This window comes from Corythoichthys intestinalis, chromosome 3, assembly GCF_030265065.1.
Source record: "Corythoichthys intestinalis isolate RoL2023-P3 chromosome 3, ASM3026506v1, whole genome shotgun sequence".
Taxonomy (NCBI): domain Eukaryota; kingdom Metazoa; phylum Chordata; class Actinopteri; order Syngnathiformes; family Syngnathidae; genus Corythoichthys; species Corythoichthys intestinalis.
Genome location: NC_080397.1, coordinates 11,278,042 through 11,551,902, shown reverse-complemented (window position 1 = coordinate 11,551,902; position 273,861 = coordinate 11,278,042). Strand labels below are relative to the sequence as shown.

Here is a 273,861-nt window from a genome sequence, read left to right as displayed (position 1 = left end):
GCTTTGGGTATGCGCAGTTGCTGCTACTAAACATTCAAAAGGGCAAATATGGTGGACAGCTGGCTATAATTTACTGTTTTTATATCTTTAAATATATTTAATATTCACATTTTTGTGTCTTTTGAAGCAAAAGAAAAAAATGCGGGGAGGCCATTGCTTCGAGTGGGCGGGTATGTTGTCTTCTAGGCTGAGGAGGTTGACGTCAAAGAAGTGCATCATTGGCTGTCACCTTGTAAAACTGCACTGCCCCCTAGGGCCTGGCATGAATAATACTTTGTTTTAACTTTAAAAAAGTAATTAACTACAGTTACAAATGACCTCTCCCAAAAAGTAATTGAGTTAGTAACTCAGTTACCTGAATGTAACAGTAATTACCGTATTTTTCGGACTATAAGTCGCACCTGAGTATAAAAAAAGTAGCACCAGCCATAAAATGTCCAACGAAGATTAAAAAACAAATGTAAGTCGCACCGGGGTATAAGTTGTATTTTTGGGCGAAACTTACTAATGACTAATAACAGACATGTCATCTTGAAAGGCAATTTAATATAAAAATGCAATAGAGAACAACATGCTGAATAAACAAAAAAACATAGATCACACTATGTGAAGTTCAAAGGGTTTTTGGCACAAATGGCCCTAACCCAATTCTTTACCCTTACCAGTACTTCTCAAATAGTGGGGCGCGCTCCCCCAGGGGGGTGCAGAGCGATGCCAGGGGTGGCGCATGTGACCTCGGAAAACATGCTTTTTTTTTTTTTGCCGTAGTAAAATAAAGTGTACTTGCACATCCACTCAGTGGGTGGCAGTGGCGCTCTCATTTTCAAAGTGTGCGCTGTATTTTTGAAGTAAGCAAGAGCACACAGAAGTGAGATATGAAGAGCTGTGCGCCGTTTTCGAAAGCCGCTTTCCGGCCGGACTCACGCAGCGACCCAGGGTCTTCTCCGGTTCTCACGTGTCCGCCCGAGAAGTGCCATTTTCGGCTTGGGATCGTCACGACGGCCGCCCTCACCTACGGTTCTCCCTCGGCCTCCGAGAATGCGCTTTTTTCGGGCCGTTTGCCTTTTGGCTTTAACATTTAATACCGTGGTAGATGAGGAAAGACCACTGTTTACTGTGTCTAAAAATGATTATAGCGGACAGCCGGAAGCCAAATCAATTAAGATGCCACTTAAAGACATTAGACCCCAATCTCATTGATAAGCCGCTTGGTTGTTTTTCAGCGAAAATGTGCCGAATATTGCCAACAATCGTCCCGCTTTGTCAGTGTTTATATCAGTAAACCAGTGAGCACTGTTAGCATGCTCAGTGCAAAATAACCCCACACCTTTGCAAACTGAAGGTGATACTGTGAGCAGCGAAAATAAAAACTTTCCTTCTGTCCAAAGACACTTTTTTTTTTCTTCTATTCAGTTTTGTTTTTTTGGTCACATTTTTTGGCATATTGTCCTCATGAGTTAATGTTTCTTATCAATTTGAATGGATTATTTACTGATTTTATTTTTCAGTATCATATGGTCAAAAATGTACCTTGAGTGTATTTTTAGTTTGGATGTGACTTTTTTTTTTTTTAAATTCGGGCAAATTGATGCGCGTTAAGTCTTTTCTGTTACAAACAAAACAATTTTAATAAAGTTATACTTTATAAGTTGATCTCTGTTATTTTCTCTAATAGAAAAAAATGACAATGTGAGGCAGAGGCGTACTTATAATAGTAATATTATAGACAAATGATACTATTTACAGTGGCGGCAGAGTTTGGGGGGGCGCGAAACATTTACGTCTTCCTTGGGGGGACATAAAAGAAAATAATTGAGAAACACTGCCCTAAACTTAACTAGAAACAGGGGTATTGCGGATATTGCTAGATAGTAACCTTTGCTATGTTTGGAAGTCATTTAATGTTGTGAATCAACCGTTAAAGTTGTTAAAATTGCTCCCGTTATTGCATTAGTTCCCTTCTGTCTACTTTCGACATGTGAAAGTTTTAAAACTGTTTCATCGTTTAAAGATAGATTCCAGTCTAGATTTTGCTGATTTAGGAGTATTTTAGATGAAAAGTTACTTAGGTCCGCTAAGAAGGTTCACAACAGAGCCTTCCTGAGAAGTCTACTGCTTCAAGATGGTGGCTGTTTTCTAACGTCGGTGAGTCTATCATTTCGCATCTCGTTCTCTATACATCTATCTACTGTAGCATCATGTGGGCGTAGTTTGTAGGTTATCGGCTACATTCAGGTATTATTGGAGCCACCGAGCATCGCGTTTGCAACTCCCTTTCCCTTCTCCTCATTCCTGCCCTACTCTCTTCGTGAGTCCGTGTCTCACACTTTTCTCGCGTAATTCAACCAATGTAGTAACGTACCCCTTTACATCCTCAGTAACGGTAACAGCGTTGCAAAGATGAGAAAAGTCATTACTCACTACAGGAAAAAATAATGCAGTTTGTAACGCCGTTATTAACAACACTGAACGTAACCATGTAAATGCAAACATGAAATGTGTCATATTCTCGGAGCGTCACCATGTAAACGACACCCTAAACACTATAGTACAGCTCCACTAATTATCTTACCTTTCTGTTTAACCCTCACCTCGCTCAACCACGCCCACTTTACTAGTGATAGTTATTCCAATTCACAACAGAAAGATGAAAATAGCTATTTCTGTTTATTAGTTGTTTTGTAAAATAATTTCCTGACCCATGTAGCAATAATTGGTGTATCACCATATCGTGAGATCGTTATCGTGAGCCTTGTATCGCAAATTTTATCTTATCGTGAGGTACCCAGAGGTTCCAATGCCTACATTGGACTATAAATTGCAGAGATATTCACACCAAAAGACAGTCTGTAAAATTCCAGACATAAACCCCACTGGATAAAAAGTGCAGGGGGAAAATTTAGCGCTTATAGTCTGAAAATTTCAGTATTTTTATGTACTTACAGTATGTATTCCTCCAATGCTTTATGTATATTTGTTCAATGAATTTCAGGCATCAATGGGTTAAACCATTTGAGTGAATACACTTTATAGTTCCTAGAAGCGCTGGAGGGAGATGACACGGGTCATGGGAGGCTATAACATGTCTGAAGAGGAAGTGCATTTGGCGTTTCATCCTCAAGCAGGAAGTTGCCGGCTTGTCGTTGTTTTGTCTACTGTATAGGCCGCTTTTATCTTCCAACGTTGTGAGATTAAAAAAAGCACTCAAGGATTTGTATTCAAATGAAAAAACAACCTAAGCAACAATGCAACATTATTTTGAATAGTTTTTGCAAAGTAAATCTCCCCACATATAAAATTTTGATTTTTTTTTTTTTTTTTTCCCCCACCGATCTACTTTTTCGGCTCGCCACAGAGCCCATATGCTTTGACCAATGTCAATGTTTGAAACTTGGAAACGTCCCAAAAATTTACACAGGCTCTTTCGATTGCACAGCTAAAGTTTACTGTTGCGCCCAAAATTTTTTTTTCTTTTAATCAATAAAATCCCAATCATTTCCGAGGGCTAAACAATTACAAGAGGCTATTTGTTGTCCAGTTTTGTCCAAGATACATGAATTCACGCATTCACAAGATCAAGGCACACAAAATACATGTACAGTTCAGGCCAGATTTTTCAATTAGTGTTCGGAGTTCATATGGGCCCTTGAAATCCCTTTATATGCTTGGATTTTATTGTTGTATTTTCAAGGTTTGCAAAATTCTGGAATTTTGCAGATGTGTTAGGCACACAATCTTTCTCAGCACCGTATCTAAAAATATAAATTATTAAATGAAAAGAAAATAAATTAGCTGCTACACGCTCGATCTGAAGTTGCTTTCCCTTGATGTCCCTCATCACATTGTCACTCCCAAGACTACAGTTTGCCACAAAACCTTAACTGCAGCCAGGAATGCACCCTCTCAGGGGTTTCAGAATCGGCACCTTTCAGACAAAATTTCTCTAGTCTCCAGGGTCGTAAAACATTTTGGCAGTAGTTTGTGTACCTGTGAGAAGGCACCCTATTTTATTTCTGCTTCATCGTAACAAAAATAACAAACCAAAAACATTGGGATAACATTTCAAAGGTACTGGAAACTGGAAAATTGCTCTTGAAATTCTTTTAAAAGTGCTTGAATTTGACCATGAAAAAGGTGTACGAACCCTGAGAGTTGTCTGATAAAAGCAGTTCAAATAAGATCGGAAAATATGTTGTGTGCCACTATTACTGCTGGGTTATAAATTAATGTACAAGCTTTCAACCTTTTTTTGTATGGGCTGGTCACAGCTTAGCACAGCAGTTATACTTAGGGTGACCTCTAGATGTCTCAAAACTGCTTTGGATTTCTTAACTAAGGGAAAGACTCTAATCACTCATGGTGTACAAATAAAATGAACAAAAAAATGAAAAATAATGAATTATAAACTCATCACGTGAAACAATAACATCTCCAGAAAGAAATGGGAAAAGTAATAAAACATAATTAAAAAGCTGTGCAAAAGCTGAGCAAAGTGCATCTTGAGATTTATCATTGCATTGGCATGTCCTATGATTGCCTGCCTTTATTTGTAATGCTTTGGTCGCCCACTAGTGGCTCTTTTAGTGTAAACATGATTTATTTGTGAATTATTCCTTTTATTTAGGTATCGGTATTTTGGCTCATTTGAATTTATTATATTTGTATAGGTCATTTTTGTAGCACCTTTTCTATAACTTCAGTTGAAGTTCACAGAATGTTTATTTTATTTGGAAAACCTTGGAAGTTGTTACATTTATCATTATTGAAGCATCCAGTTGGGCATCACAATACAATAATCAATAATATATTAAGTCCACGACCACATATATCACCCTCCCCTATTCACACTATTCCTTTGTTAAATTATACAAGCAGCACAATACATTTAAATAAAATACTCATTTTTAATAACTAAGCCGCATTAAAGGGTTCAAAGAGCCGTTGTGTTGCTGACCCCTGTTCTATTTTGTTATATTGTTTTGCAAAAAGAGAAGTGGCTGGAACTGATGAAAATGAATTGGATGTACAAGTAAATTAAGTTAGGCACTTTGGATAAATTATTCACGGAATTCAACTTGTGTAACCTAAACATTGGCCTAAAAAGGGACTCACTGGTCCGATAAACACTTACATAAAAGTGCCGCGTGGAGACTAAAGTTGGTGTGTTCTTTACGACTTCAGTAACTTCATTAAATGTTCTCTCGCGTCTACTTCGAGGGACGTCGTAGTAAGTGGCGCTACCTAGCACAAACAGCTGCAGAGGCTATAAATGGAGCCTATCCAAGCATGGCGCACATATACTGTACTCATATGTATGTTTAACTCATTGGCTGCCGTTGACAGCGATAGACGTTCAATCCGTTTGAAGTGGGAGGTTGCCAACCTCCCACTTCAAATAGATTGGCCAGGGTATCTGCGGGGTCTTAAAAAGTCTGAAAAAGTCATGAAACCAAGAATTTGAATTTAAGGCCTTAAAATGTCTAAATTTCTCCTAAAATCTCAATAAAGGTCTTAAATACAATTTTGAAAGGTCTTAAAAATCTATTGACATTACTGCTTCACTAATACTACTACTACTGGTAGTACTTGGTGCTTATTTGTATCACAGTGGGAAAGAGCTGGGAATAAATTCACATACCGGTACGTTGCATGTAATTCCGGGCTTCCAATTTTCCTTTAAATCTTTTGTATGTTTTTTTTTGCTGGTATCAATGTTAAATGGCTCTTAAATTTGATTCATTATGGTCTTAAAAAGTCTTTAAAAGTCTTAATTTGGCTTGTTGAACCCTGCAGAGACCTTGGATTGGAGGTTTACTAGTGATAACCTAATTGGTGGGAGGGTGCATCTTGGACAGAGGAAGACCAAATTAAATTTTTTAACGCATTGGCTTCCATTGACAACAATAGGTGTCCAATCCATTTAAAGTGGGAGGGATGGCCACCCTCGATTCGATGTCTCCAAACTAAGATGCTTGGGATTTATTATTATGTGAGCAGACCGTTTGCATTCATGGTGCAAAAATGAAATTAAAAATAAATGATTGACAAATAATTTACATACCTCTTTCACTGTGCTGTGACTTTGTGTCTTTGTTGGTATTTTGAGCCAGAAGCACTGTGTGAGCCATATGTGATATGGCAGTGCCTTATTTGCACTTTGCACTTGCACTTGATCAAAAACTGATGTTTGCGCTATTTTGATTTCAACAATAAATATAGTGTTGCAATATAGGCACTTTTTTCCATAACTTCAGTTGAAGTTGCGCCGTCATTTTTCACAGAATATTTTTAGAAAAACCTTGAAGTTGTTACATTTATCATTATTAAAGTATCCTGTGGGGCATCGCAGTACGATTGGATATCTGTATCGGATTTCTGGATCTCGATGAAATGGGTATATCGGTTATTGGTTAAAAAAAAATTATTGGACAATTCTACTTACAATTTGTGTGAAACTATCTGCCGTTGGGCATGGGCATTAAATGAAGTTTAAAGTGGCATTAAGACTGGCATTAAAAAGACTTAAATGAGATTTGCTGATACCTGTAGAAACCCTGAATTAGTCTATCATGAAATTATTCTCTGACAAAAGTTCGGTATGGTTTTAAAGGTTCAGCGATTGGAACAATGTGATTAAAACGTGTTAATCATTTTAACTAGCTACATCTTTAATAATTAATTAATCGCAACTAATATGTTAAACAGTTTACATGTACTGTATGTGTAAATACATATTAAAATACATCAAGTGATAAAAATGAAAATGTTGCAAAATCAAAATTAATAAACGTGAACATAGATACATGAATTTTAAATAGATGAATACTGAAATAAATCTTGATTTAAATACATACTGCTATATGAAAATTGAAATAAGTAAACATAAATATGTATATACAGTGGGGCAAATAAGTTTTTAGTCAACCACTAATTGTGCAAGTTCTCCCACTTGAAAATAATACAGAAGCCTTTAATTGTCAACTGGGTAAACCTCAACCATGAGAGACAAAATGTGGAAAAAAAACCAGAAAATCACATTGTTTTATTTTTAAAGAAATTATTTGCAAATCATGGTGAAAAATAAGTATTTGGTCAATACCAAAAGTTCATCTCAATACTTTGTTATGTACCCTTTGTTGGCAATAACGGAGACCAAACGTTTTCTGTAACTCTTCACAAGCTTTTCACACACTGTTACTGGTATTTTGGCCCATTTCTCCATGCAGATCTCCTCTAGAGCAGTGATTTTTTTGGGGCTGTCGTTGGGCAACGCGGACTTTCAACTCCCTCCACAGATTTTCTATGGGGTTGAGATCTGGAGACTGGCTAGGCCACTCCAGGACCTTGAAATGCTTCTTACGAAGCCACTTCTCTGTTGCCCTGGCTGTGTGTTTGGGATCAATGTCATGCTGAAAGACCCAGCCACATCTCATCTTCAATGCCCTTGCTGATGGAAGAAGATTTTCACTCAAAATCTCTCGATACATGGCCCCATTGATTCTTTCCTTTACACAGATCAGTTGTCCTGGTCCCTTTGCAGAAGAACAGCCCCAAAGCATGATGTTTCCACCCCCATGCTTCACAGTGGGTATGGTGTTCTTCGGATGCAATTCAGTATTCTTTCTCCTCCAAACACGAGAATCTGTGTTTCTACCAAAAAGTTCTATTTTGGTTTCATCTGACCATAACACATTCTCCCAGTCCTCTTCTGGATGATCCAAATGCTCTCTAGCGAACCGCAGACAGGCCTGGACATGTACTTTCTTCAGCAGGGGGACACGTCTGGCAGTGCAGGATTTAAGTCCCTGGTGGCGCATTGTGTTACTGATAGTAGCCTTTGTTACTGTGGTCTCAGCTCTCTGTAGGTCATTCACTAGGTCCCCCCGTGTGGTTCTGGGATTTTTGCTTACTGTTCTTGTTATCATTTTGACACCACAGGGTGAGATCTTGCATGGAGCCCCAGATCGAGGAAGATTATCAGTGGTCTTATATGTCTTCAATTTTCTAATAATTGCTCCCACAGTGGATTTCTTTACACCAAGCGTTAAACCTATTTCAGATTCAGTCTTCCCAGCCTGGTGCAGGTCTACAATTTTGTCTCCGGTGTCCTTTGACAGCTCTTTGGTCTTGGTCATAGTGAAGCTTGAAGTTTGACTGACTGAGTCTGTGGACAGGTGTCTTTTATACCGATAATGAGTTAAAACAGGTGCCATTAATACAGGTAACGAGTGGAGCCTCATTAGACCTTGTTAGAGGAAGTTGGACCTCTTTGACAGCCAGAAATCTTACTTGTTTGTAGGTGACCAAATACTTATTTTCCACTCTAATTTGGAAATAAATTCTTTAAAAATCAAACAATGTGATTTTCTGTTTTTTTCCACATTCTGTCTCTCATGGTTGAGGTTTACTCATGTTGACAATTACAGGCCTCTCTAGTCATTTCAAGTAGAACTTGCAAAATTGGTGGTTGACTAAATACTTATTTGCCCCACTGAATATATAAATATGTATGTTAAATAATAAAATCAAACTAAAAAAAGTGAAAGAGAAGTATACAGAAATATATTAATGAATATACTAATGTATATGTTAAGTAATAAAATCAAACTAAAAAAAGTGAAAGAGAAGTATACAGAAATATATTAATGAATATACTAATTGGTTTTAAAATAAAGTTTGAAAGAAATAATAATATACTATACACATTTAAATAAATGTCAATACAAAGTTATAATCATGTATCACAAAAGTGTGTACACCCCTCGCATTTTTGCAGATATATCTTTTCATTGGTCAACACTGACAAAATGACACTTTGACACAATGAAAAGTAGTCTGGGTGCAGCTTATATACTGTAATAGAGTTAATTTATTTTCCCCTCAAAATAACTCAAAATATAGCCATTAATATCTAAACCCCTGGCAACAAAAGTGAATACACCCCTATGAAAAATCGTACATCCCTAAATGTCCAAATTGAGTACTGCTTGTCATTTTCCTTCCAAAATGTCATGTGAATCGTTACAGGAGCGCTGTCAGCATTGCTGCAGAGATTGAAGAGTTGGGGGGTTAGCCTGTTAGTGCTCAGACCATATGCCACACTCTACGTCAAATTGGTGTGCATGGCTGTCACCCCAGGAGGAAGCCTCTTCTGAAGAAAGCCCGCAAACAGTTTGCTGAAGACATGTCAACAAAGCACATGGATTACCGGAACCATGTTTTATGGTCTGATGAGACGTGCGGGCTTTGATTGGACATCTGTCACTGTCAGTTGCAGCCAATGACAGAAAAAAAAAAAGTTCTTCCTCTGGCCAAGACACACGCTTCCATCAATTAGTTTATTACTAGTAGATGTACAATCCATTTGAACTGGGAGGGTGACAGTGAATGAATATTCATTAAATTATGTATTTATTTAATTTTGCCCCTTCTGGTCCTACATCGTATTCAACTGAACTTAGTTTGATAAAGATTTTCAGATTCATTGCAATGAAAATCAGCTATTTTGGCCAAGTTCGTTTTTGCGACATCATACCCACTTGTTTTAAATTCAACTGAGGAAAAGACCTGCCTTTCTTTGACACCTGGGTGAAGACTGTGTTATTCAACCGACGCCTTCCCTCAACTATCTTTTATTTGCCTTTGTCAAACATTCAGCTGCTCTTCAATTGCTCAAAGTGACTTCACTCTCTGGCACAGGTTATCTCTTCAAGTGGCTAAAGATTCACTGGGATTTTATGTAACTCTTGTGTGTAATACTACTACACTACACCGGTGATTGTTTTGCCTCTGCGGCTGCACAGTGTCCCATTTGGGGACTATTAATTACCTTCGAGACACCCGGGTTTCACTTTGACTGCTTATTACCCTTGTCGATTGTAACAAATTCACTTTGAATGAGCTCCAGTGACACAGTGTGCCCAGTAAGAATTTGTGATTTATTCAGTGGGTCAAAAGGTCTCCAAAATGGATGGCAAAGTTTAAATTGGGATGCCAGTGAGTGATCATGCTTCAGTGCCTTAACCTTGATAGACGTCCGATCGTCCCAGTCCAAATGGATTATTCAATTTTTATGTATTTATTTCATGATTTTTTTTTTTTTAATTTAGATGTTTATACATTATTTTTTTCATTTCAAATTGTATTTCAAAACTTACTTGCACCGACATTAATTTATTGGTACAGTATATATTTCAATCTTTATGCATTTGTTTAATTCATTTTTCATTTATTTATGTCAATTACTTTTTTACTTAGTCCCATTTTTGTCATAAACAATACATTTAAAACAATATATAATATATTTTTACTATACACAATTTTTTTAACTGTTTGTCTGCCATCAATGAGTTAAATTTCCCCACATCTGAAATGAAGCTTAGTTGTCAAAATACTAAAGGTGAATATTAGGTGAAAATAAAAAATCTAATCCCAAAAAATTAAATGCATTAATTATTTTAGGGCTGCAATTAAAGATTATTTTCATAATCGATTACTCGGATGATTAATTAAATGATTCATTGGATAAATGTCACTTTTTTTTTTTTTTTAAATTACCTTCACAATTTACCTTGAAGTTGTTTTAGGCATGTTGTAAGTAACAATGAAGATAAAATGGATGACTATTTCCTTCAAATATAATATTTTATCACAGCTTCCTTACTTAACTGTCGTCTATAACTATATAGATTATCAAATTACAGCCTTAATAAGATGCTAGTTTAGACAGTAAGATGTCCAAAAATTGGCAAAAATGTCAATTGTTGTTTTCCAAAGTAAAAGCAGATTTTTGTTTATATCCTACTTTGACTTAACAAAAATATAATGAAGAAATCTGATAATATTCACAACTGAGACGTTATACGTATGTAATATGTTATAATTTCAAGAATTTAGACAAGTTTAAGGTGAACAAGGTCCTAAACAATTAATTGGTTATCAAAATAGTTGTCGATTAATTTGCTAATCGATTACTTGTTGCACCCCTAAAATATTTTAAATAACACACAAATATTACTGAAATTACCATTACATAAATAAAAACTGGACAACCTTTCACAAATAATATTTCTTCAAAGAGAGACAAAAATATTGATATGAAATATTATACATTAAATATTAAATAATTATATATATAACATTAGAAAAACAGACATGTTAAAAATATAATATTAAAATTTAAAATTACCAAATTGAAAAAACCTACAAACAGCAGTATTGTGGGAAAAAACTTTTCAACAAATATATTAACTGAAACACCCAAACATTACAGACACAAAAATACTTTCTGATTAGCTGACATTTTTCTTAATAAATAAATAATATTACAGTAAAATATAGTTAATATAATAATACTTAGGGGTGTGACAATATATCGGAAAGGTGATATATCGCGATACTTTGTAGCCCAAAACGTTATCGATATGCTACCGCCAAGAATCGATATATCGTTTTAAAAAAGGAGTCACTGCTGTACAAAAAAACCCAAAAAAAACAAATAAAAGTGTCTATGTTAGCTCACTGGCTGCCATTGATGGCCCTGCCTTCATAATTATGAAGTCTATGGATGGCGCTAGACGTCCAATTCATTTTGCCTGGATTGGACCTCTAACGCCATCAATGGCACTGAAACCAGAGCATTCACCGCCCAACTTTTGTGGGCATTTACAACCCAAAACGAACGTTCATTCGCTGCCACCCTCCCCCTTCAAACTGATTGGACGTCTATACATGATAAACTCATTCCAATTCACAGCAGAAGGACGAAAAGAGCTTGTTTTCTGTTTATTAGTTGTCAAGTCAAAATGCAATGGATGTCTATCGTCATCAATCAAATTACTCCACATCTTACCCAGTATTTATGTACTGCAAACTCTGTCAATGACGTACAAATGACGTGTTTAAAAAAAAAAAGTGGCGTAGAGGAAAATCATGGCCAATTCAATGCCAGCACTAAACTGTAAAGACTGTGGAGGCTTTGTTTATTCTCTCTTGGGCGAAGGCCTCGTGCTGTCACAGGACCGCTCGGAGGGAACAACAACTACAGCGTCAGCGTGATGCAGTTACGTGCCGCTTTGAATGGAGACGCTTATTCATTCAAGTCTCACGACACACAGCCAGCGTAGGAATTTGGGACGAGGTGTCGCAAACGTGGCCTGTGTCGTCGTGCCGCTCGTTTGGTGCTACTGGACGACTCGTGTTGAAATTTTCAACCAGATATTGATATTCAAAAAATGCACGATACGATTTCTGATACTACATAAATAAAAAAGGCAAAATTTTGTTATTTTTTTATTAACTATTTTACTGTTTCCCCAATGTTGGACATCATTTTTGACCCCGCTCCTTACAAAAAATATTTCCTCAAATTTAAGTGACCCAAAACGTACATAAGGTGACCTGGGAATGCACAAATAATCAACCGATAGTGACCCAAAACCGACAGGACGTGATGTGGAGATGCCCTAGAATCAACAGGGAATGCGCCAAAATGTTTAGGAAGTCACCCTGGAAAGGGTATTAAAAATGACCCAAAATCAACAGAAAGTGACTATCAAAAAAACTACTGCTCGTCTACAAAACACTTAACGGCTGCCTTGGACCAAAATACATGCTTGATTTGTTGGATCCCTATGAAGCATCTAGACCCCTAAGGTTGCCTGGAACCGGTCTCCTGCATGTTCCAAGAAAAAGAACCAAGCTGGGTTAGGCAGCATTTAGTTACTATGCTCATCACCTCTGGAAAAAAGTTACCTGAATTTCTAAAGTGTGCTCAAACTGTTAGCTCCTTTAAATCAGGGCAAAAAACGTTTTTGTTTATCACAGCTTATTCATAACGCTATATATTTCAAATTTCAAGCTATTTGCTTTTTATTTATTTTCTGCTTTATTTCCATTTCCGATTTCAATTATTATTAGTTGTGTAATTCTTCTGGTTATTCAATGAGGTTTTTATGTATAATTTTATTTCCTGTTTTAATTGTCTTTGTTTTAACTTTCTTTCGATTTAATGTGATTTTTACATTTTATCTCTGCTCGTGGATTTTCATGTGATGTAAAGTGCTTTGAATTGCCTTTTGTTGAATTGTGCTATACAAATAAATTTGCCTTGCCTTACCTATAAGTGCCCCAAAACCAACAAAAGGTGACACTAAAACAACAGAAAGTGGCCTGAAAACGCCTTAAAATCGACAGGAAATGTTCCGAAAATGTTTGGGAAGTGACCCCCAAATACACTAAAATGTAAAAACATTAAAAAGTATTTGATACCATTTTCGAGACCACATACTCAAATAAAAAAAGAAAAACAAAATCAACCAATATTTTTTTAATAAACTCTCTTGGTGTTTCTCAATTGATGTTCATTATTATTTTATTTTTTTTGGACTTCCTTGAACTGCCCCACAATTAACAGGACGTGAGGCAAATTGTACATTAAGTGACCTGGGAATGCCGCAAAATAATCAGAAATTGACCCAAAATCAATAGGAAGTCACCCAGAAATGTTCTAAAATTAACAGGACATGATCAAATGTACAGGAAGTCCCCTCACAAATGCACCAAAATTCAGAAAAATAAATACTTGATACCATTTTCGCTACTATCAACATAAGAAAAAAAAACATTTTTTATTTTTGTTTTATTTCGTGGCAAGTGTACAAACAGAGGAAAAGATTGAAGGCGTTGTTGATTAAATGTGTGGCACACCCCTTCTAGGAAAAGCGCTGAGGTCATGGTGGTGTGATCCCGTTGACAAACAAAACTCCTTGGAGGAGGTAACATATTTGGATTTGGTGTTTACAAAGGAGCACTTATGGTGTGTTGAAGATGAGTGCTTGGATAAGAGTTTTATTTTTATCTCTCTCTCTCTCTTGCTTGATTGCAAAGCGAGGAAAAAGCCAGGAAAGGTCGTTGACTTGAGGGGCTTTTCTTTTTAACGCGGCTGAGGTACAGTAGCTCCGGTTCCTCTTGGGCAGGATTTCCTTCTCGCGTGTCCCGGACCGGGTGTAAATATTGGAATAGAAGAGCCCGTGAGACGTTGCTTTGTCCACAAACAACTCTCTAAATGGCTGCACGAGGATGGTGTGACCAGGCCGGACTCGGCCCTCCCTTTTACAACAACTCCGAGGTCCGGCAGCATTGTTTGCCTTCTTACTGACCTACATCATGTATATATTTAGCCTCATCCATTACAATATTATTCTCTACTACGAGTGTAGCGGTATTAGTATTTGTGACTGTATGGGCATCACGGTTCGGAACCTCTAGGCAGCTCGCGATACGATTTGCGATACACGGCTCACGGTAACGATAATCTCACGATATGGTGATACAATTATCGATACAAATCATTCTAGTTTATTCTACAAAATGACAAATAAACAGAAAAAACAAGCTCTGTGTAGAAATAATGTTTATCACTAGTGGATGTCCAATCCATTTGAATTGGGAGGGTGGCAGCGAATGAACGGCATCCCTCCCACTTCAAATGGATTGAACATCTATGGCCTTCAGTGGCAGCTATGCCAGTTAATTTTGGGGCCTATCAGTTAGTTTCCTGTTGATTTTCGGTCACTTCCTGTTGATTTTGGGGCATTTAGAGGTCACGTGTCACCACTGAAGCACACAAGGCTGGACTCAAATGCACGAGATTGGCATCGTCCAATAAATGTTTTTTTCAAAAAAGAAACATGAGGACAGGTTCCAAAGTTCCAACAAAAAAAAGGCAAAGGCAAAAACATGACAAGGCAAAAACTTAGCTTCAAGGCAGTGATGATGATTCCTACTAATCTGCAAACACGGAAATGTACTGGCACAGGACAACAAATAAGAGGAGTACAGAGATCCCTCGCAACTTCACGCTTCAAACTTCGCGCCCTCAGTCCATCGCATTTTTTTTTTTTTTTTTTTTTCAATTAAAGACATTTGGGTTTGACCTTGACCCGCAATCTTCTGACGCACCGCATGCGTCAATCATCGTTTAACTTGTTAAACAGTTGCTGTGTCAACACATTGTGTGTAAGTGAGCAGCTCCAAGCGGATTTGAGTAGACTCACTCAGTGAAGACTTTAATAAAGCCAAGCATTTTTCTACTACTACTTTATTCTTGTTTAAAAATAATTTGGTGGGACAGTAGCATGTTTAAAACTTTTCATAATTATTACTACATTACATTATTTGAAGTTGTTAAAAAAAACATTTATAAAAAAAAAAAAATATATATATATATATATATATATATATATATATATATATATATATATTTTTTTTTTTTTTTTGTTTAATAATACTTTGGGGAAAAAAGTAAAAATAACATGTCTGATATGTTACTTTTTCCAATGCTAAATCTGAATAAATACATTGAACACACACACAAAAAAAAAAATTAAGTGAAGTAGCGCAATAAAAAAAAATAGTTTAATTTTTTTTGGGTGGAGGGTGCGCTACTTCACGGTTTTTCCACTTATCATGGCGGGTTCTGGTCCCCATTAACTGCAAAAAACGAGGGATCACTGTATTTCAAAAGTAGGGCTAATGTCAAACAGGTGTAGGCACTCAGGTAATGGCATACTGCATGCTACACTTCACTTCCGCTCATTAATATTCATGTTAGCTACTGCTGCTAAGGGAGGGGACAAGCTCCCGTTTGTCCCCAATAATAAATAAATGGAAAAAGTGTACGAAGGAGATCTTTACAGAGCTAAACCTACCAATTTTGTCTGAAAATGATGTCTCTGGTGCCAAATTCACTGGTAAAGATGTGGAACAACATACAAATGTTCAGTTAGACAGATGGCTTGAGTGTCGAGGGCTGAAAAAGACGGAAAAAAAGCAACGAGCCGAACTAAGCTTAGCCTTAGCTTTTTTAAACGACACCTTTTTCTTATGCCACTGACAATGACATTCTCCTGTTTCAACAATCCATCTTTTACCACCATATGCCCTGTCTTTCTTATATATTATATCCTCTGGTTGTTTTACGTCTCTGACCGTTTTTTTGGGCAATTTACATTGCTGTTTCTGAGTAGCGATCGCAAATGCCACTCACTTTAATTTTTTCATTAATAACTAATCTTAATTCTATAATTTATTTACACTTCCCCCTTACCAAAGTTGTTTTTTTTAACAACAGAAAAGGTAACAGTGGCAGTCAGATACCAGTTTAATCCTTTTCAGGTCATACATTGTCAGATAGAAGCAGCACGGCAAAACGCCACGCTAAAAAATAAGTAAAAATGTCAAAATGACTTACCTCTTGTCCTCTGAAGGACCATGCTAATCCAACAAAATGTTTACTGCATATGAAATGTGAATGGCTTCACCTTGCTGGCGTTATCCGCGCAAGTTGATCTATTCTTCACATTTTTCCTCCGAGTTTTTGGTTTCGGGAAACGTATGAAGAAAACATCCTTCATATGTCGTAATGTCTAGAGGCGTTTCTACAAGTTTTTTATCAGCAGTGCTTGATCGGCATGTTGGTTTTTGAAAGATTACCGGAGAAAACTAGCAGAAATATAATGGTTGGTAAGCGAGGGCATGTCTATAATGTCCCGCTTCCGCTTTACGATGCGACGTCACGGTCTAAAAATAGCATTCGTGCAGTACGGTATTAGGAGAGGAAAGACAAAGCTGACTAGTGAACATAAAGTAACATGAACCCACCAAAAAAAAAAAAAAAAAAAAAAAAAAACTAACTCAAAGTCACTGACGGTGCTTGTAACATCACTCCCTTATGGTTTTGGGTTACTGAACAAGAAGTGACTCGAGAATTTTCCCAAATGAATAGGAAGTGATTCAAAATCAACAAGAAGTAACCTGTAAATGCTCACAAACGACTGGCTGTGAATGCTCTGGTTTCAGTGCAATTGACGCCACTAGACGTCCAATCCAGTCAAAATGAAATAGAGGTCTAGCGCCGTCAATGGCAGCCAGTGAGATAGACGCTATACTCATGGAAGATTTTGGTAGCAATCTGTTGTTTCCTTTTTGTTTTTTTGTTTTCAAACAGTGACACTTACTTGAAAGAGCTTGCAACACATGAATTTTTGGAAAGTTTTAGAGTTGGAATACACACGATCTTTTTGACATCCGACGTAAAATTTGACTTGCCATTTATTTCTACATCTGACGACATGCTCGAAATGAGACGGTTTATGACAGCGCTGCATTTTCCTTGTTTTCCCGCAAGACGGATGCACGTTGGATTTTCTTGAAAGAGAAATCAACATGGATTCCAAAAAGGTTAGTGCAGGTGGTGAAAAAAGTTATGCTTACTATTGAAATGAAGATGGAAATGATGGAAAAATATGAGCATGCTGTGTGAACTGGGTCGACAATACGGCAGTAGAATGTCTACGATCTCAACGGTCCTCCTCCGACCTCCGTTCGCCAGTCTTTATAAGTTAAGGTGAGAATTTATTATTGTGGTAAAAGAAATCGTCAGGTTTTTAACCATTTATTACAGAACTTGTGCAACATAACACGCCTACTGTCCCCTGCAGTTGACGCCAGTACAGCAGAAAATTACATGAGAAAGCAAAATTTCTACCCCACCTCTGTCACGTTAGCCACACGGTGCATTCAGGTACAGCACGTAAAACACATCGGCCACATTAGAACCCGATTTGTTACATTATCACAGGAATTATTATTACAGTACCGTATTGGCCCAAATATAGCAGTGTTTTTTGCATTGAAATAAGACTGAAATAGTGGGAGTCGTCTTATATTCGCGGTCTAGACATTATACCCATTCACGACGCTAGATGGCGCCAGATATCATGGAAGCGAATGCTGAACTTGAGAAATGTTCTGTCATGACAGATCTCAGCTGCTCTCAAGTTTAACCATTATTTTATTGCAATGTTTTTCCTTATTCAGATTTGTTTCAAAACTACAGTTACAGTTAGACCTCACTTTGATGGTTAATGCAGTTATTGCAATTTTGTTGTTTTATCACAATAGATTGGTTCATTTACATTTCAAAAACCAGAAGCCATTCATTTACGAATGTGATTGCACTTTAGTTTACATATTTAAATGGTCAGATACTAAGATTTGAATGAGGCAAAATAACATGCTTTTTCTCTCAAATATATTGATACAATCATTTGTTTTAGATGTACTGTAATTATTTTCTCTATAAAAATTAATTTGGTGTTCAAAAAGTCTTTTTTTCAAACTTCAGTCTTGAAAAAGAGGGGGTCGTCTTATAATCAGGGACGTCTTATATTCGGGCCAGTACGGTACTATTATATTGTTATTCCAGTTTTTCTTTATAATTGATTTGTTTTGCTATATGTAATTGCCATTTGTAATAGTACCAAGAGTATTTATTAAGGATTTAGTGCAGGTTTTCAGGCTGTTGAACAATTAATTGAATTATAATGTATTTTTATGGGAAAATCCTGCTTGACATACGACCATTTCGACTTACAACAAGGTCTTGGAACGAATTAACTTCGTATGTAGAGGTGCCGCTTTATTGTGAATCGGTCAGTGTTCAGGCAAAAAAAAATAAATGGACGAAAAATAACATACAAATGTTATATGAGGTTGGCTTTCCTTTGCAATTTTTTTTACGGTTCAATTTCTTATTTGTCCACGCTGATTTTGATCCATCTTCCAAAGTTTATTTATTCCACGCGATTTGTCAAAGTGAATGAAGAAAAGACAATGGCCTCGCAGAACATTAATTTCCCTCCCGAGACTTTGGGCTTCTCATCGACAGGAGGAACACAATCGGGGGAAACCGCTGCCATACACGGGAAATGTTTTTGTTATGGTCACAGCAAAATCACAGGCTCTGGCAGGCAGCGTGCCGGCTTTCCACTCAAAGGCCATTGACGGCCATTTTTAACGGCCACCTCTCGAGGATGTCGGTCAGTCGGGGGCTACTGGAAAAGAAAACAATGCGCAGCTAAGGATGTGCAAAAATCTCCCGGCGCGCTGGAGAGGTGTGACAGATTTCCCTTTTTCACGTCCGTGCCAAATTTATCCATTAAATATGGGGATGCTTGGCAAAGAAAAGCAAATCTTCCTGCAAATAAATATCCATATTTAAAAAAAAAAAATTCCCGTCCACTTTTTCAGTGCACCGGACAATCTCCTCGCTTGCACGAATCTCACCGTTCTAACTTTAAAATGTTGCAAAAATTCTTTCGCCCCCTGTAACGTTTCCGGTTTCAGTAAAAATTCAGGTTTTTTGACGCAAAAAAGTCAATCTCTTCCTAATTTTTTTTTTTTTTTTTCTGACTGACATAATTTACACATTAAAAAATCAGTAAATCAAAGAGCGCAAAAGTTTTCTAGTTTTTGACAACTATTTACGGTTCCACCAAAATTAAATAAAAACTTCCCAATTTGCGGTATTTTCAATGGCCCCATTCATTTAGTTCCATTGGGAAAAAAATGACCTGATACCAACAGGAAATGATCCAGAATGTACGCACAACATAGGAGGTATGCTCAGAATGCCAGTAAATCAAAGTGTGCTATGAAATGCTAATGTTATTTTTTTGTACAATTCTCTTAACAAATCGTTCAAAAACATATTTACGCCCAAAAAAATGCTAAATGTACCTCTAAACTAAATTATGAATGCATAAACAAACATATTAGCCTATTGTTCGATTCAGCCCATAGACTTCATAATTATATTGACGGGTCACATCCGGCAGACACTGCACCACGCCTTCAAGTAGGAGGCCTGCCCACATCAAGAGGAGTTTTCTCAAACACACGCACGTTGCGATCTAATGCCGGATTTAGGTTGAAAAAGTACAAAAGCTGTACCACATACAAACAAGAGTGATTTGTTGGAGGATTCAAGGTCATTCTTACATTTTATATTATCATTATCATATTTTTCGTACTATGCTGCATTTTGAAACATTGTCAAAAAAAATCAATGGGAGAAATTAGCCTTTACGGCACTGGTGCATCATAGTTCGCAATATTTAAAATAAAAATAAATAAATAAAAATTTAAATAAATGCTAACTGCACGTTTTTTTGTTTGTTTGTTTTAACCAAGACTCGAGACGGTTTTACATCCATATCTATAAAGAATTCAGGGATTTAAGCATTAATCACAAGAGTTTTCAATGGAAAAAGCTCTTTGTTTTCATAAGATGGCTTTACATTTGCTTACCGACTAGCATCATAGTTGGCAACAGTTACGTAAAAAAATGCTAACTGCACGTTTTTTTTTTTGTTTTTGTTTTGTTTTAACAAGAATCGAGACTGTTTTACGTCCATCTCTATAAATAAATTCAGGGATTTAAGCATTTATTCACAAGAAATTTCAACGGAAAAACCTCTTTCTGGTGATAAGGCGGCGCTACAGTGTCTTAAAGACTAGCAGCACATTCAGCATATTTGCGTAAAATAAATGCTAACTGCCCGGTTCTTTGCTCTTTTAACAAAGAATCAAGACTGTTTTACATACATATCTATAAGGAATTCAAGGATTTAAGCATTTATTGACAAGAATTTTCAACAGAAAAGGCTCTTCGTGGTGATAAGGCGGCGCCACAGTGGCTTAAAGCCTAGCAGTACATTTGACATATTTACGTATAATAAATGCCAACTGCCTTTTTTTTTTTTGCTTTCAACGTAAAAAGCTCTTTGTCTGTTTCCACTCAGTCAGCTTTGATTGGGATAGCCCCCCTATTTTTTGGCCCCGTGTCCCGTCAATATCATTATGAAGTCTATGTTCAGCCACATTAGACAAGTTTTCATATTCACTGTTGCCACCAGAGGGAAGTGTATCTTCCTAAATATTAAAACTAAACGCAACACTTTCAAAACAAACCATTACAACGACAGTCTAATTAAACAAATCATCGAAGCAGCTAAAATAAATTCAAAGCTTTTTTCTAATTGAATTGCTCGATTTAATCGATTAGTCGTTGCAGCACTAATCAACAGGAAGTGAAGCGAAATCAAAAGGGAATGACCCTGAAATGCCTCAAAATCAACCAAAAGTGACCAGATATACCAACCACCACAGCAATGCTACTGTCGCAATTTCTCCAAAAATTACACTTTCTAATTTCAGTTTGTTTTCACCCTTTATTCATTTCAGTTTTTTGTAACAACACCGTTAACTTAAAGGGCTCTTATCTCAAATTTTTGGCCGCAAGTCAAAGCAAAATACCTGCCGAACAACGGCTCGCGTCGAGAAAAATGGAGCGTAGCAAATCGGCGGGCAGTGGGCTTTGTCACGGCTTACAATGCTCTGCTGTTGTGTAACTAGCTGCAAAAGTGCGCGCTCGGGTCACTGAGGACGGCTTTTTAATACAGAAGGGAGGGAGAAAAAAAACCTAAAAAAGTTGCGGCTTTATTTTCTTTGCCATTGTGACGCGGCGCTTTTTTAACATCTTCAACGAACACGTGGGAACAATGAGTCGCCGGGTCCGCTTACAAAAGCTGTTTGAATGGTGGGAAATGAACCACACCTCCAGAGGAGAAAACAATCCTATGGTGGGCCCATCACTTCAACACAACTTGAGGAAACAGAGTATACAGCGTGGGCTCCACCTTGAAACGCAGAGGTATACATTCCTTTTCATCCCAGAGATGTTTGAGTCGCGTAATTTGTACGCGGCGTAAGGATGAAAAGTTGATACACTTCTGTTGAAAATGACAGATTTTGTGACACTCAAAGTCACCGATTATCAAATCAATATACGAAGAGTGTAACGGTATTTGTATTCTTCACATACTGTCACGTTACTTCCATCACGGTTCGGTGCTAGCAGTCAGATGGCGAATACAGTGGTAGGAAAAAGTGTCTGAACCTTTTGGAAATGTTCACATGTCTGCATAAAATCACCATCAAATGTGATCTCAACTTTGTCAAAATCACACAGATGAAAAAACAGTGTCTGCTTTAATTAAAATCAGCTAAACATTTATAGGTTTTCATATTTTAATGAAGATAGTATGCAAACAATGATAGAAGGGGGAATAATAAGTCAGTGAACCATCACATTTAATACTTTGTGGGTTTCAACCAGATGCTTCCTGTAGCTGCAGATCAGTCTGGCACATCGATCAAGACTAATCTTGGCCCATTCTTCTCTACAAAACGGCTGTAGTTCAGTCAGATTACTGGGATGTCATGACTCTTTAGGTCATGCCACAGCATCTCAATGGGGTTCAAGTCTGGAGTTTGACTTGGCCACTCCAGAACGTGTATTTTGTTCTTCTGAAACCATTCTGAAGTTGATTTACTTTCTTTGTTTTGGATCATTGTCTTGTTGCAGCATCCATCCTCTTTTTAGCTTCAACTGTCTGACAGATGGCTTCAGATTTTCCTGCAAAACGTCCTGATAAACTTTTGAGTTCATTCTTCAATTAATGATTGCAAGTTGTCTAGACCCTGAGGTAGCAAAACAGCCCCTAATCATGATGCTCCCTCCACCGTGCTTCACGGTGGGGATGAGGTGTTGATGTTTGTGAGCTTTTCAATTTTTCCTCCATACATGACGTTGTGTGGTACTCCCAAACAGTGTTGTTAATAACGGCGTTACAATATAACGGCGTTACTAACGGCGTTATTTTTTTCAGTAGTGGGTAATCTAATTAATTACTTTTCTCATCTTGGCAACGCCGTTACCGTTACTGAGGACGGAAAGGCATGCGTTACTATGCGTTACTATATTGGTCGAAAAGTCTGAGGGAGACTGACTCACCGAGACGACAGAGCAGAGCAGGAGTGTGGAGGAGGCAAGAAAGTTGTGACGCCGAACAAACGCGATGCTAGGTAGCTCCAATAACACAATACATGTGGTTGCCGATAGCCTTCAAACTACGCCCGCATGTTATGGTAGATATGGTAGACATGGTAGATATCACATGTACTGTATATAGATATAACTAGATGCCAAATGACAGACACTAAATGCGTTAGTAGACAGCCGCCATCTTGAAGCAGTAGACTTTTTAGGATGGCTCTGTTGTAGAGAACCTTCCTAGCAAACCTAAGTAACTTTTTATATAAAATACTTCTAAATCGGCAAAATCTTGACTTGAATCTGTCTTTAAATGATGAAACAGTTTTAAAACGTTCATATGTCGAAAGTAGAGAGAAGGGAACTAATGCAATAATGGGAGCAATTCTAACAACTTTTAACACTTGATTCAGGGTAAAGAGTAAATTAGGGTAAAGAATTGGGCTCGGGCCAATTGTACCAAAAACCTTCACAAAAAACTTCACATAGTGTGGCCAATGTTTTTTTTTTTTTTTTTTTTTTTTTTAATTGAGGAAAAAAAAAAAAGTAATTATCACCAATTACTTTGCCAAGTAACTAATTACTCTTACATTCAGGTAATTGAGTTACTAACGCAATTACTTTTTGGGAGAAGTAATTTGTAACTATAATTAATTACTTTTTTTCAGTAAGATTAACAACACTGCTCCCAAATAATTCAACTTTGCTTTCATAAGTCTATAAAATATTTTTTTTAAACTTCTGTGGAGTGTCCAAGTGCTTTTTTTGCAAACATTAAACGTGCAACAATGTTTTTTTTAGACAGTAGTGGCTTCTTCCGTGGAGTCCTCCCATTAACACCATTCTTGGCCATAGTTTTACATATAGTTGATGTGTGCACAGAGATATTGGACTGTGTTAGTGATTTCTGTAAGTCTTTAGCAGACACCCTAGGGTTCTTTTTTACCTCTCTGAGTATTCTGCGCTCAACTCTTGGTGTCATCTTTGGTGGGCGGCCACTCCTTGGGAGAGAAGAAACAGTGCCAAACTCTCTCCATTTGTAGACAACCTCTCTGACTGTCGATTGACAAACATCCAGACTTTCAGGGATGGTTTTGTATCCTTTCCCAGCGTTATACAAATCAGCAATCCTTGATTGCCGGTCTTCAGACAGCTCTTTTGACCGAGCCATGATGCACATCAGACAATGCTTCTAATCAAGACAGTTCTCACCAGGTGTGTGTTTTATAGTGGGCAGGGCAGCTTGAAACCATCATCAGTGATTGGGCACACACCTGACTTAAATTGTTTGGTAAAAATTGGTTTCAATTGCTCTTTAAGTCTCATTAAGCAGAGGATTCGCTTACTTATTTTTCTTCCTTCTGTCATTGTTTGCATGCTATCCTCATTAAAATATGAAAACCTATAAATGGGTGGTTTTGGTTAAAGCAGACAGTTTTTTTTTCATCTTTGTGATCTTGACAAAGATCAGATCACATTTGATGGTGATTTTATGCAGAAATGTGAGAAATTCGGAAAAAGTTCAGATACTTTTTCATACCACTGTACAAAAAAAAGCCATGTCAGAGTTAGTTCTCCTTCACTCCAGGGGGCGGTAGAGGTAATGAGCCTAAACCGACATTAGAGGAAAAATGAAGACAAGCCAAAACAGTTGTCGTTGATCACTACCAGGAAAGTTATGGCGAATGTACAGATTGGGAACTCTGAAATGCAGTATTACTAACACTTCTAAAAGTGTGTTTATTTTATATTTTCAAATCAGGTTATGTTTATTTTGCTGTGGCCCTAGGCTGAAGACATTGAAACACTGAGTGTGTATTTAGTTTTGCACTATTTTATGAGATGCTTTTTCAGTTTTGGAACGATTTACACTTATTATTTTGTTTTAGCCAATATAAAAAAAATATATATTTTATGTAGGAGTGTAAGTTCACTGGTAATTGTTTAAAGTTAACTGTGTGTAATCCAACATTGGAAATGCTAGTATCTTATTTTTGTTTTAAAAAAAAAACTTGTTGCCAGTTGGTGAGTGCTACTTGACTTTGACAGTGGATCCCTACAAAGGACAATAAAAACACATTTACAAGTTTGAGGTTTTCTTCTACTTATTTTTCTGTGATTAAAAAATAAAAAGTCCTTTTTCCCCCCTGTTGTACCCGAACACTTACCGAACCATGACGCCCGTAGTGAGGTACATACTGAACTGTGACTTGTGTGTACTATTACTCCCCTAGAAACGACGACGACGGCTAGTCGATTAATCGCTGAGTTGATGACCTAAAAATTGTCCTCATCCTGTTTTTTAGCCTCTTAACTCATTGGCTGCCATTGACGGAGAAAGACGGTCAATCCATTTGAGCTGGGAGGATTTGCTGCCAGCCCTCCTAGTTTGAATGACTGGACGTCTACGAATAATAAACTAATGTAAAAGATGAAAAAAGCCACATGATTAGCACTGAAAGCGATATCAACAGTACATATTCTCTTATTCTTTCATGTTTTTGTTTTCTAATTGAAAAAAAGAGAAAACCGTAAATATTTTATTAACTGTACTTTTGTTTTTAATGTACAGTAAATATTTCTAGCGCCGCCCAGCCAAAACCATTTGATCCATCAACACCGTTCCTACACCAAAACGATCGGAATCCTCACGTAATCCCAGCTCCAAAAGTGACCATTAGACAAAAAACGTGGATATTTTGGAAAAAAAATTGAAATTTTGAAACACTACTTGTCCTACTGTTTTGTCCAAATCAAATTATTTAAAAGCTAACTGCAGGTTGTTGTCTTTTTGTGTGTTTTAACAAGAATCGAGACTGTTTTATGTCCATATCTATAAAGAAATTCAGGGATTTAGGCATTTATTCACAAGAATTTTCAATGGAAAAAGCTCTTTCTGATGATAAGGCGCGCAACAGTGGCTTAAAGACTAGCAGCACATTCAACATATTTACGTAAAATAAATGCTAACTGCCCGGTTCTTTGCTCTTTTAACAAAGAATCGAGACTGTTTTACAGCCATATCTATAAAGAATTCAAGGATTTAAGCATTTATTGATAAGAATTTTCAACGGAAAAAGCTCTTCGTGGTGATAAGGCAGCGCCACAGTGGGTGAAAGCACATTCGACATATTTATGTAAAATAAATGCTAACTGCCCGTTTTGTTTTTTAACCAAGAATCGAGACTGTTTAACATCCATATCTATAAAGAATTCAGCGATTGAAGCATTTATTCACTAGAATTTTCAACGTAAAAAGCTCTTTGTGTTTCCAGTCGGTCAGCTTTGATGGAGATAACCCCCCTATTATTTGGCCCCGCGCCCCGTGTCCCGTCAATATCATTATGAAGTCTATGTTCAGCCATATTAGACGCGTATTTCATATTCACTGTTGCCACCAGAGGGAAGTGTATCTTCCTAAATATTAAAACTAAATGCAACACTTTCAAAACAAACCATTACAGCGACAGTCTAATTAAACGAATCAATGAAGCAGCTAAATTGAATTCAAAGCTTCTTTTTTAATTGAATTCCTTGATTTAATCGATTAATCGTTGCCGCACTAATTGACATGAAGTGAAGCGAAATCAACAGGAAGTGACCCTGAAATACCTCAAAATCAACCAAAAGTGACCAGATATACCAACGACCACAGCAATGCTACTGTCGCAATTTCTCCAAAAATTACACTTTCTAATTTCAGTTTGTTTTCACCCTTTATTCATTTCAGTTTTTTTTAACAACACCGCTAACTTAAAGCACCAAAACGATTGGAATCCTCACGCAATCCCTGCTCCAAAAATAACCATTAGACAAAAAACGTTGATATTTTGAAAAAAGATTGAAATTTCAAAACACTACTTGTCCTACTGTTTTTTGTCCAAATCACATTATTTACACATTAAAAAAAAAAAAAAAAAAACAGGATGCTAGGGGGCACATATGTTCTCTACAGTTTTTGCCAAAAAACATAGTTTGGCCGTTTCTAATGGGCAAAATTTCCCCATTCATTTCCCAAGGTCCTATTCACTCAACATTTCAATGGCACAAAAACTTCCATTCAGCTGAAATCAACAGAAAGTGACCCGATATCATGAGGACGTGACCCTGAAATGCCCACAAAATAACAGGGAGGGACCTGATATCTACTTGAAGTGACCCCAAAATGCCTCCAAATTAACAGGAAACAATCTATCAATAGGAAGTGACCATGAAATGCCCCCAAAAGGACAGGAAGTGACCCTGAATTCCCCATATCATTAAAAAGTGACCCAATATGGACAGAGAGGTCCCCCCAAATACCCCAAAAAGTGATCACGAAATGCCTCAAAATCAACAGGAAGTGACCCGATTTAACAACCACAATATCTCCAAAAATTGCATTTTCTAGTTGTTCTTGTTTTTAATTGTCTTACTTATTCAATGTGACTTTTATGTATCTTTCTATTTAATTGGGATATTTGATGTAAAGCGTGTTGAATTACCTTGTGTTGAATTACAAAAAAGGGGGTAAACAGTGAAACACTCTCTTTTGTATAGTGCTGCAACGATTAATCGATTAACTCGAGTATTCGATTAGAAAAAACAAATTCGAATTAAATTTTCCTGCCTGGAGTATTCATTTAGTTGAAGTGGCATTGTAATGGTTTGTTTTGAAAGTGTTTACCTTTAGTTTCATTGATTTGGGTGGCTACACTACCCTCTAGTCTGCCTCATTTCACATGGCTGAATCCAGCTGCTCCCTGTTAAGACCAACATAAGCTAAGTTTTTGTTTGAGCTAATGTCTTTTTTAATGCATTTGTAATTTAAAGGTATATTTAGCCATTTTTTGTGGGAATATGTGTTTTAACTATTTGCTGAGAGCATTGTAAAAAAAAAAAAAAAAACGGCATTATATAGCATTTAAACTAGCGGACTTTTACTATGTAAATTAGCCAATTGTTCTTTTATAGTACATATATCCTCATTTATTTTTTTATTTTTTTATACCGTTTGAGGCTCAGGTCAGGTATTTTAATTTTTTATGTTCCTTATCTGATTACTCGATTATTCGAAGTAACTAGTTAATTGATTCATCGACAACTAAAATAATCGATAGCTGCAGGCCTACTTTTGTATTTATTTATTATTTTTTTCATTTTTTATTAAAAAGCAAAAAAAAAAAAAAAAAAAAAACAGTAAAATATATACATACTCTTTAATGTTTACTTATTTCAAACGTTGATGAAACTAACATTTTGTTCACTCGCAACAAAAATGTGTTCAGGAAAACCAAATACAACGAAGAATTTTGCAAGGTTAAGAAAATATTTTTACACACAAGAAATTTATTTTGCAAGCACAAATATTATTTTCTTATAAATGCACATTTTGGGAGCGAAGGGATGAACACAAATCAACTTTGTAGTATTATTCCATTCTTCAAGTTCTTCCTCCGCCGCCTTTCCTTCCCGGGAAACCGGGAATTAGTCCCACCAGATAAATCCAACTGTCCTGTACCTTTAATGACCCGCCTTGGCGCATATCTATCACGTTCAGTGAAAAGGCCCCCGACGCTCCCCCGCCCACGGCCTGACAACCTGGCTTATATATCAGCCCCCGCTGCCCCTGCCTGTCTCAAGGGGCCCTCGCAAAAGCGGTACCAGGCTCCGTTGCGGCGCAGGCCCCAATAGAGGATTAAATGGAAAGGACCGGTCAAATGTATACATGACTAAATGTCAGTTTTTCACATCCTCAAACAGTGTTTACCTCATTGGCTGCCAATGACAGTGATGGATGTCCAATCTAAAGGTTATCACTAGTAGACGTCCTATCCATTTGAACATTTCAAATGGATTGGACGTCCAGTGCTGTCAATGGCAGTCAATGAGTTAATAAACACCAAATCAACATTTTATGACAATTTTGGGATGCATTTTGTAGCTACCATCCAAATTATCTCAAATATACTTGTTCATAATGTTTAGAATTAGTTAAATAATAGTTTAGAAATATAACAGTCCAGATCCATAAATCATAGGTTTCAGTAGGTTTAGGAATATATTTTGTTTTTCTTTTTTTTTCTTTCCTAGTGAGTAGTGTCAGACCCCTTGCAAATTGACTTGTTTTGTATTTCACGCCAACCCTAATTTATTTCCTGCCATTGACGGCGATAGGCGTCCAACCTATTTGAACTGGGAGTGCTGATGACGCGCCTCTTCATATGTTAGCTTTGCCATGCACAGCTGGTGTTGTCTGTAAATAAGCTTTGCTGTGTGGGCCTTTCCCAAGTGTCCAGTGTCCAGCGGACAAGATATTCCGAGTTCCACCATGCCGTAAAATGCTGCCAATGTCACCTCTGACCTAAAAAGAACTCAACACTAGCTTGACGCGGGTAATGTACATGGACGTGGCGCATATTCTTGCTATTTTCGCAGAATCCGTGCAACGGGACGTTCACGAATAGTCATCATGATTTCCAGGTTCATCGTGTCGACCAAAAGAGGAGCGATTTCCTTGATGAACATCTAAATTTAGTTGTACTTTGGCCTGTGGGGCAGTCACAAAACGTCACCAAAGTCCCGCGGAACGTCCGACAAACAGTCACCAGGACAGATTTGATGTCAAGGAAAATGAAAAACAATTTCCTGGCTCTGCACTTAAATTGAACAAATTGTTCTTGGCCGGTGTTACCTCCACCAAAACTGTGAGAACAACGTCATTGAAAAAAAAAAATCAAAATGTCCACCAAAACAACAATTTCCTTGATCCGCACCTAAATATAAAAGCTTGCCCTTTGCCTTGTTTTTCTACAAAGCGTCACAAGCGTCCCGCTGACTCCTGAGCAAAATGTCAAGAAAAATGAAAAAGTATTTCCTTCATCTGCACCTAAATTTAAAATAATGTGCCTTGTCCAGGATCACATACTTCATTAAGTCCTGCGAAATAGCTAAACGCATGAATTGTTTTTTTTTTTCTTTATTGTTTTTACTACATTCATTTAGGACAAGGTTCTCAAACTTGCGACCCAGGGGCCGATTGTGGCCTACAGGACGATAGTTTGCAGCCCTCACTTGACGTCCAGTTGTAGTACTTGCATTGCTTGCAGGTATTTTGAGATGAGTATAGGTATTTGTATTCATCCCATACAGTCACAGTACTGGCATCACGGTTCGGTGCACAGAGATGGCGAATACGTTTGAGTTAAAAAAAAAAAAAAACTTGCGGTAGAGGTAATACGCCTAAACTAACAACGATAACATTTTTTATTTTTATTTATTTTTAAATTTAAAATAGAAAATGTTTATTTTGCTCTCGCTCTAGGCTGAAGTCATTGAAACACTAAGTGGATATTTATTTTTGCTCTATTTCAAGAGATGCTTTTTTTCGTTTTGGAACTATTTGCACTTTGTATTTTAGCCAAAATGTATCTTAGGTGAAAGTGTATTTTCACTCGGAATAGTTTACAATTAACTGTGTGTAATCCAACATTGAAAATGGTCATATTTTATTTTTGTAAAAATGTTCGCCAGCTGGCGAGTGCAACCTGATTTTAACTGAGTCTAGTCTGAGTCTTTTAACCCAGTCGATCCCTACAAAAAAAGGTGTGTAGTCTACAGTGGTATGAAAAAGTATCTGAACCTTTTGGAATTTCTCACGTTTCTGCATAAAATCACCATCAAATGTGATCTGATCTTTGTCAAAATCACACAGATATAAAAACAGTGTCTGCTTTAACTAAAACCATCCAAACATGAATAGGTTTTCATATTTTAATGAGGATATCATGCAAACAATGACAGAAGGGGGAAAAATAAGTAAGTGAACCCTTAGGCAGAGGACAGACTTAAGACCAATTGAGACCAATTTTTACCAAACATTTTAAGTCACGTGTGTGCCCAATCTCTGATGAGTGGTTTAAAGCTGCCCTGCCCACTATAAAACACACATCTGGTACGAATTGTCTTGTTGAGAAGCATTGTCTGATGTGCAACATGGCTCGGTCAAAAGAGCTGTCTAAAAACCTGCGATCAAGGATTGTTGATTTGTATAAAGCTGGGAAAGGATACAAAACCATCTCCAAAAGTCTGCATGTTCATCAATCGACAGTCAGAGAAGTTGTCTACAAATGGAGAGAGTTTGGCACTGTTGCTTCTCTCCCAAGGAGTGGCCGTTCACCAAAGATGACGCCAAGATTTCAGCACAGAGTACTCAGAGAGGTAAAAAAGAACCCTCGCGTGTCTGCTAAAGACTTACAGAAATCACAGGCACAGTCCAATATCTCTGTGCACACATCAACTATATGTATAACCAGTGGTGCACATATTTTTTTTGCCCAGGTTCTCAGAGGAGGACCTGGAGATGTGACTTGAGCTTGAGAGCCGACCCGCCTGATGCGATAAAATTATGACAAGCTTTACTTGGAGCCAATTACCTTTAATTAATTATATTAACAATTAATGCTTGATTAACATCAACTGGCACAACAAAATTGCCATTACCTTGAAGTGAAATGTAAAGAAATAAACATAAAAGCACTAATTCAAAATCAAGGGCATTATGCAGCTGCCACATTAACTCCAAGCCTTTGTAAAAGTGGGATGTCGTCCTCATAAGAGCTCATTGAACGTGCATGTTTAGCTTTGTGAAGTGCGAGCAAAAACACGTTTGTCAGTGCATGGCGCTGTTCTTCAACTTTATTCCGCCACTTGTCCATAGGGCGAGTGGGGTCCTGTCTGACATCGATAGTTTGCTTAATTGCCACATGCTGTTTTTCTTCGTGCTTTTCAAAGTTTGGATGGCTGAAATTCTTTGACCCTACATAAAATGTGCTGCTCTTATCAGCAACATTGGGATTCTCACGGCAAATTTTGTACCACATTTCCGTGCGAGCATCATTTGCTTCTAGCCATGGTACCTCCTGCAGCCACTTTTCAGCAAAAGTCCTTTTTTTCCGGTAGCTCCGGTGACGTCTCTGTCGTCCGTCTGTCTTTTGACAGGGGTGGGGGAACACGGAAATAATTACTAAGTGGGGCCTGCCTCTTTGACATTTTGAGAAGTGATTTTCTCGTGTCCGCCGCAAATACAGTGATCAGCCATCGGTACGCAAAAGCATATGGAAGCCGTTGAGGGCCAGCGCGTTTGTCTACGTCCAGTACGCATGCGCACATGCGGACCACTTATGTGCACCCCTGTGTATAACCATGGCCAAGAATGGTGTTCATGGGAGGACTCCATGGAGGGAACCAGTGCTGTCTAAAAAAACATTGTTGCTCGTTTAATGTTCGCAAAAAGGCACTTGGGCACTCCACAGAAGTTTTTGCAAAATATTTTGTGGACTGATGAAACCAAAGTTGAATTGTTTAGGAGTAACACACAACGTCATGAATGGAGGAAAAATGGAACAGCTCACCAACATCAAAACCTCCTCCCCACTATGAAGTGCAGTGTAGGGAGCATCATGATTTGGTTTCTGTTTTGCTACCTTAGGGCCTGGACAACTTGCAATCATTAATGGAAGAATGAACTCAAACGTTTATCAGGATGTTTTGCAGAAAAACCTGAGGCCATCTCTCAGACAGTTGAAGCTAAAAAAGAGGATGGATGCTGCAACAAGACAATGATCCAAAACACAGAAGTAAATCAACTTCAGAATGGTTTGAGAAGAATAAAATACACATTCTGGAGTGGCCGAGTCAAGTTCCAGACTTGAACCCCATTGAGATGCTGTGGCATGACCTAAAGACAGCAATTCATGCCAGACATCCCACGAATCTGACTGAACTACAGCAGTTTTGTTGAGAAGAATGGGCCAACATTAGTCCTGACCGATGGGCCAGACTGATCTGCAGCTACAGGAAGCACCTGGTTGAAGTTATTGCTGCCAAAGGGGGGGTCCACAAAATATTAAATGTAATGGTTCACTTACTTATTTTCCCCCCTTCTGTCATTGTTTGCATACTATCCTCATTAAAATATGAAAACCTATAAATGTTTGGGTGGTTTTAGTTAAAGCAGACACCGTTTTTTTTTATCTGTGTGATTTTGATAAAGATTAGATCTCATTTGATGGTGATTTCATGCAGAAATGTGAGAAACTCCAAAAGGTTCAGATACTTTTTAATACCACTGTATATATATGATTATAAATACGATAAATTTAATAAAAATAAAATAAAACTACAATAAGTAAATTAACCAATTGTAATCAATTGGCAAAAAAGAAGAAGCATAAAGACATCAATCAAATAAGTGTGGCCCGTATGTATTTTGCTCTGGGAATTTTTTTTTCCTTTTCGTTTTTCGACCTCACGTAGCTTAACTCTTTGGCTGCCATTGACGGCAGCCCTTCCGAGTTGAAATGGATTGGATGTCTATTGCTGTCAATAGGTGTTTTGAATATTAATTTTCCTCTTTTAGTAACAAACACAACACATACTCTGTGACCTTGGCTGGCAGTGGACGAGTTAAGCTAATGATAACTTTTGAATAGCTGTCAAGAGTAGTGACCACTGTCCCTGGAAGGGCTTAAATGGTTTGGACGTCTATTGCCGTCAATGAGTTGTGAATTATCCCTAATTTGGTATAGAAATTTCCATACATTTTTCTCTTAGAAAGTTCAGCGAATCAGTGCTGAACTTTTTCCCCCCTTTTTTTGGGGATAAAACTTTTGAAAATAGATTTTCTTTATTTAAATTTTTCGGCGCTGAACTTTCAATGCCACTGTTACCTCATTGTGCTGGGGCCGGCCATTCCGGGGGACGAAGACAGGGGGAGGGGGTCGGTCCGTCCGGCATCTGTTCAAACAAGAGCAATGCACAAGAGAACCTTCGGCGTGGGGGGAAGGATAACAGTTGAACTCATTTGTCTGGAAGAAAAATCCAAAACGCTTCAAGGGCTGCTTTTTTGTGTTTGCTCAGTTGAGCGAAATTGACGTCTTTTCTTTTGAGACAGTTTGCGTGTTCATACAGTGACCGACCCATTTGTTCTTTACTTCTTTAATTTCTAGAAACAGAAAAAATTGGAAAGCATAACTACAATAGCTCCCGGTGCTAGACCGAAGCCATCAACTTGTTTGATTTTGGTATTTTGCTGTTTTGTTGTTGTTGTTGTTTGGACTGGAAATGGAATGTTTGAAAATAGTAAAACAAAAAATAAATAACAATTTTTAACTAGCATACCTTAAACTTTTTAATTAAAAAAAAAAAAAAAAAGTAACAACAACCCTATTGATTTGGAGACATTATACACTGTATGGTCACGTCCTTTCCTGTTGATATTTTGACGTACATGGACGTCAACGGCACCGACTTACTCAGCGTCAATGGAATCCAAGTACATTAGCATCAATAGAATCAACATATATGGCTGTCAATGGCATGGACGTACATGGCCGTCAATGGCATCGAAATTACTTGTGTGCCAGTTGATCATCAGTGGGCATTAATGGTAAGTTTTTGGTAAAAAATCAAATCCACCCGTGTTTTTCTGCCATTCAAAATGAAGGGAAATTTTTCGCCATTAGAAATGAATGGAACGGCATAAATGGCAATGGCATCCCATTAGAAACGAATGGGAAAGTTTTTCGCAAATTTGGGGGGAACTGTACGTTTTTGGCAAATTCTGTATATACCGTTAATGGCCCTTACCTTCCTGAAATAGTTGATGTATGATTAATGGGAATTGGATAGAAATTGTAGGATTAGATACATTTTGAAAAAAAAAAAAAAAAAAAAACGCGCGTTTTGGCACGAACAGTAATTTTTTGTGTGTGGGTGGGGTCATTCACGAGATTCCCTGCGTTGCATTAGAATTCCAGTCATTTTTGTATTCGAACAGTGTTGATGAGCCTAACAGTTTGGGCTGTGCGGCACACCGAAGCAACATTGAAAAAATTGCCATTCAAGCCATTGAAAAAAAAAGAATTACTATACATAGATGGTTGCTTTTTCAAATATACTGTATATGAATAAATATATGTACCGTATATATATATATATATATATATATACACATAGATGGTTGCTTTTTCAAATATACTGTATATGAATAAATATATGTACTGTATATATATACACACACACACACATATATGTACAGTGGGGGCAAATAAGTTTAGTCAACAACCAATTGTACAAGTTCTCCTACTTGTAATTGGCCTGTAATTGTAAACATGGGTAAACCTCAACCATGAGAGACAGAATGTGGGGGAAAAAAAACAGAAAATCACATTGTTTGATTTTTAAAGAATTCATTTCCAAATTAGAGTGGAAAATAAGTATTTGGTCACCCACAAACAAGCAAGATTTCTGGCTGTCAAAGAGGTCTAACTTCTTCTAACGAGTTCTAACGAGGTCCAACGAGGCTCCACTCGTTACCTGTATTAATGGCACTTTTTTAAACTCATTATCGGTAAAAAACATACCTGTCCACAACTTCAGTCAGTCACACTCCAAACTCCACTATGGCCAAGACCCAAGAGCTGTCGAAGGACACCAGAGACAAAATTGTAGACCTGCACTAGGCTGGGAAGACTGAATCTGCAATACGTAAAACGCTTGGTGTAAAGAAATCAACTGTGGGAGCAATTATTAGAAAATGGAAGACATACAAGACCACTGATAATCTCCCTCGATCTGGGGCTCCATGCAAGATCTCACCCCATGGCATCAAAATGATAACAAAAACGGTAAGCAAAAATCCCAGAACCACACGGGGGGACCTAGTGAATGACCTACAGAGAGCTGGGACCACAGTAACAAAGGCTACTATCAGTAACACAATGCGCCGCCAGGGACTCAAATCCTGCACTGCCAGACGTGTCCCCCTGCTGAAGAAAGTACATGTCCCGGCCCGTCTGCGGTTCGCTAGAGAGCATTTGGATGATCCAGAAGAGGACTGGGAGAATGTGTTATGGTTAGATGACACCAAAATAGAACTTTTTGGTAGAAACACAGATTCTCGTGTTTGGAGGAGAAAGAATAGTGAATTGCATCTGAAGAACCGAATACCCACTGTGAAGTATGGGGGTGGAAACATCATGCTTTGGGGCTGTTTTTCTGCATAGGGGCCAGGGCGACTGATCTGTGTAAAGGAAAGAATGAATGGGGCCATGTATCGAGAGATTTTGAGTGAAAATCTCCTTCCATCAGCAAGGGCATTGAAGATGAGACGTAGCTTGGTCTTTCAGCATGACAATGATCCCAAACACACAGCCAGGGCAACAAAGCAGTGGCTTCGTAAGAAGCATTTCAAGGTCCTGGAGTGGCCTAGCCAGTCTCCAGATCTCAACCCCATAGAAAATCTGTGGAGGGACTTGAAAGTCCACGTTGCCCAACGATAGCCCCAAAACATCACTGCTCTAGAGGAGATCTGCATGGAGGAATGGGCCAAAATACCAGCAACAGTGTGTGAAAAGCTTGGAAGAGTTACAGTATAAACGTTTGGCCTCCGTGATTGCCAACAAAGGGTACATAATAGAGAAGTCCCGATCGATCGGGATTCGATCACGTCATTTTCAAAGTATCAGAATCGGCCAAAAAATATCGGCCATGCCTTTTTTTTAATATATATATATTTTTTAATTAAATCGTTCTCTAATTGTATTTAACGTTACAGACATAATATGTTACTATCATTCAGAGTCTTTAGTTTAGGCTTAAGGTAGGGTTATCAAATTTATCCCGATAACAGCGGTAATTAATTTTTTTGAAAATGTATCATGTTAAAATATTTAACGCAATTAATGCATGCGTTGCATGATCCACCCACGCATTGTTGCGCTCAATCTGTAATGGCGCCGTTTTACCTATATAGAGAGATAGTAGGCAGTGTAAAATGAGTAGAGTGAATTTTGGCAGCCTTTGGAGCCTTTTATTAATAGGCTAAAGCCTTACAATGTGGGGAAGCAAGGTAACAATTACTCTTTGTCTTAACACCTTATGTTATTTCCCAACGCAGAGAAGATATATCAATTGGTAGCACTAAGCACAGTCATGGTTCCACTTCCCATCATGCATTTGGGTTGAATGGCTGCAGTATCATTTACTGAAAGCTCAACAAATACAATCGATGGCAATATATAGTCACAATATACAAAGTCACAAGTCTTTCTAGCCGTGGATCCTCTCACAGAAAGAATGTTAATAATGTAAATGCCATCTTGAGGATTTATTGTCATAATAAAGAAATACAGTACTTATGTTATGTATTTTGAATGTATATATTCGTCCGAGTTTTATTCATTTTTTTCTTAATGCATTGCCAAAATGTATATGATCGGGAAAAATTATCGGGAATGATTGGAATTGAATCGGGAGCAAAAAAAAAAAGCAATCGGATCGGGAAATATCAGGATCGGCAGATACTCAAACTAAAACGATCGGGATCGGATCGGGAGCAAAAAAACATGATCGGAACAACCCTAGTACTTAACAAAGTATTGAGATGAACTTTTGGTATTGACCAAATACTTATTTTCCACCATGATTTGCAAATAAATTATTTAAAAATCAAACAATGTGATTTTGTTTTTTTTCCCACATTCTGTCTCTCATGGTTGAGGTTTACCCATGTTGACAATTACAGGCCTCTCTAATATTTTCAAGTGGGAGAACTTGCACAATTAGTGGTTGACTAAATACTTATTCGTCCCACTGTATATTTGCATTACAGGGTGGTTTGCACCTCAGTGTACCACAGTTTGGGTTAAAACGCCAAAGTTAAAGTTTTGCCTTAGAACACGGATTTCTCCGTCTACTTTTGCCCGAAAATTGTGAGCTTCGGGAGGCTGTGAGATAAAAGCAGAGACCCTGGTCCTGGAGCCTCCATGCTGGAGGTTCTCATGGTGAACGAAAACGTTCACATTCTTTCATTACAACTGTTCATTCACAGTTTATTTGCGCATTGCAGCTTAATATGTGTCAATAAATACCACAATCCATCCCAAGAGTGCCATAATTTATGCTAAAAAGCTAAAGTTACATTTTGCCTGACACACAGATTCCACCCTGATCCTCCGTGTCTCCAGCGGCCACGAGAGCTGTTCACGGTATTTTCATCCAAACGTGCTCGAAAACAAACATAATGGGTCGCGGCAAGCGGTCAGGCAGGTTGACGTTTGTCACGCCGCCTCAACGTGCCGCATTTTGGCACGTAAAACTCAAAATAAAATAAAATTACGGATGATTTCTGGCTCTCCTCCAGAGCTGGCATTCATGGGCGTGTGCGTTGTCTTGAATTCCAAACTACATGGTGAGGAAAGGGCCGTAATTTATCATGCATTTAAAAAATTAACGGTGTCAAAGGGGGTTTGCGTTAACACCGTTATTAACGAGTTGATGTGTAACGGTACAGACGTCTAGGTTCGGTACGTACCTTGGTACAGTGGTCAGGAAAAACAAAAAGGCTTTTTTAAATCACAGCAATTGAAAGTTGGAATTTGTTCTATTGGCTAAAACTAAAAAGCAGCTCTTATTAAAATAGATATAAGAAAGCATCAAACTTGTGAATTTGTGTTTTTATTGTTCTAACATTCTTAAATTCACAGTTTATGTGTAAAAATATACAACACATCCTTTTTTCTAGGGATCCACTGAGGTAACAGTTAAATTCAGGTAGAACATGACAGTACGGGACAAATACAAATACTGTTACACTCTTATTTGTGACCAATTGATGGTTTAATACGCAATTCTATTTTTTGAGTGATTAAAGGACTGTTGAATTTTTGCTATTTACAACAGAGTTAATGACTCTGACACATTTCACACGCTGCGCAACAAAGAGACTTTCTGATTTCAGGGGTTATGAATCCCAGTCCTTGTCCGCTTCAAGCCCACCCTTGGGGCATTCGCGGCGGCTTCTGACCCCACCGCAAAATGTCCTTTTGGTAAAAAAAGAATGAGAAAATATCCTCAACCTTTCTGGCATGTTTTCCGCTATTCCAGGGTTGAGAAAACAAAGCGGACAAACATGTTAGCATCGGAACGAGGACACGTTGGATCGCGAATGACACATTTGTACTCTAAATAACACGCCAAGGATAAATAACAGGTGTGTTTGAATATAAGCGAAGGCCATGAGTAGTTTGCTCATAGGGTGTGTTGCCTTCAGAAATCACATCATTAGGATGAAAACTCAGCTATGACCTGCACAATCAGTTACAAACATGACAAGTTTAAATTATTAGTTCATTATTATTATTAGTTCAATTAATCTATTTCTTTGCTTATATCATTGGCTCATTGGCTCCCAGTGACGGCGCTGGACATCCAATCTAATTTGACACATAGCACCGTCAATAGCACTGGCAGATGAGCATTCACAGCCAGCCCTCCCAGTTTAAATGAATTGGATGTCTAGCGCTGTCAATGTCAGGCAATACTTTAAATACTTCGAAATTTAAAAATAAAAAAATAATTCTAGTGTGTTATTGGAGGCTACAACAGAGTGTAATATGTTATAATTTATTTGAATTCATAAATGTTGCCATTGTTAACATTTTATTAATTCATAATTTTATTTATTCCTAAAAAATAGATATTAAAACTAGTTAAAAATACAATAATGATTAATAAAATGTGTGGACATCATATTTTGGCTCGTGTACCCCACACTTGTTACCAAATGTTAATCTTGTGGCCTAAATAGAATAGAATAGAATAGAATAGAATAGAATAGAATAGAATAGAATAGAATAGAATAGAATAGAATACAAAGCCTTTACAGTGATCCCTCGTTTTTCGCGATTAATGGGGACCAGAACCCGCCGCGATAAGTGAAAAACCACAAAGTAACGTGTTCAATGTATTAATTCAGATTTAGAATTGGAAACAGATACATCTAAGACATGTTTTTTCACTTTTTTTCCCCAAAGTATAATTAAAAAAAATATATATGTAGATATATACATTAATAAATAGTTTTTAAGCACTTCAAATGTAATAATTATGATACGTTTTAAACATGTTACTTTCTCACAGAATTATTTTGAAACAAGAATAAAGTAGTAGAAAAATGCTTGGCTTTATTAAATGCTTTATTGAGTGAGTCCACTAAAATCCGCACAAGCTGCTCACTTACACACTATGAGTTGCCACAGCAACTGTTTAACAAGTTAAACGATGACTGGCGCATGCGGCGCTTTGAGTTCGTGTCTCTGGCAAGATCAAACCCAAACATCTGTCAATAATCGTTAACTTTAATGAGCAACTCCAGTGCACTACCTGACGTACAAAGAGCAGGGAGAGGGAGGGAGAGTGAGACTACATGATCGGCTCGGGACAGCTCATCTGCATTTATATTTTTTTAATTGAAAATAAAATCCGCGATGGACTGAGGGTGTGGAACTTGAATCGTGAAGTCGCGTGGGATTACTGTATTGACACTGTACAGAGTACAACGAGATTTAAAGCTGACTCCAAATGTGATGTCCATATATAGACACCATGTCTTTATGGGGTTATTAGTTTTTTTTTAATGTCCAAAAATAGTCACTTGCCCTATATATTGTTAATACTACAGCACATTAAGTAATTATCTGTCATAAAATCTGATGATTTTGTTACATTCTATTTGATTACATTTCATAAATACATTGCTACATTACTTTAATAACTCATTGGTTGCGATTGACAGCGCTATGCGTCAAATCCATTTATATTGGGATGTTTGACTGATGTTTCAGTGCTATTGAAAATGATCGCTGCCAACCCTCACAGTCTAAATGGATTGGACATCTATCACCGTCAATGGGATACTGTGTTAATTTTAAGGAAAAAATAGAGGGAAGGTTGTTGATATGCTTCCTTAGTTGAGTAATGTAACAGTTAATTTTTGAACTCGGGTTTGTATATCAACTTCAATGGCAGCCAATGAGTCATATAATCATGCCGTATTCATTAAAGTGTTTGTACATCACTATTGAACACATATTGACTAAGGAGCACCCCCCTCTTCCTTCCAGCATCCACATCCTCTCGCATCCTCCTCGCTGCTTAGCACGCACTCATTGCCGGCTCTCACGCCGTCAGCTCCCCCCTTTAAATAGCAGCTCCGCCCCGAAATCAGTCGATCAAATTCGACATCGTGCCCACCGGTCTCTGACCAATCAACGCGCCGAGGGGCCGGTGTCGAGACGGTGGTCCGGCAAGCGTTGACCAATAGGAGGCCGAGTTTTACGCATGTGCGAAACGAGAAAGCAATGGGGAGCATAGGAGTGTTTGGAGGGGGTCGTGACGTCACGACGTTTACTGCTCGAAAGCTAACTTTTTATTTTAAAAATAAATAAATAAATAAAATAAAAAAATGAACACAAAAGGACCATTTTAGCATTTCGTGAGAAAATAATGTTTGAATTTGTGACACATACAAATAAAAGTTGTTGATGTAACATTAACGACGCTACATTGTCACTGCTTCCATTCACAGAAGCTAAATCTGACATGCTAAAGATGAGTTGGGCAAAAAAAAAAAAAAAAAAAACTTGTTGAAGCGAAACAAAGGTATTAAAGACGACGGGGGGTATCATGGCGGTATCTTTAGTAAGAAGTTTATCAACGAACGAGTAGCAGCATCCTTTTTAAATAGTAGATAGTGGGTGTGTTTTTGTCCGAACTCCGCGAAGCCCCGCCTGGCTCAGCCTCCCAAAACGCGGCGCTCCGCCTCACCGGCTTCATTCCAGTAGAGCGGAACAGCGAGGGGCAGGCAGGGGGGCAACGCGTCGGCTCCTCCTCGTCATCAAGCCGCTTCAAAAACACGCTTCACTCCGCTACAAAACGCCACCTTGCCTCCGGAGCCTTAAACGGGGACCCTCGAGTGAGGAACGAGTAAAGAAAAATTCGGACAACAATCGAATGCACCTCGCTTCCTCATCTCTTCTTCAGGGACGCCCTTGTTTCGCCCTCTCTTAAAAGGCTTCCAAAGCGACATTTTCTCCACTTTTTTTCCGTCATGACCCGGAGATCGTGTGCCATTTACGCCACCGGCATCGTGTGCGCCCACCTCCTCATCGTGGGCATCGCTCTCGTGGTGGCTCAAGTCTTCCAGACCACCATACACAACCGCTTGAAAAAGGTAAGTTCTTTTAGACCTTTTCCCCACTCCGTTCAAATGCATTGCACTTCGGCTCAGACTGGCTGAGGCAGCATGACCCACTGACACATTCCCTCATACTATGACTCTTTTCTTTCCATTCATCACTCATTTATTGCGCTAAAACGCAGAAAAATGTACCTGTAGTTGTCTACTAAGGTTTAGAATGTTCTATTCTTTTTTGCACTGCCTAAAATTGACTGCTATGGACGTCCAATCCATTTGAAGTGGGAGGGATGGCAGCCCTAGCCTTTCCAGGTGCAATGGACTGGACGCCCACTAATGATGAACTAATTTAAAGAATTTTAATTTAGTTCTTAAGAGATATACGATTGGTTTTCTCCTAAGTAGAAACATCTTCATTCATTCGTGTCTCCTATTTGATTGCAGGTTAAATTCACTCATTCAGTTTTAGCAGGCGTACTTTTTGTCAAAATTCAAATTTCAATGAAAATGTCATTTGTACTTCTTGGATTGTCATTTTATAAACAGCGCTTGTGACCTGTTATGTTGATAAAGCTAAAGTGAAGAAAATTGGTAATGAATGATTACATTTAAAAGCCAGTGACTGGGAATGATCGCTTACAGCCCTCCTAGTCCAAATAGATTGGACACCCATCACCGTTAAAGGCTGCCATGAGTAATTATGACAACCAAGGAGTTCAAAAAGAGATTGAAATGTACACTTTCCTCAATCCTAAATGATGGAACACAACTATTTATTTTAACACTTCATAGGGCAAGTGGCTGTTTTTGGTAAAAAAATAAATAAAAAAAAAGAACCCTTTAAAGACCGATCATCCACAAATGTAGACATCACATTTTGGGTCAATGTTAAAGGTCTTTAAATGAGTTTATCACTTGTAGACGTCCAATCCATTTGAGCTGTGAGGGTTGGCAGCAGCAAATGAATGACTGTTCAATGAGTTAACAGGGACAATGCAAAAATATCCTCCATTACTATCAAATTCACCCCATGACGTCAAATTTCTGGGGCAAAAATAAATAAGTAACTGAGTATCGATATTTTTGCAATCAAATATCAGTGTCGATACTCTTTGAATATTTTGAAAAACCTAACATGAAATACAGCTCGTCAGTATGTTAAAATCCACGTATAAGTCGCACTGGAATATAAGCCGCAGGCCTCAAAACAGAGGAAAAAAGTAGTTGTTTATAGTCCGAAAATTACTGTGTATTATTTTTTTCTCATTAATAATTTTATATGATTGTTTTGACCAATTGATAAAATTTTAAGTTAATAAAAAAACATTTATAAAATTGAAAACGAATAAAAACAGAAATACTCTGGTTAAAGACCCCAATATTGCTCTTAAGTTTATATTAAAAAAAAAAAACTAATACAGAATGCAATTAAGCGCTATTAATCTCTTGCGATTAAAATGAGTAACCATTGCCCTGCCCTAATTATTTTTTGCATTTCAAAGTAGGTAACTCATTGCCTGCTGCTAACAACAATACACGTCCAGTTCATTTAAACTGGGAGAACTAGCTGTGAATGCTCATGTTTCAGGGCCACTGACGGTGCTAGATGTCTAAAGCCGTCAATGGCAACCAGTGAGTGAAATACGTATGGTTAAGTAAGTACAGGGGAAGCCTGCCCTCCAGGTGCAGTAAAGTTTTAATGGTTTTAACAGTTGAAATAAAATGAATGAACATATTGGTGTTGTCATGTGCCGGTGGGCGGGGTTTAAGCCTAAGGCTATGGGGGAGTTCACCGCTCGCACTTTCTTACCCAGGGGGCTGGTCCGGGTTTGTTGATTTGGGACACAATAAATGTTCAAAGCACCTCAATATTTCAGTACACATCGAAAAAAAATTGCGCAACATGACATAGTTGAGGTTGACACCACTATACTAGTATATGGTCTTTTTGCCACACCCGATGCCGCCTTTGACCTTTTGGGGATTGTTGGCATTCCTCTTGCCGACATGAATGAGCGGTGGCCGTTTTCTGGGCCAACTCATCTGGACTACTTAGGGAGGAAGCAATGCAGCCAGCCAGCTTCTCTCTACTGGAAATTAATTTTCCCCAGTTGAGAATCTCCAAATGAGGAGTTGCTTAGCGGGGGAAGGCGTAATCCTCGAGTACCTCAAGGGGGGAAAAATACTAATTGCGTGTTTGTTGAGAAATCGTCGCAGACTGTTATGAGAATGAAGATGTATTTTTTTCATTGTCTCATTCAATGGCAGTTTCCACTACAATTTATTAGTGTTGCACCGATAACGATGCGACAGAAAAATGCCGTCAGAGTACAAAGAAATAACATGCCGATGCTGTGCATTATGTACTTTTCGAGATTCTGTTTCCAACTGCTGGTTGCCCTAACTAAGATGATAGCCAGCTACGCAAAAAATGATCGCTTGTCTCTTATCCCAGATGGTGATGGACATCCAATTGTGTGGCATCTAATCATTAGGGGTGTGCCATCTTAGGCATCCCACGATTCGATTACGATTCAGGGGGCTACGATTCGATTCTTGAACGATGATCACGGTATTGACGATGATCAGGTATCACGATTATCCTGATTATCGATGCATCATACATTACTAATTAATATATTAGACAAACAAATTTTTGTCCATTATTTATTTAAAATATCCTAATGATTCAACATGAACGATGGAAACTTGCCCATACAACAAAAAATGGCCCTTAAGCTGCTTTTTTATTTATTTATTTTTACAAGAAAGTGCAAAAACATGAACCATTTTAAAGGGAGTACTTATTTCACTCAACAATACAAAAAGCTGCTGCCCCCGCGACCTGACCCCAGACTAAGCGGAAGATTATGGATGGATGGATGGAATGAATTTCCTGGAAAATAAGTGTCTTTAGAAATAAGCCTTTTTTTAAACAATATACTTTGTTTTCACAGATTTCTTTACTATTTCGGATGTTTGTAGTGTTACCGCTGTACTTAATCATGGTTTTACACGTTCTGCATATGAAATACACGTTAGTGAGTTAGCTAATTAGCTTAGTGCTCAGCGCTAACTATTAACACCTCAAAAACAACAACAATAAAGGCTAAACTGTACAAGAGGGTTTGTATACTCACCTCTTGTAGACGCACACGGGTCTTAGCAACACACTCAGGACATTTTTCAATTTATATGACTTGAAACTACAGCTGGACATCTGAAAAACGAGGAGCAACGAACTATCTCTCTTCTCCTCCCGCTCTCAAAAATAACGTGCGCACAGAAGCGCGACATGTGCCCGCCTGTCTCATACACAAATTCATTTTCCAGTCATTTGAAAAAGAGTAAATCTCTCACTCAGTTACAGGCAGCATCCATTATAACGTGTGTGCGTCCGTTAAAGGTGTCCGGGCGGCAGACGTGTCTTGAATCTCAATCCGCTATGAGCTGCTGTCATAAAGTTATTAGGGAAAATCATTGTTTTTGAGCCTTTATGAATCGTAATCGAATCATCACTTGTCCAATCACGATGCATGTAACAATCGATTTTTTGGGAACTCTTCTACTACCGTAATTTCCTGAATATAAGGCACACCCGTGTATAACGCGCACCCCAAATTTACTTGTAAAATCTAGGGGAAATTATTGTACCCATGTATAACGCGCACCCTAATTTTAGCACCAATAAATAGAAGAATACAAGAAAACAGAGCTCGTGTACAGATACAGAAATGTAATTTTACTGACTGGTGAAACACTGCACAAGCATAGCACATTGGTAGTTCAAAACATCACTGTAAACTGACAATATGTACGGTGATAATATGATATGATAACTTCTTGAACTTACCAGAATCCAGGAGAAAACAAAACAGATGTGACTTTTCTTTTAAAGGCTGCTGTATAACTTGCTCATTTCATCATGATGAATAAATGTTTCCTCCATGGATTGATACGGTAAAATGAAAGTGAGAACATAAGTCGGAAATCTGAGAGAGCTCATCGCTGTCGACACGACAGTAACGATAAGAACTATTGTTATTTGGGTTTGAGTTTCCCGAGGGACAGATATAGTTGACGGACACAGGAAGTCTGTGTTGTTACGTTTGTTATGGTCCGAGTTGCGGAGCTGCAATAAACGTTGACTCAAATGAATTCAAGAAACTAAATTCTGTGCTTTATGTAGAGTGAAAAAAGCAGGATTTAACAGAGACGAAATCATTCGGCCATTCAGAGTGAAGTATTACGGAAACAAAATGGTGACGTCACGTACCGTAATGGTCGGCAACGGATCGCCGCATACGTTTCTTCAACACAACATGGCCGTGTCAATTAAAAAAATAGCTATATACATATATATATATATATATATATATATATGTATATATATATTATACACACCGGCCACTTTATTAGGTACACCATGCTAGTAACGGGTTGGACCCACTTTTGCCTTCAGAACTGCCTCAATTCTTCGTGGCATAGATTCAACAAGGTGCTGGAAGCATTCCTCAGAGAGTTTGGTCGATATTGACATGATGGCATCACACAATTAGTGATTTGAGTGACTTTGAACGTCGCATGGTTGTTGGTGCCAGAAGGGCTGGTCTGAGTATTTCAGAAACTGCTGATCTACTGGGATTTTCACGCACAACCATTTCTAGGGTTTACAGAGAATGATCTGAAAAAGAAAAAAATATCCAGTGAGCGGCAGTTCTGTGGGCGGAAATACCTTGTTGATGCCAGAGGTCAGAGGAGAATGGCCAGACTGGTTCGAGCTGATAGAAAAGCAACAGTGACTCAAATAACCACCCGTTACAACCAAGGTAGGCAGAAGAGCATCTCTGAATGCACAGTACGTCGAACTTTGAGGCAGATGGGCTACAGCAGCAGAAGACCACGCCGGGTGCCACTCCTCTCCTCCTTTCAGCTAAGAACAGGAAAGTGAGGCTACAATTTGCACAAGCTCATCGAAATTGGACAATAGAAGATTGGAAAAATGTTGCCTGGTCTGATGAGTCTCGATTTCTGCTGCGACATTCGGATGGTAAGGTCAGAATTTGGCGTCAACAACATGAAAGCATGGATCCATCCTGCCTTGTATCAACGGTTCAGGCTGGTGGTGGTGGTGTAATGGTGTGGGGAATATTTTCTTGGCACTCTTTGGGCCCCTTGGTACCAATTGAGCATCGTTGGAACGCCACAGCCTACCTGAGTATTGTTGACCATGTCCATCCCTTTATGACCACAATGTACCCAACTTCTGTTGGCTACTTTCAGAAGGATAATGCGCCATGTCATAAAGCTGGAATCATCTCAGACTGGTTTCTTGAACAGTGAGTTCACTGTACTCAAATGGCCTCCACAGTCACCAGATCTCAATCCAATAGAGCATCTTTGGGATGTGGTGGAACGGGAGATTCGCATCATGGATGTGCAGCCGACAAATCTGCACCAACTCTGTGATGCCATCATGTCAATATGGACCAAACTCTCTGAGGAATGCTTCCAGCACCTTGTTGAATCTATGCCACGAAGAATTGAGGCAGTTCTGAAGACAAAAGGGGGTCCAACCCGTTACTAGCATGGTGTACCTAATGAAGTGGCCGGTGAGTGTATATATATTTCTGTCTCCATCCATGTACCCGTTTATAATGCGCACCATGATTTTACAAGTTGATTTTGGGGAAAAAAAGTGCGCGTTATATTCGGGAAATTATGGTAATCATCCTTCAGCGTTTCCTTTAAATGAGTTATTCACTAGTAGTACGTTCATTCCCCACTTCAAATGGATTGGACGTCTAGCAATGGCAGGCTATTAGTTAATATCTGACAACTCTAGTCACTACTTATCGGGTGGCCGATAATACCGACCGATAAAAGCATTTAAAATAATATCAGAAAATATCGTTTTTGCGCCATTGGTTGTAAGTTGATGCACAAGCCTGCATCCTTTGTACATGGTCTGGTCACAGCTTAGCACATTAGCAATGCTTAGAATGACCTCTGTATGTCGCCAATATGCTTCGGATATGCTTGGGTCTATATGCTTGGGATTTCTTAAGTGAGCAAAGTCCATTTGCATTCATGGTGCATAAATAAAATGAACAATAAATGAAAAAGAATGAATTATAAACTCATCACATATAGCTACTGCGTTACCAGAAAGAAATAGTCACTAGGAAAAGTAATAATAGACATTTATAATTTGCAGTATATTTTGTTGTTTAATTTTTCACCGAATGTTTATTTGTAAAACTTAGAAGTTGTTACATTTACCATTATTAAAGCATTGGGGCATCACAATACAATTAGCCATGATATGTTTGGAGTTGGACAATATCGGGTTATTGGGTAAAAAGTCTTTATCGGACAACCCTAGTGATGACTGACCGAGTCATGATAGTGATGATTACACATTTTAGTGAGTGCGATTTAGTCATAAAAAGGGGAAAAAAAACATTGTATATTTAAAAAAAAAAAAAAAAGTAATAATAAATTGTCCGGGTAATACCACAGAGTGTATCAGTATCTGTGGCCCCAAAAAAATGTATCTGTGCAACACTACAATTTATTACTTTTATCTATCATTTTTCTATCTTGATCTTGAAAAATGACTTTATTCTCAACATTACAACTTGTTTCCACAACAACAACACCACAAAGAACTATAACATTCAAACTTATTTAAAACTTGTTTCTGTATATTTTTTGTTCTTGGAAAATTTGCCACCATTTTTACAGGAATATAATTCTTTGATTTGGCAACAAAAAGATGGGAATGACCAGGGACAGAACTTAAGGAGGTGCTGAGAGTGCGACTGCACCCGGGCCTCTAAGGGGCCCGGGTTGCGGGCGTAAAATGGGCATGAAGCTGTAATATCGTGTTTTAAGTAGGAGTGGGAACCTCTTGGTACCTCACGATACGATACGATTTGCGATACAAAGCTGACGATCACGATGATCTGACGATATGGCGATACAACGATTATCGATACATTGGTACATTGGTCTAGGATTTTCTACAAACAACTAATAAACAGAAAAACAAGTGTCTGCTGTGAATTGGAATGAGTTTATCATTAGTAGACGTCCAATCCGTTTCAAATGTTCATTCGCTGCCATCCCTCCCACTTCAAACGGATTGAACGTCTATGGCCGTCAGTGGCAGCCAATGCGGCAATGAGGTAATTTTGGGCCATTTAAGGTCATTTACCTGTTGATTTTCAGTTACTTCCTGTTGATTTTGGGGTATTTTATGGGTCACTTACTGTTTGAGTTACAGAACAGGAAATGACCTGGGAATCACCCAAATGAATATGCAGTGACTCAAACTCAACAGGAAATGACCTTTAAATGCCCTAAAATGAAGAGCAAGTGACCAGTAAATGCCCCAAAAATCGGACCGATTGACTGTGAATGTTCTCGTTTTGAATGAACGAACGTTCTCAGTCTAAATGGGTTAGGCGTCGAACACCGTCATTGGCAGCCTTAGAGTTAACTGAGACACTATTATAGTAGAAGATTTTGGTAGCAAATTGATGGTTCCTTTTTTTTTTTTTTTTTTTAACATTGACACCTTTTTAAAACGATATTTTGATTCTTGACAGGAGCATATCGATAACCTTTTGGGATACAAAGTATCACGATATATCGCCATTTCGATATTTTGTCACACCCCTAGTTTTAAGTGTTAAAATATCTTTGTAAGCCCCCCAGCACAGTCCCCCCAGCCCCTCAAGTCCCATCAGACGATCCACTCGGGGGTCCCGTTTATGCTCATCGCAACCGGACCCTGTTCACATTTATTCCACCACTGGGAATGATTATTCTCAACATGACAGTTTTCTCGGAAAAGAGACTTCATTTTGGCGTTCTGACCTTTATTTTTTTCATATCTTGGAGAAAATCAACCTTGCTTCTTTAATACTATGACTTTTTAATCACATCAAAATATGACTTTATTGCTGCAAAAAGTGTTTTTCTGGGGGGTGGGGCTGAAAAAAAATGACTTCATTCATAACATTGCAACTTATTTCACCTAAAAAATAAAACTATTCTTTCAGTCTTGTTTCTGCATGATTATAATGACTTGACCTCAGTTCAAATGAAGAGAATTAGGAGTCCTTGGAAAAGTCCTTCCCTGTAAAGGCGTCCCCGGCCATAAAAAGTTAGCGAATCCTTGCTGTAGGGCGTGGAAGGAGGCATAAATCATGTGAGGAATTTCTTGCCCTTTTCAACCCCCGAGGGCAGCCCCCCTGACTCCCTCCACCACCACCACCACGTTTGAAGCAGAAAACGGGAAACACAGGCTGTCTGACGGATTGAGTGAAGAAGTTTTTAAAACAAATTCACACAGAGTTGAACTCTTTCAGAGCCATAGACGATAATAGATGCTCAATCGTGTGGCGTCCAATCATCATTCTGCTGGGAAATGAAATGAGTTTGTCACGGGTAGGACTGCTGTTAAGTTAACAAATATACGTAACATAATACATGATTGCAAAAAAAAAACTAGTATTGATTAAAAAATATACAGTCATTTAACCCTATAATGCCTGACCACAGAAATATTGAACAGAAAAATCTGATTTTTTAAATTTGAAAGCGTTTTGTTGTTTTTAAACGTAATATAAAAAATAATAAGTAATAAAAAGTTTTTTTTCTTTTAATTTGCATACATGTTGTCTAGTATGTATCACAAATGATAAATTAAGCATTACTTGCACTTCTTGTGGTAAAACAAAATTACTATAGTGAGATTGAACACAAAAGGTTTTAAACGTTTGTTACTGCAATGAGGTCCTGAAATGCAATGCAATGCAAACTGAAAAAATAACTAAGAATGAGAAAAAAGAAAAAAAAAATCAAAAAGATACAAGTAAACATAGAATATTAGTTAAAAAAACATAAGTATATGTACTGTACTGTACTGTATATGTCAAAACATTGAAAATGTATTGATAAATTGCTCATTTTTTTTTTTTTTTTGTCCTTTCCCCAAATTGTTCTTGAATCTTTTAAATATTTTTATCCTAAAATATAGATTTCAAATTGATTCTCTATGTTTTATTCTATTTTCTTAATCTTCCATGAATTTGATTTTTTAAAAATTATTATTTAACTAATCATGTTTTCTTATTCTTTTTATTATTTCTAATTTTAGTATTTTACAATGTATTTTTTTTATTTAAAATTTTTTTTTATGATGATTATTTTCATGTACCTTTGCTATTTGATGTATATTTGTTAAACAAATTCAGGCATCAAAAGGGTTAATATGTATTAGGATTTGTTTGGCTCAACTTCTCTTTCAACCTCTGCCGGCGTCCCTGGGCGCTAGCGATTAAAGCTGTCCAAACAATGTTAGAAATCGGCAAAGAAACCTTGAAACGATCCAAGGATTTGCGCTGCGATTGGTCATTACCCACTGATAAAAACTTGCGTGACATAATCATCGTTTCACTTCCAACTTTTTCACCGCTTGAAAACTGGCAGCAGCAGATTTTAAAACATGATTTTTATCATTGTTTTTCTTTGGCGTCAAATGTTCCGTCGCGGCAGTTGCGAAAGATCAAGTTGAGTGTAAAAGTTCCTCATTTTTGTAGCATAGCAAACTTGCGACAGCAGATTTTTTTTTTTTTTTTTAAAGCTGACAAAATAAACTCTCAGCTGATACATCTAAAAAGGCAGAATGTCAGGAGATTTTTTTTTAATTAAATGTGAGACTTGCTTGTTGATGGTGTTCGATGCACCAGAGTTGCTTTAAAAAAGTTTTTTTTGTACATGAACCACACAGTGACTTCATAAATTAACTATTTGGCTGCCATTGACAGCGCTATATGTACATTCCGTTTTGACTGGGAGGGTCAAATATGGATTGGACGTCTAGCGCCATCAATGGCACTGAAACAGAGCATTCACACTTCACAGGCACTTTTCCCAGCACGCTATTAAAATATATTTCTTTTATATCATAGTAAAACTGGAAAGATGCACATATTACTAGGTTAGTATTTGGAAAATTGTACTCATTTTTAGAAACGTAATTTTCCCAGTTTTTTTCCGGAATATTCAATGAAAAGATTATTTTTTTAATTCATACTAAAAATGCCGAGATTATTCACAAATTTGTGTGTATTGTAGATTTAAAAAAAAAAAAAACCTTAGGAAAATTGTGTCCTTATTTCTGAAAAACAGAAAAGAAAAGAAACAAAATTCTTTTTTAATAATCAGTGAAAAGATTTTTTTAAAATTTATACTAAAACAGGAAAAATACCCATATTATTAGATTACTCACAAATTTGTGTTGTACATTTTTGAAAATGTTTTCTTTATTTCCTTATTTCTAGAAGAAAAAAAAACATTTTCCTAGATTTTTTTTTTTTTAAATATTCAATGAAAATATTTATTTATATCATACCAAAACATTAACTTTAAACATCATTAGATTGAATAATAAGATTGTGTATATTGCAGGTTTTTGGGAAAAAAAAAAAAAAAAATAGAATAGAATAAGGAAAGTTGTTTTTCTTATTTTTTCCAGAATTTTTCATACTTAATTAAATGTTTATATATATATATATATATATATATATATATATATATATATATATATATATATATATATAAAATACTAAAACCGTAAAAAAAGCCCATATTATTCGATTATGAATAAACCTATGTCAATCGTGGATTATTGGTGGAAAAAACGGTAGTATTAGGAAAATTGTGCTTTAAGTTGTAGAGGAAAAAAAAAAACACATTAATGAAAATATATTATTTTATATCATACTAAAACAGGAAAGATGCACATATTATTAGATAAGTGTTATTATTATTTGAAAAACAGTAGTATTTGGGAAACTGTACTTATTTATAGAAACTAATTTTCCCCAGATTTTTTTTCAAATATTTAATGAAAGGATGTTTTTCCCAATCATACGAAAACAGTAAAACTTCCCATATTTTTATGGTTTGCGGTTTCCCAATTATCCTCAGCGCCGTTACGAGGACGCGAGCGACCATACAAACAATTACCCGACCGTAAACATCTGCCAAGCTCGGAAATTCTCTTTGACAGGAAGCGGCGGCCGCGCCTTAAGTTTAGTGGCAAGTACTTGTGAGAGACAATGTACTGTATGAACTGCTCGGACGCGGCTTTTCCAGCAAACTGCAGGATGTGTAATCAATTACAATCACGTGGTTAAAAATAACCTCTTTTGTGGTATGTGTACATTAAGGAGTGGCCAGTAAACCATGACTTTATTGCTGACATGTTTGGACTCTGGGACAAAAAGTGGCCTGATTTGCCTGCTGCTGTAATTTCAACAAACATGCCAGCTTTTGTAGGCGGGCTCATTTTACGCAAGTTCTTGTCCATGCTTGCCGGGACGCACCTTACAGCCTTTGTGCTTCTTGAACTTCTCAGAAAGAGCTGATAGGAAGTTGAAGAGTCATTGGCGGTGGTAGATGTACAATCCATTTTAGAGGTGTGACAATATATCGAAATGAAAGCACAATTTTCCTAATAATAATCTAATGTTCTTTCCTGTTTCAGTATAATATTAAAAAATATATCTTGTATATATTATATACTAACTGCACTACAAACTCATTGGTGGCGAAAGACGTCCAATCCATTTGGACTTAGAGGTCCAAATGGATTGGACGTCAGCCACCATCAAAGGCATTGACATATGATCAATCAATGCCAGCCATCCAGGAGTTAAGTATAAGGGAATGGGAAAAACAACAGGAAGTAGAAACCCACCAAAATAAGATGAGCGATATAGGATTAAACATCAGAAAGAGATAGACCTTTGGCAGAGATTGCAACGTTTTTTTTCTTGAATGACTTAATAGTAATATTATGATTGTTTCTATATGATTATGCAGAGACTTCATAATATATTGGCAGGGCCGATTAATAATGGGCCTATCTCCGTCAAAGCTGACCCAGTGGACACACAGACAAAGAGCTTTTTATGTTAAAAATTCTTGTGATTAAATGCTTAAATCCCTGAATTCTTTATAGATATGGATGTAAAACAGTCTTGATTCTTGGTTAAAAGCAAAAAAAAAAAAAAAAAAAAGAAAACTGGCAGTTAGCATTTATTTTACGTAAATATGTCAAATGGCTGCTTGTTTTTAAGCCACTGTGGCGCCGCCTTATCACCACAAAGAGCTTTTTACGATGAAAATTCTTGTGAATAAATGCTTAAATTCCTGAATTCTTTATAGATAGGGACGTAATAATATAATAAATATGATAGTTTTTGAAAACCAAGGTTTGAATCGAACGTATCACCTGAACCACTACACATGAAAGTTACTATAAATCAATACAGATTTATTTCAATCTATTTGACACTAGGAGTGGAAACCTCTTGGTATCTCTTGATACGATACGCGATACAAAGCTCACGATAACGATGATCTCACGATATGGCGATACAACGATTATCGATGCATTGGCCAGGTAATAATTTTAGGATATTCTACAAACAACTAACAAATAGAAAAACACGCTATCATCATCCTTCTACTATGAGTTTATCACTAGTAGATGTCCAATCCATTTGAATTGGGCGGGTGGCAGCGAATGACCCCCTTCCTCTTCAAACGGGCCCCTCCCATTTCTAAGGCCGTCAGTGGCAGCCAATGCCTGGCAACGAGGTAATTTTGGGCCATTTCAGGTCATTACCTGTTGATTTTCGTTCACTTCCTGTTGATTTGGGGGAATTTTACAGGTCACTTTCTGTTGATTTTGAGTTACAGAACAGGAAGTGACCGATGAATCTCCCAAATGAATAGGAAGTAAGTCAAACTCAAAAGGAAGTGACCTGTAAATGCCCTTAAATCGAAAGTGACCTGTAAATGCCCCGGAAATCGGAAAGAGTGACTGTGTAATGCTCAGGTTTCGGATAAATGGACGTTAATTCGCCCTTCCAAGTCTTAACGGATTGGGCGTCGAGCGCTGTCAATGGCAGCCAACTTGTTGGTTCCCTATTTATTTATTTTTTACAACCTTGACACCTTTTCAAAGCGATATTGATACTTGACATTAGCGTATTGTTAACCCTTTGGGATGAAAAGTATCACGATATATTTTAATATTTTGTCACACCCCTATTTGACACTCTGAAGCCAGTTTATCTGTGATTACCATAATGCAAATAATGATCCAAATGAGGGACGGCTAGCTTGACTTCGTTGTTCCTTGTGAAGGCTGGCCTGACCGCAGTAGTTTTGCAGGTTAGCAGTTCACACAGTTTAATGTTATGCTAACTCTGATGCAGGTCAGACTTTCAGTAGCAATATTAGTGGCGTTTCCCCCACCTCCATCACATTGAAGTCTTTTTACATTACTTACAGCGGCTAATGCTGGCCGGAAAAAAAACTTTTAATATCACTGTCTTCTAAGCGGGCAGAGAAGGCGGCATGTTGTCGACATGAATCTTGTCAGGGCCGTACGAGTGTGTATGTGTCCTTGTGGCGGGAGGGCTGGGTCAAGTCATTAGCCAATCAAATGTTCGTTTGAAGGAGGAAAAAAATGCACATTCAGCAAGTGAAAAGGGATAAATGTAAGTCCGAACATAATGTAAATAATTCACTTAATAATGGTAGGGCCTATTCTATCCTTACAACATATGGGAAGACAATCTAAGTTACCTACGTGTATATAACTGAACTGATTATATAATGCAAATAAGGTTGCTTAAAAGTTAGTGGGGACAATTTGAGCATCCTGAAAAATTGGTAGTGTTATGCCCCTACTGTCCCTATGCAAAACTACGCCCTTACTGTTAACTCACTATCTGTCATTGACGGTGTTTGATGTCCAGTCCATTTAAAGTTGGAGGACTGGCAGCCAATGAATGTTCATTCGCCGATACCCTTCCGCTTCAAATGTTTTGGACATCTACTCGTGATATTCATTAGAATTCACGGCAGAAGGATGAAAAAACCTTTCATCGCCCCTACCAAAATGGCTCCAGGGTAGTCATGTTGGTAGGGTGGGAAGTTCCCATCAAATCGATGCATTATCTATCTATATGACTAACTTGTTTCTCAACTTTTTTTTTTTGCTATTCACTAAATGGCTGCTATTGACAACACTAGGCATCCAATTCATTTGAAGTGGGAGGGTGGCAGCAAATGAACAGTCGTTCATTTGCTGCCACTCTCCCACTTCAAATAGATTGGACGTCTACAAGTGTCAAACTCATTGATGGGCGGGTGCGTCCTGGCCACAGGAGAAACAAATTTTACTTTTTATTCTCATTGGCTGCCATTGACAGCGCTAGACGTCCAATCCATTTGCAACAGGAGGATTCGCCTCTCCTAAGTGCTTGATGAAGTATTGTTTTCAAGCTTTGAGTTTACTCTGTAACAAGTCTTTCTTTGCGTTTAGGAAATAACACTAACAGAGAAGAGCCAAATGTTCGAGTCCTGGAAGAACCCTCCCCCGCCTGTTTACATGGAGTACTACTTCTTTAACGTCACCAACCCGGAGGTGTTCCTAGCGGGCGGCAAGGCCTCCGTCCAGCAGATTGGACCATACACCTACAGGTAATGCCACGTCCTTCCGAACTTTATTGGACAGTGTACGACACGCGACCTGTCAATTTCCTGATCCAGGGAGTATAGGCCCAGGGAGAATGTCACTTTCCTGGAAAACGGGACCAAAGTGTATGCCCTCAACCCTAAGACCTTCGTGTTCATGCGGGAGAAGTCGGTGGGCGACCCCGAAGTGGACGTGCTCAGGACCATTAACATCCCCTTAGTGGTAAGCTGCCATTTTCTTGCCAGTAGAACAAGTTTTTACATGTACAACCTGTAAATACCCTAAAATGAACAGGAAGTGACCTGTAAGTATCCACAAAAGACTGTGAATGGTCTAGTTTCAGTGCCATTGACGGCAATAGACCTACAATCCGGTCAAAATGAAATGGATATCTAGCGCCATCAATGGCAGCCAGTGAGCTAGCATAGACACTATTCTAATGGAGGAGTTTGGTAGCAAACTGCTGGTTCCTTTTTTCAATCAGTGACATCTTTTTAAAACGATATGTCAATTCTTAGTGGGAGCATATCGATAACTTTTTGGGCTACAAAGTATCGCGATATATCAGCTTTTCGATGTATTGTTACACCCCTAATGTATATTCGTTTAGATTCAAAATATTTTTAAAAAAAAAATGTAATGCTATTTTTAATGACGACTTCATAGTTTTCCAAATAAACAATCTGTGAAAAATAAGGAGAAGGTGTGCTAAGTTGTGACCGGCCCTTTTACAAAGGTAGACGACTTCTACATTCAATTTGAACATTTTACATTTATCATTATTGAAGTATCCAGTGCGGCATCACAACACAATTAGCCATAATATGTTAAGCCCACAACGGCATATATTGGTATCGGTTTGACATCTGTATCAGATTTTTTGACAATATCGAGATATCGGTTAAAAAGTCATTATCGTACAACTCTACTTAGTTTGTGAGTGTGAAACTATCTGCAGTTGGGCATGGGCATTGACTTAGTTTAAAGTGGCGTTAAAAATCATTAAATGAAATTTGCTTATTCCTGTAGAAACCCTGTTATGGATTTTATCCAAATATAGAAAATGAAATGTTGTGCAGCTCTATCACAATGAACCCATTGGCTGACGTTGAGGGGCAGGCGATATTTCGATCGCTGCCAGCCCCTCTGGTCCAGATGGATCGAACGTCTATGACTGTCAATGGCACAAACACATGATTAGTGTTGCAACAATTGATCTATTAACTCCACTAATTCGATTATTTAATTTAAAAAAAAAAAAAAAAAAAAAAAAAAATTCAAATTAAATTTAGCTGCGCCGAGTATTCGTTAAAGTGGTGTTGTAATGGTTTGTTTTGAAAGTGTTTGCATTTAGTTCTACTGATTTGGGTGGATAAACTGCCCTCTAGTGGTGATAGTGAATATGACATAACTCATTCAGCTGCTCCCTGTTAAGACCAACATAAGTTTTTGCTTGAGCTAATGTTTTTTCAATGCATTCGTAATTTAGTTTATTGGTATAGTTAGCTGTGTTTTTTGTTGTAATATGTGTTTGAACCATTGGGGGGAAAAAAATAGCATTTTATACCATTTAATCTAGCGGACTGTGACTATGTAAGTTAGCCAATTTTTCTTTTCTTCTATTTAGATCCTCATTTATTATTTTTTTATACCATTTGAGGCTGAGGTATTTTAATTTTCTACGTTTCTTATCAGATTACTCTAGGGCAGGCATGTCCAAAGTCCGGCCCGGGGGCCAAATGCGGCCCGTGGTCAAATTTCATCCGGCCCCCAGCCTCTGTTGTAAAATCAATAACGTCTGACCCGCATAATAAAATGGTCAGCAGTACTGCTACCAGCATATGAAGTAGCTTACACACTAAATGCTGCTCCTCATTTACCCACTAAAAGGCAGCAGCACTCTAAGCAACATTACCCCGTGTGACCCTTTACTTCCAATTTTCTAAAATGGCGACAGGATAAGTGGAAATTGGACAATTTCTTCACTAAAATACGCAACTGTGTCTGCCTCATTTGCAAAGAGACAGTCGCTGTTTTTAAAGAGTTGAATGTGAGGCGATACCCCCCCCCAAAAAAAAAACACACTAACATGTACGACAAGATTACAGGGAAGAGTCGCAGCGGATTATTGAAGCAACTTGAAGCTAGTGTAATTTCACAGCAGCAGTATTTTGCAAGAGGCCAAGAGTTGAAAGAGAACGCCACTAAGGCTAACTGTGAGATTGTTGAAATTATCAATAAAGAAAAAACATTAATAAAGCAAATGTGACACACAGAATGGCTTGCTAAAATTTGCTCAAATATATTGTTCTAATCTAAAGGACGTCAGCCAAGTTCGGCCCCCCACATTTTTACCACATCAAATCTGGCCCCCTTAGCAAAAAGTTTGGACACCCCTGCTCTAGGGTGACCACATTTTGATTTCCAAAAAAGAGGACACTCGGCCTGGCCTCGAGATCCTTGAGTTTTACTCGAAGTTCACTCAAAGATGCCTAGATCACTTTAATATATTTAAAGTGTGCGTACTCCGTCTGGATAGAAAAATTCAGTTTTATTAAATTTTTTTTTTTTAAATCTATCTAGCTATCTAGCTATCCATCTATACATCTATATATATATATATATATATATATATATATATATATACTAAAGATATATGATAATATCGGTCATCGATAATTATCGGCCGATAATGGCAATTATGACGTCACACAATTAATCCAGATAATAAAAAATTAAACCGATAATGCAATCCGATAATTATATACTTGATTTAGCCTCCAAATTTGCCCGACTGAAGAATTCAACACGCCGCCTCCTCAACCCCTCCCCTCTCTGAAGCCCATGAGGGAGGAGGGGTTGAGGAGGCGGAGTTACACAACAAGAAGTAGTTGAATATTATGGCGGCTGTTACTAACAAAACGAAGCTCTCGCCATCTGCGAAACATGTACCGTAGAAGTTCCACGAGGCAGAAAGAAAGCGTCCTCATTCAAAACCACTAACCCAGCAGCCATTTAAAACTGCATCACAAAGATTTTTGGAACGAATACGAGGCTGCTGCTAGCGGGAATGCTAAGGCTATTGTAAACACAAGCTAAAACTACGGTGCTTGTGATAATACAGAGTCGGGCTGTTTGGGAATGCAGCCCAAGGCGGGAGGTAAATTCGCATCTAAGGCTAAACACCGGCACGACTGGAGACAAATAGCCGGGAAGTAGCCGTCTTCCGACGGAGCCTGCCGCTTTGGCCGGTCCGGCAGGCCGCCGCCGCCTCGCCATAGGCGGGGCGGGCCGAGCCCGGTTACCCGGCTTCGGGACCTACGGCGAACACCCCGGTTTCTCGAGCGTTCCCCGACGGCGTGCGAGCAGAGCCAGGACCCAAATACGCCGCGGCAAACCGGCCGGGGCGGGCGGATTATCCGATACGAACGTAGCTGCCGCCGCCGCCAAGACGAGACACATTTTTTTTGTTTGTTTTTGTTTTACCTAAATGACCCGAGAACCAAAGCCCTGGATTAAAAAAATAATGCAGTTTATACGACCACCATTCTTCATGAAAAAGTGATGTCCAGTAAGCAAGCTTATCATGACGGCACAGTGGTTAGATGATAATTTAAACATGGAGAAAATGAAGTCAGCCAGTCAATAATGCATTCAGTATGTAAAATGACGAGCGGTCAGATGACTTTGTAACGCTGCCTTTATTTTCGGCTTAACAAAACTCAGGCACAAAACAACACGCACGCGGATGCGAGCTCCAACTCCGTCCAAATAGTACTGCCGTGTATCAGTTTAGCTGTTGTAAAGCAAATGTCGTGAAAGCCGCAAATGTAAACAAAGCGCTGCAGAATGGGTACTTGACATCTCGCTCTTTTGAGTTAATCATTTTGACAGTGTGCAACAAAGCATATAACATTAGCAATTACTTTTCAAATTATGTAACTTATTTCTCTGATCAATTAAAGTCACAGTAGATAATCAAATTGTTAAATCAAAGTTATATAGCCACAAATATTATTCAAAATCTTTCCTTCTTCCAAGTTTTTGTTTTTTTTAGATTTAAGTTTAATAATGTATTGCTTAAAACAAGGCTGTTAAAGATTATTTTCAGCTAGCTATTTTTCTTCCAAGAAATCTGAGAGAAATACACTTGAAGCGATGGCAGATAATTTCACTTATTGCCAATAGATTTACACTTAAAACTGACTAGTTTTAAGGAGGTGTGTTTTGCAGTGTATTAATGTTATATATGTTAGGAATGGCCTACTTTTAAAGGCATTTTCGTGCAACTTCGGTATTTACTCTGTAAGTAATTGTTGCCAAAAGTTTACCATTACACAATGTCAGACAATCTGTCATTATTTAGATGTTTGAACTGACGACTTGTTCATATTTTATGTTGAAAAAAAGAGCAATAAATTATATTTTTGCACAGTAATATTTTCTTTTGTGTATACCGTAATTTCCCGAATATAAGGCGCACCCGTGTATAATGCGCACCCCAAATTTACTTGTAAAATCTAGGGGAAATTATTGTACCCGTTTATAACGCGCACCCTAATTTTAGCACCAATAAATAGAAGAATAAAAGAAAACAGAGCTCGTGTACAGATACAGAGATGTCATTTTACTGACTGGTGAAACACAGCACAAGCATAGCACATTGGTAGTTCAAAACATTACCGTAAACTGACAATATTTACGGTAATAATATGATTTGACAACTTCTCCAACTTACCAGAATCTAGGAGAAAACAAAACAGATGTGACTTTTCTTTTAAAGGCTGCTGTATAACTTGCTCGTTTCCTCATGATGAATAAATGTTTCTTCCATGGATTGATACGCTAAAATGAAAGTGAGAACGTAAGTCGGAAATCCGTGAGAGCTCATCGCTGTCAACACGACAGTAACAAAAGGAACTATTGTTATTTGGGTTTGAGTTTCCCGAGGGACCGATATAGTTGACGGACACAGGAAGTGTGTGTCGTTACATTTGTTATGGTCCGAATTTCGGAGCTGCAATAAACGTCGACTCAAATGAGTTCAAGAAACTAAATTCTGTGCTTTATGAAGAGTGAAAAAAGCAGAATTTAACACAGACGAAATCATTCGGCCGATTAGAGTGAAGTATTACCGAAACAAAATGGTGACGTCACGTACCGTAATGGTCGGCAATGGGTCGCCGCATACGTTTCTTCAACACAACGTGGCCGTGTCAATGAAAAAAAATCGGTTTACATATATATGTAATACATATATATTTCTGTCTCCATCCATGTACCCGTTTATAATGCGCACCATGAGTTTACAAGTTCATTTTGGGGAAAAAAAGTGCGCGTTATATTCGGGAAATTACGTTACTTTAAAATTTTACATTAATCTTTTAATAGAATTATCGGCTTGACATTATCGGTTATCGGTTGGAATGAGGAGGAAATTATCGGTTATCGGTATCGGTTGAAAAATGTATTATCGTGCATCACTAATATATACATATGCTATATGGAGAAAATTTTCCACTCAACAGGTTACAGGTTACTCAACAGGCTTTATGGTTCTTAAAAAAATAAAACAAAGAAAAAAAAAAATAAAAATAAAAAAATAATGATAAAAAAATAATATAATGCAGACCCATGGAAATGAAGTCCAGTCAATACACACAGGCTACGTGCCAATTAAACATTTTTTACAAATTACAACAGCATAAATGTCTCTTAGAACTACTCCTTATTGTAATCTGTACCTGCCTGCTCTCTTGCCAAACCGTCAACTTAGTTAATGGCTGTAATGCCCCGTGATACAAGAGGTAAACTGCCAACAAAAAACAAGAACAACTATTCCTTCTCCCCTTACTAGTAGGAGCCGTGTGAACGCAGGCAGGCGCTGCCCCCCAGCGGCTGGCAGGATTCTCTTCAAATTGGTCCCGTGAAAAATCATGAAAACCAGACATTTTCATGAATTTATAAAACCCGGCCGGACACTACGGAGAGGACGTGAAAAGTGGACTTGTCCGGGCAAAAGAGGACGTTTGGTCACCCTAGATTACTCGATTATTCGAACTAATTAGTTCATCGATTAATCAACTGCTAAAATAATCGATAGTTGCAGCCCTACACATGAGCGATCATTGATTACATCCGAACAGATTGAACATCTATCACCGTCAATGAAAGTAAATAAGGTTAACAAACTTTGATATGTAATGACATTTAACTTCCCCCTTTCCACTAGGTGGTGATGAACGAGCTCAACTCGTACTCCTTCTTCCTACGCAGCTTCATCTCCATCTACATCAAAAGCTTGGGCGCCGAGCTGTTCACCACGCGCACGGTGCACGAGTACCTCTGGGGTTTCAAGGACCCCATCCTCACCAAGATCCACTCCATGAAACCCGACGTGGACGAGTACTTTGGCCTCATGTGGAAGGTAAACGCCGCCGATCCAGGATTGACCCCCATCCCTCAGTCCCCGTTTTTAATTTGGAGCGCCAGAGGGGGGTGGTCGGCATCACCCGTAAACAAAGCGGTGTTTCTCCGGGCGCTCATTAAGCGCTAGGACGCAAACTCGTTCTGACTGAGTGAGTCGGTAGCATGCACTTCGTGTCTCGACACGTCTGGCTTTCTTTTGGCAGAAAAACGGAACCCACGAAGGGGAGTTTGTCTTCAACACTGGCGAGCAGGACTACATGGACTACGGCAAAATCGACACGTGGAACGGCCTCAGGTAAATTTAGGGAATATTCGGGTCATTCCAGAATTTGAGGACGTTTTTGTGTCGAAATTATTGAAAAATAGGCCTTGACATTTCTAATATTTTGCTAAATGTTCGTCATTAAAACTATCAAAGGCTTGATTTGATCAATGGTAACATTTTTTTATTGGAAATATCACATACCTAGTATTGTCAGAATAACAAATTGTTCAGTCACAATAGTGCAAATCTGTTCCAGTGTTAGCTATTTCTCAGGAGTTGAAGCTAGCTGTTTAGCTAGTTGTTACTGCTGACCAAAAGGACAAAACTACCTATGTAATTAACTCTTTCAGTGCCATTGACGATGATAGACGGCCAATTATTTGGCTCTTTTCAGCGAATGAACCAAAGATTGGTAAACTCATTTACTGTCATTGACGGTGCTAGACGTCCAATCAGGTGGCTTCAAATAATCCTGCTGTGAATTGAGTTTATCAGTAGTGGACGTCCAATCCTTTTAACTGGGAGGGTGGCAGCGGATGAACGCTGCCAACCCTCCCACCTTCAAACGGATTGGACGTCTATGGCCGTCAGTGGCAGCCAATGCCAGGCAACGAGTTAATTTTAGGACATTTCACGTCATTTCCTGTTGATGTTCGGCCACTTCCTTTTCCTTTTGTGAAGTGTATGTAATACACATAATGTGTATGTAATACAAGGTAATTATCAACGTTGTCCCATAACGACTTTTTAACCGATATCCCGATTTTGTCCAACTCCAAAAATCCGATACCAATATCAAACCGATACCGATATATGCGGTCGTGGGCTTAACATGTTATGGCTAATTGTATTGCGATATATTAATAATATTAATGCTCACATAATAAATCCCAAGCATCTATTTCACGATAAATTGTTAACGGATTAGCTTGTTCAACTCAAATTTGGTGAGTTGATGATATAATGAGAAAAGGGTCAAAGGTCACAGAGGTCAGAACTATTACTAGTACTCCTCTAGTTTTTGTTTCAATTTTTTAGATTCCATCTCTGGACAAGTACATTTTCATCTTAATTGCATGCATGTGGATGGTTTAAAATCTGAAAGGTGGGATGTCCAACGTCCTCAAATTCAGGGATGACCCATTTCACTAGACAATCACGCTTGGCGATTCCCAGTATTTGCCGAGTTACACAACTTTGCGGTGGGGTCCTTTGCCCCATGGATTCAAAAGTGGAACAAGATTGCAAAATGAATGTTTGGCTGTCCGCTGTAACTTTGTACTTTGAGTGGATCCAGGTCGTCAGAATTGAAGGGACGCCAATAAATCAAGTGCATGTCACACTTCAGGATCCGTAAAAGCCCTTTTTCAGCAAACTAGTGACTGTAGGAAAGACATCACATACCTGCTTTGTTTTACTGTCAGAAACTCTTATTAAAAACAGCCATCACTATATGTTGAATGTTTTCCAAAGCGGAAATGACAATAATGATTAAAAAAAAGCCCGCAATACCTTCATAACATTGATATTTCGCATGGAGATTAGCGTCAGATCGGACGATCGCTGAATCGATTGGACGTCTATTGCCGTCAGTGGCACTCAGACATGATCATTCAATATTAGCCACCCCACAGCAAATAGATTTTCCATCTGTCGATGTCAGCGGGATTAAAAAGCATCCGTAAAAAGGAATGGGAACAAAAACAGGAAGAAAAAAATTTACCACATAGCCAAACATCAGAAATGTGCAGTGTTTTTACAAAATGTGCCAAAATGTGTTTTTTCTTAAATATTAAAATAAATAAATGCCTAATTGTAATAATTTGGGGAGGGGGGAGTTAATCCTGTAAAAATTCAACCTTGTGTCTGTATGTTTATTACTTTTTATCACATCAAAATATGACTTTTGTTGCAACTGTACATGAGTGATGCATGCAAGACATTTGAAAATGATAACGCATATAATTCACATAGAACAGAGACAACACAATTTGTTCCAATATCAAAATTAATTTATGATTGATGATGATATGATGATCTTATAAGTTAAAAAAAACAAACACTTGTCACAAGTATTGGCAGTTACTGACAATACAGCTAAAATTGGGCTCTACACTAAGATATACAGTCCTGTATTAATACAAAATTACAATTGAAAAAAATCAAATATAATTTTTCTTAGTTTTCATCATATTTATATGATACGTCAGGTTTTTCTAGAGGGGTAAAAAAAAATATCACATTGCTCAAAATGTACGTATCAAATATGATACGTATGACCACATAGAGGTAGTAAACAGTACTCTTGAAAGTGTTCGCAGATAATGATATTTTTGTTCAAATATAAGAATATATGTATTCTCCTGTGCCACTTTTGTTTACACTGGATAGTTTTAGGGTGAAACACTACTTCATACATTAAACATTTGTGGTAGGTCAGTTTAATATCAATTCAATCATAAAATGAGTGGCGGGGAAAGTTGTCATGAATGTTGTCTAATCTTCCAACAAGTAATTAAAAATGTATTATATCATGATATAAAAATGGCCCATGTCGTCATAGTGCTGTGCAATAGGGAAGAAATCTCCCTTCTGTTGTACCATGTTTTAGACAAATGCAGACACAGGAGACGCGATCGTTAAATGCCAGCCATCACCGATCAAATGGATTTGACGTCTTTCTATTAATGGCAGTGATTGACTTAACATTAGGATGTAAACACACCATTTCTTTTTTCTCTTTGTACGCAGAGAGATGACCTTCTGGTCATCCAACCAAAGTAACATGATCAACGGCACGGATGGCGCCGTCTTCCACCCGCTCATCAACAGAAACGAGCTGCTTTACATCTTCGCCGCCGATCTTTGCAGGTATGCGCGCTCCAAGTGGTGTCCACTCCCGCCCCAGTTTACTGTCAGAGAACCAGAAATAGAGGCAAATATGCTATCGCAAATCCCTGATAAGGACTTTTCTCAGAACTTGTGTGACAAATGTGGACACACCCTGAAGTAGGAGGATGATCCACAGGAAATATTTTGAAGATGACTTCCTAAACTGAGTGTACGAATATGTCTTTGTGGCAGGTCCATCCATCTGGCCTATGTGAAGGATGTGGAAGTGAAAGGCATCCAGGCATACCGCTTCGCGCCCCCCAGTGACGTGCTCATGAGCCCTGTGGACAACCCGGCCAATGAAGGATTCTGCGTTCCTGCGGGAGACTGTCTAGGCACGGGCGTGCTCAAAGTTAGCGTTTGTCGCCAAGGTAATCTCAATTCTGTCACTTGACCATATGCAGTACCACTAGGGTTGCAACATTTCTAGTGGGGTGGGGAGAGGGGGGGAATGTTCATTCGCTGCCACTCTCCCAGTTCAAATGGAATGGATGTCTACTAGTGATAAACTCAAAGCAGAAGGATGAAAATATCTTGGTTTTGTTTGTTTTTGTTTTGTTCTTGGTGGGAGCCTATAGATAACTTATTGGGATATAAAGTATCCTGATACATCACCATATCAATATATTGCTGCACCCAAAGTACCGAAGTCCAAAGTGAGAGAAAAAAAGTAGCGGTTTTTCGTCTTAAACTATACTCTCACGAGCGTTTTTTTTAACAATTATGATTGCTCAATGTTCAATATTTGTGGCTATAAGTCAAATCCCTAAACAGCCCTGCAATTGCTGTCAAATTGAACTCAAGATTGCTGACATTGAGTTCATTCAAATATCGTTCGTAACTGCTACGTAAAGCTCACTTTTTGAGCGAAGCAATTTAGGTCAATTATACTTGGAAATACACTTCCATTGTCAATCATCAGCTTGAAAAAGGTGTTGATTATATAAATACAGACTTTAAATCTTTCTAACCCTCCACCGGCCTCAATTGACCCCCCCCCCCCCCAGCGCGAGCTGGTATATCCGGCTAGATTTTTAACTGGGCGGTTGAATGATTAACAGCGGCGAACCCCGCGCGTGTCGCAATGATTGGATTATTTGACATTGTTGAGTGGAGAGCAATTGTTGCGATAAGAGTGTGGGGAGCATCCCTGACACACATTACACATGCTCACCTCTGGACTCTGCTGTTTGCATTCTTTCAGTTTATCACTGATTAGAGTATTGGACTACTGTGCAAAAAAAAGAACAGGCACCTGTCCTGATTTAACAAGTACTAATAACTGTGGCTCACACATTAGTTATTTACTTTACATATTTTTTAATTTGAGATATACACAATTTTGAAGAAAAAAAGCCCCTTCAGCAGTTTTTTAATAAATAAATAAATAAATACTTTAAAATAGTGTGGCACTGATACCATTTTTTTTGGGCCCCAAAACCGATACCTGGCTGTGCAGTATCGACCAATACAGATACCACTTTGTTCGAAATTTATTTATACATATCATACACACAAAGTGTCAATAGAACTTTTTATTGCATACCTGGTATGGGTGACAATAGTTAAATAAACCTTTGGCTCTCAAAGGCCAAAATAGTGTTAAATTCGTGAAATTAAAATATGTATAACACTAGCCCAACAGTAACAAAAGTAAAAATACAATGAATGAATAATTATTCAACTTTTTTAAACCCTGAGTTTTGGCCCTCAAATGCCAAACAGTGTAACTTTCATTAAATTATAAGTAATAATAATTAACCACAGCATCCTTTCTCTCACTTAGCCTCCCTCTCTGGGCACCAGCAGCAACACACACTTAGCCACTTAGCTTGGCTTACTTTGCTTACGTCACTTTTGAATAGGCTTGCCAGGCGTCCTTTGAAATATGCATTTTAAGAGTTTTGGGGATGTCCCTTTTTTTTTTTTTTTTTTTTTTTTTTTTGTCGCCTATACAGCTTTGGGCGTGAGGAAAGCGTCTCTTATTTCTATTTCTGAAAGGTGGCAACCCTACTTTTGAAACGGGTCTCAAATTACTGCGGGTTTTCTTTCAGTAAAAGACAATAAAAGTAAAGTAGACGAGCTGAACTGACCAGAGATTGTTGCTCCAGTCTTGCACCCTTCCTCTGGATAGCAGTCCTGCTGTTGCAGTCTCAAACTCTTTGTGTTCACGTTTCGTCTTCCAATGTTTTATCAGGTTTGCGGTATTGCAACTGGCTGATTTAACTCCACCTCTCCAAACTTTAAGGCCGCAAATCTTGCGTGCAGCCATTGTACGCGACAGAGATTGAGCTTAAATATATCCAAACCACCGACATTTTCCTCTAGTACTTTGTTTTTCCTACATATAAGAAAAACTGCCAGAGCATTGGTTAAAAGCGACTATTGGCTCGCTGTCATTGGTCTGGAGCATGCCAAAAGCGATAGATGCTTGCCATGCAAAGTGATCACGTATCATCACACAACAGAGAGTGTAGTGAGCATCCGGAGAAAAAAAGAGCTGCAGTCAACTTTCTTCCTTGATGTTGACCTCAAATTTGACAGTTTTGGAAGATTTTTTTTCCCGTTTGTCTACGGTTCTCGGCCACTCAGCAGTGTGGTGTTTTGGTGAGAAGCACTGACGTGTAACCGTGGGTGTGACAAAATATCAAAAAGGTGCTATATCGCGATACTTTGTAGCTCAAATGATTATTAATTTGCTCCTGCTAATAAAACCAAAAATTCTTCCATGAGAATAGTGTCTATGTTAGCTGCCATTAACCCATACATGCCCCAAAATCAACAGGAATTGACCCGTAAATCCATAGGATATGATGTGAAATGCCCCAAAATTAACAAATTGCCATTCATTGGCTGCCATTCACGGCCATAGACGTAAATGAATGTTCTTTCGCTGCCACCCTTCCAGTTCAAATGGACTGGACATCTACCACTGAAAAACTCACAGCAGAAGGATGAAAAAAGCTTGTCTTTCTGGTTATTGGTTGTTCTGTAGAATATCGTAGAATGATTTCCTGGCCCATGAATTGATAAATGTTGTATCGTGAGATCATCGTTATCGTGAGCCTTTTATCACAAATTGTATCGTAAGGTACCCAGAGGTTCCCACTCCTGCGTGTTATGGTGAAGTCGTCCCGCTAAAGTTTTGTTGAGGTAGCTAATTTTTGACGTTGCACTAAAACCGCAAAATGTCATTCTATTTGCATCTGTGAGTGTTACCTGTGTTTTGAGAATCAAAAACATTGACGCAACGCTCATTTTCGGTAGCGTGTAAGCCGCATCTTCCATTTTAAAGTCGCGTTAAGCTAACGGGTTTTGGCCAACAAATGACTGCAATGGGTTTTGTGAAGTCATTTTAGTTTCATACTGTTTACCTTAACTGAATAGTCATAAACGACTTGAAATGCATAATTTTACTTTGTTTGAGAGACTGTTCTCTATCTGCCAAACTGTTTTAGCCGTTTGCTGGATGAAATACAGTGGGGAGAACAAGTATTTGATACACTGTTATTGGGTTTTCCCATTGGCAGTGTATCAAATATTTGTTCTCCCCACTGTATGTTACGGCTCGTGAATCTCTGCGTGAAAGGAGTCACATTGTTTGTGTTAACTACATTCGCGTGTGAAAACAGCACATGCCGGCACTATCTCCAACTTAGAACAGCAATTTACAACACCACATAGACTGTCTTTATCTCACGTTTCTTTTCTTATCTACCTGCCGGAGTTTAAGAGCGGCTATTGACTTGTTTGTGTTTCTCTTGCCGCCCTCCCTCAAGGTGCCCCCATCGTGGTATCTTTCCCTCACTTCTACCAGGCCGACCCTAAGTACATCAACGCCATCGAAGGCCTGAATCCCAACAAAGAGGAGCACGAAACCTACCTGGATCTGCAACCGGTATGGGAACCTTCTACAACTGTGGTATCAAATTCCTTTTGTCGTGGGACATATTGTTTCGTTCTGTTTCCATCAGGTCTGCCAATTAAGGCAGCCGCAATTAATCGGCTGATTAACAACCAATTAATGATCATTTGAAATATTTTCGATCTAAGAATGCTCTAACTCCTCTTTTTGAAGCATCTTAATACTGACATAGACTTCATAATTATATTGACGGGACACATTCCACGGACACGGCACCACGCCTTCAAGTAGGGGGGCCGTCCCACACTCCGCTTCAGTTATTCGCAGTTGGTCGCAGTTATTCAACACATGCAGCGATCCAACGCCGGATTTAAGTTGGAAAAGTACGAACGCTGTACCGCATACAAACAGGAAGGATTGTCTCATGAGTGATTTGTTCAGTTATTTTAATTACTATTGTTTTGTTCAATTATTATATTTTTCGTACCATGCTTGCATTTTGAAACGTTGTGAAAAAAATCAATGGGAGAAATTAACCGCTACGGCATTGGCATCATAATTCACAATATTAACGTAAAATAAATGCTAACTGACAGTTTTTTTTTTGTTTGTTTTGGGGTTTTTTTTGCCTTTCCCAAGAATCGGGACTGTTTTACGTCAATATCGATAAATAATTCAGGGATTTAAGCATTTATTCACAAGAATTTTCAACGTAAAAAGCTCTTTGTGGTGATAAGGCTGCCGCCACAGTGGCTTAAAGACTATCAGCATATTCGACATATTTACGTAAAATAAATGCTAACTGCCGATTTTTTGTTGTTGTTGCCTTTAACCAAGAATCGAGGCTGTTTTACGCCAATATCTAAGAATTCAGGGATTTAAGCATTTATTCACAAGAATTTTCAACGTAAAAAGCTGTTTGTTGTCAGGCTGCCGCCACAGTGGCTTAAGAACTAGCAGCACATTTGACATATTCACGTAAAATAAATGCTAACTGTCCGATTCTTTGCTCTTTTAACAAAGAATCGAGACTGTTTTACATCCTTATCTATAAAGAATTCAGGGATTTAACCATTTATGCACAAGAATTTTCAACGTAAAAAGCTCTTTGTGGTAATATGGTGGCGCCACAGTGGCTCAAAGACTAACAGCACATTCGACATATTTACGTAATTAAATGCTAACTGCCCGTTTTTTTTTTTTTTTTGGCTTTTAACCAAGAATCAAGACTGTTTTACGTCCATGTCCATAAAGAATTCAAGGATTTAAGCATTTATTCACAAGAATTTTCAGATGGAAAAAGCTCTTTGTGGTGATAAGGCAGAGTAAGGCACATTGGTCCACACAAAACGTCATTTCCGTGATTGCTGTGTGATATTAAAGGTTGAATTCAGTGAAGATTGTCAAATCTGCTCGTCCATGCCCTTCAGTGTGGCAAATACACACGTTCTCTGCCTCGACTGGTTGAGTGGTTGGACAGACCACCTCCGCAAATGTTTTCTGCGTATCCTGAGTTTTAGCATTTGGAGTAAAAGCAATTGTTTTTCGAATTTTCCAGCTTTAAAAAAAGGCTGCTCCGTGTGAAGCCAAGCGAAAGCCCGCGAAACCACACAAAGATAAGGATAATACCCCCCTAGTGACTGGGCGGTGCATTACAGCGCAATGCGTCACTTCTATGCAGGGCTTCAAATGCTCATCGACGGCGTAGGGTCAACGCAGAAGCATAAACCATGCATTAGAACATTAAAGAATAGTTTGAATAACGTAAATAGATATTAATATATTAATAATATATAAAACATACATAAAATATATAAATAATACACACTGTTCATTCATTCTCCCTCATATAATATGCGTATGTAAGTACATACATACATAGATGTAAATAAATGGACATAAATATGTTTTAGAAGTCTTTTATATGTTAATATTTCAAAAAAATCTATGATGCACTGTGGGAGCGACAGTTGAGCTGCGATCTAGCGAGAGATCACTCAATTCTGTTTTTGTAGTCATCAATGTTTTGAGGACCACTAAATTGTTATTCAAAATTTATTTTAGTGAGAAATATGTAATCAGTGTTCATTTATTAAGGTTGTAACAATTAATTAATTTTAAACGCTATATATCAAATTGTTTAACACGCAGAAATCAAAATCCATCTAAACCTAAAATATAGATGGTCATCTTTTAACATGCTGTTTTGTCAAAAAAATTGTTTTAATGATGTAAGTAAAATGGAACTGTTTGTCTTAAATGTCGAATTAAACCAATCCACAGCCAATAAATTGTATTAAATCCTGCCGGATTTTGGAGTATCAGCAAATATTGTATTGAACTTATGGGCCGCACAAAATAATAATATGGGCCAGATTTGGCCCACTGTCCATAAGTTCGACGCAGAGTTTTTTTTTTGTTTTTGTTTTTTAAACAAGTTGTCATTTACAGACCACTGGCGTTCCCATTCGGGCCTGCAAACGTGCTCAGCTCAATGTCATTCTAAAGAGAGTCACAGGCTTCCCGTAAGTGTTGTTTTGCGTATTTTATTTTGAAAAGCCTCCACCTCTTGGCTAACATGTCCCTTCCTGTCCCACAGCGAAACAAAGTTCTTAAACGAGACCATTTTCCCCATCATGTACGTCAACGAGGTAAGTCGCTGCGCAGCGGGAAGGTGACAGAGCGTCTCTATTTCCGTATGCGAGGTAGGTAACATTTTTGTTCCGCTAGACGGCGACGGTTGACGACGACTCGGCCGCACAGATGAGAACGCTGCTGCTCATAGTCACCCTGGTGTCCAATTTTCCTTTGCTCATTGTGGGCATGGGTCTCATCCTGCTGCTAGTCCTGGTGGTCCTGTTCTGCCGGAACCGCCAGAAGAAGGTGAGTACTGCGCTTGTATTTAAACAAAATAAAAAAATCTGAAGTGGCTTTTACTGCGGATTAACTCACTGTCTGCCATTGACGGCGAAAGACGTCCAATCCATTTGGACTGGGAGAGGGCGAATCATTCACCCTCTCCCAGTCCAAATGGATCAGACGTCTATTGCTGTCAACGGCTATAAGCTTTTGTCGGAACTAGTGCTGTGCGATATGGAAACAATGTTGTTTTACAGCATCGATATGCCACGATTTTGCTAAAAAAATCATACAATAAAATTGACATGAACCCTTTCATGTAGAAATTATTATTTAAAAACAAACAAAAAAAAAACCCATTCAATTAGGACAGGGGTTTCGGACTACCGGCCTAGGGGCCCATTGTGGCCGATGGGACAATATTTTGCAGCCCTCGATCACAAATCCAGTATTAGTGTTGCCACACGTATTTTGTCATTAGGCCCCAGTAGGTAGGCTACATATGGAACAATGAAATTAACAGTTCACCTGCTGTGGCCTGAACGTAGTCTCACACCTTCCTCCTGGTGTGCATGGACTTGAATTGCGTGCCCGCTTGTGCAGTCCCTCTTTTTTCACCTCTTTTGTCAACACCATCGTCGTTTTGGGGCTTTTTGAAGAAACTTCGGACACTGAGTTGCCTTGACATTTTTCTGAGTAAGGCCAACGACGTCATGCATCAGGAGAGACAATAGCTGATTAATATGCTCACTCGCCACCCTGTGGTCTGGGGTGTGAATTGCAACCTGTCAAAATGACAGATGGACTTCAGTTTTTTCCGTCACCGTTTTAAAAAATCGGTCAACGACGGAAAATATTCGGTTAACGCGACCCCTGCTAGTATGTTAACGTATCATACCTATTAAAAGTTATTCAGATAACTATAGCATAAACAACGTGCTAACAAGTTTACCAAACAATCAGTGTCACTCCAAAACACCAAAATAACATATGAAATGATATAATAATGTGTTAATAATTTCACACATAAGTCGGTCCAGAGTATAAGCCGCACCCCCAGCCAAACTATGGGAAAAAAACTGCGACTTATCGTCCGAAAAATAAGGTAGTCTGTGACCTGGGCTGGCAGTGAATGAGTTAAGCCAATGACAACTTTTAAACAGATGCCCACTGTCCCTGAAAGGGTTAAGCTTACCTGCCACAAATGTTAAGCAGTGTAAACAAAAGCAAATGTAAAAATATCTGTACTATATACCTATATTATATACAGTACTAATAAGAATCTTAACAATATACCTATATTTATACCAATGCTTGTGATTAGTGGTTGGACTTTTAAGACTGCCGTGTAGTTAGCATAATAAGTTAGCATAATATCATTAATAATAACTTAATAGTAACATCTGAATGAATTGTGATATATGTGTTGCTATTTTCAATCTTCTTGCATGCATTACTCACTTACCAATTGGCTAACTATGGAGTAAAGATGGGGATACTTCAAGGCTGATTAATGGTGTATGGAATCCATCAATTGCAGGAATAGGTCTATTTATGGTGATAATGACAATAGACATGTAAAATGTCAGTAGAATGTTTGATATCGTTTTGGCGATATATATCGTACAGCACTAGCAGGAAGTTTTTGAAAATGTTTACTTGCCATGTCAAACGTTTTTGTTGTTGTTGTATTAACCCTGTTTGCATTTTCTATAACCCACCCCCCTTTTCCCCCTTTTTCTGTTTTAGAACGAAGTAAAACGCATTGATTTTACTGAGGCTTTTCATTCTTTTGCTGTAAGTCTTTTTTTCATTTTTGTTGCCTTGTTTGCCATGTTTTGCATTTTGTTGGAGGATTATTTATTCCTTCCTATTTGAGTGCATCTGCTTTATTTAGTCCGGTTTCATTTATTTGATCTTGTTTTGGCTTTTGGATTTACCGTATTTCCTCAAATGGTGCTGCGTCATAAAATTGGGTCATTGAATTTGACTTGTGTTGCTAACCAAAACAGAAGCTCTCATTAGCGCATTCAATAGGCTCAATAGTATGTGTGGGTTTTCTGTTTTTGGGATCCTAATATTTTTCGCATTCGTCCTTTTTATTTTCTTTGGATAAAGTTTTAAAAATATATATATAAACAAATAATAGTATGTTATTATAGTAAGCATATGAATTAAAATTGTATTTTATCTATATTGTATTGTAATCTATATTGCATAATTTGCATACAAAAATATAAATTATTTTATTGTATACTATTTTATAGAATGATTAAATATTACTTTTTTAATGTATTTTTTTATTAATTATAATAGTATGCATATTAAATATAGTGTGCCTATGTGTGTATATATTGTATATATAATATATACTGTGTACTGTATATTTGTTATATATATATATATATATATATATATATATATATATTAATGAAGGAAAAAATAATGAGCAAAATAATATTTGGGAAAGTCAATAAATTTAAACAGGACAGTCATAGCTTATTTCTATATATATGTATATGTGTATATATATATTTTTTCTTTTTTTAACCCCATATCTACAAATGATAGCGTATGCCAATTTAGTGGATACATGTTTTTTTTTTTAAACATTTTTTAAAAGAAATGTATAGAATAAAGTGAATAAAATGGAAAAAACCAGTTGTAAACAAATGAGGAAATACGGCATTCAGACAATGTTTCATAGTAAACATTTCCAAAACCAACGATTGAACACCCAAGCATGTGTGACGTTTGATGAAGCACGTCTTGTTTGCTCAAACGGCAACACATTTGGTCCTAACCTGGTGTTTTGGCTGCAGACGGCCAAAGACGAGACGGCGTACACTCAGGTGAGCGACAAGACAGACGAGTCGCCTGAGGCACCTCCTGCTCAGCCAATCAGGAATGGCTCCTACATTGCCATGTCTCCAGTGGATGCCCAGAAGTGTTGATCCGGGATCACCTTAACCCCACCCTCCTTCCCTTCCCTTGTTCCCGGAGCTCAAGGGGGGTGTCGCGCAGGAACTCTCTTAGCCGCCCCCCTGACGCCGAGCCTCCAAAGATGAAGGACTCCAGCTCCCTCCAGAAAATAGCCGTCTTACCACCACGGAAGTATTAGGAACAAGAAACACAAGACTGAGCCAAAACACTTATTCTGCCTTTTGTTTCGCGCACGAGCTGTGATTTTTTTTCCCCGTTAACACGAAACGCATTTCCTCCTTCATTCCCGTCGAATTTCCAAAATATTGCGGAACTCACCAAGGGCGACCGGAAATCGGCTTTCTCTGCCTTAGCCTAAACTGTTACGCAAGCACAATTGGGACCACCGGCGGTCCTTTCCGGTTAATTCAGTTTCTTGAGTCAAAGACACTGTCGGTGTTACTGTGCAAAACACGGCACTTGAATCACTTGTTGTCTTATCATTTCAAAAAAAATCAAACGACACTTTTTTTGCCTGGAAAATGTGCCCTTTTTGTATTTAAAATTTTTGGGGGGGGGGGTATTTTGTCACTTCCGTTTACAGTGGTCCGCCTTTACACAACATTTCAAACACTGTTTTGGTGTCTTTGCTGCTAGGAAGTGGCCATAACTGAGCATGTTGCCAATTTATCTAGTGTTTCACCAATACTATTTTTTTGTCTCCCGATACCAATTACAAACTGCGTGCGATCAGCCGATACCATGTTTTTAAAAAAAAAAAAAATTATATATATCGGGAGCCAAAATATGGTATATAACTCATACCACATTAACACTAATGTTAGCTATTTGGCTAGCAGTGTTTAAGGCCTCAGGTCAAGGGGGTTCCCATGTTGATACAACTTTTGGTCTCTTGATACCGATTCCAACAGTTGGCTATCGGCCAATGCACATACTGAATCCATACGATGTTTTTTGAAAAAAAAAAAAAAAAAAGATCAGGAGCCAAAATATGGTATGTAAATAATCTCACATTAACACTATTGTTAGCTATTTGGCTAGCAACTGTTAAGGGTTCAGGCCCAGAAGGTTCCCTGTTGATACTATATTTTGTCTCCCAATACTGATTCAGACTGTGTGCTATCGGCCAATATTGTACCAATTCCATGTTTTTTGAAAAAATGCCTCAGGAGCAAAAAATATGGGATTTAAATATTCCCATGTGAAAGCTAATGTCATCTATTTAGCTAGCAACAGTTAAGGCCTCAGGTCCAGATGGTTCCCCTGTTGATACCATTTTTTGTCTCCCGATACCGATTCTGTGTGTTATCAGCCAATTCTGACACTGTACCATAATTTTTGAAGAAATATATCTGAAGCCAAAATATGGTATGTTAATAATCTCGCATTAACCGTAATGTTAGCTATTTAGGTGTTAGCTATTTGGCTAGCAGCATTTATCCTAATACTGATTTGTGCTATCGGCCAATGCCCGTACTGTACCAATACCATGTTTTTTTAAAAAATATATATCGGGAGCCAAAATATTGTATGTAACTAATTCCACATTAAATCTAATGTTAGTGATTTGGCTGTTAGCTATTTGGCTAGCAACGGCTAAGGCCTCAGGTTCAGAGTGTTTCCCTGTTGATACAATTTTTTTGTCTCCGGATACCGATTTCAACTGTTTATCAGCTGATATTGTACCGATGGCATGTTTTATGTAAAAATTTATTGGGAGCCAAAATGTGGTTATACAAATAATCCCACACTAATTTGGGTTGCCAACAGTCCAGGATTGCGCGGGACATCCTGGAATTTAGGAAGTTCTGATTTGTACCGCTGCCGGGATGTGCCGCACAATCCGGGACTATTGGCAACCCTAACGCTAACACTAATGTTTGCTAGTTGGCTACTTGCTATTTGGTTAGCAACACTTAAGAACTCTGGTCCAGATGGTTCCCCTGTTGAGTTTTTATTTAAACATGTTTGAAACGATGTTTATAGTCGTATTGCTCTTTTCCAAAATGGTGGAAGCATACTTTTCAGTGACCTGTGACCAAAGACACCCCCGACCGCCGACTTATCCCCTGTCGTGCCACCTACCGAAACCGCCTAATGTGTTTTTCCGCCGCCGTATTCGCTGCTGTGCCTTCTCGTCATCAAGGCTGACAAAGGAAAGACTTTTGCGTGGAAATCTCAGTATTATTACCGTTATGTAAGATAAAAGCAATACGGAGTTGTGTGTATCAATGAATGGTTTTTGTAACAGGGCCATGTATTTATGTTCGGGTTTTTGTCTTTTTGTTGTGTAAACTGTATAGTTTAGTTCGGTGCCGCTTGGGTCCAAGTTGATTTCACTTTCCAAAAGCACGTAGTATTGATGGACAGGCTGATTATCTTGACGTGACCAATCAGATGAATGACGCCCCCCCTTTGTAGAGGGACCAGCGGTTGTGCCATAAACCTACTCGGGGTCCTGACACCTTTCATTTCGCACCCCTGCTTTGGTTGTAGTTTGGTTCCCAAATGACAATCTCCCCCCCTTTTGACAGGAGGGGTGCAAAAAAAATTTCCAGTACAGTACTACTCATTTTTAGTTTTTGATAATTTTCACTGCACACAACTTTCTTACAGTGCTTTTGTAAACATTTCTAGTGTATTTGCAAAAAAATAAAGCTTGTTGTCAAGTTCAGTAGTGTTGCTTCTTTTCCCTCAAATTATTACCACTTCATAAGGCTAGTGACTTTTTAAAAATATTGATTTATTGTGGGGATGCTTTGATTTGCAAAGTATTTCATTAATTGATGGCAATTTAAACTGGGGGGGACTAGCTGTGAATTCTCAGGTTTCTGTGCCATTGACGACGCTTGACGTCCAATCCATTTGGACTGGGAGGGTGGGATGAATGCTCAGCTCCTAAGTTAAACAGGAAGTCACCCAAAAATGCCCAAAAATCTAAAGGAAGTGACCCGTGGGGGAGAGGGAGAGAGAGAGCAAAGCATCCCCACGCAATTTCTCCACAAATCCGGTTTTCTAATTATAATTGAATTTCTGGATTTTTTTTCCTTTGGTTTCCTTAACCCTTTCAAGCATAAATGATGATTTTTTTTTTTCTCTTAAAATTTTTTTGTTGCATTAAAATAGGACAGGGATCCCAAAATAGCAGCTCATGGGACCCTTTTCAGCCCCCATTTGACATTCAATTGCAGTATTGGTGTTGCCTGCCCGTTTCTGCAAAGGATAATAATAATTTTAAAAAAAACAAAAAAAAAAACTTTTTTATTTAAAATTATATAATTGAAGGATCAAATTGGGGAAAAATCAATTATTTAAATAGTGATGACTTTTTTTTTTTTTTTTTTTTAAAGCAATAAGTAATATAACAATTCTAAATAAAATTAACTTTACAAAATTGATTTGAAAAAAATAAAATTGTAAAGTATTTTGCACTGGGAATTGTATTCATTTTTATTTTTATAAATTTGAATAATTGGAAGTAATGTGGAAAATGAATTACCGTATTGGCTTGAATATAGGACGGTGTTTTTTGCATTGAAATAAGACTGAAAAAGTCGGAGTCGTCTTATATACAGGGTCTAGACGTAATACCCATTCACAACGCTAGATGGCGCCAGATATCATTGAAGCGAATGCTGAACTTGAGGAGTAATCTTCTGTCATGATAGATCTCAACTGCTCTCAAGTTTAACCAGTTTGCATTATTTAATTGCAATGTTTTTCCTTATTCAGATTTGTTTCAAGACTACAGTTACAGTTAGACCTCACTTTGATGATTAATGCAGTTATTGCCATTTTGTTGTTTTTTCACAATAGATTGGTTTATTTACATTTCAAAAACCAGAAGCCATTCATTTACGGATATGATTGCACTTTAGTTTACTTATTTAAATGTTCAGATATTAAGATTTGAATGAGGCAAAATAACATGCTTTTTCTCTCAAATATATTGTTATACCGTAATCGTTTGTTTCAGATGTACTGTAATTATTTTCTGTATAAAAATTAATTTGGTGTTCAAAAAGTCTTTTTGTCAAACTTGAGTCTTGAAAAAGAGAGGGTCATCTTATAATCAGGGCCGTCTCATATTCGGGCCAATACGGTATTTAAATATTATACAATGAAAGAATAATTTTAAAAAATGCAAACCAAAAAAACTATTAAATAATTATAAATAAAAATATCTTTAAAAAATAAAAATAAATATTTTTTTTTTTCTGTTTTTTTTTTAAAGCAATAATGAAGACACAAATTCCAATAAATGTGCCCGTGTGTATTCCGGGAATTGTACTGATTATTACTTTTATGAAATTAATGTGACCTCACATAGCATCCAGTAACTCTTTGGCTGCCATTGATGGAAATGGACATCCATTTTCCAATTGAAATAGATTGGACGTCCTATTGCTTTCAGAAGGTGTTTTCAATATCAATTTCATTCTTTTATTAATTACCACAATCCGTACTCTGTGACGTGGGCTAGCAGTGAATGAGTTACGCCAAGGATAACTTTTGAATAGATTGTCCACTGTCTCTGAAAGGGTTCATTTCGGAGATGAGTGCAGTGACTCAGTTGCCCAGCAACTTTAACTTTGACCCACTGACGTGTTTTTGCAGTCTCTTGTTGTCGCATCATCTTTTTCTTGTTTTTTTTTGTTCTTGTTTTGTTTGCACGAGACGAGAGCAAGCGTTTCCTCTTGTCAAACTACTTCAAGTCAGTGACCTTCAAGAAGCGCCTTGGTCAGCACCGCAAAACCAGTTTGTCTACTCAGCTATACTGAAAAGCTGTTGCAGCTTTAACAAAGTTCTGTACTAAAGAGCCTCATCAAATTGAACCCAAAAACTTAACAATAAATAAATAAATAGATAAATAAATAAATAAATAAATAACAAATCAATCAATAAAATTGAACCCCACCAAATTTAAAAAAAATATATATGTTGGTGCATAGGTTTTTCCATTTTTGTTGTTGTTGAAAAGCTAATGTTGTTTAACATATATACATAAAGCATTGGTGAATAAATAAATACATAAAAATAGCATTAATACAAAAAATAGTAAAGATAAATAATTAAATTTAAAAAATACAGCTAAAAATACATTTTTAAAATCAGAATTACACGAAAGGAATAAAAAAAGTTTGAAACCAGAATATTAAATATTTTATTTCAATTTCTAAAATAAAAAAGGTGGAATTTGTGAAAAATTATGTAATTTTATATTTCCCCCAAAATATTTTCATTAAATTTAAAATTATTTTTTTACACCAAGGATTTTCTCATTGATACTTGTATTTTTCAATGTTATTTTCAGATATTAGGTTTTTTTTTTTTTTTTTTTTTCTTAATGTGGAGTTAAAAAACATGAACTGAGACATCGTCAAAAGTACTTTTAAAATGCCTTTTGTTGAATCCATCTTGAAGCGCCAATTTATTTTGCAGAAAGCAGTCTTTCTTGCCCTCTCGTGGTCATTTTGTAACAGTGCAAAATATGAGCCCGTGCTTAAATACAGTGTATTTATATTTTTGTGGGGATGATTCGCAAAGCAAGCACCCCACATAATTCCCCCCACATGCTTTGACTAATTCACACCATTCTAACTTCCCCAAAATTCACATGACGTAGTCTCGCTTTCAATTTCACCAATAAAGTTCACGGTTGCGCCAAAAACATGTTTTTTGTTTTGTTTTGTTTTTTACAAAAAATAAACAAAACCCATTCATTCTCAATGGCAAAAACAAAACTTCAAATTTTCAAAATGTTGCTTGTCCTACAGTTTTTGTTGAATACAAACATACAAAACGTCATTACTTCAAATTGCCCAAAAAGTAAAAGGGAGTGACCCAAAATCATCAGGAAATAACCTAAACCTAACAGGAGGTGGCCTATAATCAACAGGCAATTACCCCAAAATCAGGGTTCAGTGAACATTTACTGACATCCCTCCCACTTCAAACGGCTTGGACATCTACTAGTGATAAACTCGTTCCAATTAACAGCAGAAGGATAAAAATACCATAATTTTCGGACTATAAGGTGCACCTGACAATAAGCCTCACCCACCAAATTTGACACGAAAACGGCTTTTGTTCATAGATAAGCCACAATGGACTATAAACCGCGGCGGTCATCACTGTATTATGGGATATTTACACCAAAATATAGTAACCGGTAACATTTAATTTGACAGCGGCATCATAAGACTGTAATCACACCAAATGAACCATCATTGCTTCAAGAAGCTTCATTTAGCCATCACTGCTCCTTTGAGTGAGACAGTCAACCTCTGCTGCCACCTGCTCTTTACACTGTTGTCATCCAACATGCCTCCTAGCATGCATTGCAACACTACAGTAAATAATGGATGTCATTTTGTGTGATGCGGCAATTTATCTCACTTTTAAATGGATGTAAAAGATCCGGCCGGTTATTCATGGAGTTTGTGACATAATTTGCCTGATGACACTTAAGACATCTGTCATGCTTATTATAGAGTCGTGTCATAATTATGAGAGTCTTATGATGACGCCGCTATCAAATAAAGTATTACCTATTAACCCAAATGAATCAACAAATAAGACGCACTGGACTATAAGCCACAGGCTTCAAAATGAGGAAAAAAAGTAGCGGTTTATTGTCCGAAAATTACGGTAGCTTGTTTTTCTGTTTCGGCTTCTCTACCTCCTTCTTCTCCAGCATCATGGAGCAGCATGATTTCACTCACTCCATGCGGGCAGTGATCGGAGCCATGCGACAGGCGCGTGTCAACAAGGCCATCACAATGACGTCATGGTACACAGACCGTAAATGAATGCTAAATAGTAACAAATGATGAGAAAATACAAAGAGCATTCATGACTGAAATAGGGTTGTGACCATGAATCGAAAAGGTGATATGTCGTGATCGTATGTATCCCAAATGGTTATCGATATCTCCCCCCCAAGAATCGATATCCTGTATCGTTTTAAAAAGGTCTCACTGTATAAAAAATCTCGCATTAGAATAGTGTCTACGTTAGCATGAGACATCTAATTCATTTTGACTGGATTAGACATCTGGCGTCGTCAATGGCACTGAAACCAGAGCATTCACGGTCTTTTGTGGGCATTAACAAGTCTCTTCCTGTTAATTTTAACACATTTACAGGTTACTTTCTGTCGATTTTCAATCACTTCGTACTCTTAAGGGGACTTTGATGAGTCACTTCCTTTTCAGTAAAGGTGATTAGAGTAGCTAAAAATTCTACTTTAGAGTAGCATTACTTCTAAATAATGTTGCTCAAGTAAAAGTCATTCAAAAAATTTACTCAAGTACAAGTAAAAAAAAAATATTTGTTGAAAAGAATGCTCAAGTAATGAGTAACATTGTGGGTAACTGCTTACAATGTATGATATTTTAAAAATAATGGTATATTTTTTTCTCAGCATAACTTCATCTATATAAAAGGTTATTATTACACTGTACTATAACCAGTAGTGCGGGAAGTGGGGTGCTGGTCAGTGCTTCAGCCCCCCCTGGTGTTGAGGGAGTGTTTTAGTTGACTCTTATTTTGTTGTTGTCGAAAATTAAAACATATTGAAACAATAGCTTATTTAACTTTTGGGATTAAATATATATATGTTAAAATGTTGCTGTTGTTTTTTGTTGTTGTTAATAACATGGTCACCACCTGACACCTTGCTTGCTACCGGGTCACGTTGAATAAGATGCTATTGGAGCGGAAAGGTTAACTGTTGTCAGAGGAGGCATTAACATGGCGCAAAAATGAATTATCGAGTTTTTCTCTCCAATTTTTTGTTTAAAAGTCAATTTGATGTCGAAAATGAAGATGATTATGATGACAGTTCTATAATATTGCCCAGCGAGCAAAGGTTTGCTGCAGATTTAGACTGTGGAGTCCAGAAAGGAAATCTACCTTAGGGGTCTTCAAATAGGACATGTAGTGCATGCGTGCATTGTTGCCATATTATTGTTTGTTGTTGCTGTTGAGCTGACGCCGAGCAGAGCGTTGTTGGATATTAGTGTGAAATTTATTTAAAGGTGTGGCTTATTGGACCTTTTAGTTTTCAAATGTGTTTGTGTGTCATTGCGCTGTCTAGCTACGGGGATTTGCATTATAATAGTTGGTTGCTTTTATTTCCAATGCAAAAACTCAAACACACACTGTAGGTGAAATAGAACACTGTCTTTATAGTAGCCTAGTAGTAATATGTAAACTATCCAGCATGCGTGTGAACTGCAGTTGTGCTTACCTTGTATGGATAAAACGAGCGAGCATGAAAAATTTGGACCGAAACGGCTGTTTTGGGATGGGAAAAAGTTTTTTAAAAAAATTTTAAAAAAAAGGTCCTTAGCGCCCCCTGCTGTGCGTGACTTCTAGTGCCCCTGACTATAACCTATTACATGACCATATTAGGTCAAACAAAATACACCAAAATCATGGAGTTCAAACTAGAAAAATGAAACATCACCCATCTAAAGAGCATGAGGGCCCTCTAGTGGAGAAAAAAAAACATTGTTATTTCTGATTGGAGTCACGTGATTATAGTTGCGACGTTTCATTGGTGAAACAGACAATTACTATCAGTTGGCATCTCTGACAAAAATAGATTCAATATGTAGAATAAAAAGGGGAAAGAGTAACAACTGTAATGTAGCCCAAAGTAACAGAGTAACCCCAGATTCACAACGCCTGCGGATGCGACACGGTTGCATAACTGCTAAAAAAAACACAACGCAGTTCAAATTCTACTGGTTGCTACGAATGTCTGCTGCAATCAGACAGAGGAAATCACGAGGCCTCTCACGGGAATACACAAATTCAGGCACAGTATATACTATGTACGTCCCAACGTCAGACACTTGAGAATAAACAATAGGTAATAAGTGCAACATTTGTTTTTTGTTGTTTTATCATGACACAAATAATCAAATATAAATTATCGACTGAGTGTCTTTTTCTGCATGGGAGCATTACAAGCTCGTGAAAAAGTAAATATTTTATACGTTCATGATAATGAAAAGTATGGAAAATAAAATCGCTTTACAAAGCATATCACCTCGAAGTGAACATAATAAACGTGATCCTCGTTGACAATAGTGCTTTATTTTGAAAGGAAACCAGTAGTTTTGTTTTGTATCGGTGCTAAATGTCCTTTCCAGCACGGTGGTATTGTTGTAACTTCATGCGGTCCTTGAAAAAATGGACTTCTGCGTCACACTTACGAGTACCTGTGGCACGTCTTTAACGGTGGAATTTGTCATATTGATTAGTGTGCTTGTCGCAGCTGCACGCGGTGTGAATTAGGGGTAAGAGTAGTGTTTCTTCTTCACAAATCTACTCAAGTAAAAGTAAAACTTATTGCGTGGTAAAACTAAGAAGTACATTTTCCTCAAAAAGTTACTCAAGTAAATGTAACGGAGTAAATGTAACGCATTACTACCCACCTCTGCTTTTCAGTAACCCAAAATCAGCAGGAAGCGACCAGTAAATGCCCCAAAATTCCCAGGAAGTGACGCATAAATGCCCCCGAAGGAAAAGGAAGTAACCGAAAATCATTAGCAAATCACGTGAAATGCCCCAAAATTAACTAGCATTGGCTATCACTGACGGCAATACATGTCCAATCCCTTTGAACTACTCGTTCTTTCGCCGCCATCCCTCCCACATCAAATGTCTAACCGTCTACCAAGGATAAACTCATTCCAATTAACAGCAGAAGGATGAAAATAGCTTGTTTCTCTGTTTATTAGTTGATGTATCGATAATTGTTGTATCACCATATCATGAGGTCCTCGTTATCGTGAACCTTGCATTACAAATTGTATCGTGAGGTACCCAGAGGTTCCCACCCCTAAGACTGGTACAGTTGTTAGGTTTTGTGTTTGTTTTCTCCTAGTGTGACTTGTCCCTGTGATTGCCCATTGATTTCACCTGATGTGCCTTCTCCTAGTTTATCCTCCTGTGCTCACCTGTTCCTTGTTGTCTCGTTACCCCTTGTCTGCTTGTGTGTATATAAGCTCCCATTTTCTGTTCACTCCTTGTTGCGTCATTGTCTATGTCAATGTCTGTCTATGCGAACGTCAATTTCAAGACCTCTCCAAGCCTTCGTGTACCAGTCCCTCCGTTTAAGTAAGTTTTGGTTAGAACCTTGCCTTTTGATCCCCAGTCCTTTTGTTTGTACTTTGCACTTTTGTTAGTTATAATTAAAACAATTTTTTGAGTTCTCTGCCACCTGCCTTGCATTGTTGTTTTCCTTGCATTTGGGTCCACACAACCTACCTGCCCGTGCGCTTCCTGACAACAGTATTGGCATTTGCTGATACGGAGTATTTAAGTGACTAGCTCCATCTAGGGTTGAAGCTGATAAGTGCAGCAAAATGTAGGGTGGACTCAAGTTTCTTGTGTGAGCCATGTTCATTGATTATTGTCATAGCTCTATTGTATATTAGTGTGCAGAGTTTGGGGCTTTTGTATGCATGTAGGAAGATGTGAGCTGTTGAAAGAAAACGAAGTGTTCAAACGTGTTGGTCTTCCTCAAAGACGCCGAGGTCAGGCGCAGTTGCCATGAACATGCTGCGCCCTCTCTCCAGCCGACTCTTCTTGTCAGTCAGTCGGAAGGCTTCCATGAACTCGTCGATGTCGATGGCGCCGTCGCGGTTGCTGTCGATGGTCACCGCCAACTCCGAGATGGCCTCGTCCGTGATCTCCATCTTCAGGTACGCGCTCAGCAGCTTCCACGTCTGACGGAAGTCCGAATGCGAGATGAAGCCTGAAAAGCAAACAAACGTCCAGCAAGAGCAGTAGATCAGTGGGTTAATCGCCCGCTTAAGCAGGAGGATTCCAGAGGACGTCACCGGCGGATTAGCGCATCGCGCGGTGGCGCACGCGACAAATCCCGTAACACGTTATACTGGACGGGTGAGAAACAGACCTGAGTTATCCGTGTCCACGATGCGGAAGATGGTCTCCAAAGTGGAGCGATGGCGGTACAAGGTCTCCAGAAGACACTGGTCAATATGCTTCAACAGGATGGAATAGAGAGACAAATTACGATGGAATAATCTTTACATTCAATCTACAAATAAATTATGAAATGTGTCATCTCCTATTCTATTACAGTGATCCCTCGCTACTTTGCGGCTCAACTTTCGCACCCTCATTGCATCGCTGATTTTTTAATTTTGTCATAGGTATTTTGTTTTCAGAATATAAAAAAGTCCTAAAAACATATTTACATAAGAACACTTTATTTACATCTACATATGTATGTGCAATGACACACACATATCATATGAGAGAGAGAGAGAAAACAAATGTACAGTATGTATCATTTATATTCAAACGTGGGTAGAGTAGCCAAAAATCGTACTCAACTAGCGTTACTTCAAAATAATATTACTCAAATAAAATCAGTCATCTGAAAAAATGTACTCAAGTACAATTAAAAGTAGTCATCCAAAATATGTACTCAAGTACAAGTAGAAAATATTTGGTGAAAAGAATACTCAAGTAATGAGTAACATTGTGAGTGACTGCTTAAGATGTTTGATTTTTTTTTTTAAACAATGGTATTTTTTTTCTCAGCACAAAGTTATCTAAATGAACTGTTATTATTATACTGTACTAGAACATGTTACATAACCACACTAAGCCAAAGAAATACAACAACAACAAAAACATTGAATTCCAGGAGAGAAAAAAAAATCTCTAGAATTGAAGCATTAATTGTCCAAAGAGCATGAGTTCCCTCTAGTGGAGAAAACATATTTCCTATTATGAAACTAAAAGGATCATATATCCGATTTTCCGTGGTCAGTCCGTGCCAAATAAAAACTGACAGAGCGATTAAAATCCGCATTTTGGAGTCATGTTGACCGCGGCGCTCTATGTCAAATTATTTACGGTGCTTTAAAGACTCCATGTGATTGAACTAGCCGGTTTGCTCATAGAACAGCAAGCTGAAGCCTAATTTTAAGTAAAAAGTTTGTATATTTAATCTTCAAAAAAACTTGTTTGTCAGAAATGTTCTTACTTTAAGAATAGATATTGTTCAAAACATTATTTGAAATCAATGTTAGGTGTATGGGTATAGGATAAGAAAAATTATCAGATTAAGAGGTGATACTGTAAATTTGCAGCGTGAAAGTTAATATAAATCAATACAGATTTATTTTTGCATTAATCATTTAGCCTATCAATTAATTAGGTTCATTTGAAATTGTTGGAAGTCGTTTATTGATTGATTTATACAGTATATTCATGGAATAAAACTTCTGAAGTTTACAAAAGAAAACATTTGTGAGTTTTCATTGACTAAAACTAGACGAAGACGAACATATTTTGGAATTGACTAAAATATGACTAAGACTAATAAGTATTTATGTATATAAGATGAAAATTAGCTGCCAAAAACAACATTGGTTCCTACAGCTGAAGGCAAGTTCAATTTAAGACTTTTAAAGACTTTTTTTTTTAATGCCATTTGAAATTAAACATAAGACCAACTTCACAATAACACACATGACAGAGAATAAAGAGCATGAATTACAAAGAATTCTGATGTTACACCAAAGGGTTTATTTTAACATAACATTAATTTTCTGGTCCAGAGAAAACTCTCAGTGGAAAGAGAGTTGCTCAGAACTGAGGAAATACCAGGAATTTGTTGGCAGCTTGAGTTTGAGGCTTCGTGGTGTGCATGTGAGATTCCATCGCTTTGACTCCCATTGTGCCGAGTTTATAAGAAAAGATCATCGTGCCTCTTACACATTCCCAGATATCTGTTTCAGCCATGGTGAAAAATTGTGGTTCAAAAGCATTGGTTCCGCTATTGTGATCGCACATGACAGTCAAAAGTAGTAGATATTTTTCGGTTAATTATTTCAATTTAGGAAAATGCATTTTTTTCTTAAAGATTATTTTAATTATGAAATACCAATAATTGTGTGTTATTTAAGACCTGCAAAAGTTCGTTTTAAGATATTTTAATGCCAATTAAGGCCTTATTTTTAGACGTATGAATTTAATGCCTTTTCTGACTTTTCGCGGAAACCCTGCAAAAATTATGCTAAAAAACATGGCACTACTTTGTTTTTTGCTTGGATCACTGTATGTATTCATTAAGATATTACAATTTCTATTTCACTTTTTTTGTATAAAATGACAGATTTAATTATTTCATACCACACAGACAGATGAAATCAATAAGAAGTAAAACAAATAAATGTGTCATAAATGTATATATATATATATATATATATATATATATATATATATATATATATATATATATATATATATGTGTTGAAAAAAAATTCACATGTAGTGCATGTTGATTGTTGACATATTTATTTAATAAATAAAAAATAAAAATATATCTAATATATACATATATGTGTGTGTATATATATATATATGTGTATATATATCATCTAAATAATAAATTTTGAAAATCTTTAATGTACAAATACAATATATCCCAAAAAGTAAATAAATCGTGAAAACCCATAAAATTCAAAATATTGAATTAATTATTTAAAAGAATAAATATTGTAATTAATATAAATAATGTAAATATACACATATAAAACAGACAAAAAAATACATGTTGAAATTAATAAATGTGGGAATAAATTCAGAGAAATATATCAAAATTTAATTAATTAATGAAATTATAAAATCTAGATATAGAAATAAATATTGTGGAAATTTTTAGATAAATGTATGTAAAAAAATAATCTTGAAACTAGGCCTGCAAGCAGGACTGAACGGGCCCTCGCAATCTAGCGCAACTCGGACGTCACGCAACTCGGACTGTGTGCAGGTCAGGGTGGTGGCAGATCCTCCTCTCTAATCATCTCATTAGAACCTAACATGCTCGAAAGTCGCCTAATTACATTCCCACACCCAAGAGATAAAAACCCCTATTGGAGAGAGTACTACAAAAAAGGAGCCACTACTGAGCTGTGCAGCCAAGCCCTTATTCAAAACCAAAATTAATCTTCTAACTTGGCCAATTCGACCAAGTGTGCCAAATATTGTGGCTCTATAAGCTGCCTGAGTCTCTGAAAAAAAATATTTCCTTTAAATGGCGAACAAAGGGTCGTCATGGCAACAGACAGAGACACGTGGACATGGGCCGTAAAAAAGTATTTTAATAGGTCTTGAAACTACAATGACCAACATGAAAAGAACTGGACATGTTTTGGAAAAACGAGTGACTTCCTATCGCCACTAGTTGGCGCTGTAGGGTTGATGCAAATGACCCCTACAAGTTCCTTCAGGGTATGACTCTCAACAAGCACGGGAAGTTTGGCGCAGATATGTTCTATATCTGCCGAGTTATGATTGTTCAAAGTTTTTGGAGAGAAAAATTGTTGACAGTCATTTTCACTTTCCTGTTTGGACCCCTCCGCTTCAACGAAACTTCAATATTTTTCATCAGGCACCTGAAGACAGGTCTTAAGGCTTCCCTTATGCAGGTTTGAGGTAGATTGGTTTTTTCCCTTTAGAGGAGGAGTGTGTCCCGTAAAAAAGGGCATTTCCTGTTTCCACTAGGAGGCGCCAGGCACAAATGGTAAATTTTCAATCCAGTCCTGCTCAGGCTGGTATACCTCACACACATGCCAGATTTAAAATAGATTTAACATTGTATGAGGGTGTTATCAGTCATTTTCCGAATTTGGTGTTTTGGCGAAAAAATGGAAGAATTTGGCGCCCCGCCCAGGTCAGGCCCGTGAATGAAAACACACCATTTTTATAACTTAAGATTTCATATGCCTCATGAACAGTCTCGCCAATTTTGAGAATGATCAAACTAATTCCCTAGGTGCCAAGGTGTAAAATGTGCACACTGTAAATCGATAAAAAGTTCACATTCAATCCAAAATACCCGATTTCCTGTAGGATTTGGAATGTGTGTGCAAGAGACTTTTTGGAGCAGTTTTGCACAAAGTTTTGACTCTCCAAATTTCATCACTCTATGTTAGAAAAACCTAAATGGAGAGGCCTTTTTGAAAATTTCAAGGGGGCGCCACTGAGCCATTTTCTTAAATTGTTTCGTAACGTTGCAAGATTATCGAACGTTATCCAAAGCCGCATGTATGTGCAAATTTTGGTGAGTTTTTATGCATATTCAAGCCTCCAAATGTAAACTCTTACTGTGAACCCATGAAAATTTCACATTCGATCCAAAATACCCGATTTCCTGTTGGATTTGGAATATGGGTGCAAGAGACTTTTTGGAGCAGTTTTGCATAAGGTATCTACTCCCCAAATTTCCTTGCTCTATGTTGAAAAAACCCAATAGGAAAGGCCTTTTTTAAAACTTCTTTCTGTCGCCACTAGTTGGCACTGTAGAGTTGATGCAAATGACCCCTACAAGAACCTTCAGGGTATGACTCTCAACAAACACGGAAAGTTTGGCGCAGATATGTTGCATATCTGCCGAGTTATGACTGTTCAAAATTTTTGGCGAGACAAATTGTTGACGGTCATTTTCACTTCCAGTTTGGACCTCTCCGCTTCAACGAAACCTCAATATTTTTCATCAGGGACCTGAACACATGTCTTGAGGCTCCCCTGAAACAGGTTTGAGGTCAATAGATTTTTTTCCCTTGGAGGAGGAGCCTGTCTCGTAAAGAAGGCCATTTCCTGTTCCCACTAGGGGGCGCCAGGCCTAATGGGTAATATTTCAATGCAGTCGTGTTCAGGCTGGGATATCTCATATACATGCTAGAAATGAAAAAGATTGAACGTTGTATCACGGAGTTTTTAATCATTTTCTGAATTTGGTATTTTGCCCAAAAATGGCCGACTTTGGGACCACGCCCAGGTCAGACCCTTGAGTGAAAACTCCCCATTTTGAAAACTTAAGATCTCATATGTCTCCTGAATAGTCTGACCAATTTTGAAGACTATCCAACTATTTTCTTCAGCGACAAGGTCTCAAATGTAAATCGATAAAATTTCACATTTGATCCAAAATTTCCGGCTTCCTGTTGGGTTTGGAATATGGGTGCAAGAGACTTTTTGGAGCAGTTTTGCACAATGTATCGACTTGCCAAATTTCATCGTTCTACGTTGAAAAAACCTAATAGGAAAGGCCTTTTTGAAAATTTCAAGGGGGCGCCACTGAGCCATTTTGTTAAATTTTTTTGTAGATTATCAAAATTTACGCAAAGTTGCATGTATGTGCAAATTTTGGTGAGTTTTCGTGCATGTTCAGGCCTCCAAATGTAAACTCAAACTGTGAACCGATAAAAATTTCACATTTGATCCAAAATATCCGATTTCCTGTTGGATTTGGAATATGGGTGCAAGAGGCTTTTTTGAACAGTTAGGCATAAGGTATCTACTCCCCAAATTTCATTGCTCTACGTTGAAAACCTGAGAGGAGAGGCCTTTTTGAAAATTTTAAGGGTCAAGGGGGCGCCACTGAGCCATTTTTTGACATTTTTTCAAAACGACACAAGATTATCGAAATTTACGCAAAGCCGCACGTTTGTGCAAATTTTGGTGACTTTTCGTGCATGTTCAGGCCTCCAAATTGGCCATTTTCATTTGCCCTGAAAAAAGAAGAATAATAATAATAATAATAATAATAATAATAATAATAATAATAATCCTTTGCAAAACAATAGGGCCTTCGCACGCTTAGTGCTCGGGCCCTAATAAATCAATAAAACAAATTAAATACACACATAGTGGAATAGATAAAAAATAATGTTAAATAAAAAAAAGGAGATACATGTTTAAAAAATGAAATAAATAAATACATGCTGAAATGTATAAGGACAAATCAAGATATATACTGTACATATATAAATGTTGAAATAATACTGATGTATGCTCCTTTGACGGTAATAGACGTTCAATTATGGTGCTTTTTTTCATTCTTCTGCAATGAATTGAAATGAGTTTGTCACTACTAGACGTTCAATCGTTGTAACTGTGAGGATGTCACCTACTCCCAGTTCAAACAAATTGGACGTCTGTCACCGTCAGTGGCAACCAACGGGTTGAGAGAAAAAAAGGGCGCTCACGTCGGCGTCGGCGCCTTTGATGGCGAGCTCGTTTAACCACTGATGGTAGTCGATGAAGCCGTCATTGCCCTTGCTGCCCACCAGCTGCGAGCGCATCATCCTCCAGGGCAGATTGAGTCGCATCACGCTCTCCACCGACGACGCCCAGTCGTTCAACGACACTTTACCTGACCGGCATCCACAGGACTTCGTCACTCGAGTTGCGTGAGGAACAAAGACAAGCCGTGTTTTACTCACCTGTGTTGTTGCGGTCGCATCTCTTAAAGGCACAAAGGAGGTCTGACTTGTGGGAAAACAGCTGCTCCCGAAGAACTTTGAGGGCCGAACGCTCCGTCTGCCCCGCGCTGCAATAGGAGATGGGGATATCTTGAGACCGATCGGTGGTGGTACTACACTGGCACATGGAATCCCAACAATGGACCAACTCCAGCTGCGGGCCGCAATACTCGCCCATCCTACTATGCCCCTTTTGGTGCCTTCTGCATCTCATTCCGCAGAAAAGGGGTTAGGGTCTACAGTTGGTGAGTACTGTGGGCCGTAGCTGGACCCTTCTCATCAACTCTGTGCAAAATGGGCGCCACCTGCTGGCAAAATGTGCATCGCAAGAACAGGTCTATTTATGGCGATAATGACGATAGACATGTAAAATGTGGAAAGAAAGTTTTATATCGTCATGGCGACATAAATCGTCATATTGTACAGCACTACTTGGCACTATCTATATATCCTATTACATGACCATATTCGCCCCCCCCCCCAAAAAAAAAATGCACAAAAATAATCCAATTCCGACTAGGAAAATCTACAGAAATAAAAAAATCCCCCGTCCATAGAGCATGAGTGCCCTCTAGTGGAGAAAAAAAATTCCTACCATAAAATTAAAACAATACAGTTTTCTCAATTGCTTTAGTAGGTTTCTCTGCTCTAACTTGAAATTGTCAAAACTGCTTCCTCACAGTATTTTATCACTAGTACACATAAAAAATTTTTTTGAACAAGTTGCAGATGTTTTCGTACATCCATGCAAATGATTTGTACAATTCTCTGCTGTTTCCTACATAATCTGCCGTGATGGTCGAAATGGATTATCATCGGTCTCTATTGAATAGTCTCACCACCCCCAACATTTAGTCATGAGTTCATTGCATGTCTTTACATGCAAACTGGATTAACATGTCGTCAGAATATGTTAACACGTGTGTGCTTTTTTCTCAGTATTTTCGTTACTTATTTTCAGTAACTTATTTTAACCTGCCAAAATTTGTAATAGTTTGGGACAATGAGTTTCCACCACACCAACATAATCTGGGAATGGTTTGCAGCCCACAACAGAATGGTAATGAAATTCCTACCACCATACTCCCCATTCCTCAATCTCATAGAAGAATTTTTCTCCACATGGAGACTGCAAGTGTATGATCGCCAGCTTCACATTCAGATGACTCTTCGGGATGCCATGAATGCAGCATGCAGTGACATCACAGCTGATGCCTGCAGAGGCTTGGTAAGACATTCAAGAAGATTCTCTCCACGCTGCATAGCAAGAGATGACATTCGTTGAGACGTGGATGAAAATTTGTGGCCCAACAGAGAGGAACGTCAAGATGTGGAGAAAGAATGGGGAAAAATCCCGACAACACTCGAAGTTTGGTTGTGCCGATTGTCTTATGTTCACATTTCTAATTTTGCTTTTGTTTTTTTTCTTTGTGATACTCAGCGATGTCTTTTGTTCTCTGTATCGCAATGACATGGTCTGTCAAAACATTGTAAAAACAATGAAAGTGTAGACGGAATCTTGTGCAGTCCCTTGCAAGCAATCTCCCACACACAAAGGTGTAACTTACTAACAATTTTCATCAAAACTTACATAAACCATCTTCAGCATCAGAGCCTTCCACTTGTATTGAGCGCATGACAAAGCAATTTGACTGTCTTTTCTGCACACAGTGAATGAAACAAGGACTTGTCATTCTGACAGCACTGACAGCCAAAGACTAAGAATTTTGCACAAAAAATGGCTTTAACTGGTAATCCATGTTTTTTTGCAATTTGTGTGACATGTTTTGAGAAATGCACAAACTTTTTTGAGAATTTCAATTCTGATCTGAGAAACATACTACAGCAATTGAGAAAAACTAATATCTCCCATTTTCTGTGGTGTATTGAGGCAAATAAAAATTAGGAGAGAGGTTAAAAACCGTGCTTACGGGTCATGTTGATAGCAGTGTGTGAAATAGTTTATTTTTTACAGCACTTTAAAGACGCCACGTGATTGGACAGGCCGGTGTGATCATAGGACTTTTAACTGCAAGCTTCTTTGTAGTCGTGTGACTGTATTGGCACGTCTGATTAGTGTGATGGAGTCATGTGATATTGCTGCCACATCTCATTTGTGAAACTGGTGTGTAGCCTAAAGTAGTGGAGTAAGAGTAGCGTTTCTTCTCCACAAATTTACTCTAGTAAAAGATAGTGCATAGCATAGACATCATTACTAAGGATGTGTCACTTCGTCATTGTTTGTGCGACGCCATATCAAAGGGGGCCGAGCTTCATTTAGTTATAGCCGAAGAAGGCACACGCTCATGTCGTATTTAAGCTTAGATTTACTTACAATTGGATTTAACTACGAAAGCTGTACTGCATACAAAAAGGAAGGATTGTCTCAGGAGTGATTTGTTCGAGGATTTAAGGTAAGTATTATATTTTTCGTACCATGTATGCGTGATTGAAACATTTATTCGTAGGAATTTTCTTCTTTGTTTACACATGGAGGCGGCTAATTTTCGTAACTGACTAGCCTCCTAGTTTACATTTAACCAAGAATCAAGACTGTTTTACGTCCATATCTATAAAGAATTCAGGGATCTCAGCATTTATTCACAAGAATTTTCGCCACAAAAGCTTTGTTTACGCCAGGCGGCCGCTTGCCTCATTTGCTAATATAGTAGCATTCTTCGTCAATATACGTACAAAACGCTAACTGCACTGTTTCTTTGCTTTTGACCAAGAATCGAGACTGTTTTACGTCCATATCTATGAAGAATTCGGGGTTTTGCATTTATTCACAAAACTTTTCGCCAGAAAAGCTCCTTTTACGCCAGGCGGTCGCTAGCCTCATTCGCTAACAATATATAGTGTATAATGATAATAAAGGGCTATTCTAGCCTATAATAAATTGTGATTGAATGTAGAATGTATTAATAATTTATTTACATATTATTTATAATTGATTTTGCATGTTTTCCTCAAGTATTAAGTTTCTGATGTTAAACTAAGTGATTTGTTAGCTGTTGAAAACTTGCATTAAATAAAAAAGTTGCTATTTTGGTCAAAAACTTATATGATATGTTAAATATTGCTATTGATCCTGAAAATATAGGTGATTATCTCTGCATTTGGTGATTTTTGTGCATCTAGTGTAAAACCTGAGACTTCTATAGACATTTTAAGTTGTGTTATACTTCTATCAAAAATAATCAATTGGGATTTTATCAGGGAATGACTTGGAATTTTTTGATGCCGCTGCTCATGGGGACTTATATATGGCTATGGTAGGTGCCTGTTTTGGTTTTAGGTCAGTAGCTGTTTTGGTTTTGTAAATATTTGAATTTGAAGTTTTTGAAAATAGGCCCCCTACGAATCGGCCGTTTCCTGTGTCATGTCAATAGGTTATGAATTTTATCGACGTAGTAAAACTACTCTTAGAATGACATTTTTCTCAAAAACTTACTCGTGTAAATGTAACCCCTGGTTTTGAGAACATACTCAGTTGCACCTAGCGACTTTGGATGACAAAAAACCTCAGGTTAAAATTGGTTTGAAAATTCCTGGTTCATATCACAAACAGTTTGATAAGATAATCAGTACGTTTGTCGGGCGGTGAGTTCTCTGGTCATGCTGGTGGCCTGGTACTGAACCACATAAGGCACGAGGTCGGGTCCCAGTTTTACGTAGGCCCCTCGGTTGCTCCCAAAGTCATAGTAATTGGAAGCCGAGAAGAGCGTCAGGACCTCGGGTCAAACCACAGAAGCGCGTTACTTTTTCCTCATGTCCATCCAGAGGCGGGAAACGCATTCAGGCGCTCACCTTGCGGTTGTGGCAGAACTCGTAGCCGTCCTGTTTACACTCGTGAGAGCGTACGATAAGCTGCAGGCTGTGTTTGGTCAGGAAGTCCTCCGTGACATCAGGACCCCAGTAGCATCCGCCGCCTCTCAGCTCGTTAGGGATGCAGCCGTCTTGAGACATGGGGTCGCTCCAAAGCAGGTCGAGGATCTGTCAAGTACGACAAGATGATTTTTAGTTGAAGAAAACAAGGAAATTAGCATAAAAATAGGAAGATGCGGGCCACTATTATGGTTAAGAGTAACCTCGAAAGATTTAGTCTGTTGTGTATGTACATACAAGCATATTAGTACTGTACGACAAGATGATCTGTAGCTAGGCTTGCCACCCGTCCCTTGAAATACGGAATTGTTCCGTAATTGGGAATTAAAAGTTGCATTCCGTATCGACCCAATACGGAACGCAGTTTATTCCGTATTTCACAATTTTTCCATGGGGCGACCCCGCGCGACCCGCGGCTCCGGCGGCGGGAAGGGGCGGGCGGCGGTGCGCCCAGCCTATGCACGTCTGTCACACGCAAACACATACCTGCACTCATGAGTGAACAATGAGCCAGCAATAATGAACAAAAAGGGCAGGAGATATCAAAGACAGCAAGGTGGTTATCTGCCTGCCCGCTGCTGTCTGCCCAGCACTGCGCTCCACTTCCGGGTTCGTTGCCTAGTTACCTCGCTCGCTCTGCTCAATGCACCGCCCCGTGCGTTTTCAAAACAAAGATGTCTTCAAAAGCAGACGCTCAGGAGTCAGGACACCCCACCTCATCATCAAAAGAGAAAACGCCTCCAAAAAATAGACTGGAGTGGGAAGAGGGTAACCCGTGGCTCGATAGAGTCATTGATGATGATTATAAAGCGAAATGCAAGGCAGGCACGAAAGTTTTTGCAGTGTCTCACAGAGGTGTAAAACAGCATGCTGCAGGGGACCGCCACAAACGGAATATAAGATCCCAGAAGAGCCTTCGTCACAATTCTTTGTACCTGAAAGATCCCCTGAGCTTGATTTGGTATGTTATTATGCTCTTTTATATGAATAACATATAGGCTATATTTATATTTACCTTCATACATCTTGCATTGATAGGAGCATAGATAGGCTATTTCAGTTGCTACTATGTTTGATTATTTTCAGGAATGTTGATTTTTTTTTTTTTTTTTTTTTGGAAAGATGCATTTATTATCAATCAATATGGAATGGATTTATGTACCCATAAAGAACATCTTATTTTGTTATGCTAACTAATGCTCCTCATTTAGAATTATTCCTAATAGATTAACAGCAAATAAACACTGAATAAATAGTCCTACTGCGAATATATACTATCTGTTGATTAATAGTGATACCAAAATTAAGGCAATAATTTGACATCATCGCACGCTTACCCTATAAATTACTGCAGCTGAGGTGACAGAGGTATATCACACAGTAAAACGTGGCCAGAGCTACAATAGTGCTGACTGTGGACACAGGCTCAATCAGAAGATTTTTATGTGGTTCCAGAATGGTGAAGAAAATGACTTTGGGGAGAACAAAGCAAGGGGCATTGTTGAAACAAGTCCTGGGTCCAAAGGCAGTGGGTGATGTGCTCAAGTTCTTAACGTAACCCATCCCATTCTCCATACAGACCGATGCCTCGAATAAATTGAGCAGGAAGATGTTTCCCCTTGCTGGCCAGTACTTCAGTCCAGAGTCCTGGGTCACCAACAAAATGCTGGACTTCAAAGAGAATGCAGACGAGTCAGCTGCTGGAATTGTAGTTCTCCTGGAACATTCCCTTGAGAAATTTGGTTTGTCAATGGATCACGTGACCGGATTCAGTGCCGACAACACAAATGTTAATTACGATATTCATAACTTCGTTTTCACTAACCTGCAGAAAAAAACAAAACAGTCTGCTGCAAGGAAACTGCCATGCCCACATAGTGCACAATACAGTTTTCGCATCTAAAAATAGTTTTGGGGATGCCCCTATTTTTCGCCCATAAGGCTTTGGGCGCGAGGGGGGCGTCCCTTATTTCTAGTCTGAAAGGTGGCAACCCTATCAATAGCATCATTTTTAGTTGGCCCTTGCATCCTTCAATTTTTTTGAAAACAGCCCTGGGAGAAAAAAAATTGACACTCCTGCTTTGTTGCGCAAGTGGCTTTTTTTTTTTTTTGAAAATTCTATTATCATTATTACTGTGTAGGAAAGCTTTGCTCTGCTTGTCAGTTAACGGGCCACTTCAGGATTTTGGGGCATTTACCTGTGACTTCCTGTTGATCTTGGATCAGTTCCTACTGATTTTCGGGAATTTTTGGGTCACTTCTTGTTAGTTTTTGGGCATGTCCATGAGAAATAAACTATGTTTATGGCTCCATATAACAGTAAATTTGATTTGTTTTTAAATTTTATTTTATAGTATTTAAAGAAACACTTAGTAATTTTTCAGATTTGGAGACATATGCCGTAAAGCAGCCAACACATTTGTAGTTTTTTTTGTTTGGCAGGGTTCCTGCCACCATCCTTTAATTTAATTAGTGCCGGTGAAAGCAATACAGATCCCTTCAAGGTATAAAAGAGGTATCATTCAACTAGTTGTCAGTCGACATATTGTCACAAATGTTATGAAAATGTTTTTTTATAAAGGTTGAAAAGCTACCTAGTGTTGCTTTAAATGAGTCTCCTATAAAGGGTTAATCAGGTACAATTCATTTGAATTCAACCTGAACAACAAAAGATCACTTTTAATTAGGGCTGTCAAAATGATCGCGTTAATGGGCGATAATTAATTTTTTAAATTAATCACGTTAAAATATTTGACGCAATTAACGCACATGCCCCGCTCAAACAGATTAAAATGACAGCACAGTGCAATGTCCACTTGTTACTTGTGTTTTTTGGAGTTTTGTCGCCCTCTGCTGGCGCTTGGGTGCGACTGATTTTCTGGGCTTCAGCACCCATGAGCATTGTGTAATTATTGACATCAACAATGGCGGGCTTCTCGTTTATTTTTTGATTGAAAATTTTACAAATTTTATTCAAACGAAAACATTAAGAGGGGTTTTAATATAAAATTTCTATAATTTGTACTAACATTTATCTTTTAAGAACTACACGTCTTTCTATCCATGGATCGCTTTAACAGAATGTTAATAATGTTAATGCCATCTTGTTGATTTATTGTTATAATAAACAAATACAGTACTTATGTACCGTATGTTGAATGTATATATCCATCTTGTGTCTTATCTTTCCATTCCAACAATAATTTACAGAAAAAATGTGGCATATTTTAGAGATTGTTTGAATTGCGATTAATTAAGATTAATTAATTTTTAAACTGGAATTAACTCGATTAAAAATTTTAATCGTTTGAAAGCCCTACTTTTAATGGTTTAGAAATGTTTCTTTTCAAATATTTAGGACTAACTTCTGGGCGTAATAACATCAAAATCAATCCTTGAGTACATTACCGTTTCAGTTATTTTTTTCTAAAATCTGAGTGCAGTGTTAAACCCTTTAAATAGACAAGTTTCTGAGGTACTTCCGCTTTGTTTCCACATTTCTGCTCGCGACTTCTGTTTTACACTTTCTCCGTTCAAAACAACAGTGGAGCTGGAGTAACATTACTCATCAAAATCGCTCAAAAAAGGCAATTTGGAAATACCGCATCCATATACTATCATCACGACATGGGAGGACATGTTCATGAAGGCAGATGTTGAACCAAGCCCGTGCCACCACAAAGACCGGGTGTTTATGTAGCCATGTTGCCGCTGGAGTTATGGAAGGTATGTCCTTCCTATTTTCATGAGTCTGGTGCTCAAAAAATACTAATGCTAAAAATATTGCTCATGAAATGACTTATTGTCTTTGATATCGTTATTCTGATGATGATTGAAATTATGATGATGTTTGTATTATTTACTACAACTACTGTACTGCTGTGGCTGCAAAACATGCTATCTGCTGCTAGCCTGGTGCTAATCAGTACGTGTAGGATGGCACAATTACGTAAATGCATTAATGCAAGTGTTACTAGTTTTTTGTTCGTTTGTTTACAGCTGGAAAACGCTATTAGGCAAGGGAAGACAAATTGATGTGCCTCACAACAACACTAACTGTACGTCGACTGACATATATCAAGACTGGGTGCATTCTACTTTGATGATGCAAGGCTTGACTTATTCTCCATCTTAGTTAATATTTTTCTTATAATTTTTATAAATTGTGATTTATTGGCTTGTTTTATACATGCACTAAACATTTTAAATAAAACAAGAAATTGAATGATGTTGTCCAAATGTTTCATTGCGATTAATGTCTGCAATAAAAAAGAATGACATACTATTTTTGTTTCTATGTACATACCTTGGAGTATTTTCTTGCAACAACAAAATCCGTGCAAGCACTTCTACATTCGGCAACTTTAATATTATATGTAATTTCACCTCATTTTGGTCAATCAAGTGGCCGGCATATCAATTTACACCTGACGTCAACACAGGCTGACAGGTTGTTATAAATTTGTCCATGAACGATCAACAAAGTGTTAAAAAAAACATAGAATCTTTCGTGTAGATCCTGAGGTTTAAAGCACATCCTTAACTTTGTGGTGTATGGCAAGGTAGATCCATACTGGCGCTTTGAAGCTGGACGCTGTTCAAAACATTCCACTTCCAACCATACATATAGGCGCTTCCAGGAGTTCATGGACAGCACCGAAAGTCTCAAAGTCTCATCTACGGCATGCTGAATCCATTTTTGGAGACTCCGTGGGTTCCTGTGGTTTGATTTTGCAGTTTTAACTTTGCCAACACACTGCTTACTACAACTGCACTTCATGTTGTTCTGTCTAAAACGGAAGTTCGGAGCATAAATGATGCCCCCGCCAATGTTTCGCTCAGGAAGCTTGTCTATAGGGTTTAATAATTATTTTGGGAAATTTAAAAAACAAAAACTATCCTGTTAAAGACCATGAGTCCACATACATGGACATCACAATTTTGGTCATGTAGGCCACAACATTATCAAGTGTCGCCTACATGACGCAAAATGGGATGTCCACTTGTATGGATGCCCGATCTCTTCATTTCCTTGTTAATTTTATAGTACTTACGGGTGACTACCTGTTCATCAGTTTGGTACTTTTTGAGGCAATCTGGGGTCACTTCCTGGACATTTTGTATCATTTACTGTTGATTTTCAGGCATTGCCGGGTATCTCCCTGATCATTGGTCACTCCCTGTTGATTTAGGAGCATTTCCAGGTCACTTCCTGTTGGTTTTGGGCAATTATTTTAATTTTATTATTATTATTAATTTAATTTAATTATTTTATTTACTTTCTGTTGATTTTGGGTTACTTTCTGATGATATGGGGGCATTCCTAGGTCACTTCAAATGGATTTTCGGTTACTTATTAATTTTTGGTCATTTTTTGGGTCACTTCCTTATTAACTCATGGGCTACCATTGACAGGACGAGAGGTCCAATGGACTGGGAGGGTGAATGAACAAACATGCAATGTGCATTGCTCTCCCTGAACAGCATCGTCGTGCTTGCTTGAACCCGAACCAGATCAGACGGTGCACTTCTAGAGCTCCGACTTAAGGTGATGACGGGGAGTTGGAAAAGAAGATTGAGCCGGGGAGGAGGGATTAATGACGCGTGGATTAGTGCATCTGAAAGCCAAGATGTGCAGGCAGGCTGGCGTCGCTGATCCTGAGTGTTGATTACTGACCGCAAGGCTGATAAACTACCACCATCAGTGCCAAGACTGACTCATTAGCCACCATTGACGGTGGTAGACGTCCAATCCATTTTGACTGAGAAGGGCGAACCCAGTCAAAATGGACTGGACGTCTAGCGCCGGATTTGGTACTGAAACATGAGCACATTCCTCCCCGTTTAAATGAATTGAACGTCTATCTCCTTCGATGGCAGGAAATGATTTAAAGGTGCAAGCAGGTGATGCTGAAATGATTGCAGACCATATTTTGGATACAAGTTTTCAAAAAAAAAGGGACAGAAAAGGCTTAATGAAATTAGATTCTAATTAGTCATAACCATGCGCTACAGTTTTTTGCACTCTGCTAGCAAGCTAAGCTTTTTATTTCCTTGTTGACGTGTGACTGTTCTGTCACTCAGTCAACATGTTCTAGCTAGCGCAGCACTAGAAAGTGAGGCATTATTATCACGTGACGTCACAACCAGAATTTATGAAAAAAAAGTGGGCATTAACAGCGGACAGCTAAAATGGCAAAAGACTGAGAAAATGCATATTTGAAAAACGCGAAAAACTGAAAAAAAAAAGGGTAAACGGGGGAAAAAAATCTGCACAAAACTAAACAAAACTAAAAAAAAGGGAAAGTTATTGTCAAATTTTGGCTTTTGGAAAAGATTGGTAAAGCTTCAAATTTTGGTGGGAACAAAATTCTGCCTAAAACAAAATAGCCTGGTTGGCCTTGTCTGTCACTGTCAATGGCAGGCAAAGAGTTAAGGGTTGAATTAGATGGAACATAGGCTTCATAATGTATTGACGTGACACATTCCCGATTCACTGCGTCATGCCTTCCTGAAGGGGGCTGTCCCACAGTTCGCTTCATTTATTAGCAGTCGGTCACAGCGATCTATTGCCGGATTTAGGTTGTAAAAGTACGAAAGCTGTACTGCGTACAAACAGGAAGGATTGTCTCAGGAGTGATTTGTTCGAGGATTCAAGGTAATTATTAGATTTTTCGTACCAGCTACAGCATTGGCATTATACTTTGCAACATTTATGTAAAATAACTGCTAACTGCTCGTTTTTTTGCCTTTAACCAATAATTGAGACGGTCCATATCTGTAAAAAATTCAGGGATTTAAGCATTTACTCACAAGAATTTTCAACACAAAAAGCCCTTTGTTGTACTAAGGGGGCCACCATAGTGACCTAAAGACTAGCAGGACATTCGACATATTTACGTAAAATAAATGCTAACTGCCCTTTTTTTTTTTGCTTTTAACCAATAATTGAGACTGTTTTACATCCATATCTATAAAGAATTTGGGGATTTAAGAATTTATTCACAAGAACTTTCAATGGAAAAGCTCTTTGTTTACATATGGCGGCCGCTAATTTTCTTACTGACTAGCATCATAGTTTGCAATATTTAAGAAAAATAAATGCTAACTGCACGTTTTTTGTTGTTGTTGCTTTTAACCATGAATCAAGTCTGTTTTACATCGATATCTATAAAGAATTCAGGAATTTAAGTATCTACTCACAAGAATTTAACGGAAAAAAAGCTCTGTTTACATATGGCGGCCGTTAATTTGCGTACTAAGTAGCAGCATAGTTCGCAATATTTACGTATAATAAATGCTAACTGCACATTTTTTGCTTTTAACCAAGAATTGAGACTGTTTTACGTCTATATCTTTAAAGAATTCAGGGATTTAAGCATCTAGTCACGAGAATTTTCAAAGGAAAAAGCTCTTTGTGTGTGTGTTTCCACTCGGTCAGCTTTGACGGAGATAGGCCCCCGATGAATCGGCCCCGCGCCCTGTTTCCCGTCGATACATTATGAAGTCTATGGATGGAAACACACATGGAAGTTGGTTCCTAAGCAGTTCTTAAAGGTGCTATATGGAATTTGTCACTTTTTTACTCACAACTTTCAAATCCGCCCTACAGCGTAACTGCAGCCTGCGTTAAGCTCGTGCACGCTTGAACGAGCACGAACATAAATCAATGGCCCATCAAATTAGCATCAGAAACGTAAAAACACAAACCTGATTGTTTAGTGTTACTAACAACTCTTCCGTGGGTGTGAAAAGTGTTTTTGCCAAGCGGAGACTAGGCAGAGGCTGGGTGAAACAGTAGTGCAGCCACGCGTGGACATGCACAAGCGTATGTTAGGCCATAGTGTTCAAGCCGAACACTCTCTATTGAAGGGAAATAAAATTGCGTTTTAGGGGTAGTCTCAGTTTAAATGTCAGGGCTCTGTGTAATCATCAGGGCATTGCTAGAACATGTATGGACTAGAAAAGTATTTTAAATTAACACTAAAGATTTTGTACACGGTGATCTCTCACACCTTCGCGATTCGCGGCTTTAGTGCATCGCAGGGTTTCAAAAAGTATTCAACAAAAATAAAAATGATAAAATATTGTTGAAAAAAATAAAAAAATAAAATAAAATAATAATGTTTCATTTTGATGAGCAGGAGACATTGCCTCGGACTCAGGGGCTTTGCACATACCCACAGGCACTCATAGAAGGCGCGTCATTGGTTACTTCTGCGAGATTGACACATTAGAGCAGGGGTCCCCAACCACCGGGCCGGGGACCGGTACTGGTCTGTGGCGCATTTGCTACCGGGCCGCACAGAAATAAGAAATAATTCCCAGTAGCACAGAAATAAGAAATAATTTATTAACGACCGCATTCTGGCCTGTCCCTCTTGACACACCAATCTGCTTGTCTACTCGATTGATTGTAAGATACATCCCAGGATGCACCGGGACACATCATCAGTGATGTTCCTGAGATCATTGGGGGTTTTGGGTCTTTCAAAATCATACCCCTTCCCTTAGGGGACCCAGCCAGGATTGATCAGACCCCAGCTCGTGTCCCAGAAGCATTTGCCCACAGATCGCTCCTCCTGATCCAGAGCCATCTAGAGGCTCTCTCTGCTGCCTCCATGGTGGTTTTGATCGCCTTCCTTTTCTCAGCACCTGTGATGCCCAGAAGTGTGAGCACCTTGCATAGTGAGTGACCGGCAAAGCCTCTACACCCCACCTCAATGGGCTCACAGCGTGCTTTCCAGCCTCCTCTCTGGCATTGCTCGACGAGCTCCTGATACTTTGACAGCTTCCGCTTATTCGCCTCCTCTATGCAGTCCTCCCAGGGAACTGTCAATTCTATCAGTAGCACCTGCCCTACCGATACTGACGTAAGCACAATGTCTGGTCTTAATGAAGTTGTTAAAATGTGTTCAGGAAACTTGAGTTGCTTGCCTAAGTCCACTTGGAGAACCCAGTCCACTGCTGAGGTGAGGAGCCCGGAAGCTGGTTTGGGCTGTGACGGAAGCTGCTCTCCCGCCCTGACAAAGGCGATCCTCCTCTTGTCAGGTTGTTGTTTGCTGCTGTTGTTTTTAGCCACGGCTTTAGCTATGGCTTCAGCAATGGTCTTCAGCACCTGGTCGTGCCGTCAACGCTTTGGGGCAGCTGCTCAGGATATGCTCTAGCGAGCCTTTCTTGGAGCACAACACACAGGCTGGAGAGTCATTCAGGCCCCAGAGATGGAGATTAGCAGGGCTGGGTATGACTGAACAGCCTGGACCATGAACTTAATGCGCTGGGGTTCCGTCTGCCTGATCTCAGACCAGGTCACCTTCCTCTCCAGGGTACCCTCCCACCTTGTCCATGCTCCCTGCTGCTGCATGCCCACCATCTTGCTGGTTCGTTCCTTCTCAACCTCTGCTGGCGTTTGTCCTTAGCGCATGCCTTCTCATAGCGAGGTTGGGGAAGGGCTCCGAGCCCAGCACAGCTGGTTGCCACTGCGCCTACCAGGGCCCTATGTCGTAAACGGGACTCTGCTACCTCAAGGCTTTCCTGAACCCTCTATAGATATAATAATAAAATTGGATAAGATATCGTCTATTTTAAAAAAATCTATATTTATATCTTTGGACAACTGTTTTTTACTGGGAAAATGCCACCTGACGAGCCAGAAGAGGCACACTCTACCTCGAAGAAAATGAAAAAATTTTTTAACAGACAATACCAGGAATCCCACCAAAAATTTTGGTTTGTTGCAACAGGTGACTCTCAGGCGCCAAGTCCACTCTGCGAAAAGGCCGTTTCAAACTAGCGGCAGGCTAGTGTGAAGGATTGATCGGCAACCCATTTATTGTATATGTGGGAGGGAACTTTTCGGCAAAAGTGAGTCGCAGCAATCTTTTTGGACATACCAGCCGCGCGGGTGCCGGTCCGGGGCCGTGGCCCTTCCCCGGCCGGCCGGGGTGGGGTGGAGTTGGGGTGGGGGCCGGGGGGTGTATGCGGCAGCCATGGTTCCCTCCCAGGTCCGCCCGGCCGGAGCCGCGTCTCCCTGTACCGGGTGCCGGGGAGGTGCCCTCTGGTGCCATACCGCGCGCCCCTCTTGGCCCGGGGGTGGGTTGTGGGGGGTGCGCTTCCCTCCCCTTGGTCTGTTTCCGGCCCTGTCCGCCTCCCTGGGCCGCGGCGGCCGCGGCTGCCCCCCGGCCGGCGCGGTCGTTGGCGGGGCCTCTTGGGGCCCGCGGGGCCTAGGGTGAGGCTTGCTGTCCCTTGCCGGTGGGGTGGACGCCCCCTGGTCGCCGGCGCTTGGTGTGGCGCCTGCTCGGGGTGCGGGGTGGGTGCTCGGTGGGTGGGAGGGGGGTGGGCGGTTGCGGAGGCGCCGTGGGTGGTCTGGGGCGGGGATTGATCGGGGCCCTGACGCTTCTTCCGCCCTGGGGCCGGTGGTTCTGGTGGACGGGGCCACGCCCGCGGGAGCCTGCCTCTTAACTCACGCACTTCTCACTTCGGCACTGTAAATATTTTTCACCCTGGCACTTACATGCTCATACACTTCTCCGGGGAGAGTTGGGACGGGGCTTTACAGTCCCAGCCCGACTCCCCCCTGTTTTTAATGCACCACACACCAAGGTTGTGGGATGGTTGGGACCTGTTGGGGGGGGGGGCCTCACGGCTGCCTCCTCACCACAGGCCCCGCCATCCCTGCACCTTTTTTAAATGCACCACACACATCATACTCCACAGGAGAGCTCCGGCAAAGGGCGGTGGGACGGGCGGCTGGACAGAAACTCCATGCTGCGGTCCCACTGCCCCAAGCCAAGCTCTCCTATTTTAATGCATACATTGCACTACCCTCCCCCCACACCCCCATCACGGTGCTGGGTGATGGCTGCCAGTCGGGAACCTGGCAGCCACAGTAATAGGGTGGTAGGTGGGTCCCACACTTTTTCTATATGGCGTGGCTCCCGGGGTGTGGCCTCCCCTCTGCCTCGGCTGCCGGCCGCGGGAGTGGGTTGGGGGGTCGGGTCTCCGATCTTGCATCGCCCCGTGGCAGTTCCTGGGCGTTCTCCTGCCTCCGCCTTCCCCTCTCTTCTCTGGCTGGGCATCCGCCCTGTGCTCCGTCGCGGGTCGCTGGCTGGGCGCCGGTGTATCAGCGGGGTGTCGCCTGCACCGGCGGGGGACCCTGCCTTGCCTGGGGCTTGGTGGGCCGCTGGGGGTCCCGTGGCGTGCCGTGTCGGTTGGGGGGCTGTGGCTGTGGCTCGTGGCCCGGGTGGGCGGGCGGGGGTGGGTGTACCGGAAACCGGAAATACATCTCGCTGACGATAGCACCAGCATATTAGTAACTAGTTTAGATGTTCAATGTATTTCTTGTTGTTGTTTGTGTATGTGTTTCTTTTCTTTCTTCTCTTGTATTTCTTTTCTTCTGTCCCCCCATAATCCCTTCCTGTTCGCTGCTTTGTCATAATAAAAAGGTATTTTGAAGGATCACAATGGGAGTATGTCAGACTCTCCATGTGAAACATTAAAACTGTTCAGAATCCGGGCACTTAGACTTCCATTCTCTGTGTCAAACAGCTGAACAGGACAGGTTAAAAAAAAAAAAAAAAAAAAAAAAATTTAACAGACAATACCAGGAATCCCACCAAAAATTTTGGTTTGTTGCAACAGGTGACTCTCAGGCGCCAAGTCCACTCTGCGAAAAGGCCGTTTCAAACTAGCGGCAGGCTAGTGTGAAGGATTGATCGGCAACCCTTTTATTGTATATGTGGGAGGGAACTTTTCGGCAAAAGTGAGCCGCAGCGATCTTTTTGGACATACCAGAAAGTCTTGAGTGAATTTTTGCCGAGGGGCCGGGCTAAAATAGAGACTTTTTTCCCAACGCTGCCGCGCTGACATCAACAACGCATACAATAGCAGAGGGGCAGGCGAACTGATCTCTGTGCTACACAATAGCAGAGGGGCAGGCGAACTGATCTCTGTGCTACACAATAGCAGAGGGGCAGGCGAACTGATCTCTGTGCTATTAGGCTGGTTCAGCGGACGCAATTTACAGCCGACGAAACCTTGATGAATACGCTTTTTAAAAGTTTTGCGAGCTCAGGAACACTCGAAAAATGACTCTGATACCTCTCCTTGCTAAGCTAATGGATACCTCGATGTGCGTTTGTGTGGAAATGTAGTTAACGGGTAACAAAAAAAACTTTGCCATCTTACCAAAATTAGTAAAACTCTTTACACTCTCTTTACTCTTTACAGAACTGGTGGTTGGGACTATAGTAAATATGCTTGCTGGAGTCCACCCACTCTTCACTTCCTAAAAGGGTCGACATCAACCTATGTGGCTCTTTGCTGTGGGCTGCATATTGTGAAACAGCCATAATACTGTACGTACGTGGCCAAAAGCTAGCAAACTAGGCAATGACGCCTATAAAGCTGCTTTGGCACATAGACTAAGCATCAATGCACTGAAAGCATCATACTTTGTGGCGAACCGTATTGCTAAAGCCAATAAACCTTTTTTATGCCTGCGACCAAGGATATTTGCAGTCAAATTTTAGGAGTGGCCACTGTTAAAACCATTGATTCAGGGTATGGTGAGTTGCATTATTCTTGCACTTAATGTTTGTCTTCAGCCCCGTCGTGTATTTAAATGGTTGCTGTATTTTTCTGCCACACGTTGCCGGTCCATGGGAAAAAAAAGCACACATCACACTGGTCCGTGGTACAAAAAAGGTTGGGGACCACTGCATTCGAGCACCAATGAGCACCACTGCAACCTCACCAACACATGAGACCACCAATAAGAGTGGCTTCATCCCATGAGCTGATTGGCTGCACACATCGCAGCCTTTGCCAGCCGCTTACCTTGTTCCAGGGCCTTAGAAAGAGGGTTACTACATTCCCATAGGGATCCATTATACGACTTTACTTCCAGGTATTTCTAGGTTATGGAGCCTCGGGTAATTCCAAACATGGCTTCGACGAGGGCGGACCGGACGGACGGATGGACGGACGGACGTCATGCTGCTGGTGGTGCCTGCTGGCTGTGGGCATTAAGCCCATTTTAAATAGCAACAGACAAACAAAAAAGCCTTTTTTTTCATGTTTTGACAACTGACCATTGCCATCCATTTTTTCTGATGCTCCTGGTCCTTGGGGAAACCATGCTGCACAATCAACCATCACAGGCCACTGATCTATAAAATGTTGGGTGTAAACAATGAACCGTGACACCAATTCCACCAATTGTTCAATAAATATTTTGATTTTCTTTATCACAGGTAATAAGTTGTTATTGTTATACATTACACCATGTTGAGGAAAATCATAAAATGTTGTTCCTGTCTTGTAATCATTTTGTGTTGCTTGGGACCAAAATGAAAAATGCCTCTAAAGAGGTACAGGTTTGATTTTGCTAAAATTAGAGTATATATTCAAAATTTAGTTTTTATGCAGGAAATATTTGTTAAATGTCATTTGTTTGTGTTTCAGGTCAAACTAAGTCTATAAAATAAAAAAAGAAAATGTACACACACACACACACACACACACACACACACACACACACACATATATATATATATATATATATATATACAGTATATATATATATAATAGATAATATATATATTTATATAATATAATATATATATATACATATATATAAGCATTACACAGTATTCTTGTTGTTAAAAAAGAAAAACCTAAATCATCTTGCATTTCAAAGTAAAAGTCGATTTCCCGAGCTCATGCTAACAGAAACATGGTACGGTCACTCCAAAGCATGGGAAAGTTCCCTTCTGCGTTAGTTTACATAGTTTTCAGTTTTTGCCTGACCACTCCAAATGTAAAACTAGCACTACATATATGTGATAATGCAATGACATAATCAAACAAGTACATAGATACGTGATTTTATCTATTTTTCATAAATGTCGCAATTACCACTGTCAGTTCCATTACAAATCACGACAGCGCTGCTTGTGCATGGAACTACTCACGCCCTACATGAACCACGTGACCACCCGCTGCGAGAACAAAGAGTGTCGCAACTCTCCTTGCACGGCTCGGCCTTGTTCTATCTCCAGTCTCACGAGTGAATTTCAACAACTTCTCAGGTCATTTTCAGTAGTACTTTTCTCTGTTTTCACCCACGTTTTTGAGAGCACCCGTCAGCCCGCAACACACCTCCACAGCCTCCTCTATGGTTCAGTCATTTCATTCGGTCAGTCTTTTGTGTAGGACTAGAAGGAGCTCACATACCACTGGTGGTACTCGTGGCACACTTTGAGAACCACTGAAATAATAAGCTAAAAAAATGGGATTTTCTCACTTACCTGCTTCCACTCTTCCTTGGCATTGTCGCTGGCGACCGAGTCAAAAGACTCCTGGGCTCCTTTTTCAGCATTTAAGCTTCCCAACCGGACCAGCGCGGCTCTCTGCTGGCAGCGTTTGAGATCATCTTCCACGTTGACCTTGACCCGATCGGAAAAGTCCTGCAGCGAGCGGTTGAGGAAGCTGTCCCGGCTGCCCAACGGTTTGGGACACGTGAGGGAGGCCCGCCGCTGGAAGAGTCTATGATTGCCCCAGTCTTCGTCCATTTCAGAGTCGATGGATGTCCTGGCGGAGCTTTGGTACTTCTTCTTGGGAGGCCTCAGAGCTGAAACGTACTGGACGGAAACACAGCAGGAAGTGTTTAGGGTCTGCAAAACAAAAAAAATAAAGCAGAGACCGCAAATCACTTACGGTGTGTCGGTCTACTCTTGCCAGCAAGCCAAGGTCGGTGGTGTCCGAGATACCGCCGTGCAGGACTATGACTTTCTGGTCGATCACCGCCGCCAATGGCAACCAGCTGAAGATCTTCTGGAGAAGCTTTAGGATCCGTTTGCCATGCATCTGCAGTAAGGGGGTCATCTTCATTTTTTGCTTCTGGTCCTGCCTTCTCAGTTCTCATATCAACTTTTTGGGCAAATGGTAATTTGCAAAAAGAGGGTTTAAAAGAAGTAAGGCTTGGCAATATGATGTAAAAATAAAATCTCAAGATTTTTTTCCTCCCAAAATTTGAGATTAAATTTATTAATTACATAACATTAAGTAATATTACAAGATTAAAGTCGGAATATTATATAAACTTATGTAATAATATGACTTTAATCTACATGGTATGAATTCATAAAATTGATTTATCTCCTGATCCTACATAAAAGCAACTCGACCAATTCAGAGACTTGCTGAAATATACCCCACAAAAAGTGATATGGCTTCCACATGGGCTGAGTCACCACATCAACTCAAATGCCCTGCAGGTGTCCAAATGAAGGACCTTTAATCCTCTTAAGCAGAAAGCGGCAGCCATGTGTTGGTTACAAATAGATAGGATGACAAAGGAGAGGACCTACCTTGTATTTGGTCAGCACTTCCTTGGTGAAGCCATACCTGGAAAGATCGGGAAATACATGAATTGTTTCCGTCATCCTCACAGGCCCGGGAAGTCTGACTTACCTCAGGTTGATGATGTGGTCTTCGTGGTTGCCTCGGTTCAGGTGCACCTCGGTGGGATAGACCAGCAGGAAGGCAAAGAGGATGAGAAGTATCTCGATAGAGTCCTTCCCTCTGTCCACAAAGTCTCCATTGAATACGTAGGGTTTCTCCAGTGACGGCGGTCCGTTCTGTTGGAAAGTGACATTCGAACACTCGTAGATGTCCAATCCATTTGAACATTTATAGAGACTTTTTGGAGCTGATTGGCTTTCACTGTCGGCATTAGACGTCCAATCCATTTTGAGTGGGAGCTCATTTGCCTCTCCAGGTCAAAATGGATTGGATGTCTAGCACTGTCAATGGCAGTCAATGAGTTAACAAGGATGTGACCTGAAACAGCTCTAAAATAAAAAAAAAAAAAACAGAAATGTCCTAAAATCAATGCAAAATAACCTCCGTGCAAACCGGAAAAAAATATTTGGAAATCAAAAAACTGCTAAAAAGTTGAACAAACAATGGAAAATGCATGAACCCAGATAAAAGGTTAAAAAAAAAAAAAACTTGAAAAAAAAAAACGATAAAGTCAAAAAACTCCTGAAAACATGAAAATAAACACCCACAAAAACATGAAAACAGTGTAAAAAAAACCCATGAGAAACAGTTTGCGCAGTTCTCAAATTTATTTGCAATCAGACCACAAATATATGGACACTAGGCCACAAATGGCTCTTGGGTCTGACTTTTAACACACCTGATGTAAAGGAAATAAATTGACAAAAACAATTTCAAAATACCCTGTGTTGTCCTCAGGTATTGTATTCCTTACGGACACAATTGGTCAATATCAAAGATTGCCATTTGATTCTATAGAAAAGGCATGCAGGTCATTTTTGAGTGCCGGGTCCAGTCAACAAAAATTGTTAGTTGTCTTATAAGGGTTCAACTTGAAGCATGTGCAGTGAGCGATAATTTTTCTAGCATGTAGTGGCACTCGTATATACCAGAAATGTTTCAGAAACTCATCAGAGGAACCATCTGCACTTGAAGTTTTTACTCCCTTGAGCAATTCCATCACCATTAACTCAATGCCTGTGATGGACAGGGAACTCAATTGAGTTATATTGCAGGCTATGGATTTTCTAACACTATTACTTTACCTTATAGAAAATCAACAGTAGGTCTTCCAGCTGCCCGTGCAAATCGCCTGTAAAACATCCCCCAAAGAAACACGTGGACATTGGTAAAGCTATACACGCTGAGTATGTTTTTTCAGGGTTCCGTAAAAAAGCTCACCGCAAATAGTGATTTCTTTGCTGTGGCAGGTGGAGATGCGGCTGATGTTGGGCAACATGCGCAGCAACTTCCATGTCTCCAGGAGGAGCTGCAGCACATAACGCGAGTGCAGCTGCTGCTAGCAGAGAGACTATGTTAGCTCATGGAGATGAGACTGTCAACTCCTGCAAGTGTCTTTTGACTTTTAAAAAAAAAAATGCTACAAGATGGCGCCAAAGCCCTGGCTGATTGGAAAGTAGTCTTTGCTACTAACCCTGTACAGAGCACTCTTTGAACTTATTGGCTGCAATTGACAGCGATAGATGTCCGATGAATTTTGACTAGGACGGCTGGAAGTGCTTGTTTCATCGCCACTAGGCCACCTGTGAAATTGGAAGTCTCTCGCCGTCAATTTTAGTGAAAGATAATCAGTAATTAGCAGCCTTCCCGGTTGATCTTTGTACATGCAGTTGGTATACAATGATCCCTCGCTATTTTGCCCTTCAAACATCGCGCCCTCAGTCCATTGTGGATTTTTTTTTCCAATAATAAAAAAAGGCAGGATTTTGTGGAGATATCCCACCCAATCACGTACAACCTCTCCCTCCTGAAGCTTTTCTTTCTCACCAGGTAGCAACAGGTTGTTATAGTTAACAATGAGTGACAAGGGAGCTGCTTTGAACTTGCCAGAGAAGCTCCTTTCACAGGCACCGGCTCATTTAACTTGTTAAACATTGGCTGTAGTATCCTATGGCAACTCATTGTGTTGTGTTGTGTACTGTTCTAAGCATCATGAGTTGATTTAAGAGGACTCACTCAATGAAGCATTGAATAAAGACTTATACTTTGGGGAAAAAAAGGAAAAAAAACATGTATTTTATGTATCTCTTTCCAATGCTAAATCTAAATAAATGCATTGAACCCCCCCCCCCCCCAAAAAAAAAACCTGTGCCTCTATTTGGTGGATTTAGATCATCGCGGTCCTATTAACCTCGAAAAAACGAGGGATCACTGTATAGACCCTACTCACCAACGTCACAGAATGACGTGTCGCTGTATCCGGCCGCCATATTGTCCGTCTCTGTTTAGCCCTATTCTCAATGGTTTCAATTAGTCGTTCAGTTTATAGAGCAATTCATGGAAGCCCCGGTGCTTTCAGACGCTGTAAACTCATTGGATGCGTTGCATAAAAGGCGTTATGTGGAAAAGCTTCAGTCTATCCATTCGCCAGATCCATATTTGATGCCTAAATCGATATTTTTCGACCCGCTGTCTTCGCCCTCTCTGCCTGATATCTGCTACCCTGATATCCTATCTTGTCCACACAAAATCAGCCTATTCTCACGAAAGTTTGAAAAACTTTAAGAGCAGCACTCTAAGCAACATTACCCTGTGTGATTTCTAAAATGGCGACAATCAAAAAAAAAAAAAACGTTGACTGCGATGGCCGACGCTTCAAGGATAGGTGGATATTGGACTATTTCTTCAATAAAACACGCAACAACTGTGTCTGCCTCATTTGCAAAGAGACAGTCGCTGTTTTCAAAGAGTTCGATGTGACGCAATATTACTATTTCGCAAGAGTCCGAGTGTCGAAAGAGAAAGCCACAAAGACGAGACTGTTGAAATTATGAATTAAAAAAAATAATAAAGCAAATGTGACACACAGAAGGGCTTGCTAAAATTTGTTTAAATATATTGTTCTATGTAAATCAGCCAAGGTAGCCCCCCGCATTTTTACCACACCAAATCTGGCCCCCTTTGCAAAAGGTTTGGACACACCTGTTTAACTGATGATCCGTAGACGAGGCCAGCTTCTTTCACTTGGTACCAGCTAAATATTATTCAAAATGTAATGATGGTGGAAGAAATAAGCATCTTGAATTTGAAACTGTATGTTGTCGGCGATTAGCCTCGCAATGATCTCAATTGTGCTTGTCAGCCCAAAACCCTCTAAATATATATTAAATGCATCTTACCAGATATAAAATGACTACTACATAATCCGTGGTAATCGCTTGGAGCCCAGTTTTCAGGTCGAATTGCAGCAGTCCATCTCGCTCTCCTCTCTGGGTCTCTCGGAATACGGTAGAACTTCAAGTCTCTCCGTCTATCTTCTCTGTTATTGCAACCAACCGCCACACACGCCTTCACCATTTTGATTATTAATGTTAACGAGCAGAAAAACACGCCATAATAGGAGGAATTTACGTAGCGGTAATGCATCAACACGACGAGTAGACGGACAATATGGCACGGAGGCGTGGTTGTGACGTCATGTGAGTAGGGTCTATACTGTATGTATATGTTCACACTACTGAAACAAACTTTTTCAGAACAAAGAGAAAATGTCCAGCGACAGCAAAAAAGTCAAATCACAAGGAAGATAGCTCAATTAATCATGTTGAATTATTTTTGTATACATTGATTTGTGTATAAAGAAAAAAGAACTGTGGTACCTCGACATACGAATTTAATTCATTCCAGGACCTTGTTTGTAGGTCGAAATAGTCGTATGTCGAGCAGGATTTTCCCATAGGACTACATTATAATTCCATGAATTCATTCCACAGCCCGAAAACCGACACTAAATCCTTAATAAATACTGCTGTTACTATTACACATAGCAAAACAAATTAATTATAGATAAAAATTATAATATATATATATATATATATATATTATAATTTATTATTTATTGGTGCTTAGCCACCAAGTTGAAGTGGTTTGAGGAGCTTCATTTGGACAAAAGTAGTACTATACAACAATCATGTTCCAGTTACTGTACTACAACACAGTGATTTGGAGGAAATCAAAGGGATTCCATTACATACTTTCTTGTTTCTGAAGGCCTCCACCAGCTTGACGGCCTGCTCCACGCTCAGAGGAAAGCACAGGTGAGGTCCCGAGTAGATCTCCGGCACCTGGATGTTCTTGTAGCAGAAGTACCGCTCCCATTCGGCGTCGCGACACACCTCGTTCTCGCGAAAAATGTGCGAGATCAGGTTTCCTGGAAGGAAAACCTTTTTGAAGGGACCGCACTACCTATCCATCCAGGGACCCAAAGTGAGGAGTATCAAGCTCACGTTCATTGCTTGAGGGTGTAAAGTTGTCCATCAGGTAGCCTAGGAAGTTATACAGCTGCAAGGACATGTTTTGTTTTGTTATTTGGACGAAATTACCAGTAGTACCAGTAAGAATCAATGACGATGTATTGGAAGTATGCTATTTGGTTTGAAATGGCCACTTTATGATCTTCCCACCCACTCCAAGCAGCAGGGTTAGTCATTTGTTAATTTTCCTCGGTTCAAATTGACAGGAAATGACCCATAAATTCCCTCACATCATGAGGAACTGACATAAAATCCATAGGAAGTGACCTGAAGTGCCCCACAATAAACAGGAAGTGAACCAAGATCAATAGGAACACCGAAATAAACAGGAACTGACCCGAAATCAAAAGGAATTGACCTGGGAGTTTCCCAATATCAACAGGAAATGACCCAAAATCAACAGCAAGTCATATGGAATTGCCCCATAATTTCTTCCTTCAATATCATTAACTCTTTTAGTGCCATGGACGAATATAGACATCCAATTCTGTGGACTGTGCTGTGAATTTAAATTAGTGTATGACTAGAAGACATCTATTCTATTTAAAATGGGAGGCATGGCAGCGAATAAACATTTATTCATTCGTCTGTCGCTGTCAGCATCTTTCAACATTATTTCACTCCTTTCTTACTTTGGTTATTGTTCCTTTTCTGTAGGAACACTAGATGTTGGCTTTATTTGAGCAAGCGAAAATAACTGCTTCAAACAAAATGAACTTTTTTGCACTTACAACTATAAATGGTGTGATGTTGGTGGCTCTCACCTTGATCTGTGCCTGCTCTCCCGAGTACTCGATGGACTGAAAGATGTGCCAGGTGCACCTCCTCCTCATCTCCATGCGCGCAACATACTGACGGTACCACTGCTGGATCAGGACAGCCGCCCGTATCGCTGCCGACACCAGGTCACACCGTCAGCTACCTTCGTCTTTTTATATTTTCATTATTTCGATAGAACAGTTGTGAAAAAGGTCATTGAGGGGATTTCGAAACCACTAACATATATTAGTAACATCATTTTCAACTGGTAAATTTCCAAACAAAATGAAAATAACTAAAGTAGTGCCATTAAACAAGACTGGAGATAGACACCGCTTCACAAATTACAGGCCTGTTTCTCTACTTCCACAATTTTCCAAAATTCTTGAAAAATTATTCAACAACACATTTGATAAATCCATAAGTAAATATAACTTACATTTTGACAGTCAGTATGGATTTAGGGCAAACAGTACAACATCACTAGCTTTAGCTTTGATCACAAATTATACTCAGTTGGAATAATCTTAGCTCTTAAGAAAGCATTTGACTCTATTAATCATGAAATTTCGTTCAATTAACTTGAAAAAGCATCTGATCGGGGAGTGGCACTACACTGGGTGAAGAGTTATTTAACTAACAGGAAACAATTTGTGAAGTTGGGTGACTATTCATCATTATGCTTGGACATTGCTTGTGGCGTCCCCCAGGGTTCAGTGTTCGGTCCAAAACGGTTTATTCTTTATATAAATGGCATATACAAAGTTTCAAGAATACTAAAATTAGTTTTATTTGCAGATGACACAAGTATCCTTTGCTCTGGGGGGTGTACATGAGCTCCTGGAGAGGGTTTCTGATTAAATTTGTAAACTAAAGACATGGTTTGACAGAAACAAATTTTCATTAAATTTAAGTGAAACCAAATTCATGTTATTTAGCAGATACAATAAATATAGTCAAATACAAATACAGATAGATGGGGTGAATATTGAAAGGTTCTATGAAAACAAGTTTCTTGGGATAGCTATCGATGACAAGGTTAACTGGAGAGCTCATATAAAACCTATACAAAGTAAATTATCAAGAAGCATATCAGTCATGAATAAAGCTAAACACATTCTTAACTGTTCTTTAATCCTGCCATATTTACACTACTGTGCAGAGGTCTGGGGTAATACTTATGAATGTACAATAAATAAATTTACCATCTATTTTGCAAAAAAAGAGCCATATATATATATATATATATATATATATATATATATATATATATATATATATATATATATATATATATATATATATATTTTTTTTTTTTTTTTTTTTTTTAAACCCAATTATTAAAACTCACAGACTTGGTTCATTTTCAAACAGCTCAGCTCATGTATAAGGCTATTCACAGGTCACTTCCTGGCAATATACAGAAATTGTTTTTTCACAGAGAAGGTCATTACAGTTTGAGGGGGGAGCTTCACTTACAGCATCAGAGAGTACGGACTACGTAAAAAAGTTTTTGTGGTTCTGTTTGTGGAGTGAGGCTGTGGAATAAGCTAGATGAGGGGCTCAAGCAATGTCCAAGCATGACCCAGTTTAAGAAGTGGTACAAGCACATGGTTTTCACGGGGTGTAGGGAAGAGGAAGGGGTTTAATTATAAGGGGTTTTCACATATCGGTTATCGACTTGTCCTTTTTATTCTATTGTTTTTGTTTCTCTTGCATCTTACGTATATGGTTATTTACTTTATTTCTTTGTTGATATGAGGACTACTGAAATAGGGTGGACTGATATATTTGAATAGAAAAGGGGGGTAGGTTTTAACAAGCAAATGCTGCATCCTACTCCTTTTTGGACACAATAAATAACTTCTGATATTATTTATAATAATAATATTGGTTTTGTCTTGAATATTGTTGCTGTTATCTCAACTATAATATTGTTGCTGTTATCTCAACTATTATCATTGGGTTTGTCAGATTTTATTTTTTATTTTTTTGGTTTATTGTTTTTATTTTCTCATGTACAAAATAAAGCATTCATTCATTTATTCTTTCAGTCAAACATCAGAATGTTAGTTTGACAATTTATTTTAATAAATACAAGAACATTTTCGTAAAAAATGATTTAAAAGCGATTCAATCCCAACATACAAATGCATATTGCATGAAATGTTAATATTCAGTACGTGTGTGTGTGTGTGTGTTTGTTTGTTTTTTTTTTCTTTCCAAATTTCATTTTGCCTTCCTTTAGGTAAAAAAAAAAAAAAAGGGGGGAGGGGGTTATTTTTCTAATATTGTTGTCAACTCATTTGTTGTAATCTAACCCTACCACTCCCCAAATTGGATATACTGTAATTGTGGAGAACAGTCATTCAAACAAGGCTACTACAACAACCACAATAAGAATAACATAAAATGCATCTGGTCTGACTAAAACCGAAGAACAGATGAGGCTTACATGTGACACCTTCAAAGAGCAGAGTAGACAGAAAGAAGAAAAGAAAGAACAAAACACATTGATTCATGATTTAAATTTGTTCAATCTTGTACTTTTGGATGTACATTGGGAAGTTCACAAGCTTACCTTTGACTGGGTGTTTTTGAAACTGGTTGGACTTGGTGACGCCACATCCCATGACTCTTCCTGAAACAACAGCAACAGAGCATCAAAAAGTTCCCTTTAACGACTATCCCTGACAACTAGAAAAGAAAAAGCATGTGACCTTTAATTTTCAGCCACCTTGTATTCCAATTCAAAGCATCGCCATATACAGTATGTTAGAGTGGGCACTTCCTTTAAGTATGAAACAAGTTATCGCAAATTTCATATCCTGCAAGTTTGATTATAATCTCATTATTTGTAATACAGTTATCGCGAATTTCCTTTTCTGATCTCTGCGACCTTTTGACCTCAATGCTCCAAAATGTAATGACATCTTTCTTTTAATGTTACAAACATTTTTGTCTAATACTGTGTCAATGTTTACACTTGGTACTTAAGGGTATTTATTATAAGGGTTTCACACTTTACCAACTTAGCTGTATGGATGCTCCAAACAAGGTTTTGTTGTGCTTTTTGTAACAATGACAATGAATATTCTGAATCTGAATCTGAATCCTGAGTTTTATAATAACCGCTTTATTCGTTCTTGAGGTACAGTGTCACTTTCGTCAACGATGACGACAACGAACACTTTTTTTCATGACGAACATGCTAAAAACATGTTTTGGGAGACTAAAACATGATGAGACGAATGCCAGTCTGGCAGGCTTGCACACACGGTAAGATTTCTTTTCTTGGGCAGACAGAATATGCATTTACCTTTAAAGGTCTGTGTTGAGTGATCATGACACACTAAATATAACTCACAGAGTTAACATAGCATTTGCGTTCAAATTAGGTAAATGCTAACAGTGAGTGTCCTCTCAGACTCTCGGACAACTTTTTTGAACCTACAGTTCGTAGCGTCCAGGTGGGTATAATTAATTGAAAATACTGTGCTGTTTATTGCTGAGTGTGTATTATCACCATGTTAGTGTTGTCCATGTAGATAGACACTACAATCTGTACTCGTCTATCAATGTTCATTCGAAATACTGGACTGTCTCAGGAAATTAGAATACACAATATTCTAATTTCAGGAAATTAGAATACTGTGTATTCTAATTTCCTGAGACAGTCCTGTATATATACACAGGACTGTCTCAAAAAATTAGAATATTGTGTATTCTAATTTCCTGAGACAGTCCAGTAGTTGGAAACCTTCATTTATTTATTTTTTTCGAGTGAAATTTTTAAATTTTACAGACGATTTTTAGTAAACGTCGACTAAAACTAGGCAAAATTATTCTTGAGTCTTCGTCAACAAAAACTAGACTAGACTAAGACTATTAATTATTATCTCCAAAAGACTAAGACAAAAATGTAAAGGTCTGCCAAAAAGAACACTGCTGAGTTATCACGAAATGATCTTTTCTAAACCCTCTGAACTTTGACCTTATGACCCTAAAATTTAATCATTTTGGGACTATAAAAATATCTGGTTTGATTATAATAATTATAATCCCTTTATTCATTCTTCAGTAATCTTGAACACAAACATGACAAACAGAATCGAATACATATGGCGGTAAACACTAAGGTGAATTGAAGTTCCGCTCTGAGACCCCCAATTTGGCCAAATTTCAAAACTGTCCAATATGCATGTGTGATACATCATTGGAAAGCTTAAGATCTCAATTTTCTGTGAGAAGAAAAATTTTGAACAGGAGGGCATTTAAAAAAAAAAAAGAAAGTTTTTTAAACCGCAAAACCCTATCTGGAGGTGAGAGCACGCGAGAGCAGAATTACAGACGCCATGACTTTAACGGGATGTTATCGCGTACTTACCTTGTTTCGATCCAAAAAATCCATGTAGTATGTATCACTGAGTGTCAAGACACAGCTGTGAATGGCCACAGCTGGATTTTGGGGGGATTTTATGTGTGAAACATGGTAATATTACAAGGGTCGCGATGCAGAAATCGCAGACATCAAGGAGTGGTTGAGATTTTCTTTTTCATATATTTACCCTTTTAAACCTTTTTTTCAATTTTTCTTTGTTTGAATAGATTATTTATCTGACATATCGGAGAAAATGCGACAGTAACAAAACAATTACAATTAAGCAATAATTATGAGGTAGATATCCGTGACTTTTTTACAGACGCCATTTTTTTTTTTCATTGTGGCATAAATTGTTTGAAAGTTTAAAACATGTGAGTGAATAATTTTTTAAAGTTGTTTGGTTTTGGGGGTTTTTTTATAACGAAATATGAGACATCAATAAATGATTCTAAGCTAAAAACGACAGACATTTTGAAAAATAAATATAATTAATTACCTTGGTTTTATGTGGTTTATGGTTGAAACAAAAGCTGTTGCACGACGTCTGTAAACTGGGGTTTTCAGGGTAAAACCGACAAATTAAAAATAGTTCGGGGGCTTAATGCGCCATGAATCTGCTATGGCAGCATATAGACATATTGTCCTATCAAACACAACAGCTGTTTTGGCTTAAAATACAGCAGATTCTTTTAAAGAGGAGTGCAAGAGCAGAAACTGCTTTTTCAGTCTTGTCTGTGTTTTCCGTCATATAATAATAAAAAAAATAGAATAAAACATTCAAATTAATAAACAATGTAATAATACATTTAAATTATATAAATAAATAAATAAATAAATAAATAAAATTCAAATTAAATGAATGAAAACAAGGAACATCTTGCAATAAATACATCAACAAATATCGGAATAATATAATATTTAATTAGACATCTAATTATGTAATGATTACATTTGGGCACTTCTTAATTCCCAACAACTCTTCATGCACGCAGCATCTGCTTTTGTCCTCGGCCTGCCAGTGCTGGGCATTCAGTGGCAGAGGGAGGGAGATTGTTTTGGGCGCAAATTCCACGAAGGCTTAAATGCCATGCACGTCATTTTTCTTACAATTAGGACAAATCGAGTACCTCGACTCATTCCGAGCCATTAAATGTTGACAAGGAAACCATTTCAAAACGGCATTTTTGTTAGGAAATTTAACAATTACCACTTCACTCAATGGCCGCCATTGACAGCGACAGACATCAAATCTATTTTGACAAAATAAATTGGACGTCTATCGCCGCCATTAGCATTAAAACATTAAATTCAATGAAAAAATTGAAATATCCATCTAAAAATTAGTATTAATGTTAATAAAAACAAAAAGTATTAAAAAAAATAAAAAAACAGACATAAATTGGAAACGGAATGGTGCATCAATTTACTTGTTAAAGATTCAAAATAATACATCAAAAACAATATTAAACACAAAAATTAAAATAGAACGCTAATTAAATGTAACATTCAAATAAAAATAAAATTAAAAAAAAAAACTTTTATTGCAACATTCATTTTTTATGTATTTTCTATTTTTTGATGAGGTGTCAAACTCAAGGACCGCGGTCCATATCCGACCCGCTATATTATTCTATGTGGCCCACATCGACTTCATGTTTTTTGATAAAATACCAACATTTTAAAACAAGCATTTTTTTGTTCCCAATCACAGTTTTATAATTTAATTTTTTTTTTTACTTACATCCAATTTTAAAATCAAGTATCATTCAATTCATTTATATGTAATAATATGAGGCGATCATACATTTATATAGGTTTGTAACATGTGACCAAAATGAGTTTTGACAACCCTGGCATAGATCGATTGTTCGACAGATAGATAAAACTTACGTGGTCTATCCGGTCACCATCTCCAGAGTGCATTCATTGTGAAATTTGCAGAGCATCATCCTCCACCCGCGGAGTCATGTGAACAGTTTATACGTTTCCGTTTTGAAGGAGCAGGGAATCCAAACTTACAAGAAAGCGCTTTGTGCGTCCATCCACGTTCAAAGCCGCTTGGTTCTTGAGTCTCTCGCCACGTCGAAGAGGCGCAAGTGGATTAGTGGCGCTAATTGCTTGATGAGTCGAGACAGGCCGCTCGCACGAGACCGCAGGAAGTAAGCACAGGTGGTGGGAAACAGGTCAACAGCAACATCTTTTTTTGTCCGTGATGGGGTTTAGATCACTTTCCTTTAGCCTCGCAAAGAGCCAGTATAGTGATATGGAAAAATATCCCGTCACGATACAGGCCATTTTGAATCATGCTATAAATATCGTTGATATAAAACATTTTTAATTATTTGGGGACAGCTTCAACTCCTCTCACTTTATTTTTGAATTGACATGAAACTGACCTGCCATGAATGTTAAATACATCAAGTAGTGCTGAAACCTAAAACAATCCAGTTGTGTTGCACAGATACCATTTTTAGCTCCCGATATAGATTACACCTATGTGCCATCAGCCGATACTGTAATGATACCACTTATTTTGAAAAAATATGAAAAATGTTGCTAAATGCTAAATGTGCCACCACAGCTAAATATAAATAAATATAATATAAAAGCTATCAGTTTCCACATTAAAAGTCAAACATTCATTGTTTGGCAACTTCACTTTTTTGTATTAGTGATCATTTCTGGTGCAAAACACATACGTTCAAAAATCATTTATCTATGAAGAGTCCCTTTTGCGAAAGTCTAAAGTGGCTTATTTTGCGTAGTAGCGAGCAGTGCTTCTCAATTATTTTGTTACACCCCCCCCCCCCCATTTGCGTAGTAGCTAGCAGTGCTTCTCAATTATTTTGTTACGCCAGCCCCCCAGGAAGAAGCAAGTGTTTTACGCCACCCCAACTTTCTGAAGCCACTGTAAATAGTACCATTTGTCTATAAAATTATTAAAAGCACACCTCTGCATAACACTGTTTCCTTGTTAACATTAAAGAGTTTTTTATGATCAATACGTATACTGTATAATCAAATGCTCAAGTACCCAAAAGAGTAATTAAGTCGAAAATAACTTTATTCTACTGTGCGCATGCATGCTCAGTCACAGACTGTATACATACACGCATACATTTCTGTGGGTCTGCATTTAATTTTTTTTTTTTTTTTTTTGCGTTTTTATTGTTTGGTTAATTTTTTTAGGAAGAACAAAGTCTGTTGAGTAACCTGTAACCTGTTGAGTAAAAAAAAAAGAAGCCATTTAGTATATAATATAAACTATATGCATATATATATATATACAGTGCCTTGCAAAAGTATTCGGCCCCCTTGAACCTTGCAACCTTTCGCCACATTTCAGGCTTCAAACATAAAGATATAAAATTTAAATTTTTTGTCAAGACTCAACAACAAGTGGGACACAATCGTGAAGTGGAACAAAATTTATTGGATAATTTAAACTTTTTTAACAAATAAAAAACTGAAAAGTGGGGCGTGCAATATTATTCGGCCCCCTTGCGTTAATACTTTGTAGCGCCACCTTTTGCTCCAATTACAGTTGCAAGTCGCTTGGGGTATGTTTCTATCAGTTTTGCACATTGAGAGACTGACATTCTTGCCCATTCTTCCTTGCAAAACAGCTCGAGCTCAGTGAGGTTGGATGGAAACTGTTTGTGAACAGCAGTCTTCAGCTCTTTCCACAGATTCTCGATTGGATTCAGGTCTGGACTTTGACTTGGCCATTCTAACACCTGGATACGTTTATTTTTGAACCATTCCATTGTAGATTTGGCTTTATGTTTTGGATCATTGTCCTGTTGGAAGATAAATCTCCGTCCCAGTCTCAGGTCTTGTGCAGATACCAACAGGTTTTCTTACAGAATGTTCCTGTATTTGGCTGCATCCATCTTCCCGTCAATTTTAACCATCTTCCCTGTCCCTGCTGAAGAAAAGCAGGCCCAAACCATGATGCTGCCACCACCATGTTTGACAGTGGGGATGGTGTGTTCAGGGTGATGAGCTGTGTTGCTTTTACACCAAACATATCGTTTTGCATTGTGGCCAAAAAGTTCAATTTTGGTTTCATCTGACCAGAGCATCTTCTTCCACATGTTTGGTGTGTCTCCCAGGTGGCTTGTGGCAAACTTTAAACAAGACTTTTTATGGATAGCTTTGAGAAATGGCTTTCTTCTTGCCACTCTTCCATAAAGGCCAGATTTGTGCAATGTACGACTGATTGTTGTCCTATGGACAGACTCTCCCACCTCAGCTGTAGATCTCTGCAGTTCATCCAGAGTGATCATGGGCCTCTGGGCTGCATCTCTGATCAGTTTTCTCCTTGTTTGAGAAGAAAGTTTGGAAGGACGGCCGGGTCTTGGTAGATTTGCAGTGGTCTGATGCTCCTTCCATTTCAATATGATGGCTTGCACAGTGCTCCTTGAGATGTTTAAAGCTTGGGAAATCTTTTTGTATCCAAATCCGGCTTTAAACTTCTCCACAACAGTATCTCGGACCTGCCTGGTGTGTTCCTTGGTTTTCATAATACTCTCTGCACGTTAAACAGAACCCTGAGACTATCACAGAGCAGGTGCATTTATACGGAGACTTGATTACACACAGGTGGATTCTATTTATCATCATCGGTCATTTAGGACAACATTGGATCATTCAGAGATCCTCACTGAACTTCTGGAGTGAGTTTGCTGCACTGAAAGTAAAGGGGCCGAATAATATTGCACGCCCCACTTTTCAGTTTTTTATTTGTTAAAAAAGTTTAAATTATCCAATAAATGTTGTTCCACTTCACGATTGTGTCCCACTTGTTGTTGATTCTTGACAAAAAAATTAAATTTCATATCTTTATGTTTGAAGCCTGAAATGTGGCGAAAGGTTGCAAGATTCAAGGGGGCCGAATACTTTTGCAAGGCACTGTATATATATATATATATATATATATATATATATATATATATATATATATATATAGGTATGTATGTATATCAGTGATTCTTGAGAATTTGCCTAAAACAGGTATTTTGGGGGGGGGGGGGGGGGGTTTGATTGCAAAATCTGAAGTAATGTTATTATAGACCAATGTCTTAGCTGTTCAGCAATGTACCGGTGTCAGCTCCCCAATTTTTACCTTTTTCATAAAATAGATGCTTTTTGAGTCACTGCGTTGCATTTGTCACTACCGTCAGACACAATAAAAAGCTCATTTATTTTTATTTTTCTCGTTCAATACCAATTTGGAGCTTTCAAACCAATGCCTTTCATTATAAGTACACGTATATGGTGTTAAATGGTAAATATTCACTTTACTTTATTTTTTTTATACCGTTTCAAGTATACTCCTCTATAAGATCTTACATAATCCAATGTTTACTTTTCACTTAAATATGTCAATAATGTTTTTTTAAATCTAAAAACCCATTTCTCTAATAAAATAGAATGTTACCTCTATAGCCCAGGAGCACTGAAGTAACAAATTACAAACATATGTATTTAAAGCAAATAAAAGTCCCTCTGACGGTGGTTACATTGGACCTGACGGTGGTGACACATATCTGACGGTGGTGACAGTGCCCTCCATTTTCACATATAATTCCATAATATAAACTACCAGTCATGTTTTTTTGTTTTACAACTTTATTTAACAATTTGCAAAACAAAGAAAAAGTATGATCACTGTGATACATATTTGATTGGCAACATAAGGAACAATCAAAGAACAAAATAATCAAATCACAGACAAGAATAATCAATTAACGATGGAAAATAATGTTTAAGTCATAACATTGTAAACTGCCAACTAGTGCATATAAACTGTGTATTGAACATATAGTCCTATTGGAGAGAAGACAACTTTATCACTCCAACACTCATTCAGCTTTGTCAGCCCCTATAATGTACGTGTTTCTCCTCTATGTAGTCCATGACTTCATTAGACAGGCTGTATATCTCCCTTCTTCTGCTTGCACGACCTGGTGCAGATGCTTCCACGAGTTTGACCAGAATATGTTGAAATGGTATGAAGCACACATCCCTTCTCCCTATTTTGGATTGAATTGTGGATTAGGCCCATGAGGATGGTAGAATTCCACCTGTACCACTGCATGCTGAGCATCCACCATTACAGCCTTTCCCAAGCACCAGTTCTTGTCATAAATCACTGCAAGCCAATCTCCGCACTGAACTTTATCAGCAGATAGATATGCTACAGTCCCATCAGGAAGTGGAACTCTGCTGGTTGGTGTTTCACCTTCCTCCACTTCCTGTGGCTCGCTCTCCTCTTCCTGCTCCATCTCCTCCATGAGCATTGCCAGAGGACTTTTCTTTTTCTTTTGCGGTGGGCCACCGCCGTCCTCGGCCCTGGGTATGCTGGCCTTCAACTGGCATGTCGTAGGGCTGAAACATTCGAAAATCTCTGGTTCACTGGAGAAACAGGACAGCAACCTGCATTTGATCTCAAAGTCTTTTTGGTTTGTTGGGATGACCTGATGGATTTTCCGAGTGGTAGATACAGCTTTTAGTGTCTGACTTAGGAGTGCATCATATGGTTGCATGACAGCTTCTGTGATAATAAAGACCTTGGTACTGCACAATCAACCATCTCATGAAAGACACTGCCATCCACAATGTCCTTTCCACTCAGTATAAGGCTATCTGCAGCCTTTTTCACAGTTCCTCCAACCCCGTCTGGGGCTCCCTTCCCATGTAAGGTGGGGAAGAAGTTCCAGGTGGTGCTCTGGAAACCTAGAGTTGGAGGGACACTGCAGAAAAGTGAAAAGTTTTTTTTGTTTTTATACTGCTTGCTGGGGCCATCTGACCAGAAGTGAATCGTATCAACGTTATAAAAGAAATAAAGAAGAAACTTTGCTATTCTCATACACAAATACTGATAAAATAAAGATAGATAAAAAATAAAAAACTATAATTGTACTAATTGTGGTCAGCAAATCATATTTAATCCTTCCTTAGGGACCATTTGGACGTTTTTGTCACTACCATCAGTCTGTATGTCACCATCGTCAAACAGAAAGTCTGACGGTAGTGACAAAAATCTAGTCTTTTCCATGCTATGCAGAGGTAGTCCACATTAGCCATCTTGTTTTCACTCTCTTGCTAGCTGCCACAAACCTCTTCTTAAATATTAAACATTTATGTTATAATTTTATTTTATTTTCTATACACAAAAGATACGGTGGTGACATGTTATGGTGGCAACAGAAGCAGTTTAAAAGAATATATACAGGTTTTAGAGAAAATGGCAAACTTTTAGGAGCTTGAGTGATCTTGAACCAGGAAGAAGAAGTGAAGGTTTGAAAAGAGGTCCTCAGGAATGTAGTGGACCTTGTACTTGCTTGATTTTTTTGATTTTACAAAAAATCTGACGGTAGTGACAGGAGGTGAGGGACACATTTTGATCAATCAGAAAATGATGGTTAATTTTTTTCAAAATTCACTTTTTGTAGTTTTTTATAAACATAGCAATAAACTTTTTAATCTGGTAAGGTTATTATTAAATTTCATAATTACTTTTAGTTTTTTTTTATCAAATTGAAAAGAAAAGCTCCCATCGGGGGACAGCTGATTTTGAAGGCAATGGGCCAGCATAATGTCACAAAATTATTAAAATTTAAAGTCCACCAATAAAAGCATGTTACATATGTGTATAAAACCCTCTGATTATACATTTGATTCATGTTTTTTGTGAAAATGTAATTATTTTCAAACAGAATAAGCATTTTTCCAGGTGAGACAGGTTTTTGGTAAATTCTCAAGAATCAGTGATATACATATATTAGTGCTGTCAAAATTATCGCGTTAACGGGCGTTAATTAATTTTTTAAATTAATCACATTAAAATATTTGACGCAATTAACGCAGATGCCCCGCTCAGACAGTACAGTGAAACGCTCACTTGTTGTGTTTTATGGAGTTTTGGTGCCCTCTGCTGGCGCTTGGGTGCGACTGATTTTATAGGCTTCAGCACCCATGAGCATTGTTTAAGTAATTATTGACGTCAACAATGGCGGGCTACTACTTATTTTTTTATTGAAAATTTTACACATTTTATTAAAACGAAAACGTTAAGAGGGGTTTTAAGATGAAATTTCTATAACTTGTACTAACATTTTTCTTTTAAGAACTACAAGTCTTTCAATCCATGGATCGCTTTAACAGAATGTTAATAATGTTAATGCCATCTTGTTGATTTATTGTTATAATAAACAAATACAGTCCTTATGTACCGTATGTTGAATGTATTATCCATCTTGTGTCTTATCTTTCCATTCCAACAATAATTTACAGAAAAATATGGCATATTTTATAGATGGTTTGAATTGCGATTAATTATGATTAATTAATTTTTAAGCTGTAATTAACTCGATTAAAAATTTTAATCGTTTGACAGCCCTAATATATATATACAGGGGTGCACATAAGTGGTCCGCATGCGCGCATGCGTACTGGACGTAGACAAACGCGCTGGCCCTCAACGGTTTCCATACGCTTTTGCGTACCGATGGCTGACCACTGTATTTGCGGCGGACACGAGAAAATAACCTCAAAATGTCGAAGAGGCAGGCCACACTGAGTAATTACTTTCTTGTTCCCCCACCCCCGTCAAAAGACAGACAGACGACAGAGACGTCACCGGAGCTACCGAAAAAAAGGACTTTTGCTGAAAAGTGGCGACAGGAGGTACCATGGCGAGAAGCAAATGATGCTCACACGGAAATGCGGTACAAAATGTGCCGTGAGAATCCCAATGTCGCCCATAAGAGCAGCGCACTTTATGTAGGGTCAAAGAATTTCAGCCATCCAAACTTTAACGAAAAAAACAGAGCGCATGTGGCAATTAAGCAAACTATCGATGTCAAACAGGACCCCACTCGCCCTATGGACAAGTGGCGGAATAAAGGTAATGAACAGCGCCATGCACTGAAAAACGTGTTTTTGCTCGCATTTTACAAAGCTAAACATGCACGTTCAATGAGGTCTTATGAGGACGACATCCCACTTTTAAAAAGGCTTGGAGTTAATGTGGGAGCCGCATAATACCCTTTATTTTGAATTGGTGCTTTTTATGTCTTTACATTTCACTTCAAAGTAATGGCAATTTTGTTGTGCCAGTTGATGTTAATCAAGCATTAATTGTTAATATAATTAATTAAAGTTAATTGGCTCTAAGTAAAGCTTGTCATAAATTTATCGCATGAGGCGGGTCGGCTCTCAAGCTCAATGAGGACCAAGTCACATCTCCAGGTCCTCCTCTGAGAACCTGGGCAAAAAAATTATGTGCACCCATATATATATATATATATATATATATATATATATATATATATATATATATATATATATATATATATATATATATATATATATATATATATATATATATATATATTAACTGAATTTTTCTATCCAGACGGAGGAGGCACACTTTAAGTATAATAAAGTTATATAACATCGGGCTGAGTGTTCTCTTCTTTGGAAATTAAAGTATGATTACCCTATCATATATCTAGCCCTTTACTGAGTGCTTTTTTATTTTATTTTATTTTTTTATTTTTTCAAAAAATACCGCACATACTCTGAAAAGGAGAGCGCCACTGCCACTCACTGAGTGGATGTGCAATTCCACGTTATCCTAGTACGGCATAAAAGTCACATGCGGCAGAACACATGCGCCATCCCCTGGCGTAGTTTTGCGCCGCCACGGGGGCGCGCCCCACTGTTTGAGAAGTACTGAACTAGCTAGATGAGGCGCTATAGCAAGTAAAATGCTTATTTAAAACTGTGTCTAGCCCATTGAGACAAGGTAGCATAAAAAATGTACCCGCTAAAGCATGAAAAATCACCTTTCCCCTCAGCATTTCCCCTTCTATATTAACGCAATACCATTAATCTAACGTTTACAAACACTGAACTGCTAACTGTACTAAGGGCGCTGCTCTTGAACACCCCCCTAAATTACACACACGCGGCAATGTGATTGTGTATGCGGAAGTGAGAAGTGTTTGGTAACAAATCAAATTCAGTCATAAAACGCGACCTTTTATCCTAGTGCAATTGTATACTTAAATATAGATGAATGATTGTTAGGGTGTGCGTTTAGTTGTGCTGTTTGCTTGTGAGGAGGACGAGTAACTTCCACATGGAAGCCCATTTTAAACAAAACTCAAAACAACACAATTGGAATCTTACAGGTAAGATAACTCAAACGGATTTATTTATATATTTATTGTGGTTGTTTGCTATGTGGACGTCCATTGATGTCAGTAACAACCAATGAGTTCATGTGTTTTCTACTTTATATATATATATATATATATATATATATATATATATATATATATATATATATATATATATATATATATATATATATATATAAATCTTTTATTAACGACCACACATACTGGATGTTTACTATACCTGGTCAAGCAGCGAGTGAGTTAACAAAATGATCCTACTATTTTTTTTCTTTCACTTTTCTAACAAATCACACAGTAATTTTTGATTTACAAATAAGAACTTCTAAATAAAATATAACAACAAAAAGTCCATCTTTGCCAGCCATTTACATCAACTAGAGCAGTATAGAATCCTAAATAATAACATGATGAAAACAAAATAAAATAAAATACAGTATGTCAAACACTTAGTAGTCCTTTTTATTAAGTGTGTATGTAAATTTTTAGGCTCTACATCAGTGGTGTACAAACTACGGCCTGCGGCCCGTGGCAAATGATGAAAATATCACTGAATATGGTCAGCATTAGAAGCTTGAGTTCAAACTACATTCTGTTGCACTTCTCAGCTTCAACACTAGATGGAGGTAGTCACTTAAACAGTGCCTCTTCATTTGCTCATGGTATAAAACAGGGCTGTACCGAAAGCAAAATTCAAAACGGAAAACTGAAAACAGTGGTACCTCTACTTAAGAAATGAATTGGTTCAGGAAGTAGTTTCGTAAGCTGAAAGATCTGTAAATATAGACACGTTTCAATGTAAATGCCCTAATCCGTTCCAAAACCACATGAATCTTTTATAATGCATAAAATGCATCAAAACATGTAACGAATTCATGTTACAATTAGATTATTAGATTAGACATAAAATCTGAGTTGTGCACAATGTAAAAAAACAAAAATGGAGTAAATGGCAGATGGCCAATTGCAGAGCAGCTATAAGTACAGTATGTTACACTCAGTAAACGCTGGGAGCTCCGAGTACCAGCCATACTGTATTTTTTGCCTTTTGTATCCTGAAATTTATTTTGTAACAATAGGCAATATTTTCCCATTGAGGCGTGTCTTAACCTGAAAATTCTGTATGTAGAGACGTTCGTAAGAAGAGGTACCACTGTATTGGAAACACTTGGCCGAAAAAATGAAAGGCCGAATCATATACAGGTATACAATTATTTTTTATTTCTTTTTTATTTTTATTTTATTTCATTATTTTCCAATCAATGCCCTTTTCCTTGGCCTTTTTTTTCTCTTTCAAATATTTTTATTCAATTTTTCCATGTATATAGACAAACAGAAATTTACAAACAAGATAACACAAGATAATCCCACCCCACCCACAACCCCAAATGTCGTGAATAACTATAGTATTTAGGCAAACAAATACATACACATGATGAGTTATAAGCAGTGCATCACACAAAATAAAACCTGTTGCATTTATGTTCATATCTGTATATATATCTTCATCTTTAGAGAGAGAAAAACAAAAAAGAGGAGGGGAATGATTATATTTATTCATACGTATCAAGGGTTCCCTCCGAACATCTGAGCATATCTCATGGCTTTGTTTGAGTATTGTGAAAATACGTCAGAAAAGGATACCACGTCGTATGAAACTTTCTCCTTGACCTAGTCAAAGAGAAGCGCAGCATTTCTAGTTTGAGACAAGCCATTAAATCCCGACGCCACTGGTCAAGCGTGGGCAGGGCCTTTTTTTTTGATTAGGTGGAAATTATATGGATCCTTCTCACTAATACGCAAACATCTTCCAACTGTGGACATGTTGAGTGTAAGTCACTAATGTTGCTTCTCCCCGTGTTTTGATTGCCTCATCACAAGAGTATGGTTTTTCACGACATTCCATGGTAAACTTTAGTTATTTCAACCGAAAACCGAAAATGTAATTTTAGCTATTTTCATTTGAAAGTTTTCGGTGCCTAATTTTCGGTTACATATTAGTTAAAACATGATATATTAAAATCAATGTCTGAAACAGTAAAAAATCATTATTTTGTTTTAAATAATAAATGTACGCGTATAACCCAATGCTATAGATTGAGCTTTATTTATTTCTTTTTCTTCTTTTTTTTTTTTTTTTTTGTCGCTAAACATTTTCTCCGAGTTCTGAAAAGTTTGTTGCAGTCGTTTAGTCAACTGGGCAGGTTGGCATTAAGTGATCGTGTTTCCCTGCCATTGACGGTGATTGACAACTAATCCAATTTAACTGGGGGGGGGGGGGGGCAAACAATCGCTGCCAACCCTCCCAGTCAAAATGGATTTGCCATCTATCAACATCAATTGCTGTCACTGAGTTAACACATGAAAATAAAAATGAATTAACACAGTCTAAAAACCCGATCTTTTTTACCTATTTTGATCCTCTGACACTGACGTGATCAGGCCCAAATTCCAATCATCCTATCTCGTTGTGTTTAACAAATGAAAGTGGAAGAATTTGAAGTTGGATGTTTCATCCTTCCAGTTTTATGAAAGCGAGAAAAGTTTGGATAGCCCAGCTTTACATGAGAACTTGTTGGTCCTCACCCCTGTAACTTTTTGCCTATAAAGATAGGAGAAGGTCCTCGTTGTATTTTTTTTCCCCAGACACTAATCAATGGAGATGTAATCCATTTGCTCAGAAATGGAGCGTTCTTCGCCTTTGGCAAATTCAGCACCAATTCCTAGACTTTGGAACAAGTAAGCTTTTCTCTTCAGCCCCCTTAGTGTTGCCATCTGTTGGCTGGGCATAATGTCTTTATTTTTTCATGTCATGAACACATGATGAGTGTTTAGGTCAGAAAGCCAAAACCCTTTTACATTGGTTTGCAAACCACTTGGTTACAAAAGCAGGGCGTTCACATCCTAAACGCTCTTGGTCTGTGTGGCGTCTCTGTGCGTCTTCAGTGTTAGCATGAAGATCGCCGTGCTGGGGGCCAGCGGCCAGACGGGTCAGTTTGTGGTCAAGCAAGCGCTACAGCAGGGTCACATCGTCACCGCTGTCGTCCGGAACCTGGACATGCTCACCGTACGTCATGACAACCTTCAGGTAAAGGCCAAAGTTTTTTTTCTGATTCATCCAAGTGTTGCTTCACCGTTTGTGTTCAAAGCAAGCATGTACTCTAATTTGTTGGTTACCGCGATGGACATCCCAGCCTAAATGGATTGGATGTCCATCACTGTCAACGGCATCCAATGAGTTCAATAAGTGCCCAAGAACAACAAATAATAATACACATGGGAGGTAATACTAATAAAAATACTAGTAGGAGGAATATCAGTCATTTTTAGTCTGCAAGAAAATCCCTAAATAGGTAAAGTTTGACAAACAATAAGGATTGAAACTCGAATCAGTAAAGAAATGAAGACAGAAAATGTTGATGTTCACTAAAATAGTAGAATCTGAGTGAATCCAGTCACAAATAAAGACTGAGTAATGGTACCCTCTAGTGGCCGTACAAATAACAACCACATATTGACGACAAAGTCATGGCCAGTATTGATTCCGCACCAGGGGTGGGTAGAGTACACAGCGGAGATTGAGGGGAGGCAGGCGTGCCGAAAAATGTCATCGCATGTAATTGATTTATGAATTAATTGAAATTCAAGACCTAGCCATTAAAATGTTGTCTATTAAACTTGTAAAGCAATAAAACAAACAAGGAAAATGAATGAAATGACCAAGAATCCGACAATGTATTTTAATAATAATGGGCCAAAATGATTTTTCAAACAGATCATGTGACTAGCACCTTAAAGACGGTCCTTTGCTTTGCTAAACCAAAACTACAACCGAAGAGGCAAGATGGATGTTTGGAATTCCTTTAAACCTAAGGTTTTAAAAGCTTTAACAATAACGGAACTTGAATCGGATTGAACACATACAGTGACAAAATGTATATACTAGGGGTGTCAAACGATCAAAATTTTTATTCGAGTTAATTACAGCTTAAAAATTAATTAATCGTAATTAATCGCAATTCAAACCATCTATAAAATATGCCATATTTTTCTGTAAATTATTGTTGGAATGGAAAGATGAGACACAAGATGGATATATACTACATTCAACATACGGTACATAAATACTGTATTTGTTTATTATAACAAAAAATCAACAAGATGGCATTACCATTATTAACATTCTGTTAAAGCGATCCCTGTATAGAAAGACTTGAAGTTCTTAAAAGATAAATGTTAGTACAAGTTATAGAAATTTTATATTAATACCTCTCTTAATGTTTTCGTTTTAATAAAATTTGTAAAATTTTCACTCAAAAAATAAACTAGTAGCACGCCATTGTTGATGCCAATAATTACACAATGCTCATGGGTGCTGAAGCCTATAAAATCAGTCGCACCCAAGTGCAAGCAGAGGGCGACAAAACTCCGAAAAACACAACAAGTACACATTTCACTGTGTGTGCTGTCATTTTAATGTTTGAGCGGGGCATGTGCGTTAATTGCGTCAAATATTTTAACGTGATTAATTAAATTACCGCCCGTTAACGCGATAATTTTGACAGCCCTAGTATATACATTTATAAATATATATATATGTGTGTGTGTGTGTGTGTGTGTGTGTGTATATGTATAAAAAAAACTAACATATTTGGTCATATTGAGATTTAATATCAAGTTTAAGAATCTTGAGAGATTCAAGTAATAGAACTAAACAATTAAAGCAAAAACATATAACTTTCTGTAAAATGTCATTTTAAATAAATGCAATTTCTGATGAGGAATAAATTAGGACACACCCACATTCAATCCCATTCAATCCCTAAAATGGCTAAAATAACACACATTACCCAACCCCCACTTTGTTCCTTTAATTTTTTTGAGCAGTGTATTATACTGCACTGCACAGCAGTGTATATATACTACTCACAAAAATTAAATGAACACTTGTTCCATTAATTTTTGTGAGCAGTTATAAACCTCACATTTAGTTTGGTGTGCCCCTGACTGTTGAAGTGAGAGAAAACACCATGGTGAGATCGACACAGCTGTCTGAGGCCTTCAGAAAGAAGACACTTATGAGTCTGGTAAGAGATTTCAAATGATCTCAAAAGATTATAAAAGCCATTTTACTGTTCGGAAAATACTCTACAAGTGGAGGACATGCAAAACAACTGCCAACATGCCTAGGTCTGGCCGTCCAAGCAAGTTCACCCCGAGAGCAGACCACAAGATGCTAAAAGAAATCTCCCAAAACCTAAAAAGTCATCACAGGACCTACAGCAGGCTCTTGCTACTGTTGATGTGAAAGTGCATGCCTCTACAATCAGAAAGATACTTCACAAGTTTAACCTTAATGGGTTGCCAGAGTGAATGTAGACAATGACCAGGACTTCTGGAATAATGTTCTTTGGACAGATGACTCTAACATTGAATTATTTGGACACCAGACCATGTTTGGCGTAAACCCAATGCAGCATTACAGGAAGCATGGAGGTGGAAGTGTCATGGTTTGGGGATGCTTTGCTACTACAAGACCTGGTCAGCTCACTATCATAGAATCCTCCATGAATTCTATCATGTATCAGAGGTTGTTTGAGGAACATGTGAGATCATCTGTGAAAAAAAAATAAAGCTGAAGCGAAACTGGACCCTGCAACATGACAATGACCCAAAATATATATACGAGTAAATTCACCAAGGACTGGTTGAAAAGGAGTAAATGGAGAGTCCTGAAATGGCCGAGTCAAAGCTCAGATCTTAATCCCATTGAGATGTTGTGGGCTGACTTGAAACGGGCTGTACATGCAAGGAACCCCTCAAACATCTCACAGCTGAAAATATTCTGCTTTGAGGAGTGGGGCAAACTTTCTGCAGACCAATGTCAAAGACTGGTGGATGGCTACAAAAAGCGTCTTCCTGAAGTTATTTGAGTCAAAAGGGGTAAACTACCTATTAGGTGGTAGGGTGTCCTAACTTTTTTCTCAGTTATAATATGCATTTTTTGTTGATAGATTTGGTTTAATGAGTAAAACAATGTTAATTTTTGTTGTTTATCTGCAATTAAATCAATCTCTTTTCCAGAGATGAAGAAAAACAAGATCAGACATTGATATGTGAACATTTCTTAATAAAGAAGTGAATATTTCATGGGGTGTCGTAGTTTTTTCACATGACTATATACGCCAATATACTGTATATGTATATACAGTACAGAGGTTGCGCTAGACTTTTTCGTTGTCTGTCATTTTGACTGACCGGGTCATAAAAATCCGGTCATAATCTATTTTTACCCGTCACTTAAATTTTTAAAATGACTATATCTTGATGCAGTCACTATATGTATATACACAATAATACAATATAATATAAAGTAACTAACATTAGTGCAGTCATGGATTACAGTAAGCAGGCCAGTACTGTGTTTCCATATATACATTTTTAAAATTTATTATTATTATTAAATAAAAGTGCACGTTGATACGACGCACATAAAGGCAACTTCCAATTTTTTAAAAAATCGTTAGAAAGTTGTATGGACTTACAATCCGCTAGCTTGTTGTTTCCTGTTGTCTTCCGAAATACACCTGGGTGACGGCGCGTCAAGTGTTCGTTCATAGCCGACGTGCTACCGTGGTATGCGAGCTCAGCTTGGCAAAAAGAGTACACACAGTGGTGGCACCCTCCATATTTTCCTTGAAATAATTTCAGGCTCTGGCTAGTCTGGTCCGCTTCTTTGGCTTTATGCCGCTTTCACCGTGTTACCAATTCTGCCCTTCTTGGTAATTGGCGGCGTTTTCAACTGCTCGCCGCAGTGAGGAGTGAATCAGCGATTCACTTGATTCGTTGTCATCCTTCACTGCATCAGTCCCTCTTTTTTCACCTCTTTTATCAACACCATCGTCGTTTTGGGGATTTTTGAAGAAACTTCGGACACTCGGTTGCCTTGACATTTTTCCGAATAAGGCCAACGACGTCATGCATCAAGAGAGACAATAGCTAATTAATATGCTCACTCGCCACCCTGTGGTCTGGGGTGTTAATTGCAACCTGTCAAAATGACAGATGGACTTCAGTTTTTTCCGTCACCGTTGTAAAAAACCGGTCAACGACGGAAAATATTTGGTTAACGCGACCCCTGATACAGTATATATATAAAGTATGTAATTACTGCCTCGGAGTAACAGCATTTGTTTTTTCTTTAGTAACTGACATGGTTTGAAATGGGTCCTGTCACGGGGGTGAACTTTGCATCTTGCCCGCAGGTGGTGAAAGCTGACATCTTCTCAATGGACAGCCTGAAGACTCACTTCAAAGGGACGGATGTGGTAGTCTCCTGTTTAGGTTTCTCTACCTCCTTCTTCTCCAGCGTGACTGGGTACACTGACTCCATGCGGGCAATGATCGGAGCCATGCGAGAGGCGCGTGTCAACAAGGTCATCACAATGACGTCATGGTACACTGACCGTAAGTAAACACTTAAATAGTAACAAATGACAAGAATATCTGAATTCACGTCTGAAATAAGGGTGACAATTAGGCCTGTCGCGATAACAAATATTAGTGTGCGATAATTATTCTCATAAATTATTGCGATATGCGATATTATTGCGCCCCCCCAATTTTTTTAACCAATTTACAATAACAACAATAAAAAACAACAATATTGATACCGCACAGCACCACAGAATAAATAAAATGTGTTAAAAAAATTAAAAAAGAGAGGGAAAAAAATTGCCTTTAATAACTTAAGCATTTAGGCAAATGAAAACTTTTCCCCGTCATAGCTTCTGCAATGGTGTTCCATAGGGATGCAACGATACAGTTAAGTCACGGTTCGGTACGATTTTTGATACGGGAGTCATGATTTTCGATCCGATTCAATACATTTAATGCTCCGTAAAAAAATATAACAATTATATTTTTTGTTTCGTTTTTTTTTTTTTTTTTTTTTTTTTTGCTAGCGAGCAAAAATTAAATTGCCATCATATAAACATGCATTTTAGTGCATAATATTTACTGTATGTGCTTACTTCTTACTGATCTGAAAAATGTTTGTACAAAAGTGCTGAGAACAATCTTTACTGTTTCTAAAGTGAGGCAAGGCACACTGTTGATTGCTACAGCTTTCTTAGCAGCTAGGTTTACTACATGAGCAAGACATCCTATTTGTGGTCCGAATCCATCTGTGTCACGTACTGAATTAACAATAGTTGCAACATTATCTGTAGTCGCTAGTATGAAATGATTTGGCTTTCCTAACTTCCATTCAGTCATGACAGTTTAGAATTCATCTATGTAGTAATGGACTACATAACCCATAATCACTCTGTGCTCACGTAGCCAATGGCATGGGACGTAGCACATCTAGTGTGCCATTTCATGATATCTAGTGTGTGCGCGCATTAAAAAAGTTAACAAGCGCCGCTGAAGTCACGTCTGCTCATTACTACTCAACACCAGCATATGACACAGCGCTCTTAATTTCAATCAGCTGTTTATTGTCAAAGCGAGGTTGTTCGTAGCAGCCTAGTCGGTAACAATGTTTTGGCGGACTTCGTTGTAAATATCCGGCGTTGTGCCGAAAAACAGCCACCCGCGTGAAATGTCACTCCTGACGGGAGCGCCCACACGTCAACGACACCGGCGCGCTGTAGATCAGTGCTTCTCAATTATTTTCTGTTACGCCCCCCCCCCCCCCCCCCAAGCAAGACGTAAATGTTTTCGCGCCCCCCCAAACTCTCTGCCGCCACTGTAAATAGTATTATTTGTCTATAAAATTACTATTATAAATACGCATCTGCCTAACATTGTCTTTTTTTTCTAATAAAGAAAAAAAGTAACAGATCAACTTATAATAAAGTATAACTTTATTAACATTGTTTTGTTTGTAACAGAGAAGACTTGACGTGCATCAATTTGCCTGAATTAAAAAAAAAAAGTCACATTCAAACTGTAAAAATACACTCAAGGTACATTTTTGACCATTTGATACAGAAAAATAAAATGTAATAAAATCCGTAAATAAAAACGAATTCAAATTGATTAGAAACATTTACTCATGAGGACAATATGCCAAAAAATTTGACCGAAAAAACAAAAATGAATAAAGGAAAAAAAGAGTGTCCTTGGACAGAAGGACAGTTTTTATTTTTGCTGCTCACACTCAGTATTACCTCCTTTGCAATGGTGTGGAGTCATTTTGCAATGAGCATGCTAACAATGCTCACTGGTTTACTGATATAACACTGACAAAGCAGGACTATTGTTGGCAATATTCGGCACGTTTTCGCTGAAAAACAATCAAGCGGCTTATCAATGAGATTGGGGTCGAATGTCTTTAAGTGGCGTCTTAATTGATTTGGCTTCTGGCAGTCCGCTATTATTATTTTCAGACACAGTAAACAGTAGTCTTTCCTCATCACCCCACTGTGCTAAAAGTCAAAGCTAAAAGGCAAACGGCATGAAAAAAGCGCATTCTCGGCGGCCGAGGTAGAACCGTAGGTGAGGGCGGTCGTCGTGACGATCCCAAGCCAAAAATGGCACTTCTCGGGCGGCGACGTGAGAACCGGACAAGACAGTGGGTCGCTGCGTGAGTGAGTCCGGTCGGAAAACGGCTTTCGAAAACGGCGGCGGCGCACTGCTCTTCGTATCTGTTTTCTGTGTGCTGACTCTGAGTGCTCTTCCTTAGTTCAAAAATACTGCACGCACTCTGAAAATGACAGCGCCACTGCCACCCACTGAGTGGATGTGCAAGTACACTTTATTCCAGTCCGGCAAAAAAAAAAAAAGAAAAAAAAAAAGAAAAAAGCATGTTCCCCGAGGACACATGCGCCCCCCCTGGCATCGCTCTGCGCCCCCCCCAGGGGGGCGCGCCCCACTATTTGAGAAGTACTGCTGTAGATGGTCCACAGTCACTCCGGAGCACTGATGCGGCCGGTATACATTGAACAACAGGATATAATGGGAACGATTGGCTCCGGCGCTAGTTTTTGCCGGATTTGGAACGAAGATGCATTTTGCGCAGTTGGTAACGAGGAATCCGAACTTTTAACAGCACGTCTGCCGCACGCGCACACGCACGTGCACGCGAGGCGATAAATCGCAGCGGAAAAATTACCGCCTTCATTTTTATATATCGCGCGATAAATGGAATTATTGCATATTGCGACAGGCTTAGTGACAATATATTGAAAAGGTGATATATCGTGATTCTTTGTAGCCGAAAAGTTTATCGTTATGCTTCTGCCAAGAATCGATATATTGTTTAAAAAAAAAAAAAAAAAACAGGTTGCTACCAAAATCTTCCATGAGAATAGTGTCTACATTAGTTCAGTAGCTGCCACTGGTGTCGCTAGACATCCAATTCATTTTGACTGGGTTGGACATCTAATGCCGTCAATGGCACTGAAATGCATTCACATTCTGTTGGGCCTTTACAGGTTGCTTCCTGTTCATTTGAGGGCATTTACATTACACTTCCTGTTGATTTTTAGTCACTTCCTATTCATTTGGGGACATTCTCTTGTCACTTCCCATTCAGTAACTCAAAATCAGCAGGAAATGACGTGAAATGCCCCAAAATGAACTCACTGCCTGGCATTGGCTACCATTGGCAGCCAAAGATGTCCAATCCGAACAAATGTTTATTCTCTGCCATCCCTCCCACTTCAAATGGATTGAACGTCTACTAGTGATAAACTCATTCCTATTCACAGCTAAAAGATGAAAAGTATGTATTTCCTGTTCCCAGCCAACTCTGGCACGCAGTCGCCGTACCTGATCCGCTTCTTGCTGCTGCCCCTGATCCGCAGCGTGCTCAGCAACATGTGGGAAATGGAGCAGTACCTCCGGCAGGTGGATGACATCAACTGGACTGTGGTGCGTCCGCCCGGTCTCAAGAACTTGCCTTCCTCAGGTAAATATAGACAGAAGAAGCAAACAGGAAGGAGGGCAGCAGCTAAGCCTTGAAGGCACATTGGTCGTGGTCAAGGTTATTAGCTGTGACTTGAATAGCTGCTTTCTTCTTTTTTATTCATATACTAGGATATTTATATAAATATTTAATTTATACTGTATATGCTATACAATTTTTTTACACTCTGCACTTTTTATAGCAGAGGTTATGGTTTCCTTCGGAGGGCTGTTATGTTGGCCAATTTATAGAAATATCTAACTCATTGGCTGCCATTGACGGCGTGAGACGTCCAATCTTTTGACTGGCAGTCAGTTAAAATAGTTAGGGCGTGTCCCGCTGTCACTGACGGGTGAATTATTGCTGCCACGATTGATTGACTAATTAATTACGAAATGAATTGCTATATTAAAAATTGTACCGGAGAAACCCGGAGAAAACCCATGCGGGCACGGGAAGAACATGCAAACTCCACACAGAAAGGCTGGAGCCGGGATTGAATCCACTATCCCAGAACTGTGAGGTGGACATGCTATCTCACTGTGCCGCCTTAATAATATGAATTATTTTTAAATAAGAATCATGTAAAAAAAAATGAATGTCTTTATTAAATGCTTCATTGAGTGAGTTTACTCAAATTCAGTCACTCTCAAGCTACCGAGAATAGCCTCTCTACAACGAAGATTGGCTTTGATCGTAGAGCTACCGAGCTTTCTCTTGCTAGGTCAACCCAAAAAACTTGTCAATCATCGTTAACTTTAAGCACCAAAGGCCAGCTGCACTGGTCACTGAAAAAAGCAGCAAGAGGGAATTTGTTTTTTTTGTATCGGCAGATACTCAAAATCAGGTGAACTCGTGTGCAAAAATATGCGATCGGAATAGCCCTGGTATATAATGAAAAAGACAAATCGATGTAAACATTGTGGGCCTTTATTGTCCACAGCCCTGGAGTTCCTGACGCACGAGGGCTACTTCGTACCCGACGATGGCGGGCGTCCGGCGGGCAGTGCCATGGGAAGAGGCGACGTCGCTCGCTTCATGCTGTCGCTCCTCAACAGCAACGCTTGGGTGAAGAAGGGAGTGGCCATCACCACCAAGTGACAAGCAGACACTAATACAGCCTAGTGCATTACACTCACTGGGCGTTATAGCCTATACATAAAATCTAACTTTTTTTTTTTCACCATAAAATGTCAGTGACAATTTTTCCCAAGAGCTCCAGACATGTTTAACCCTGTATAGGGCAGTCATTTAAGTCATTGGCTACCATTGCTAGACGTCCAGTCCATATTGACTGAGAGGGGTGTTTATATACACATAGTGACATTATATATTCCGGTACACAAAAAAAAAAAAATGTTAAAAATGGGGCGGGGGGGTGACACTATTTTCCGGATTTTCACTTCACGCAGTTGGTTCTGGTCCCCATTAACAGCAATAATTGAGGGATCACTGTATTTCTATGTTCATTTATTTATTTTAGTGCTCCAGCAAATGATTATTTCTTTTTATTCTTTTTATCGAAGTATTTTTCCCCTATTGCTAAATAAATGGTATGGTCATGACAAATAACAGTCTTGTGCTAAATGCAGTATGAAATATTAACAATGCATTTATTCAGTACGACATGGCAAAATTACTCCATAATGGTCAAAACTGTCCACTTCTTGCACCTCCCAAAGTGTATTTTATGCCACCGGCCTTTGTCATTGCCCTGCCCGCCCCGGCTTCCGAAACGGAGGAGAGAGCATAAACAACGGCGGGCTGGCACTGCTCGTCGCCGTGAATAAACGCCGAAAATAGCCAATTCTGGGTGGAAAAACAACGGCCGACATCAGAGCATAGAGCTGCACGTGGCCAAGCCGAGGAAAGCGCATTCTCGGCGGGCACACGAGGAGGACCGTTTGGACTGAGTCAGCCAACCCCTTCGTTGTACTGGGGCCACGGCGGGCTGCCAGAGCTCATCATCAAGCCGAGGAAAGCGCATTCTCGGCGGGCACGCGAAGAGGACCCGGCGAGCAAAATACAGCTCGCCGTTCTACTAGGGCCACGGCAGGCTGGCAGTGCTCGTCGCCGGGAATCAACGCTGAAAATGGCTCATTCTCGGCAGACATTGGAGCGCGGAGCTGCTCGTGGCCAAGCCAAGGAAAGCGCGTTCTCGGTGAGCACGCAAAGACGACCCGGGGGGCGACAAGCCGCCGATCGCCGGCCACAAAATGCAAGCCACTTCCTTGTTAATACGTTGACATAGTACAAAACATGATGTTTACTTACTTTCCCATAATTCCAATGGTCCCACAGCTGTCGGAATTGTTTACGCCAATCTCTGGGTGAACTGAATCTTTTTGAAACCCAAAAAGGCCCACACACCACTTAGTACGCCTATTTTCTAGCTGTTAGAAAATACGTAGAGGTCTGAAATTTCAATCATAGATGCGTTTCCACTCAGACTCATAATCCAGAAAAAAATCCAGAATTCATATTGTATGTTTTCTTTAAATAATTTAGTAATTTACTGGAGTTCATAAGTATGTGTACCCCTGAGAATCGGCAATAATTATGACACTCAAAGAGTTGTCAGTCTACCTTAAAAAAAAAACCACCTTTACCCCATGAGTACCGTAATTTCCGGATTACAAGCCGCTACTTTTTTCCCTCATTTTGAATCCTGCGGCGTATCCAATGATGCGGCCAATTTATCAATTTTTCTAACGACCGCCAGGAGCACTAGAGCATAAAATGTAAGCATAAGACACGTGCAATATATGTGTCGAGGAAGACGCTAGTTTGCACTCTTACCCGTATCTTAATTTTGTGCTTTGTGCACGAATAAAAGTAGCAGACCCTCATCGTTGTGCATTAGTAAAATTAGCATACCCGCATGATGGAAAATGCTAGAAGGAATGGATATGACGTGCCGAGTTGAATTGAAGACTTGGATGGCCAGCGGCGTCAGATCGTTTATAAAAGTGGCCGTATGCGAAGAGCAACTTTTGCAAAAGTCTGACAGCATGGAGCAGCATGAAAAAAAAAAATCCACCATCACCAACGGGTTTCCAAAAGCCGGTCTGGACGACACACGCTTATGAGTGAGCTTGAGGAGTCAGCTAAGTGCCGTGTTGCTGGCGCTGTTTGGAAAGAAAATTTAAGGTAATGTAACGATGACAAAGAGTAACCCGCTAAGTTAGGTTGCAATTCTTTATTTTGGAAACTCGTCGAACAACACACGACTGCTGTCTCTAGCAGCCGACGCGCACACACACACACACCCGCAACAACAGCACGTCTCTTGCTCTTCTGCACCTCCCTTACCTGTAAGTCACGCGCTATATCATAACCCGATTCGTTAAAGTATGGTATTAAAACTTAGAAAACTGTGTATTCCTTTATAAATATTTCAGTTTACTATGTGGGCACACGCGGCTTATAGGCAGGAGAGGCTTATGTGTGTACAAAATGCTTTTTTCTTTAAAAATGTACTGGGTGAGGCTTGTAAATCAGGGGCACTCAATAGTCCGGATTTTAATCACCCACCCACCCACCACCCATTCGAGCTCAATATTGTCACCTTTGCATCCCACAGTCAGTCATAATCCAACTGCTACCATGCGCAAAACCAAAGAGCATTTGAAAGACACCAGAGAAAAAAATTGTTGAGCTCCACAAATCCTGGAAAAGGTCATGGGACAATTGGAAAGCAACTTGGTGAGAATAAATCAACAATTGCAGCAATTGCTAGAAAATGGAAAAGGCGAAACATGACTGATAATCTACCTCGGACTGGGGTTCCATGTAAACAGTCTCCTCGTGGAGCATCACTCAAGATGAAAAAAGTGAGGGCTTAGTCTAAAGCTAGACGGCAGGAGCTGGTCAATGACCTGAAGAGAGCTGAATGCCCAATTTCAAAGGCTACTGTCAGTAGAACACTACGGTGCAATGGTTTAAAATCCCGCATTGCTGAGAATGTTTCCCTGTTGAAGCCAGTACATTATGTGAAAGCCCGTCTGAAGTTTGCTAGGGACCATCTGAATGACTCAAATGGGTCATAGGAGTTGATCATGTGGTCAGATGAGACCAAAGTAGAACTTTTTGGTGCAAACTTTACTCATTGTGTGTGGAGGAAGAAGCTTTTCGGCAAAGGGGACAGGACGACTCTACTGTATGTTAGGATGAATGGTGAAATGTATCGTCAGATTTTGAGCCATGAGTCGTGGCTGGATCTTCCAATATGACAATGATCCGAAGCACACAGCCAAGCTGACCAAGGAGCATCTGCGTAAAAAGCATATCAAGGGCCTTGAGTTCCATAGCCAGTCTCCGGACCGCAGTCCAACAGAAAATCTTTGGATGGAGCTGAAACTTGGTGTTTCTCAAGACAGACATGAAACCTGACAGATCTAAAGAAGATTTGTCAGGAGGGACAGGACAAAATCCCTGTTTCCATATGTGAAAACCTAGTGAAGAACTACAGAAAGCTTCTGACCTCTGTAATCGCAAACAAAGGCTTCTGCACTAAATATTAGGACTGTTTTTTTTAGGGGTACACATACTTACGAAGCCCAGTAAATTACAGATAAATTATTGAAAAATCATACAATGTGAATTCTGCATTTTTTTAGATTAATGTCTGTACAAAAGGAAATGCATCTATGATTGAAATTTCAGACCTCTACCTATTTTCTAAGTGGGTGAATTTGCTAAATCATGAGGGGTGCAACTGCAAATGCTTCTGCTCCTCACTGTATTCCCACAAAAAAAACTGCCAAATATACCTCTTAACTAAATTATGAATACATAAACAATCATATTAGCTCAAACAAAAACTTACAACCTTATGTTGGTCTTAACAGGGAGCAGCTGGATCTAGAAATGTTAGATGAGTTGTGTCATATTCACTTTTGCCACTAGAGGGCAGTGTATTCACCCAAATCAATCAAACAATGCCAACATTTTCAAAACAAACCATTACAACACCACTCTAATTAAACCAATCCTTGACCCAGCAACATTTGATTGAAAACTTTTTCCTAATCAAATTATTTGAGTTAATCGATTAATCGTTGCAGCACTTTATTCTTGCACTCCTGGTCCTCCATAGATGGTGGCGGTCTGCCACTTTAGAGTAGTTGAAAAAGTCATTCCTGTTTTCTCTGCCAAACGCTACAGTATGTGTATCTATAGATGTTGGCACACGCCGTTCCAACAATCCGCCGATAAGATGCCACGTCCGATAGCACCCGAAAGAAAAGCCTTAAAATGACAATTAATCAAAGAATGCGATCTCATCTGCGTGAAGTACGTATGTAAAAGAATAAGAGGAATGTCGGTGGACGTGCTGATTGAAACTGGTTGCAATGTAGTTAGTGTAGAACCTGTACCTGAGAAAAATAAGACTTCCAATAAGCAATGTTAAGATTTTAAGTAGACACAACTTCAGTAACTTGATGTGGTTACAAATACTCAAAATACTGTAATACTATTAACTTGATAAAAATGAGTTGTATTTATTTGAATTTTCGGAGTTTTGTGGTCGTTTTTGTTAATTTAACCTAGAAATTCTCATACTATCATTGGAATGAGTTTATCACTTGTAGACGTCCAGTCCATTTGAAATGGGAGGGACGTCTATGGCCGTTAGTGGCAGTCAATGCAAGGCAATTTTGGGGCATTTCATGACATTTCCTCTTGATTTCTGGTCACTTTTTCTCCTCTCTTTCCTCTTAGGGCAATTACGGTCATTTCCTGTTGATTTTGGATTGCTGAGAATGTAGTGACTCAAGAATGTCCTCAAATGAATTGCTATTGACTAGAGGTGGGAATCTTGGGGCACCTAACGATTCAATTACGATTCAGAGACTACGATTCGATTATAAAACGATTATTGATGCACCCCTCAGCTATTAGCTGATTTTAATGTTTCGTACAGTAGTTACAAAAAATGTACAAAAATCCCCTCAGGGTTAAATAAACTACTATTTCAATATCAAGTTAACAGTTCAAAACAGTAAAGAAAATACACAAGTCCCAATTCTGTATCAGCAGCATTAAACTACATTCAACTAATTTAATGTTGTGAATCGATCGTTAAAGTTGTTAAAATTGATCCTGCTATTCCATAATTTCCCTTATGTCTACTTTCGACATGTGAAAGTTTTAAAACTGTTTTAAAGATAGATTCAAGTGAAGAGATTGCCGATTTAGTATTATTTGATAAAAAGTTAATTAGGTACGCTTGGAAGGTTCGCTACAACAGCTTTCCTGAGAAGTCTACTGCTTTAAGATGGCGGCTGTTCACTAACGCCGACGAGTGCCATTTCGCATCTAGTTCTCTATACTTGTGCTGACGCCGCCGAGTCTGTCATTCCCCATCTAGTTCTATATACATGTGATATTTACCCAGTGTTGTTAATAAATGCATTAGAGTATAACGGTGTTACTAACAGCGTTTTGTTTTTTTCCAGTTGTGACTAGTGAGTAATCTAATTAATTACTTTTCCCATCTTGGCAACGCCGTTACCGTTACTGAAGATGTAAATGCTTGCGTTACTATGCCTTACTAGGTTGGTTGAATGACGCGAGAAATGTCTGAGAGACACGGACTCACAGAGACGGGAGCGGGGATGAGGGAAGGGAGTTATGACACCGTTGCATACGCGATGCTTGGTGGCTCCAATAATACCTGACTGTAGCCGATAGCCTACAAACTACGCCCACATGATGCTACGGTAGATATCACATTTATATGGAACTAGATGCGATATGATAGACATGGCAGCGTTAGCACATGTATAGAGAACTAGATGCGAAATGATAGACTCGCCGGCGTTAGTAAACAGCTGCCATCTTAAAGCAGGAGACTTCTCAGGAAGGCTCTGTTGTAGGGAACCTTCCTTGCGAACTTAAAGTAACTTCTTATCTAAAATACTCCTAAATCAGCAAAATCTTGACTTGAATCTATTTTTAAATGATGAAACAGTTTTAAAATTTTCTCATGCCGAAAGTACACAGAAGAGAACCAATGCAATAACGGGAGCAATTTCAACAACTTTACGGGTTGATTCACAACATTAAATGACTTCCAAACACAGAAAAGGTTACTATGTTTTTTGGGGTTTTTTTTCCGGAATGAAAAAAAAAAAAGAAACATGAAAGGCAACACCAGTTACTTTGCTTAGTAACTAATTACTCTTACGTTCAGGTAACTGAGTTACCAACTCAATTACTTTTTGGGAGAAGTAATTTGTAACTTTTTTAAAGTAAGATTAACAACACTGTATTTACCGTGGCATTATGTGGGCGTAGTTTGTAGCGGCTGTCGGCCGCAGTCAGGAATTAAGACCTTAAGGAATTAAGAATGAATGAAGACCGTGCTGACTGTGATTTAGTTCCGCTTTGCTTGTCATATTTTAACTCATTCACTCCCAGCCATTTTCACCAGATCAAGGCCCTTCGCTCCCGGCTGTTTTTCTGGATTTTGACTGATTTTGCAAGGCCCACAGAAAATCTCTTCTATTGCTATATAAACATGGAACCCGCCAAAAGAAAGATTAGACTCTCTTCTTTCAGCAGAAAAAAAGTAAGTTCATCTCTTTTTCCATTCTTTAGAAATCAGCATTACAAAATAGCTTAGTTTGAGCAATTTTCCAATTTCTGATGAAAAAACGGAGAAAATGAGCTTTTTGTAAACGCATACATTTCAAACATAACTTTGACTTTAACACAGCTATTTTTTGCATTACTTACATCCCACACATCTGAATAATGTTTTCCTTTTACAAAATATCATAATGAACAAGACAAATAGAGCTTTTGATGGCAAAGTAACAATTTGTTTACACATGACTACTGAGAGATGAAGCCTGTTGTCGCCGAGATGTTGCCGCTTCTGCCGTGTAAACTTTTCCCTCATCGTTGTCTGTCTCACAAAGATGGATTATTTTTTAATCTCTGCGGGGTCTGCTTGGCGAGCCCGCTGCACGGTGGTCTCAGTCGTTTTGCTCCCTCGTCCAGCGCCTGGCATTCCAGGGGTCCTCTCGGTTGTTTTGTTCGGTCGTCCGCCGTCTGGCATACTGCCGCCAGTGCTCCACCCGTGCTGCCCTGCCTTTCATTGCTGTTGAATTGGGTTGCGGGTCTTCACAGAATGCGCCACTGCCCTCAGTGGACAGTTTTATTGCTTTAAAATGGGTTTGGAGTCTTGTTTTTTGTTTCTCAGATAGATCGCAAGCTATAGATTGTTCCTGTAAAAAAAACGCAAAAGACGTATAAATACGTTTTTGGGACAACGAAGCATTTAAAAATAGAACGTATTTATACGTTTCTGGGAGCAAATGAGTTAATAATCAGAATTTGGATGTATGTGAATCGTTCTCTAATCTTCCACGGCCGAATCGCGAATAATCTAAGAATCGGTAATTTTGCACACCACTAGTAGTCACTCAACCCGGTAATATACCAGGCATGTCTACGGCGCATCAATGTTGCCGCTGGGTCAACGCAGTGAAACGCAGCCATCAAAGTCAAGCAGTGTGTGCACACCAGTCGCAGTGGGGCCGCGTTTTAGACGTGTCCTAGAAGCAGGTCAACGCGTCACACTCCAAACGAATGGCAGAGTGTATTATCTAAAGCGAGACGCGACCCTCCTGTGTCAATACCACTAGGCAAGGGCTGAGGTTTGGTCTCAACATTGGTAGAGACGATATAACAGCATAACCTGCATGTACACTTTTTGCTGGGGACGGGGCATTAATAAAACCAAACAGATTGGGTGAACGGAGGTCAGGGCTACATTTCTCACCAATATTAACGTAATTAATTGATAGGCTAAATGATCAATGCAAATTAAATCTGTATTGACTTATACTAACTCTCATGTGTACTGCTTCAAGTGATAACCCGTTTGTTTCCAACCTTCGTTTTCGAAAACTACTCAAGAAACATTTTTAAAACTTCCACAATTAATGTCTAGATTTTCTTAGCAAATTTAAATTGCAATATTTGAACATAGTTAAAACTATATTAGCATACATAATAATTACAAACTAGATAAAAATCTCTTATCCAGGAATGCGGAAAAAAAAACACCACCCAACAATGTCTGTCTAAATAAATATATTAAATATAGCTGAAAAAACTTCTTAGTCAGGAATTAGCAAAAATGAAATAAAAATGGAGCCTTCCTTCAGGTAAAACACTACTGCTTTTGTAGTGCCTCAGTGGGTTGAGCAATTATTACCTCGTTTATTATCAACAGTGTTGGGCACGTTACTTTAAAAAACTAATTAGTTATAGTTACTCACTACTTCTTCCAAAAAGTAACAGAGTTAGTAACTGAATTACTCTATAGTAAAAGTAACTAGCTACCAGGGAAAGTAATTATTTCCGTTACTTTATGAAGAAGTTGTTGTATTTCAAAGAATTTCAAGAATTTTCTGAGCAGAATTCGAGTCAGTTGAATAGCGAAGAACAGACAGGTAGTTGTGTTATAGAACCTTGTAATATTTATTGCACCTCACCGGCAACAGATTTATCCAGATTTATCCACCAGCAACAGATTTATCCTACACTTGAAGAGCAACAACAAAAAACAATAAATAAAATAATAAAAAGTAAACAATATAATAAAATAACAATCAGCAGTAAACAATATAAAGCGAGTTTAATCAATTAAATCCAACTCTCACAACCTGAGACAAAGTGCCAGCATGTCCTTTGTGGTATATCTTTGCTACGAAAAAGCACAAAACAAAACACGTGCGCTATTCTCGAACCTGAACGCACCCCAAGTCTTGGCTTGGTAGTTTCTTCAATTTATTCAGAGTAAGTAACGCACCGCTTTTGACCGTCAGTAACGGTAACGGCGTTGTAACGGCGGAAAAAATAATTAGTTAGATTAGCCCGTTACTGAAAAAATAACGCCGTTATGTAATATATGTTATGTATATATGTAATACGTATATGTATGTTAATTTTGGGGCATTTGACGTCATTTCCTCTCGATTTTCCATCACTTCCTTTTCCTTTTGGGGCACTTCCTGTTGAGTTTGGGTTACTGAAAAGGAAGTGACTCAAGGATGTCCCCAATGATGTAAAATCTGAAGGAAGTAACCTTTGTTCCAACTGCAGGCATATCTGATTGGAATGGGATTCTTCTTCAAATCTGATTTTTAGGGCTGACTGTTCACACTATTTTTAGCATTTGACCAAATCAGATCTAGGCCTTTTCAGACTGTGCCAGATTATTAACACACCTGACATGTTACTGTGGCTTCAAAGGCGTCATCCAGCATAGAGTGACGTCACGGACAGTCAAATCCCATCTGAGCTGTTCAGACTGAGAAACATTTTGTCCATATTTGATATGAAAATAGCACCCGTAGGTGGTTTCAAGTAGACTCGCAAAAATCTGAAATCGAAATCTGATTCTTAGCCCATCCAGATTCAAACTGGATGGGCTAAGATTCAGATTTCGACTGCCTGTCTGAACAATGCTAAATGCCCTAAAATGAACAGGAAGTGAGCTGTTAATGCCCACAAAAGACTGGCTGTGAATGCTCTGGTTTCAGTCCCATTGACGGCGCTACACATCCAATACGGTCAAAATGAATTGTAATTTGTATGCCTAGTGAGCTTACGTATGCACTATTTTATTGGAAGATTTTGGTAGTAAGCTCTTCGTTCCTTTATTAAATAATAACATCTTTTAAAATTATGAATTGATTCTTATCGGGAGCATATGATAACCTTTTGAGCTACAAAGTATTGTGATATATCACCTTTTCACACCACTACTTACGAGTATATCCTTAATTTCTGTTTTTTTTTTTAAAATAATATTTCAATATTATCTAAAATGTACTGTAAAACTAAACACCGGTCATCGATAATAATAATATAATAATTCCCTCAGTAAAATGTCAACCATATTACAACAAAAACAGACAACTATTAAAACAGTATCACATTTCTATTTATTATTCTATGGAATTACAGATAGTTAGTACTGTAAATATTTTCAATTGCAGTAAAAATTAAAAAAATAACACCATCTTCTTCAGTGATTTCTTGAGTATAACCTACATTGTTTGACCCCATAAATCACGCCGTAAAATGATGACGTAACAAAAAAAAGGTTCGGGTTAGTAATGTTATACCGGAGAAACAATGAGGTAATCACGTGATGTACGGTGGCAAACTTTGGCTGTGATTGGGGAGCTTTTATTTACAAAAGTGCATGAAAATATAAATAGAACGGATTTTAGCGCTCGATTTCTTTGCTTCTACTCGGCGTACATCTCGTCGATTTTGTCCTGGTACATCTGGACCACGATTGGCCTCCTGAGCTTCATGGTAGGGCCTGCAAGGACAACAAGAACTACATTCCAGACCCACATTCACAGGCATCACTCAACACACAATAAAACAGTCGTGGAATGTTGTCATGAGACCTAGATGACCCGAGATGGCAACCTGATGTATTTAAAGTATGCAAAATACTGTATATTCCTGTGGGTCAAACGGTTTTGGCTGTGCGGCGTGCCAATGATACACCTTTAGAATAAAAAAAAAAAAAAAATGTTCAATAAAAGCATGATGAAGAGAAGAGTGATGACATTTTGCGGCAACTAGGGTGATGCTTTGAATTTGGCCGCTTAAGCGGGCGGAGGTTTGCTCTCTCAGAGCGCTGCTTTTAGTTTAATGATGTATTTATTTAATGTTTTTTTTTTCTCTCCTGATTGATTCTCCATAGCCATTGACGGCGCTAGACGTCTAGCGCTGTAAATGTTGCTGAAAGGTGGTTATTCACTGCATACACAGTGGTATGAAAAAGTATCTAAACCTTTTGGAATTTCTCACATTTCTGCATAAAATCAAATGTGATCTGATCTTTGTCAAAATCACACAGATGTAAAAACAGTGTCTGCTTGAACTAAAACCACCCAAACATTTAGAGGTTTTCATATTTTAATGAGGATAGCTTGCAAACAATGACAGAAGGGGGAAAATAGTTATGTAACGAGGTGTGCCTAGCCTTCGAAGTGTGTGTCAAGTAATGAAGGGACTTTTCCGCGAAGCGCGTACAAAGGCTCGCTTTATTCAGGGGAAGTTCCGAAAATGATGACATCCGAAGCCTCGCTGCCCAGCTGTACCACGTGATTGCTTCAGGGAGTGCTTTAGATTTTGTTCGCGGTTTGACAGCTCGCTACAGTTGCATTCAAAATGTGGATGTTTGAAGGAGAGTTGCGATCAGGTGAGAGTTTGGATAGTTTGGAGTTGGTTTGGAGAGTAAAAGATTGAGGAGAGAGGGCTAAAGTAAAATGGTAAATGGACAGTACTTATATTGTGCATTTATCTGCATGGTTACCATCAGGGGTGAAAGTGGCTAGAATTTCTTGCCGGAACAAAAACAGCAATAACCCCAACCTCCATTTCCTAATTTTTATTTTCCCTCATTTCCTCACATACTAAATGCCAAATTTTAATTTTACCTACTTAAGAAGATAGGATGTATATTAAAATTAAAGTTAATGTAAGCATTTACTTTTGCTTTGTTTTTTTTTAATAATAAAGCTAAATGGAACATACATTCAGAAAAATAAGTACAAATGACAAAATATTATGCAGAGTCAAATGGAATACATTTTGAAGATCGCAACCGTTGACTTTTTTAAATCATAAGGAAATGAATAAGTAGCCTAACATAAATGAACAAATATAAGTGCAAAGTGCACATTGACAGCTAAGATGTGCTGAACCTCCCCATTAGAGCAAATAAAACTAAATATAATGAATAAGCCTCCTCAACTCTTTCCTTGCTCTTCAAGATTTGATCCATGTTCTGTTGAATTGCGCTTTTTTTGTCACATCAATTCAACACTTTTTTTTTTTTTTTTTTGCTGTTGCAGAAAACATGCACATTTGAACCAATCAGAGCTAACTATCTCTGCTGATCACATGTCAGTATATCAGCCAATTGGGCAGATAAATGAGTCCAGGCATTTTGCTTTGCTGCATGTATTTGCACATTGACGTGACTCATCATCGTCAGACTCGGATAACTGCAGCAGCTGGGGAAACCTCCATGCCGTCCGTGGAATAAAATAAATAATAAATATCGGTGGAAACGGATTACGCCAACAAGCACTTTATTATGCTTGTTGTTATTATGCTTGTTGTTAACACTTGTTTATGTAAATCTGATGTTGGTAGATTGTTTTCTTGTTGGGAGATGAAATGCATGTGTGGCAGCTCAGATTTTTTTGTTTTACATAGCGTTTTGCAGTTGCCGTCATATTTTTTTAAAATCAAAGCACCGTGTACTGGAACAGCATTCCAGCCCTGAATCTTATACCGGAACTGCGTTCCTGACCGTTCTGGCCCACTTTCACCCCTGGTTACCATGCCCAAAGCACTTTACATTAGCAACCATTTATCCTTTCACGCACACATTCACACACCAATGGGGCTGCTGCCAACCCATTGGAGACAAATCAGGGTGCAGTGCCTTGCCCAAGGGCACTTTGACAGTGGGCAGTCGTAGCCGGAAATCGAACCACTAACCCTTCAGTCCAAGGACAACCCCAGCTACCAGCTGCACCACGGCTGCCAGCAAGAAAGAGGACTACCTCAAAAGAGCGTTCTGAAGACCTGCGATCAAGGATTGAGTATTTGTATAAAGCTGGGAAAGCATACAAAACCATCTTTAAAAGTCTGGATATTCATCAATCAACAGTCAGAGAAGTTGTCTACAAATGGAGAGAGTTTGGCACTTTTGCTTCTCTCCCAAGGAGTGGTCATCCACCAAAGATGACGCAAAGAGTTCAGCACAGAATACTCAGAGAAGTAAAAAATGTATCCTAGAGTGTCTGCTAAAGACTAACAGAAATTACTGGCACAGTCCAATATCTCTGTGCACACATCAAATATATGTAAAACTATGGCCAAGAATGGTGTTCATGGGAGGGCTCAGCGTAAGAAGCCACTGTTTCAAAAAAAAAAAATTGTTGCTTGTTTAATGTTCGCAAAAAGACACGTGGACACTCCACAGAAGTTTTGGCAAAATATTTTGAGGACTGATGAAACCAAAGTTGAATTGTTTGGGACACAATGTCATGTGTGGAGGAAAAATGGAACAGCTCACCAACATCAACACCTCATCCCCAACGTGAAGCATGGTGGAGGGAGCATCATGATTTGGGGCTGTCTTGCTACCTCAGGGCCTGGACAACTTGCAATCATTAATGGAAGAATGAATTCAAAAGTTTATCAGGATGTTTTGCAGGAAAACCTGAATCTGACTGAACTACAGCAGTTTTGAAGAGAAGAATGTGATGGTTCACGGACTAATCCCCCCCCCCCCCTTCTGTCATTGTTTGCATGCTATACTCTTTAAAATAATGAAAACCTATAAATGTTTGGGTGGTTTTAGTTAAAGCAGTCACGTTTTTTTCATGTGTGTGATTTTGACAAAGATCAGGAGACATTTGATGGTACCAGTTAGAACAAATTGGACCTCAATGAGGACCCATTGACAACTCACCAAGCTCTCCTCCCCCGATGGAGAAGTCTCTTTCCAAGATGACAAACTTCTGCACCTTCTGCGCTCTGGACACAGCCACGCCATTGTAACGTTCCAGGGCTTCCTGGATGGCCTTGTAGACAGCGGGCTCCTTGTTCCCGACGATTTCTGACACTCGGGTGGCGCTCACGCCCAACTCCCGGCAGAAGGCCACGGCCTCGGGGCTCAGCTTGTCCGTGGGTTTGCCGTCTTCGTCCGGCACGCACTGTCCGACAAACGGCAGGCGTTAAAATTCGAGCGGGCGAAGAAGCTCACGGAGGTCTTACTTTGAGCGTCACGAGCATGGAGAGGAACTTTTTCCTGTCGCCGATCAGCATGGCGTTGCTGAGGATGGGCGCCTCCGACTTGACGGTGTTTTCAATGTGCACCGGCGCCACGTTCTCGCCACCGGCGGTGATCAGAAGCTCTGCGCGGGAACGGTCGTCAGCTAATAAGATTCTTTTTCCTGGGCAGCGGCAGGCTCACCTTTTATCCTTCCGGTGATGAAGAGGAAGTCCCGCTGCAGCTTGCCGATGTCTCCGGAGTGCAGCCAGCCATCTTCGTCCAGGGCTTCTCGGGTCTTGTCGTCCAGATTGAGGTAGCCCATGAAGATGTTACGGCCCCAGAAGCAGATCTCGCCGTTTCCGTCCGCATCCTGGTTGTCCAGCTTTACTTTGCAGCCTTCCATCACCTTCCCGCAGCTGCCGATGAGCGCAACAATTCAATTTGGTCATATGTGTTGAGGTAGTACATACAAAATACATGGCAAGTCAGTCTGGCTTTTCTGTGGATTTCCACTTCGGTTCAGTTTGAACCGACAAATCACAGCACGCGAGGTGGGAATTTCTGATGCATCATGAAGGGGAGCGACAGAAAATCACTGCTGGGAGTTTCGTGTTCTCAGCTTTTTCCGTACGGGACTCGATTGGCGCTTTTATCAGCGTTGCGCTATTCCAGATTGGTGGAACAGTTATATATATGTATATTTTTTACACTGAGGAAAATAAGTATTTGAACACCTGAGAAAATCAATGTCAATATTTGGTACAATAGCCTTTATTTATAATTTCAGAGGTCAAACCTTTCCTGTAACTTTTCACCAGGTTTGCACAGACTGCCGCTGGGATTTTGCACCACTGCTCCACACAGATCTTCTCCAGATCAATCAGGTTTCTTGACTGTTACTGAGAAACTCAGAGTTTGAGCTTCCTCCAAAGATGTTCTATTAGGTTTAAGTTCTGGAGACTGGCTAGGCCCCTCCAGAACCTTAATATGCTTTTTATGCGGCAACTCCTTGTTTATTCTGGCTGTCTGCTTCGGGCTATTATCATGTTGGAAGACGCTGTCACGACCCATTTTCAATGCTTTAACTGAGGGAGGGAAGGAGGTTATTCTTCAAAATCTCAGAATACATAGCCCTGGTCATCCTCTCCTGAATACAGTGCAGTCGTCCAGTCCCATGTACAGAAAAACACCCCCAAAGCATGATGCTACCACCCCCATGCTTCACAGTAGGGATGGTGTTCCTGGGATGGTACTCATCATTCTTCCTCCTCCAAAAACTATGAGTAGAATTAAGACGAAAAAGATCCATTTTGATCTCATATGACGACATGACCTTCTCCCATGACTCCTTTGGATCATCCAAATGGTCATTGGCAAACTTAAAACAGGCCTGGACATGTGTCGGTTTAAGCAGGGGAACCTATCAGACCCAGTCCCAGTCAAATATTTTTTCACACGAGTCCAAGTCACCTAATTTTCAGGATCAGCCAATACCCAGTTCCGATCTGATGCGATGCCCCAGAAATGTGTTAAGGAGGAAAAGAAACCACGTATAATCCAAATCTCTCTATTTTTCCCCAATTTGAACCATTCTATCCCAACATTCTAGCCATATAAAAATGTTATTCGTATAGCAGTGGTTTCAAAAAAGCGAGAGAAAAAAATCCCAAATCCCCTTTTTTGCAAATCAGTTGTGCAGCACAAAATGGGTATACAAACAAATTCCATTTAAATATTTTGTTTTACATAAACTTGAATGTTAATTTGATGCCGCCCCTCCCAGTCCAAGTGGATTTGACATGCATTGCCAACAATGGCAGCCAATGAGTTAATACTGAGACAGTGGTACCTCTACATACAAAGTTAATTCGTTCAAGGATCTTGTTTGTAAGTTGAATACTTTTGAAAATGTAACGAATCGGGTTCTAATAATGCGGATGTGTTTTGCATGGTGTACCTGAATGCACCGCATGGCTGATTTGACATAGTAAGAAAGGACTTTTTACTTTTCACTTTTCATGTTCTGCTGCGGCGAACAAGTTCTGAAATAAATGATAAAAACCTGACAAAGCTGGCAATTTTTTGGCAATGTTACCACAATTGTCACCTTAACTTATAAGGACTGGCGAACGGAGGTTGGAGGAGGACCGTCGAGATCATAGACATTCTACGGCTGTATTGTCGAGCCAGTTCACGGATGCACACACCGCGCTGATATTATCATTTCCATCTTCCTTTCAATGGTAAACGTCACCTTTTTCCTCTTTTTCACCACCTGCACTAACATTCTTGGAACCCATGTTGATTTCTCCCACAAGAAAATCCGTCGTGCGTCCGTCATGCAGGAAAACAAAACTGCGGCGCTGTCATTTATCGTCGTATTTCGAGCATGTCATCGGCTGTAGAAACAAATGGCCAGTCAAATTTTACGTCGGATGTCGAAAAGATCGTGTGTCGAAGCGTATGTTGAGGTACCACTGTATTCCTGTTATACTAACTACCTCAGCACAAACTTTGTCATTCGTAGACGTCCAGTCCATTTAAAGTGACTTCGAATGGATTGGACGTTTATCATCTTCTATCATGATCAAATTTTTGTGCTGTCAACAACAATAGACGTCCGACAAATTGGAAATGGGACAATGGCAATCGCACCAAATTGGACATCTGCATGACGTGTCAAACCTGGAGATGAGGTAGTCCTGGTTGGTGGAGATGGTGTGCGGTCCAGAGCTCTCGCTCATGCCATAGAGCTCCATGAGGGGCATATTGAGACTCATGAAGTATTCCAGGGTCTCCTTGGAGATCGGCGCCGAGCCCGTGAACAGTATTCGACAGCGGTCCAGGCCCAGCGCCGCTCGCACTTTCTTGAACACCAGCTGGTTAGCCAGCGTGAAGCCCCACGGCACGCGATTCTCCCTGAGACCAAGGACAAAAATGTCATTCTTTTCACCATTTATCGCAACATTCTGAGAAAATGCAACATAACTAAGAGAAAATTAGGAGAAATCTCAAATACTGTACGTCTGCACCTGTGTGAATTTTACATTTTTTCCCAAGTTTTAAAGTGTCATGTATGATTTTTAGTCAAAACATTTTTTCTTAGAAAATGTAAAGTTTAGGATTTTTCTTAGAAAATGTAAAGTTTAGGATTTAATGATGTGGGGTTTTTTAATCATTCCATTGTGGATTTGTATGAGTTTTTTTTTTTTTTTTTAATTACATTCACAATGGAAAAGGGTCTCAAACCCGGCCAATAGTGGCCCAAGGGCCAATTGCCCTAACCCTAAACGACAATATTTTGCAGCCACCATTTGACATCCAATTGTAATGTTGCCCACATGTAGTTTGCGATGGGCAAAAAAAAAAAACAATTATAATTTCAATTCAAGATCTAAAAAAAAAATATTTGTACAAAGCCATGATTAATAAACACATCTATATAAATAATTCAAAATGTAATTAATTTTCAAAAATTACATTAAAAAATATTGATACGATAATAAATATTAATGCAATAAATGGTGAAATGTATTTTGCTCTGGAATTTTACTCATTTATTTTGGCGGGTTTTGTTTTATAAATTTAATGTGACTTCACATACACCAACTCTGACTGCTACTGATGGCAAAAAAAACTCAATTCAAATGGGAGGTGCTGAAAGCGATCATTTGATCTAAAATTATTTTTTCCCCGTGGTTTCAATATCAATCAATATCAACTCTGTGACCTGGGCTTTCATAATTATAATTCAAATAATCATTTTTTTCCCCTGATTTAATTTTCTTAAGTATTTTTACTTTTGCAGTGACATAAAAGTTGGCTACTGGAGTACGAGCACTGACTTGTGCATGGCGCTGTAGTTGTACATGAGCCCGGTGGCCTTGGCCCAGTCGGCAACGCTCTTCTTGAAGGGTCCGGCCTTGGCTCCGGCTTCCTGCATTTTTTCCTGCATCTTTTCCCAAACGCGAGGGACGCCCAGGAAGGAGGTGGGCCTTACTTCCTTCAAGGTGGGCCCCAAGGAGCCCTTTTACACGGACGACCGTTCAATGGTTACATTTGCGAGGAAGGTGGCCCGGGAAAGGCGCGTGCGGCAGGGGCTCACCTTGAGGGCATCAGGTTGGGCGAAATAAGTGGCGGCGGCGAACCTCATAGTGATATACATGTCATTAAGCTGAGCCGCCACATGGCTGAGCGGCAGGTAGCTGATAACCGATTCCTCGCCATAGCGCAGGCCCACGGCCTCTCCGGCCCGCTGGACCGTCCAGGTCACCTGTGAGAATTTACCATTTAAAAGAGCAATACATGAGATTGCTAGGCAAAATACACACAACATCCCCTTACCCTTTGCACAACGTTGAACCAAGCTCCGTTATTATAACAATGTTGCATTTCAATCAGAAACATGAAAATGACATTTCTGAAGAAATTCTGCGGGTAGCTTTGCTGTGCTGTGCTGGTCAGTATACTTGTAACGCACTTAAGTGCACGTACCTGTCAGTGTTGTTTTCGGCAACGATGATGATATCGAAAATATTTTGTCAACAAACTTTTTTTTCATGACGATGAAGAGACGATAACGAGCTAACGTTTTTGGGGAGACTAAAACATAGCGAGCAAAAATGAAATGAAAATGCGCAATAGTTTCCGTCACATTCACAATGTGTGACATTTTATGTGTAGTTAGCCTGCGTCGTAGGAGTGTCTTGTTGTGTCACTCCTGTGACGTACTGCCCCACCCCCCCACCCCAGCAGACTCCTCTTTACTCTTCAGGAACACACGGTAAGATTTGTTTTCTTATCTTGTACAATCTTATCTTATACAATATTGCTTTAGCCTTTAAAGGTCTGTGCTGAGTGATCATTAAACACCAAAAGTAACTCTTAGATTTAGCATAGCATTCACTTTAGCATTAGACTACAGCTAACCAGAGGTGGGTACTCACGTGTTACATGTACTCCGTTACATTTACTTGAGTAACTTTTATAGAAAAATGTACTTCTAAGAGTAGTTTTACTAAGTCATACTTTTTACTTTTACTTGAGTAGATTGTGAAGAAAAAACGCTACTCTTACACTGCTACTTTGGGCTACACAAGAGTCGTTACATTTTTCCTCTGTATTCAACAGATTATAGATTTTTTTTTTTTTTTGTCAGCGATGCCAAGAGTAGCGCTACTAATTTTACTAATGAGATGTCACAACAATAATCACATGACTCCATTACACCAATCAGACATAAGCTTGCTGTTCTATGATCACGCCAGCCCGTTCAATCACGTGGCGTCTTTAAAGCGCCATAAAAAAATGTAGTTGACATAGAGCGCTGCGCCCAACATGACTCAAAAGCTCAGATTTTAACCTCCCTCCAAGGTTTTATTTGGCAGCAATTGACCACGGAAACTACAGTATTCACTATTCAAACTAGGAACTATTTTCCCAACTAGAGGGCACTCATGCTCTTTGGACGAATAATGCTTCATGTCTATCTTTTTTTTTGTTCTCTCGCTGGAATTCAGTTATTTTTTTCATATTTCTTTGGCTTAATGGTATTATGTAATGAGTCACTGTACAGTATCATCATAACAACAGTTTCTGTTGATAAGTTTGTGCTGAGAGAGAAAAAATACCATTGTTTAAAAAAAACAACAAAACCACTTACTCACAATGTTACTAATTACTTGAGTATTATTTTCACTGGATACATTTTTACTTGTACTTGAGTAAATTTTTGGATGACTACTTTTACTTGAGTAATATTATTTTTAAGTAACGCTACTCTTGAGTAAAATTTAGGGCTACTCTACCCAGTCCTCTCGAACTCTCGGACAACCTTTTTTACATAAAGTTTGTGGCGTCTAGGTGGGTATAATTCATTTAAAACAATGTTCTGTTTTCCTGCTGAGTGTGTATTATCACCGACTTGGCGTTGTCCTTGTGGACGCTACAATATGCGCTCGTCCGTCAATGTTCATTCAAAATAGTTGGAAACCTTTATTAATTAATTTTTGGAGTAAAAATTTTTCATTTTGCTGACACAAACATTTTGATTAACCGTTGACTAAAACTGGACGGAATTAGTCTTGAATTTACGTCAACAAAAACTAGACGAACACAAAGACATTTTGAGATGACTAAAATATGACTAAGACTAATAAGTATTATCGTCCAAAGGACTAAGTCAAAAATTAAAATGGCTGTCAAAAACAACACTGGTGCCTGTAGTACAGGCGCACGTACTTGTATTACGGGCGTGCGTACTTGTAGTATAAGCACGCATACTTGTGGTACAAGTACACGCAACTACACGTGCTTGTAGAACATGTACAGTGCCTTGCAAAAGTATTCGGCCCCCTTGAACCTTGCAACCTTTCGCCACATTCAGGCTTCAAACATAAAGATATAAAATTTGTATTTTTTGTCAAGAATCAACAACAAGTGGGACACAATCGTGAAGTGGAACAAAATTTATTGGATAATTTAAACTTTTTTAACAAATAAACTGAAAAGTGGGGCGTGCAATATTATTCGGCCCCCTTGCGTTAATACTTTGTAGCGCCACCTTTTGCTCCAATTACAGCTGCAAGTCGCTTGGGGTATGTTTCTATCAGTTTTGCACATCGAGAGACTGACATTCTTGCCCATTCTTCCTTGCAAAACAGCTCGAGCTCAGTGAGGCTGGATGGAGAGTGTTTGTGAACAGCAGTCTTCAGCTCTTTCCACAGATTCTCGATTGGATTCAGGTCTGGACTTTGACCTGGCCATTCTAACACCTGGATACGTTTATTTTTGAACCATTCCATTGTAGATTTGGCTTTATGTTTTGGATCATTGTCCTGTTGGAAGATAAATCTCCGTCCCAGTCTCAGGTCTTGTGCAGATACCAACAGGTTTTCTTCCAGAATGTTCCTGTATTTGGCTGCATCTATCTTCCCGTCAATTTTAACCATCTTCCCTGTCCCTGCTGAAGAAAAGCAGGCCCAAACCATGATGCTGCCATCACCATGTTTGACAGTGGGGATGGTGTGTTCAGGGTGATGAGCTGTGTTGCTTTTACGCCAAACATACCGATTTGCATTGTGGCCAAAAAGTTCAATTTTGGTTTCATCTGACCAGAGCACCTTCTTCCACATGTTTGGTGTGTCTCCCAGGTGGCTTGTGGCAAACTTTAAACGAGACTTTTTATGGATATCTTTGAGAAATGGCTTTCTTCTTGCCACTTCCATAAAGGCCAGATTTGTGCAGTGTACGACGATTGTTGTCCTATGGACAGACTCTCCCACCTCAGCTGTAGATCTCTGCAGTTCATCCAGAGTGATCATGGGCCTCTTGGCTGCATCTCTGATCAGTTTTCTCCTTGTTTGAGAAGAAAGTTTGGAAGGACGGCCGGGTCTTGGTAGATTTGCAGTGGTCTGATGCTCCTTCCATTTCAATATGATGGCTTGCACAGTGCTCCTTGAGATGTTTAAAGCTTGGGAAATCTTTTTGTATCCAAATCCGGCTTTAAACTTCTCCACAACAGTGTCTCGGACCTGCCTGGTGTGTTCCTTGGTTTTCATAATGCTCTCTGCACTTTAAACAGAACCCTGAGACTATCACAGAGCAGGTGCATTTATACGGAAACTTGATTAGACACAAGTGGATTCTATTTATCATCATCGGTCATTTAGGACAACATTGGATCATTCAGAGATCCTCACTGAACTTCTGGAGTGAGTTTGCTGCACTGAAAGTAAAGGGGCCGAATAATATTGCACGCCCCACTTTTCAGTTTTTTATTTGTTAAAAAAGTTTAAATTATCCAAAAAATGTTGTTCCACTTCACGATTGTGTCCCACTTATTGTTGATTCTTGACAAAAAAATTAAATTTCATATCTTTATGTTTGAAGCCTGAAATGTGGCGAAAGGTTGCAAAATTCAAGGGGGCCGAATACTTTTGCAAGGCACTGTATACAGAAGTACACGCATTTGTAGTACAGTTACACGCAAGTACACGTACTTGTATACAAACACACGCAAGTGCACTTATTTGTGGTTTAAAGACACACAAAAACACGTAGTTGAATAACAACTACATGCATGTCTACAAACTTGTCGTATAAGTAACGATAGTTGAGTAAAATCACACGTTCTAATTGTATAAGTAAATGTACTTCAGCTTTTTTTTAATTTTATTTTATTTTTTAAATATAACTCATTGGCTCCCATTGACAGCTATAGACATCCAATCCATTTAGAATGTGAGGCATGGCAGTCATTCACTGCCACCCACCCAATTCAAAGGGATGGATGTCTACAACTGATAAACTAATGTGAATTGACAGCCACATGATTGGATGTCCATCATCGTCAATGGCAACCAATGAGTTAAATTTGAAAATATGATGAGGGAAGATAAGTGTTAATATTGCATGAACTTGTACATTAATTAGCAAAAAAACAACAACTAATATTTATTAATATTCAATTCAATTTTCCTTTATGGGGAATTCCTCAAAACCCCATTTGTTAAAGCATTAAATAAAATAAAAATAATATATATACAGTGGAGCAAGTAAGTATTTAGTCAACCACTAATTGTGCAAGTTCTCCCGCTTGAAAATATTAGAGAAGCCTGTAATTGTCAACATGGGTAAACCTCAACCATGAGAGACAGAATGTGAAAAAAAAAAAAACAGAAAATCACATAGTTTGATTTTTAAAGAATTAATTTGCAAATCACGGTGGAAAATAAGTATTTGGTCAATACCAAACGTTCATCTCAATACTTTGTTATGTACCCTTTGTTGGCAATAACTGAGGCCAAACGTTTTCTGTAACTTTTCACAAGCTTTTCGCACACTGTTGCTGGTATTTTGGCCCATTCCTCCATGCAGATCTCCTCTAGAGCAGTGATGTATTGGGGCTGTCGTTGGGCAACACGGACTTTCAACTGCCTCAACAGATTTTCTATGGGGTTGAGATCTGGAGACTGGCTAGGCCACTTTAGGACCTTGAAGTGCTTCTTACGAAGACACTTCTTTGTTGCCCTGGCTGTGTGTTTGGGATCATTGTCATGCTGAAAGACCCAGCCACGGGGTGAGATCTTGCATGGAGCCCCAGATCGAGGGAGATTATCAGCAGTCTTGTATGTCTTCCATTATCTAATAATTGCCCCCACAGTTGATTTCTTTACACCAAGCGTTTTACCTATTACAGATTCAGTCTTCCCAGCCTGGTGCAGGTCTACAATTTTGTCTGTGGTGTCATTTGACAGCTCTTTGGTTTTGGCCATAGTGGAGTTTGGAGTGTGGCTGACTGAGGGTTGTGGATAGGTGTCTTTCATACCGATGAGTTAAAACAGGTGCCATTCATACTGGTAACAAAGTGGAGCCTCGTTAGAAGAAGTTAGACCTCTTTGACAGCCAGAAATCTTGCTTGTTTGTAGGTGACCAAATACTTATTTTCCACTCGAATTTGGAAATAAATTCTTTAAAAAATCAAACAATGTGATTTTTTTTTTTTTCCCACTTTCTGTTCGTCATGGTTGAGGTTTACCCATGTTGACAATTACAGGCCTTTCTAAAATTTTCAAATGGGAGAACTTGCACAATTAGTGGTTGACTAAATACTTATTTGCCCCACTGTATATATATTTATTGAAATTTCATCTATGTAAATCTCTCCCGTGACTGTCAATGGCAATGATTTCCAAGTTCATTCTAATATGACTGACTCACATTGTCGTGGCTGAGCATGACGCCCTTGGGTGGTCCGGTGGCGCCCGACGTGAAGATGAGCGTGCAGCAGTGGTTGGCGCGCAGGCGGTCAATGGAGTCGTCCAGCTGCTGTTCGGGCACATCCTCGCCAAGCCTCATGAACTCTGACCACTACCAAGAAAATCCGCTAATTGTGACACAAGTTGCAAGTGTAGGTGAAAGTTTTTTTGTTTTAAGGTGGGGACGTACAGAGTAGAGGAAGGGCAGCCTCTGCTTGAGTTCTCCTTTATACTGGACAATGGCTTTGAGATGCGGCAGCTGGTCTTTGACCTGTAGGATTTTGTCCAGCTGCTGCTGGTTCTCCACCACTATGATGTTAGCCTGCGAATTGGCGGCAACTTCGCAGCAGGCAGGTGCTGAGTTGGTGGTGTAAATGCCCGTCGCCAGACCCCTGCAACACACGTATCGCTGCACTGACTACAGCTACGAAAGGGTGGACGGCAGCGCTCAATTTTCAAATTCGGATATCATTTGCTTTTTATGTCATGAAGCGGTGAGTAAATTTGGGGGTCATGAGGTTAAAGGTCGCAGAGGTCAGAAAAGACATTTTCCTGTAACGGATTAGCCTATTTAACTCAAATTTGCAGGGTAGGTGATATGATCAGAGAAATGGGTCAAAGGTCAAAGAGGTCAGAAAAATGGCAATGCTTAGAATTTGAAGTCGAATTACTCCTCAAGTTTATTTTATTATTTATTAATTTACTTATAAAATAATTTATTATCTCACTTTTTATTTTTAAATTACATTTTTTTAAATTATTTTACTTGATTCAATCCATTTTTTAACTGTAAAATGGCATACATACTGTAAGTACATAAAATGAGGAATAAAAATTTGGGAAATACAAAATACAACTAAAAATTGGAATATTCTAAATAAGAAAAGTAAAGGGGAAAATGATTAGAAAAAAAATATTGAAAATTAATTAAAAATAAACAGTTTAATTATAATAAATACTGTGATTGGCTGACAACCAGTTCAAGGTATACCCCGCTTTCTGCCCATTGTAAACTGGGATAAGTTCAGCACCCCTGTGACCCAGGTGAGGATAAGAGATCCAGAAAATGAATGACAAGCATAAATAAAATATTTTTTAGAAAGTAGTTTTCTTAAAAATGAAATTACTCCTGTTTAATTTAATTTAGAAATTATTCTTTCATAAATAATCTCAATTGATCTTTATCTTTTCTTATTATTTGAGTATTTTTATTTTTTTCTATTTATAATGTTTTAGCTGTATTTTTTGTCATTTTCTATATTTTGTACTTAATTTAGAAACTATTCTTTAATAAATTAACATAACATAACAGTGGTATGAAAAAGTATCTGAACCTTTTGGGATTTCTTACATTTCAACATAAAATCACCATCAAATGTGAGCTGATCTTTGTCAAAATCACACAGATGAAAAAAACTGTCTGTGGTAACTAAAACCACCCAAACATTTATAGGTTTTCATATTTTAATGAGGATAGCATGCAAACAATGACAGAAGGGGGGGGGGGGGATAAGTAAGTGAACCCTCTACCTAAAGAAACTTAAAGAGCAATTGAAACCAATTTTTACTGAACAATTTAAGTCAGTTGTGTGACCAATCACCGATGAGTTACTCAAAGCTGCCCTGCCCACTACAAAATACACACCTGGTAAGAAATGTCTTGTTGAGAAGAATTGTCTGATGTGCATCATAGTTCGGTCAAAAGAGCTTTCTGAAGACCTGCGATCAAGGATTGTTGATTTGTATAAAGTTAGGAAAGGATCTCTAAAGGTCTGGATGTTCACCAAAGATTAAACCTAGAGTTCAGCGCAGAATACTCAAAGAGGTAAAAAAAGAACCCTAGAGTGTCTGCTAAAGACTTACAGAAATCATTGGCACAGTCCAATACCTCTGTGCACACATCAACTATATGTAAAACTATGGCCAAGAATGGTGTTCATGGTGTTTAGCAGTAACACACAAAGTCATGTGTGGAGGAAAAATGGAACAGCTCACCAACATCAACACCTCCTCCCCACCGTCATGATTTGGGGCTGTTTTGATGCCTCAGGGCCTGGACAACTTACAATCATTAATGGAAGAATGAAATCAAAACTTTATCCAGATGTTTTGCAGGAAAACCTGAGGCTGTCTGTCAGACAGTTGAAGCTAAAAAGAGGATGGATGCTGCAGCAAGGCAAGACCCAAAAAACACAGAAGTGAATCAACTTCAGAATGGTTTCAGAAGGATAAAATACACGTTCTGGAGTGGCCAAGTCAAAGTCCAGACATGAACCCAATTGAGAAACTGTGGCATGACCTAAAGACAACGATTCATGCCAGACATCCCAGGAATCTGACTCAACTACAGCAGTTTTGCAAAGAAGAATGGGCCAAGATTAGTCCTGATTGAGGTGCCAGACTGATCTGCAGCTACAGCAGTACTTCTCAAATAGTGGGGCGCGCCCCCCTGGGGGGGCGCAGAGCGATGCCAGGGGGGGCGCATGTGTCCTCGGGGAACATGCTTTTTTCTTTTTTTGCCGGACTGGAATAAAGTGTACTTGCACATCCACTCAGTGGGTGGCAGTGGCGCTCTCATTTTCAGAGTGCGTGCAGTATTTTTGAACTAAGGAAGAGCACTCAGCACACAGAAAACAGACATGAAGAGCAGTGCGCCGCCGCCGTTTTCGAAAGCCGTTTTCCGACCGGACTCACTCACACAGCGACCCACTGTCTTGTCCGGTTCTCACGTCGCCGCCCGAGAAGTGCCATTTTCGGCTTGGGATCGTCACGACGACCGCCCTCACCTACGGTTCTACCTCGGCCGCCGAGAATGCGCTTTTTTCGGGCCGTTTGCCTTTTAGCTTTGACTTTTAATACAGTGGGGTGATGAGGAAAGACTACTGTTTACTGTGTCTGAAAATAATTATAGCGGACTGCCAGAAGCCAAATCAATTAAGACGCCACTTAAAGACATTCGACCCCAATCTCATTGATAAGCCGCTTGATTGTTTTTCAGCGAGAACGTGCCGAATATTGCCAACAATAGTCCTGCTTTGTCAGTGTTATATCAGTAAACCAGTGAGCATTGTTAGCATGCTCATTGCATAATGACTCCACACCATTGCAAAGGAGGTAATACTCAGTGTGAGCAGCAAAAATAAAAACTGTCCTTCTGTCCAAGGACACTCTTTTTTTCCTTTATTCATTTTTGTTTTTTCGGTCAAATTTTTTGGCATATTGTCCTCATGAGTAAATGTTTCTAATCAATTTGAATTTGTTATTATTTACGGATTTTATTACATTTTATTTTTCTGTATCAAATGGTCAAAAATACCTTGAGTGTATTTTTACAGTTTGAATGTGACTTTTTTGTTTTTTAATTCAGGCAAATTGATGCACGTCAAGTCTTCTCTGTTACAAACAAAACAATGTTAATAAAGTTATACTTTATTATAAGTTGATCTGTTACTTTTTTTCTTTATTAGAAAAAAAGGACACAATGTTAGGCAGATGCGTATTTATAATAGTAATTTTATAGACGAATAATACTATTTACAGTGGCGGCGGAGAGTTTGGGGGGGCGCGAAACATTTACGTCTTGCTTGGGGGGGGCGTGACAGAAAATAATTGAGAAGCACTGAGCTACAGGAAGTGTCCGGTTGTAGTTATTGGTGGCAAAGGGTAGGCCACAAAATATTAAATGTGATGGGTCATTTACTCACATGTCCCCCTTTTGTCATTGTTTCATACTATCCTCATTAGAATTTGAAAACCTATAAATGTTTGGATGGTTTTAGTTAAAGCAAACACTGTATTTTCATCTGTGTGATTTTGACAAAGATCAAATCACATTTGATGGTGATTTTATGCAGAAATGTGAGGAATTCCAGAAGGTTCAGATACTTTTTTACACCACTGTATCTTAATCAATTTTTTTCTATTCATTTGTATATATTATTATTTTTTATCTTGTCAGGTTTTTTTTTATATTAATATTTTTAGCTGATTTTTTTTCAAATTAATTTTCTATACATTATTTAGAATTTTGTATGAATACTATTTTGATGCCCTTCTGTATTCCTCCCATGCTTTTATTTACAGTTGTTTATCAAAATTCAGGCATCAAAGGGGTTAAAGACACATTCCCCAAAAACTTATTTAGTACTACTTTAAGCACATAAACTACCTTGAAAAATGAGAATCATGTCATCTCCGTCTGTCATCTTAACGATACACATCAGCCGTCTCCAGGTATGCAGCAGATATGACAGATAACCATCAAGTCGGGCGAAAAAGACGCCGAGTCATTGTTCTTACCCGGCGAAGATGCAGCCCAGATCAGCGATGAACCACTCGGGGGAATTAAAGCCCAAGATGCCCACCCCGTGGTAGCGCTCCAGGCCCAGCTACGCACAGAAAAATCCATTTTTAATGATCGCACTTTGACCTACATTCCGAGACAACGTGAGATCCGTAACACAAGATGGGAGATTTCACACGCCCAAAGTACAGTATTAGTTTCTCCCCAGAGACCTTTGGCGCGGGTGATCCATGTTGGCTTGGGGCCAATAGGCTGCCATTGACGACGATAGACATCCAATTCATATATTCAATTCTAAGATATTCTATAAAAAATAAATAGAAAAAAAGTGATTTTCTTTCATCTGCTGTTAATTGGAATTAGGTTATCACGAGTAGACATCCAATCCATTTAAAGTGGGAGGGTGGCAGCGAATGAACATTCGTTCATTCGCTACCATCCCTCCCACTTCAAACGGATTGGACGTCTAGGGTCCTCAGTGGCAGCCAATGTCAGGCAATTTGGGGGCATTTCACGTCATTTCCTGTTGATTTCCAGTCACTTTCTTGACCTTTTGGGGGACTTACGGAGCGCTTCCTGTTGATTTTGGGGCATTTACAGGTCTTTTTCTGTTGATTTTGGGTTATTGAAAAGGAAGAATGTCGCCGGATGAATAGAAAGTGTCTCAAAGTCAACGGGAAATAATCTGTAAATGGCCAAAAACGAACAGGAAGTGACCTGTAAATGCCCATAAAAGACTGGTTGTGAAAGCTCTGGTCTCAGTGCCATTGACAGCGCTAGAGGTCCAATCGAGTCAAAATGAACTGGATGTCTGGTGTCGTCAATGGCAGCCAGTGAGCTAACGTAGACAATGTTCTAATGGAAGATTTTCCAAGCAACCTGTTGGTTCCTTTTTTATTATTTTTTTAAAACGCTGACACCTTTTTAAAACAATATGTTGATACTTGGTGGGAGCATATCGATAACCTTTTGGGCAAGAAAGTATTGTGATATATAATCTCGCGATGTATTGTCAAACCCTAGCATCAGAGTGAAAATGGCTAGAATTTCTTGCCGGAACTCCCTGTTATAAAGTTTGGCATGGAGCCCTTTAAAAAAAATTATTTATTTATTTATTTATTTTTTGGGGGGGGTGGGTGGCTTAAACCTCCTAAAACCACTGAAATGCAAAAACTGCTTTTGGCACAGTTATAAATATAACACACAATAAAATACAACAAGTTTCACACACAGTGGTTAGCATATTCCCCTCACCTTTCTGAGATCAAGGGTTCAATCCCAGGCTCCGGCCTTCCTGTGTGGAGTTTGCATGTTCTCCCCGTGCCTGTGAGGGATTTCTCCGGGTACTCCGGTTTCCCTCCACATCCCAAAAACATGCATGGTAGGCTGATCGAACACTCTACAGTAAATTTTCCATATAGGTATGACTGTGTGCGCAAATTGTTGTTCGTCACTTTGTGCCCTGCAATAGACTGGCAACCGATTCAGAGTGTACCCCGCATACTGCCTACAGTCAGCTGGGATTGGTTCAAGCGCCCCTGCGACCCTCGTGAGGATAAGCGGCTCGGAAAATGAATGAATGAAAGGTTTCACAAATGCATTAGGCTACAGCTTTACGTTGGAACAAGGCATACATGAGAACCTGATTTCCATTCAAAATTGTATTTTTTCACTGATTTACAAATTCCATCTAAAACTATCTTAATTTTAGTTTCCCTCATTTCCTCTAAAAGCAAAACCTCAATTTTAACTATTCATCCTACATCATAGGATGTACTTTAAAATTGAAGACAATGTAAACATTGACTTTTATTTTTTAATACTAAAGATATGAGTGACACATATTAACAGAAAATCAGCACAAATGACTTGCATTATGCATAGTGAAATAGAATATGGCGGAAAACACTCAGGTGACTTGAAGTTCCGCTCCGAGACCCCCAATTTGGCCAACTTTCACAATTGTCCGATATCCATGTGTGATACATCATTGGAAAGCTTAAAATCTCAATTTTCTGGGGGAAGAAAATTTTTGAACAGGAGGGCATTTAAAAAAATGTTAAAAGTTTTTTAAACAGCAAAACCCTATCTAGAGGTGAGAGCACGCGAGAGCAGAATTACAGACGCCATGACTTTAACGAGATATTATCGCGTACTTACCTTGTTTCAATCCAAAAACTCCATGTAGCATGTACCACTGAGTGTCGGGTAAGACACAGCTGTGAATGGCCACAGCTGGATTTTTTTATTTTATTTTATGGGTGAAACATGGTAATATAACAAGGGTCGCGATGCAGAAATCGCAGACATTAAGGAGTAGTTGAGATTTTCTTTTTCATATATTTATCCTTTTAAACGTTTTTCTTTTTTCAATTTTTCTTTGTTTGAGTCGATTATTTGTCATCTTACATATCGGAGAAAATGCGACAGTAACAAAAAAAAAAAATCCAATTAAGCGATCGTTATGAGGTAGATATCCGTGACTTTTTTACAGACACCATTTTTTTAAATTGTGATGTAATTTGTTTAAAATATGCGAGTGAATAATTTTCTAAAGTCGTTTAAAAAAAAAAAAAAAAAAAAAAAAAAACGAAATGTGAGACATCAATTAATGATTCTAAGCTAAAAACGACAGACATTTTGAATAATAAATATAATTACCTTTGTTTTATGGCTGGGTTGAAACAAAAGCGGTTGCGCGATGTCTGTAAACAGGGTTTTTTCAGGGTAAAACGGACATATTAAAAATAGTTCAGGGGCTTATTTCCCATGAATCTGCTATGGCAGCATATAGACATATTGTTCTATCAAAAACAATGGTTGATTTGGCTTAAAATACAGCAGTTTCTTTTAAAGAGGAGTGCAAGAGCAGAAACTGCTTTTCAGTCTTGTCCTTTTTTTCCGCCATATATTTTGAAGACAAAGCAAACATTGACTTTTTTTTTTTTTTTTTTTTTTTAATATAAGGAAATAAATAAGTAGCCTTACATTAATGAACAAAAATAAGTCGAAAGTGCTCATTAACATGGAAGATGTTCTGAACCTCCCCATTAAAATAAACCTCATCAACTCTCCTTTCCTTTGTCTTAAAGATCTGATCAGTTTTAATTCCACCAGCTTGTTTTTTCCCTCTATTTTTTTGCCCCCCCCCCCCCCCAAAAAAACAAAACAAAAACGTGCATTTGAACCAATCAGAGCTAACTATTTATTCTGATCACATGTCAGAACGTCAGCCAGTTGAATGGACAGCAGAGTCCAAGTATTTTTGTTTTTTGCCAGGGCGACGCGATAAATGCATAATAAATATCAGTGGAAACGGATTACACTACACAAGCTCTTTATGAGGCTTGTTGTTAACACTTGTGTATGTAAATCTGACGTTAGTAGATTGTTCTTATTGGAGATGTGTGTGTGGCAGCATGGCGGGGTTTTTTAAAACATGGGGTTTTGGCAGTTGCCGTCATATTTTCGGGATCAAAGCACCGTATGCCAGAACGGTGTTCCGGCCTCAAATCTCATGCCAGAACTAAGTTGAGGCCCATTCCGGCCCACTTTCACCCCTGCCTAGCATTGAGTGATTAGGTTTCACTGCAGTTAACAGCGATAGGCGTCCAATCCAATTCGCCAACAAGACTATTTTTTTGAACAATGGTTTAGTAATAACATTGTTTGGGTTGATCAATTGTTCAATAAAGATGGAATTCTTTTATCCTATCAAGAATTTCTAACAAAGTATGCCATTCCAATTTCTCAAAGGGATTATACCAATGTTTTTGGTGCTATACCTTCTGGGGTATGTATGTTATTTAAATCCCAGTCGAAACTTGATGTTAGGAAATTGTCCTTGTTATCTCCAACATGCGCTCATGTAGGTAAAGACTGTCCCTCAAAATTCAGGCCAAGAACAAAATAAGGACACTTTTTCAAAAAGACATTACTTCTTTACCTCCTTTTGGTCTAGATACTGTATGTGGAGGACATTCCATGGATGAAAATCTGGATTTTGCCAAACCGGTATTAAATCACATACAAAACTAAAGTAGGTCCTTTTAAAATAATACACAGATTTTATCCAACTAGATATTTTATTGCGAAAAAGTTCAATAAGAACATTGAACATCCCTTCTGTTCTGCAGCCCACGAGTCTGTTTTACATGTATTTTGGCACTGACATTAGTCAGATCTTTTTGGTTTAACTTTTCTAGGTTTGTGAGAGGTTACATTGATAAGGGATTTCTTTAATCTTGGAAGAAGGCATTGTTTGGCTTATCTGAACACAACCTGCTGATGCTGTATATCTAATTGATTTAATGATTATTATGGCCAAATGTCATATTCACAGGAATAATTTTATTGGAGGGATGTTTTTCTGGATTCTGAAATGAGTTCAAATTTTATATTTTGACGATCAACAGTCCTACAAAGTTGTCCCATCATCTTGGAAAATGGCTGCGTCGACCCTGATCTTCAAATCGGTTGACAGTTTAAATATAGCCAACTATCAGCCAATGAGTATCCTCCCGTGATGTCTAAAGTCGCTGAGAGATGGGTAGCAAAAATTATAAATGAACATCCAAATAAAGAAAGTTCTCTTATGCATCCAATGCAATTAGGTTTCCGTGAAAATCATTCCAGATTTTGCACACTGTCTTTTTTTAGAAAAGATCAAACGCATGTTGGACACCAAACCTTGAGTTGGTGCATTTCTTGATCTGAAAAAAGCTTTTGACACCGTAACTCATGAAATTCTTCTGTCTAAATTAACCCATTTTCATTTTTCATTGGATGCAATTCAGTGGATAAAATCTTATTTAGATTTCAGGAGACAGAGTGTCTCCATTAAGAGTGTAAAATCAACATTTCTAGATGTCCCTGTTGGTCTGCCTCAGGGGTCAACACTTGGCCCAATGATATTTTCTTTGTATATTAATGACTTGCCAAATTCATGTGTAAACGTTGAATTTCAAATGTACGCTGATGATGCTGTCATCTTCACTAGTGTAAAAAAAATACTCAAGACGCAGCTTCTGCTCTCACATTAGCTATGGTTCCTATAAATGATTGGCTCTACAAATCTTGTCTTCTACTGAACACAACTACTACACTTTTGTGATACACTGTAAAACTGTATGATGTTTACAAAGAAACCTCTGGACATCAAACATTCAGGTGTTTTGTTGGGAGGACAGGAACTACAAATTGTCTCCGAATTCAGTACCTTGGAGTGACACTTGATTCCACACTGTCTTTTAAAAGCCATATTAAAAGAATTTCTTAAGTGAAATTCAACCTGAACAATTTTAAACAAATGAGATCTTTCATAACACTTGAGGCTGCTAGAATGTTTCTACACTCAATGATTTTATCACACATTTAATATTGCATTACATGTTGGCAACAGGCAGGTGTAAATACATGAAGGACCAGGGCCTCCTCTAGAGGGGACTGTGAGGTCCCAATCAGAAAAACAGCCTTCAGTCACAATTCTCTCTCTATAATGGCCAGTAAAATCTGGAACAGTTTACCACTCGCCATCAGGGAGTGTCCTACAATACGAACCTTCGAAACTCAGCTCAATCAATGGTTGAAAGTAAACCAGTCCTGCAACCACTGACTTTTAAGTTCTTAGTTATCTATTGTGCCGTGCTGTTTTACTGTAACATTTTGTTCTTTTTTGTCTTTTTGTTTCTTTGTGTTACCTGCCTAGGGACCGGATGTAAATTAGCATTTTTGGATGTGTCTAATAGATGTTCATCAATGTGCACTATCCCTATTAAATAAATAAAATGTTGCTAAGTAAGGCAGAAGGGATTTAACATCTTGTATATGCAGCAATTGCTCTTTACTTGGATAATAAATTGTTGAAAGAAATGGACAAGTTGGTCTTTACTTTTCTATGGAAAAACAAGACACATTACTTGAAGAAAGCTGTTGTAATGAATACTTACGAAAATGGTGGGTTGAAATTTTTTTTAAAGATTTTTACTCATTGAATAATTCTCTTAAAATAACAATGAAACACCTTTTCATAAATCCCACTTCTATTTGGGATTTCATTCCTCAGCATATTCTGTCAAGTATGGGGGTCATTTTTTGTAGTTTGCGATTATAACATTGACAAGGTCCCTATGATTTTTTTCCCCATCATTTATGACATGGTCTCTCATTTATAAACATAATTATTCTCCTTCTAAATATTACAGTGGTATGAAAAACTATCTGAACCTTTTGGAATTTCTCACATTTCTTTATATAATCACAATCAAATGTAATCTGATCTTTGTCAAAATCACACAGATGAAAATACAGTGTCTGCTTTCACAAAACCACCCAAACATTCATAAGTTTTCATATTTTAATGAGGATAACATCCAAACAATGACAGAAGGGGGAAAATAAGTAAGTGAACCCTCTGCCTAAGGAGACTTAAAGAGCAGTTGAAACCAATTTTTACCAAACATTTTAAGTCAGGTGTATGACCAATCTCTGATAAGTGGTTTAAAGCTGCCCTGCCCACTATAAAACACACACCTGGTAAGAAATATCTTTTTGAGAAGCATAGACTGATGTGCATCATGGCTCGGTCAAAAGAGCTATCTGAAGACCTGCGATCAAGGATTGTTGATTTATATAAAGCTGGGAAAGGATACAAAACCATCTCTAAAGGTCTGGATATTCACCAATCGTCAGTCAGAGAAGTTGTCTACAAATGGAGAGAGTTTGGCACTGTTGCTTCTCTCCCAAGTAGTGGCCGTCCACCAAAGATGACGCCAAGAGTTCAGCGCAGAATACTCAAGGAGGTAAAAAAAAAAGAACCCTGGAGTGTCTGCTGAAGACTTACAGAAATCACTGGCACAGTCCAATATCTCTGCACACATCAACTATTTGTAAAACTATGGCCAACAATGGTGTTCATGGGAGGACTCCACGGAAGAAGCCACTGCTGTCTAAAAAAAACTTTGTTGCTCGTTTAATGTTCGCAAAAAGGCACTTGGACACTCCACAGAAGTTTTGGCAAAATATTTTGTGGACTGATGAAAACAAAGTTGAATTGTTTGGCAGTAGCACACAACGTCATGTGTGGGAAAAAAATGGAACAGCTCACCAACATAAAAACCTCATCCCCACCATGACGGATGGTGGAGGGAGCATCATGATTTGGAGCTGTTTGCTGCCTCAGGGCCTGAACAACATGCACTCATTAATGGAAGAATGAATTCGAAAGGTTATCAGGATGTTTTGCAGGAAAACCTGAGGCCATATGTCAGACAGTTGAAACTAGAAAGAGAATGGATGCTGCAACAAGACAATGATCCAAAACACAGAAGTAAATCAACTTAAGAATGTTTTCAGAAGAACAAAATACACGTTCTGGAGAGGTCAAGTCAAAGTCAAGACTTGAACACCATTGAGATGCTGTGGCATGACCTAAGACAGCGATTCATGCCAGGCATCCCAGGAATCTGACTGAACTAGAGCAGTTTTGTAAAGAAGAATGGGCCAAGATTAGTCCTGATCGATGTGCCGGACTGATCTGCAGCTACAGGAAGCGTCTGGTTGAGGGTAATGCTGCTGAAGGGGTGGGGCACAAAATATTAAATGTAATGGTTCACTGACTAATTTTTCACTCTTCTGCCATTGTTTGCACACTATCCGCATTAAAATATGAAAACCTATAAATATTTGGGTGGTGTTAGTTAAAGCAGACACTTTTTTCATCTGTGCGATTTTGACAAAGATCAGATCGCATTTGATGGTGATTTTATGCAGAAATGTGAGAAATTCCAAAAGGTTCAGATACTTTTTCTTAACACTGTATGTTATTTAAATCCCAGTCGAGACTTGATGCTAGGAAATTGTCCTTGTTATCTCCAACATGCGCTGATGTACAGTAGGTAAAGATTGTCTCTCCAAAAATCAGGCCAAGAACAAAATAAGGAAACTTTTTCAAAAAGACATTACTTCATTACCTCTAGTGATTGCCTTTTGGTCTAGATATGTGGACGACATTCCATGGAAGAAAATCTGGATTTTTGCCAAATTACAAACAAAAAATGTTTCTTTTAAATAATTTACAGAATTTATCTGGATATTTTCTTGCAAAAAGGTTCAATAAGAACATTGATGTAAGCTGTACCTTCTGCCCTGCAGCCCAAGAGTCTGTTGTACATTTATTTTGGCACTGCCATTCATCAGATCTTTTTGTTTCAACTTTTCTAGGTTTGTGATAAGGGATTTCTTTTATTTTGGAAGAAGGTATTGTTTGGTTTATTTGAAGACAATTAAATCTGATGCCGTATATCTAATTGAGTTGATGATTATTATGGGCAAATTTCATATTCACAGTAAATTTATTGGAAGGAAGCCATGTTTTGCTGCATTCTGCAATGAGTTCAAACATATTGTGACAATGAAACATTCTACAAGTTATAAGGCAATCAAAACTGTTCATGTATGCACAATGTTTGCAATATTTCTGTAATCTTTTTTAACACCTGGAGTTATGTTTGGTTATTTTGTATGTACGTATGTGTGAGTCTAAGTATGTATATTTGTATGTTAATTTGCATTGTTCAAGAATTGATAAACATTGTTTAAAAAAAAAAAGGAAAAAGTAATCTGGGGGTCATCAGGTCAAAGGTTATAGAGGTCAGAAAAGGAATTGCAGGGTAGGTCAAGATCGAATTCAGGGATTATAAAGAAACTTGCAGGATGTGTTTTTAATATGAAATGAAAGAGGTGATTATATTTAGCAAAATAAGGTCAAATAAGAAGAAGCAACAAAGAGTTAAAGGTCATAGAGATCAGAAATATGGTGAAACTTTATATTGGCTGCTTGAGCGGAGGTCTGCTCTCTCAAGTTCTACTTTTTTCACATTTAATGATTAAAAAAATAAAATTGCAACTTTTTATCTATACTTTGTCTGTGTGTGTTCATTCCTTATGGACTACGAAACAGCTGGGCAGATTTTGACAAAATTTTACACAGTTGTACTTTATGTGTCGGGAAGTGCTCTTAGATGGGCTTGATCTCCGTAGGCCTCCATATAGTGTGGAAAATTCTTTCGAAAGTCCAAAAATTAGCATAAAAAATGACTGATTGTGGAGGCGACAGTGCCATCTTTTAGGCAAAAACACATCTCTTGCGATTGCAATGTCGCAGTTTGCTGTGAGTGGTGGCTCTGAGTACTCCTAAACTGGATTTTTTTTTTTAAATGTACAATTTTTAAATCATAAGGGATTCATTTCGGCTGGATATATTAATTTCTATAAAGGGGAGTTTGTCTATGGGGGTGTTTGTGTGTTATTGTTTTCATGGATGCCGAAACGGCTGAGCAGATTTTGACGCTATCCTACACTATTGTACTTGTGTCTGGGAGTGTTCTTAGATAGGTTTGATCTCTTTAGGCCTCCATTTAGTTTGGGAAATTAATTTGAAACTTAAAAAAAAAAAAAAGCATGGAAAATGCTCATTTAAAAAAAAAACAAAAAATCATGGGGAAGTCCTGATTTCGATATTTCTTATGTGTCGATTTAACAAACCTTGACCCCAACAACCCAGCACAAGTAGTTGCCTGGCAACGCCGGGCCGTAATGCTAGTCTTTTATATTTTCCACATTGTATCCAATTCTGAATACCAGTATTTACAAGATTCTTCCCTGTACAGTTTCAAAGATGTTAGTTATTAGTTTAAGCTGATATAAAAACTTTTTCCTCATTAACTTCGCATCTAGCTTAAATGTCCAGTCCATGTTGACTGTGACTTGCAGCAAACAATAGCTGCCAGCCCTCTCAGTCAAAATGGATTGGACATCTAGTGCTGTCAATGGCACAAAAATATTAACATTCACTGCCAGCCCTCCCAGTTCAAATGGATTGGACATCTATCGCCGTCAACCGCAGCAAGATGAAGTATAAAACTGAAACTTTGTGTAAAACATCAAGTTCAAAGAAGAAGGTGAGGGTCAACCTTGATGAAGCTCTTGGCCGCCGCCCTGCAGAACTGGTAGTAGCGCGTCCACGTGACGATCTCCCACTGGCCGTCCTTCTTGTAGGCCATGGCCGGGCACCCCCCGAAGTTCTGGACCGTCTCCAGGAACATCTGGTGCACGGTGATGGGGGTGTCGGCGGCGGGCCCCGATTCCTCCATCCTCAAGCGGACCGGCTCATCTCTGCAGGTGGTCCACAGGCCCTCGGCCGGGGCCAGGGCGGCACCGTCCGTGCCCCGGGGCCTCAGCGCCACGGAGGGAGGCTCTGGGGGGCAACAGGGGCAGTTGCAGTGACCCGCCATGCTGACTAGTCGCACAGGAGACGTCGCGTCCTGAGTGAGGGAGCCGGCCCGGGGCGAGCGAAGGTACCAGCCCGGGAGGCCCCGCCTTTCTCCGCGTTACATGACACGACACGGGCCGAAGTACTTGTGCATGTACCTGCCAGGCAGGTTTTCCGAGCTCCAAAAACATAATGTTTGCGCAAAACAAACATTCATATAATTGGCCTCACTTTGGTGTGTTTTTATGGAAGACACAAGCGTGTTTGGTAGGATTAGTGAGGCTTGGCTTCAGAATACTGATAGAGAAATAGGGAAAAAAATCATGTCATCGTTCATAGTAATTCAAAGTAAAATAATAATTGAAAAAAATATTAAATCAAATAAAATGTGGAGATGAACACATGAAGGATCTTTTTTCTCAAAATATTTGTCAGGGTTAACCCCTTAAAGCTTGAATATATAGTTAACAAACATGCATAAAGCATTGGAGCAATCCATAAATACATCAAATATAGTATTAAAAAAAACACTAAATATAAAAAATGAAATTGAAAAATACAGCAAAAATAGAAAAATCCCAAATTTTAAAAAATGATTAACATACTTTAAAAATAAATCAGTATGAATGGAAAATTATTTAGTTTTAGGAATAATATTAAAAATTAAAAAAAATATTACATTAAAATTATGTATTTTATTTTAAAAAATAAAAAAATAAAATGTATTTTTCATATTAACAAAAATCATTTATTTGATTTTTAAAGAAAATCTTTATATTTGTATGTATTTATATTATGTGCATATGTAGTCCCATCATGATTTAAAATATGATTTAAAAAAATTTTTTTAAATTCATAAATAAATAAATATATAAAAGAAAAAAATAATAATAATAATTTTGGGGTGAAATTTCCAAACAAAATTTATTTATTTATTTATTATATAGAATTTATAAGGTATTTCATTTTTATTTATTTTATGTATTTTAAATTAATTTTCCTAATTTACTACAATTTAATGTTAAAATTATTCTTTATCATTTTGTATTTTATAGTTATATATATAAATTAAATTGAAAAAAATATTTTTAAATGCTGTTTTATGTATTTCTCTGATGCTTTATGTATATTTGTATAAATGTAAATTCAGTAATCAAAGGGTTGAACCTGACTGTTTTTTTTTTTTTTTAGATTGTCTTTTTTTTTCTCCCTTCAAAAAAATAAAAAATAAATAAATAAAAAACTGAAAAACAAAAACTGAAAAAAAAAATTCCCACAAACAGTAGAAAATAGTGTGGAGATATTGTATGGAGAAGCACCACTGCCATAATTAAATAATATGTATAGTGGGTGTATATTAAATATACTAAAACTTCAATATCATTTAAAAAAAAAAAAAAACATATTTACTTCAATATTTTATATATTTATAAGAGAGAAGTCTGGGCTTCCCTGCTGAACCCGCTGCCCCCGGGACACCACCTCAGATAAGCGGGAGAAACGAGGATGGACAATTTAATCCTACTTCCTTTTGGGCATATTGAGTAAATTCTGTTATTATCATTGTTATTATCTTGTTGTTCTCTAAAGTGTTTTATTGGTTTTGACAAAAAAAAAAATGCTTTTTGTCTTTATTTATTTTTCTTAATTGCTTTTTTCTGGTATATGTCCAAAATAAAGCAGTCATTTGTTTTTCCATTCAGTATTATATATTTCAGTTTTAGTTAACGAATTAATACAATTTGGATTTATTACAATGTTTCTTGATGTCACATTTGATTGATTTCTTTTTTGCACTGTGCTCCTATATAGATCTAACTGTAATTTGCTGGCCCAACCTGACTGAATACTTTACTCATCAAGTGAAGTGTGCCGCCTGAGGGCAAATTCATCACAAAGTTTGGGGTTGTTCACAACTTTATGATTGACAAGCCAATTTGCTGTAGTTGCAAAATTCATTGTTATTCTGTGACCGCGTATCGACAGCATTAAAACACACGCGCGTGCACACACCCTCAGACACACAAAACTGCACTTTTTTTTTTTTGTAAATCTGAAACAAATGTCACTTTTGAAAACGTACAATACATTAACACAATGTAAGTTAGTTAAGTTGTTTATTTCTGATATGATTTAAGTTACATGATCATATCAGAAAATTGTCAATTACAGTAACCACGCAGGTGCTTCTTTTTTAGTTTGTTTGTTTGTGTGAGAAAAAAAATGTGATGGTTACCTGCTTGTGGCTGTTGCAGTGCAGTTGGGGGTCCGCTCCATTGTGCGTCCTTCCTGCGAAGAGTGGATACTCAATGTGTAACTCATCAATATGAAAAAAAAATCTTTGTTCTGGATTTAAATATCTTCTTTTCCATGAAATTGTTTCTTTCTATTTTCACAACATAGTCACATTTTCCCTATTTTTTTCTTCAGCCAAACCATCAGGTTAATGACACTTACATTCTTTTTGTTGCATGTAAAAAGAGACGTCAAAAGTTCGTGCATAAGTATTACTATGCTAGTCCTTCTCTGCAAAATGCTGCCACCCAGTGGTCAATACGCGTAAATATTCAGGGTTGACCTTTTTATATATAAATTAACGGCAACGTTGAGGGAATTTCTCGTTTTTATTTTCATATATTGTTTTTATACACCTCCTAAAAATGACCCTAAAGTGCGATCAATAGTTTTTCTACATTCTTGCATTGTCGAACAATTATTATATATAATGACTTATATTTATATACAGTGGGGAGAACAAGTATTTGATACACTGCCGATTTTGCTGGTTTTCCCACTTGCATGTAGAGGTCTGTAATTTGTATCATAAGTTCTCTTCAACTGTGAGGGACGCAATCTAATCCAAAAATCCAGAAAATCACATTGTATAATTTGTAAATAATAAATGTGTATTTAACTGCATGAAATAAGTATTTGATACATTACCAACTGGTAAATATTTCGGCTCTTAGTACTTTTTTAAGAACCCCTCCTGTTCTCTACTCATAACCGGAAGTAACTGCACCTGTTTGAACTTGTTACCTGTATAAAAGACACCTGTTCACATGCTCAAACAAACAAACTCCAACCTCTCCACAATGGCCAAGACCAAAGAGCTGTGTAAGGACATCAGGGATAAAATAATGGACCTGCACAAGGCTGGGATGGGCTACAGGGATGGCTACAGGAAAATAAGCAAGCAGCTTGGTGAGAAGGTAACAACTGTTGGAGCAATTATTAGAAAATGGAAGAAGTTCAAGTTGACGGTCAGTCTGCCTCGTTCTGGGGCTCCATGCAAGATCTCACCTCGTGGGGCATCACTGATCATGAGGAAGGTGAGGGATCAGCCCAGAACTACACGGCAGGACCTGGTCAATGACCTGAAGTGAGCTGGAACCACAGTCTCGAAGAAAACCATCGGAAACACATTACGCCGTCATGGATTAAAATCCTACAGCGCACGCAAGGTGAAGCTGAAGCCAGTGTATGTCCAGACACGTCTGAAGTTTTCCATTGACCATCTGGATGATCCAGAGGAGCAATGGAAGAAGGTCATGTGGTCGGATGAGACCAAAATTGAACTTTTTGGTCCAAACTCGGCTCGTCGTGTTTGGAGGAAAAAGAAGGATGAGTACAACCTCAACAACACCATCCAAACCGTGAAACATGGAGGAGGAAACATCATTTTTTGGGGCTGCTTCTCTGCCAAGGGTACGGGACGACTGCACCGTATTGAGGGGAGGATGGATCGGGCTATGTATCGCCAGATCTTGGCAGACGACCTCCTTCCTTCAGTGAGAGCCCTGAAGATGGGTCGTGGCTGGGTCTTCCAGCATGACAACGACCCAAAGCACAAAGCCAAGGCAACTAAAGAGTGGCTCCGTAAGAAACATCTTAAGGTCCTGGAGTGGCCTAGCCAGTCACCAGAGCTGAACCCGATAGAAAATCTATGGAGGGAGCTGAAAGTCCGTGTTGCCCGGCAGCAGCCCCGACACCTGAAGGCTCTGGAGAAGATCTGCATAGAGGAATGGGCCAAAATCCCTGCTGCAGTGTTTGCAAACCTTGTCAAGGTCTACAGGAAATGTTTGGTATCTGTAATAGCAAACAAAGGTTTCTGTACCAAATATTAAGTTCGATTTTTGTGATGTATCAAATACTTATTTCATGCAATTAAATACAAATTTATTATTTAAAAATCCTACAACGTGATTTTGTTTTTTTTTTTTGTATTAGATTCCGTCCCTCACAGTTGAAGAGAACTTATGATACAAATTACAGACCTCTACATGCTGTCTCGATTCTGAGTTAAAAGCAAAAAAACGCGCAGTTAGCATTTATTTTGCATAAATATTGCGAACTATGATGCCAATGCACTAGCGGCTAATTTCTCCCATTGATTTTTTTCACAACGTTTCAAAATGCATGCATGGTACGAAAAATGTAATAATTACCTTGAGTCCTCTAACAAATGACTCCTGAGACAATCCTTCCTGTTTGTATGCGGTACAGCTTTCGTACTTTTTCAATAGAAATCCGGCATTCGATCGCTGCGTGCTTGTGTTTGTGAATAGCTCCTCTTGATGTGGGCGGCCCCCTACTTGAAGGCGAGGTGCAGTGCATGAACGATCTGACCCATCAATACCATTATGAAGTCTGATATACTGTATATATATCATATATCTATGATGTATATATATAAATCTATATTATATAAGAATAAATATTCTAAATATATGAATCTTAAGTGTGAATTCATTTAGAGTTATAACAATATTTTTCCTAATGAGATTTTTTAAAAATTGATTTTCTAGAATTATTACTCAAGATAAAATTCTACTTTTCCTATTAAACTGTTGTTTTTTTTTATGACTTGATATTCACACTATGCTTCATCTCAATTTCTAAGCTAAATTTCTTTTTAAATACCGGTGGGAAAAATGATGTCTTGCAGAATATTCTGTCGTTTTTCTTTCAGTATAGTAATACAAATGTACAGATTTATTTAAGAAATTTAGCTCAAATTAGGGCTGTCAAACGATTAAAAATTTTAATCGAGTTAATTACAGCTCAAAAATTAATTAATCGTAATTAATCGCAATTAATCGCAATTCAAACCATCTATAAAATATGCCATATTTTTCTGTGAATTATATATATATTCTGTAAAATTGTTGGAATGGAAAGATAAGACACAAGATGGATATATATATATACATTCAACATACGGTACATAAGGACTGTAGTGGGCATTTCAATCTACTGTCATTCAAATCTGTCTATGCTGTCCTCACTCCGAAGCGTCTACTTTTTCCAACGCTAGACAGCTAGTGAACGACGCCTTAATAATCAGACTTCTTCCTTTTTCATCTGATTTATTAATAAATTGGTCTCAAACCATTGTCCCCTTTAAAACTACAAAAAAAAGTACACAAGCATTGCATTAGCAACAACATTAGCTTAGCACGCTATACAGGTTAACTAAACATAAACAAAAAGCGTCTCATACAAAAAATATAACATTTCGCTTATTAACATAATATGTACATTCTTTACAACAACCATACTTACGGACAAATCTTGTCCAAGGATCATATAAGCACAACAGAGACGTCTTGCAGCCATATTGAACGAGAGGAGAAAACCAATAAACCATGTCGCAAAGCGACCACAAGAGTTCGCTGTTAGCACAAAAAGCCTTGCTGTAAAACTTACCAAAAGGCAGAATACTGTCTGAGCGGGACATGTGCGTTAATTGCGTCAAATATTTTAACGTGATTAATTTAAAAAATTAATTACCGCGCGTTAACGCGTTAATTTTGACAGCTCTAGCTCAAATACATCAATATATAAAAAAATCTTAATATCTTGGCTTGCATTTTCAGGAAAATATGGAGTTTTTTTTTTTTTAATTCACTGTTTCCTTGTTATTTTGTCAAACCAGCAAATTGGCAACATGACATTCGTTTCTATGTTTAGTTTCACAGTAAACATCAACTGGGAATGTGTGTGCATCTGCATACCTGTCAACCCGAGGCCGTTGGCAATCTTACAAATAGTGACGTATGGCCTTACAAATTGGTGATTAATCTTACAACGTTTTATATAGCGTGCAATATGAAACAAAAATAAAACTCAATTTTTTAAATAATATGAATTTAGTGGTAATATTGTCACGTGTAACCTGGTGCGATCAAAGAACAATCATTATCTTCAGCTACATGATTACTAGAATTTAACAGTGACTTTTATTATAATTGTATGTAGCACTTTTGGCAATTTCTATCATGTCTTTTGATGGCTGCACTTCATGGCACTTCAGCTTGCAATACAGTTTGACTTGAAGATCATTCGTTCGTGAGGCCAATTATAAATTAAAAAGGTCATTTGATAAAATTAACTTACCGATGCAATCTTTGAGTCAGGGAACATTTCTTTTGCTACTTCTGAAAAGTGATCAGCAATAGTTGCAGGGAAATTGTGTTCGGCAACAAATTGGCAGAATAAAACCTCCGCTTACATCACTTTTGATTCTGCAGGATGCATCTTTATGACCAGTGTTTTTAATCTTACTTTTAAAAAGTCATTAATTACACTTTCAAATGACCTCTTACAAAAAGTAATTGATTTAGTAACTCAGTTACCTGAATGTAAGAGTAATTAGTTACTTGGCAAAGTAACTGGTCTTACCTTTCATGTTTTTTTTTTTTTTTCATTTTTTCAAAAAAAACCCCAAACAAACAAAAAAAACAAAAAAAAAACAAAAAAAACCAAACATAGCAACTTTTGCTATGTTTGGAAGTCATTTAATGTTGTGAATCAACCAAAAGTTGTTAAAATTGCTCTCGTTTTTGCATTAGTTACCCTCTGTCTACTTTCAACATGTGAAAGTTTTAAAACTGTTTCATCATTTAAAGATAGATTCAAGTCAAGATTTTGCCGATTTAGAAGTATTTTAGGTAAAAAGTCACTTAGGTTCGCTAGGAAGGTTCACTACAACAGAGCCTTTCTGAGAAGTCTACTGCTTTAAAATGGCAGCTGTTTACTAACGCCGCAGAGTCTGTCATTTCGTCACGTAGTTCTATATGCATGTGATATCTAGTGTAGCATCAAGTGGGCTGTCGGCTACAGTCAGGAAATATTGGAGCCACCTAGCCTAGCATCGTGTTTGCAACAGCATCACAACAGTCTTCCCTCCTTCCCACTCCCGCTCTTCTCTCTTGGTGTCTCTGACTTTTCTCGTGTCATCCAACCAACGCAGTAACGCACATCGTCTCGTTGCCGAAACGGTGACAAAATCCGAAGAAAAAAAATGTAATGCACAAAAAACGTACAGATTTTGAACGTACGGCGTACACATTTAAAAACAGTGCTCACTTGTACAAATTACGCCGGAACCGTACAACTTGACAGGTATGCATCTGTGTACCTGTCGACGAGGTGTCCTTCTATGCCCGCGAGCCCGTTAGTGAACGCGTAGGCCATCTTCTCTGAGATGCTCCTGCACAGACAAAAATGGTGTTGAAGAGCCCAACGCTCATTTATAGCACTCTCATTTCAACTCTGACCCCGTTGCTGAGGAAATCTCTGGACTGACCGGCAGACGACGTTGAGACACGCTTTGCACGCACATTTTTGTCTTTCATTTGACCTTTAACCTAATAAATGATTGCGAATCAGCTCGCCGCGTGAATTGTGTCTTGACAGTGCCAAAACAGAAACCTGATGCCATCCACAGGGCAGATTAGAAAACAGGTTCAAGTTAAATGCAGGTAACAAGAAATAAAAATGGAAAGACATTAAAAGAAATTAAACATAATATACAACTAAAATTAAAAATATGACCAGAAATGAAAAGATTACTTTTTTGTGTTAATCTTTTTATCTATTTTTGTTACTAAATCAATTGAATAGAATCTTGGGAGAATAAAGTAATATTTTTCTGTGAAGTAATCATTTTTTATTTTATTGGTTAAAAGGCTCAAAATGATTGACAATAAAGTCCTCTTTCATTCGCCATTTTTTTGGGGAAAAGGATTAATATTAACTCATTGTTGCCAACTCTGATGCTCTTACTTAAGTTGTTTGAAAATAGAGCAAAGTTCACTGTGGTAGAAAACAAAACACGCAAGCACCCGCATGAACACACAGACACACACACACCCCTACACACACGCACCCACCCGCACACAGGTCAGACTAAATGTGAGTGTGAGTAAAATATCTGTTCATTAACTCATTGGCTGCCATTGATTGGGCTAAACGTCCAATCCATTTTGACTGAGAGGGGCTAATGTAATTATTATTACTATTAATTGTCTTTCTTAGAAGTCGTTTTCTATGAAGTGATGTGGCTTTGCATTAATGTTGGTGATAACAGACTGTGAAAATGAATTTTCTCCATGGAACAATAAAGATGATCTTTTTCTCAGTCAACATGGATTCGACGCCTAGCACCGTTAATGGATTTGATATACATGTAAATCTTTTTTTTTTTTTTTTTTACCAACTACTACCAGAGGTGAGTTGAGAACCCTAAAAATGTACTCATGTAAGAGTAGCGTTAATTCAAAATAATATTACTCAAGTAAAAGTAGTCATCCAGAAAATGAAACCAAGTACAAAAGCATTTGGTGAAAAGAATAATCAAGTAATAAGTAACATTTTGAGTGACTGCTTAAGATGTTTTTTTTGTTGTTGTTTTTTTTTATTTAAACAATGTTATTATTTCCTCAGCACAAAGTTAATTATATGAACTGTTATTATTGTACTGTACTATAACATATTACATAACCACATCAAGCCAAAGAAACACAACAACAAAAAAACATTGAATTCCAGTGAGAGAAAAAAATCTACAGAAATTAAGCATTACTCGTCAAAATAGCATGAGTGCCCTCTAGTGAAGAAAACATTTCCTAATATGAAACTAAAAGGATCATATCTCCGGTTTTCCGTGGTCAGTCTGTGCCAAATAAAACTGAATCGAATATTAAAAACCTCACTACCGAGACATGCTGACGGCTGTGTCAAATACTTAATTTTTTACGGTGCTTTAAAGACACCTCGATTGACTGGCATGATCATAGAACGGCAAGCTTGAGTGCAAGCAAGATTGGTAATATCGAGTCATGTGATTATTGTTGCAACATCCCATTGGTGAAACTGGTAGAGCCACTGTTGGCGTCTCTGGCAAACAAAAAAACAAAAAACAAAGTAAAATCTAATATGCTGAATAAAGAGGAAAAATGTAACGACTAGTGTAGCCCAAGGTAGCAGAGTAAGAGTCGCGTTTCTTTTACACAAATCTACTGAAGTAAAAGTTAAAAGTATCTCTTCGTAAAACTACTCGTAGAAGTACATTTTTTCTCAAAACGTTACTTAAGTAATGTAACGGAGTAAATGTAACGCGTTTATACCCACCTCTGACTACTACTACTACCACAACGACTGTACATACTCTGTAAATGACTATACTGTACATATACTTTGGTACAAAGTACAAATATACATCAAAAAGCATTGGGTGGGATACATAGGTACTGGTAAAGGAAAATAATAACAAGAAGAAAGAAAAACACTTCTAAAAATTGGAAAAGGTCTAAAATAAAAAAATAAAAATAAAAAATGAAAATAACATGAAAATATAAACATTAATTAATGATAATAATCTTAAAATAAAGAAAATATATTTTGGGGAAAATACATAAAATAAAAAGGTGTAATTTATTAACAAATGCATTTTTTTTATTTTTGAAATGTAATTTTATTTATTCAATTTTTAGCTGCATTTTCAATTTAATTTCCTACAATGAGTATTTTTTTAATCAATATTTTTTTTAATGTATTTATGTATCCCTCCAATGCAAAAACATGTATTGGTTAAATGCAGATTCAGGCATCAAGGGGTTAAAAAAAATCATTTTTTTCTCCCAATTATATTTTAATGTGTTAAAAAAAATTTAAGTTTAAGAGAGAGGGGAGAAAATCTCTCATTTATTTTAATTTTCAATATTTAAGTTCATTTTATCTAAAAAGAAAAAAAAATCTCTGATCTTCAATAAAAGCACACTGATGAACAAGTTTAATAATTAAGTTGATACTTGCCAACATCAACATTTTAAAAATGATTTTTCAATGTTCTTTAATTAGAAAAACTAAGTTTTAAGATCTTTTTTTTTTTTTAGGGGAAACATGTAAACATTCTCTTATTTCTGTAGTCTTCAATAAAAGCATACTGATTAATGAGGTAACAAATCCCAATGAGATATTTACAAACATCTGCTTTGTGCTTGAAAACAATGAAACACTGATGTAGTTACGTAGTAATCCTAGTAAAAATGTGTCTTACCTCCAGCTGACAGTCACTGGAATACCTGAAGAAGGTCCGTTTGCTTCCCGAGGAAGCGCTGGGTCATCAACCAATAGGAAGATGGCGAATGGGGCTTGCTCCGCCCGCTCGCCCGGCCGCGGCGCCCTGTTAACAAGATCTAGGTCGCGACTTGCCAAGGTGACGAAGACCCGCCAGCAGACTTGTTTGTTTTCAGCAGCTGACTGATGTTGATACTACTGACATGCTATTTGTCCTTCATTTTACCTTTATCCTATTTATTTATCAATTAAATAAAAATATAACACATTTAAAATATATTTACTATATTTACCACTTTAAAAACCATCTTATGATTTAAAAAAATATATATTTTAAGATTTTATTTTTTGTTGTTTTTTTAAATTGTCTATTAGTTTTTTTTTTCTATCAGTACAGTACTATTTTTATGTACAGTACTTATATATGCCTCAAATGCTTTACATATATTTTTTTAACTCATTGGCTGCCATTGACGGTGATAGACGTCCAGTCCATTTGAAGTAGAAACGTCACCCTCCATCTCCAAATGGATGGCTACATCCGATTGGATGTCTACATGTGACAAACTCGTTTCAATTCACAGCAGAAGAATGACTGGACGTCTAGCATTGTCAGTGGCACTTTTTTTCCCAGCTAAAATGTTAAACAGTAAATACCATATATCATTTAAAAAAATAATTTGTGGCAACAGTTGTCGTGTTTGTGAAAGTTATTTTTACGCATCCTAGTTTAACCTGCTTCATTCTTTCAGAAGGTGATGAAGACGGAAGTTCAAACTGATTTCCAGTGACACGCAGTAACCTCATACACAAGCGACTCACACCACATTTGACCCAACGTAATATGGGGGTTGTGTGTCAATCATTGTCGAGGCTGCTCATCGCTGCCAGCTTTTACTACAGTGCGGTCAAGTGAATACAGTGTATCACAAAAGTGAGTACACCCCTCGCATTTCTGCAGATATTTAAGTATATCTTTTCATGGGACAACAGTGACAAAATGACACAATGAAAAGTAGTCGGTGTGCAGCTTATATAATAGAATTAATTTATTCCCCCCTCAAAATAACTCAAAATATAGCCATTAATATCTAAACCCCTGGCAACAAAAGTGAGTACATCCCTTAGAAACTACGTACATCCCTAAATGTCCAAATTGAGTACTGCTTGTCATTTTTCCTCCAAAATGTCATGTGACTCGTTACAGGGGTGCTGTCATCATTGCTGCAGAAATTGAAGAGGTGGGGGGTCAGCCTGTTTGTGCTCAGACCATACGCGGCACCCTACATCAAGTTGGTGTGCATCGCTGTCACCCCAGGAGGAGGCCTCTTCTGAAGACGGAACAGAAGAAAGCCCGCAAACAGTTTGCTGAAGACGTGTCAACAAAGCACATGGATTACTGGAACCATGTCCGATGGTGTGCGGAGTATGAGCACTGAGCACTAACAGGCTGACCCCCCACCTCAAACGTTCACGAGGTCTCGTTCTTAAACGAGTCACATGACATTTTGGTGGGAAAATGACAAGCAGTACTCAATTTGGACATTTAGGGATGTTGTCATGTTCCCTGCCTCTCTGGTTCACTCACCTGCCTTTTCCCGCCTCTCGGCTTGGCACAGCTGCTACTGATCATCGTTAGGGGAGTATTTAAGTGGCAGGCTCACATCACTTCACTGTCTGATCGTTCCAGCACAAAGCTTCACGTCCTGAGACCTCCTTCATGTGATATCCTGCCTGCTCATCTTGACTGACTTCCAACCACGCCTGCTTTCAAGTAATCTGGTCTGCCTCTTGTTGCTGTTCCTACATTCTGCCTCTGATTGCAATAAACGGCCTCCTGGCCAAACTGTCAAGCCTGTTGCTGAATCTGCATTCTGGTTCCAACCCTCACCTGACTAATCCCGACAGAACGATCAGACCACAATATGGAACCCGCAGATTCAAATCCGCTTCACGTGGCCCTCCGAGTCCAGGGACAGCGAATCCTGCAGCAGGAGGAACAGATTTCCTCCCTCCATGAATTCCTGAAAAAGACAACTGATCGACAAGCGTCAATGATACAGAACTTGAACTCTCAGCTCGCAAACATCGCTCTTCAACTTCAACCAACAGCCCAATCTGCCAGGCCGGCCTCTGTTCCTGTAGACCAACCCAACTCTCTCTCCGAGGGTCAAGCGGGGGCGCCTGTCACACAAGTGAACTTACAACTGTCCCGCCCGGAACGCTTTTCGGGTGACACGGGAGACGTTCGCACCTTCCTAACACAATGTGAGCTCCACTTTGAATTGCAAGCCTCTGCTTTTGTGTCTGAGCGTTCCAAGGTGGCTTATGCAATTTCTCACCTCTCGGGAAAAGCCGCAGCTTGGGCCACTGCTGAATGGAGCCGCAACTCGCCTGTCTGTTCATCATATCTGACTTTCACCACCTCCTTGAAACAAGTTTTTCAAAGTAAACCACCGGGGAGAGAAGCGTCGTTAGCCCTAATGAACCTGCGACAGGGGAAACGCCGGGTGGCCGACTTCGCCATTGATTTCCGAACGCTAGCAGCAGACAGTGACTGGAACCCATCCGCACTGTCTGATGTATTTTTTCAAGCCTTGTCTGACCCCATCAAGCTTGCCATGGTAGCCATCGACATCCCGGGCGACTTGGACTCCCTTATTGCACTGGCCATGCAGATCGACCGACGCCTTGCCGAGCGAGACCAGGAAGGAAAACGTCTGCCACGCCAACATCCTCATCGCGATCAAGGCAACCCCCACACCTTCCTGCCGTCACCTCAACGGCGCTTGCCTCACTCCCTTCGTCCGCAAGAACAAACACCTGAGGAGCCGATGCAGCTGGGCCGTACTCGCCTCACCCCAGGGGAACGTCAACGCAGAGCAAGAGAAGGACTATGTTTTTACTGTGGACAACGTGGTCATGTAGTCAATAACTGTCAAGTCAAGGCCGCATCATACCCAGCTAACCCCTCTGTCCAGGTGAGCCAGACTATCATTAATAATTCGGGAAACATCACTCCTTCAGTTACCTTGTCCTCACCCCATAGTCATGTTACAGTTTCAGCTTTTATTGACTCTGGTTCAGAAGCTAACATGATCAACTTCAATCTTGCCAGGCGTCTGTCACCCTGCCTGATTCGTCTGAGTAGCCCCCTGTCGGTCAAGGCTGTCGATGGCACTCCCCTTGGATCAGTCACCCATCAAACTCAATCGGTTTGTGTGACGTTTACAGACAACCATTCTGAGAATCTTTGCCTTCACGTTTTTGAGCACATGCCCCATGACCTAATCCTTGGTTTACCATGGTTAAAGCAACACAACCCACAGTTAGACTGGAACTCTGGCAATATAATAAAGTGGGGAAAAGACTGTACAGACATGTGTTTTCCTCGACTTCCTCAAACTCTGGTCCCTCCTTCTGATCTCGCCAATGTTCCAAGTTGTTATCATGACCTGTCGGAGGTCTTCAGTAAAAGCAAAGCCACTTCACTTCCCCCATTTAGAGACATAAATTGTGCGATCGAGCTTTTGCCCGGTACCACCCCACCACGAGGAAAGCTCTATTCGTTGTCTGCACCTGAACGTAAGGCCATGGACTCATACATAAAGGAATGCCTGGCCGCAGGCCTGATACGTCCTTCGTCTTCCCCGGCCGGGGCCGGTTTCTTTTTTGTAGAGAAGAAAGACAAGACATTAAGGCCATGCATTGACTATAGAGGCCTAAATCTAATCACGGTCAAGAATCGTTATCCTCTTCCACTAATATCGTCTGCCTTTGAGTTATTGGAGGGTGCCAAAGTCTTCTCTAAACTGGACTTGCGTAATGCGTACCATTTGGTGCGTATACGGCAAGGAGACGAGTGGAAGACGGCCTTCAACACCCCTTCAGGACATTATGAATATCTTGTCATGCCATTTGGACTCACCAACGCACCTGCCATATTCCAAAATCTTGTAAACAATGTTCTTGGTGACCTGCTTAATAAGAATGTATTCGTGTATCTTGACGATATTTTGATTTTCTCCCACGACCAGGAATCGCACCAGCAGCATGTACGGGCAGTACTTCAGAGACTCCTGCGGAACCAGTTGTATGTCAAGGCTGAAAAATGTGATTTCCATAAATCCTCCGTTCCATTTCTCGGTTACATTCTCGCCGAGGGTAAGGTCAAGATGGATCCTGACAAGATTTCAGCCGTTCTGAACTGGCCTGTACCAAAGAACCTAAAAGAGCTACAGCGATTCCTGGGTTTTGCTAATTTTTACAGGAAATTCATTAAGAATTATAGCACTATTGCCTCACCCCTGCATTGTCTTACTTCCACTCATAGACGCTTCCTGTGGTCAGAGCCATGCCAGAAGGCCTTTGATCTGCTCAAGAACCGCTTCACCTCTGCCCCCATTCTCTCCTTGCCGGACCCTGCTCACCAATTCATTCTGGAAGTGGATGCCTCAGACGTGGGAGTAGGAGCAGTGCTCTCCCAGAGAAATCCCACGGACGGTAAACTTCACCCCTGCTATTTCATGTCCAAAAAATTGTCAGACACTGAGAAAAATTATGATGTTGGTGACAGGGAACTATTAGCAATCAAACTAGCCATAGAAGAATGGCGGCACTGGCTTGAAGGCACTTCACAGCCCTTTTTGATCTGGACCGACCACAAGAACCTGTCATACCTCAAAACTGCTAAACGCTTGAATTCACGTCAGGCCCGTTGGTCTCTGTTCTTTAATCGGTTCCAATTCCATATCTCATATCGACCAGGCTCCAAGAACACGAAACCAGACGCATTGTCGAGGATATTTGAATCAAGGAAAAACCCCTCTGAACCAATGCCAATTGTGCCTGAATCCTGTTTTTTATCTGTGCTGTCGTGGGATATCGAGGCAAAGGTAAAATCCGCTCTCGAGTCCACAGAGACCCCTTCAGACTGCCCCAAAGAAAAGCTATATGTGGTGCCTGAGCTTCGCGGTCAGGTTATCCACTGGGCCCACACTCTCAAGACCTCTTGTCATCCAGGTATCACCAAAACAATTTTTGTCATATCTCAGAGGTTCTGGTGGAAAGCCATGCGCAATGACGTTACCGAATACGTCAACGCCTGCTCAGTATGTGCCTCCTGTAAGCCATCTTCGTGCAGACCAGCTGGTGGGCTCCATCCCTTACCAATATCATCCAAACCCTGGTCACACATATGTATGGACTTCGTAACTGGTTTACCCCCATCCTCTGGCAACACCGTTGTTCTCACAGTAGTAGACAGATTTTCCAAGATGGCACATTTCATTCCATTGCCTAAATTACCTTCTGCCAAGGCGTTGGCGCAAGTACTCATGTACAACATATTCCGCGTGCATGGCTTCCCCACTGATGTAGTTTCTGATAGGGGTCCACAGTTTGTTTCAGCTTTCTGGAAAGCCTTCTGCAGGATGATAGGGGCTACGGTTAGTCTTTCATCTGGATTCCATCCCCAGTCCAACGGTCAAGCGGAGCGGCTGAACCAAATCTTGGAGACTGGTCTTCGTTGCCTGGCGTCCCAGGACCCCTCCACGTGGAGCGAGAAGTTGATGTGGCTTGAGGTGGCACATAACACTCTTCCATCATCAGCGACAGGCTTCTCACCCTTCCATGTTGTGCATGGCTTTCAGCCCTCGCTCTTCCCTGCTCTTGATACCAACTCTCCAGTTCCATCAGCTCTCGCCTTAATCCGTAGATGCCGCCGGACCTGGGAACGAGCTCGACGCATTCTGCTCCGTCGTTCGGCCATCTACAAGACTGCTGCGGATCGCAAGAGGTCTGCTGCACCGACGTACGCTACAGGTGACCGGGTCTGGCTGTCCACACGACATCTGCCTTTGAAGGTCCAGTCAAGGAAGCTTGCTCCCAGGTTTGTGGGTCCCTTTCCGGTTTCTAAAGTTATTAATCCAGTCTCCGTGCGCCTGCAGTTGCCAAAGTCCATGAGAGTCCATCCCACATTTCATGTCAGTCAGCTGAAACCAGCCCGTGCAAGTCGTCTTGTCCCTCCGGCCAGACCCCCGCCCCCCGCCCGGTTTGTGGATGGCGGCCTGGTCTATTCTGTCCGGCGGCTCCTGGCGGTGCGGCGTCGCGGCCGGGGTTTCCAGTATCTGGTCGATTGGGAGGGGTACGGCCCGGAGGAGCGCTCCTGGATTCCCTCCCGGTTCATCGTGGACCCTGCCCTCATCCGTGCCTTCCACGCTGCCCATCCTGGGGCGCCTGGGCCGTCGGGTGCCGGCCGTTGAGGGGGGGCCCTGTCATGTTCCCTGCCTCTCTGGTTCACTCACCTGCCTTTTCCCGCCTCTCGGCTTGGCACAGCTGCTACTGATCATCGTTAGGGGAGTATTTAAGTGGCAGGCTCACATCACTTCACTGTCTGATCGTTCCAGCACAAAGCTTCACGTCCTGAGACCTCCTTCATGTGATATCCTGCCTGCTCATCTTGACTGACTTCCAACCACGCCTGCTTTCAAGTAATCTGGTCTGCCTCTTGTTGCTGTTCCTACATTCTGCCTCTGATTGCAATAAACGGCCTCCTGGCCAAACTGTCAAGCCTGTTGCTGAATCTGCATTCTGGTTCCAACCCTCACCTGACTAATCCCGACAGATGTACATAGTTTCTAAGGGGTGTACTCACTTTTGGTGCCAGGGGTTTGGATATTAATGGCCATATTTTGAGTTATTTTGAGGGAAAAATAAATTAACTCTATTATATATGCTGCACAAAGACTACTTTTCATTGTGTCAAAGTGTCATTTTGTCACTGTTGTCCCATGAAAAGATATACTTACTGTAAATATCTGCAGAAATGCGAGGGGTGTACTCACTTTTGCGATATACTGTAAGTCGAAAATGAAAAATGACACTGTAATCATATTGTTAAAAGAGAAATAAAACATGTCCACTCTTTAATGTTTATTTATCTAACATGAGAACAAGAAACATACTTACATCGCTCATTGTCAATATGTAGTACTAACATTTGTACAGTATACATGTATGAATGAATCGATTCATCCTGGCAGCCATGTCATCTGTCTGCCTCCCAACACGTGGAGGTGAAGGTGGTAGACGGACTGAGCGCCATGTTTGCCATCGTTAATGACTGCAGACGACATTATGGCTCTTAATAACTGATAACAATTTAGCTACTACTGTATATGTAAGCCACTCACCCACTCGATAGCCTTCTGTAAGCGCTTCCTGCTTAGCTACGTTCTTGGCCACCACCAGTAAATGTCCCAGGACCTTCGTATAGACAGCGGAAATTATTTTTATTTTTTTCATTTTGCTACAGGATAAGTGATGTACGATGTGATGATAAATATTGGCAAAACAATATCAAATCTTCAACATTTTTCATTTTTATTGTCATCATCACTATAAATAGACCTGTTCGTACAATGCACATCTTGGCCATCAGATGGAAGCCAATTGCACTGACTTGCTTCATTGATGGGATCCATATGCCATAATAGTACTACCAATTAGCCACAAAATGTCCCTCTTTCGACTAAACCAGTGGTTCTTAACCTTGCTAAAGGTCCCGAACCCCAAAAGCCTCACATGTGGATTCACCGAACCCTTCATAATTAGATACATAATAAAACAATTTTTTTCAAATTCAAAACCAATATATCTAAGCTAGCAAGCTAATAATTTAGCAAATTCCTGTTGAAAATTCATCTAATTTTGACAGCATGTTTTATAAACAGTTCAAAATTTGAGACCATGCTGCCCATTGGCCTGCTGTATTCCCTCATACCAAGCGCGAATCAACCTTCCACTGAGCAAACCAGCTCTTCCTCCCATTAGTTTGAGGACTAGCAGTTAATAGAAATGTAAATTGGGAGCAAAACAGTCCAAAACCTGGTCTTAAAAAAAAAAAAACGCTTTGCCTAGATTTAATCAGCGTACAAAAATAGGGCTCTGCGTTTCTTTACCTTCGCCGAACCCCTTAGACCTGGTCATCCAACCCCTGGGGTTCGATTGAACCCAGGTTAAGAACCACTGGACTAAATAGTTAGCCAACTGAACGTGAGTAATGCATGCAAGACAATAGAGCATATAATCCACACATAACACAGACAACATAATTTGTTCCAATATCAATATTAATTACTTTATTATTAAGGAAATTATGCTCTTTATATACTTAAAACTAGTAAGCAACTATTAAAAGATAATTAGATATAGTGGTACCTCTACTTATGAACGTCTCTACAAATGTAATTTTCAGGTTACCACACGCCTAATCGGGAAAATATTGCCTTTTGGGAAGAAAGAAATTTCAGGTGATGAGAGGCAAAAATATTACACAATACTGTAATAGATACGTATGTATTTCCTGTTTGCCGCTTTTAAATGTCGCACCGTAATATCGTGCCGCCCTATTGGTCATAATCTTTCCCATCATGCTTCAATAGTGGGATTCTGCTCACCTATTGGCCTATTGTTGATGACATTTCAATTTAGGTGTCGCAGTATGATGACGTGCACAGGCAAGACGGTATTGTTATTGCGGGTCGAGGTTTGAGCCAAAACAACACAAGTCTCACAAAAAGTTGTATTTTAAGCCCACACACTACATCAGTAGAACATTAGAGGACAGGTCATCTATCGTTTTTGTGTCACAAAGAGCGAGAAAGGTGATAGGCACCATCAGAGGTGGGTAATAACGTGTTACATTTACTCCGTTGCATTTACTTGAGTAACTTTTTGAGAAAAAATTACTTAGTTTTACCACACTGTACTTTTTACTTTACTTGAGTAGATTTGAGAAAAAAACACTACTCTTACTCCACTACTTGGGGCTCCACTACAGTCGTTACATTTTTCGTCTTTATTCTACATTCAGTAGTACCTCTACATACGAAGTTAATTCATTGCAGGACCTTGTTTGTAAGTCGAAATGGTCGTAAGTCGAGCAGGATTTTCCCATAAGAATACATTATAATTCCATTAATTCGTTCCACAGCCCGAAAACCTACTCTAAACCCTTAATGAATGCTGCTGGTACTATTGCAAATAGCAATTACAAAGAGCAAAACAAATAAATCATGAAAGAAAATCAGAATAATAATTTCATAATAGTAACAACAATAATAACAATAATACCTGTAATCATGTAACGAATCGGGTTCTAATGTGGCAGATATGTTTTGGGTGGTGTACCTCAACGAACCGCGTGGCTGACTCGACAGAGTGCGAGAGGACATTTTACTTTCACTTTGTTAAGTTGCGAAGGACAGTAGGCATGTTGTGTTGCACAAGTTCTGAAATAAAAGATTAAAAACCTGACGAAGCTGGCGATTTTTTGGGCGATGTTACCGCAATAATAATTGTCACCTTAACTTATAAAGACTGGCAAACGGAGGTCGGAGGAGGACAGTCGCGATCGTAGACATTCTACGGCCGACATTGCCGACAGTGGCCATCTCAGTTTCACCAATGTGACATCGCAACAATACCAACATAACTGACATGTCTGAGTTATCCTGCTGTGTTTCATAGACAACGGTGAGGTTAAACCAAAAATTAAGATGGATGGCGGACTTACTAATTAATTAATTAATTAATTAATTATTATAAATTATCATTATACCTATCAAAGGTAACACATTTTTGATTCAATGGTCTGAATTCAATGATTTTTGTGTCAACGTTTTTGGCCTAATATGGCCATATAAAAGGTTATTGTACAGTATTATAATAATAGTAACAGTTCATATTGATGAAGTTGTGCTGAGAAAAAAAATATATCATTTTTAAAAAAGAATCACACATTGTAAGCAGTTACCCACAATGTTACTCATTACTTGAGTATTCTTTTCAACAAATACTTTTTTACTTGTACTTGAGGAAGTTTTTGGATGACTACTTTTATTTGAGCAGCATTATTTAGAAGTAACGCTACTCTTATTTGAGTAAAATGTTTAGCTTCTCTACCCACCTCTGGGCACCATCGAGCTCGTAAAAGAAGACACTGCCTCACTCGAAAGGTAAGAATTTTTTTTTCTTTTTTCATTTGCATGATGTTTTATTATCTACTTCATTACAGGTTAGGTCAGGCATATGGAAATGATAGAATGATTCAATTCTGTCTGGCTGTTGTTTTTTTCTGTTTTTACACCGATTACAAAATTTAATGTGGCGTTTCAGTAGTGCTTCGAACAGATTAGGGCATTTACATGGAAAACTTGTCTCTACTTCCGGAATTTTCAGGTTGCGAGACCACTTCAAGAACCAATTACCGTAATTTTCAGACTATAAGCCGCTACTTTTTCCCCTCATTTTGCATCCTGCGGCTAATAGTCCAGTGTGGCTTATTTGTTGATTTATTTGGCTTTCTAGGTAACACTTTATTTGACAGTGGCATCATAAGACCATCATAATTATTTGTCTTTTTCGCCATTCTGGAGGCGTAGTTGTTTAACTTCCTCCAGAAGCCCCAACAGCTGCTCCTGCTGCGCTCTGACAACAGTCATTTCTTCGATCAGAGAGTTGAGGGAGTTTTTAATATCCTTCGACCTCCTCCGAAGCCGGTGTTGGGCCTCTCTTGGGTGGCATACTGGCGTGTATGCACCCAGAGTCGACAATTCTCCAGCTGCAGCGCAACCAAGCGTGACCTCGCTAGCAGCTAGCTTCCTGTTCGTGGGAACGAAAACAAAGCACGGCGATCGGTTCCACAAGTTCGCCCTGTCGTCACTCGTGCCTTTCCTAACTTCGAAAGTGCCCTTCTTAACGTTGAAAACTTTCTCCTTGAAGATTCAACATCATGTTGTGTCAAAATTTAGAAGATGTATTTAGTTGACTATAGGGAATGGGACGTACTACGTCACTGTTTGGACGCGCCTCCATGCTGGCAATATGATTTACTTCCGGTTCGGCAGAGTCAATGCGGATTGTAACGTGTGGTAGTGCTAAGCTAACTCTTTCGGTGTTTTAGAAAGAAAATATGGGTGCTTATTGTTGCGTTACCGGGTGCAACAGCATCTCCTACGACAAAAAAAGGGGTTAGGAAAAATGGACTCACTTTTCACCGTTTTCCTGCATGGAGGACCAAATATCAGATCACGAAGGTACGACGGATGGCTGGATTGCAGCGGTTCGTCGGAAAAGCATTTCTTATGATCATATTTCTGCTGGAATGAGAGTGTGTTCCTGTCATCTCTACTCTTGTAAGTTGAACGATTTATCCACTTTTGGTTTCAATACGTTTTTCTTTTTTTACACCGTTGTGTAAATCTGCCTCGGTAGCAATGCTCGCCTACTACGACTCACCTACCTGTTGTGTTCCTAGGTAAACCTGCTGACAACACATCCCGATTTATCACCATCTCTCTTCTTGGATCATTTGACAAAGAACATTTGTTCAATGGAGTGGTTCCATTTGTCCTGTGTCGGACTCAAACAAGCCCCTGCTGCAGACGCCATCTGGGTCTGCCCTTCTCGTCGATGAACTGCGGGCTTTTAACTTGTGAAAATGCAAGAACTGTAATGCACATATTTATTCTGCCTGGCTATTTAACTATGGCCAGTGACGTATTATTATTATTATTTTTTTTTTTAAACCACTTTGACAAAGACACGTTTCATTGTAATGTTGAATTTATATATTCTATTATTATTTTTAAATTATAATATTCTTATTTGCACTTATGGAGACTTTAGACTGTCAATTCAAATAGTGTTGGAAAAGTTGCAATACCTAAAATAGAAATGCAAGAACTGTAAAGTACATATTTTTACACCTTTATTTACCTAAGGCCACTGGATGTTTTTTAACTGCTTTGAAAAAATACAGGTTTTTTGGGCCTTGTTTGCACTAATTTAAAGATTTTAAACTGTCAATTCAAATATCGTATTGGAGAAATTGCATTACTTGAAATAAATCTATTGCAACTTATCAGTCCCAGTTCTTGTCTACAACACTGTCCAAAATTGTCAATGCATATTCCAAATAGAATAACAAAATTAAGTCACCTGACTTTGTAATTATTACACCTGTTTATTATGAAGACCTGAAGTAAACAACAAGCAGTTACAGTTTGTCAAGAAGTTGTTCAAGTCATGTTTTGGTATTCATATTTTATTGACTTTTCACAACAACACTTGGGATCGTGTTTGTAAGAGCAGAGCAAACTGAAGTTTCAGCGTGCACTCTTCGCCTTTCCAACCTCTCATAACGCTCCGATGTGGTGCGCTTGACCTCAGAATAACCCAAGAAGAGATATGGTGACCAATCGGGATGTGTTGTCAGCATTTCATATGCAGGTTTTCCTAGTAACACAACAGGTAGGTGAGGAGGAGTAGGTTAGCATTGCTACCGAGGCAGATTTACACAACAGTAAAAAAAAACACACAAAAAAAACCGTATTGAAACCAAAACGGATAAATCGTTCAGCTTACAAGAGTAGAGATGAGGGGAATACTCTCATTCCAGCAGAAATATGATCATAAGAAATGCTTTTCCGACGAACCGCTGCAATCCAGCCATCAGTCGTGCCTTCGTGATCTGATATTTGGTCCTCCATGCAGGAAAACGGTGAAAAGTGAGTCCAGTTTTCCTCGCCCTTTTTTTAGTCGTAGGAGAAGCTGTTGCACCCGGTAACACAACAATACACACCCATAATTTCTTTCTAAAACACCGAAAGAGTTAGCTTAGCACGACCACACGTTACAATCCGCATTGAGTCTGCCGACCCGGAAGTGAATCATATTGCCAGCATGGAGGCGCGTCCAAACAATGACGTAGTACGTCCCATTCCCTATTGACTATTCAGGGAATTGTTGTTGCATTCTCGATAGCAGTGTAGGGCAGACAATATTTTGAAGGAGCGCCCGCCAGCCAAAAACCTTTGGACGAAGAAGACGTTATGCTAGTACGTTCACTGTTACTAACAAAGGGGTGTTAAAAAGTACAAAGCAGTTGTAACATTAGTAAAAAGATTATTTCAAACCAGTAAAACTGAGAATTCCTTGGCATTTCCACTTGAAACATTTACTTTCACCTCTTTGAATTGTTTCTAATAAGTTCAACCACACGGAACACGTGAAAGTATTATGACATGACATTATCATTGATATTACTGAATGCTTATGACAGATGCCATTCAGTGATATCCGGCAAATCATGTCACTAACTCCATTTATGTCCAGCTCAGATCTTTTACATCCATTCAAAAGTGAGATAATTTGCCAGATGACACTAAATGACATCTCTTATAAGCATTCATTAATGCTCATATCATAATTATGATTGTCTTATGGCACCATTGTCAAGTAAAGTGTTACAAAATACCATGTCTAGCAATAAATGAAACAACTGAAACAGTAACTGAAGAAATAATTAGCGTAGAACATAAGTATTGATTGTTATTTACATCTGTAGCGCTGCAATGCATGCTAGGAGGCATTTTGGACAACAAGAGTGTTGACAGCAGGAGGTTGACTGTCTCCCCCAAGGGAGCAGTGATGGCCAAATGAAGCTTCTTAAAGCAATGAAGCTTCACAGCCAAGTGGTTCAAAGTTTCATGTTGATTCATGTGGTCTTATGATGACGCTGTCAAATAAAGTGTTATCTGATAATATCTTTTGGTGTAAATATCCCATAATACAGCTGCGGCTTATCCATAAACAAATGCTGTTTTCATGTCAAATTTGGTGGGTGGCGGCCTGTAGCCTCATGGCGTAAATACAGGTACCACATCTTTACATGATAGCAAAATACAAAATCTGTGCTGCTTCTGTTCACACTGATTAGTTTTAGGTTGCAGCACTACTTGATGCATTTAACATTTGTGGCACATCAGTCTGTCAATTCAAAAAAATATAGTGAGTGGTTGGAAAAGTCATATTTTTTGTTTAAATTTTTTACCGGATAATAAAAAATGTACTATATTATATTGTGGCATGTCGTTATTGTGATATAAAATGGCCTATATACAGGGGTGAAAGTGGGTAGAATTTCTTGCCGGAACTCGAAGGAGCCAGAAATTTTTATGTATGCAATTATTATTTTGTTGTTGTTGTTGTCAAAACTACTGAAATGCAAAGAAAAATGTTTTGGTCAGTTATTTCTATAACACATACAAAAACTGATTTTCATTCAAAATTGTATTTTTTCGATTATTTGCAAAATAAAAGTTAACAAAACCCCAACCTCCATCTCCTAATTTTTATTTTTCCTCATTTCCTCACATACTAAATGCTAATCCTTACTACTTAAGAACATAAGATTTATATTAAAATTGAAGTTAATGTAAACATTTACTTTTTGTTGTGTTTTTTAATAATAAAGATATAAGTAACATACATTCAGAAAAATAAGTACAAATGACTTATATTATGCAGTTAAATGGAATATATTTTGAAGATCATGCAAACATTGACTTTTTTAAAACATTAGGAAATGAATAGGTAGCCTAACATAAATGAACAAATATAAGTCCAAAGTGCACATTGACAGCGAAGATGTTCTGAACAGCCCCATCTGTGCAAATAAAACTAAATATGATAAATAAGCCTCCAAAACTCTTGCCCTGCTCTTAAAGATTTGATCCATTTTCTGTTGAGTTGTTCTTTTTTTGTCGCATCAGTTCAACAATTTTTTTTTTTTTTTGCTGTTTCAGAAAACATGCACATTTGAACCAATCAGTCCTAACTATCTCTGGTGATCACATGTCAGTATGTCAGCCAATTGAATGGATAAATGAGTCAAGGCGTTTTGCTTTGCTGCGTGCATTCGCACATTGACGTGACTCGTTATCGTCAGACTCAGATAACTGCAGCAGCTGGCGAAACCTCCATAAAATAAATAATAAATATTGGTGGAAACGGATTACGCTACACAAGCCCTTTATTGAGCTTGAGCTTGCGTTCCGGCCCTGAATCTTATACCGGAACAACGTTCCTGACCGTTCTGGCCCACTTTCACCCCTGCCTATATATCATGACAAGAGGTTTTCTTCATATCGCACAGAAATATATAGGAGTATTAAGACAACATCTCACCTCAGCATCCTCATCTTTGGCTTCACTTATTCTGGGAATGTGCTTTTTGGGAATAACCAGGAAATGAACAGGAGCTTGAGGGCTAATGTCCCTGAAAGCCAAACACTGAGGAAGAAGGGGGTGGGACATTTATTAAACTATAACTAGTTTTAATCATTTATTATTAAACACAAAATTGACCTTCTCGTCCTCGTAAATGATATCTGCAGGGAGACTTTTGTCAATCACTTTGGAGAAAATAGTGGCAGCTGGTCGACCATGTTTCTTACTGGCATCCTCTGCCAGTCGTACTTCGTCACTTCCGGTAGAAAGCTCTCGCTAGCAAGGGGCAGAGGCAAGGGGTTGGCACATGAACATTAAAACCAAACAAACAAAAACCAGTAACATACAAAAATGCACTCGTTCATTGTTAAAAACAAAACATTCATTAATTATATTTCAACTATACTGCTTGTACAATACATTCGTGACCATGCATTTGTTAGTTCGAACAATCAACGAATATGACAGGGAAAACATACCTGTACTCGACAGACAACATGCAAACGGCCAAGTTGAGCCACTGTTCGTCCTGGGAGCAAACATGTTCGGAGAATATGACGATAAAACATGGCTAAAGAGGCAATTGTCTTCGTTACTCCAAAGTAAAAACATCAACTTGGGGAAAATGTAGCTAGTGAGTGCTATATAGGTGTTGCCTTCAGGCTTCCTCGTTAACATGACGATACCCAAACGCGAAACGTCAACAGAAATGGTAACTTGCGCTTTGGGGTTATTTATGTTTGCTATCAAACTCAATGACATTTTCTATGTATATATTTCCAAATTTTTCAAAAACAATCACCCCGAGTCAAATTTTCATTGTGTACAGAAATGTAAATTTACGATCTTTAAGATGACTTCAACGCAGCATTGCCCTGCAAGAGCTGTTCAAGACCATACCGGAGTTCGTCAATGATACAAAAGGGATGTAAAATCAATGTTAATATGCTTTTTTAACAAGGGAAATGTTATCACATTTAAATTAAAGTTTTGTGGAGCTAAAATTTGTGCTGTGCTCTAATTGATCTAATTGACATTTGATCAGTTTGTTGACGTGAGAATGCTATCATATTGCTCATGTAAATGTATAGCATTCATGACCAATGATAACATTATTCAAGGTAATTTGAGGAAAAAATGCTATTTTCTATCGACCGTAAAAAAGGTTAAGTCGTATGTATTAAACCTTTGGGGGCGCTATCTCACCGTGAAGGAACCGAAGAAGAAGTAACAACATGGCGGCCTGCACAAGGCTGCCCTTTCGCTTCCCACAATACCTGCTTACAAACCAAAAGCTTGTCCACACAGAAGCGGCGGTAGCGGTGACCAAAGAAGCTGTCTATCCCCCCATTAAGCCTTCTCTTACGGCTAAAAGCAAATCGGCGCGGGCCCGTCAGGTAGAAGAACAAGTCGAACGGATAAAGGCGTCTCCGGTGCTAGAGAAACTCCGGCTTCTCACTCGCATTCAGCGGGAAAAGTATGTCGTCTACCCGCAGACGTTTGCGCGCAACGCGGATAAATGGTACCAACATTTCACCAAGACCGCCTACATCCCCGGCTTGCCGGAGCAACTTGACCCGGCCCGACTTGCCACCACCGAGGAGGAGAAGGGCTCCCCATTAGCCGACCTCGGCATTGGAAATGAGGCGTTCGAGGATATCCGTTCATTAGTGACTCGCGTCATTCTGCAGGAGCACTGGCACCTGATTAAACAAAGGCCCTTCGTATACAGGCGCCAGGAGCTCGACGAGGGGCCCTTTCTAAGGAACTTGGTCAAATCGTTGACATACCACTTGGCCAAATACAACCCGCTGCTCCAGCACTCCAGCTTAGGTAGGAATTTCCCTACTGTTCGTGAATGCGACATTTCCAATTGCCCCGCCCAAACTTTTTGTTTTTTGCTGTCAAGACTTTAGTCCTCAGGTGGGCTTTTACTGGAGGAGAGGAGAGAGAATTATTCCGAGGGGCCACAGGAGGGGGAGCCTGGAGCCCACTAGGTTCCAAATAGACGATCAGCCACTGTGCCAGCTTCGAGTAACGCAGCAGCTACCACAGGTTCGCCCACCCCCCTAAATCGCAGTATTGTAGCGCTCACTCCATGCGTTTGCACAGGTGGTCCCGATGGAGGAGTCCCACACCGCTGACGTTCCAGACGTTGCGTTGTCTCCCAGTATGTTGCCGCTCTTCAAGCGGCAGTACACTAACACCATCTTCACAGGTGACATTTCGCTTCTAGTACGGCCGTCTCAGCCGCCGCCAAACTCACGAGCGGGTCGCCGTGCTACAGGTAGTAAACTCCCCGACCCGGCGTGCTACGGTCACACGCAGTTCCATTTGGTGCCCGACCGCTACCGTAGGGATCGCATGGCCAGGCGTCAACAGTCGGACCAGGTGGAGGTGTTCCTCAGGGCCAACGCCATCGCCAGCCTCTTTGCGTGGACCGCCGCACAAGCCTCCTATCAAGGTCGTGGACATACACAACATTTATCCATAATATTTGCCATTGACAGCGATAGATGCCCAACTCAAAATGGATTAGACATCTGTCAATGGCATTGCAACATCATTCAATGCCAACGCTTCCTAGTCAAAATCAATAGGATGTCTAGTAGGGGTGTGACAAATTAACAATATATCGAAAAGGTGATTTACCGCGATACTTTATAACCCAAAATGTTATCAATATGCTCCCACCAAGAATCAATATATTGTTTTAAAAAGGAACCAACAAGTATCTACAAAAATCTTCCATAACAAAAGTGTCTACGTTTGCTCACTGACTGCTAATGACAGCGCTAGATATCCAATTTATTTTGACTGGAGTGGACGTCTAGCGCAGTCAATGGCACTGAAACTACAACATTCACAGCCAGTGTGGGCATTTTCAGGTCACTTCCTGTTGATTTTGAGTCTCTTGCTATTAATTTGGGGACATTCTGAAGACACTGTTCAGTAACACAAAATCAACAGGAAGTGACCCGTAAACGCCCCAAAATCAACAGGAAGTGACCCGTAAATGCCCCGAAATTAACTCAAGGCCTGGCATTGGCTGCCACTGACGTACACACCCAATCCGTTGGAAGTGGGAGGGATGCTCGGATTGGACGTCTACTGGTGATAAACTCATTCCATCCTATTCACAGCAGAAGGATGAAAAGAGCTCGCTTTTGTGGCGTGATATGTATTTGTTTTGTTTCCGTTCAGGTTTCTGGAACCATGAGGACGTGAGCCGAGGCTTCGTGTCCCAGGCGGTGATCAGCGATGGCCGCTTCTTCTCCTTCTTCTGCTACCAGCTGAACACACTGATGTTGTCCACGCGCACCGACGCCGGCAACCCCCGCAAGAACCTCCTGTGGGGCACAGAGAGCGTGCGCCTCTACGACGGGGTGGAGGACGAGCGCGTGCTCGGCCTCAGTGACGATGCCATCCGCCTCCTGGTGCGCTTCCTTCTTAGGCGGCCCCCGGAGGACCCCCCTGTTCCAGCGTGAGGGGAGCAAACCCTGCAAAAGAAGAAACATCTACAACAAATAAAAGTGCTTTGAATGCAGTTACAGTACATGTGTACTATTTTTTTTAAAGAGTATATCGTATGGTATAATGGATAAAACCTATCTGGGATTAAGGAGATTTAGGTATTGGGGTTAATAGTAATTATTTATTCATGCATAGAGCCTTTTTTGACAGGGTTCAAATGTACTGTTCAAATATGAGACCACCAGAATCTGGCAATTGAATTATCAGTATATGTTACGACTAGGGCTGTCAAACTATTAAAATTTTTAATCGAGTTAATCACAATTTAAAAATGAATCTATAAAATATGCAATATTTTTATGTAAATTATTGTTGGAATGGAAAGATGAGACACAAGACGGATATATACATTCAACATACTGTACATAAGTACTGTATTTGTTTATTATAACAAATCAAGATGGCATTAACATTAACATTCAGTTAAAGCAATCCATGGATAGACTTGTAGTTCTTAGAAGATAAATGTTAGTACAAGTTATAGAAATTTTATATTAAAACCCCTCTTAATGTTTCCAATTTAATAAAATTTGTAAAATTTTCAAACAAAAAATAAACTAGTTGCTCGCCATTGTTGATGTCAATAATTACACAATGCACATGGATGGTGCTGAAACCCATAAAACCAGTCGCACCCAAGCGCCAGCAGAGGGTGAAAAAACACAAGTAACAAATGGACATGACACTTGTCATTTTAATCTGAGCGTTAATTGCGTCAAATATTTTAACGTGATTAATTTTTAAAAAATTACCGCCTGTTAGCACGATAATTTTGACAGCCCTAGTTATGACACAAAATCAACAAACACATAAATTTTACAGCGGTATGAAAAAGTACTGTTTTGCTGCCACAGCATCTCAATAGGGTTCAAGTCAGGACTTTGACTTGATCACTCCAAGAATGTGTATTTTGTATTTCTGAAACCGTTCTGAAGGTGATTTACTTCTGTGTTTTGGATCATTGTCTTGTTGCAGCATCCATCCTTTTTTTTTTTTTTTTTTTTTTTTTTTTTAGCTCCAACTGTCTGACAGACAGCCTCATGTTTTCCTACAAAACTTTTGAATTCATTCTTCCATTAATGATTGCAACTTGTCCAGGCCCTGAGGTAGCAAAACAGCCCCAAATCATGATTCTCCGTCCACCACGCTTCACGGTGGGGATGAGGTATTAATGTTGGTGAGCTGTTCCATTTTTCCTCCACACATGACGTCGTGTGTTACTCTCAAACAATTCAACTTTGGTTTCATCAGTACACAAAATATTTTGCCAAAACGTCTGTGGAATGTCTAAGTGCCTTTTTGCGAGGATAAAACGAGCAACGTTTTTTGACAGCAGTGGCTTCCTCTGTGGTATTCCCATGAACACCATTCTTGGCCATAGTTTTACATACAGTTGATGTGTGCACAGAGATATTGGACTGTGCCAGTGATTACTGTAAGTCTTCAGCACACACACTAGGTTTCTTTTTTTACCTCTCTGAGTATTCTGCGCTGAACTCGGCGTCATCTTTGGTGGACTGCAACTCCTTGGGAGAGAAGAAACAGTGCCATACTCTCTCCATTTGTAAACAACTTCTCGGACTGTCGATTGATGAACATCAAGACTTTTAGAGATGGTTTTGTATCCTTCCCCAGCTTTATAAAAATCTGCAATCCTTGATCGCAGGTCTTCAGACAGCTCTTTTGAACGAACCATGATGCAGGCAAACTATGCTTCTCATCAAGACATTTATTACTAAGTGTTTGTTTTTCGTGGGCAGGGCAGCTTTAAACCACTCGTCAGTGATTCGGCACACATGACCTAAAATGTTTGGTAAAAATTGGTTTCAATTGCTCTTAAGACTCTTTAGGCAGAGGTTTCACTTATTTTTCCCCCTTCTGTCATTGTTTGCATGCTATCTTCATTAAAATATGAAAACCTATAAATGTTTAGGTGGTTTTAGTTAAAGCAGACACTGTATTTTCATCTGTGTAATTTTGACAAAGATCACATCACATTTGATGGTGATTTTATGCAGAAATGTGAGAAATTCCAATAGGTTCAGATACTTTTTCGTACCATTGTAACTCATTTTTAGATTTTGATCAATTATTTTAAAAAATCAACACAATCTCATTTAGAATTGAATGAATGAATTTGTTTACATCGACTTTATTTTTTCATTTGACACTGAAGAAAAACGTTGATTTCCTTTTTTCCAGGTTCTTCTCGCATGAACAGGAGATGACGACACACAATTCAGGAACAAAAAAAGCAATCATCACCTAAGATAAATACATTTATTTAAAAAATAATTAAAAGCTGGCCGGCCAGGACAAACGTCCCCGAGTGCCCCCGAGAACCTCTGCCGCGAACTCTCAACGCATACTTTTTCTTATTTCCAATGTGAACAGGCAGGCCCCCATCTTAACCCATGAAGTGGCTCACAAGAAAGTGGAACTTTACAAGGCAGCTGTTATCTGTTTATGACTTTGCTTCAGAGAAGAAGCTGAGAGCTGTGCAAATCTTATCCGGTCAGAAAGATAAAATAATTTATAAATGAATGTACCAAGTACAATGAACATACATCTCTACAAAACCCGTGCACGCGTTTTCAGCACTTGTGTGGCATGGCCTCAGGGCTCTCGTTCTCTTCTGGTATGTTGCTTTCTCCCGGCAGCCTAAGCACAAGGCAGTTCAAAATCAACATACGCCCGCGCAAAGACAATGGTCGCAGCTACTCACGTTGCTGCCAAAGCGCTGCTCGATGGCTCCACTTTGTTCCCCGAGGCTGATGAGCGCACAAAAATACAGATAGAATCAAAAGATTGAGTACCAAAATCAAATAACGTATTTTCTGTAAAATAAGTCACACTTTTTCTATAGTGTGGCAGGACCTGTGACTTATTCTCAGCTAGAATTAGTTTTTGTTTTACCCTGACAGCCATGAAATTGTCCTTTTGTGTTGTTTAGGATATAATTATCCAAAAAACTGTAAATGTTACTGTGACATCTTTATGTCACACTGCTGTTGCCGTAGTGTGCACTTCATGTGGGTGTGGTATTACAGTATAAAAGGAATCTCTGTGATGTGTCGGTGACACATACAGTATGCTGAGAAGCACGCTGAATAAAGAAGTGTTGTTCCATTTAAATCTCGGCCTTACATGTAATTAGATTAAGGAAGTACATAACAGTTACATTAACAGTTGCCTATGTAACCGGTTATTCTCCAGTTTACTGTTATTAATTTAACCTATAATGTTTGTTCTCCAAAATATAGCTCAACCCAAATTGCGATTTATACTCCAGTGCGACTTTCTCATTGTGCATTCTTTGGCTGGTGAGACGTACACTCAGGTGCGATTTATAGTCCAAAAACACTCTGAATAGATCATTAAATCAATAATCAAATGTGTCATTAATTAAGTGTGGATTCGTTAATTTTTGCCTGGCACTCCTGCTTACTTTCTATTTAGGAAAATGCAGTATTTTTATTATGAAAATGTGCAACAGCGCATCTTTAAGTTGTTCTACGAAAATATTATTAACATTTCTTCTCTCCCTTTTTAAAGCAAATGACATTTTGGTAATAAACAATGATTTTTGTATTTCTATAGATTTTTTTTTATTACATTGATAAAAATAACATTAATACTTTTAAAATGAATCAGAGCAGAAATACACTTCGGTTATGGCCCCAAATAACACTGGAGTTGATTTTTTTAGTTTTCATTTTCCATTAAGTATTTAACTGCCTGCCTGCCTATTTGCTTATAATGTGCAAGTTTCAGTGCCATTGACAGCGCTAGACGTTCATTCATTTGCCCCTTCCAGTCAAAATGGATTTGACATCTCGCGTTGTCATTGGCAGCCAATGAATGCCCTATAAAATGGTTAAACTTAAGTCATTATTTGCAAATATACTCACCGTACGGTTGCTCAGGTATACAGTTGAAGAGGAAATCAGTGGAACCTAAAAACACAAACACCAGCGCGTAATATCAAATTATAACTGAATGACATGTCCTACATATTTACAATAATGTGCCCTAAATAGAAATACCTCTTCCAATGGCGTAAATGTCATCTAGGAATAACCCAAAAAAAAAAAAAACACACAATCAAGACAATTATCGTAATAGATTATTGCCATCAATGGCAGGAAATTAGTTAGTTAGTTAGAATAAGATGTACACAACATGCAACCTTGTGAGTGTTGGATTAGTGTATCCCAGACACATACCTTAGTTACATAATCATAAGGATCTAAAGATCACTCATCCCCCCAAAAGTTTATGAAATCGGCCTGTCATGAAAATATCCAAAGAATGCAACAGACACCTGAGGAGAAGAAAAAACTTTGGAGGAGCAGGTGTACCCCAATTCAGTTAATAAATGTGTCATGAAATGTTTAAATGTTGCAGTAAATATATTTGACATTTATTCATTTGAATTTGAATTCATTTTTTATTTTATAATATACATTACTAATCAATTTCTTTCAACATAATTTTTTTCCCCCCATTTTTGTTCCCTTGTGCATTATTAAATAAATATATTTCTTGGTCTGCATGTTTAGTAAATACAAATTGGGGGGGGATTGTGGGAAGAAAGAAAGCAAGAAAAAAATACTTTCCTATTCATGTGTCAACATTTTTAGCCTATTTACCGTAATTTTCAGACTATAAGCCACTACTTTTTTCCTTCATTTTGAATCCTGCTGCTTACAGTCCATCGCGACTTATTTGTTGATTTATTTGGAGTAATAGTTAACAGTTTATTTGATGGCGCCGTCATAAGTACGACTGTCATAATTATGACATGACACTATCATGGGCATTACTGCATGTTTATGACAGATGTCATCTGGCAAATTATATCACTAACTCCATTTATGTCCAGCTCGGATCTTTTACATCCATTTGAAAGTGAGATAATTTGCCAGATAACACTGTTATAAGCATTGATTAAAGCTCATGACAGTGTCATGTCGTAATTATGATTGTCTAATGATAATCCTATGGCGCCACTGTTAAATAAAGTGTTACAAAATACCATAACTAGCAATTAATGAAACAACTGGAACAGTAACTGAAGAAATAACTAGCACAGAACATAAATTTTGATCATTATTTACATTTGTAGCACTGGAATGCATGCTAGGAGGCATGTTGGACAACAACAGTGTTGACAGAAGGTGGCAGCAGAGGTTGACTGTCTCCCCCAAGGGAGCAAGGATAGCCAAATGAAGCTTCTTGAAGCAATGAAGGTTTGCGGTCAATTGATTCAAAGCTTCATGATGGTTTATTTGGTCTTATGACAGTGGTATTATGCCGCTGTCAAATACAGTGTTACCAGCTGTTACGGCTTTTAGTCCAGTGCGGCTTATCTATGAACAAATGCTGTTTTCGTGCCAAATTTGGTGAGTGGCAGCTTACAGTCAGGTGCGCCTTACAGTGCAAAAATTACGATATCTCAATCCAATTTGCAGTAAGCCTCAGTTAGTTAGTTAGTTAGTTAGTTAGTTTGTTAGCTTAACTGCATAGGGAGTAGGGTTTCATTATGTTAACTTTAGTAGTGCTAAATTGATTGTATAAAGTAAGATATAATGGCACTAAAGAGTAACCTTTAGTAGAAGTTTTATAGTATTTTTTATGGTCTGATTGGACCTACTGTTACTTAATCATATTAAGGCTATTTTTTAAAAAGTATTTCCTACTTATCAGAATTTACAGTGTATCTAACAACACATTTATGATGTATTCATTGATTTAACGTTGGCACTCCTGGTCCTCCATATAGTACAGCTTAAAAGTCTCCTTTTAAAAAAAAGCATGCAGCTATAGAGTGTAACTACAACGTCCTTGTCACTCTACCTTCAGAGCACTCCAAGGCTCCAGATAAGCTGACCAGCATCTTTGGAGCTTTTATCCCCAAAAAAAACATAATACAGCATTTGTTGTTTTTTCTATTTTTTGATGGAGTTTTGTGCTGCTTTCAACGTACCGATGGCAACTTCCACCTCGTTTGTCCACGTCCTCTCGTCCCCGCAGGTGATTTGGCAGCGATACCTGCCCTGGTGTTTCTGTGTGGCATTGGCGATCTACAGCAAAAAAACAAACAAAAAGGAAGTGATGACTTGGACTATACAACTACTACCGACACACAAAGCAACCCCTGGGTTGCTCACATTAGGATACAATTTGCAATACAAGGCTTACAATGATGATGATCTCACGATATGGCAATGAGACGATTAATGATGCATGGGTCAGGACGTTATTCTATGATACAACTAATAAACAGAAAAATAGGCTCTATTCATACTTCTACTGTGAATTGAAGTTACTTTATCATTAGGGGTTGTCCAATCTATTTGAAGTGGGAGGGATGGCAGCAAATAAACGTTCATTTGCTGCCATCCCTCTCACTTCAAACGGATTGAACGTCCATGGCCGTTAGTAGCAGCCAATGCCAGGCAGTGAGTTATTTTTGGGGCATTTCATGTCATTTCCTGTTGATTTTCAGGCACTTCCTCTTCCTTTTGGAGCATCTACAGGTCACTACCTGATAATTTTGGGTATCTGAAAAACAAAAGTGACTCAAGAACACTCCGAACTGATTAGAAAGTGACTCGAAATTGAAATTAGTTTATCACCACTAGTAAATGTCCAATCCATTTGAAGTGAAGCTGTTAATTTTGGGTCATTTCAGGTCACTTCCTGTTGATTTTAGGCATTTCTGCATCACTTCCTTTAGATTTTGAATTAGTGAAAAAGAAGTGACCTGGCAATTTCCCAAAATGAATATGAAGTGACTAAAAATCAACAAGAAGAGACCTGTAAATGGCTACAAGACTGGCAGCGAATGCTCTGATTTCAGTGCCACTGACGGCACTAGACGCACAAACTACAAACCATTTTGCAATGAATTCAATGAGGAAATGAACTGGACGTCTAGCGCCGTCAGTGGTAGCCTATGAGTTAATAAAGACACTATTCTAGTGGAAAGTTTTGCTGGCAAATGGTCAGTTCTTTTTTTTTGACAATGAAATGAACAATATTTCGATTCTTGGCTGAAACATACTGTATCAATAATTACAGTGAGGAACAGACGTATTTGCACCCCTTGTGATTTTGCAAGTTCCCCCAATTAGAAAATAGGTAGAGGTCAGAAATTTCAATCATAGATGCATTTCCACTTATAAAGACAGTCCAAAAGAAAAAAAACTCCGGAACTCAGTATGATTTTTCAATAATGTATTTGTAATTTACTGGGGTTCATAAGTATTTGTACCCCTGAGAAAATCAGTGCTAATATTGAGTGCAGAAGCCTTTGCAATTACAGAGGTCAGACGCTTACTGTAGTTCTTCTCCAGGTTTTCACATAGGGAAACAGGGATTTCGGCCCATTCCTCCACACAAATCTTCTCTAGATCTGTCAGGTTTCAGGGCTGTCGTTGAGAAGTTTCAGCTCCATCCAAAGTTTTTCTATTGGATTGTGGTCAGGAGACTGGCTAGGCCACTCCAGAACCTTGATATGGTTTTTACACAACCACTCCTTGGTCAGGCTGTGCGCTTCGGATCATTGTCGTGTTGGAAGATCCAGCCACAACTCATCTTCAAGTCTCTGAGTGAGGAAAGGAGGTTGTGGCTCAAAATCTGATGATATATTTCACCATTCATCCACTGCTTTATACAGTACAGTCTTCCTGCCTGCTTTGCCAAAAAGCATGAGGTTTCCACCCCCAAACTTCACAGTGGGGATGGTGTTCTTGGGATTGTACTCATCCTTTTTTTTCTCCACACACAAGTTTTCACCAAAAGTTTCTACTTTGGTCTCATCTCACCACATGACTTTCTCCCATGTCCCCTCTGCATCATTCAGATGGTCCGTGTTAAACTTTAGAGTACCCTTCACATGTACTGGATTCAACAGGGGAACCTTCTGAACAATGCATGATTTTAAACCATTGACCGTAGTGTTCTACTGACAATAACCTTTGAAACTGTGCTTCCAGCTCTGTTCAGGTCATTGACCAGCTCCTGCCTTGTAGTTCTAGGCTGAGCCGTCACTTTTCTTACCATGAATGATGCCCCACGAGGAGAGATTTTACATGGAGCCCCAGTCCGAGGTAGATTATCAGTCATGTTAGCCTTTTCCATTTTCTAACAATTGCTGCAAATATTTATTCTCACCAAGCTGCTTTCCAATTGTCCCATAGCCTTTCGCAGCTTTGTGGAGCTCAACATTTTTTTTCTCTGGTGTCTTTCAAAAGCTCTCTGGTCTTTTCCATGGTAGCAGTTGGAATATGACTGACTGTGGGGTGCACAAGTGACAACAAGCTCAAACGGGTGGTGGGTGGTTACACATTAAGTAAAGGTGGACTGACAACTCTTTGAGTGTCATTATTATTGCTGATTCTTGGGGGGGGTACAAATACTTATCGGCCCCAGTAAATTACAAATAAACTATTTTTAAAAATCAGGCTATTCTGTATTTTTTAAGATTATCTCTCTATGAGTGGAAATGCATCTATGATTCAAATTTCAGACCTCTATTTTCTAAGTGGGTGAACTTGCAAAATCACAAGGGGTGCAACTAGTTCTGCTCCTCACTCTACATATATATACTGTATATATATATGTATATATATATATATATATATATATATATATATACACACACTGTATATATACACACACATACATACCTATATATACTGTTTTTTTTTTTTAACAGCAGCTATATCGTAAAATCATCCATTTTTACAGAAATGATCCAAATGAGGGGCCCTCGTGTTTTAGCTCACTGTGAGTTTCCTCCTGGTGGCGTTTAGGATGAGCGCACCATCACGATGCCACTGATAGCGAGGGATGGGGCAGCCAGCTGCCCCGCACTCCAACACTAGAGTGTCACCAATGAGCAGCTGCTGCGGGCGAGGCTGGATGGCCACTTTGAGAGAGTCGTTCAAGAGTTGGCCCCCATGGCACGGGGACGGCGCTCTCAGGACGTCCACTTGAGCCCAGCGGCTGAAGCGGAATGTGTCGCCGCAATCCACTCGGCAAATATAGAAGCCGCTGTCCTTGGTGCCCACACCATCGATGGCTAACTCGGGGGTCAAGGCGTTTGACAACTGCGGACAGCGATAAAATTATTATTAGGAAAACAATGCACAGAATTATGCTAGCAAAATAGTTTGTTTGTTTTTTTTGGGGGGGGGGGGGGGGGGGTCCACAAAGACTTACTAATTCAGTTCAGTTCAGTTTAAGTTCATTGTCCCTTAAGAAGGGGAAACTTGTCTTACAGCAGGTAAGTATACAGATAACAGATTCATACACATACAATAAAATAACACAGACTACAAATTTAAAATGCTATCGCTACTGGTTCAGATCTCATCACCCCTCCACACGACCATTCGTACAGGGGTGCGGGCAGGGGGACCTGATATATTTTAACATTTACATAACACCTCCTGTTGTTCTAGGGTGAAAACAACCAGCCACTATGTTAAAAACACAACAAAAATCCCCCAAATGATACGCTACAGAGTTAAATTGTTCACTGGAGTAAAAAAAAGAAACATTAATCACTGGGACGAATAAAACCTGCGTTAAAAACTTAAAACACTTTTTTTTTTTTCCTTGGTTATAGAAATACAAGTGAAGAGGGAAAACTCTGGTATTTACACATATTGTGGTGAAGGACAAGCTTTAGCTATAGAAATACAAGTTAAATGGGATAGTACCTTTTCTCGTAGGCACTGTATAACTGTTTGCATTAGTCTAACACATTCGTTGTAGTAAAGCATTTAACCATAGTTTAAAGAAACAAGCAGATTCTACTCCATGCCCTTTGAAACAGTAAAGTGGACCAGCCCTCGCCTGAAGAGCAAAGGAAAAGACGTCAGCATCTCTTCGGTAGGGTCAGGACACCCCCGTCCTACCAAGGCAACAAGTTGTTAGCTCGGCGCCTTAAACGTCAAGGTATGCCAAATCCCCACCTCAGTTACCGTGGCAACCACGACCCAGCCACGAAAGATGACCCATGAACTTGACCGCCCAAACCTGCAACAGAAGGATTATCCCAAGACAACACCCAGGCCCGCCTTTCGCCCGGCCAACTCCACCGCAGCTTTCAAAAGACTGAACATTTAGCTAACAACTGTCACTTCACAGGGACATTCCGATGTATCCGTTGTTTTGCTGACCCTGGATCCAGCATTTACCTCTCCGTCGTGTCTGTTTTGCCTTGCCTTTTGAACACTGTTGATGAATAAATTTTCAACCTGTTTTCGGTGAGCCGTCTTTAAACTTTTGGAACTTGGAGTCAGTGCATAGGATTAACACTAGCGTAAATGCGCGGAGTTTGGCTTTCCGGCCGACTTGCTGGGGTTGCGCCAGCGGGACGCCTACTGGTTCGGCTGTCGTGGTTTCGGCGGCTTGGTTGGGAGGCCGAATTCCTTCAAAGTGAAGAGGGAAAAAAACTGGTATTTATACATATTGTGTTGAAGGACAAGCTGTTTCTTAAAGCATTTTTTTAAATTCAATTAAACTGCTTAAATTAGGGGTTTAGCGAAGACTTGTCATTTTGACCCAGAGGACACAGGTTGTATACAGAAAATTAAGACAACAAGAGAGTTAAACACTATTTATATATATACTGTATTGATAGCGATGTCCGTTGGTGTCTTCAAATAGGTAAGACATGCTTGCATTGTAGGCTTATTATTGCTTGTTGTTGCTGTTGAGCTGTCGCCGTGCAGAGTGCTGTTGGATATTCATGTGCAATTTATTTTTGTGATGTGAAAAGGGGGTGTTAAAGTGAGGCTTATTGGCCCTTTTAGTTTTCAAATGTGTTTGTGTGTCATTGCGGCGTCTAGCTGCGGGGATTTGCATTATAAAACACGGGCGCTTCTATTTCCAACACACACTGTAAGTGAAATAGAACGCCGTCTTTGTAGTAGCCTAGCAGTAGTACGTAAATGATCCAGCATGTGTGTGTGGTGCCATTGTGCATGCCTTGTATGGAGAAAATGCGCAAGCATGACAAATTTGGACTGAAACGGCGGTTTTTGGATGGGGAAAAACTAAACAAAAAGATCCTCAGCACCCCCTATTGTGTGTGACTTCCAGCGCCTCTGGTCCATCATTATCAGCTCACCTCCTCCTTTCCCTTGAACCACTGGTAGCGCAGCGGCGACCGGCCGACGGCGAGGCAGCGGAGACGCAGGTTGTGGCCGCACAGAAGGGACGCAGACTCCGGCTGGATGACGATCTGCAAGTCTGGAAAACAGTATCTGTCACATTAAGTCGCCTGTGTGTGGATTGGCTCATTTTTCCCGGCATACCGGGCAGTTGGAGGCAGCTCAGCGCTTCAGGGTTGTCCAGCGTGCGCAAGAAGTCCAGAAGGTGGCCGCGGGTGCAGCCTCGCTCTCCCAGGAGCCTTAGTAGCAGGCGACTGGGGCTTCCGTCAGGCTGCAGGATCTTTAGAGAACATATCTCCATTTCATCTGGACTGGGGAGACAGACTTGGCTTTTACAAACACTATGGGCTGCCAATATGAACTCATTCACTGCCATTTACAATGATAGACATTAAATCCATTTAAATTGGGATTAGTAGCAGCGAATGATCACCTTTGACTACATTGACAGCGATAGATGTCCAATCCATTTTGAAAGGGAGGGAGGCGATTGTTCCTACAAATTGTAAATATCCACTTTTTTTTTTTTAAACCCTTGATGCATAAATTTACATTTAACAAATATAGTATTGGAGGTATACATAAGTACATAAAGAAAAAAAAACTGAAAAACGTAAATTTAAAAATACAACTGAAAAACGCAAAATTTAGATTTAAAGAAATGATTAAAAAATAGTTTTTGAAATGCGAAATTCCGTAAAAAAATATTATAGATTTTTTGTGGGGAGCGATACACAAAATAAAAAGGAATAACAAAATTAATTCCTCCGTTCTGAATTTTGTTTGGAAATTTCCCCCATAATCATTTTTTTATATTTTTCTTCTTGGATACCTTAATTTAAAAACATATTAGATTTTTTATTTATTTCAGACTAATACCACCTTCAAGTAACAGTTTAAAATATTTATTCAGACAAGCTTATTCTACTTCATAATTCCGTTAGCCTTAATTTTGCAATTTCATCTTCTCATGGGTTTTATTTGTTTGTACTGTAACTATATTTTTTATCTTAATTTTCAAACAGTGACCTTGAATGTCCTGAAAGGCGCCTGGAAAAAAAATAACTCTTATTTATCTTATTATTTTTATAGCTGTATTTTTCAATTTAATTTTCTATATTTAGTTTTTGTTCATTATTACTCTTTTTATGTACTCATTTATTCCTCAAAGGATTTATGTATATTTGTTAAATGTAAACTCAGGCATCAAGGGATTTAACCAGGGGTGAAAGTGGCTAGAATTTCTTGCCGGAACTCTCCAACGTGAAGGTAGCCACGGAGCCAGAAATTTTGATTATTTATTTATTTTCATTTGGGGGGGGGGGGGGGGGGGGGGGGGGGTTAACCTCCTAAAAACTACTGAAATGCAAAGAAAACTGTTTTGGCACACTTATTTCTATAACACATACAAAAAGTGATTTTCATTTAAAATTGTATTTTTTCAATAATTTGCAAAATAAAAGTTAACAAAAACAGCAATAAACACAACGTCCATCTCCTAATTTTTATTTTCCCTCATTTCCTCACATACTAAATGCCAAATCTCAATTTTAACTACTTAAGAACATAGGATGTATATTAAATTTGAAGTTAATGTAAACATTTGCTTTTGCTTTTCTTTTTTTTAAATAATTAAGATATAAGTAACATACATTCAGAAAAATAAGTACAAATGACTCATATTTTGCAGAGTGAAATGGAATATATATTGAAGATCGCCCAAAAATTGACAAAATTTTTTTAAATCATAAGGAAATAAATAAGTAGCCTAACGTAAATGAACAAATATAAGTCCAAAGTGCACATTGACAGCTAAGATGTTCTGAACTTCCCCATCAGAGCATAGATAACTAAATACTGTATGAATGAGCCTCCTCAACTCTTTCCTTGCTCTTAAAGATTTGATCCATTTCCTGTTGCATTGCCCTTTTTTTGTCGCATCAATTCAACATTTTTTTTTTTTGCTGTTCCAGAAAACATGCACATTCTAACCAATCAGAGCAAACTATCTCTGCTGATCACATGTCAGTATGTCAGCCAATTGAACGGACAAATGAGTCCAGGCGTTTTGCTTTGCTGCGTGCATTTGCACGTTGACGTGACTCGTCATCGTCAGACTCCAATAACTGCAGCAGCTGGGGAAACCTCCATACCGTCCGTGGAATAAAATAAATAATAAATATCGGTGGAAACAGATTACGAGACACAAGCACTTTATTATGCTTGTTATTAATACTTGTGTATGTAAATCTGATGTTGGTAGATTGTTTTCTTCTTGGAGATGAAATGCATGTGTGGCAGCTTAGCATTTTTTTGTTTTTTTTTTTACATAGCGTTTTGACATTTGTTTGTTTTTTTTTTACATAGCGTTTTGACAGTTGCCATCATATTTTTGGAATCAAAGCACAGTGTACCGGAACAGCAGTCCGGCCATGAATCTTATACCGGACCGTTCTGGCCCACTTTCACCCCTGGATTTAACATTTATACAATAGTTTCATAATATCCACAGTCCAATTGTTTTTTTATGCACATTTACAGAGTAATACAACAGAAAATAGTGTGATTTTTTTATTTTTTTATTTTTATGAGCAAAATAATCCAGGATTAATAAACTGTCAAAACCAGATGTTGTGGCAGCCCATTTCAGAGTAATGTAATATATTAATTAGGGCTGTCAAACGATTAAAATTTTTAATCGAGTTAATTACAGCTTAAAAATTAATTAATCGTAATTAATCGCAATTAATCGCAATTCAAACCATCTCTAAAATATGCCATATTTTTATGTAAATTATTGTTGGAATGGAAAGATAAGACACATGACAGATATATACATACAACATACTGTACATCAGTACTGTATTTGTTTATTGTAACAATAAATCCACAAATGGCATTATTAACATTCTTTCTGTTAAAGTGATCCACGGATAGAATGACTTGTAGTTCTTAAACGATAAATGTTATAGTTACAAGTTATAGTAATTCTATATTAAAACCCCTCTTCATGTTTTCGTTTTAATAAAATTTGTCAAATTTTCAATCAAAAGTAGAGTTATTATAATAACAATAAGAATAAAAACAACAATAATAAAAATAGAGTGAAAAGTTTTACGTGTATTTTGCATAGCTAAATTGATATGGAATGCCAGTTTATTTAGCATTGTTGTTTAACTGTGTGTCAGAATTGGGCCTCATTACTATAGACTGAAGTGCTTTTCTTTTTGAGAACATTTTTTTTTGAGAGATAGGAATATTATTTTTGTTGTGCTTTCACTAAAGGATACTTATGTTTGTTGTGAAGGAGAAACTTATGCCAATAAACGGCGCGCCTGTGTCCACTCGCCTTTACTGTATAACATATGCAGTGGGGAGAACAAGTATTTGATACACTGCCAAAACCCATTGGCAGTGTATCAAATACTTGTTCTCCCCACTGTATCTGTACATATCTTACCCAAAATAAAACAAGAGACACATAATTGCCACTAAAAAAAGAAAACTTACCGAAATATGTGCGGAGCACAAATAGCAATTTGCATTGCATTGTGAATACAGCATAAACGTCTCACAACTACTAATTCTCCCACGTTTAGAAGACATGAGTATGGAACGGCGCTGCCCCCAAGCGGCCGGTGGCATTCTCTTCACTCTTAATGTCCATAAACGGCCTCATTGTAATGTTTGAGGCAATATGCCAGCGGGTGCGTTAATTGCGTCAAATATTTTAACGTGATTAATTAAAAAAATTAATTAACGCCCGTTAACACGATAATTTTGACAGCCCTAATATTAATATGTAATGTAATATATTTTTACCACTTTTAAAATAAGCACCTGAAATAAAGGTTCCTAAGTGTCGGCTTTAAAAAAAAAAAAAAAAAAAAATGTACGAGAGTACTTTTGCCAGCAAGTTCTAAGTGTCAATTTGTTTTGACATACCTGACTCTGAAACGCCGGTCCACGCCGACTATTTCGCAGAGTCTTCGCCATCCCTTGTCGGGAGTTCGATCCAACACGTTGCACAGCTTCTCCAACGCCGGGTCCTTCGGCGAACAGAATTTGTCGGTGCGCTCCAACGATTCCGCCATGACTTCGAGGCACAAACTAGTTGGCTCATAGAAACTCTTAACAAAACAATTTACGAGTGACAAGAGAAAAGCGCCAGGTATTTATTTCCGGGAAAGCCACGCCAACTTGACGAAGATCGTCTGAATTGCGAGGATGATGACTCCAATGGTAAATGAGCACGCCGGGTGTCATTTGCCGATTTTCCAAATGTAAGTCCGCCACTGTCTTCTACTTGAGGATCTTCGTTGTTTACACCTGGTGCGTTCCGATATGTCTGCCTCTTGCGCGGAGAACAAGCTCGTTTCTTCCCCTCTTCACAGTATAATATGGAAATCACAGGAGTGCCAAAATTAAAAAAAAAAAAAAAATAATAATAATAATAATTGAATATATAAAATAAAGAGTGAATAAATTAATGAATAAATGAAAACATAAAAGCATATTTTGTCATTGACTTTTACTTTTTGTCAATGAAAATCCCAAACGTGAAAACTTTTGTCATTGACTTTTATTCATTTAGAAGCACAAACTAAAAAAAACAATAGCAATTTTTGTCATTGACCTATACTTCTTGTCATTGAAAAACACGAACGGAAAAGAACAATGGCAATTTTTTTCTTTGCCTTTTCCATTTCACTTGTCATTATCTTTGTCTTTGCTGTTGAGAGGAAAGCATGTTCTGGTTCGGTCAGACAATACGTCCACTGTCTACCATATAAACCACCAATGGGGGGACCAGATCTCCTCTCTCACTGGCAGAGGCTCGAGAGCTTCTCCTGTGGGCTTTCCCACGCCTTCTGAGTCTCAGAGCTGTCCATCTGCCCCGGGTGCACAACTGTGCAGCGAACTTCCTCTCCAGGCAGAAGCCACCGCCAGGGGAGTGGAGGTTGAACCCTGCTGTGGTTCAGGAGATATGGAAGAGGTTCGGTGTAGCACAGGTGGACCTCTTCGCTTCAGAAGCAACCACTCATTGTCAACTGTGCGGAAACACACAGTCCACTAGGTCAGGATGCCCTGGCAGACGCATGGCCGGGCTGTCTCCTGTATGCGTTTCCGCCTCTTCTCCTCTTGATGGTGACTCTGCACAGGATCAGCCGGAGCAATCATGAGGTGTTGTTGGTCGCTCCGTTCTGGCCAGGGAGACTGTGGTTTCCGATGATTCTCAGACATCTCAATAGAGATCCTTGGCCTCTACCCCAGAGGAGGGACCTGTTGTCTCAGTTGGGGGGGAGCATCCGGCACCCCCAACCCGGAGCGTCTTCGCCTGTACCTGTGGCCTCTGAAGGGCCGGATTCCCTGTTAGAGTCATGTCCAGAGGCGGTTGTACAGACTGTACTTTGTGCACGTGCGCCTTCCACGAAGGCACTTTACAGTAACAGGTGGAAACTTTTCAATAAATGGTATAACAATGTGGATCCTGAACGTTGCTCTGTACCAATATTACTCAACTATTTACAAGAACTTCTTGATAATGGACTTTCTGTCTCAATTTTGAGGGTGTACGTGGCTGCGATATCCGCCCACCATGTTTTGGTGGATGGCCGATCAGTGGGCTCACATTCCCTGGTGTGTCGGTTCTTGAAGGGTGCCCTTCGTCAACGACCTCCAAGGTGGCCACGCGTTCCCACGTGGGACCTCCCTTTAGTCCTGGAGGGTTTGTGTTCAGCCCCTTTTGAGCCCTTGAGTGGGTCTGACCTTAAGTGGGTCACAGTGAAAACTGCGTTCCTCCTCGTGATTACTTCAGCGAAGCGAGTGAGTGATTTACATGCTTTATCGATTTCTCCCAACTGTTTACGGTGGAATTCCGATGGCTCGGGGGTTACATTAAGGCCCAATCCGGGTTTTTTACCAAAGACACTTTCAGCCTTTCACTTTAACCAGCCGATTACCCTGGCTGTGTTTAACGATGCGAGTGGACCTGATGGGCATTTGCGAAGTTTGCTATGTCCTGTTCGGATGCTGGAGCACTATATTGGTGTGACTGCGAGCACTCGTAAGTCGGATGCTCTTTTTGTATGTTTTGGTGTCAGGACAAAAGGCTGCGCGGTCTCGAAGCAGCGACTGTCACATTGGTTTGTCGAAGCTATTCTGCAGGCCTATGAGTCCAAAGGTCTTCGGCCTCCTCGAGTCTCGTGCCATTCCACAAGAAAGATGGCAACTTCTTGGGCGGCGCTGAGAGGTGTTCCACTGAATGACATCTGTTCCGCCGCAGCATGGGCATCGTCTTGTACGTTTGCCCGCTTCTACAGAGTGAATGTGGCAGCTCCTCACCCGGTGGCTTCAGTGGTGCGGTCCGCTTTCTCTCACCGCATCTGATCCTCGGTATGTGTAGCGTCTTCGTGACTATGTTGGTATGTGGTCATCCAGGTGCTAAAGCACTGCCCTCTGGCGGTCAGGAGGAATGGAAAAAAATAAAAGTTACTTCTATAACTGGAGTTCTATGAGTTCCGGATGACCGCCAGAGTTGCCTGTCACTCAGACTCCCTGCGAGTACATTCCGAAAAGGAACTAGTGCTGGGTGAGCTGGTGCCTTATTGGCCTGTGACGTCACCCAGGACACGCCAGTGTGTGTGTGTGTGTGTGGGGGGGGGGGGGGGAGGGGGGGGCAAAAGAGCGAGTCAAAAGTTTGGACACACCTCATCATTTGTGCTTTTTATATATTTTCACTACTATTATAAATTCTCACTGAAAATATCAAAACTATGAATGAACATGAGGAATTATGTACTTGAAAACAGGTTTTATATTCTACATCAGAGGTCACGGAACCACGGACCTCGGTCAGGTTCCGGACTCCCAAGCCGTCTGGATCGGATCTCAAGCTGTCCGGACTAATACACGTTGCAACAACAAAAATAGTTTTTTTCTCCGGTTTTGCAGAGTAGAGGCGGGCAACAAACAAAAACCTTAGCGGTGACGCGCGTTAGCCAGCCAATGGGAATGAAGCATTTGAAAGTTATTTTTAGAACAGCATGTCTCACACTCCCTTTCCAGACTCCGCGGAGTGACAGCCAAAAACTGAGCCGAATGAAGTTGGAGGAAGAGGCGAAAAGGTACGGCAGATGGCATGCTCAAAACTACGCAAGATTGATGCAGAAAACAGAGTGTTTAAGGAGGAGTGGACCAAAACGTTTTTGTTCATTTGAACTGGCGGCAGCATAAGACCGCTATGCCTCATCTGTTCAGACAGAGACGGTAGCGCTTGTAAAAAGCAGCAATTTGAAAAGGCACTATGAGACCAGGCGCGCAGCTTTTTTTGCAAAGTTTCCCTAAGAACTCTGCCATTCTCAAAAAAATAGCGGAATTAAGGGCTCAATATGATCGCACCTCAAAGCTCATGGTTCATTTGTTCACTGCACAGCAACGTGCAAATGAATTCTCCCTCAGAATAGCGGCATCCACAATTAAAAAAAAAAAAAAAAAAAAAGTCTTGAACATGCTCTTATGTTGCTATTTAATGATTCAATTAAAGCATTTTTTTAGTTTTATGCACCTTTTATATTTTATTTACATTTTTGAATGTTGTATTTATCAGCATGGCCATGTAAAAACACGTTTGTATTTTTTGGAAAAAACGAAGCATTAAAAATATTTCCGGACCCGAGATTGTTGTAATTTTTTAATTTCGGACCCAGAGGATGTTTGATTCATGACCCCTGTTCTACATTCTTAAAAGTATCCACCCTTGAGGTGTCTCCAAACCTTTGGCCTATACTGCATGTATTATGAAATACTTGGTAGGATTCTTGTTCATTAGGGCCCGAGCACTAAGCGTGCGAAGGCCCTATTGTTTTGCAAAGGATTATTTTTTTTTATTTATTTTTTTATTTTTCAGGGCAAATGAAAACGGCCAATTTGGAGGCCTGAACATGCACGAAAAGTCACCAAAATTTGCACATACGTCCGGAAAATTGTAAATTTCGATAATTTTGCAACGTTGCAAAAAAATATAACAAAATGGCTCAGTGGCGCCCCCTTGAAATTTTAAAATTGGCCTATAACATTAGGGTCTGTCAGCGTAGAGCAATGAAATTTGGGGGGTCTATACCTTGTCCAAAACCGCTCCAAAAAAGCATTTACACGCATATTCCAAACCCAACAGGAAATCGGTTATTTTGGATCAAATATGAAATTTTTATCGATTTACAGGGTGCACATTTGAGACCTTTTCGCCGAAGGAGTTTGTTGGATCATCTTCAAAATTGGTGAGACTGTTCAGGAGACATATGAAATCTTAAGTTTTGAAAATGGTGCGTTTTCATTCACGGGTCTGACCTGGGCGTGGTGCCAAAGTCGACCATTTTTTCGGCAAAATGACAAATTCAGTAAATGACTTATAGTTCCTTGACACAACGTTCAATCTTTTTCATATTTGGCATGTATGTGTGGTATCCCACCCTTAACACGAGTGCATTGAAATATTACCCATTAGGTCTAGCGCCCCCTAGTGAGAACAGGAAATGCCTTTTTTTACGAGACAGGTTCCTCCTCCAAGGGAAAAAAATCTGTTGACCTCAAACCTGCATCAGGGGAGCCTTAAGACCTGTGTTCAGGTGCCTGATGAAAAATATTGAGGTTTCGTTGAGGCGGAGGGGTCCAAACAGGAAAGTGAAAATGAACGTCAACAATTTGTCACGCAAAAAACTTTGAACAGTCATAACTCGGCAGATATACAACATATCTGCGCCAAACTTCCCGTGTTTGTTGAGAGTCATACCCTGAAGGTTCTTGTAGGGGTCATTTGCATCAACTCTACAGTGCCAACTAGTGGCGACAGAAAGAAGTTTTAAAAAAGGCCTTTCCTATTGGGTTTTTTCAACATAGAGCAAGGAAATTTGGGGAGTAGATACCTTATGCAAAACTGCTCCAAAAAGTCTCTTGCACCCATATTCCAAATCCAACAGGAAATCGGGTATTTTGGATCGAATGTGAAATTTTCATGGGTTCACAGTAGGAGTTTACATTTGGAGGCTTGAATATGCACAAAAACTCGTAAAAATTTGCACATACATGCGGCTTTAGATAACGTTCGATAATCTTGCAATGTTACGAAAAAATGTAGCAAAATGCCTCAGTGGCGCCCCCTTGAATTTTTCAAAAAGGCGTTTCCTATTAGGTTTTTTTAACAGAGAGTGATGAAATTTGGGGAGTCGATACCTTGTGCAAAACTGCTCCAAAAAGTCTCTTGCACCCGTATTCCAAATCCAACAGGAAATCGGGTATTTTGGATCGAATGTGAAATTTTTATCGGTTCACAGTAGGAGTTTACATTTGGAGGCTTGAACATGCACGAAAACTCACAAAAATTTGGACATACATGTGGCTTTGCATAACGTTCAATAATCTTGCAACGTTACGAAAACATGTAACAAAATGGCTCAGTGGCGCCCCCTTGAAATTTTCAAAAAGGCCTCTCCATTTAGGTTTTTTCAACGTAGAGGGATGAAATTCGGAGAGTCGATACCTTGTACAAAACTGCTCCAAAAAGTCTCTTGCATGCATATTCCAAACCCAACAGGAAATCGGGTATTTTGGATTGAATGTGAAATTTTTATCGATTTACAGTGTGCACATTTTACACCTTGGCACCTAGGGAATTAGTTTGATCATTCTCAAAATTGGCGAGACTGTTCATGAGGCATATGAAATCTTAAGTTATCAAAATGGTGTGTTTTCATTCACGGGCCTGACCTGGGCGGGGTGCCAAAGTCGGCCATTTTTTCGGCAAAATGACAAATTCAGTAAATGACTAATAGTTCCTTCACACAACGTTCAATCTTTTTCATATCTGGCATGTATGTGCGACATCCCACCCTTAACATGAGTGCATTGAAATATTACCCATTAGGCCTAGCGCCCCCTAGTGAGAACAGGAAATGCCTTTTTTTACGAGACAGGTTCCTCCTCCAAGGAAAAAAAATCTGTTGACCTCAAACCTGCATAAGGGAAGGCTTAAGACCTGTCTTCAGGTGCCTGATGAAAAATATTGAAGTTTCGTTGAAGCGGAGGGGTCCAAACAGGAAAGTGAAAATGACTGTCAACAATTTTTCTCTCCAAAAACTTTGAACAGTCATAACTCGGCAGATATACAACATATCTGCGCCAAACTTCCCGTGCTTGTTGAGAGTCATACCCTGAAGGGCCTTATAGAGATCATTTGCATCAACCCTACAGCGCCAACTAGTGGCAATAGAAAGTCACTTGTTTTTCCAATACATGTCCAGTTCTTTTCAGGTTGGTCATTGTAATTTGAAGACCTATTGTAATACTTATTTACGGCCCATGTCCACGTGTCTCTGTCTGTTGCCGTGATGACCCTTTATTCGCCATTTAAAGGAAATATTTTTTTTCAAAGACTCAGGCAGCTTATATAGCCACAATATTTGGCACACTTCGTCGAATTGGCCCAGTTAGAAGATTAATTTTGGTTTTGAATAAGGGCTTGGCTGCACAGCTCAGTAGTGGCTCCTTTTTTGTAGTACTCTCTCCAATAGGGGTTTTTATCTCTTGGGTGTGGGAATGTAAATAGGCGACTTTCGAGCATGTTAGGTTCTAATGAGATGATTAGAGAGGAGCATCTGCCACCACCCTGACCTGCACACAGTCCGAGTTGCGTGACGTCCGAGTTGCGCTAGATTGCGAGGGCCCGTTCAGTCCTGCTTGCAGGCCTAGTTCCATTTGTTTTTGTAGTTTTATTGCTTTACAACTTTTATAGACAGCAGTTTAACGGCTAGGTCTTTATTTTAAAGAGGGAGTTCAGAATTTTTGACATTAGGATTAATCTTTGAGTTAACGGGGGTTTAATTAGTCGTTGGAGTTGTTTTGAACAAATTCCGTGCAGTATGTCAGTTATTTGTTAGTTTCAGGGCTCCGGAGTAAAGTAATCAGTAAAGTAACTAGATTGCTTTTTTGAGGAGTAATCAGTAATTAAATTACTTTTTCAAGTAATCTGTGACAACACTGGTAAAATCACACACTGGGGTATCACATCAGGTGCACGTGAATAGATCATCATTGCCATGTGTTTTGAAGGAGGCTTGCCTTATCTAAACCTCACATTTAGTTTGCTGTGCCCCTGACTGTTGAAGTGAGAGGAAACACCATGGTGAGATCAAAGGAGCTGTCTGATGCCTTCAGTAAGAAGATTGTAGACGCTTATGAGTCTGGTAAGGGATTTTAAAAGCTCTCAAAAGAATATAAAATCAACCATTCCACTGTCCAGGGGGGGGGGGGTTTGGGGGGGGGGGGGGCGAATTTCAACATGATTCATTGACTGGAACAATAGGAAGGACACATCAACTCAAGCCAAAACCTAATTTATTATTAGGGTTCATTGAAAATAGTTCATTTTCCATAGATTGACTTTCCTCATTTTAAACAATAAATTAAAAAAAACAATCACAAAGTGTTTTATCTTTTTGCAGTCACCTCAAGGCAAAGAGAATGTCCTTCAGTTCAGCCACTGGTTTGGTCCAATCAAGTTAAAGTCATGTTAACGTAAAACCTCTTGCCAAGGCGCAATGAAACATCAAATCACGTTAAAAAAAATCAAAATTGTTCTTGCCTAAATGAGGATTGTGACTAGGCGAGAAATCATTTTACCTGAAAGGACTCATACTGACAATTCAGATCATTTTTTTCTCCCTAATGTTGTAGTGAAAAACATCTGAAAGCGGCCCCAAGAAAATGCTTCATATCCACACAATCCAAGATATTGAGGCAATGGCTCTGATATTTCTTAAGGTCACCGCAGAGGCGCCGCCGTCAGCTCACTTCATTTTCATCATTACATTCAGACGGCCATGCTTCAAAATTTAGTGACTTGTGGTTGGACTCCTTCTCCAGTAGTTTCTTCCACAACTGGCCTAGGAAAAGAAATATTAACTATAAATTCATTCTATCAATGGGGACGGCCATTGATATTTTGGTGGACCAGATCGCCCAGCCCTACATTTAAGTTAAACTACTGAAACACATTTCCTTAAATTTCAGCTTCTTTTAAATTACATACAGTGTTCCGGTTCCTCGGCGTGTGTGGAGTGACGTTCCACAGAGAGGTCTGTGTCGCTGACAGCTGGCTCGATGCTCGCTAGCATGTCCTCGTATGCCCTCCTGGCCTCGGAGGTCAACTCGATCATCTGGTGGTAGTAGTCCTGTGCAGTCAAAAAAGTATCACTGAAGATGGAAAACTTGGAAATATCCAAATGGTGAATGTTTATTCGCCCCTCCCAGTCAAAATGGATTGGTCGTCTAGCGCTACCATTAGCACTGACACATGAGCATTCACAGCCAATCTTCCCGATTAAATGAATCTGACAACTATACTTGTTAATGACAGGCAATGAGTTAAAATACGATGAAACATTCAATGGAAAAAAAAAACTTGACATTTGAGCTTAAACAGAATGCATTTCTGTTCTTATTCATTTTTATTCATTTAGTTTTCATGAACATTGTATCTATTTATCCATCTGTCTTCTGAATCGCTTATCCTCACAAGGGTCGCGTGCTGTTGGAGCGTATCCCAGCTAACATCTATTAATTTATAAAATAAAGAAATAATCTAAAAAACACAACGATTATTAATAACACATACATACAGTATAATAATATTAGAGTAATTTTAAGTCAACAAAAGGTCTTAATTGTCAACTTTTGATTAAATCCAGGGACCCCTTAATTATCCACAGCATATTTCGACCAAATGAAATATTAATTGAAAGGCTCAGTTGCGGATTTTCCACAGAATTTTAGACCTTTCATTTTCATTGTTTTGATTAAAAATGTACGTAATTGTATTTATTGATTTTTTTTAATGTGATCAATTTTAGCACTCAATTATATTATGGAATTTTCAACGAGTTCTACATGATGTGTTTACAATAAGGGTGTAACGGTACATGTATTTGTATTGAACCGTTTCGGTACGTGGTGCTCGGTTCGGAACGAAGGCGTACCGAACGAGTTTCTGACGTAATTTAACGCCTACTTTTCGAGGCTGTGAGTCGAACGGGTCACAGTTTCCTTTTTTATTTACTCCGTCTTCTTTACTATAATGAGCATAAACACGGTAGGACAGTATAACCCAGAAACGTCAACGGCGCGACAACGTGGCCGCCGCGAGAACGCAGTAAAACGCGGCCGTTAAAGTCAATTAGCCAATGCACACCAGTCGCAGTGCGGCCGCGCGTTAGACGCGTCCCGGAAGCGGCTCAATATGACGCACGCGAAAAGAACAACAGAGTTTATTATTTGACGCGAGACGCGACCCTCCTGCGTCAATACTACTAGCGGTAGCTGGGATTGGGAAGACCGGAAGTCACTCGTGTAAAAATACGGTGGATCCGGTCCATTTTCAAACTAATATGCAATCGTAACCCACTTTTGAGTCCATCAGATCTCTTGAGTGGTAGATCAGGGCACAGTTGACTTGTCTTTGTAGATTTACTGCTGTTTTCTCTGCTATAATAATAACCAACACGGCCCCGTGTTCAATACAAAACCCTCCTACCACAACAAAACAAGTAGGAACTAATATTCACATAGGAACTAAAGTTATACAACATAAACTAGGCCTGCAAGCAGGACTGAACGGGCCCTCGCAATCTAGCGCAACTCGGACGTCACGCAACTCGGACTGTGTGCAGGTCAGGGTGGTGGCAGATGCTCCTCTCTAATCATCTCATTAGAACATAACATGCTCGAAAGTCGCCTATTTACATTCCCACACCCAAGAGATAAAAACCCCTATTGGAGAGAGTACTACAAAAAAGGAGCCACTACTGAGCTGTGCAGCCAAGCCCTTATTCAAAACCAAAATTAATCTTCTAACTGGGCCAATTCGACGAAGTGTGCCAAATATTGTGGCTATATAAGCTGCCTGAGTCTTTGAAAAAAAATATTTCCTTTAAATGGCGAATAAAGGGTCGTCACGGCAACAGACAGAGACACGTGGACATGGGCCGTAAATAAGTATTACAATAGGTCTTCAAATTACAATGACCAACCTGAAAAGAACTGGACATGTATTGGAAAAACGAGTGACTTTCTATTGCCACTAGTTGGCGCTGTAGGGTTGATGCAAATGATCTCTACAAGGCCCTTCAGGGTATGACTCTCAACAAGCACGGGAAGTTTGGCGCAGATATGTTGTATATCTGCCGAGTTATGACTGTTCAAAGTTTTTGGAGAGAAAAATTGTTGACAGTCATTTTCACTTTCCTGTTTGGACCCCTCCGCTTCAACGAAACTTCAATATTTTTCATCAGGCACCTGAAGACAGGTCTTAAGCCTTCCCTTATGCAGGTTTGAGGTCAACAGATTTTTTTTCCTTGGAGGAGGAACCTGTCTCGTAAAAAAAGGCATTTCCTGTTCTCACTAGGGGGCGCTAGGCGTAATGGGTAATATTTCAATGCACTCGTGTTAAGGGTGGGATGTCGCACATACATGCCAGATATGAAAAAGATGGAACGTTGTGTGAAGGAACTATTAGTCATTTACTGAATTTGTCATTTTGCCGAAAAAATGGCCGACTTTGGCACCCCGCCCAGGTCAGGCCCGTGAATGAAAACACACCATTTTGATAACTTAAGATTTCATATGCCTCATGAACAGTCTCGCCAATTTTGAGAATGATCAAACTAATTCCCTAGGTGCCAAGGTGTAAAATGTGCACACTGTAAATCGATAAAAATTTCACATTCAATCCAAAATACCCGATTTCCTGTTGGGTTTGGAATATGCATGCAAGAGACTTTTTGGAGCAGTTTTGTACAAGGTATCGACTCTCCGAATTTCATCCCTCTACGTTGAAAAAATCTAAATGGAGAGGCCTTTTTGAAAATTTCAAGGGGGCGCCACTGAGCCATTTTGTTACATGTTTTCGTAACGTTGCAAGATTATTGAACGTTATGCAAAGCCACATGTATGTCCAAATTTTTGTGAGTTTTCGTGCATGTTCAAGCCTCCAAATGTAAACTCCTACTGTGAACCGATAAAAATTTCACATTCGATCCAAAATACCCGATTTCCTGTTGGATTTGGAATACGGGTGCAAGAGACTTTTTGGAGCAGTTTTGCACAAGGTATCGACTCCCCAAATTTCATCACTCTCTGTTAAAAAAACCTAATAGGAAACGCCTTTTTGAAAAATTCAAGGGGGCGCCACTGAGGCATTTTGCTACATTTTTTCGTAACATTGCAAGATTATCGAACGTTATCTAAAGCCGCATGTATGTGCAAATTTTTACAAGTTTTTGTGCATATTCAAGCCTCCAAATGTAAACTCCTACTGTGAACCCATGAAAATTTCACATTCGATCCAAAATACCCGATTTCCTGTTGGATTTGGAATATGGGTGCAAGAGACTTTTTGGAGCAGTTTTGCATAAGGTATCTACTCCCCAAATTTCCTTGCTCTACGTTGAAAAAACCCAATAGGAAAGGCCTTTTTTAAAACTTCTTTCTGTCGCCACTAGTTGGCACTGTAGAGTTGATGCAAATGACCCCTACAAGAACCTTCAGGGTATGACTCTCAACAAACACGGGAAGTTTGGCGCAGATATGTTGTATATCTGCCGAGTTATGACTGTTCAAAGTTTTTTGCGTGACAAATTGTTGACGTTCATTTTCACTTTCCTGTTTGGACCCCTCCGCCTCAACGAAACCTCAATATTTTTCATCAGGCACCTGAACACAGGTCTTAAGGCTCCCCTGATGCAGGTTTGAGGTCAACAGATTTTTTTCCCTTGGAGGAGGAACCTGTCTCGTAAAAAAAGGCATTTCCTGTTCTCACTAGGGGGCGCTAGACCTAATGGGTAATATTTCAATGCACTCGTGTTAAGGGTGGGATACCACACATACATGCCAAATATGAAAAAGATTGAACGTTGTGTCAAGGAACTATAAGTCATTTACTGAATTTGTCATTTTGCCGAAAAAATGGTCGACTTTGGCACCACGCCCAGGTCAGACCCGTGAATGAAAACGCACCATTTTCAAAACTTAAGATTTCATATGTCTCCTGAACAGTCTCACCAATTTTGAAGATGATCCAACTAACTCCCTCGGCGAAAAGGTCTCAAATGTGCACCCTGTAAATCGATAAAAATTTCATATTTGATCCAAAATAACCGATTTCCTGTTGGGTTTGGAATATGCGTGTAAATGCTTTTTTGGAGCGGTTTTGGACAAGGTATCGACCCCCCAAATTTCATTGCTCTACGCTGACAGACCCTAATGTTATAGGCCAATTTTAAAATTTCAAGGGGGCGCCACTGAGCCATTTTGTTATATTTTTTTGCAACGTTGCAAAATTATCGAAATTTACAATTTTCCGGACGTATGTGCAAATTTTGGTGACTTTTCGTGCATGTTCAGGCCTCCAAATTGGCCGTTTTCATTTGCCCTGAAAAAAAAAAAAAAAAAAAAAAAATAATCCTTTGCAAAACAATAGGGCCTTCGCACGCTTAGTGCTCGGGCCCTAAATATACAATATAAATGAATACTACAGCACATTTGTAAAATATAAACACAAAATAAACAATAGCCCATTTAAATAAAATAAATTGAAATGAGCTAAAACACCTGTAATTAAATAATAATAATACACAGATCCTGCTTACACAATTAAATTTATTAATTTCTGTGTGGCGCTTTAACTTGAGAAAATCCACCAATAAAGCTTTTGAAAACTGTTCATAAGAAGAAAAAAAAAGATTCATTGAGGCATTTCATTTGTAAAATACATGTTAAAATCTTTTTCATTGGGATTGCTTTTCTCTTTAGCACAGGACTCCTTTTTACAAACATCCCAAAATTTTGTGCAAGATGTCAAACATTTTAATTGCGAAACAAAGTAAATGTCATTTTTACAACACGATATTTCTCATTATGCACTCGACGAGTAAACACCCTCGCAATTATTTCCAAACAATTACACGCTCGCTCCCGAACGCCTCGTCAACGACGGCAGGCCAGGTGGCATTTTGAAGCGACTTCAGTATTCAGTATTTAAACGTCACGTCTTCACTGACCTGCGCGCCATCGTAGTTGAAGATCCCCACCAGGCTGACAGGCACTACCTTGTTGACACAGCGCCCCAGAGCCTTACGGGAGAGAGCGAAGACGAACGGGACCTCCTGTTCACGGCACGTGTCGATGATAGTGTGGAGCGCATCATCCAGCCCCCCTGAAGTCATCGGGAATATACGCAATGAGGAAAAACGAAGGTCCCGTTTGTTTGCCGGTCCTACCTTTGGCCTGGACGCGCTCGCAGTTGGGCGAGATGATGACACATTTGACCTTGCGAAGCTTGAGGTTTTTGAGGACCTCCCTCAGGCCCATAACCACGCGACGCTTCATGCGGGCCTTGTTGGGGTCCTTCTGGTAAAGGCGGTCCTGAAATCGGACCAGCTCTTTCAGCAGCGACGTCACGCACTGGTCCACGTCTTTGCTTAGCATTTGGCTGCAGTACCTAAAACCAGTTCATGGTGGTAGTACATGATTAAAAGAAGGGAGCAGAAAAGCTGCAATGCATCGTCAGGTTTCTTCTCACTCTCTGAACTTCCTGCTGTGGATTTTGGGTCGATCCGGCGTCGAGACAGAAAGGTCCTGCTTCTCAGCGAGTGGGGCTCTGTCGGACTCCCCGTCACCCCCTTTGGCCGTTTCATCTTCCTGAGGATTGTCGCTTCCCTGAAGGGCACCGACGTCTTCATCTGAGAAGTAATACGCAGATCAAATTTTATTTGAAGCCACTGGCGTTCATGTCATATTCTTTTTCCTGACTCTCCATAGGGTGCTAGAAAGTTTTTTTTTGTCATGTGGAATTTTTACAATACATAGAAAAATTGAAATATATAATTACAGTATGATTGTTTTTTTTTTTTACTTTGTAGTCCATTTTTAGACTGTAGAGCAGGGATGGGCAAACTATTCCACAAAGGGCCGCAGTGGGTACGGGTTTCCATTCCAACCTGTCAATAGGAAAACCTTTTCACCAATCTGATGTCTTGCAAGCGCAATCAGTTGATCGCAGTCAGGTGCTTCTTGTTTCAGCAGAAACCTTGTTGGTTAAACTGTCTGCACTGGATCAGTTGGAACAAAGACCAGGACCCACTATGGCCCTTGAGGACCGGTTTGCCCACCCCTAGTGTAGAGGGTTAAAGATCTCAAGTATCACCTTTAGAATAGCTGTCCAGTCCCATCCAATCTATTTGAACCGGGAGTGCACGCAGCAATCGTACGCCGTCAGTGGCGTAGAAAAAATGATCCCGCACTGACCTGTCAAAGTGGCATGATCCAATGGGTCATTTTGTGGCGGCGCGGCCATCTCCTCTTGTAAACGTCGCTGCTTCCTCTCCTCCCTTTCTTTGAGGATGACCTGAAGATGACAAATTAAGAATAAATATCACTTCTTGAGGGTTGTAACCTTACTGTGGCGCTGAACCTTTTTGAGAGCAGTGGGTTTCTTGGCTTTTGGAACCTCCCTCTGCTTGCCTTTCTTGACAAGTGGGCTGGTGGAGTCCAGAGGGTTGTGGGCGATTTTCTCCTGCTGCCTGGGCGCCTTTTTCTGAGCCGGTGTTTGCTTGTGGATGATAGGAAGTCCTCCACCCACTAGGAGGGTAACGTCGATATCACCACAGGTATCGACGGTAGTGATGGACTACGCACCTGAGATGACGGTTTGCTTGACTTTGTGAGAATGTTGCTTGTTTTCCAGGACCGACAGCATGTTGCCGATGTCCAGCTGCACCGGAGCTTTGCTTTTCTTCCCGGATGTCTTCTCGCTTTTCTGGGAATCATCCAAACGCCAGGAATATTAATTTACAGTGGTACCTTGATTTACAAGTGCCCAAAGCCTACCCACTCCCCCAAGTTACTAGACCTTAAATGGTCGGGGGTTTTTTTTTTTGTCTTTTTTTAAAATTCTAAATTCTATTTTTCTATATTTATCTCAGCATTACATATGTTTGATATATTATGTCTCAAAATTACAGTATGGTGCATCATGATGACTGTTATAAGGAAAGAGTATCAGATCACAATTTCGGCCATTTTATATCACGATATCAACACTGTATGCCACGATATAATACATTTTTAATTATTTAGTGAAAACGGATACAACAATTGTGACAGCTTTTACCCCACTCACTTTATTTTTGACTTAAGATTAAAGTGACCTGAATTTTTCTCATAATGACATCGAAAAAATGGCATCACAACAACAAGGCAGGGGTAGAAGAGGTGTAGAACACCAGTTTTTTAGTTTATAAATACTCATAGAAAAATCCCCCCCTAATTTCACCAAAAAAATGTTCAGAGTGTAAAGGGTTTATCGGAACCAATTGCTTTTTTCTGTGTTCTGTGTTTTCTTGTTGCATGCATTACTCAAGTACAGTTGGCTAACTAATGAGTGGCGATAGAATCATCTTGAGGCCAAACCCTGCTGTGGCATACGGAATCCCATCAATGTAGCAAGTCGGGACGAATTGGGTGCAGCTTCTGGCCAAAGTGTGCATTGCAGGAACTGTTCTATGGCGATAATGACTAAGAGATGTAAAATGTCGATATAAAGTTTTATGTTGTTTTGCTGATATATATCATAACGACGTACAGCACAACTCTGAGTATATTTTCCATCGCAGTGATCGCATCCTTAGTTAGTAATAGCGTTCCAAAAGCTTCAGTTTTACTGGACGTCTATCCACGTCAGTGGAAGCTTTGAGTTAATATTTTTGAAGATTGTGAACAATATATAGCTCTTTTTAATCACGAGAGAAAAGAAAATACTCTTTACCTGTCCTTTCATTGCCGCCTCTGCAAGTGGTGTCTTAGCAGCATTCTTTCCCATGCTTGCTTCCATTTCATCTTGATGCTTCTCCTTATGAAAACAACACCAATATTGCCCCGTCACAACTATTGATGATAGAACAGAATGTGTTATTGGATCTCACTTCATTGCCTCTTCCAGTCTTCCGGTTGCTTGTCAATTGTTCTGCCCGATTCCCAGCTGGAGCCAAACCAGGGAACTCTTCTTCATCCTGGACGAAATTTGGACCCGAAATTCTCACAAAATTTTCTACCGTCCCAAAAAGGCAATTGATTTAAAATGACGTTCACCTCAAACTTTGGAGCTTCCTGCTGGACCTTTGAATCTTGCAGCTCAGCTTGGGTTCTCAGGTCCACCTCTTTGCACTTCTTCTTTTTCCTCCGCTTTTTCCTCCCCGCCGCCGTTCCCACATCCGCTTCCAGCTGCTGTGCAGCCATTTTGTCCGTCTGTAAAGAGAGTTGTGTTCATACGGCATGACAAAACCACACAGGATGAAAACTATACAAGTTAGGAGGCAATGTTCTGGTATGAGTAGGACAATCTAAACCATAAACAAATGTATTTAACACAATGGCTGCCATTGACGGTGTAATAGATTGCTATTAGACAAATTGGCACCCTGTGCAACCGCCCAATACGCCCATCTTAGCGACCGCCCACTGACTACCAATATCCACTGTATTGCCGCTGACTAACTCGCATTGAAAAGGAAAAAAAAAACACTCAAAGGGATTTTAGGGATACAAATCATGATTTAAAGGCAGCTCGACATTAAAATTCACTTCATAGCCAAGATCGTCATTTTGTCCTTATTGTCTTGAAATACTGTACACACTGGCACTCAAACATTTAAGAGTAATGTGCTCCAAATGTTCTAGGGCATAAAAATAAGGTTCTCGGCTTGGTGACAATTTAATGGGACACAATCGGACCATAAAAAAATAACACAACCCAGAGTTTGCTACACCCAAGCTGCTACTATCGCAACTGCTACAATAGTACTTTATAATTTCATTCATTGGCTGCCATAGAGGGCTATCGACATCCAATCCAATCTCGTCTCATTAATTTTTTTGACTCAATTGAGACAAGTTCAGTCTCTACCTACTTGTGACAATGTTGCAATATCCATCAACACTTCCTAGCAGCACACACACCGACTGCATTAGCATTGTTGCTAGGACAGCATCCTGAGGGCTAAATTGGTGAGGAGAAAGTTTATTTCCAGTTACATGCAGACTTTTTGTTAAGAGCCAGACAGGAACCTTTTAAAGCTGTTTGCAAGATCAAAAAACAAAAACTATCCACAGCTTGCTACAACCAAGCTGCTATGGCAGCACGCTGTTTGCAGAGTTTGCTCATCACTATTCTAAATTTTGTCACTGCAATCGTTCTGATCCCATATTGTTTCATTGCATATCCAATATCATACCAAAGCTAATATCTTTTTTAATGAGTCACTTGCCCTATAAAGGGTTAAGGGGGGCCACTATCAACTTTTAGTCAGTGTTGGCTGATATTTTTTCTTCAATTATATGAAATGTGGCAGGTGCAGCTCATAGTCATGTGTGCTGTATAAAGTATAATTGACGATACTAACCGGTACTTGATCGTTGCTTAGCTTCTCCTGGAAGTTTTTTATTGGCGCCTGAGAGGCCACATTAGCCCATGACGTTACAGCAGGATGGGTTGCGGGGCTAATGGGGTTGTTGCTCTCAACATGGCGGGGGTCAGGGACACTTGAGCGTGTCTCGGCGCTGTCCAGCTGTGGGAAGTCTGACATTTTTACCTCAAACTGAAGCAAGTCAGCCTGAGGGGGCCTAAATGCCCTCACCGGTCTGGAGTCCCGGAAACCTGGGAACCAATCGCTAGTTATATTAACTGTTCGAAAAAATTCACTGCTTACTTTTATACTATATTTTATTTTAAATATTCTTCAAAAATACCACCAACAACAGGTCAAATTAAGCAATATACAACCAAGCGAAGGAACACTCAACTTTTGTCTTCTTCATAGACTATGAGAATATTTCAGTGCAATATTTCTGTAAAAAAATACAGCATCGCTGTATTATTGTAAACGTCTTGTAAATAATTGTTTTTCTTAACTCATGGCCTGCCATTGACAATTATAGACGTCCAATACACTTAAACCAAGAGGATTGACTTTAAATGCTTATGATCTGAGTGCCAATGACAGCACTAGACATTCAATTCATTTTGATTGGGAGAGGCGAATGAACCAACGTCAGTGGCAGCCAATGAGTTAAACTACAGTGGGACAAATACGTATTTAGTCAACTACCAATTGTGCAAGTTCTCCTACTTGAAAAGATTAGAGAGGCCTGTAATTGTCGACATGGGTAAACCTCAACCATGAGACAGAATGTGGAAAAAAAAAAACTGAAAATCACATTGTTTCATTTTTAAAGACTATTTCCAAATTAAAGTGGAGAATAAGTATTTGGTCACCTACAAAAAAGCAATATTTCTGGCTGTCAAAGAGGTCTAACTTCTTCTAACGAGGTCTAACGAGGCTCCACTCGTTACCAGTGTTGTTAATCTTACTGAAAAAAAGTAATTAATTATAGTTACAAATTACTTCTCCCAAAAAGTAATTGCGTTAGTAACTCAATTACCTGAATGTAAGAGTAATTAGTTACTTGGCAAAGTAATTGGTGATAATTACTTTTTTTTTTTTCCCTCAAAAAAAAAAAAAAAAAAAAAAAAACATTGGCCACACTATGTGAAGTTTTTTGTGAAGGTTTTTGGTACAATTGGCCCGAGCCCAATTCTTTACCCTAATTTACCCTTTACCCTGAATCAACTGTTAAAAGTTGTTAAAATTGCTCCCATTATTGCATTTGTTCCCTTCTCTCTACTTTCGACATATGAAAGTTTTAAAACTGTTTCATCATTTAAAGATAGATTCAAGTCAAGATTTTGCCGATTTAGAAGTATTTTAGATAAAAAGTTACTTAGGTTCGCTAGGAAGGTTCTCTACAACAGAGCCGTCCTAAAAAGTCTACTGCTTTAAGATGGCGGCTGTCTACTAACGCATTTAGTGCCATGCAGTGTTGTTAATTTTACTTTAAAAAAGTAATTAATTACAGTTACAAATTACTTCTCCCAAAAAGTAATTGCGTTAGTAACTGTTACCTGAATGTAAGAGTAATTAGTTACTTGGCAAAGTAACTAGTGATATTTTTTTTTTCTCAAAAAAAAAAAACAAAAAAAAAAACAAAAAAACAGGTCACACAATGTGAAGCTTAAAGGGTTTGGGGGACAATTGGCCCAAGCCCAATTCTTTACCCTCCACTTAACTAGACACAAGGGTATTGCGATAACTAGCTAGTAACCTTTGCTATGTGTGGAAGTCATTTAAAGTTGTGAATCAATCGTTAAAGTTGTTAAAATTTCTCCCGTTATTGCATTAGTTCCCTTCTGTCTACTTTAAACATGTGTAAGTTTTAAAACTGTTTCATCATTTAAAGATAGATTTAAGTTAAGATTTTGCCGATTTAGGAGCATTTTAGATAAAAAAAAATTACTTAGGTTCGCTAGGAAGGATCTCTACATCAGGGCCTTCCTGAGAGGTCTACTGCTTTAAGATGGCGGCTGTTTACAAACGCATGTAGTCCTTAAAACATGTTGGCAATGCAGCAGTGTCTGTCATCTGCATCTAGTTCTATAATATGATATCTACCGTGTCATGTGGGCGTAGTTTGTCGGCTATGGCTGCAGTCAGGTATTATTGGAGCCATCTAGCATCGCGGTTGCAACGGCGTCTTCCCCACTCCTGCTCTGCTCTCGTCCCCGTGAGTCCGTTTCTCTCAGACTTTTTTTTATTTAACCAACTTAGTAACGCATAGTAACGCACGCCTTTTCTGCCTCAGTAACGGTAACGGCGTTGCCAAGATGAGAAAAGTAATTAATTAGATTACTCATTACTGAAAAAAATAACGCCGTTAGTAACGCCGTTATTAACAACACTGCTCGTTACCTGTATTAATGGCAACTGTTTTAACTCATTATCGGTATAAAAGACACCTGTCCAACACCTCAGTCAGTCACACTCCAAACTTCACTATGGCCAAGACCAAAGTGCTGAAATTGTAGACCTGCACCAGGCTGCGAAGACTGAATCTGCAATAGGTAAAACGCTTGGTGTAAAGAAATCAACTGTGGGAGCAATTACAGTATTAGGAAATGGAAGACATACAAGACCACTGCTAATCTCCCTCGATCTGGGGCTCCATGCAAGATCTCACCCCGTGGCGTCAAAATGATAACAAGAAGGGTGAGCAAAAATCCCAGAACCACTCAGGGTGACCTAGTGAATGACCTACAGAGAGCTGGGACCACAGTAACAAAGGCTACTATCAGTAACACAATGCGCCGCCAGGGACTCAAATCCTGCACTGCCAGACGTGTCCCCCTGCTGAAGAAAGTACACGTCCAGGCCCGTCTACAGTTCGCTAGAGAGTATTTGGATGATCCAGAAGAGGACTGGGGGAATGCGTTATGGTCAGATGAAACCAAAATATAACTTTTCGGTAGAAACACAGGTTCTCGGGTTTGGAGGAGAAAGAATACAGAATTGCATCCGAAGAACACCATACCCACTGTGAAGCATGGGGGTGGAAACATCGTGCTTTGGGGCTGTTTTTCTGCAAAGGGACCAGGACGACTGATATGTGTAAAGTAAAGAATGAATGAGTGAAAATCTCCTTCCATCAGCAAGGGCATTGAAGATAAGATGTGGCTGGGTCTCTCAGCATGACGATGATCCCAAGCACACCGCCAGGGCAACAAAGGAGTGGCTTCGTAAGAAGCATTTCAAGGTCCTAAAGTGGCCTTCCTAGTCTCCAGATCTCAACCCCAGAGAAAATGTGTGGAGGGAGTTGAAAGTCAGTGTTGCCCAACAACAGCCCCAAAACATCACTGCTCTAGAAGAGATCTGCATGGAAGAATGGGCCAAAATACGAGCAATAGTGTGTGAAAAGCGTGTGAAGAGTTACAGAAAACGTTTGGCCTCCGTTATTGCCAACAAAGGGTACATAACAAAGTATTGAGATGAACTTTTGGTATTCACCGAATACTTATTTTCCACCATGATTTGCTAATAAATTCTTTAAAAATCAAACAATGTGATTTTCTTTTTTTTTTTTTTTTTTCCACATTCTGTCTCTCATGGTTGAGGTTTACCCATGTTGACAATTCCAGGCCTCTCTAATATTTTCAAGTGGGAGAACTTGCACAATTAGTGGTTGACTAAATACTTATTTGCCCCACTGTAGATACTAATCTAGTGGAAAGTTTTGGGAATAGCCTTTTCCTCCCGTACTTACGTAGCGCTGACTCAATTGAGCCTCTTATGAGGCATTTGTATTTTAGAATCGGTTTTACAAATAAGGAAATCCTTAATTTTGTCATATTTATTATGACTTCAATCTCGCAATATTGCGACTTTTTTTCCTCTGAAAATTAAAGCATCTGACTTTATTCTCATAATATTTTTTATTTTAATTTAATTATCTTTGTCCTATTTGTTGTTGTTGTTGTTCTGGCCTAAAACTGCATCATAACTAACAATATTAACTAGTATTTTTTTGGATCTTTTTTTCCCCAAGTTTTAAACTCTCATTTTAACCTGCAATATTATTGAAAGAAAAAAAAACTGGGATTACCTCGTCTCTGTACGTCTGAGTTTTTCCCCAGAGTGCCGCTTTGTGCATGGGGGTCATTATTCTGTGGAAGTGGAAATAGAAAAGACTTTGAATTGACAGATGATTTGGATTTTTTTTTTTTTTTTTTTTTTAACAGTTTTGACAACTTACCTTCGCTCTCCAGGGAAAGTCACCTCCACGAACATTTGACGGAAGGCTCCGCTCGGGACCTGCACCGGACTGCTTGCTTTGATACATAATGGAGACACACGATATTTCCATAATGCAAACATCGCTACTCTGACATGATGCGATCTTACCGTACATTTCCCGCGACAGCTAACGTTTTTCTACCGACGGTGTTTACATCCACTTCTGCTGTTTCAAGTTGTGTTGTGATGTTGCTTAATACAAAACACCCCCCTCCCCCCGTTTATTTTGACTATCTATCTATCTATCTATCTATACATACTGTATATGTTAGGGCTGCAGCTATCGAATATTTTAGTCATCGAGTATTTGACTGAATTTTTTTTTTTTTTAAGGTAAAGAGCAATTATAAATATACGTGAGAAAAAAAGACATTTAATCCGATACTGAACCATTTTCAGTGAAAAAATGTCTTTATTTTCGATTCACATTGTTGAAAAGAGCCAACAATTGCATCTCAGATGTGACTAGAAAAAAAAAATTCACTGCTTTCACTCAAAAACTTCTAGCTCTTATTTAAAAAAAAAAAAAAATTTCTTACCTAAAAATGTAATTACGCTTCTTTTTGTGCTTGTGTGTGTTTTTCCCACGAGTTTCAATTTAATTTCCTTTTGTGTCAAGCTATTTTTAAGTTCTAGTTAAGTTTTAAGTTAGTCTAAACTGTAAGATTTTGAGTTTTTGCAGTGTTCAAAATAAATGTATGATACCTGCAGTATTGGAGCACATTGGGGACCAGTGCTACTTGGTGTTTTATTCAGCAATGACTACTGAGCTAAAACTGACAGTTAGCTTTATTATGTTTTAATTTTACACCCTCATCATTCTACAGCGCTGTGTTTTTACAGATTAAATAAAGCCTGTATTTAAGACACGTTAGCCATGCATCGACAGTGGTCATCATCAATAGAAACCTAGCCCTCCGAAGGGTAACGTTACATCTACGTGAGCGAGTGACAGTAACTTTATGTTTATTAGCGATGGGAAGTCTACTGCTTAAAGATGGCGTCTGTTTACTAACGCTGCCCAGACGCGGCCGAGTCTGTCATTTTGAATCTAATCCTAAATGCATGCGATATCTATGAGACGCATCGGACACTACCTGCTACAGCACTAGCATCATGCGGGCGTAGTTTTTAGCAACGTCGGCGTAGTTAGTAGCGGCTGTCTGCTGCGGTAAGTTTTTTTTTTTTTTTTGCTTCTTCCTCTACGCACGTGACGTCAGCGCGTCATCCCGCATTAAAAGTAGTCCGGGCAAAACGTGATGCTTAGAGCTGGCAAAATTAAACGATTCCTCGAGGTGAATAAAATTACTCGGATCAGTTTTTAAACTCGAGTTACTCGAGTATTCGTTTCAGCTCTAATATATAATAATATAATAATATATGTATATGTAAATCTTGATTAACTAGTTGCTTTGTAGCTTTTGAAAACGAATAAATAACATTTAAAACCCGATGTATTTTAACTGATTCCAATCCTCTAAAAATGACGTGAGCGGGCCAGATTTCCGATCATGTGATCGGATCAGTGACGTCTAGGTTTTTGTTTCTAAACTTGTTCGTATTTCTAGGTAAAACGTTAAACCCTTGGTAATAGCACAATACTTAGGTGATTGTTTAAGGCCTATTGTACACCTCTCTAAACTGCGCATCTGTGGTCAAATTATAATAAAGCAAGCTTTCAAGACTGCAGGTGGCATACAGTGAGGAAAATAAGTATTTGAGCACCCTGCAATTTTGCAAGTTCTCCCACTTAGAAATGATGGGAGGGCTTGAAATTTTCATAGAGTTGTACACTGTGAGACTAATTTTCTTAGTCGTCTGAATGGTTCTAAAATGTGATTGTGTTGGGCCTGACTACATTTTGCACAGTTTTACACGCTGCTTGTCACGGTTATGGAAGGCTAGAAGCACGAGTATAAGTGCCTTTTAAAAGTGGATCGCTAGGAGACTCTGTGTTGTTCACTCTAGTTCACTTTTCATTATTATTATTTTGTTTTTAATCTTTTGCTTGTGCTGTGTTGTCGGGATTTGGACCTTAAGTCTGTTAATAAAATCTATCTTTCAAAATAGTCACCCCTATCATTTTCGCCACCAGAAATGATTGAAACTGATGCCACAATAGGGTAGGCTCCAGCACCCCCGGAAGCCTCGTAAGGTTAAGCAATACAGAAAATGAATGTTTTGAACTCATTGACTGCTATTGACAGCGATTGACGTCTAATCCATTTGAACTGGGAGGCCTATCACCTGTATGTTCTAAAAGTACAAGATAATTATCAGTCCGATAATTAGTGGTCCGATAATAGGAATAATGATGTCATCCAAATAAATACAATAACATAATTAATAGGTTAATAATATACAGTATTATATTTTTGGCACGGTGTCGGCCGATTGGGATGTGTGCGTTCGTTTCCACTCCTGTTTTGCCAGTACAATGTATTAGTGACTGTGTGTGGTTGGGGAAGAGGGAGGTGTGCCGAAAATAGAGCGCTCCTTTTCTGTGACGTACCGCTCAAGCGACAGCAGTATGCAGCTGGCTAGTAGCAACTTTTTTCAAGTTGTCAGTGGAAAACGCTTCACTCGCAATTTGTAACAAATGCAAAGCCGAACTTTCACGAGGAGGGGAAAAAAGTGTCGAGCTACAACACATCTTAATGAGCCACTTAAAAAAAATCACAATCACTTTGTGTTTTAAAAGAGTACAAGGACGCGCGAGCTACGAAGGAAGCTGCCCATCCAATTCCAAAGCCAACTAAGAAAGCCAGGGTTGCACCATTTAACAAACACATTTTCAATGACATTGACTAATTGAATGTCCTCTTAAAGTACCGAAATGCAAAGAAAACTGTTTTAGCAGTTATTTTTATAACACATACAAAAACTGATTTTCATTCAAAATTGTATTTTTTTTTCAATTATTTGCAAAATAAAAGCAAAACAGCAATATTGCAAAATAAAAGCAAAACAGCAATAACCCCAACCTCCATCTCCTAATTCTTATTTTCCATCATTCCCTCACATACTAAATGCCAAATCTCAATTTTAATTACTTAAGAACAATTTAATGAAAACATTTCCTTTTTTTTAAATAATAAAGATATAAGTAACATACATTCAGAAAAATAAGTACAAATGACATATTATGCGGAGTGAAATGGAATTATTTTGAAGATCGCGCAAACATTGACTTCTTTAAATCATAAGGAAAATAAGTAGCCTAACATAAACGAACAAATACAAGTCCAAAGTGCACATTTACAGCCAAGATGTTCTGAACCTCCCCATCAGAGCAAATAAAACTAAATATGATAAATAAGCCTCCTCAGCTCTTTCGTTGCCCTTAATGATTTGATCCATTTTATGTTGTATTGCCCTTTTTGTCACATCAATTCAACGTTTTTTTTTTTTTTTGCTGTTTTAGAAAACACGCACATTTGAACCAATCAGAGCTAACTATCTATGCTGATCACATGTCAGTACGACAGCCACTTGAACGGATAAATGAGTCCAGGCGTTTTGCTGTGCAGCATGCATTCGCACATTGACTTGACTCATCATCGTCAGACTCCAATAACTGCAGCAGCTGGGGAAACCTCCATGCCGTCCGTGGAGTAAAAGAAATAATAAATATTGGTGAAGACGGATTACGCCAAACAAGCACTTTATTATGTTTGTTGTTAACACTTGTGTATGTAAATCTGATGTTGGTAGATTGTTTTCTTTTTCGAGATGAGTGCAAGTCTGGCAGCTTAGCATTTATTTATTTTATTTTTTATTTTTTTTACATAGCGCTTTGACAGTTGCCATCATATTTTCGGAATCAAAGCACAGCATTCCGGCCCTGAATCTTATACCGAAACAGCATTCCGGCCCTGAATCTTGTACCGGAACTGCGTTCCTTACCGTTCTGGCCCACTTTCCCCCTGGTTTTGTTTTATAAATCTCTGAAATTACATTGCTTAACTCTTTGACAGCAATAGACGTCCAATCCATTTTAACCAGGATCGAACAATTGCTTTCAGATAGATGTCTATTGCCGTCAATAGGTGTTTTCAATATCAATTTCCCTCTTTAACTAACTGCCACAACACATACTCTGTGACCTAGGCTAGCAGTAAATGAGTTAAGCTAACGATAACATTTGAAAACATGTCCACTGTAGTGACTTACTGCCCGTCAAAAGGTTAATAAGCAGGGGTGCACATAATTTTTTCGCCCAGGTTCTCAGAGGAGGACCTGGAGATGTGACTTGGTCCTCATTGAGCTTGAGAGCCGACCCGCCTGATGCGATAAATTTATGACAAGCTTTACTTAGAGCCAATTAACTTTAATTAATTATATTAACAATTAATGCTTGATTAACATCAACTGGCACAACAAAATTGCCATTACTTTGAAGCGAAATGTAAAGAAATAAGAAGCAACAATTCAAAATAAAGGGCATTATGCGGCTCCCACATTAACTCCAAGCCTTTTTAAAAGTGGGATATCCTCCTCATAAGACCTCATTGAACGTGCATGTTTAGCTTTCTAAAATGCGAGCAAAAACACGTTTGTCAGTGCATGTCGCTGTTCATTACCTTTATTCCGCCACTTGTCCATCGGGCGAGTGGGGTCCTGTTTGACATCGATAGTTTGCTTAATTGCCACATGCGCTCTGTTTTTTTCGTGCTTTTCAAAGTTTGGATGGCTGAAATTCTTCTACCCTACATAAAATGCGCTGCTCTTATCGGCGACATTGGGATTCTCACGGCACATTTTGTACCGCATTTCCATGCGAGCATCATTTGTTTCTAGCCATGGTACCTCCTGTAGCCACTTTTCAGCAAAAGTCCTTTTTTTCGGTAGCTCCGGTGACGTCTCTGTCGTTTGTCTGTCTTTTGATGGGGGTGGGGGAACACGGAAGTAATTACTCAGTGTGGCCTGCCTCTTCAACATTTTGAGAAGTTATTTTCTCGTGTCCGCCGCAAATACAGTGGTCAGCCATCGGTACGCAAAAGCGTATGGAAACCGTTGAGGGCCAGCGCGTTTGTCTACGTCCAGTACGCATGCGCGCATTCGGACCACTTATGTGCACCCCTGTTAATAAGTAAACTAGCACTCTTCATTCGGTATGCCTGGGTATGCCTACCCTCTTAATTGGTGCGTGTGTTTGTTTGGCAGCATCACATGACGGTTCCAGCGGTCGTGTTGCTGCCCAACTAACTCGGTTCTCCTCCCCGGGAGACAAGTCGGCTCAGCAGGTGTCACTTGATGCTCCTGGAGAAGAGGAACCCGAACACGACCGTTAAAAAGAAATAAAAACACTTCAAAAGATATTTGACATAAATTGGAAGTTAATTCAATTGCTTTTATCAACACAAGCTTCATTTCAAACTTTATTGAAAACGCTGCAACTCCACTCATCCACGCTACAAATTTATTTCCACACAAAACGAAAACAGCTCGCGTTTAAGGCGACCAAACTTCGTTTTCTTGACGTAAAAAAAAAATCTCGTTAGTTTTGACTTGTTGTTTATTTCCTTTTCAAAAGTTAGCAATGCCACAGCTTGCTACAAGCTTAGCCCACGTATTAATTTCCTCACCTTTTCCATCTTTGAATTTTCCTCTTTAGGCCGTCACGTCAGCGTGTAACCCCTCGGAGTCCGTCCCGATGCTGTCATCGTCCTCGTAATTGGAATTATGCATGTATAACCGAGCTAGCTGCAGGTTAGCAAAAGAACCAAGTTGCAGATTCGGAATGACAGGCATTTTCTTCTTCTTTTGATTAATGGAGGATTGCAAGCAACTTTTAGTTGCATACCGCCACCTAATGTACAAGAGTGTGTAGCACCTATGCCTCCTATCCTCAGGAATTTAAAGTGTGTTTTTCTAAAATTCTTAATAGTATTTTCTTCTCCAACAACCCCAGGTAAACCCTTTAGTGACCATTCACGCTGTGCGATTCCCAAACACTCCAGGAATGAGTTTCCAGTCCAATCACGCCGAAAAACCCTTCCATACAAAAAAAAACAAAAACAAAAACAAAAACAAAAAAAACATCCAAAATTACAACATCCCCTTCAATATACTATTTTACCCTTATACAACTCAGTCTATATTTTGACATAACCAGAAAAAAAAACAGTCAACAGTGGCAGACACAGTGTAGTTGAATCATTGTTGTTATCTTGTAAAAGGTTAAGTGTCACTCTGATGATAATTAAATAGCGGAAATACTGTACATGTTTATCAATAGAAATCACTGTCGAAGTGCAGCTGACAATATTTTCTAGAGCCGATTCAAAGTGCATCCTGGGAAAATAAATACATTTTTCTATTGAGATTGGTGTTAGAAGGAGGAGCAAATCCATCTGTCATTGGGAATTGATTAGAACCAGAATACACAAAATAAATAAACACCGCGTATCTAACACATTGTTATGTAAATTTTAAATATTTTTTGCTGTTGTTGTTGAATTTGGTCATGTACAGAACCTTTAAATCAGAAATGACAGTTCTACCCGCTGTGAAGTCCTAAAATGTCAGATATACGGTGGGGCAGATAAGTATTTAGTCAACCACCCATTGCACAAGTTCTCCTACTTGAAAAGATTAGAGAGGCCTGTAATTGTCAACATGGGTAAAACTCAACCATCAGAGACAGAATGTGGAGAGAAAAAAAACAGAAAATCACATTGTTTGATTTTTAAAGAATTTATTTGCAAATCATGGTGGAAAATAAGTATTTGGTCAATACCAAAAGTTCATCTTAATACTTTGTTATGTACCCTTTGTTGGCAATAACGGAGGCCAAACTTTGTCTGTAACTCTTCACAAGCTTTTCACACACTGTTGCTGGTATTTTGGCCCATTCCTCCATGCAGATCTCCTCTAGAGAAATGATGTTTTGGGGCTGTCGTTGGGCAACACGGACTTTCAACTCCCTCCACAGATTTTCTATGGGGTTGAGATCTGGAGACTGGCTAGGCCACTCCAGGACCTTTGGGGGATATTTTAATACTTAAATATTATATTACAGCTCTGCGCAACATCTTACCTTTCTGTTTGACCCTCCCCTCGCCCAACCACGCCCACAAACCCGGCCCTTTAGAGGCCCGGGTGCGATTGCACCCCCAGCACTCTCCTATGTTCCGCCCGATTGCAACATTAAGATACATGCGTGCAAAAAAATATTCTGAGAAATTCTCATGGAATTTTATTTAGTCACATTTCATTACACAATTGCGATCACATAAATACACATGGCTATTTAAATAACACATGAATAAATACAAAGAATAAATACTTCGATAAATACATTCAAATGAAACAAAGCATCTATTAAGTCGCGTAATTTTTTTCCCCCTAACTTTGCCTCTGGATGTGGAAGGTGAGGTTTCTTGGGGCATCGCGTTTGCACATTTCCACCGGCATGTGGTCCTCCTCGGCCGTGCTAATGAACCAGTTGGGGTATCGCACCGACGCAAGCGTGCTTAGGCTGACTCCTGAGTCGCGCTTGTAGAAGAGGAAGCGCAGCATGTCGCTGTCCTCGGCCACCATCGTCAGACTCTGCCTGTCCTGGACCTGCTCCAAGAGCAACGTGGGACTGTCTCCCTCCTGGTGGCACGACAGGTACAGGTTGGTGCCCTTGATGCCCAGGGCAACCGGCTGGGCCTCCGTATCGGGGAACGGCTGCACGTAGGTGGACATGTTCAGGTTCACTGCAGAGAACAGGAAATGTTAGTGTTGCTGCACTCTTTCTTTTTTAATATCAACTGCAGGGGTGTTAAACTCATTTTTGTCGTGGGTTACATGTTATGGTTTCCCTGAATATATAATCACTTCATATTATTCCATAAACACAATAAATTGAATGATAGCTGGTTTTGAAATCAGATGCTATTAGAAACTTTCAAAAATTATTTAATTTATTCTAAAAGATGGATTAGAAACAAATCACTTGAAATATCGCCATGTTTCAATGGGGCTTGATATTAACATGGTGATTTAAAAGCTGTTATGTTGATGCTACTTTCATTAGGTTGAGTTTGGCTGCTTGTGTCGTATGTTAGCATTGGAGCAACTGACTTCGATAATTATAATAATGATAAGAAATGAAAATGAAAAAGCAGAAGTGAACGTTTTTAAAGAATTTCGACATTAAGAAAAGACCCTATGTATTTTTTTTTAAGTGAAATATGATACAGTAAGGAAGTGCAACAAAAAGTGAGTTGAACGTTGATGCTAAGTTCATTAGCTTGTCTGTGGCTTTTTGCATTGTGTGTTAGCACTGAGGTAACAGACTTTGACAAGTTAAAGTTAATGTTGTTTGGCTCAATATAATACATCATAGTTTTTGTTTTATGTTAAGTTTGACAGTAAAACAAGATTATATTGAGACTATTGTACTCTTTAAGCATCGTGTGCCGTCCAATCATCCTTCTGCTGTGAACTGAGAGGGCTGGTAGCAAATAAAAGCTCCCAACACCAGTTGAAATTTATTTCTGTCAATGGCAGCCAAATATACTGTATATATATATATATATATATATATATATATTTATATATACACATACAGTATATTAATAATGAAAATGACCAACAACGAAATTACAAAAAAAACTAGAAATGCAAATTTTAGAAAAATTTACTCTGATGTAATGCTAAAAATGCCACACAAAATTAGAAAGTAAAAAATAAGATAAATATACAACTACAAATACTTTATATACAAATACAAGGAAACATCTAAAGAGACAAAGTAAACAAATAAACAAAACCTAAATTAAATGTAAAATGCTGGACTGTAGCTGTTATTCCGTTGAGTAAAAGCGATACCGAAATGCCATGTTGAAAGAAACATTAATGAAACACTGTCTCGTTTTGTTTGTCAATGCTGATGTAGTATAAGTCTGCACACCTTTGCGGTGACTGTTTCCTCCCTGCAGCGTGACGGCGCGCAGCTCCATGCTGTCGGCGAGAAGCACCAAACTTTTTTTCTGGCTGTCACTCACACTGCACTGATACTCTCCCGTCCTTGTGAATTGATTTGGCGCAGCTTGCTCGACGTGGATCACTAAAAAGAAACAAAACAAACACACAAAAAGTTTTCAATCACTCTGCTAATGTATGAGTTGTCCTTAAGTCGTTTAATCCTGGCAGATCTAAGACTCTACGTACCTTCCACAAGATCGTCTATCATGATGTTGAGGAAACCCTCAGCGGCGATTTTGGTCTCGAGGGCCGTCTCGATGCGGCTGCCCTTTAACCTCTCCATGGCAACCACCAGGTTGACCAACTGCCTCATGCTCTCAGGGTGATAGGAGAACTCCAGGCACAGTCCCGCCGGCAACTCGGGGCTAATGTGGCATCTTCTTTCGGTGGCCATCTTTTAACAGAGATTTCTTGTTAGTATACTGCATACTCGATGTATATATTCATATATATCTAGATTCGCTGTGGCGATCCCTGAAGGGAAAAGCCAAAAGGAAAAGATATATATGGCGGAAAACACAGAAAAGGCTGAAAAAGCCGTTTCTGCTCTTGCACCCCTCTTTAAAATAAACTGCTGTATTTTAAGCCAAAACAACTGTTGTGTTTGATAGAACAATATGTCTATATGCTGCCATAGCAGTTTCATGGCACATTAAGCCCCAGAACTATTTTTAATTAGTCTATTTTACCCTGGCGACCCCCGTTTACAGACACCACACAACCGCTTTTGTTTCACCCCAGCCATAAAAAGAAGGTAAATCATTACATTTATTATTCGAAATGTATATCATTTTTAGCTTAGAACCATTATTTGATGTCTAATATTTAGCTTAAAAAAATGTTATAAAATTATTCGCTCGCATAGTCTAAACTTTTAAACACATTACGTCACAATGAAAAAATAGTGTCTGTAACTAGGTCACGGATATCTACCTCATAACTATCGCTTAATTGTTTGTTTGTTTTTTTGTTGCTGTAACATTTTCCACGATCTTTTAGATGATGATTAATTGATCCAAACAAAGAAAAAAAAAAGAAATGTTTAAAAGGGTAAATATTTAAAAAATATCTACCACTCCTTGATGTCTGCGATTTCTGCATTGCGACCCTGGTTATATTACCGTGTTTCACCCATAAAATCTCAAGAAAGTCCGGCTGTGGCCATTCACAGCTGTGTCTCATCGGTTTTTGGATCAAAACCAGGTAAATACGCGATAATGTCTTGTTAAAATCTTTAATTATGCTCTCTCGTGCTCTCACCTCGAGTTTATTTTTTTTTAACTGCCCACCTGTTCAAAAATTTTCTTCCCCCAGAAAATTCAGATTTTAAGCTTTCCAATGATGTATCGCACATGCATATAGAACAATTTTTAAATTTGGGGCCAAATTGGGGGTCTCAGAGCGGAACTTCAAGTCATCTGAGTGTTTTCCGCCATATACTGTATATAATACATATACAGTATACATAGTATTATATCGATAAAACAAATACAATAAAAAATACCTTGTTTGGTGCAGAAGTTGCGGTCGTAGTAGTAGTAGTAGTCAGAGTAGTTCTCAGTTGTATTGTTGCTGTGGTTGTGCTTTCGTGTTGTAACCTGAGTATTTTTATACACCTTTAGCAGCCCCCAAGGAAATTCCCGCCCCACAGAGAGAAAGGAAGTGGGAAGGGCTGTGAAGGTGACGCCACGCAGCTGTGATGCAATACGTGACACAAAATGTGTGGGATGTTGAAAGCCGACAGGTTGTAAACTCAGAACCATAAGCCTTTGACGATGACATAGTCCAATTACGTGGAGTACAATCATTCTTGTGTTGTAAATTGAAATGAGCTTGTTAACAGTAGACATCAAAGCCAGGGGTGTCAAATGTACGGCCCGCGTGTCGAAAGAGGCCCCCCAGGCAGGTGCGGATTCAGAAAATGTTGATGGTGTCACGGGAGGCGGGCAGGAACTTTTTGAGGGTGGCAAATATTTAATGAAATAATACATCACCGACCCTTTGGGTAATGATACAATGATTCGATTTAAGGGCCTTTGATTGATTTGATACAAAATTATGAAGGCATTTAAAAGGAACCTCGGAATTAAAGATTTGTAGGCTCTAATAAGCCACAATTGTTTACTTTTATTAAAATATGTTATCAGAAACACATAACATATTGCTATTAATTTAAACAGCTATAATATTTAGTACATGTTTTGACCTACGGAGGGCGCCATGTTTTATGGATGCTCGGGGTGATGACATAGCTTGTCACTGTCACTCGACGAATACTACCAGGTTTCTGAAATTCCTTCTACGCGGCGAGACGTCCAATACATGGGTTCATCAGTTAAAAGTGGCGAGTACTTACTATTTGTGTTTTTATTGAGTCTTTTATTACCTTTTCATTGCCTCAAAATACTGTTTGCATGTGTTTCCCTCTCATACTTTTAAGCATAGTGTTTTCTTGTGGTAGCTTTAAAGTAGATTGTTGATCTGTTGACCACATTAGTCTCGTAACATATTTAAACCCCCCTTATTTTAAATTACTACGTTTAAGTATTTTCTTAAGGCATCTTTAGTATGTTTTGTCTGTATGCATCCAAACAAAAAAAGGTGAACGCATACGGTAGTATTTTGGGTGTCAAATTCGCCTCTGTAGCACATTTTGGCAGTTTTTTTTTTCCTACTCTCGTGACGTCTCATCCCGTCTTTTCTGTTAATTTTGCTTTTGCTGCTCGTTTTGTGAAATATTGACAGTGCTGTCATGCTCATTAATGTTTCTCTTGGGTTCAAACTGGAAGCGTCACCATGTGACGTCACCGCCCTGCAACTTCAACAACAATGGCGACCTACTAGTTAAACGAATTTTACAAATTGTATAAAAATAAAAACATCAAGAGGGGTTTCAATATCAAATTATTTTAACTCATAATAACGATTATCTTTTAAGAACTACAAGTCTTTCTATCTGTGGATCCCCTTAACTCAATCAGGTCCAATTTACCTATAGCAATAAAAAATACGAATCAGTTTGTATGTATGGCAATGTTGTTGATGAAACTTTTTTTTAATGAAAAAAAATGGATATATTGAAATTAATCATTTTCATTTTGATCGAATGATATTGAATTGTGCTCAACAAATCAAAATATTGATCCACATAAATTATTTGTTACACTCCAGTGTTAACATATGGCAGATGTGTATATACAGTATATTGAATCAGAGTTTGCTAAAAAAAAATGTATGTTGATACTACAAAAAGGCATAAGTGACATTTTCAAACTTTTATTGAGAAACTATGTACGGGACAATCTTTTTAAAATTATTATTATGAGGGTAGGAGTAGTGGTGTCCTTGCAGACACCACTACTTAATTAAAAAAATGTCAAATTTACCGGAGCTTTTTTTTTTTCTTTCCATTGGTGCGGACTTTTACGGTGGCAGTGTCCACCCTATGTCACCCTGGTAGATCCGCCCCTGCCGCCATTTGGTGCAGTCCGGCGGTTGTTCAGCCTGACAGGCATAATGTAGCTCATTCATATAGTACGTACAAAATCACATGGTTTTATTTTGACATCGGCGCCATAAAGATTTGTTATTTGTGTGATCGAGTACGTCCACCACTGCATTTGGCTCACTTTCGTGTCTGCAGTTACATTCGTTCATTAGCCGAGTCCCAGTCAAAATGGATTAGATGTCTAGCACTGTCAACGGTAACAAAAAGTGACACCAAATCAACAGGAAGACACCTGTAAATGCCCCCAATTCAACAGAAAATAGCCCGGAATTGCCCGAAAAATCAAAAGGAAATGATCCAAAGTTTACAGAAAGTGACCCAGTAGTATCTTAAAATGACTTGGAAGTGACGCAAAACGAGCTCCTTGCCTGCCATTGTCAATGATAGCTGTGATAGTGGTGAATGAACGTTTGTTCAATTATAATAATAATAATAATAATTTAGGAACAATTGAAGGGATTGTTATTTTATTTGAAGGATATATTTGGAAAATGAATCGGAAGAGGTGATTACATTTTGGGATCATGAGGTCAAAGGTCACACTGCCAAATTTAATTTGTATATTTGTGTTCAATATGACTCAATACCAAAGACAGGGATGATTATTGAACTTGCATGATACGTTTGTTATATGAAATGGAAGAGGTTATTAAATTTTAGGATCATGAGGTCAAAGGTCACACTGCCAAATTTAATTTGTAAATTTGTGTTCAACATGACTCAATGCCAAAGACAGTGATTATTATTGAACTTGCTTGATATGTTTGTTATATGAAATGGAAGAGGTGATTACATTTTGGGACCGTGAGGTCAAAGGTTACAGAGTCAAATTGAATTTGTATGTTTGTGTTCAAGATAACGCAAGAATGAAGAAAAGAAATTATCCTCAAACTTGCAGGATATGTATTATAAGTTACATAATATGAAATAAAAGAGATGATTATTTTTTGTGTTAGGAGGTCAAAGGTCGCAGAGGTCAGAAAAGGAATTTTGCAATAACTCAAGAACGAATAAAGGGATTATTATCAAACTAGCAGGATATGCTTGTAATAGGAAACGGAAGAGGTGACTACATTTATAACAATGAGGTCAAAAATCACAGAAGTCAGAAGTATGTTTGTGTTCCAGATAAGTCCAGAATTAAGGATTAATATCAAACTGCTTGTCATGAAAATGTTGTAGAAAGACTAAAAAATGAAAATAAATCTGAATAAAATTCACTAATTAGATAATATAATAAATTGTGATTAATACCAGCACAGAGTTAATTCAGTTTTTATTATTAAAGTAAGCAATAGTTTGTGAGTGCGTTATGTGTCATCAAGAACATTCTTTCAACCTGAATGTAATTTTTTTGTTGGAAAAAAAGAATTTGGATTCAAACATGACAGTTACTCCATGGTCGAAAGACCTGACTCACAGCAATTTTGCTAAATTTTTGTGATTGTACCTCTGACTTCCATTGACGGTGTTAGACGTCCAATCAGTTTGAACTGGGACTGAGTGGGAGATAATAATCAGATTTCTTCGCTATTTACGGTGGTAGACGTCCAATCCATCTGTACATATCTATCACCGTCAATGGCAGCCAACGACTCAAAGTCTTAACTACAGCCTTAAGAACCTAAAAGTCATGCGAAGAAATATTTTCTGCTGTTGGTGACAAGAATAAACAGGACTTTTCAGAATGTTTTCTTCAACTTCCCCATGGGTGAGGTTTTTTTGTTTTTTTTTTTGACTGAAATAAAAATTCTTTAGTATCTGGGCAGTTTGCCATTGCACAAGTGTGGTAGTGTTTACGATTTCACCACTTCTTGTCAAACAACCTCAGGGAAACTGCCACATACGTCGTCTGGAAGGATGAAAGCATGACGGCGCATTTTTCCCTTGGAGAGTTTTTAATTATTCTATTATTGCGACCAGGTTAAGCAAGAACGTTAATGGTTTTAAATGACATCTTAGGCAAGGAGTTGGAAGGTCATGCTGAAAAAAAACCCCACAACAAACTCAAGACAAAAAAATATGAATAATATGGAAAATTTTACGTGGTATTTTTTTGTAAAAGCAAATCCTTTTCACGCTATACTACACTAAAAATACGATATAATAAGTGTTCAAACTGCTAAACTTTTTTTGTGCAATAATTGTCTTATTTTTAATATGACGCCTCCTTTAAACCCTGTTTAGAGTTCAAATGGGGGTTTCAAAATTTTCTAAAGTAGGAATTAAAACCCTGATGAGGGTTTCAAACTAGGATTTTAGTCTTGGATTAGGGTTTCAATTAGGGTTTCGAACTAGTGTTAGGATTTCAAATGAGGATTTTAGTCCATGGATAAGGTTTCAAATAAGGGTTTCAAACTAGGGTTGGAATTCCAAAAGACGATTTATAACCTATTTTAGGTTTCAAAGTAAGGTTTCAGACTAGGGTTAGGGTTTGAAAGTGAGGGTTTTAAAGAGTTTAAAACTAGAGTTGTCCGATAACGATTGTTTAACCAATAATCAATATTGTCCAACTCTAAAAATTAGATAACAATATCGAACCGATACCGATATACGTACTGTATGCGGTCGTGGATTTAACACATAATGGCTAATTGTATTGTGATGCCCCACCGGATGCTTTAATAATGATAATTCTCACAAAACAAATCCAAAGCAGTTTAGTTAGGAGACATTTAATAGTCACTAAGTACAACTGCTGTGCTAAACTGTGACCAGACCTTGTAATGACCCCACACCATAGCAAAGGAGCTGATACTGTCTGCAGCAAAAATAAAAACTGTCCTTCTGTCCAATGACTGTTGTTTTTATTCTATTAATGTTTGTTTTTTCCGTCAAATTGTTTGCTATATTGTCCCCATGAGTTAATGTTGCTAATCAATTTGAATGTATTATTATTTATTGAGTTTATTACTTTTTATTTTTCGGTATCAAATGGTAAAAAATATACCTTGAGAGTATTTTTTATAGTTTGGATGTGACTTTTTTTTTTTTTTTTTTTAAATTCAGGCAAATTGATGCACCTTAAAGTGCGTATGACACCAAAAGCATGTTTATTTCATATTTCACGCAGTGTTTTATGCTCCTGAATGAAATGAACCGCTTAGATGTGTGTGGAAGCGATCGTTTTCTATGTTCAATTTTTGAATCCTGGACCATGAAAATGAGTGACTTCCGGCTTCAGTCTCGGGTTTAGGACGAATGCGAATGTGACGTCACCCGGGTCAGCATCTCACAATACAGCATTGCTTTATAGCATGTAGATGGACTGCGGATTCAGCTGATTTTGCAAATTAATTCATTTATTTTTTGCATCATGCCAGCCAAACGGCTGCAGGCTTTTGTAGCTGCACCAGGGAAAAGCGTGCGAGCCTTTTGGTTTCAGAAAGTTTCCGTTCACCCCGAGATCAGCCAAGACAAGTGTGCGACAACTGTGGGACCATTGGAATTACGACGAAGTGAGTAAACATCGTGTTTTGTATTATGTCAAATACTGGGATCATGCCACACGTTTTAATACGGAGGTGGCTCGCATTTTGTGGCTGATTGTCCACCGAGAATGCCACTTGGCCAACAACCGGTGTCTTGTTGCACACACCCCTGCCGGGAGAGTGCTGTACTCGGCTTATTGCTCTCTTCGTGTGCCCGGTGTTCTGTCAAATTTTCAACCCCATCAGAAATTGCAACTTTGTGTTAAAAATGGCCACGAATACAGCGATTCAAAGTAAACACCACATACTTTCTTTAAATAAAGGACTATTTACTTACGTTTGAAAATGGACTGACATGTTGAAAAGTTCTCCTCAGACACATCCTGCCATGTTAGCTGCACAACAACTGCAGCCTCTCTCGTATGACTCTCTCACTGTTTGCGTCTTCGCCGTGTAGTAAAGCATTATTTTACGCCATATTGGTATTGACCATGTGGCAGCTACGCGCTCCTCCGACGTCAGCCGGTTTGTCCGGCGGTTATTGTCCAGCTGGGTCCCCGCAAATGAGCCCTCTGCCCGCGGCAGGGGAACGCGAGCTATAACTTGCTCGCGGGCGGGTCGCCAATCGGCGAATTTGATCAACAACCCCGCCGCTAGTGAAATGATCCGGGCTAGTTTTGTGTGATTTTTAGCTTCGAAGACTTTGAAACATCACTCGGTTCGGGTTAGCATGGTGGCTAGCTGTCACGCCTTGTGGTTTGTTTACATTGTCCGAAGCCGGGGCAGGGAAATGACAAAACCCCAACTAACTACGGTGGCATAAAATATCGTTCGGGAGGTGCGACAGTAAAGGTGAAGTCGACAGTTTGGACCATTATGGATCAATTTTGCCATGTCTTACTGAATAAATGCATTTTGATTATTTTATATTCCGTTTAGCACAAGACTAATAATTCATGACTATACTATTTATTTAGCAATTGGGGAAAAATACTGCCAACGTCATCCTCCTGTTGGGAATGTTAGAGCCCTATAATGGTAGGCGTGGCTAAACGGTGGATTAAAAGACTAATTTCTCGTCATCTGCGCTTTGCCAAATTGTTGTATATAGTCGGATCGTCTCAAAATAGGATTCTAATTCACATAATAATGCTATTTAAGACTTTTTTTATCCTGTCGTACGCACTGTCATATAGTTTAATGGGCTACTCATTGAACTCACTGACCACCACTGATGGCGCTAGATATCCAATCCATTTAGACTTGGAGGAGTTCATTGCTTCTGTTACAAACAAATTCAATTTGACTGTTCTGATACTGCAACTGAATTTTATGTGACCGAATTTTTGTGAGTGAATTTTGGCGACTTTTTTTTTTTTTTTTTTGATTGTTGTTGTTGGAATTTTTGCAACCAAAATTTTGTGGCTGAATTTTTGCTAAATGAATGTTCATTCTCCAGTCCACATGTATTGGACGTCTCACACCATCAATGGCATTTAAAGATGAGCATTCACTTCCATTCTTCCAAGTCTAAAATAATTGGACATAGCAGGCGATGACTTTAATGCTATGAAAAAATAAAAAAAGTGTTATCGGTGACCATAACCAGAATATATTTTAGCTTTTATTTATTTTAAGTGTATTAATTTTGTTTTATTAACATTTTCTATATATCTATATAAACATAATGATTAATTAAAAAAAAACAAAAAAAAAACCCAGATACATTGCCGATGCTAAAATGTGTTGTACCATATTTTTTCTGATGCTGAAATTTTTTTTTTTTTTTAACAATATGCCCCACGCCTACAAATGAACTATTTCTCCGGCATGCCACGGAAGTCGATAACAGCGACTTTGACGACATCCAGCGAGTTAAGACAAGCCTGTTTCCATGTGGGATTGGCTAAGGATGAGGAAGTAAAAGCGTTTGAATTTTTTTTTGTTTTCATTCGAGGAATTATGTTCCTCAGTGGGAATTTTCTTGGCCATACCAGTTTTGAGTACAAAGGGTGGTGATGAAATAGCCTTTAGTTTAGTCAAAAACAAAACAAAAGAAAAAAAATAAAACAATCCCACGCACCCGCATGCACCCATGCGTGGGAAAACATCAGTCATCATCAACAATCGTGCTACTTAAAAGATGGAATGAAAAGCTAAATAAAAATTCCATTACAACTGAGCTGCACTTAAAGTACTTCAATTCTTAAGTAAATGGCCCAAATATTTCAATAGACATTAAAGAAACACATTTTTTTGGAAATAGTTCCAGCAACTTAATAATTAAACTGAGTTTTTCCCATTTTAAAAGTCAATACTCAGCCCGTTTTAGTTGAAAATAAGACAAGGTTATGCATATACATCATGCACTTGTAGTACGAGTACATTTACTCATATAAGACTATAAGCTATACTATGGCTACTCGTACTACAAGTCCGTGTTTTTGCATGAACTTAACCACAAGTAAGTCCTAGTACGTGTATTACAAGTACGTGTAATCATTTTGATTTTTGATTAAATGACACATGTACTTGCACGACAAACGTGTACTTGCGTGTACTTGTACCAAAGGTTCTGGAACTAAAAGTACGTATACTTGCCGGTATTTGTGCTATAAGTACTAGTGTTACAAGTATGTTTACTTGTACTGCAAGTATGTATACTTGTGTGTACTTGTACTACAAGTATGAATACTTGAGTGTACTTGTACTACATGTACGTGTACTTGTATATGGCGGAAAACACAGACAAGACTGCAAAAGCAGTTTCTGCTCTTGCACTCCTCTTTAAAAGAAACTGCCTTATTTTAAGCCAAAACAACTGTTGTGTTTGATAGACCAATATGTCTATATGATGCCATAGCAGATTCATGGCGCATTAAGCCCCCGAACTATTTTTAATTTGTCGGTTTTACCCTGGAAACCCCAGTTTACGGACGTTGCGCAACCGCTTTTGCTTCAACCCATAAAACAAATGTAATCAATTATATTTATTATTTATAATGTCATTTTTAGCTTAGAATCATTAATTGATGTTTAATATTTCATTTTTAAAAAATGACTTAAAAAAATTATTCACTCACAAATTTAAAAATTTTAAACAAACGACGTCAAAATGAAAAAAAATGGCGTCTGTAAAAAAGTCACGGACATCTACTTCATAACTATTGCTTAATTGTATTTTTTTGTTACTGTCACATTTTCTCCAATATGTTAGATGATGATAATCGATTCAAACAAAGAACAATTGGGAAAAACAAAACGTTTAAAAGGGTAAATACATGAAAAAGAAAATCTCGACCACTCCTTGATGTCTGTGATTTCTGCATCACAATCCTTGTTATATTACCATGTTTCACCCATAAAATCCCCCATAAATCCAGCTGTGGCCATTCACAGCTGTGTTTTGACACTCAGTGATACAGGCTACATGGAGTTTTTGGATCGAAACAAGGTAAGTACGCGATAATATCTCGTTAAAGTCATGGCGTCTGTAATTCTGCTTTCGCGTGTTCTCATCTCCAGATAGGGTTTTGCTGTTTAAAAAAATGTTTTTTTTAAAATGCTCTCCTGTTCAAAATTTTTGTTCCCCCAGAAAATTTAGATTTTAAGCTTTCCAATGATGTATCACACATGCATATCGGACAATTTTGAAAGTTGGCCAAATTGGGGGTCTCAGAGCGGAACTTCAAGTCACCTGAGTGTTTTCCGCCATATACTTGTACTACATGTATAAATACAGAAGCAGAAGTACGTATACTTGCGGGCACCTGTACTACAAGTGCTTGTACTATAAGTATGTGTACTTGTACTTCAAGTATATGTACTTGTGTTTAAGTGCGTGTACTTGTACTACAAGTACATATACTTGCATATACTTGGACTTAAGGTTCTGACACTAAAAGTACGTATACTTGCCGATATTTGTACTACAACCCCTAGCAAAATGTATGGAATCACCAGTCTCGGACGAGCACTCACTCAGACATTTTATTATGTAGAACAAACTCAGATAAAAAGCTTGAAAAAATAATGAATTAGTTTAAAAGTGCAACTCCTTGGCATTCAGAAACACTAAAAGAAACGAATAAAAAACATTGTGGTGGTCAGTAAATATTACTTTTATTGAGCAAGTGCAGGGATTTAAATATAGAATCACTCCATTCTGAAGAAAAATATATCGAATTTTGAGTAGAAAATACAGACACTCCCAGTCAATTTCCTTTCCATAATTGGGCCCCTGCCTTAGATTAGATCTGCTCGTTAGTCAGCAGTTATCACACTTTGGAGGGTTGTTGGACCAAGTGGATTCACAAGAATCATGGCTCCAACAAGAGAGATGTCTCTTGAGACCAAGGAGAGGATTATCAAACTCCTTTAAGAAGGTAACGCTACACGAATGGTTGCCAAACATGTGGGCTGTTCACAGTCAGCTGTATAAAAAATTTGGACCAAGTACAAACAGCATGGCAAGGTTGTTAAAGTTAAGCACACCTGTAGACATCCAAACGTCCTGACAAACAACTAAAGGCCATATGTCTTGAAAACAGAAGATGTACAACAAGACAAATGAAGAAGAAATGGGAGAAAGCTGGAGTCAAGGTATGTGACAGAACCGTGCAAAATCGCCTAAAGGAAATGGGATTTTCATACAGGAAAGCTAAAAGGAAACCATCATGACATTTAAACAGAAAAGAACAAGACTGGAATGCGCTAAGGAGAGGCAATCATGGACTGTGAATGACTGGATGAAGGTTATTTTCAGTGATGAGTCAAGAATCTGCATTGGACAAGGTGATGATGCTGGAACTTTTGTTTGGTGCCATTCCAGTGAGATTTACAAAGATGACTGCCTGAAGAAAACATCAAAATTTCCTCAGTACTTGATAATATGGGGCCGCACGTCAGGCATAGGCACTGGGGAGATGGCTGTGGTTAAATCTTCAATAAATGCACAAGTTTACATTGAAATTTTAGACAGCTTTCTTATCCCTTCAATTGAACATATGTTTGTCAGTTTCCAAGAGGACAATGCATCATGCCACAGAGCTAAAACTGTTAAAGCATTCCTTGGAGAAAGATTCATCCAGTCAATGTCATTGCCTGCAAATAGCCCAGATCTCAACGCTATTGAAAACCTGTTGTGGAAATTGAAAAAAAAAAAAGGTCCACAGCAAGGCTCTGACCTGCAAGGATGATCTGGCAACTGCAATCAAAGAGGGTTGGCACCAAATTGATGAATAATACTGTTTGTCACTCATCAAGTCCATGCCTCAGAGACTACAAGCTGTCATAAAAGCCAGAGGTGGTGCAACTAAATACTAGAGATGTGTTTTGATTCTTATTTCTTTGCCTCTCATGATTCCATATTTTTTCTTCCATACAGAGTGATTCTATATTTATTTCCCTGCAATCACTCTATAAAAGTAACATTTAACTGACGACCACAATGTTTTTTTATTAATTTCTTTTAGTGTTTCTGAACGCTAAAGAGTTGCACTTTTGAACTAATTCATTATTTTTCTTCAAACTTTTTATCTGAGTTTGTTCTACATAATAAAATATCTGAGTGAATACCCGTCCGAGACTGATGATTCCATACTTTTTGCTTGGAGTTGTATAAGTACTAGTATTACAAGTACGTGTACTTGTACTCCAAGTATGTATACTTGCGTGTACTTGTACTAAAAGTACGTATATGTATTTGTACTACAAGTACGTGTACTTGTGTATACTTGTACTACATGTATAAATACTTGTATTTGTACTACAAGTACTTGTACTAAAAGTACGTATACTTGCAGGCACCTGTACTACAAGTACTGGTACTATGTGTACTTGAACTTCAAGTATATGTACTTGTGGTTAGGTATGTGTACTTGTACTACATATGCGTATACTTGCGTGTACTTGTACTACAATTACGTATACTTGCTTGTTCTTGTACTACAAATATGTGTACTTGTACAACAAGTACGTGTACTTGCGCATACTTGTACTACATGTACAGTACGTGTACTTGCGTAAACTAGTACTACAAGTACGTGCACTAATATTACAAGCACATGCACTTGTGTGTACTTGTAATACAAGTACGTATACTTGTAGTAAAAGTATGTATACTTGCTTGTACTTTTACTACATGTACTTGTGTATATTTGTACTACATGTATGTATACTTGCTGTTAGGGGTGCGTGAGCAGGAGGGGATCCCAGAGCAGACGAACGGGAATGTTGCGGGTGTAGAATGCTCTGCTCGGGGTAGCCTACCGGCATGAGACGATGAAGCTCGGAAGGGAGGCAGGCGTGGAATCTGACAAGGGGCGCATATAAAACAGGTTCTGAGGTGAGAGCAAAAACAAGTCATGAGCCGGTGATCAGAGAGAATTATCTAATGAATGCGAGAAGCAACTGACGGTGGAAACAGACAAGTTGATTGAGCGACGAGGTAGTGGCGTCAACTGGTGGTTAAAGATGGTTGATTGGCATTGCCAGCATCAGTGGCCACTCCACCTGTCTGGCGTCCAATCTGCAATCAATAAAAATACACACACCTGCCCAAGGTGGGCCACGTCTCAGCAGGGAGGGGCCGAGGCCCTAACACTTGCATGTACTTGTACTACAAGTACTGGTACTCCAAGTACGTGTACTTCAATTATATGTACTTGTGTTTATATATGTGTACTTGTATTTCAAGTGTGTATACCTGGGTGTACTTGTACTAAAAGTATGTATACTTTTGTGCACTTGTACTACAAGTACTGTTACTATAAGTACGTATACTTGTACTACAAATGCATATACTTGCGTGTACTTGTACTAAAAATATGAATACTTGTGTGCACTTGAACTACAAGGACTGGTCCTATAAGTACGTGTTCTTGTACTTCATGTACAGATACTTGTGTTGAAGTAAGCGCACTTGTACTACAAATGCATATACTTATGTGTACTTGTAGAACAAGTACGTTTACTGCTTGCGTGTACTTATACTACTAATACATGCACTTCTGTTTACTTTTATTTAGACATGTGCCGATTACCGTTTTCAAGGTATACTGTGGTATGAAAGTTTCAAAACCGCAAAAATTTTCCGTCATACCGTCTATACGTTATTAGCTATTTTTTATGTTTAAAAAATGCAGTGAGAAATAACTTAACATTATACTTATGTTCCAATTTGCTAATATGTTTAAAAAACTGCAGTAATAAAACCTCTTCTAAAAAAAACTACTCTGGATGCCTCAACCATTAGTAATTATAGGCCAATAGACCCTACCCACGTGACGTCACAATTCCGCTCTCCTGAATGGTACCGCCCACTTGTCCGTCAAAACATAGTGTTAACCTGTTACGGCTACGTACATTTCTCCTATTTACGGCGTGTTTTTCTGCTCCTTAACATTAATAATCAAAATGGTGAAGGCGTGTGTGGCTGTTGGTTGCACTAACAGAGAAGATGGAAGGAGAGACTTGAAGTTTTACCATATTCCGAGGGATCCAAAGAGAGCGAAATGGACGGCTGCAATTCGACGTGAAAACTGGGCACCAAAAAATCACCACAGACTATGTAGTAGTCATTTTATATCCGGTAAGATGCATTTAAGATATACTTAGAGGGTTTTGGGCTGACAAATAACCACAATTAAGATCATTGCGAGGCTAATCGCCGACAACATACGACGTAGTACGACATAGTTTCAAATTCAAGATGTTTGTGACTTCCCTTTCTTCCACCATCGTTATTTTTTGAATAATATTTAGCTGGTACCAAGTGAAAGAAACTGGCCTCGTCTACGGGGCTGACAAATAACCACAATTAAGATCATTGCTAGGCTAATCGCCGACAACATACACGTATGTATGTAGTGAGAGTGCTATCGCTAAACCATATAAACATTAAAAGCATTAACTCCATTGACAAACGACTTGAAATACATTAGATTTGACAGTGGATGTTAGCAATAACAAAAGATTTTGAATTGAAAATTTCGTAACTCACCTTTCCAAGCACAAGATAGATTCCTGCCGAATTTTCGTGGACGAGGACCTGTTTCACCTAACCAGCAACGAAGTATTTATAAGCCTCCAAGCTCTTGAAGTTTTTCATATTTTCGTGAGAATAGGCTGATTTAGTGTGGACAAGATAATTGTAAATATCTGCGTAGCAGATGTCAGGCAGACAGGGCGAAGACAGTGGGTCGAAAAACATCGATTTGGGCATCAAATATGGATCTGGCGACTGTATAGAACGAAGCTTTTCCTCATAACGCCTTTTATGCAACAGTGAGTTTGCGGCATCAGAAAGCACCGGGTCTTCCATGAAATGCATTTTAAATTCCGCCATCAATTGAAAACAATGCTAATACAGAGTCAAAATGACGGACAAGTGGGCGGAACCATACAGCGAGCACGTGGTTTTGTGACGTAGGTGGGTAGGGTCTATATCAAATCTGACATTCCTGGGGAAAATTATCGAAAGGGTCGTGTTCGAACAGATCCAGGTTTTTATGATGCCAAACAATCTTTTTAACTCATTTCAGTCCGGATGTCGGCCAAAACACAGCACCGAGAACGTGCTTATCAAAGTCCTAAATGATATTCGTCGGAATATCAATGCAGGCGAATCATCTGTTCTGCTACTATTGGATCTCAGCGCCGCATTCGACACAGTTGATCATAACATACTACTCAGCAGATTGGAACAGTGGGTAGGGCTTACTGACACTGTATTTCAGTGGTTCACATCTTATTTACATGATAGGGATTTCTTTGTGTCAATCGGAAACTATCAGTCAGAACGATAAAATTCACGTGTGGAGTCCCTCAAGGGTCAATTCTTGGACCACTCTTATTTAACATCTATATGCTTCCCCTACCTCAGATTATGGAACAGTGTGACCTCTCCTATCACACCTATGCAGATGACACACAACTCTACATATCTGTGTCCCCACATGATTATAGTCCCTTAGTCTCCCTGAGTAAATGCATTCATCAAATCAATGAATGGATGTGCCAGAATTTTCTCCAGTTAAATGTGGAGAAGACAGAAGTGATCATTTTTGGGCACAGGAAGGAAAGGTCAAAGATAAGCAGGCACCTTAGCACAATGTCACTTACAGCTACAAATCAAGTCAGAAACCTTGGCGTAATTCTTGACTCAGACCTAAAATTTGATAGCCATCTAAAGTCCGTCACTAAATCTGCTTATTACCACCTAAAAAATCTGGCCAGAATTAAGGAGCTTCTGACTCAACAAGACATGGAAAAACTTATGCATGCATTCATTTTCAGCAGATTGGACAATTGCAACGGTATATTTACAGGTCTTGATAAACCCCACAGAAAATCACATTCTTTGATTTTTAAATAATTTATTTGCAAATCATAGTGGAAAATAAGTATTTGGTCAATACCAAAAGTTCATCTCAATACTTTGTTATGTACCCTTTGTTGGCAATAACGGAGCCCAAATGTTTTCTGTAACTCTTCACAAGCTTTTCACACACTGTTGGTGGTATTTTGGCCCATTCCTCCATGCAGATCTCCTCTAGAGCAGTAATGTTTTGGGGCTGCCGTTGGGCAACACGGACTTTCAACTTCCTCCTCACCCCGCGGCGTCAAAATGATAACTAGAACGGTGAGCAAAAATCCCAGAACCACACGGGGGGACCTAGTGAATGACCTACAGAGAGCTGGGACCACAGTAGCAAAGGCTACTATCAGTAACACAATGCGCCACCAGGGACTCAAATCCTGCACTGCCAGACGTGTCCCCCTGCTGAAGACCGTACATGTCCAGGCCCGTCTCCGGTTCGCTAGAGAGCATTTGGATGATCCAGAAGAGGACTGGGAGAATGTGTTATGGTCAGATGAAACCCAAAAATAACTTTTTGGTAGAAACACAGGTTCTCGTG

The 273,861-nt window shown here is 39.0% G+C and overlaps 9 protein-coding genes across 16 annotated transcripts; 3 read left to right on the top strand and 6 right to left on the bottom strand.

Annotated features, from left to right (window-relative positions):
• Positions 1-41,383: 41,383 nt before the first annotated feature.
• On the top strand, positions 41,384-78,255 carry scarb2a (scavenger receptor class B, member 2a). Its single transcript, XM_057831945.1, has 13 exons — positions 41,384-41,792; positions 56,176-56,333; positions 56,403-56,550; positions 62,561-62,755; positions 62,961-63,052; positions 65,774-65,893; positions 66,107-66,285; positions 69,694-69,812; positions 72,231-72,304; positions 72,379-72,430; positions 72,510-72,662; positions 74,388-74,435; positions 75,461-78,255. Exons 1-13 carry the CDS (start codon positions 41,670-41,672, stop codon positions 75,590-75,592), a joined length of 1,593 nt encoding a protein of 530 aa, XP_057687928.1. The 5' UTR covers positions 41,384-41,669; the 3' UTR covers positions 75,593-78,255.
• A 7,073-nt stretch (positions 78,256-85,328) lies between these two features.
• ppef2a (protein phosphatase with EF-hand domain 2a) lies at positions 85,329-123,850 on the bottom strand. 2 transcript variants are annotated; one of them, XM_057832481.1, is made up of 18 exons: positions 123,665-123,850; positions 119,972-120,031; positions 119,846-119,854; positions 117,396-117,523; positions 116,605-116,659; positions 116,353-116,528; positions 113,540-113,654; positions 113,404-113,450; positions 112,268-112,434; positions 112,165-112,201; positions 111,512-111,661; positions 111,103-111,435; positions 96,716-96,901; positions 96,497-96,639; positions 92,867-92,973; positions 92,630-92,796; positions 86,518-86,605; positions 85,329-86,355 (listed from the first exon to the last, which is right to left on the bottom strand). In XM_057832481.1, exons 2-18 carry the CDS (start codon positions 120,021-120,023, stop codon positions 86,102-86,104), a joined length of 2,214 nt encoding a protein of 737 aa, XP_057688464.1. In that variant the 5' UTR covers positions 120,024-120,031; positions 123,665-123,850; the 3' UTR covers positions 85,329-86,101. The 2 variants fall into 2 exon arrangements, with proteins under 2 accessions (XP_057688464.1, XP_057688463.1); XM_057832480.1 differs by lacking the exons at positions 119,846-119,854; positions 119,972-120,031; positions 123,665-123,850 and having other exon boundaries at positions 117,396-118,563.
• A 7,911-nt stretch (positions 123,851-131,761) lies between these two features.
• Positions 131,762-144,675, top strand: LOC130913518 (flavin reductase (NADPH)-like). Of its 3 annotated transcripts, none has more exons than XM_057832190.1 (6): positions 131,762-131,979; positions 134,667-134,724; positions 134,932-135,073; positions 139,251-139,452; positions 142,739-142,903; positions 143,844-144,675. In XM_057832190.1, exons 1-6 carry the CDS (start codon positions 131,928-131,930, stop codon positions 143,999-144,001), a joined length of 777 nt encoding a protein of 258 aa, XP_057688173.1. In that variant the 5' UTR covers positions 131,762-131,927; the 3' UTR covers positions 144,002-144,675. The 3 variants fall into 3 exon arrangements, with proteins under 3 accessions (XP_057688173.1, XP_057688174.1, XP_057688176.1); XM_057832191.1 differs by having other exon boundaries at positions 134,632-134,724; positions 143,844-144,674; XM_057832193.1 differs by lacking the exon at positions 134,667-134,724 and having other exon boundaries at positions 143,844-144,664.
• Positions 144,676-152,374: 7,699 nt separating this feature from the next.
• On the bottom strand, positions 152,375-192,439 carry LOC130913372 (long-chain-fatty-acid--CoA ligase ACSBG2-like). Of its 2 annotated transcripts, none has more exons than XM_057831950.1 (14): positions 192,416-192,439; positions 189,494-189,565; positions 184,307-184,359; positions 181,772-182,055; positions 171,797-171,885; positions 167,688-167,889; positions 167,460-167,609; positions 161,845-162,012; positions 161,585-161,766; positions 160,425-160,658; positions 157,941-158,155; positions 157,742-157,881; positions 157,437-157,680; positions 152,375-154,253 (listed from the first exon to the last, which is right to left on the bottom strand). In XM_057831950.1, exons 2-14 carry the CDS (start codon positions 189,547-189,549, stop codon positions 154,177-154,179), a joined length of 2,094 nt encoding a protein of 697 aa, XP_057687933.1. In that variant the 5' UTR covers positions 189,550-189,565; positions 192,416-192,439; the 3' UTR covers positions 152,375-154,176. The 2 variants fall into 2 exon arrangements, with proteins under 2 accessions (XP_057687933.1, XP_057687931.1); XM_057831948.1 differs by lacking the exon at positions 192,416-192,439 and adding an exon at positions 189,633-189,712.
• Positions 192,440-199,353: 6,914 nt separating this feature from the next.
• Positions 199,354-209,147, bottom strand: hint2 (histidine triad nucleotide binding protein 2). Its single transcript, XM_057833061.1, has 5 exons — positions 207,990-209,147; positions 207,649-207,786; positions 207,469-207,573; positions 199,629-199,701; positions 199,354-199,558 (listed from the first exon to the last, which is right to left on the bottom strand). The coding sequence occupies exons 1-5, from the start codon at positions 208,077-208,079 to the stop codon at positions 199,467-199,469; spliced, it is 498 nt and encodes a 165-aa protein (XP_057689044.1). The 5' UTR covers positions 208,080-209,147; the 3' UTR covers positions 199,354-199,466.
• mrps30 (mitochondrial ribosomal protein S30) lies at positions 208,712-211,066 on the top strand. The gene is made up of 5 exons (XM_057833060.1): positions 208,712-209,343; positions 209,420-209,565; positions 209,623-209,728; positions 209,798-209,974; positions 210,715-211,066. Exons 1-5 carry the CDS (start codon positions 208,746-208,748, stop codon positions 210,996-210,998), a joined length of 1,311 nt encoding a protein of 436 aa, XP_057689043.1. The 5' UTR covers positions 208,712-208,745; the 3' UTR covers positions 210,999-211,066.
• A 2,128-nt stretch (positions 211,067-213,194) lies between these two features.
• On the bottom strand, positions 213,195-226,610 carry LOC130913520 (mucosa-associated lymphoid tissue lymphoma translocation protein 1-like). Of its 3 annotated transcripts, XR_009062778.1 has the most exons (11): positions 226,182-226,610; positions 222,381-222,547; positions 222,194-222,315; positions 219,840-220,163; positions 217,034-217,130; positions 216,904-216,951; positions 215,271-215,368; positions 215,091-215,114; positions 214,956-215,000; positions 213,770-213,815; positions 213,674-213,705 (listed from the first exon to the last, which is right to left on the bottom strand). XR_009062778.1 is itself a non-coding variant. In XM_057832195.1 (10 exons), exons 1-10 carry the CDS (start codon positions 226,328-226,330, stop codon positions 213,639-213,641), a joined length of 1,089 nt encoding a protein of 362 aa, XP_057688178.1. In that variant the 5' UTR covers positions 226,331-226,608; the 3' UTR covers positions 213,195-213,638. The 3 variants fall into 3 exon arrangements, 2 of the variants coding, with proteins under 2 accessions (XP_057688178.1, XP_057688179.1); XM_057832195.1 differs by lacking the exon at positions 215,271-215,368 and having other exon boundaries at positions 213,195-213,705; positions 226,182-226,608; XM_057832196.1 differs by lacking the exons at positions 215,271-215,368; positions 216,904-216,951 and having other exon boundaries at positions 213,195-213,705; positions 226,182-226,609.
• Positions 226,611-233,610: 7,000 nt separating this feature from the next.
• Positions 233,611-253,800, bottom strand: LOC130913779 (selenocysteine insertion sequence-binding protein 2-like). 2 transcript variants are annotated; one of them, XM_057832631.1, is made up of 17 exons: positions 253,612-253,800; positions 253,158-253,285; positions 247,983-248,058; positions 247,833-247,893; positions 243,977-243,996; positions 243,743-243,907; positions 242,433-242,588; positions 242,267-242,353; positions 242,110-242,193; positions 240,981-241,101; positions 240,757-240,923; positions 240,591-240,690; positions 239,866-240,025; positions 239,564-239,784; positions 239,345-239,499; positions 234,322-234,463; positions 233,611-234,175 (listed from the first exon to the last, which is right to left on the bottom strand). In XM_057832631.1, exons 1-17 carry the CDS (start codon positions 253,618-253,620, stop codon positions 234,075-234,077), a joined length of 1,953 nt encoding a protein of 650 aa, XP_057688614.1. In that variant the 5' UTR covers positions 253,621-253,800; the 3' UTR covers positions 233,611-234,074. The 2 variants fall into 2 exon arrangements, with proteins under 2 accessions (XP_057688614.1, XP_057688612.1); XM_057832629.1 differs by having other exon boundaries at positions 243,743-243,996.
• Positions 253,801-255,237: 1,437 nt separating this feature from the next.
• On the bottom strand, positions 255,238-270,330 carry il1b (interleukin 1, beta). The gene is made up of 5 exons (XM_057832632.1): positions 270,212-270,330; positions 258,507-258,600; positions 257,189-257,396; positions 256,929-257,084; positions 255,238-255,729 (listed from the first exon to the last, which is right to left on the bottom strand). The coding sequence occupies exons 1-5, from the start codon at positions 270,268-270,270 to the stop codon at positions 255,374-255,376; spliced, it is 873 nt and encodes a 290-aa protein (XP_057688615.1). The 5' UTR covers positions 270,271-270,330; the 3' UTR covers positions 255,238-255,373.
• Positions 270,331-273,861: the final 3,531 nt, after the last annotated feature.

What these genes read in the sequence shown, in the direction of transcription:
- mrps30 (XM_057833060.1), top strand. Translation starts at nt 208,746, where the DNA reads ATGGCGGCCTGCACAAGGCTGCCCTTTCGCTTCCCACAATACCTGCTT. An exon ending in GCTCCAGCACTCCAGCTTAG is followed by an intron (nt 209,344 to 209,419) that starts GTAGGAATTTCC and finishes TTTGCTGTCAAG; the next exon opens with ACTTTAGTCCTCAGGTGGGC. An exon ending in CGCACAAGCCTCCTATCAAG is followed by an intron (nt 209,975 to 210,714) that starts GTCGTGGACATA and finishes GTTTCCGTTCAG; the next exon opens with GTTTCTGGAACCATGAGGAC.
- LOC130913372 (XM_057831948.1), bottom strand. Translation starts at nt 189,697, where the DNA reads ATGTGCGTGCAAAGCGTGTCTCAACGTCGTCTGCCGGTCAGTCCAGAG. An exon ending in CGGCCAAGAGCTTCATCAAG is followed by an intron (nt 171,886 to 181,771) that starts GTTGACCCTCAC and finishes TTCTGTGCGTAG; the next exon opens with CTGGGCCTGGAGCGCTACCA. An exon ending in TCATGCTCAGCCACGACAAT is followed by an intron (nt 162,013 to 167,459) that starts GTGAGTCAGTCA and finishes AAATTCTCACAG; the next exon opens with GTGACCTGGACGGTCCAGCG.
- hint2 (XM_057833061.1), bottom strand. Translation starts at nt 208,079, where the DNA reads ATGTTTTATCGTCATATTCTCCGAACATGTTTGCTCCCAGGACGAACA. An exon ending in CCAAAGATGAGGATGCTGAG is followed by an intron (nt 199,702 to 207,468) that starts GTGAGATGTTGT and finishes GTCTATACGAAG; the next exon opens with GTCCTGGGACATTTACTGGT. An exon ending in TACAGAAGGCTATCGAGTGG is followed by an intron (nt 199,559 to 199,628) that starts GTGAGTGGCTTA and finishes TGTCGTCTGCAG; the next exon opens with TCATTAACGATGGCAAACAT.
- ppef2a (XM_057832481.1), bottom strand. Translation starts at nt 120,023, where the DNA reads ATGGGATGTGGCGTCACCAAGTCCAACCAGTTTCAAAAACACCCAGTC. An exon ending in TACACCCTCAAGCAATGAAC is followed by an intron (nt 116,529 to 116,604) that starts GTGAGCTTGATA and finishes TTTTCCTTCCAG; the next exon opens with GAAACCTGATCTCGCACATT. An exon ending in CAAGAGTAGACCGACACACC is followed by an intron (nt 111,436 to 111,511) that starts GTAAGTGATTTG and finishes GTTTCCGTCCAG; the next exon opens with TACGTTTCAGCTCTGAGGCC.
- LOC130913520 (XM_057832195.1), bottom strand. Translation starts at nt 226,330, where the DNA reads ATGGCGGAATCGTTGGAGCGCACCGACAAATTCTGTTCGCCGAAGGAC. An exon ending in AGCCTTGGAGTGCTCTGAAG is followed by an intron (nt 215,115 to 216,903) that starts GTAGAGTGACAA and finishes GGTTATTCCTAG; the next exon opens with ATGACATTTACGCCATTGGA. An exon ending in TATACCTGAGCAACCGTACG is followed by an intron (nt 213,816 to 214,955) that starts GTGAGTATATTT and finishes TGCGCTCATCAG; the next exon opens with CCTCGGGGAACAAAGTGGAG.
- il1b (XM_057832632.1), bottom strand. Translation starts at nt 270,270, where the DNA reads ATGCGCCCCTTGTCAGATTCCACGCCTGCCTCCCTTCCGAGCTTCATC. An exon ending in CAACTTCTGCACCAAACAAG is followed by an intron (nt 257,397 to 258,506) that starts GTATTTTTTATT and finishes CTCTGTTAAAAG; the next exon opens with ATGGCCACCGAAAGAAGATG. An exon ending in GATAGACGATCTTGTGGAAG is followed by an intron (nt 257,085 to 257,188) that starts GTACGTAGAGTC and finishes GTTTCTTTTTAG; the next exon opens with TGATCCACGTCGAGCAAGCT.
- LOC130913779 (XM_057832629.1), bottom strand. An exon ending in TAAGCAACGATCAAGTACCG is followed by an intron (nt 242,589 to 243,742) that starts GTTAGTATCGTC and finishes CTCTCTTTACAG; the next exon opens with ACGGACAAAATGGCTGCACA. An exon ending in CGCCGAGGAACCGGAACACT is followed by an intron (nt 234,176 to 234,321) that starts GTATGTAATTTA and finishes TTCTTTTCCTAG; the next exon opens with GCCAGTTGTGGAAGAAACTA.
- LOC130913518 (XM_057832190.1), top strand. Translation starts at nt 131,928, where the DNA reads ATGGAAGCCCATTTTAAACAAAACTCAAAACAACACAATTGGAATCTT. An exon ending in GACGTCATGGTACACTGACC is followed by an intron (nt 139,453 to 142,738) that starts GTAAGTAAACAC and finishes TCCTGTTCCCAG; the next exon opens with CCAACTCTGGCACGCAGTCG. An exon ending in CAAGAACTTGCCTTCCTCAG is followed by an intron (nt 142,904 to 143,843) that starts GTAAATATAGAC and finishes TATTGTCCACAG; the next exon opens with CCCTGGAGTTCCTGACGCAC.
- scarb2a (XM_057831945.1), top strand. Translation starts at nt 41,670, where the DNA reads ATGACCCGGAGATCGTGTGCCATTTACGCCACCGGCATCGTGTGCGCC. An exon ending in GACACGTGGAACGGCCTCAG is followed by an intron (nt 63,053 to 65,773) that starts GTAAATTTAGGG and finishes CTTTGTACGCAG; the next exon opens with AGAGATGACCTTCTGGTCAT. An exon ending in GCCGGAACCGCCAGAAGAAG is followed by an intron (nt 72,663 to 74,387) that starts GTGAGTACTGCG and finishes TTTCTGTTTTAG; the next exon opens with AACGAAGTAAAACGCATTGA.